Raw genomic sequence first — 261,267 nt, forward strand, 5'->3', positions numbered from 1 at the left:
AGTAAGAAAATGAATCACAATGTATTTATATAACCCATATTATTGGAAAGTTAATATTTTTATGTGATATCGTTCCCGTTTTTGTGTCTGCCTAAATTTTTGTTGATGTTTTTCTTAATGAGATTGGGTATTGAGTCAATATTATTCAAATAAAAACAAATTTGGGTAACAAAGAATTTAGTTAAAATTTAATCACAATTCAATTTAAAAATACTATTTGAGGGAGATTAAATATTGTAACTCATAATTGTCGAGGAAGTTGTGGAAATTGTGGTCTCCTATATAGGTCTTTGTTTACAAGCAAGTCTTAAAAAGCCTCTGACTGATTTGTTGTTATATAACAGTCTGATGAAGAGACTGCAGAGTTGTCCATAATTTTCTCTATTTTCTGAAGAATCCCTTTTTTTTCGCAGTCACCTCCAGATGTTCCAGAACCATCCCCAGAACAGAACCAACACTTTTTTTTTTTTTTATCAAGTTGGGTAGCTGTTTTAGTTCCTTCCCTGATGCTGCTACCCCACACCTGGGATGAGTTTGGACCTGTTTTTGCCTTCAGAACTGTTCCAATTCTTTGTGACTGAACAGTGTCAGAAATCTTTGATTTTAGATTTGTTAGATGAACTCAGCATGACCTACTGTTGCTTTTTTTTTTGTTCACTGCATGTTGTCACTTGTTCTGACCACTCTGTAAAGTTGAGAGATGACTGTGTATGCAAATTTGAGCAGATTATCAGTTTCTGAAATATTCACAATAGCCTGTCATCAACCACCATTCACCACATATATCCCTGGACAGATTGGCTGATTTGTTATTTGAGTTGACAGGGAATTTAACTGGTACATCTAATAAAAGTGGCCGATATGTGTGCATACTTTTCCAACATATAAATTTTTTAAATCATGGAATTTTTACAAAATTAAGGCTCCCGCAGCAGCGGTACGTCCTCAGGAAATTGTATTATTTTTCCAAGAATATTATACAAAAATCGTGTTAAAAGTAATTTTCTAACGATAGTCTTTTGGAATAAAGTGTTCTCAGGTTGCCTTGATTCTCAAAACCTATGATAAAATGTTTATTTCGGTGATTTTGACAGCTTTTATTTTGAAAGGTTTTAGCGGATGTGACAGGGTTGTCCTCCTGCTAACTTCAGTGGAAGTCGGTCAGCTTTAGAGCTTGAACTAATCAACAAGCCCTCCGAGGCTTGCCGCTCGCAGCCGCTTGTTCTCCTCCTCTCCTTGTGTTCTTGGAGTCCCTGTGTTCTCCCCCTCCACCCAAGTGGGAGTGGGAGTGGGTGTGTCGATGCGAACCAGTGTAGCTTCGTCGCTACTTGTGCGCACTCTGAAAAAGAGGAAAAAGTTGATGATGAGTTCAGAGTGAGAGCGGCCCGCCTCGGAGCAGGCTAACCGTCGGGGAATGGCAGTCTGGACCAGAGCGGACAAAAACGGCCAGTTGGACCTTCTGCTCCGCGACCGCTGGATCCGAGTGGGGGCCGAACTCACGCGGGAGACGCTGACTTTAACGGCCGAGGCGGAGGTGAGCGGACAGGGGGGAAATCACTGGGACTACCCGTCGGCTGGCCTCCGAAATGGCATGTCGAACGGAAACGACCCAGGATCGAGCCCGGGGAACCCTGGTCGCGGTTCCTCCTCGGGTCAAGACCAACTTCAGAATCAGAATCACGTGGTTCGAGGGCGCAGTAGCAGCCCGGGTCGAGGAAGCGTCAGCCGGAGTCAGTACGATGGAAACTACGGTGTAAACAGTTCTGGAAAGTACCCGGTGAACGGCGCAAACTCTGACTTCGGGAGCCCCGGCTCCGGCTACGGGAGTCCCGGGTCAAGCTTCGGGTCGAGGCAAGGCGACCCCCCGGTCAATTTGGACGGCTCCTCCGAAGCGGTGCGGAAAGTCCGAGTTGTCAAACAAGAGTCCGGCGGGCTGGGGATCAGCATCAAGGGAGGGCGGGAGAACCGGATGCCCATCCTCATCTCCAAGATCTTCCCGGGGCTCGCCGCTGACCAGAGCCGAGCGCTCCGGGTGGGCGACGCGATCCTGTCCGTGAACGGGAACGACCTCCGGGAGGCGACCCACGACATGGCGGTCCAGGCGCTGAAGAAGGCCGGGAAAGAAGTCACGCTAGAGGGTAAGCGGGCCAACCCGAGAGCGGGGATTTGAAAAGGCCGAGATTAAACTCCGCGGTCTGAACACACTTACCAAACTTTTAGACACTCAAGTATACAACAGGTGGCGGTTAGTACTATGAATATTTACTTACCAATTTAATTGCACACTTGAAAAATGATAAATATAGACTAAAGAAACTTTTAATCCAGAGCCAAACTCAACAGGTCACCAGTTTAGGGCAAAGTGAACCTTCATCTCAACATGGACCCAGTCTGCTCTTCTTGAACTAATGTTAAATGTTTTGTAAACTTTCATACTTTCTTTGTTGTTTTGTAAGGTAAAATAGTAGAAAACCAACCTAAATAAAAACTTATTTTACTCAATCTATTACCAAAAGTAGATATAGAAGCAGAGTCAGTTCAGCTGAACATACCACCTTACATCTGTGTAAATGTAATCCCTATTTTGGTCAGGATTGGCTCTACAGGGGTCTCAATAAATCAGAACATCATTAACAAGTTAATTTATTACAGTGATTATTTCCAAACAGTGAAAGCTATCTACTATTTAGATTATTTACAGGCAGAGTATACTTTTTTATGTCTGGCAATTTTGAGGATTATGGCTTATATCTAGTGAAAACCAAAATTCAGTTTTGCAGAACATTTTTATATTACAATTGCTGATACAGAAACTTCCTCACAATAATGGTGAAGACTGCTTACCTGAGCAGACAGTCCATGTGGTAAACCACAACAGGCCATTTCAAAAGATGGATGTTCGAATATTTTACTGGAAAGTTGAGCAGAAGGAAAACGTTTGGCAGAAAAAGATACAATCAACAGGGTTAACCACAGCCTTGCAAATCTTGTGTTAAGACACTTCTGAATTAGAGAGAGTGTCTAAAGTCTTACTTGGGATGAGGACATAAAAGACGGGACTGTTGCTTAGTGGTCCTAATTGCTCTGTTTCAGATGAGTTTGGATTTCTCATTTAATTGGAAAATGAAAGTCTGAGGTGAGATCCAGTGTTTCTAGGACCAGCAATGCAGATAACATTTTGGCCGCTATCAAAACAATATGGGCTTTCATTACACCTAAACGGAAACGCAGGGAGATCGTCTCCATGTCATGTCACATTGACGGAGTAATTCATGCAAAAGGAGCCCCGACCGAGTAATGAGTCCATATACAGTACAATATTTGGACAAGCATTTCAGTAGCCTGGCATTTTGCATTATAAACTCTTTATTTGACTTATGTAAAGTTCACATTTTCTGGGAAACTAAATTTTGGGTTTCCATTAGATGTAATCCATTTGTATTCAAAATTAACTATAAAAGATAACTATAACTATGGAGTTATGAAAGGAGAAATAATACCAGAATTAATTCAAAACAAAACTTTTAGTGGAAACGGGAGTTTAACCACTGCCCTTGTCAGGCTTAAAGGCACTACATTTAGTTAAAAGTTAAACTTTAGCAGATGGGATTTGTTTGTTTGCGTCCTTGACGTGCAAAGTGAATATTATGGAGTGTTTTTTATAGTGTGTAGTAATGCATTGGTTAGTCTTTCCCTGCCTAAAACTGATTTTGGGGTTTTGACTTTTTTTTTTATTTCTTTCTTTCCGAGCACTACAGACAATAAAGTACAGAGTACAAATGTGCCGCCAGTTCTTAAACGTAGTCGTTTTAAATCCATAAAACATAAAAGAATTACGTGATTATTACATGTTTTTGTCCCAAACTAACACGCTGCTTATTTTAAAAAAATTTTTTTTAGACAATAGTGGGAAGAAAATCAGATTTTTCATTACTTGAACCAGTCAGAACCGATTAACAGTTATTGTATGCCATCCTAAGAAAACACAGTCCCGTGTTGAAATCTGAGCAGATGGAGAAGTTCAAGCTGCATTGATTCAAATCAGCTGAACACAAAGCCTTTGATTAGTGTAAACGGGAATCTAAGCACAGCTGTGGTCAGGTTTGCATGTTAAAGGATCAAAGGTCAATGCAGGATTCAACTGACGAGGTTTATTTGTGTAAATCTTTACGAGCTCTCACCATGTGCAAAGCCAGCTTCATGCTTTCTTATATTTGGTGGTATTTTGCCATTTGAAATAAAAATGACTTTTTAAGAAAACCATTTACTGACTACATGAATTGGGAAAATGTGTATTGATGAAAAATATAACAATACTAGTAATGATGAATCTTTTCTTGCAGTTGTGTTATTATATATTGACTGCAGCTCAACATATTTTGCAGCAATAATACAGATACATCACTCCATATACAGCCAGAACCTTGCAAAAACAAACCTAATCCACTTCACTACAACAGTTGAAGAAAAGTAAATGGGGAGTTGCATGTGATTAGATTTTGGTGCACATTTTAAAGTTGCGCGTTTACTGAAACCCTATTTGTTTTTTGTTTTTTTGTTGTTGTTTTTTTGGATTGAGTCCACCACCAAAGTTTAACTTGACTAAATTAGGCCAATGGGACATTCAGGTAACTCATAGCAGCCCAGTTTAATTTGTTCTAAATGTCAAAGCCAAACTCGTGTTTTACTTTTAACTGCAGGTCAAAAGTTTGCTGCAAATTCTCTCGACAGGAGGTAACCGTGGCAGCTAATTGTTGTCATCTGAGGAGATTGTTGACGATGTTTTTTGTCTCGATGTGCGCTCCACAACCGGCACGGTGAAGTGTGCTGACGGTGTGAAGCCATGGTGTCCTGAAGTTATCCAGCTGTTAGTCACGTTAAAAATGAATCCGGTGCAGTCATGTGAAACAAAAACCATCCCACGATATCTTTGTCTGATGTTGTTTTTTTTTTAAATTTTTCTCTGGAAAAGAAATCAATTCGGTTTCAGATAAACACACACACACAAAAAAAATACCAGCGTTTTACTCTTTAAACAAAAGATTTTAACAAAATTGTGTGTTCTGGCTGAGGGAAAAGGTTAGGACACCCTAATCATTTTTTAATGTATATTTTCCCTAAGCTCCCTCTGAAACAAAGTAGCATTCAAGATGGATGCAGTGGTTTTCCACTGGACAGGCCCTGCTACAGCACAGCAGTCTCAAACCATGACGTGTTCACCTCCGTGCTTAGCAGTGACTGTGTGTGACTGTTGCATCATTTTAGCCATTTAATTAATTAGTTTTATGATTAAGTCAATATTACTTGTATTTCTTACTCTGTGTTGGTGTTTAGTGTTTGTTAATCTTTATTTTCCTCTGTCCACTTTATACTGCGACAGCATAACTTTCCCACTTCTGGGACTAAATAGTCATCTTATTTTGGGGCGTCCTACTTTCTTCCTCATTGGAAATATAATTTTATTCCATTCATTATGGATCATTGTTCATTTGTAAAACTCAAAATCCTCAGTATTTTTTAAATGTTTCTTGTGACTTTATCATCAGAGAATCATGCTGATGTTGTTATTTGAATCAGAAGAAGCCTGTGGCGTTGTTTGTAATAAATCTGAAAGAGAATATTTAATGCAATCTGATTATATGAAACACCAAAGCCAGAGGTGACGTGTTTGTCGTGAAACCCGCCACACCAACGCTTCATAAACCAGCATTAGGGTCCCAAACCGGGAGCGTTTTTTTGTTGAACGTCAGTTGAAAAGAGTTGTTGACAGGCGGACTGCAGAGCCCTGAGGGTTTGGAAAGTTAACATCGGGAACAGCTAAAAGCTGTGTTTAATGGCTCGGAATAAACGTGGGTTGAATACTGACCAGCGCAAAATGTAGGAACTAATCAATGAGGGACACATTTCCACTGAAGTCAAAACCAGGCCTGTTGTGTTCCTCCCAACATAAAACCAAGTGAACGCAACAGACGTTTTGAGCAATCTGCTCTGTGAAAATGTGACTTTTTTTAATTTATTTTTTTCCCCTACTCAGGATCAGATTTGTCAAGCTATTTATCTTTTATAATCAGAGAAACAGCAGAGTCTTTATGCTTCCCAGGAATGAAACGTGTTGGTTTGAAACCACAGATTGAACTTTGCCTGCTGGCGCCTGTGTGAAAAGCAGCGACCTCCCCACCCCCGTCCCGGGCGCGTCGAGGAGGACGGCTCCGGGTGCCGCTGCAGGAATCTGTCAGCTGCCTGTCATCGGAGCGTTTGTGGATCTGCCACTGCTTTGTGAAAGGAGCGGCGGTCAGTCAGAGTGAGGCCTGACCTTCCAGAACGCAGTGGCAGCACACAAATGCATAAACTCCCAGATATTCCCTCAATTAGCTCCGGAGCCCCACATTCCTGACCTCCGCTCACACGTGCTTATTTGGGGCAGAGGTCAGTCATCTGACTTGGACGGTTCGTGCTCCTCTGCGGCCTTTAGCGATTTTAATTATTCATGTTGCAGAGATTGATCCGGAGCCACTTCTGTAAGCAGAAAATAACCAGCCGTTGTTCCAGTGATCAGCTGCACGGCCTGCACAGGGAGGTTTATGGCCTGCGTCCCACTGTTTAAACTCGGTCACACAAACTCTTGTTCCTTTCTGAGCTCTTCCAGGAATGGCGCTCACGCTGCCTTCACTGCAGCTCAGTTCAGCCTGTTCTTCTCCTAACACTTTTAACATGCCTGACTCACGCTTACTTTACACTTCTTTAAGTAGATGAAGCACTTAATGCTCAGGCCGGCGTTTGTTACTCTCCCGAAGCTTGCAAGCAGAGCTGAAACAATTAATCGGATGAATCGTGATTAATAAATGTATGAAATCAATAATTTAATAATCGATTAATCGTTAACTTGAGTAGACTCAAAAAAATAGATAAAAAGGTGAAGCTAATCCAAAATTATATAAAATATGTATACTTTTTGCATTAATGATAAAACACCTTTGACAAAACAAGTATTAACGTTCACACAGTTCAAATTCACTAAGTGAATGTTGTGTTGTTCCTTTTTAGCCAATCAAATGTTTGATGTCTTATTTTTTTAAAATGAATTGAATTTTGCTTATTTGCATCCATTAATGTATTTCTAATATTGTATTAAAAATGTTTAAGCAGTTAGATGAAAAATCTGTGGAACGTGCCCATTTTACTTCAATAATTGATTACTAAAATATTTTAAAATTATTTCAATAATTGATTAGTCATGATTAATCCAAATTGTTTCCAGCTCTAGTAATAGCCTGCTTGTTACCAGCTCTTAAAATGAATTGGATAAGTTGTTATTTGGTTAAACTGTCAACACAATCCCAGCCACGCTACCCATCAACTAACTGGAAAACATTTTGAGAAACAAGATTGATGTAAAGATGTTTAATCATGATGAAATGCAACACATTTGTTAAAAACAAACCAAGCATATAACAAGCAGAAACGCCTCGTTCCAGCTCTTTTGTACAGTATTGGTGGCTTTATGTTTTGGGTTTGTTTGCCAGCTACAGAAGTAATGCACGTTCAGTTTTAAGATAACAGGTGCAGCTCGGCTAAAACTGAGTCATGCGACTCAGTTGAAGCAGCAGGTCGACCACAGAGTGAGTGAGGTGATAAAATGACCCAAGTTCAAACCTCAGTCTGACTGAACTGCTGGGGTGGGTGGGTTACACTTAAAGCCTCTAATGGAAGACTGTTAGCAAGACTGTGAAGACGTTTATGTTAGCAACATTATTTCTATTTGCTAAACGTCACAATAATCACTGCTTAGATGCAAATTTCTTTGGTAGAAGTGGTAGAACTTCCTTTCTGACTTGGGTAAAATGTTTTGCATGTCTTTCCTTAAACTTCTCCCAATAATTCGCTGGAATTTGGCCCTTTTCTCCCAGTAGAAGTGTTGTAACTTAGTCTGGTTTGTAGGCCGCTGGCTCACACACGCCTTTCCAGATCTATCCACGAATGTTCTTGTGTGACCGAGACCAAAACATCGACTTTGTTGCCCTTAAGCCGCTCCGTAACCAATGTTATTGCATGCTAAGGGCCGTTGTTCATTTCAAGACCCGTTGCGTTTTGAGCTGTCTCTTCAAAATGTCTAAATTATGTTTTTTCCTCGTGAATCACAAAAGTCCTCCCTATAATAAAACACTCCCTTCGACATAATGCTGCCACCTCCGTACTTCGCAATATGTTTTAAAGATTGTGTTACCATTTTTCCACTAAAGGTAACGGTGGTCATTTTGGCCAGATACTTCCATTCTAGTTTCTTTAGACTAAAGAATATGTTTTTAAAAGTTAAAACTTTTGTCCTTGAGTGCATTTGTAAACAATAGTTTGTCTTTTTGCTTATCTTAAGTAATGGCTTCCTCCATTTCAGCTCATGTCAGAACACAACTTGTTTTCCTGTGGAAAGTGTCTTGGTTTTAACTGTGCACATAGGCAACATGCTTTTCCTACATACCCGGGACAATCATGTGTATGTTATTCCCTAGTGTTTATTAAATTATATAGTACACTGTAATGTTAACTGTTGGAGGTTGCATTTATGTATTCTCATGATACCATACTAGTTTTATTTATAGAGCACATTAAACACCAACAAGACCAAAGTTTTGTTCACAAAAATAAATGATGAATAGAAAACGATATATAAATATACCAAAAATAAAATGTATGCAATGTTTCCTATAACTTTGAGTCAATTTTGTGTGTGTTAATTTGGATTTATAATTTGGATGACTTGCGCTCGGCTTCACATTTTAGCAAAGCTGCTCTGCAGATTGTGGTAAAAGATACATTACTGCCATTCTTCAAACTTTATGATGTGGTACAAAATTAATTTCTGAAGAATGTGGGGAGATGTTAATTCATAGCTGTGCTAAACTTTCTTTGCAGATATAGATTCTAGTCAGATGTTAAACTGCAAACTGTTTAAAAAAAAGAAGAGGAGAGAGACAAACAACTCCCCAAAGCAACAAATCTATAAATCTGAGTACAGTACTTTGCATGCATCTGTCATATTGGTTTTTGTTGAAGCATGATTTTTTTTATTTATCAACTTCATCATTTCATTTGATTTGATCATTGTTCTAAGTCCATTTGCGACTGATTACTCCGTATTTAGGCCTGCAGCGTTTTGGGAGCTGCAAACTCAGAGTTGGCATCAGAAAAGACATCAATTCAAGCTCAGAAGCTCTGTTACTGTTTGACGTGGCCGTGCAGCAGCGATGAGCTTTTCTTGCATTGCTGGCATGCTGCCTGTTTTGCTGCCTTAAATCCACAAGTTTTTAGTTCTGTTCGAATTGATGCCGGTTCACACACATCGAGAAATATTTATTTGCCTTTGATACATATGACAAATACTACTTAATTTTATCCTCTCAGCTGTCTGAAAGATGCAGCATCTCATATGTGCTTAATTAGTGCAAACTCAGTTTTGGTTTGCTGCCGGAAAAGGACAGTTGGAGGCTTTTGTCTGAGTAATTAGGAGGAATAAAAAAGGCATTGATGAAATGGGGACAAACCTGGTAAAGAACTTTTTTTTTTCCCTCTTGTGCCGACTCTGTTCACGGTCTGTTGGCGTCCTCAGATCCGCAGGATCTAAAAATGTCTGCAAAGCCTCAAAAAGAGCATGGCTGCTTTCTTTCCCACACATCAAAAAGTCTGATGTTTTATACCCGCAAATATATTTGATTGGTCCACATTTCTGTGCCTCAACTAGAAATGGATGCATTTTTGTTATTAGAAATTTCAGGAGGATCCCGTTGATCCTCAAGGTAATCCACCTTGTCCGTTTTGCTGGGAACCTGCCGGCGCTAAAGTACCATCAATCTGTGCTCTCGGCACAGACGGCGGTAATCTTCAACTGTCGGCGCTGCAGACAATGATAAATGTGATTATTTTTGTCCATAATCTGCTTTATAGTGTGCAGAAAGTTGACACACCCACACTGAAGTCCACTTTTAGTCCACTGCATACGCTGATCTTTTAGAAAACTGAGTCAAGTAATTAAATAAATGTGGCGGCGTAGCGTTGCAAAAGTGTTTTTAGCATAAAGCAGTTACTAGTTTGTTTGTTTTTTTCTTGTTTTTTTAATTATTATTTTCAAATGCTCTCACTGAGGTTATATCATAATGTAGCAGAGGGGACGGTTTGAATTTATCTGAGTCCAGACCCCAGTTTTAGGGTGCATTCACACCAGATCTGATTATTCTGTTTTAACCAAACTCTAGCTCGCTTGCTTAGAAGCTATGTTTCATTTGCGGTGCTGTGAATGTCCAAACAAACTCTGATGCGGACCAAAAAGCGGACTCTGGTCTGCTTAAAAACCTAGGTATATTAACATCGGATATCAATTCTGATGTATGGGTGCCGCTCAGTCATCTATCCAAATCAAGAAGATGATTACTTTACGTGAAGATAATTAAGTTTTTTTAAAAAAAAAAAAAAAAACCTGGCAGAAAATCAAAATGGTCCTCACAATCTGATATATTTTAGACTTTTAACACGTTAGTGTGAGCAAATATTGCTGAATCAAGGCATTGTTAGAGGGGATTACGCCGTTGGTGGATAGATGGATAGTTTTGGAGAAGGAAAGAGAAGCTAGAGAAAAGCCAGCGGGGGAAAGCGTGTCAGGCCAAACCACAGGAGAATTTCTGGGCAGTTGGGGAGGAAAGTACAGACGCCGGGGTCTGACTCAACGAACTCGCCGCTCTGTGAGCTATTATTTCACCCATTCCAGAAGATGATTAGTTCTTGGTAAGCGGTGAAGAAGAGGAGCAGTTTTACGGGTCGCTTTGAACCACAGCTATTGCCACAACCAAATATGTGCCGAGTCAGAGAGTCCTCCTCTACCTCTGGACGTCGTCTTCCCTTTCTTCTGTCTATCCTTTGGCCGGCAGGCAGCGAGGTATAAATGGAAGCAGATGAGAGGGCCTTATGGGATGCTGTTTGGCGTCTCTGGGGAATCCTCCTCCTCGCGCATTTATACAGAAGCATACGGACGATGCTGCTAGCACAGATCGGCCGGCTCTCTGTGGATGGGCCTAATTAGAAGCAGAAGTGGAGCTGAGCAATCGGCCTGAAAGCACTAATGAGTTCATCAGACTGCAACAAAGCCAGAAAGACGGGCTGTTCCATCCAAATGCATTCAACCTCTTTTTAATGATCACAAAGGAATGAAGCAGTCCATCTACGATGGAGAGACTGAAGAGCTGCTTCTGGCTGTAGAGACTCGGATGGGGGGGAGTTAGACCAAAGTTTCCTTCGTGCTTGAAAAGAGAGGCTCCCAGGTAGACACAGACTTACTGGTCTTGAGTGATGCCTGAACAGAAACCAGTTGGTTTTAGCTCAGTATCCACCTGGAGTAGTCGATCTAGCCAATGGGATGAAGGAGGTAGAAATGGCAAAGGCGTTCTCAGTTTTTTTTCCCGCAGGATTCGAAACATCTCGGCTTTTAAACGAGGCACCTCTGATAGATTTGACTTATCTGACTACATAAAAGATTACAGCTGCTTGGAGGCCTCATTGTTTAGACTAAAGGAGACTGAATAAAAGCAGATGTAGAATGGTCCACGCGCTGCCAAAAAGTCACACAGCAGAGCTTTTACAAACTCCACTGCTGCAAAGCAAGACCATAATTACAGTTTACACAAGGGGCACGCAGGAGAGTATTCCAAGTCCCCACTTCTGTTATTCATTTCCCCAGAATTGCTTTTTGTCCTTTAACAACAAATGTGCTTAACGATGACATCTAAAAGATTTGATAGAAAGTTAACCTATTTTAACCTGCTTCTTGCTGATGAAGTCATAATTTCCACATGTTGTTTGCAGCCGGGGTTTTTTTCTCTCTCTCCAAACTTCACATGGCTAAATGCATGAGAAGTGAAGCAGTTACCGAGTTCTGGCTTTTAGACAGTCTCTATTTTTATTTTATTTTTAAAGTGTAAAAGCTAAATGCAGTCTGATTAGCATTTTATGAAGGTAAAAATAACACGCTTGCATGACATGGCATGCAATTTAATTTATAGCTCCATGCCCTGTGTTCCAGTTGGCTATTTTCAGTTGTTTTGATGGATATAAAGATAAACAGTGATGTCTAGTTGATGGAAGGTGACTTGCTGATGAGGAAGAGCGGACTTCCTCATTAGCTGAGAGGCTGTCGGAATAAGAAGCTGACCGAGTCGGGGTGGTGGGTGCTTAGAGACGGAGACTGAGCAGCATAGCTGTTCGCCGATGATGGCTTGGAAATGACTACACTTTCTGCTTCTGTTCACCCTCTGAAGGAAATGATGGCACATTTAAAGTTGGCGCAGAGTGTTGTGTTTTGTGTTTGTTTTTGTTTTTTTGACTGGCTCCATGCAAACTCGCTGAATCGGCTTAAAGTTCGATATCTTAAAGCTGTGACTTCGGTGATACCCTCCAGACACCAAAGAAACAATAGATTTAATATATAAACAGATTAACTACTTATTTATAATACAACAAACTAAGCTAATGAAGAGAAGTGAATATCTGGAAATGAATAAAGCAGCTTAACAAAGAGGATGGATAAACCAGCGCTTTTATTTTCTCTTTTATTGACATGATTCATTGTGAAACTGGTTTAGTCAGTAAAAACAGAACTGTGTAGGAGATGAACTTTAGCACTTAAAAAAGGTTCAAAAGGATATTTGGCACCTACACACACAAAAAGGATTTTGTATTGTTAGCAAATTTATTCTGTGGAAAACATAGAATACCCAAAGTTAACTAAAATATCAAGTAACTCGAGCTGGATTCTGGCTGGCAACTTTTTATATCTCCATTTGTTTACACTGCTTTAAGTAAAAGTTGGTAGCATTTAGACCTTTAAAGTCTGGTGCAGACTTGGTGTTATTAGTTCATATTACACTCTGATTATCTATTATTAGTTCATATTACACTCTGATTATCTGTTATTAGTTCATTATTACACTCTTATCTATTATTAGTTCATTATTACACTCTGATTATCTGTTATTAGTTCATTATTACACTCTTATCTGTTATTAGTTCATTATTACACTCTGATTATCTGTTATTAGTTCATTATTACACTCTTATCTGTTATTAGTTCATTATTACACTCTTATCTGTTATTAGTTCATATTACACTCTGATTATCTGTTATTAGTTCATTATTACACTCTTATCTGTTATTAGTTCATTATTACACTCTTATCTGTTATTAGTTCATTATTACACTCTGATTATCTGTTCAACTAGTAAAACCACAGATGGGAGATTGTCTACCTACAGAAAGTGTCTCGTCTCAACATTTCTCCTTCAGTTCTGTTGATTAGTGACACCTTGACTTTACAGAGCCACTCTCTTTCCTGTGAGCCTCGCACAGGCATCCAGGAATGCTTTCACACTCTCTCCCTCACTCTAAACCCCTTGCATCTGCAGAAACGCTCCCGTTTCTTGTCGGTGTGGGAGATGTGGTTAGGATGGTCGGCCTTGGCCCGTTTCCTCGGCGTAGCTCCCCGCCCAGTCTTGTGTTCTGAGTCATGCATAGAGTAACATACGCAGCAGCATGCAGGGGCTTATGCACACTGCAGCCTCCTCTGCTTCTGCAGATCTGTGATCAGACTGTTGTTTCTCATCGGCTTTTGACTTTGTTTTGATCAGGGGCGTGATGCATTGCTTTTTGAGATCTTCTAGCCTACTTCGTGTTGCTCTGCAGGCTCTTGTTTATTGATATCTCGGTTGCACACGTCCGGCAGGGATGATCGGCACCAAGTGTGGCTTGTGAAAGTTTCATTTATTTTAAATAGTCACTGCTAATTCAGAATTCAACAAATTGGGAGTTAGAATAGCTCTTTTGTTTTAACTCTTCACATCTCATCCTAAGCGTGTTTCGTTCTGGTTAGAAACTCACCGCTCTCTTCAGGAAGCACAGACTCACAAGGAATATCTACGTTCAAGAGTGACCTCATCTCCTCAGAGGGCCGTCTCAGGTTTCATACGAAGCAGACGGACTCATTGTCCAACTCAAACACACTCAGAAATGTTCCTGCCCTGTTTTCACCATCATCATACGAAGAGTATGAGAGCAGAGGCAGGAGGAAACAATGAAAAGATAAAACCTTCATGTTGGGAAGGGAGAGAGGGGAATAACAGTGAGGCCGCCGTGGGGACAGGAGGCCACAGGACCAAATTTGGAAGGCGAATCCATCACATCAGAGCAAAAGCGTCCCCCCCCCGCCTCCCTCACCTCCCTTTTATTGTACAAACAGCCAACTGGCCAACCCCACATCTGTACTTGGTTTTCTTCTGGACTCGTTTCTCTTACGCACTCAACTCTAGATATAGTTTTAGGAAAATGCAGCTGCAGATATTTCATCGTTCATTTGCGCACCGGGAAGTGGACTTGAAAGGGTTGAAAGGCTTTTAGTCTGCAGCCACTTTCCCTCTGTAGTAACCAGCTGTCACTGGGTGGATCTGATCAAACAAATAGATGCATCCTTGGCTGTCTGTCGGCCTTCATCAGATGCATTTCTTTGTATTGTGTTGAATAACTGAAGTTTCTATTTTACTCCTGAGATTTGTCCAAACAGATGTTTTATTCATTTTCTTTGGAAAATCAGCCTCTCCAGCAGAGATGGGTAATTCCTGTCCTGCAGGGTCTGCACGTTTTTGATATGTAGCTGCTCTGTTGTTTTGCTAACTCCTTGCTCCCTGCTGGGGCCTGCCTATGACTCATTCTTTGACGTCAGGTGTGTTCAAGCAGGGGAACACCTCAAACATGCACTGCTACACGACTGCTTGGCCTCTGGGATCCCAGATTTACTTTGCGTCGACGTGCAGAATCAAGTTTTGTGTGTCTCCTTTGCTCATTTCCTGTGCTTGAAACCAAAATAGCTGCAGAACAACATGTTGCTTTTTAGATTTTTGGAAGAGTTTTTAGCCAAGCGCTGCTTTAGCCCATGCTCAGGGTCTTCCATTTATTAACTATGATGCTCTAAACATTGTTGTGCTGTTAGAAAAGTCTTGCTGAAGTGTTATTTCAGAACTCATGTGGATACGTTTCTTTTTCCAGAAATTGGGAATAAATATCCAGTTTAAAAATATATTAAGACCATAATATTTAGGGCTCTTTTGCACTGTTCGCCTCTTGCACGTTATTTAATAAGAACCCACCCAAGTGAGATGAACTGTACCTTTACTGAACTGCTTTTTTTTTTTTTTTTTATTTCACCCATCCTCAGTGAAGTACATCCGCGAGGTGTCTCCGCTCTTCAAGAAGCCGTCCCTGGTGGCGGACCTGCAGTGGGACGGCGTCCGCCCACAGTCCCCCAGCTACAGCGGCAGCGACGACTCCGGGTCGCCCAAGCACAGCAGCTCATCGTCCTCGTCCAAAGACAGGAAGGTCATCAGCCTGAAGATGTGCTTCATCAGCAGGAACCTCACCATGCCTGATCTGGAGAACAGGTTTGCTGTCGTGCTGGGAACTGAAATACCTGAGGCTGAGGGAGGGCTGGGGGCGTCTGTGTGGGAGATGGGTTTGTTTGTGTGCGTCTCTCGTCTGTTCATTAGATTGGAATGTTTATTTTTGTTAAACATTACGGGCAAGACAACAAAAACCTCCTCTGAGCATGTTGATCTAAAACAGGAAGATTAATCAGATAGTGTTGGCTACATTTGTGAAAAAGTTGCTCTCCTGTCTGCTAGTTATTTAGTACATTGCGTAGAATTATTTTTAAAATTTTATTGGTCATTTAAATATATTTATCTTAAAACAACAAAAAATGTACAAACACATTAATATAGTTAGTAAAATAATAATAAAGGATATTTGGGCTAACTTTGTTTACTGCTGCAACCACAGGTGGATCAGTGAAGATCACCTCCGTTAATCATTGCTGTTTAAGTTTTCCTCACAGTCATATTCACAACTCCACATGCAGTTATTCTGCTGTCTGAATGACAATTTATTCTGAACCAGAAGTATTTCGACCGGAGATCTGTGGTCGATTTCCAGTCTCGGGTTTTTTGTAAAACTTTTAACCTGACTTTAATCATTTCTGTTTTCTGTTTCCTCTGTAACGGCGACAATCACCGAGATTCAGCGTGTTTTTTTTTTTCCCGGCCTTCCTGCTGTCATTAAGTATTTATATAAGAGGGAGAGCTGGTGTCACACTGTGTGTCAAAGAGAGCAGTCACAAACTGGATTTAACTTTTTTTTTTCTTCTTCTTTTTTTACACAAAGACAAAATGATTATTTAGTTGACACTTTAAACTGCTTTCAGCATCCTTCGTTAGCGGTTAGCACAACCGGCACCATCGTGAGCAGGAGTTTGCATTTATCCCCAAACGAGAACTTTACTTTTAGTTGTTCAAGTGGCTGGCAACATTTCCAAAGTTACATTTTGTCTAACCGAGGCTGACAGTTCAGATCGATAAAACTGAAGAACAGAATCAAGTAAAATTATAACTTCAAGAAGCATTTTTAAAACCAATAATGTCTATTAATTCCTTACACTTAAGGAATTTATAGTAACATTCATAGTTAATGTATGATGAGTAGTAACTTAGTAACATTTTAAAAAAACTTACATTTGGCTTATTTTATGATCTAAAGAACATAAAATAATGCATATTGCTTTTTGTCCCAGGTTACCTAACCACAGTAAGCTTGAGGAAAACGAAAAGGTTTTAGCCATCTTTTGAAATTCCTCTAGTCAAACCAAACTTCGTTAAATATAAACACTCTTATGACCAAGCAGTTTATTGTGGATATGGCAGGAAGTTTTTTTTTTTTCTTCTTCTTCTTCATCATTTTAACTCATTAAACTACAGCAAGCTTCTTTCAGGAGCGGGCGTTCTTTTGCTGGTTTACGGTAGGAACTGATTGTTCCTCCAGATAATCAGACGGAGCTCAAAATAATTGAATCAAGTCACATTTTACAAGAGAGTTTTTGGCAAAAATTTGAGGAAATGTTTTCTGGGACCCAACTAGAAAATAAAATTTTGATCTATAAACTAAAACGCTAATTTGTTTCAGCGTCCCCTCGATATTCTTTTACAGTGTTTTATTCCCCCCCCCCCCCCAAAATAGTAAACTTGTCCTGTTCCATGCAGGCTGCTGGAGCTGCACTCCCCGGACGGCCAGCACACCGTGGTGCTGCGCTGTAAAGACGGAGCCACAGCCAGCTCCTGGTTCACTGCCATACACACCAACATTGCCGCTCTCCTGCCGCAGACGCTGGCACACGTCAACGCCTACCTGGGGGCCTCGTCTGCAGCCTCCACACACCCCCACCTTAAACACATCGGCTGGCTGGCTGAACAGGTACGCAGAAACTACTCTTAAAAAAAAAAAAAAAAAAAGATTTTCTGGGGGATCGTTGAATTACTTAAATAGACATTTATGTATTCCTTCCATCAGTATTTTTCTTTTTCTTTCCTCTTTTCCACCCATGCTTTTCTTAAGAATCAAGTTTATTTTTCCTGATTAAATCTGTGGAGTTCATAAAGGATAAATTTACCCGCTGGGATCTAGATATGCCATAAAATGAAATGAATCACTGCAGGCTTTGTGAAAGACATCCGGTAAAAACACGCGCTGTGAAATGCTAAGTAGGGCTGAAACTATTCATAGAGAAACTCAAATGACTTGCAAAACAATCCTCCAGGGAAGAGTTTTGATTTGGCGCTTCGTTGAATCCGCGTCCCTCTGCATTTCTCAGTGGTCATTGTGTAACGCCATCTGGCACGAAACGGTCTCATGCGAAATGACAAGCGACGAAGAAATGTCACAAAATGGAAGAAAAACACTGGATCACATCAAAATAAAAAATAAAAATATGTGCACCCTACTGTAAAACTTGGTCCAATAATCAGATTTCCCTTTATAAGGGCTGTGGATAATTTATGTAAACTTTATTTAGATTCAACAAATGTAGTTAAGAAACATTATAAAAATAACATTATCCCCATTCGTGCCTCAGAGCACATTCCCTTAGCTTTGTCCTCTCTATTCTGATATTGTACCCGTCTCTTAAATTGATGTGTTGGTTTCCATCAAACGTTAACTGGATTCAATAGATTTATAGTGTGATGCTTCCTGGAACTTTGTACAAGTTTTTTCAAAGTAAATTCAGTTTTCTTTCAGTTTTCTGTGCTTAAAAATAATCTATTCAACACTAAATTAGATTTTCAAAGATGCAAAATGTATGTTTTCATTATTTAAGGTTGAATTTTGCAAAGATACACTGAGCATAATTTAGTGGCTGAAAATCTTTTTTTGTTTTATTTAGACTGCTGATGCGATTTCTCTTTTTACAAAGTTAAATTTGTGGTTCTGTTGGACTAGTGCTCATTATTTAGTTAAAGAAAAGGGGTGATGTCACACTATGTTTGTGAGAGAACAGTCCCTGTTAAATAAGGTTTTACTATTTTAAGTTGCAAGACAAAAACATTGTGAAGTTCACCTTTTAAACTCTCTTTAGTTTCCTGTATTGGGGATTAGCACTGTTTGCTTGAATAGCCTTACTCAAACAGCAGTCGTGTGTGTGTGTGTGTGTGTGTGTGTGTGTGTGTGTGTGTGTGTGTGTGTGTGTGTGTGTGTGTGTGTGTGTGTGTGTGTGTGTGTGTGTGTGTGTGTGTGTGTGTGTGTGTGTGTGTGTGTGTGTGTGTGTGTGTGTGTGTGTGTGTGTGTGTGTTCGTTCGTTCCTGAGAGAGTGTAGATCTCCCAACTTTTAAATCTACGAAGGACTGGCAGTACTTTCTGATCCGCCGTGTTCCACCACAGGTAGAGGTTGAAAGCTGTAAAGGATAAAACATCATTTATGAGTTTTTAAACTACAGGCCATGTGCTCATCTTAATTTTTTGTGACTGCTCACATCTCTGTTATGAGTGGAGTCACTTTTTGCTTTCAAAAAGATTTGTCAGGTGTAGGATTTCAGTCTGTTAGGTTTCCACCCTGACCTCAAACACAGGCCGGCTCTACTGCAGTAATGCAACATGCACAGGAAGTGCATGTTTTCTCAAAACACACAAGCAGCCTAAATTCTAACATGCCAACCAAATCGGGACTTGTTCTGAAATCACTCGCAGGAACGAAACGCTGATCCATATCTTTTCACTTTGAGCCGTTCATTCAGGTGCCGGTCGAGTTTATTCGTATGTTTCCGTTTTTATCTTGGCAGGAGTAAAACAGGAAACACAGGTGGAAGTTTCCGCCGCGTTACGCCGTTTCCTGTGAAGCCCACTTATTCACAGCAGACACTTTCACAATCGCATCGTCTGGTTTGACGTCGTTCAGTCGCGACTCGGTTAAAGTGAAGAAGGAAAGATAAAACGCTCCATTTTCTTTTCTTCCCCAGAGCTCTTACGAGATTCAGGTCAGATTGTGAGCTGCTGAACTCGACTGCTGCATCAACACATCTTTACCCTGTCAGCACTGCATAATTATCGCACTGAAATTCACACACACAGTGTTTTTGGGGCGGGGGTGGGTCTTTCTGAGGCGTCTGTGTGATGGGTTTTAAATCTTAGACACATTTTTAGTGGCGTTTGACTCACAGGGAGTTGACTTATTGTTTCTGCTTTTATTTCATTTTCAGTGGCTTGCAAACGTATTCATACCACTTAAACTTTTCCATATTTTGTCACGTTACAGCCACAAACGTAAATATATTTCATTGTAGTTTAATGTGAAAGACCAACACAAAAGTGGTATACAATTGTGAGTTAAAAAGAAAAAGAATTACACGATACAATATAGTTTTGTTTTACAAATAAAAATCTGGAAAGTGTGTAGGCTTGTAATGTGACACAATCTGGAGAAGCTCAGAGTTTGAATACTTTAGCAAGCCACTGTATTTATTTATTAAACTTTCATCCCCAGATGGTCAGGGAATTGTTAGGAAAAACTACTATATTGTAAATTTTTTTCTCAATATGCATAAAACATATGCAACACATTTGCATCTTACATGAACACAGATGTGAAATCCACAAAATGCAGTTTATTTCCAACCATTTGATCAAGACAAAAATAATTTTAAAATATGCAACATGTTTGCTAAGATAAACATTATGACATCAACTTATAATTAAATTGTATAGAAGTTTATATTGTGACTGATATGAAAGGTGGCCGATATTTGAGTTGATGTCCGAAAAAGTTCTATAAAAATTTTATTTATTATTCATATTTGTTTCACTTTAGAAACAGAAGCACCTTGGAGAACCGCAAAGGTGAAATTATAGTACATGTGTGATTACCAGCTGATCTGAGGGAAAAAAAAAAAGCTAAAATATTAAGTTCAGTCTGAGGTCAGAAGAGTCTGTTCCTAATACGCTGCAGCTCTGACTCCACACAGTACCGCGATTCACTTTGAAATGAGCCGTTCTGTGTGAAACGATTAAATCCTCTTCCTGACTCTGCATTTCATCCAGACTCCACAGGCAAACCTCCAAAACTAAAAAGTGTCCGTTTCGATTCCTCTTCTTGAATTGATATTGCAGATTCAGCTGGAAGGCGGACGGCAGCAGTTCAGGCCGGTCGTCATGGCGCTGACGGAAAAAGACATCCTGTTGTTTGAATCGGTGCCGTGGAGCAGAGAGTCCTGGTCCATGCCCCTGCTCACGCACCCGCTGCTCGCCACCAGGTAAAGACAGGTGCTGCGGCTGCAAGTGTTCTCCCTTTAAGGGTTTTTAATGTCCTGAATTCAGATGGAATGAGTTAAACCTTCAGCTGCTGAGGTGCATTGCATTATGTTTTCTGCCAAAACCAAGACGGACGACAAATGTGAATATTGCATCAGGATGGATTCGCTGGGCTAAAGTCCAGCAGACAATAAGTACATTTTCCTAATTTAATCATCATGATCATTCTTTGTAGGACAAAGATATTTAAGCAAATGTTTAAAAGAACAGAAAGACCTTTTCTCTTTTATTCTGCCGTTTTTTTTTTTGTTTTTTTTTTTCCAACTTTCAGCAATCTTTCTGTTGCAGCTGTTCTGTCTTTATTACTTCCCTCTAATTTCCAGTAATGAGTGGTGAGTATCTGAGTTTCCAGATGCTCACATGAAGCTGCAGAGTTCTGCTTTTCTAAATTAAGTCGATATATTAATGGTGTTTTACTGATTGGTTTTCCTTCTGTAAAACATTTTTAATGCTTCTTGTTTCCCTGAATTTCAAGTGAATCGCAGCCACAAGGTCAAATTTATTTATACCGCACATTTATAAACATCTGTAGTGTTGACCAGAGTGCTGTACAGAAAGTACAAAAATGACAGCAGTTTTTTTTTTTTTTTTTTTCACACATATTTCAGACAGTTTTTTGTCACGAAAAAAAGGCGTGGTGTCCAAAATTGCTGCTATGCAGTGCTTTCCCTCTAAATAAATGTATTAGTTGTGTAAACAACAGTTTTTGTCTGGTTTCCTCAGCTGACCGTCTGTAGGGGTTGCACATTTTTTCAGTTCTTAATGTGAGAAACCAATCAAAACCAGAGACTCGGATCCAAATCAGGTGCAAATGTTTTAAGACAAATAATAATAATAATAAAAACACATTCGTTTCAAAGTATCAGCCTTCTTGCAGGAAGAGAGGCTGGATTATGGTTGGATGATCCGTTTAGCTTAGAAGAAACCCCTCAGCCGAGAATAGTTCAGGGTCATTTTAAAACATAAACAAATGTCAACATGCCATCAGTCTTGTGAAGACACGTCTTTCCTTCCTCTCTCTCTCGCTCTTCTTACCTGTTCTACGTTTCCCTCTTCAGGCTGGTTCACTCCGGCAGCGCCAGGGGTTCTCCGTCCCACGGCTCGGACCTGGTGTTCGCCACTCGGACCGGCACCGGGCGCGGCATCGAGTCACACGTCTTCAGAGTGGAGACCCACTGGGACCTGTCCACGTGGACGCGCGCTCTCGTTCAGGGGGTGCACGCCGCGGCTGAGATCATCAAGGAGGTCTCCATCGGTGAGGCTTTCCTGACTTCCTGTAAAGTGGGAAAATATCTGGAGTAGAGCTGGACAATATATTGTAGTGCTGCTGTTTTGACTGCAAAGAATGTCAGCAAATTATTTAAGTAACTTGCGTTTAGCTAAAGAGCCAGCATCTGGTTTCTGCTGAAGGTTTCTTCCTGTTAAAGGGGAGTTTTCCTCTCCTCCGTCGCCACATGAAGTAGAAAACTTTTCAACTAATTTTAAATATAAACGTAACTTGTCTGCATTGCTTAGTAAGTAGGATCGATTTGAATGTATGTGACTGAGTAGGAATCTGTCTGAATGGTTGGAATGACTTGAGACGATATTGCTTCTGAAGTGGCGTTAAGGCTATATTGCTTCAGTCAGACACAAAGACTGAGAAAATATGGACATTTTCAAGGCAAAGATCAGAGGAGAAGTTGGCAGATTTCCATTTCTAGTTTTGATTTCACTGATCCATCTTGAAATTTGCACTTGGGGATTACCTCGTAACAGAAACTCCTACTTATCAAACCTCAGCAACGCCTGACGAGATTTCGCTTTTCAGATTTAGAGACTCGTTTATCTCGGCGTACTCGTGTTGCACGGCGTCTGGTTGAGGTTATGTGAGACAGCTGACCTGTTTGCCGTAGCGTGATGATCTTTAACCACAGGATGTGGGTTCTTCTTTCTGTATGATGTCATTCTCGTCTGTGGTTAACTGAAATGATGGGTTTTTTTTTAGGATAACATACATGTTTAGATTGTTTTTTTTTGTTGTTGTTGTTTTTTTTTAAGTCTCAAATTATTGATTAGTCACATAAAATAGTCTGAACAGGAAGCGTCTGACAGCAGCTGTCCCACAACGGTTTGTCGCAGCTCAAGAGAAAGAGCAGCTCTGTGTCGGGAAAAGCACAAGCGAGAGCCAGGAGAAGGGAATGTTTTTGCTCCAAGCAGAACAATAGCTGCCTGTCGGAACCGTAATGGAGAGACTCTGACTTTTTTTTTTTTTTTTTTAATGCTCCTTCCTTGTCCAGTTGCTACACAAACACACGGCTGTGCAGAAACATTCATGTCACTGGAGATACAGTGTTGCACAGCGAAATGCTTGTGGATCAAATGACTTGTGTCTGCACAGGCCTGTCTGGGTTTTACATAGAAAATAAACTCTTTTGGGGAGGAGGCTTTAGTTAAATTTTCAATATTCGAATACATCTGACATTACTTTAGACTAAACATTTCCTGTTATATGTTGGGATCGCCAGATTTATTGACAATCGGAACACTTCTTTCAAATATTCTCCAGATTACATTCCCCCAGTATTTGGTATAATAGCTTTTGAGAGTGATTAACTATGATCAAAGGTTTTGGTTGTGCTCCCACAGCAGTTAGCTGGCATTTTTGCTCATTCCTCCTGAGTCGGGTTTGCGGATCCCTTTTCTCTCACGCATACCTTTTCAGCTAGGCTCACAAATATACTATGGGACTGAAGTTAAAGCTTTGTGATTCAACATGTTGAAGTTTTAGTTGTGCTTAAGCTACTTTCTAGCTAACTTTGGAGGTGTGCTTATGGTTTTTATAAAGTGTGTGTATATTCAACTGATCTATGGATCAATTGGCTTCTTTTAATTTTCTGGAATTTGTAATCGGTGCCGATCAAAGTGAATTGAGACATTTTCTTGTGTTTGACCTGCCCGTTTCCTGACAGGTTGCACGTTGAACAGGCAGGACGTCCGGCTCACGCTGCACTACGAAAAGGGCTTTACTATTACAAGGGAGCCAGCTGACCAGACAGGGGGCGCTGTTCTCTTCAGGTACCCCTACGAGAAGCTCAAAATGTCTGCCGACGATGGAATACGCAATCTTTACCTTGACTTTGCTGGTCCAGAGGGAGAAATGGTGAGTTCAGAACAGGGTAATTTTTTTTACAGCTTTACTTCTAGAGGACAGCTGAGTGTTTAGAAAATGTTGTGTATTTTTATCTTAATATAGTTCTTTTATATACCTGAAAAATCAGCAGCTTAATGTAAAATTAGGGATGCACCAATCTGAACCTTTTTGTCTACGTCAATATCCAATATTGATACGGTTGGTGTTCCAACCAAGTCGCTTTTCCTAAGAAAGTCAGAAAAGCCTCTAATATTCTGACAACACACTGCTGGGAATGTAAATGGCTCTGTTCTCAGTTGTAACGATAAAAATATGACTGCACATTCGTTAAACTCGTGTCTCGCTCATGCCGCATTATGAGTGCGCTAAAGTGCTAGGCTAATGTTAGCATGTTCAATGGGTTTTGATGCCTCTTGTTGATAATTTGGCTTGGAGTATATTTTAAAGCAGTTTTAGTTATTGTAGCATGACAGCTCTTTCCTGTGAATGTCATTTTAAGATGTGAAAAACACTTTCAGTGTCAGAGGAATGTCTGGATTTTACATGATTAAAATATGCAACACAGCTGTGCAACAAAAAACTAGGACAAAATAGTGCAAAAACCTTCCACACAACTCACTCATGATGAATCAACGAAACCTCACAGGACGCCAAATAAAGACGTAAATTCACTAAGCGTTGTTTCTTTTACTTACAAAGCCTTAAAAACATTTAAACAAAGACCAAAAATATAACATAATTCCACTGAAAATTAGCAATGACCTAAATTTGGCTGAAAATAATTTTTTTTATATCCAAACAGGTAACACTATCCGATTTATTCTAACCCAATAAACAATACTACAGATGCTGTCAGAAACGTTAATTCATGCTTTGCAGATACACAGATCAGCGCTGGGCTCTTCTGAACTCTCCTGTCATGTTTCCACTGCTTTGTTTACAATAACGCATCAGATTTGAATAACACTTCACGTCCCTCGCTCTGTTTTTGCGCGTCTCTGTAGAAAAAGACTTTGCTTAGACAGAAGCGGTGACTGATTTATAACTGCTTTGTGTGGCCTTTGGTCCAAAGCAAACATTCGAAGACTGAGTTTTCGGCTGTGTGTTTAAAATTTCTCTCGCCCTCTCTGAACTCACACTTTGTCTTTACAGTATTTTCTCCTATTGCTTTAATTTTCTTCATCCGTTACAAATGAAACATCCCAGGCTCGTCTCTTTCATGGTTGCTTGGTAATCTTGTATGCAAACCGCAATTATAAAAATAAAACAAAGCTGTAGTAATAATCTCTGTGCGGTTCCTGTGAGTCTGTGACGAAGTGCTGAGAAAACGATGAAATGTTTGAACATCACCGTGATCTCACAAAAATCCAGTCGTTCTACAGAATAAACAACTTTAAGCTCAACAAAACATTTAACCCACAGACTAAACATTTCAGATTTGTTAGTCGACAGGGACTGTGATTCATTTCTCGGAGAACATCGAACATTTTCAGGAAGTTTGTTTCCTCTCTTGTTCTTTTGTCATAAGAAACAGACTGAACTTTGCGTAAAAATAACCAACCATGTGTCCCGCATTACATTAAATGATTTTATTTATTCTAATATGTTGTACAAATATTTATTGTGTTTTGAATGATCAGTAACATTTAAAAAACTAGCTATATTTTTTGTGAAGGCAAGAAAACAAATAATGGTTTTCTCAGTTTTAAGATTTTCAAATTATTACTGGTTTAAAAAATAAAACAAAAAATGAACTACATAGTTTTTCTGTTATTTTTCTATAACTTGTCATTTGAATAATAATTAAAAAAATCTGATTATAATATAATTTATGTGGTTGGAAATATATCCAGTCTCCATCTACTTCTACATATTAACAATTGTCCTGTTTTGATCTAATACACCAATAAAACATAGAACTTGAAATCTTTGTTTTAAAATTGAACAAAAAATGTTGACATGTAAAATATGATAATTTTCTTGCTAACTTAGTTACTTCCTTTCAGAGCAGATAACCGATTAATGAAGTCACGTCGTACCTTAACATCCTTGTCTTCATTTGTCCCATCTGTTCCGTGCTATTGTCCTTTTGTTTTTAAACGTCTTACTCACTGCCTTCCTTCCTCCTTCCTCCCCGCAGGTGTTCGACCTCCACTCGGGTCCAAAGCCGGTGGTCTTCGTCCTCCACTCCTTCCTGTCAGCCAAGCTCACCCGCATGGGCCTTCTGACGTGAACTAGCCGACTCGCTTCAGCACAGGCGGAAGGATTTACATTTTACAGCCGATTTTTTATTTTTTATTTTATTTCCTTCCCCCCCCACTTTCTCGACTCACGGTTGAGGTTAGGCCTGCCGGCGGCGCTGCAGGGAAAGTTTTAAGCACGAGTCGTTTTGTTGATTGTCTCAGAAATGTGCCTTCTGGCTCCCACCCTACCCCCCGCCCCCCTCTCAGCCTCTCGTAATCATCTGCGCTGCAAAGTTGGTGTAAAAAGCGTTTCGCTTCGGGTCGGGAGGATTAAGGAAGCTACATCAACGTGCAAAAAAGCAGGAGTTGATAAAATCTCTCCACATTCCGCAGAGCAAAGTTTAAACCTGGCTGTAGTGGGCTGACGTGAGAGACCGCAGCACTCTAAGGGTTTTACTGAAAAACCTCAGTCAGGAGGGCTTGTGTAGATACAAAACACAGAGTTGAGCACAAACTGATTTTTTTATTTTTTTTCCCCTGTTTTTACTCTGCCTATCATTCCATTACAGCCTTCCCATGCAGCTGGGCTCTTTTTAACTCGTGTTTGTCTAGGAAGGTGTTTGAGTCACGATGCAGTCAAACAGTGTGACTCCATACTACAAGGTCCGCACGTTATCCCTAACTACTGTTTGTAATCAGGATCGCCAGCTGTGCCTTTTTAACTTGTAGTCAAAGACACTCTTTATAAGGTTTCCTTTTATACTCCACGATATAAGAGCTTTGATCATGCACAAGCAATAGTATTACTCTGATAGTGTAAACCATGTTACTGTGTTTTGTAAGTGTGTATCTTTCCCATGAAAGCATGACTCTCTGATCAACTATCAGACGATAAGTTACTTTCTCTTCCAGCTACAACTCTCCGTTTTCCCCATTCTGTTTTATCCAAGTTGCTTAAAATTACCTCTTCTTTTTTTCCCCCCTCCTTCTCTACTACAACTTCTGCAGCGAGTTACGGTATAAAGACTTGTCCGACCTGCATGCCATCACGCTACAGAAATATGAATGTATTTCAAGAGCCGCTTCCTTAAACCTATTTTAAACTTTTCTTTACTTTTCCCTCGACAGAGATCATCCAAATAAGCTCTCTTATTTTGTCGAAGTGGCAAAAGATTTTGACAAGCTTGTCGCACGAAAAATGTTGGCCACGTTTCACACCACCAACTGCGAAATTCACAGATTTTCCATCAACACAAAAAAATATATACCTTTAAAAGTAGTCGTTTTCAGGATGAATCACCTCAAAAGTTTGTGAAAATGTCAATTGTTCAACCTTACATTGGAAATAATTGAAACTACAACCTTGTTGCTGATTATTAATAAATTCAAATCAGGCTTATCCCTAAGTAACATCAGTTTTAAAAGTGTGTTTTCAAATACAACAAAAAGTCATAATATCAACAAAAGCTCATTTTACTGTCTGTGTAATTGTAAAAAGGACACGTTTCTCTAAAATGAACTGTTTAAAAGATAAATGATTTTTATTGCTCTCATAAAAACAGATACTGATCTTAACTGTAAATTTACTTAAAATACATTGCTAGTCTGTTATGTTATTTTGAAATATAACATACTGCTTTACTTATGTTATATAGACCATATAAAGTTGCCTAACCTGACAAGTAAGAGTTTTTTCCAGAGTTTATCATTCATGCTAAGCTAGGCTAGTTCAACTAGAAGTTTAGCTTTTAGCAGGACCTTTTATTTGATCAAAGCCATGAATGTTTTAAAAGACTTTTACTCCGTTTTGTAATTTAAATTTGAATAATTTCCACACAAAAAAAACATTTAAAAGTTCTTATTAAAAATCTCAGTAAAAAGATAATGTAGCATCAGTCAAGCTATTACTCGACTGAATGCTAGCTGAACCTAGCTTTGAGCAGATTTTAAACTTAAACTAGTCCCTGGTAAAGGTGAGTTTAATTTGGGTATCATAGTCCTCAACTTAAAATGCTGATAAAATTAGGACAATATGACATATAACACGATATTAAAACAATCTAGACTTGAGCAGCATGCTCTGAATAAAGCTCTGTCACCGTTTATATACAACTGTTGATGTCTAAAGGCTTTGTGGTCTTTTTAGTCTGTAAATTAGGATAAATAAGGGCATGCTAAAGACGGTGAGATGTGGAAACGAGCTTCATCAATGGTGCCAAGGTGTACAAATTTAGTATGATTATCATTTACACACAGGCATCATCTGGGACTGGTTCATGTTTCTGAAGTTCCCCTCAGTGAAGCCTCAGTTCTTTTAGACCTTGGACAATGTCCCTTTGTGTCCACCGACTGTGCACTGCAGGAAAACAAGACCAACCTCTCTGTTCTCAGAACAAGGTCTGTCCGGCCTGACTGTCCAGTTCCTTTTTTAAACTTTTTTTAGTCCTCATTCAAAAGAAGTTAACGTTAACGGTGCTTAAACAGAAGTAGACTCTACTTCCCTTATTCCACTCGGCATAAATGAATTCCTGCTACATTGTTGAGCGTACAGTAAAGATTGTTCTTGAGGCTGTTGATGTTACGTCTGCTTATGTAGCCATGACCTTATAATTATGTTAATTTACTCAATAAGCTTCAGGTTTTCCTGTTTTAAATTGATGCACTCATCTGGCAAACCCCTTTAAACCTTTGAATGTACACTTTAACCTTCTTCCTCTCTTTTTTTCTTCTTATGAAATCACGGCGTTCCTGTCTATGCAAATTAACGCTTCAAAGAAAGGGTTTTATCAAACCAAAGGTATTATATGTGGCAGCTTGCGTCCTACACAATCATAAGACTGAAAAATGACAGTGCTGCTGCAACAACTTGTCATATGCAAAGTATTTTAGATATCCTTCCAAAATACAGTATACAATGTACAATACCAATGTAGTTACTTTAAGTGTAAATATCAATAAAACTGTAAATTGAATGTTTTTGTCTTGTTGTGGTTTTTGATTTCACTTTGTAATTGGAGATGTTCAACTTTAGTTGAACACAAACGTAATAGTAAAGGTGGAACGGGCTTCTTAAGTAGAAGCCCGTTCCACCTTGTGGGAGGTTGCTCATACATACACGGTACAGCTTTTCTAAAGTTTTCAGATCACTTGAAGGTTTTCACATTTAAAAAGTATGTTATTCCACATAATGGACTGTGGCAAAATTCAAACTTCTCATGAGCTTCTTTCTTATTTATGCTCTCCTTGCTCTGCCTGTTTGCACCACCCAGACATTTCCCATCGGAAACTCGTGAGAGGTGACCTTCCCTCCATCCAGGTCTTGTGCAGGTCAAAGGTCAGGAAGAGGTTAGCTAACATTAATAGGGACCCCACACATCCTGGACACAAACTGTTTAGAAACAGACCAGAAAGGGGGCTGTTTCTTCCCCACCCATGAACCCAGATTGATGCCATGCAAATTTTCGCCAATGAAATCTGGTCTTACCTTTTGTGAAAATAGTGCATATATATTTTATATTTCAGATGTCTGAGAGCAAAACAGAGCCAAGGTCGAATACCTTTTTTTGTGTGCACAAGGCTGGCAAATAAAGATGATTCTGTTTTTCTTAGTGCGGCACAGGAGGTTCCTGCACAAAGATTGGATAAAACCTGGAGCGTAAATGACAAAGCGATAATTCTACACTCGCATAACAGTACAAGTTGGTAATTTCAGATTTAATGGCTTGTCCAAGGGATTTTACAAGATATGGTGGAAGGAAGCTGTTCATGCGGCTGCCGGCTGCCACATAGCTGTGCTGAAAAGCTGATAACTCTAAAAGCCTTTAAAAATACTAAAACCCTGAAGAACATGCTTTACTCTAAATTTTGTTAGTGGACGACAAAAATGTATTACATTTGCACACTGCTAGATATTTAATGTATTACATTTTACGCATTAGATGTTTACATTTTTTTTTGTTACTTTTTAAAATTATACATTTGTGTTTCTGTGGAGACCTTCGCTTTATGCTTTCCATGCAGCACAGACTGCTGCAGAAGATTTTTTTCTGCTAACAACCATCACTATCTTCAATAATTTTTTGAAGAATTTAAATTAATGAGATACAACATTTAATTTCCCTTTGGGATTAATAAAGTATTTTTGATCAGAGTTGAAATTGAGTGTAATACCCAAAATTCGACGCTAGGTGGCAGTAACTTAACTGACCTTGGCAGCTATCAAGTTTGCTTTAATTAACCTGATCTAATGATTCCTTGGCTTCAAATTACCCATATATTACCAACATCTTTATCGTTGGTATTAGTGTGTAGATTAGCGCTAGTATTTTTTTTCAACAAAATGTACATAATTGTCCAAAGATGTGTTTCTTTTAAGAAGAACTACCTCCGTTTGGAGGCTTTTCTGTAGTGCTTTGAAAACTTGAACCGGAAGCTTTTCTCGTGTCAACCAGCTTGTCTGAAGCTGCAGTGTTGTTGTTGCTAGCGCTTTAGCCGCTGCTCTGTTCTTGTCATGTCACTAACGGCCAGTTTATCGTAAACATACTGTCACAAACAAAAAAAAATTAAGGGTTCACCTGTGTGGAGGGATAAGAAGATAAAGCTGTGGCCGGGGAGCCGAAAAGTGAGATGAAATGACAACGTCAACACTACAGGTACGTTTCAATGTTAGCCAGTAGCCCTAGCAGAGCTAACCTTTGAGTTTAAACCAGCCTGGTTCTGTGCAATTATAACAATGAACGTTTTTCTTCAAGCCTTTTTATTGGTTTATATCTTATTACTAAAACTATTTAGTATCGCCGGATGAATTCTAGATTTTAGTAGTCGATTTTACTTGATTCAAAACCAAAACAAAAGACTTAAATACTACACACCATAGACATAAATGCATGATTATGTCTATGCTGCTCACCTTCCATAATCATTTGAAGTATATATGTATTGCTGCAGGTGCTACCCAAAACTATTTATCATATAAAGTAAATAAAATGGATTGTTTGTCATTTAAGATTCAGAGGTCACAAACTTTGTTCAACAGTTTTGCTTTTTTTTTTTTTTTTGTCTTTTTCCTGCAACTCTGACCACAAATCACAAATTTTGACATTTGTAATCCATCTGTCAATAACCTGGAACCACAAAAAAGTTGCACAAATAAATTTCTTGTAGCAGAACAATATGAGTTCACATTACATTTCTCTTTAAGGGTAAATAAATGTGAGGTTTATCTTGCACAGCAAGAATTTCAGGGTTTGTTTTGGTAAAATTATGTCCAACATCTCTTTTTTTGTCCAACATAACCTTTAAGCAGAATAATTTCCCTGGTTTACAGAGAAAATGTCCAGTAAACGACAGTTGTGTCGATGACAAAGTCTTGCTGATGTCAGGGGATACTGGGCAGACTGGTTTGTGACTGTAGCTCAAAACACCGCTTTGTACAACAAAGTCTACGTGGGATAAACGATGCTACAGAGGTTTGCTAAAACTGAACAGTCAAGACGAGCCTTAAATTCAGCTACAACATTCAAGATGGCGCAGTCAGAATTTGATGTAAATGAAAGAAAACATGTGTTTGGACAGAATCTCTGCTGTGTTTGTATTTAGCTGCCTTCTGGTCCTTTTGCCCCACCGTTACAGTTTTAACCTCAGACCTCCTCCTTCAGGTCTTTTTGGACTTACTTTGACATTTGATGCTGTAAGAGGACAGCGTCCAATTCTAGTCGTCATGACACAAGTGCTCTGTTTGTAATAGATTTATTCCCTTTGCGCAGCTTTTTCAACATGTGCGACATCAGGGAATGTAACACCTAGCAGTGAAGCTGGAAATATCTAAGACATGCAGGACTCCTGTCTTGACTGACTCAAATTGGACATCTCGCGTAATATACTCATGGTCTAATGGGATTGTGGTTTGATCTGGAAGATAGTTTCTCATAATTTGTGAAAAGTTAACAAGGTCATAAAAAGGATTAGAGCCAAAGTGGAAATTGGGGATAATACGAAAAATCTTTTCAAACTTTAAATTGGAGAAGCAGGCTGAGATTCTAGGCTAACAGTTTGAACTCTCAGTCTATCCAGCGTTCATCCTCTGAAATTGTATTTCCAAATCTGCTGCAGAAAGCGATTGATCTCGTCACCAAAGCCACAGAGGAGGACAAAGCGAAGAATTATGAGGAGGCTTTGCGATTGTACCAGCATGCTGTGGAATACTTCCTGCATGCCATCAAGTGTGAGTATTGCGTCCCGTCAATTTGCCTGCCTCTGCAGGTGCCGTGTTCTTCACGTTGCTGTGTGATGGTCACTGTGTCCAGATGAGGCCCACAGCGACAAGGCCAAGGAGAGCATACGAGCCAAGTGCATGCAGTACCTGGACAGAGCAGAGAAACTCAAAGACTATCTGAAGAACAAAGACAAGCAGGGCAAGAAGCCCGTCAAGGAGGCGCAGAGCAATGACAAGTACGTTGTCTCTCTCTCCTTAAAGCACCCAGAGTTCTCGGTGCCTCGCTGAAGTATTCACACCCCTGGAGCTTTTTCAGATTTTATTCAATTCCTGCAACAAAACTTCAGTGGAATTTGTTTGGATTTTATGTGATGGGCCAACACAGAGTAGCCAAAACCTGGGAAGTGAAAGGAAAAAGATACATGGTTTTTAAATTTACAGATGTGATGTAAATTTTTCATTTTTTATTGCCCCCCTCCGCTTATAAGGAAACAACTTTAGAAAAAAAAAAAACAGTGTCCAGCAGAAGTCAGGTAATTTGTAAGCAGAGTACATCTGTGTGTAATCCACTCTCATTATGAATGCAGCTGTTCTGTTTCTGGCCTTGGAGGTTTGTTAGAGAAAATTGGTAGACAAATGACATCATGAAGGCAGAGAAACTCAGCAGACAGGTCAGGGATGAAGATGTGGAGAAGTTAAAAGCTTTGACTTTCTCACAGAACTCTGAAAAGCTGCCATCCCCATGTTAAAACATGCTGGTGGCAGCATTATGCTGTGGGGATGCTTTTCTTCTGTGAAACCTGTTAGAGAGAAAATAGTTGGAGCTTATTCCCGGTCGATCCTGGAAGAAAATCTGTTTGAAACTGTGTTGGACTTTTGGTTTCTAGCAGAACCACGGCCCTAAACATAAAGCTGGTGTTGCAGTGGGATGCTTATTCATTTGCTAGAATGGCCTAGTCAAAGCCCAGACCGAAATTCAGTTGAGAATCTGTGGCAAGACTTGAAAATCAATATTCACAAACGCTCTCTATCCAACATGACAAAGCTTAAATGGGGGGAAATCTGGGTATTGAAAGCCGTTTGAAACGAACCCGAAACACGGGATTCTGCAAAATACTGACCCAGGGAGGCTGAATACAAATGCACTCAACACTTTTTAGATTTTTATCCGTTTGTACCGATTTCTTGTATTTAATGCACAGCTTTGTGTTTGTCTATCACATGAAAATCACAATAAGGTCAGTTAAAGTTTGTGGCCGTGATGTGAGACGTGGGAAGCTTTGAGGCGACGTGAGCGAGGTGACGAAGTGCTGCAACTAACGCGGCTTTGACGTCATTTTACTTTCTGTTTGTTTTCAAGGAGCGACAGCGACAGTGAGGGAGAAAACCCAGAGAAGAAGAAACTGCAGGAGCAACTTATGGGTCAGTCGACTGGCAGAGATTTTTATCTACCATAGAAAAAACAACAAACTGTGCATCTGACTATATTTATAAAGCAGCAACATCACCCCGATGGCATCTTTTGGCTCATCTTCCAAATCATGACTGATGTTTAATATTGGAGTTGTTGACTGAGCTGCCAGAGACTCTCATGCCGCTTTACTGATGCTAGTTTGTGACAAGTTCTACTTTTGTTACCCCATTTATCAGGATAAAAAAAATATTAAAATGTAGAAAATTCTCTACTGTTAGTTTCTTCATGCTGATAGGCTTTTGTTATTTGTTTTGTAGCGTCACGAACAAGCTGTGCATCGGATTTCTCATCTTTCTGAGGTGTGTTTGTGTTTTCCAGGTGCCATTGTGATGGAGAAGCCCAACGTAAGGTGGAACGACGTTGCTGGACTGGAGGGAGCAAAAGAAGCTTTGAAGGAAGCCGTTATCCTGCCCATCAAGTTCCCTCACCTCTTCACAGGTTTGATCTTCCCAACATCCGACTGTTTCTGTAGCAACCGATGTAACGCTTCAGTGGGTTAAAAAGCCCTCAAGCCTGGTTTGAAAGTTTTATTTCACTGCAGCGTCTCTTCTCTCTCAGGCAAGCGGACTCCGTGGAGAGGCATCCTTCTGTTCGGTCCTCCAGGGACGGGGAAGTCCTACCTGGCTAAGGCCGTGGCCACCGAGGCCAACAACTCCACCTTCTTCTCCGTGTCGTCCTCTGACCTCATGTCCAAGTGGCTGGGAGAGAGCGAGAAGTAAGTTTTGCATCAACGCAGCGTTACGGACACGGACGGATCCGCAGCAGCTGCAGATTGAATGTTTCTGTCCGTCTTCCGTCAGGCTGGTGAAGAACCTGTTCGATCTGGCTCGTCAGCACAAACCTTCGATCATCTTCATCGACGAAGTGGACTCGCTGTGCGGCTCCCGGAACGAGAACGAGAGCGAGGCGGCGCGACGCATCAAGACAGAGTTTCTGGTCCAGATGCAAGGTCAGGAGCTGCGCCAGAAAAGATTACCCCTTGACATTTATTCAATGTTTAGTTTGAACATGAATCCTAGCTATTACAATAATAACATGTAGTCACCCAACAACAGAGCCTGTGTAGATGTTAACCACAACTTATTTTAGGTGTTGGCAACAATAACGATGGTATTTTGGTGCTTGGAGCCACCAACATCCCCTGGGTGCTGGACGCTGCCATTCGCAGAAGGTCAGAACATCATTACTTCATAACTGTTAGCTTGGCTTCTGGTGGGCTTCTTGTTCAGGTTTGTCACACTTGTAACCATTTTGGGTTATTAACAAAATATTTTCTAACCAGGATCACTCAACCAGACAGTTTCATGTTTGAACGTACGAGTAAGATGAGATGTAACTTTGTAATTATAGCAGAAAGCATAACTTCTATTAACTGAACTGGTGCGTCTTTAAACACATGCAGGGATGTAAATGCATCTAAGATAACAAAAGTTGTACCTCTTAAAGGGAACACGCCTGTTTAACATGCCTGGGCTCTGTAATTACAATAGATCATTTTAAAGCTCTTTTGACATGTAAAGTGACGCATTTCTTGTATAATTCAACTGACAGACAAAACCTGTTAAAGGAAAATATCCTAAATAAAAAAAGTGAGCTCACCCTCAGGCTTACACATTAACTGCAACACCAGGATGTAAATGATAAAATGGTGACGGTCGAGTTTTAAATGTTTAAAAACAGTATCTCCAAATATAAAGTGCAGTGGGCAACTAGAAAAACAAAAAAGCATTTCCTGCGAAAGTGCAGCTGAACGCTGAATATTTTTAGTGACAATTGCAGAAGCATCTAACGTCAACGGCAGAAGACGTGCAGAGAAGTAAGAAATGGGCAGAAGCAGTAGAATAAAGCAAAATCCTGTAAAATGCAAATGGAAAAACTGCAGAAGAATGAAGAATTCCACCCAAGGAATATTAGAAATTCATTCTGCTTAAAGGTCACATAAGCTAAAACTAGCGAAAATAATAATGATAGCATCCACTCTACAGTGTGAAAAAACCCAAAAATTTAATGAGGAGAAACATTGAAAAAACAAAACAGTCTGCAATCTTCTTTCAAAGAAAAACTTTCTGCTTATCATAAGTTGAAGAATATAAACAGGAAGAAAAACAGTTTTTATCTCATCAACTGCAGAGCAGTTTATAGTTAGCTAAAGCATATATAGATTATGCTAGTGGTTGTGGGTCACCATCATGTTTTTATAACATTATAGTGTGATAACAGCAAGGTGTGAGGTGTTAGCTACAATATTAGATTACATTCTGGAATTAGGGTCGGATTGGGAACCCTCAGAGCGAGTGGGCCAGTGTTTTGTTTTTGTTTTTTTCTTAAACTTTTAAGAGGAATTTTATAAAATCTGCAAAAGATATGAACCATGAAATAACCAGGAGTAGTTGAAGGATATGACCATTAAAGTCTTTGGTTGACCGTTGTGTGTAGTTTGATTCCTAAGCGTCAGCAGCCAGAGTTTTTCCTCCCAGCTCTGCTGAATGTCCCGTTAAAGTCGTTCTCTGTGGGATCAGATTCGAGAAGAGGATCTACATCCCTCTCCCGGAGGAGCCGGCCCGAGCCCAGATGTTCCGACTTCACCTTGGCAACACGCCACACAGCCTGAGCGACGCCGACCTCCGCGAGCTCGCGCGCAAAACGGACGGCTACTCGGGCGCCGACATCAGCATCATCGTTCGGGACGCGCTCATGCAGCCGGTCAGGAAAGTCCAGTCGGCTACTCACTTTAAAAAGGTACAAAGGCTCAGAAGCGGCGTGAACCGCCGACCTCCTGGATGTCATGTTTGATGTTTCAGATCTCTAATCTAGAGTTCAGGTTGAATGGTTTTCATTTCTGAAAAGGAGTCTCTGTTTTGTTTTTTCGTTGTTTCCCTGCAGGTTTGTGGTCCGTCCCGAAGCAACAACCAGGTGATGGTGGATGACCTGTTGACCCCGTGTTCCCCTGGAGATCCTGCAGCCATAGAGATGACCTGGATGGATGTGCCTAGTGATAAGCTACTGGAGCCCATAGTTTGCATGGTGAGAGACGACGACGAAAAATATGTTTGAAACCTTGAAGTAAATCAATGTTTATCATCGATTTCTTTTGTTTTAGCTAAACTCACAGGCTTCCTGTACTATATTTATATCTGTGATTGATTTCCGAACCGTTTCTATTTAGATTTAGACAAGTAATCTGGATTATCGTCTCTTCTTTTATCTTGAGCCTTTATGGTTTTAAACAAAAGCTTTACATGTTAAAACAGAAAGAAATTCTGAGAAAACTTGGACCCTATTGAACAGAAAATGGGCCCCTGCTGGTGGTTGTCATGGAGACAGGATGACCCTAAGACGCCACTCTTTACATTATTCTTCTATCACCGTGCATAGTGGCAAAAATAAGCCTGGATTCCTGTTGTCATGCTGTATTTAAACTGCAGGGAGATCAAATTGATAACTAAGAGTTTTTAAAAACTGATGCACTTAAAAAATTACAATAAATTTTAAAATGAATTGCTAATAATTTAGCAACCACTAGGTTATAAACAATTATAGGTAAATTAAACATAAGATACAAGTTTACTAAAAGAAATAAATTAACTTTGTAAGACTCTTTAGACATGAAGTGACGTTAAGTAATGACCAATGATGAGTTTTCTGTATTAAATTACTGAAATAAAAATTAAAATTTTCAGACGTTCCAATTGAATCCGTCACCAAAAACTAAATGTTTGTTATTATGGAATCAAGAAGAAATGGTCGTTTCAGTATTTTTTTATTCTGTAAGTTTTTATGCAAAATTCTTATTAAAAAAACAAAAAACAAAATTACAACAGACTTTTAAAAGTAACTTTAAATTATGTTGCCTACCTTTCTTCATTTTCTGTTTTCACAGAAGAGGCTCTTTTCCACTAGGGGAATCATTTTGTCCTAAAATCTGAAAACAGAAATAATTTTAGTTTCATTTTCGTAGCTTTAATAATAAAACATTTTGCTGTGGTTCCAGGCGAGTTTTATTTTGCAGCAGCTGGGAGTCGAAACATGCCTGACCCTTGATCCAGATAAATCATCAAGGTGAGATTTTGGAGCAGGAAGTGGCAGTGAATCATCATCATCTTCTTTTTCTTCCTCCTCTGCAGTCGGACATGTTGCGCTCTCTGTCCACCACGCGTCCCACAGTCAACACCGAGGACCTGATGAAGGTGAAGAAGTTCACAGAGGACTTTGGGATGGAGGGTTGAGGGATGCCGACCCCGGAGGCTCAGACCTGCTCCCAGTGACGCCACTCCTCTTCGTCCTCCTCCTCTTCCTCCCCCTCACTGCTGCGTAGGCTTCCATCTCTCAGACTGGTCGACATCCTCCTGGTCTGACGTCTGTTAAATCAGGCCGCGATTACAGAACATCCGAAGGACGTTTTCCAAATGCCACATTAGACAAATCTGTGTGGTTTTTTGTTTTTTGGTAGTTGGACAGTAGGTCTCATGTCTCTCGCCCTCATTTCTGATGATGTAACCCTGCAGAATCCTCACTACATGAACTCGGCTGCATTTTACGCTGGGAAACGCTCCAAGTCTGCCCCCCTTCGCCCCGAGCCGACCCGCTCTACAACTGAAGGACTGTACGTTTTGTTGCTGTCGTGCACTTTGCTTTGGATCCACATGAAGGACCCTGATGACTGAAGGTGAAGCAGAAGTTTATCATTTCCACTAGGCATGCAAGCGTGTGAATGCATCTCAGTGTTTTTATTGTTAAACGTGCGTGTCTTAATGTTTCTGTTTAAATGTCAGGAGCCGGTGGTTCGCTTATTTAATGTCGAAGCGTGTCTGGCTCGGGCCTGCAGCTGCAGGCCAGTAGCAATCTGACTGAAGAGATGTGCCAGACTGGGAGAAAAACACCTCCAGTTTTTATTGTTCCTAATCCCGAGGTGAAAAAAGATTTTCTGGTCTCCTTTTGTCACGTTGTAACAAATCAAAATATTTGAACGCTAAATTTAAAAAAACAAAACAAAAACTGTTAATTCGTTTTAGCTTTATTGATCATAATAATCATAATAAAATTATTTTTCTGCAGATTGAATTTTTTTTTTTAGTTTAATTTTTTTTCATCTATTCTCATTTGACTTTATACCAGGAAAAAAGGAAAATCACTTTGAAATGTTGGCGTTTTGCCTGCAAAATATCCCAATTCTTCAGTTTATCTGAATTAAGACAGACTTTTTCTGGCCAATAGGAATTTCTGGTGGCACGTTTTCCGCCTTAAAGATTATACAGCAGAGTTGATGGAGGTCGTAGTTTTAAATTAGCGTTTCACAAATTCCATAAAATACGAGATTACATTTGAACCCAAATCTTCCACTTTTCTTTCTGTACCTTTTACACACACAGACTCGTCACACTGTGTTAGTTTTATTATAGGCTTCTGACAATAAACAGAAGAATGAGAGTCCACCCATTAACTCATTAAATATGGATAAACACAAAACGAAAGCCAGAGACTTTAAAGATAAAATCCCACCAGTGATTGCTTCCAACAGATGCGATAGCCGATATTGCAAAGACGATTTAAAATATCATGCAGCTCTACTTTGAATCCAACAGGAAAAGAAGAATTTTTCCGGAATTTAGGCATAAAATTATCATCTGATGAAGTTTTTACTTTATGCGTTAAGAAAGTTTCAGGATTTGTCCTGCAGATCAATGGAGGAAAAGTGGAAAATTCAAATTTTTCTGAATGATTGAGGCATTTTGAGATCAAACGCAAAATTAATCTAATTTTGACAATTAAAATTTAAAGACTAGAAAAGAGAAATCTTTCATTTGTAAATAATCCGAAGCAGTCATTAGGTATTGTAGTTACTGCTTGGGGGCAACAAATGCCAATGTTTTAAAACTTTGGTTAAAACATTTAACTGCATCTCATTACAGCTGAACCAAAACCATCACTTGACTCTTAAAACCTTGTCGACGCCCATGAAGGAGACCCAGTCCGGCACATCTCTGAGATTCCCCTGCACACGTAGTGTTAACCTTATTTATGATGATTCGTCACCTCGGTAGAGAAACAGTATGTTTACACTTGAAGTATTACCTTTCTTACTGATTTAGCACCTTTGAACGGCCTGATTTTTGTTTTGTTTTTTTTGTTTTTGGGAGAGAAATCCACACTAATTTTCCTTTGAGATGCTGTCTAGTTTTGTTTTCAGCCATCTTGGTTGCTAGGAGTGCAGCTGGACGTCTTCATCGACTGACATCAGGACTCCAGGCTCCGTGGGTTCTGGCTGAGCCATGAGACTCATGGTGAATTGATAACTCAGTGCTACAGTAGTACGGCTCTGTGTTCGTCCAGGTACCTTCTGGTTCAGTGGGAGCTTAGTTAACAAAATCCCTCGTGTGGGGAAATAACCTGCTGCTGGCTGTGTAACCATTTCAACTAATTTAACCGGAGTTAATAAAAACTGACATTTCAAATGAAGCTGGTGTTTGTGTATTGTTTACACACACACAAAAAAAATATTCAGGACTGGTTGAGTTTTTTGTAAATGTTTTTAATTTATATAGTATTTATAAAAGGTATGTTTAGGTAAAACAAAGATCTAATTAAAGTTTTTTTACACTGACATTTTTACTGAAACATGCAACACAAAAGGACACAACCCAGCAGGTTAGTATTTGTCCAGTCATTACAGCTCGGCGGTTTTTCAACCTGTAAAACTTTAATCAAATTTACACTGTGCCTATCAAAGCACTACTGTTCATTATAGAGGCAGAATGCACGAAGGAAGAAAAACAAAGGCCTTTATACAAACAAAACCAACAATAAAAAGACGTCTTTAAATATTTTCTTTAATTACCATGAAACACTTTACCAGGTTCTGATTTAATGTGAATTAATTTAGAATTTAAAAATATTGGATCTAAACACTGAAAAATGTTGCGAAATGTACCCGTTTGTGTTTAGGAAGCAGGTAAAAATGAAGAAAGCAAAACAAAACAGAGTTATCTTGTCATGTTACACATCTGATAATTTAGCCCACTTCAGCTCTTTTGGTTTTGATCACGACAACACCAACAAAGTTGGCTTTAAAACTGCGCGACGCATCGTTAGCAGTCTTATTTTCTCCCCCTGAACTTCGCCTCCAGTGTGACACCGCAGCTCCCCACCAGGGGGCAGTAATCATCCTCCTCAGACCTTGCTGCTCTTCCTCCTCTTCGGCTGGCTCTCCGCCAGAGCAACGGCTCGCTTGTTTCGATGGTGCGGGAACGTCGGCATCAGCTCCGGCTCGCAGGCTGGAATAGAAGACAGGCCGCAGGGGTTAGCAGAGGTCAGAGGTCATTCACTAACTGCTGAATAATAAACTCACGCAGAGGTTTCTCTTTGAAGTAGGAGCTCTCCAGACAATCTTTGGCGGTCGCTCTGGGTCAGGAAAACAGAACCGCACTTAAATCTCGACCACACTGTGTTGTAGTAGTAATAATAATGATGATAATAATAGTAAATCCATGTGTGCTACCTGCGCTGTGGGTTGTACATGAAGAGCAAGTTGAGCAGTCTGTGTCCAGCATCAGACAGCCAGGTGAACTTGTTCTTCAGGTTGTTGTATGGCTGCTTCCTCAGGCTGTACTGACCGATGAGCGGCAGCTGAGAGAAACCCTGCAACAAACACGCCGTCTTTAGTAAACACTGCAAGAGACGGAGTCTGAGAGAAATAGCTACTTCTACAGATTTTAGAGCAACAAATACACATTTGCACTCAAAATGCTCAGATCTTTTCAGAAATTTACAAGCGTTTTCTGGAAAATTTCTGAGCTTTTTGGTTGAGGTGTGCCTTTTTTTTCCCTCCATCTACAATGGCCCTGAAATGTACTTCCACACTCAAAACGTTCACAGTTACAAACATGCAGGTAATAACATCCATTTCCCTCCAAGTTACATACCGAGTTGTGGCGTTGGATTATGGCTGGTAATGTGAAAGCGCTTTGAATCTGACAGAACAGCTGGATATAAAAATGCGTCACGTTTATAACAGGGATTCAACGAAGTTAAAATGATACGAGTATCTAACCATATCGAGTCACAGAACTCAAAGACGTCCGAGAGCGACGTCTGTATTTTTGCCTGACAGAAAAGTCAGATTACGAGATTAACTAGTCCTGTCAAGACAAAATGCAAAACCTGAGACTGACATATGAAAGGCCAGCTTTAAAAACAAAAAGACATTTTAAGGCCTAATTTCAGATCCATGAATTTAAGACTCTTTTAAGGCTTTTTGCTTCAGAATGAGTCGGCTGCACTTTTATTAGAGGCAGATTTTTTTTTTTTTCTGTGCCGTTCATCTCTGGAGGGTTCACCCTCCTGGACCAGAGCCTCACCGGCCAGATGTTCTCGTTGGGCGTCCCCAGCAGCTGCACTATCAGGTCCACCTGCTGGATCTCCGAGGTTCCGGGCAGCAGAGGTTTGTGGGCCAGCAGCTCGGCCAGGATACAGCCCACTGCCCTGCGAAGGAAACGTCACGTCCTGCTTCATCTTTTACAGTGGCGTCAGAGCAGCTGGCGTCTCTACAACTCGAGTACCGACGTGGCACATAAAAACCTCAGCACAGCATGAGAACACCTTTTCTGCTCCTTAGAAAACCAAACTTGCAAACTCGATGAGACCCGCTGGGATTTCTCACCACATGTCCAGAGCTGTAGTTTGAGTCTTCGTCCCCAGGAGGAGCTCCGGAGCGCGGTACCTGCGTGAAGGAGAGGACACGGTTGGACTGCAGACCTCAATGAGATAATGAAGCTGGATTACTGCAGAGGATTAACGGGGAAGAGTTTCCACTGAGGCAGCGCAAGCACAGCAACACGGGGGGGAATTTCCACGGCGCATCGCACACAGATCAACAGGGATCAAACAGAAGGAGACCTGATTATTCACCGCCGTCACTTTTGGACATCATCTTCAGCAAGGAGGCTGAGTTACTCAAGAAGCTGGCTCTTGACTCAAGAAGCTGGCTCTTCTTGCATATTAATGGGAAGTTGAGTGGAAGGAAAACGATAGGTAAGATATACCTGAAAGTTCAAAAATATGTTCAATCCCTCGTGTGAGAATGTGAAGAGGATGATATGACAAAAAGGCTCGTAGTTCCTCTGGAGGAGCTGCTTCTCATGTGAAAGAATCTGTTTAACACGCAGCTCTCCACAAACCCTTTTTGATCAACATGGAAAACAATAAATAAACTTAACACTTCACATTCGCCTGAAAACACCATGGGAAGTGAAATCACTACGATTCTCTTCAGGAGGGACAGGGAAGCCGGTCAGAGTTGATGGAGGTGAATGCAGAGAGAACACCCGTTTAAAAATGCAGAGGTTGCACTACAGCACAACAACAAGCCTAAACATCCAGCCAGAGCTACAATGGAACAGTTTAGATCAAAGAATAGCCATATGTCAACATGGCCTAGTCAAAGTCCAGCTTAAGCTGCTTTCCAAAGTAAAATGGCTGAAAATGTCTGTTTCTCGATGTTAAAAGATGCTCTAAAAGATTTGCATAATTGGAGCAAAATGTGGTAAATGATTGAGTCAGGAGAGGTTGAACACAATTGCACACCACACTTTTCAGATTTTTGTTAAAAAAAACGTATTGTTTTCTTCTTGCTTTACAAAGAAAGAAAATCTTTGTGTTGATTTCAGTCAAATTAAATAGCAGTAAAATAAACTGAAGTTTGCGCATCCGATGCGAAACAACATGGACAACCTTTATTATTTCTGGAAAAACTCGCAGGAAGCTCCTGGCAATCACAGCCGTCTAAATAAATCCTGTTCCGCGATCAGACGGGTGGCTTAGCGTCCAAACAAACGTGCAGCCATGTTACAGATTTAGCCCTCATGTGAATGAGAGGAAGAAGCAGGTTGTTTTGGACAGAATTTACTGCCAGAACAAGAGCGACGCTTTCCACGCAAAGTATTAGAGCTGCTGCTAAATAAAAACAACAAATCCTGGGAATCAAACATTTATCCAAATGCCAGTTATGTAACAGCCAAGGTACCCGCAGTAAGTTTGGGCCTAAGCCTGGATGCTCCTTTTATCTCCAACCCCGACCGGTCACCAGTTAATCTGATGTTCTTTAAATCTTCGTTTTGTCTTCGTCAAATTCAGGATTTGAGAGTCATTTCTGAGAGTTCTGGACAAAAAAAAATAACTTTGCTCATACAGATTTGTTTCCATCATTACTTAATATGAGGACAACATATAAGACAACTCCATGAGTTTTATGGTGCGTTCACACCTAAAGCGTTTTGAGCGTGAGGCGCATCTGGTTTCCATTCAGAGTCTATGTGGAGGCGCGACGAAGGCCACTGCGGTGCGTTTCGAGCGTCTAGCTGATGCGCCTCCACATAGACTTTGAATGTAAACCAGATGCGCAAAAATGCTAGGTGTGGAGCAAAATGTCAGCCGTCTGCATTCAAAGTGCAAACGCATCGAACTTGAAGCGTCAGATGCGCAACGCATTTTGGTGTGAGGTCACCATTAGCTAGCCTCAAGTGAAACGTCTGGAAGTAAGAGGGCAACTTGTTGCCATTTCTGCAGATGTTCTGGATTCATTGATGGACGTGTTGCAGCGTCTGGAAACACTCACCACAGTGTGACCACTCTGGGGGTCATTGGCGGCTGGGGGATCCCGTACATCCTGGCCAATCCAAAGTCAGCTGAGCCGAAGAGAAAAAGAGAAGGACGGATGAACAACCAGAGCTGCAGAAAGTTTATTTCTAAACTTGCCAACAGGGAACAAAAAAAATCCTAGAAGCTCATTAAATATGCAGAAAGAGGAAACAAGCAAACACTAAAACTGATCAAAAAATATGGCGTCACAAGCCGCGAAATAAATTTATACGTTCTTGAAGTAACATAATTTCGCACTGGAGATGATATTCATCAACTCTGAACTTTAATTTAGGTCAATCCTGCAATAAGGGAGGCAGGGATTAGCCAGAGAAGCTGCTGCAGCGGTGTTGGTGGTAATGTTACCGCATGGACTCACCGATCTTAACGCAGCCTTTGTCGGTCATCAGCAGATTAGACACCTTCAGGTCCCTGATAACGAGATAAGAGCAGATTAATGAGGCCGCTGCTCTCAGCTCCGTTTGCTGCGGCACATCTTCGGTCCTTACGTTTTTATTTTTATTTTTTTAAAGCTCACTGTTTGCACACAGCTTCACGTCTTCGCTCTTAGAGATTAGCGGCTTAGCCTGCTATGTTGAGCTGAAAGCGAAAGTTTTCGGCATTACGTGGGTGGATCTATTTGAACCTCGTTAGATCATTAGTGCGACTCAGGCTGAACTCATCGCCTGCTACATGTCGGGGTCAGAGTTCACAGCTTAAGCTACCTCAACAAAACGTTAGCAGCTCACTGGCTCTGAAACATTTATATCCTCAGACAGATATTTTGTTTATGCTTGTATGTTGATAATTTAAAAATGTATAATAGAAAAATAAGCATATGGACCCTTTAAAAGATAGTCTTAACCATAAACTTGGCGTGCTAGGTGGCTTGACGCGTTTGGTGTGAACGCACCATTAGAGAAACAGTCATCATTACGCTGCCATCACCATACTTCAACATGGGTGTGTTGTATTCAGGGTGATCTGCAGCATTACCATTTTGCGTGCAAGCCAGAAAATTGAGTTTTGCAACCCAAACCGGGTTTTAGCAGACAGCAGAGGAGGATTTATTCTAGCCTTACGTTTTTTTTCTTGCCACCCCGTCCATAAAAAGGTCAGAATCAAGGAACGAACCACTAAAAGTTATCCTGTGGATCTCTGCAGCTCCTCCATTGTTAGCTGCTTCTCTGATCAGAGTAAAGGAAACCAAATAGAAATGTCTTCTTATTTAGGAAAAAAAAAAAAACTGAACATATATTAATTTCCTTCCACCTCTCAATTGTGAACTAATTTGAGTTGCTCAAACAGACACATTTTGGAAAGCTTCAGGTTGTGTGAATCCTCTGGACGACTCACCTGTGTATAATGAAGCTGTGATGGAGATACTCCAAGCCTCTGAGCAGCTGAAGGACAATGCACTTCACCTGGAGGAGAGAGGAAATATCTTCAAACAACAGATGGGAAATGCACATGTTGACTTTATTCTTCTCTTTTAAGTAGTTTCATTTTTGGATATTTTTTGATCGTCTTCAAAAGACTGAAAGATTTCATGAACATATTTAACTTTTAACAGCCATCTGTCATTTTCCAGATGCCCTCCATGAGCGTCAGCGTCTCAGGCGCTAAAGGAAACCGCATTAAACATTTCACAACAACAAAGGACCACATGCATGAGCGGCTATAGTGGTGGTAGTCATGGAGCAGATTACAACCCCCAGCAGTTAAATCCTAATCTAAATGGAGTAATCTCCCCAATCAAGAGAGCCATCCACCACTCCCCCTGGTCTACCCAGCCTGGTTTGGACTTAATGATATATAAACCACTGAAAACAACAAAAAAATATTAATTTCCTATCAGATTAATATCAGATAAAATACAACAGGTTAGTATAGACACAAAAACGCTCGGTTTTAATATAAACATTTAAGTGTAAAGGTAAACCGAGATCTCTAGAGGTGTGAAACTGTATGGTGAACCAGAAAGAGAAACACCGAAACTTTGCAGTACGTACTCGTACCCAGTTTTTCAAAAATGTTAAACATGTTTGAAACGAATGCTTAATAACAAAGCAGTGAAGTAAATGTGTGATTATTGAAATAATTAAAATAAAGAAAAAAACAATAAGAAGTAACAGAATTTTACTTGAGCTTCAGAGAATGGTGTCTGCATGTTTTCCAGCAGACTGGCCAGGTCCTGTTCACAGTAACTCATCACCAGAAACAAACTGGAAGAAAGACAAACTTGTACTTAGTTTTTCTGCACATACTTTTTCCTTTCTTGTTTAATTTGTCAAGTCAGTCTTATATTTTCACACACATTAGGTCTGAATGATTTTAGAACCTACTTGTCTTGCATACAAAACAGCATCTGGCTAATTCAACCACTGTATGAAGCCATTCAATTTAAATAATTTATTTATACAAAGGAGTATTTTAAGTAGATCGCTGTTGGCTCTGTATAAAAACAAGTTTTAGTGGGTTAGTACCTCTCCAGATGGCTGCCCACCACCACCTCTTTCAGCTCCACGATGTTTGGATGTCTCAACCTCAGCAGCAGTGTTATCTCTCTCAGGCTGCTGATGGGAATGCCTGACAGAAAAAATTAAATACTTTAAGAACTTCGTAGTATTTGTACAACTTATAATGATCGAGGGTGAACTTTTCATTCATTACACCCCTTGAATAGTTGCAGATATGTCCTGAATTACATTTGTAGCAGTAAAATGTCCTCACCATCCTTCTCGTTGTCCATGCGGACCTTCTTCAAAGCTACTATCTCATCCGACTTGGTGTCACGGGCTCGGTCTGAAGGAAGAGGAGAAACCGTTCAGTTCGTCGACGAGTCGGATATAGTCGATCTGAGTCGATCTAATGTGTCGGTCAAACTCACACACAATGCCGTATGTTCCTTCTCCTATTCGGTTGAGTTTCTCAAACTCCCTGACACTTCGGCAGCTTCCAAACTAAAGGAATTAAAAATAAATGTTGAAAAACGTACTTAGAAAATACTGGGTAGCTCTGAAGGACTGGACTTTTCCCAAGTATGTTTTTCTTTTTTCCTCCCTATGTTGCTGTTTTAACACACTGCAGCATATGCCGATAATTACCACATCCTACGTAGATGTATAAAACACTGTAAATTATATCTTGTACGATCCATTCCGTCAAACATATATAGTTTCACTAAAATTAGCCAAGTCGAGAACGAGGTTCGGCATTGTTTCCAGCATTCATCCACTCACCCTGTCATTCTGGGGCACTGTGAAGGTTTTCTTGTCTTTAATGGACTTCAGCTTTATCGAGTCCGGTTCATCCTCGCCGACGGCGTCCATTCTCTGAGTTTTTAAAAGGTTTTGCAGCTCAGATGAGAAGAGAGACGTCAGGTAGGACTTCCAACAAGCATGGCGCCGTTGTAGTTTGTTTTGTGTCCACACGGAGGACAACAAAGAGCTTTCACGGAGTTTGCGGCCATTTAAATCCTTTCCATGAGTGTCAGTTTTGGAGTTAAAAATAAATATCTACAGGGAAACTAATCAGAAAGAAAACAAATTATTTATTTAAACCGTACAAAACCGAGGCAGTTGTAGACATATGAAAAACATTCTACGTGATTATTTTTCTATCCCAGTTAAATATGTTGTGGTATATTTGCACACTATTTGTAGACGTTTTTGTTTTGAATTCATTGCTTTAGCTGCAGCTCGGAGTTGTTAAATTACTTTATAACAAAAAGGTTATAAGTTCCATGATCCAACAAATAGATATTTTGTTAATGTTCATTTAACAAATGAAAATAAAAAATAATTATTACTTAATAATAAATGATTATTATTGATGTTAAATAACTCTTAAATGATGAAAACAATTATTGTTTAACCTTACGGTCGTTCTGTGTGAAATTTATTTACAATGGTTTCAGTATTTATTTCCTGTGCTAAGGCTCATAATCATGCAAGATAGATTACTTTCTCGTTTACTCTTCATCAAGTCATTTAATACTTTTTCAAAAATCAAAGTATTTTATAAAAATATGTTTATTTAATGTAATAAGATTATCACCTAATATATATGCATCACTCTTTCTCTCTCTTGTGTATATATCTATATACATACACAAAGGGAAACTGACCCATTTAAAAGTAAATTTCTTGCTCAGTCCATCCCTTATCTTCACATTTCCACTACTGTGCATTTATGGTTTAGAAAATTATTTTATTTTCCTTCTCCACATATCTTTGCTCTATGCCAGGAGGATTCACTTTCATTGCAAACAATTATCTTTTAAGTAGTGCTTACATCATGTTGCATTACTGTCTAGTTGTGATTTTCCTCCCTACTACGAAAGGTGTAGAGCCAGGCCTCCGCTCTTTCATAGCATCAGCTATAGTGACGTTGGACGGCACGGCAAAGATGTCTTCTCGTGACGGAGCCGTGACGATGATGACAGGCGCGTGGCAGGAAGTGTTGGACGAATCGGTCTCAGTGTTGGGCTGTGATGAGACGTGGTTCTCTGAAACTTAAAAGGACCAAAGTTAAGATTTGTCAACAGCACATTCCTAACCGGACTCACCAGGTAAAAATGAAAAAAGAATCTCAAGAGTGAATTAAAAAACAAACCTGCAGACACTTTAAAGGGAGAAAAATATTTTACAGCATATTATTTTCAGAAAATCCCATCCCATCAGTGGAACATAAATAAATATCAATGTTTGAATTAAATGACTGGTATAAAAACTGTCAGATTAAATAACCAATTAACCTCAGCAATCTAGAGACAATGTTGACTGGTGCTACTTTTCTTTTTAGTAGGCTGTGATTATTTTCTAATAAACAATAATAAAAACTAAAATCAACTGGCTGCGTAAAACTTTTCCCTGACAGTTTATCCAGAGACCAGCAGGCACTAATAAAAAAGAGACGTACGTTATCAAAAGTACAGCACGGTGGTGGCTGCATCATGCTGGGAGTCCGTCTTATTACAAATGGAATCAGTGTATTGCATAAGGTGAACTATGGCCTTTGAATCCTTGAAATTTACCTCAAATCAACAGCAAGAAAGTTGAAAATTGATTAAAAGGTTAAATTAATAATTTAAAGATCTAAACTGACGTGGTGATGAATGTATTTTCTGTCTGGAAGTTTATAAAAAGCAGCTAAAAATGTTTTGAAACCAGTGATCTTTTGCACTGACCAATTAAGTCAAGGCATGTTTAGTTTTTACTTATTTAGATCAACTTAAAATGAAAGATAAATCAGTTTTTTTTATTCTCCTTAGCTGTATGAACGTCTTTGTTGTTATTTTACTATCAACGCACAATTATTATATAAAAAAGTTTTTATGTTTTGCTTTTAAGCAGATTCTGAATTTACAGTTGACATTATTCTGACCGGGGTCGCTGCTGTTTGGGACTCATTTAAACCTGATTAATGGTTTCTCTCTTCACCAGATGCTTACGCCTCCTCTGTTATGTCCTGGTACTTGCTATAAAACCAGACTGTTGACCGTCAATAGCCTGAGCCCAAAGTGCAGCTAGAGGTGATCTAAACTGTCCCCGCTGACGTACGCGTCTCCATCGGTGCGTGTTTACGCTGAGACCTGTGGTCAGGGTTCGGCAGCCCCGGCTAAATTGGATTGTTCTAGATTCCAGATGGCGTCCAGACTGTTCGGCTTTCATTATACGAGAAGTACCTGGTGGACACTTGTTCATCAATTACAAGAAAGAGTCCCAACGCAGCCTGCATGATATAAACTTTGTGTAGATTTGAAGCTGAAATATTCACCACAAACTTGTTTTCGTACAAAAACCAATGCCGTAAGCTCCATCTCCATCAATAGTCATTTTGAATTTTAACCAACTCCTAGGTTTAGATCAACAGTAGCCGCCAATTTCTTGATACTTTAAAGTTGTGCTTTTGTAATAAAAATATCTTCTGCAACGTTGTGGGACATCTACGCTAAAGTTTACCATTAATTCTGATGCTAAAACAAACCTTTAACGCCAATAAACACAAATGGCTATTAAACAATTATTCTCTTAATTTGTCCCTTTTGCTTTTTAATGCATCTCCAGTCTACGTAATATGTACATATACATTTGCTCACCTGAATCTTGTCTCTGACTCGCTCCAGACCCCATTGGGCTTCAGTCAGCTGTTAAAAAGTGCATACATGTCCACACGCATGACGTTCACATGCTGCCTGGTCTACAGGAAGGCAGAGTCGCAGCTCGCATTCATGCCGACCTCCCTGAGTGCCTCAGTCTGAGTGAGGGACGACTAATCCTGCGCAGTCGCTTAAGGAAATGTTAGAGATCCTGGATTTAAAGGGCAGATCTCGTTTAGGAAGTGAACACAAAAACACCACCGTGTTTCCAGGAATGCAGGAAAGCTGTGAATACAGTGATGTCTCTCTAACGAACCTTAAGTAAATCATATTCAGTTCATACAAACCTTATGGTCATCTTCTTTAATCAAAATCTTTGCTGGCCTCATCTGGCCATCCCTATTAAAAGTTTTCTGGGAGGGGGGGGGGGAGCTCACTGTGTAAATAAAAAAAAAATCCCTTAAACTTCCTATGACTCCATTTTGAATGATGAATGTTGTGATTTTATATCACCGTCAGCTACACAAGTCATCACATGATCTCTCTTAGACTGTAATTATTTCAATGTAGTAAATTCAGTGTTTTACTTGACCTCAACTGAAAACAAGCATTAAAATCCGACTGAATTTAAACCATAATCCACATAAGTGTGCTTTATTATTGTATTACCTCTTTCTTTTTGTTGGTACTACTAATAAAAATATAGACAGAAGCAGTATTAGCAGAAAGAAAGTACTTGCAGATTTTTTTTTGTTATTGAATATTTCCACAAATTACATAGTGTAAAATTCTATTTTTAATCTAAATTTTAATTAAATTGGCTAATTTAGGCAATTTAATTAAATTACAATATCATTACAATAATCAATAGAAAACTAAGTCCAACTGTCATTTACATCATTTTCAGATTAAACATATTTATCCTTTCTCGCTGGTGCTAATCTCCAGCGGTCAGTGTTTGAGAGGTAGGTTACACCCTGGACAGGTCACCAGTCCATATGCAAACATATTCATGAAAGATTTGATTTTCCTCATTTGGAAATGTGTCCTTATGCAATAAACTCTAATGGCCGTCAAGTCATGGCTTTTATTTCTTGACAAAATACCTGAAACAACGACTCTTGAGTAAGAAAGCCGACAAAAACGGATGAGCATCAACACTGAACATGAGAATCAACTTTACAAGTTTACAATGCAGCAACTAATGCATCCAGTTCCATCAGCGCAGGATTTACGAGTAGTTGCCGGGATTATGGCGCATTAAAAAGCTAAAATACATCTAAAAACATCAGATCAAGGATTTGAAATCACTTCACCTAAGAGGCCAGAATTGGTCAAACATTCAGGGGAAAGATAAAAGGCTCATGAAGAACAGCATGAACAGATGTTTGTTTATTCTGTCCTGTGCTTTCCTCCTAGTTTTAACAGCCGGCGACTTGAGCCTGATGTTGGGATTACAAGGATTCACTCGCCCAACGGCGAAGGTACTCCAAGTCCTCTTCATCGTCATCGTCATCCTCATCCTTGTCTTCAGCCCCTTGAACCCCATCCTCAACCTCGCTTTCTACCTCATCTTCTTCCATAGCGCCTTTGGTAAAACAAAATAGCAACAACGTGAGAGTTCAAGTTGTATCACAAGGGAACTTTCATATTTTTTTGTACCAGGATGAGAAGGTGAAGCCGAGGACAACACTGGAGAAGGATAGACTTTGTCCTCTTTTCTCCTGGCCTCCAAGAGGCTCTCATCCAGAGTTTTTTTAAGTCTCTCCAGCTCCGCCAGCAGCTCATCCTGATGAGGGAAAATGCACATTTTCATCCAAGGACCTCAGGAAATCTACTGTCTGAAGCGAATCAATAGTGTTTTTGACTTTTCCTGCTTTTTACTTATGCTTAGTCCAAGTTGTTGCACTGCGTATAGTGCAGGTACATGACTGAATGGAGTGAAAAAGCAGCTGAAATCCAAAAGAAAACTTTTAATCTCATCTAGAGAACATGACAGAACATGACTCTGACACAAACGTCACAAACAATAAACCAGATATAAAGAAATCAGGGACTTTTAAACTGTACTGTAATTTTTTTTTCACAGAGTAACTCACAAAACACTCTTCAGCATAAATAAACACACATCCCAAGAGATGCCACGATCTGGAAAAATCCCTTCTAACTACTCGAATTTCCAAAAAACTACAAGTTATCCTAAACTACCTCAACAAATTCGACCTGCTCCACCTCCTGGTTTTCAGACTTGTAGAGATTGCCTGACACCTTGGACATGTCATCTTCCAGTTTGATGCCCTTTATCATGTTGTTCACTTCAGTCATTTCCCTGCAAAAAATGTTACAGTCCAAGTCATGTTGTCAGGTTCCAATTACCGTATTCATCACAACAACAACAACAAAAAAAACAACAGCAACAGTAACAACAACAAAAAGAAATCATACATCTTACCTGTTCATACATTTATCTATGTAGAGTTTCTGGGGTGTGCTTTTACAAACTCCATTTAATTTTGCTTCGTAAGCAATAAGTGTTTTTGAATTGGACTGAATTGAGTTTGGCTTATTCTAAGATTTAAAAAAAACAAAAAACAATGGGACATAAGAATCAGTGGTGTATTTTTTAAAAGTGAGATTATCGTTTCTATTTATTAAGACTTTTTTACTATTTATTTGATTTTATTATCATTGGAGCTTTGCAACAGCATTTCGTTCAAGGTGTACGTTTTAAATATACAACTGAATGACAAGTTTGCCTATGTTGAGATTAAATTAACATGCAACACCTAAGAATGACAAGAATATTTTTTTAAATAAACACTCTCCTTTCAATATGGTTTCAAGCAAATCTGTACATGGACAATGTACAGATAAACTCAATGTTGAAAACCTAAGTTCCTTGAATTTATTCTGACTTAATTAAACCAACGCATATATTATTGATCATATTTTTCTTCTTACTTGTTTTTGGAAGCGGCTCTTGTGGCCTGAACAGCATGGTCAACATACCGCTGATGTTTCTCGTACCACCGCTTCCTTCTCAGAGCATGCAGAGCAGCTGGTAAGACAACAAATAAATAAATAAATGCGTGAATAATACAGAAATTGATCTGACTTTTGAAAGATTTACAAATGGTTTTCCAATCTTATATCATTCAAACTTTCAAAGTTTTCTTGAGAAAAAAAGAATATCTTCAGTCAGAGGTTTCTTCATATTGGTTGTGATATCTTTCCTGCCAACGGCCATGAACATTTTCAATAACTCTTTGAAGAATCTGAATTAATAAGCTACATTTAAATTCGCCTTTGTGATTAATAAAGTATTTTTGAATTTGAACATAATTTTTCCCACTTTTTGTGAATGTATAAAATGTAGCTACATCATGAATACAATTTCAGAACAATTATTTGTCTACCATAATGAAACTATGTCAAAATGCATAAATTATAGTCTTTTTTTACGCCATAACATTTGAATACAAACAGTTTCCAAGGAAACGCTCAAGCTATTATGTTAGACTTTATTTTCAACGTGGGTCTGTCACTCTAAAGTCATTAACACCGAAATTTACCTCTATTTATTAAAAGTGTAAAATTAAATATTGTCCCTATTCAAATATTTACTTCACTATTTAACTTATATTAAATTAAGCTTCTCAAGTTCGGTTTATAAAAGTCGCATTTTCTTAGATAGCTAGCTTAGCTGGATGCTAGCTAGCCAACTCTTTTCAATGATTGTTTTAAATTATCATTTTATTTATTTATAAACGCTATTATAAACGTTTTTTGAATTCATGTTGGCAAGTTTTACAGTCTATAAATTTTGTGAAAAATACTTTCTCACCTCTTCTATTTGGTCCACAGTGTTTCTTGGCACACAAGAGATCGAGGTCCATGTTTGTTTCAGATTAATTTCTGTTCCAGCAACTTCCCTCTGCCTGGATGCTAACCGCTCTCTTCCTCACCAAGATGGCAGCGATGTGCTTTTCCCACGCTTTTCGACGCAGATTAGTAACTCAAGCCGTCTGTGATTATTTCTGATGCACCAAACCTCCACTTCAGATGGTAAATGTGAGTAAGAAGATGGGGAGACAGCAGGCTCGGCTCGTGGCCGCTGTAGATGTTTCTTCCACGCCACCTCTGAGTTTAAAAGAAAACATTCTCCAAAGGCGCAGCTAGCAACAGGCGAATCCTCAGAAATCAGACGATTGAGATTGTTGATCAAGCATTTAACTACTTATCGTGCTAAATATATTCTAAAAAGCAAGACCGATGCTATTTTTCTCACCGTTTTTGTTTCCCTTGTTTTCATCAGTGTTGACATTACACCATAAATCCTTTTTTATGTTTTTTTTTCTTTTTTATTTCTTTAGGGGTTTAATTTGAATTTTAAACTTTGATTACAGTGTTCACAGTATTTCAGTGATTCTTGAGAATAAGGACAAAACGGGTCCTATGGATAAAGCACAAAATTTGAATAAAATATACACAAAATATAATTTTTTCAAATATCTGACTGAACTAACATTGTAGTCGGTGGATGATGCCTGTAAAAATCCCTTATCCCGGAGTAGAACTCAATATATTATAATAGTTTAAAACAATTAAAGAAATACTAAAATTATATAGTAAGACAATTAAGTATAAGTAGTCATATAAATAATTATAAAAGTATCAATAAATTGAATTAAAAATAATTTTTATATATTTTCCAACGCCATTGAAATTTGTCCCTAGTTTTTGTCAACACCGTCAGACATGAAAAGAATGTAAAAAAAATCAGGCATTATTGGGGGGCACCAGAACTTCTGAGGACCCCATGACCACTTCCTTTCTCTTCTTTTGCTAAGAGGGCTAGTTAGCTCTGGTTAGCTTATGTTATTCTTTAGGTTTTTTTTCTGTTTTATTCCTAAGTTGCTTGTCACAACCATGATGCGTCAACACCATAACTGACAATTTACAAAACTGATGAAATTTTGTGAAATAAAAGCTTAATTTTGGTATATTGCAAAGATTTCATGGACCTGATGAGCTACAATATGGCCTCCTTCAGAATAACATCATATAAATTGAGATAACTCCGTTAAATGTCAACTCCATCAGAGTTTTTCCTGACTTTCAGTGAAATTGTTGTCAAATCTCACTTAAATCTGCAATTAATACATTTTAATGTATTTTACATAAATTGCATTACTTCACATGCATCATGTTTTTCATTTTATTCACTAGTTTGTCACCACCTTCAGTTCTGTGTCAACTCCATCAGATGGACTTTTTGTTGTTTTGTGTTTTAAATAATATTTTTTTTGTTTCTTGAGAAGCATGCGTCTGTAAAATGAGTAAAAATATCACTAATAGGGTATTTTAAAAATCATTTTATATTTATTTTTGTTAGATGGTGATGACAAAGTTCTGGGTCAGGTCGATTAAAAATTTAATTTAAAAAAAAAATGTTGCAACTGGGAGCCTGCACCTTAGCATCTTTACATTTCCAAAACATTATTTGTCATATTTGCATACATAAGGTTGAGAAATAATAAAAAAAATATGGAAAAATTTAAACCCATTTTGTCCCTATTCTCAAGAATCACTGATTTAATAATTTTTAACCCCATATTCTTTGACATATACTATGCCACAAATATGTTTTGTTCCCATTTTAATCTATCAAATACTACAAATAAAAGAAATTTAGAAGACCACATAATCACTATTATGATATGCTGTTATGCTTTTTTTATATTTGAGGGATGTTACATATTTTCCCAATACACCCAAAACAATTTTTATTCTATTTTCGTAAATATATTGAGATACAAGGGAGAATATTTGACTTTTTTTGTCTCTTTTCTTATGAACTGAGTAAATTACTCTGTTGATATGATTCTGCTGCTTAATATTAGAGGGACAAGAGACAAGAATGACCAGCATAAACAAAATGTTTTCTCAGTCATGGTCCTGCCTTAAACCTCTTTTCTTTTTAAAGGTGAATTTTTTTTAACCAAAAATGTTTAGAAATAAATAAATAAATAACTTCTGAATGACTGGTAAAGGACAAATTAGGTAAATTATAACATATGTGAATGTATTATAACAAATTCTGTTTTACGCAAACAGATAAACACACATCAGGTCTGCCAATAACTCACTGTAAAAAAGCTTCAATGAACAACTGCATCACAATTACTTTTTTTATTTATTTAAAACATTTTATTAAAATTATTTTGGGTTTTAAAGATATGATTTGGTAAAACAACTGTAACAGAACAGGTTGCAGTCACATGGTTAAAACATTCTCGTTTTGAGAAGTTATTCTCTCTTCCACTGATTCATTTAAAGTTAATGAAATCAGTCGATTCAAATTTGTAGGAAATAGCTTTAGAAAAATCTTATTTGTCTTATAATGGAATTCATATTAAAGCTAATATGTTTGGGAACAATCCTAAAATTAACTAAAAGATCAAATATAGAATAGTAAACAAAAACTTTTTTTTTAAAATGAAAAAAACTCTTTGGTCTTTTCTGAATAAATCAGGAATTGTACTTAAACATGGATTAGTACAACTTTCTAGCCGTTGGCCTCCCCCCAAAACAAATCAGAGCCAAATAAAACAGATTTGAAGTAATAAAATGATGGATATGCTTTTGTAACTGGGCTCGGGATGATGATGCGATGGGTCTAAAATGAGCAGGTGCTGTAGAGCGTGACCTTATGGCTGATTTCCTGCAGCAGCTTCTTCACTGCTGCCTCCATCTCAACCAGCTGTTCAGCTTTCAACTCAAGAGTTTGCTGGTTGTCGTCGTACGACTTTTCCAGATCTGAAACAAGAAAACATTTCCTTTCTGTCAGACATCTGTTGTGTTTTCTGGGTAACTCTTAAAATAATAAGCCAAGAAAATAAATGGAATAAATGGAAAATAAATAAGCAGCATTCCAGGACTCAAAGGATTGAGTAACAGGTTGTAATGATAAAGGAAGAACAAGTTTTACAAATTATTTTGTTAAAGATAGCTCTGAAATTTTAGAGAAAAAAAGAATGGTAGATAAATTTATTATTTTTCTGTACATGTTGGTCCAGAACTTGCACCAAATATCTCAGAAACAAAGACTGATTAAAAATATTGACGACAATCTCATATTTCTTTCCAAAATACAAAATGAAGAAATAATATCCCTTCTTTGTAAGAAAATCCTTTACAACCAAGAGATTAGAGAAATCAATAATTCATTTTATTATGTATATATATATATATATATATATATATATATATATATATATATATATATATAAATAGTGAAAAACATTTTTTTTCCTCAAATTAGTGACCTTTACGTATTCCGCTTTTAAAATTACAGGGATTATTTGTTGCCTAATTAGATCAGTTTTATCAACAAACGTAATATTTTATGTAGAAATCAATTTGGGTTTTGCAACAATCATTCCATCTCTACATGTTTGAAGAAAAATCTGCTGGAATAGACAAGAAACATTTTTTTTATATAAATATATTTATAGACTTTAGAAAAAGCTTTTGATACCATTGATGACAGTACTTTGCTGGAAAAGTTCAGTAAATATGCTGTTAGAGGACTGATACATGAATGCTTTTCAGTCAATTAGAAAAATGAAATGTTAGATCTGACTTGTATAAACCGTGGACTATCCCAGGGGTCACTCGTTGGACCAAAACCTTTCATTTTATTCATCAATGATTTTTTTCCCCCCAGTTCTCTTTGCAGATGAACCACTTTTGACAAAACCAAAGAGTAGATTTTCTTTTAATAATAAAGTATAACAGTGTCAAGGTATAGTGAAATATGTTAATATAATTTTTGTGAAATCACCTTTCAGCAGCTGCAATTTGTCGCTGGCTTGTAGCAGCAGCTGTTTGGCCTGGTTTTGCAGCGACTCCGCCCTCTTCTTAGCGTCGGCCACGCCCACTGCTTTCTGATCTATCAGCTGTTCCACTGTGCTATACTTTTGCTTCACCTCCGACTCCAACTCCTACAACATGCACAAGGACGTCAGAACAGCAGAGGCAGAATTACGGAAAAGACTAAACCGTCAGACGGGTGAGCCCACCTTTTTGACCTCCTCTGCGATCCTTCCGATGTCTGCGGCTTCCTGATTGGCCAGCTTGGTTCTCTCAGTAACGTTTGCGGATTTATCGGCGAGCAGCTTCACATCCTGCTCGAGCCTCTGCAGCCTCTGGGTGGCGTTGTACAGCTTTGACTCTGCATCTGCCGTCTCCGTCTCTACCTGAAAACACAATAAGTGCTTTTTTTTTTTTAATCAGATCTGATTTCACGGTTTGATACGGTGAATATTGACGGCAGCTGCCACTGACGGAGGAGAGCAGCTTGGTGGTGGTCCGGATGTCGGAGGCGGCCTGCTGGATGGCGCTGCTGGCAGCTGTGTGAGCTCTCTGGGCTTCTTCCAGAGCTTGTTTCACTTTCTCTGCAGAGTCCTTCGTATCCGTCGCCTGCTTACTAAACAACAACAACAGAAAAGTCTATTTAATGTCTATGTGAAACAAATATACCCCGCACATCCTGTTGTGTTTTCACTAAGTTCTCTGAAAAACCTTTAAAGTGGGTCACCTGGCTTGGCGGGCCTGGTCCAGCAGAGTCTCTGCTCTCTGAATGTCATCGGCGCTCTGCTGTAAGATTGCCTCCACGTGTCCCAGCTCTCCCACTTTGTGTCGGATCTCGTCCGTTAGGTTCTGCAGCTGAGCCGGTGTGGTCGGCATCTGCATGGCCAGGACTTCATTTGCCACCAGTTCGATGCTCTCCAGGTCTGCAGCATCCTCTGAAAAGGCCACGAAAGTTTATATTCGACTGAAGCTTTTTGGTTTTGTCTCCAAGCATCTTGTCTGCCTAAAATGATGTTGCAAGGATGATGTTGAACACCAGGAACACATAGAGATCTTGCTTCAAAGTAGGGGAAACATACGTGTGAGGAAATCTTTGATCTGTTTGATCAAGCTTCGCAGCTCCTCGTTGCTCTGGTCCACCTTGTGTTTGGTTCTGTTGGTCTTCATCAGGACATTCTGGGCGCTGAGCTTTGCCTCATCAGCCTGCATTTTCACCTCCAACACCTGAGGAGAGACTCCAGCTGAAGACAGCCCTCACGGTTCAGCTCAAACCACAAACCAGGACTCCAGAGACCTACCATCTTGGAGAGCTGCTCCACCTCTGCCATGGCGCTGATGATTTCCTGCTCGGCCTCTTGAGTCTTCATCAGGATGCTGTTGGCTGCCGTCACTGCACCGTCACATCCTTCTCCTCCACACTTGGGCTGACCTTCAGGATCTACACAGCCCAGACCTCCGCAGGGCGAAGACCAGCAGGAGTCTTGGCCAGATGATGGACTGCCACAGGTCTGCAAAACGCAGGACATAAAAACAATCAATAAAATGCTAAATCTGGTGAAAGACAAGAACTTTCTGAATAAAATACAGAAATGAGCAGCAGGATTGTAAGGTTTCATTTACATACTATGGAGTTGACCCTACCAAGATCATGGGTCATCTGAAGGAATCAAAAATATGTTAAGAGATCATGTTGCTTTATGCTTGAAAAGGAAATATCCTTGCAATGAGCGTTTCATAAAGACGAGAGCCCTAAGACCTCCAATAGAAAAGCAGCATCTTGGTTGAAGATGCAGTTCAAGATTGTACTGGTTGGCTATGGTGCAACCAGTACAATCCACGGGTCTTAAACCAATAGAAAACTGAAGGTGGGAGGGGATTTGACACATTTTGTTCCTACAACAAAATAAAACTAATGCAGAAGATCTGTGGAGCACCATAGTCCTGGACTACCAGGAGTTAGATGGATTCCATGCAACGTATTGGAACCAGGACTTAAACCGCCAATAAAATCAGCTCAGTGGTTCACATTAGAGGTAAATATTCAACCAATTTTCAGTTTAAACTGTGAATGTTGAGTTTGCAAGACATTCATTTGTTTTAAACAGCTTCGTATTATTTTTTTTCCCACTTTCTGTAAAACATTTGATTTATCTTTCCTTATGTTTTTCCTGTAAAATAAAATAGAACTGTTTTTCCAATGCATTTGTTAAGATATAAATAGATATAATATCTTACTTAAAAAAAAACACTGCTTTTATTTGTAACACATAAATCAGACTGTATAATCTGCAGAAGATTTACCTTATAGCTGATCACTGATAGGTCCAAAGTCTCCATCTCTCCTGCCAGGTTGTCCAGCTTCTGAGCATGCTCAGACTGTCTCTCCAGAAACTCCTCCCTGGTTTGGTTCATTTTGTCTTCTGTGAGTTGCCGTAGGGCAGCAGAAGATTCAACTGGGCTGCCGGTGTTGATGGTTGAGGCATTTGCTCGCGCCTCGGCCGCTTGAGATTGCAGGAAGTACTTGGTGACGCTGTCTGTTGCCCCTGGTAACAGAAAGACTTTATATTGTGTAGATCGGAGAGGATCATCATCTCCATGCTTATAACAAAATAACTAAGGCGTTTTTGGTACAAATTATGATGATCAAAAGGAAAAAATTTGGTCTGAAATGCCATTCCCTCACAGAACCAATTTTCTCAAATGTAATCAGTTCAGTGATTGACCTGCAGGGGGAGACAAAGCACATGGATCTGATCCAGTCTAAATATCATTTAATGTTGCAAAAACCTTTTAATCAGGGAGTGACAGCATTTAAAGTTATTTAATTTACCCAGTTCTGATCGACAAACAGATTACCGTCCATTTCTCATACGTTTTAGTGCTTTAATTTTGAAAGGATTGTGTTCAGCAGCTCTCCACAAGCTTTGAGCTGCGAGTCTTCACCTCTGATGTCGGAGTTCTTGATGAACTCCACTTGGTCCAGCAGCTCCTGGACCGTTCGCTCCAGTTTCTGAGCATCCGACGTCACAGAGTCCAGCTGGGTTTTAATGCCAGAGTCCTGCTCAGCCACCAGATCCAGAGTCTCCTCGGTGTTGTTCATTGTCTGGCTCAAAGCTGCCATCAGGTCGCTGAGACACAAACGGAGACATCAGAGTTCACATCCAGCTGGGACATTTTCACGTCGGGTCCCGTCTGACCTACCTGGCCTGTTGCAGCAGGTTTTGGACCTCGGTCAGAGGCTGCGAGGCCGGATCTTGGTCTAAGATGCTCTGGATGTCTGCAGCACTTCTCTCCATGCTCTCTATAGGCTTCCTGTACGGTCCGCTGATTCCACTGGCTTTAATGGAGCTGACTTTGTTGACCAGTCGGTGTGTCTGATTGGTCAGCTGACCGATGACGCTGTCCCACTCTGAGAAACACTGGTGGCACCGATGGCAGTCTGGGAAGGTCCCGTGGAAGCCACGGGCGCAGTCGTCGCAGCGAGGCCCGGCCACGCCCTCCACACAAACGCAATGGCCGCTCACTTTGTTGCACTGCGACTCCGAGGTGCCGCGAGGGTCGCAGTCGCACGCTGAGGAGACAAACGGCCATGACTTTATTCTGAGAAGCTGAAATCCACAAGTTTCTCACACAACTTCACCCACTTCAAAGTTAAAAGAAGAAGAAAAACCTGGTAACATGAGGACTTGAGCAACACCGGAAGTACGGACCTCTGGTTCCCCAACGTGGATATACGCAAGAGTCAATTAAGAATGGAAAAACTTTGTGCATTTTTCTATTTTTAATATCAACAATAAATTAAACAAGTAACATTTTAATGAAACAAAACAAACGGGTCTGAAAAAGAGCCGCAGTAGTTTGAGTTTGGATGTACCGTTTTTCCGTCATCCGTCATTTTAGGTTATCTAACCTAAGAGATTATCTGCATTCCACACCACTGGGACGGCATCCCACAGCTCTGTGTGACCACACCCTAATTATTAAATTACAACTCTGCCATTTTTCTTCTTAAAACTTCAATCGTCCAACCCAGTGATTGGTTTTTCTGTATCTGGTTCAAATTAAGAAACAGCTGCTTTCAGATGTAGAAACTAACAGCAACAAACCGGGACTTTTCTACTCCAAACTACAGTCGGAAACTAAAGACCCAAAAAGTACCGCTGACTCTCACAAAGTCCAAATTTTAGGAGCATTTTTAATAATATGTCCCTGCAACACTTGTGTCGTCCTGCTGCAGCTATCTTCATGCTTGTAATTCTTCCTTTTCATCCTTGCATCCTGAAGAACAAGCTTCTTCACTTTCAGCATTGACTCTTTGGTGTGAAGGAGTGACTTATTTGTGCATTTCTGAGTAATGTGGCGGTTCTGATCAATCTGGTCCTGTTTACATGGTGCAAAAATATTTGAAGCTCGTCGAACATCTGGATGTAATCCGACTGCAGCAGAGGCGTTCTTTGAGCACAGACATTCCCACAAAGTAGTTTGGGGTTTTTTGTTGTTTTTTTAATGGGCAATTTAAAATGGGTCTGAAGTCTGGGTTCCTGGTTTTGGATTTTGGGGGAAAAAGCTCTTGAAGAACTTATAAAGCTGGGGATGTAAGTATTTAACCCCTTGCTGATTTTAGATTAATTTTAATGCACACACAGAATATAAACAATAATTAAGAAAAAAATCCACCATATAAGACTTCATAATTGGTCTGTGTGTCATTGTGTGTCATTTTAATCCACTCCTCTTCAGAGAAACTCTGAATCATGTCTGTTTTTTGGCTGCAGCTCGAATCTTCAGCACTCTTTGCAGATGTTTATCAGACCACAGTCTGGAGATTCACTATATGTTCTTCTTATGCCACACCATTGCTGTCTTAGCAGTGGATCTGAATTTATTGCTATGTTTATGACTCACCCATGTCTCTTATTTACTGTTTTCATTCAAAAATTGAAGAACTGAAGAATTTCACCACTGCCTCATATCTCCTCTGGTCATTTAGACGTTCACAGGAAACCTAAGAGATTATCTGCAAATTTTAAATCGACTGAACTATGTGACATGACAAAATAGTCTAATAATCTAAGAGTCTGGAGTGTTTATGGCTGCACTTATTTCACTCACATGCAAACTCCTTTTTACCTTGCATAAAAAAGAAAAACAACGAAAAAAATACATTTTTTCCTCTCAAAAATGATATATTTCTTTGGTTTGTAGGCGTTAAGAACAACTCAGAAATTCAGCAGCACAGGAAGTATAAAACTAGATGTTCTATAAACAGACTTTTAAAAGCCAGACTGATCCATTTCCAGTGAAACTCACCATGACACTGGACTTCTGGGTCTCCCCAGAATAGCTCTCGGCACTCGTTGCAAGTTCTTCCTCCAAAGCCAGGATGGCAGGAGCACTGACCGCTGATCTGAGGGAAATCAACCGTTTCCATTAATATTCGATCATTTCATCAAGCAGAAGCCGTTTGTGCTGAGAGAACCTTCTGTAAGTGCGATAAAAGTTCACCAGAAGGCTTCTTGTTATTCGTGTTGAAAACCAGAAGTTAACAAACCGACCCTTCAGGACGAGTTGATGGAAACATTTGAGGCTTAGATAAAGTCTGACAACTGAGAACAAAGCTTCAGTCTGAATTTTCCTCAGTGAAGCAGAAAAGCTCTTCACCTCGTTGCAGGTCGTCCCGTACGAATGCTCGGGGTTGCAGTCGCAGCTCTGACAGCCGGCGCCGCTCGCCATGTTCCAGGTGTCGGGTGCACAGCGGTCACAGCGTTGACCAATCACGTTGGGTCTGCAATGGCACTGGCCGCTGCTGCGGTCGCAGTGGCAGTCGGTGGAGGACTGGCAGCTGGACTCGTCGCTGCCCAGCTGATTACAGACACACTCTGATCATAAAACAGAATTATAGACAGTTTATCAGCAACTAAACAACGTTTCAGCTCAATTTTTTATTTTTATGTTGAATTTTTTTTCTACTTTATGTTTTTTATTTTATTTCACTTCTTGGCTTTCTGACTTCTGGCTATAGAGTCGGTTTCCTAATAATAATAATAAAAAATCTTATCTGAATGTTGTTTGCAATTTTAATTTAACAAAATACAGCAGCAACAATAACCCTTTGCTTCACATTACACATTTGATATTTTTCATGTTCAACCAGTCCATACTGGACTTTTAACCTATTCGTTTTCAATAGTTCTGTCTCAGTTATACTGGTTTCTCTGTGTTGTGAGGTGGGTAGGAAGTTTTCGCTTTCACTCACTCCTGCAGTCCTGAACCAAGGCGTTGCCGTAGTAACCCAGTTTGCAGTTCTGGCAGGACGGACCCTCGCTGTGGTACAGACAGCGCAGACACTCGCCGGATCTGGCGTCACAGGACTCCGGGTCCAGCATGTCGATGTTGCTGTTGCACTGGCACGGGAGACACTGGCCACCTGCCTCTTCCGGGTTTCCATAGTAACCAGGTGAGCACTGATCACAGCGAGCACCTGCCGGGGACGGGAGGTTTGGTTAACAACCCGACCATCAGCTTCCTTGATCTCTGCAGAGTTTTAAAATGGGTTCAAGATAACATACTGTAATATAAAAATGAACTCTCACAGAGATAAAAACCGAGATTCATCATGTCATTATCCAAGAGAACAAAATCCTATGAAGATCGGAAAATAAATCTCTTCAAGGGCCACAAACGGCCCCCAGCCTGAACTTTGGACACACTTCATCCAAGAAAATCCTCCTCCTCCTGTTGCCGTTTTCTCTTGGAAAAATAAAGCTCGTTTACTTTCATACAGGTAAACAAGTCACTGTACAAAAAGACACAGATAGTCATTTATCTCCAGTCTTAACTTCTATTTTAGGCGACTCAGGATGATCAAATTGAGTGGGGATTCTTTCACAAGCTTCTCAAAATATATCATCACCTTCTGAACTTAATGTTATATTCAGTTGAATAACTTTGCTTAGTTTATGGAAGTGCAGATGATGTCATGGATTCGAGATTTGTGTTAAATGGAGAAACACCCATTGACAAACATCTGCTTCCTTGTGCAACTGTTTTAGTTTTTATTTCATGTGTCAAGATTTTACACGGAGGTAGAAATGACCAAGGAAATTAATTTAAATAAACCATAAAAAAAACTAAATTCTCAAAAAAAATTATCTGATTGTTTTTGAATTTAGCAAATAGAAATATTTAGTTTGAACTGAACTAAAACAGGTAAGGTTTAATCTGATTTAAATGTATCCATCAATTCATACGGGGTATGTAAACATCTGGTTTCAGTTGTATTTGTTGGTAAAGCTGTGATCAATATTACTCTGGTCCACTTTGCAGGAAAGTCCTTCATCAAAGCAACCTGCCAGAAGCGATGAGATTAGGTGAGACATTCAGACATTTAATCCCCTCTCAGCCTGTGTTTCTGCTGTCAGATGGAAACAAAGAAAGTTGGTGACTCACGCCTCTGTCAGCAGCTGATTTTACCCTGAACATCTTATTTCCTGCTTTAATAACAGACCTGACGTCTCAACACATCCCCCGCTCTCAGAGTTTCCATCGGACTGAATAACAGAGCAGCTTCTCCTCAAATTAAAAGCTTCTCACGTCTGCAGAGACCATAAGTCAGGATCATAAAACAACCCTCAGAGGAACATCTGGAGCTCAGAGCTGCTCCCTCCTCTATAACACAAGTATTGACGGACCTGCTAGAAAGTCATGCATGAAATGCACATAGAAAACAGAGGAGAGGAGCAACGCTGACATAGAAACAGACGTTTTAAAGTTCTGGTTCTGCAGCCAGACTTTGGATTTCATCCTGAACAACCCGCCCAGTGGTCACATGACTTCCTGCCTGGTCTGGAAGCAGTCGCTGGTCAGACTGGGAGGATGTTTATGAACCTCCTGGATGTCAGTGAATGTTTGTGGTGTGTGATGAACCGACCGAGGCCACAAATAAACACAGGGCTCTCACAGACGCACTGCGATGCTTTCAAGCTGCAGCCAGAAAACCAGAGTTCTGGTAGGAAGAACTGGTGAGTTTTGGTTCCCTGGTCCACCTGGTGACTGTGGCAGGTTCTGGGACTGAGTGCTGGTCTTTATTCTGAAGTGGATCTGCTTTTCCTCCTCAGCTACAGCTGAAACGTTTCTGCTGCTGAACAGATTTGTCTGATAATAACCGGGCTTTGGATTTATGACTTCTGTTCTGAACCAACTGCGAGAAACTTTTGTTTTTGTTTTGTCAAAACAATAATAAAATTAATATATTGTTTTGTTGTCTAACGATCTCGGGTTTTGACTGTCCACCTTCAGAAGAACTCCTCTGGACCCTAAAGCTGCAGGAACAGAAGATCCTCATGAAGTTACAGAACATAAAGGAGTATTTTCTCCCAGCAGAAACCATAATAATTTATTTCCTTCTATTAAATGAAATACTCTTTAAACTAAACTTACATTGATCATGTTTTAAAATACACTACTATTACAATTTAGCTTCTGTTTTGGTTTAATGTCTTGCCCTACTTTGTGTTGACATGATATCAAAATGTAATATATTGTTGTTTTTTTTAATTAGATAAACATGTGCTTCATTTGCTTGAACACTGGAGGTGGAAAAATCAATTTTAAGATAACTTTTATACAACTTTGCACAAAAAATAATCACAATCAATATTTCTACAACAGTGAGCAAATACATTATTAAGTTAATAATCAGTATCAATGTTGGAGCAAATTTTTTAAACTCCCAAATTCAAATTTGTACAAGATGGGAAATGGTATTCAAGAAAAAGAAAAAGATTGGAAAAATGTATCTCTATTTATTTCTCTGGGAATCTTCAAGAGTGGTTTTGTTTTCAAGGGAAACAGGTGATGCTTTTTTAATATATATAAAAATGAGCTCAGATCAATGTTGCAAACTAATTTACTAAGACCCCCTTCAAAAATAAAGCAAACAAAAAAATTAAAAGCCTTTTTTTAGTCTTATTGCTAGAGCTGGCATTTAAGGGATTAAAATTCAGAGAATTCGTGAATTATTTAGTTTATGTAGTGATGATTGTAGTCATCACTACATATCAATTTCAAATGTGTTTCTTTAAAATGTACAGAAAGAATTTAGTTTTCACACAATATTTCCCGGTTTAGAAGATCATAGATGACGCTGATGTAAAAATATTCAGTTTGGATTTTCCTGACACATTTGGACAAACTTGGAGAAAGTTTTAAGTTCTGTTTGTTTGCTCTGTCAGAGTGAATAAACTTCCCACCTTTGAATCCTGGGCTGCAAACACACACAACCTGCTCCGAGGTGTCGCTACGGTAACAACTTCCCGCGAACTGCCGCAAACTGTTTGGGCCGTCGGGACACAAACACGGGCGACAGTGGTCGCCTGAGCCCAGTACCGGGTCGCCGTAGTAACCATCCAGACACCTGAGCGGGTGGGAAAAGAACCTGTGAGGTTCAGACGGAACCGATCCGAGACCAGATCCTGTCCCTGCGGGTCACCTGGGCGCACCTGTCGCAGCTGTGTCCGGTGGTGTGATCCCTGCAGGCGGTGCAGCGGCCGGTGGCGGCGTCGCAGCTCTCCGTGTGTCCGTTGCAGGAGCAAGGTCGGCAGGTCGGGAAGCCCCAGTGACCCGGCAGGCAGCGGTCGCACTGCCGACCGTAGGCGCCGGCGACACAGACGCACTGACCGCTCAGCTGATCGCAGATCGGACTCTGGGACCCCTGAGGGTCGCAGGCACACTCTGCAAAACACAGAACAACATCAGGGACTCCAGCCACACTGCACAAACACAAAATATCACCATTTAGTTTTGGTCTAGATTCCACTGCTACACCAAAAATAATTGGTCTAGCATTATTTTTGGTCTAGTGTATGTTAGCAATACATGTGTCACTAACATATTTATCTCTCACTAAAAAGTTACTTGCAATTACTTCCCATTTTCAGCAATAGGAATCATCAACTTACAGCAAACTCCTACATCTCACTGAAAAGTATTGTGTAGGTTAGTACATGTTGTACTAACATATTAGTGTACCAATATGGCAGTACACTTGAATTAAGACAAAAATAACTTGCAAGTAACTTTTCAAGAGGAGCTTGTTTAAGTCAATAATTCCTTAATATTTATTTAAAAAACTACTAGTTTCACTGGAAGATTATTTCACTTATAGCAAGACATCTTTCCTATATAAAAAGTGAATTAATCTGCCAGTACAAATGGCACTTCTTCATCAATATCACAGATTATTGAATTGAAACAAACTCCTATATCTTAGTAAAAAGTTACTTGCAAGTTAGTACACTTGAATTAAGACTAAGCTAAGATATTTGCAGTAGAAACTAGACCAAAAATAATTGGTAACATTTCTGCTTTAGCAGTGCAGAAGTGTGAAACAATCAGATGCTGCACCTTTTACTGCACTTATTGATTATTGCATCATTGATCCGTATCCGACAGGTTGTTTGTTCAAGAAAAGCTGTCTGACCTTTGCAGCCGCTCGGTCCAAACTGAAACGTGGCCGGAGCGCATCTGTCGCAGTTCCTGCCCGCCACGTTGGGTCGACACTGACACTGGCCCCCGCTGGGGTCACACACTGTGCTGAGGGAGCCCTGGGGGTCACACTGGCATTCTGGAGAACGGGAGTCCGACACAAGGGACAACTCAAAACAATAAGTCTGCACATCCCGGGAGAGACGTGAAGAATTTACAAGCTCAGGGGAATTCAAAGAGGAAACGAGTCGAGTCTTGCTGAGGAAGAGAAGCTGGAGGCTGAGTGCTGATGAGAGGCATTTAGGGATCAGCAAAGACAACAGGTCACTGTTAAAGCAGCTGTGAGGGAGGCAGCGGGAGAACAAGAGGTGATGAAATCAGATGCATGTAAAGAGGGAGGAAAGGAGAAACATTGTTAATGGGATCGGTCACATCTTGATATTTTGAACAATAAAAGTCTTTCTGAAGTTTTTCTTCACTGCAAAACAAAAAAATCTTTCTTTAGTTTCTAGTGCAAATGTCTTAGTGCACTTGAAATAAGACAAAACTAACTTAAGATTAGCTGTTCAGCGCAATGTAGGAGCTTGTTTTAAGTCAATAACTTCTTAATACTGCTGAAAAAGTACGAGTTAGAAGTAAACTAAACTGTCTTGCATTGCAGCAAGACATTTTTTCAATACTATAATAAAAATTGTCTTGTTCCACCGGATGATTGTTTTAATTATAGCTAGAGCTTTTTCATCAATATTAAGGAATCTTCAACTTAAAGGAAGCTCCGATATCTCACTGAAAAGTAATGTTTTAGGTTAGCTTTGTCTTATTTCAAGATATTTGCACTAAAAACTAAACCAAAAATGTGTGTTAGGATTTTGTATTTGCATATTTTATTTTATTTTATTTTTTTTTACAGCGCTTTCTTGTTGAAAATGTTTTCATGCATCCCTTCCTGGTTTTTACTGAGGTGTGACTGGAATAATCCCCTCTGAATCAGAGCAGAGCTGAAGTCAAACCCTGAGGGGAATTCCTGCCGTCAGCCTGATTGGGCTGGGTCAAAGGTCGGAGTCCGGGGTTAAGTAGAGACATTCCTCAGAGTGCCGAGTACCTTTAGCTCCCTGGTGCAACAGGGCAGAGATGCTGAAAATGAAGTTCCTGCAGATGTCAGTCATCGGGGTTTTAATGACACTCTGGCTGTTCTCCAGACATCGATAACGCTGAAACGTTTCCCAGGCACTCACGTCCCCTCCCACAGAGGAGGTGAATATCTCCAGGTTCTTACAGTGCGGCATCAACACGATCTGAGGGACGGCGAGAAAAACACTGAGCTGGAGGTCAAGAAGACGTGCAGACCTGCAGTCTCAGTCCGGTTAACACGACATGGACTACTGATAAACTCTGAGTAAATGACTCAGTCGGTGAACTATGACCTCAGTGGGTTCTTTGAGTGGAAGAAAGGTCAGAAATGAGAAGGTGAACAGTTTCCTCACCGAGTCGATGAGCGTGTACGGAGAGTGGATTTCGCTGAGGGCCGAGTAGAGCGGCAGACTGAGGCGGATCGTGTAGTTCAGCCCAGATTCAAAACAAACCGCCCTCGGCAGAACCACGTACCTGTGGACGCAGAGTCAGCGTACTCTTCAATCACTCATGACTTTTAATCCCATCTTTAAAAAGAACAACAATAAACCAGAATTTGATGTTTTACTTGACTTGTTTTTTTTTTTACGTGGAGTTTCCAAAGTTAGCCAAATCCAGCCCTGAATGCTAGAGTTCAAGATCTCCTGGTCTTTCCGACTGGTTTCCTTTGAATGCTCCATTTTGTTCACTCACTCACCGCGAGCTGGGATGAAGGGAGATCATTTGGTTGTCGTCGTCTGGCACCGTGTTGACGCAGCGGCTGTCAGCTGTAATTGGTCCAGGCCTCATTACCATCATCAGAACCTCCTCCCATTGGTCGGGCAGCTGCAGAAGAACATCACAACAAAGTGAAACGGTGTCTTCCTGACTGACGACACATCCCACGGGTTTCCAGCTTTTCCTGGTTTGAGGTATCAAACCGACAGGTTGAGTCCCACCTGAGGCTCGTAGCGGATAAGAATGTCGTACTCCATGGAATGAGGGATGTTGTCCACAGAGAAATCCAGGAAGGCCCCTTCAGGGACGTTGACCAGGCCGACGCCTGTCCAGGTGGGACTGCGGTCATGAGGGTGGGGTCTTGGCACCATTGTCACTCCCTATAGACACACAGAGGAAAACGAGTTAGAGAAACAGTTCTGTTTTCATTCCATGTTTATTGCTTCAGAAATTAAAACGTCTCAGTTTAAAGATCCTGTAACAAAAACAACCAACAAGAATTTACCGCATTTTTTTTTCCATCCTGCTTTCTACTGCAAATACTTTGTTTTCTTTTTAGGAATCAACTTAGATGTTGGAACTCTAGAAAGTTTTTTTCTTAAATGTTTAACTTTTTTTTTATTTCCCAGAGGTGATGAAGGATTCAAGCTCCTTCGTCACATGAAAAGGTCAGAGGTTAAACTCACAGGTCCAAACTTGGCGTCTTCAGCCTCGTAGGTGTAGTGATCCAGAGCAACAAAGTAGAACCCGGACTCCACCTGATCGCAGCGACGGCCGAACATGTGATCCCTGCAGACACACTGACCGCTCACCTGATCGCACCTGCAGACAGGAAGTCAGTCACACACAACCATGCAAACTGATTCATCGCAACAAAAACCTGCTTGTTTCCATCAGGGAGGCTGATTTATTTCAGCAATTTTATCTCCTTCTTGATGGTTGAACTGTTCAAACATTTGGTGCGTGATCCCGTCTCATCAGTTCAGCCAAGATGACCAGTCACACTTGTATGGACATCCTACAACACCCAGCAGTTCGTTTTTTTTTGTTTGTTTTTTAGTAAATTTGAACTTAAAGATATGAGCTATTAATTTTGAAAACACTGAGAAATTTAAGTTATAAAAACAAAGTAAAAAACTGAATAGGTTTTATTAACAGCATTGATTTCTGGTGAGATTCCTATTGATTTCCTCTTAAAATGGCTAAACTTGCACATTGTTACCCTGAATTTTACTCAGTTTAAGCCTCAGGAATGCAGCTTGATGCTCCCAATTGTTTATTTTAATGATTTTTTTTTTTTCGTCTCTAGTGGCCTTTATTTGATAGGCGCCTGGTCGAGGTTTCAAGCAACCAGTTGTTCCACGGTACAGAAAGCTGCATTTAAAACAGCTGCCACTATGCACAGGTCATCCAAAATGTCTGACCTTAAGGCAAGATGCTACAAGAAGTTTAATAAGACGCAAAATATGTCACCGATCAGCAGAGTCTTACTGTTGTTGATGTGTCCGTATAATCAGAAAATGAACTAGTGTTACCTCAGTGGGAGACATGAAAAGAGAAAAACATGAAAGTCTATGTAAGGCTTGTCAGGGAGAACTTGGACTGAAAGTGAGGAATGAGACAAAGATTTCTGAGGCTGATATCAGAGTTTAGTGAAAGCCTAGAAAAAGCGTGTTAGTTAAAGAGACACAGAGTGTCTGCAGACTGTTTTTCTTCTTTGCTGATATTGTTTGCGTAATGAGTAAAAGAAGGTACATTTTGGTGTTCAAGAGCAATAAAACCCTCTATTTGCAGGGATAAAAATCGAGCCTTTCTTTAAGAACTGATATTTAATTTTCGCCTGAATGTGAAGTATTATCCACTTAAACCACATGATACAATGAGTGGTGTTTACAGATCAAGCAGAACTTCTGTTGCAGCGTTACACCTGAAGGTTGGCACCCAGAAAATCTGTCTTTATGAAATAAAAACTCTTCCACCCTTCCTATTTTCTAGAGTCAATAATTGGTGCGGGTGTAATAAAATGGACTCACCGGTTGTGGACGGCCCCTCCCAGGTCGCAGTCGCAGGGTCTGCAGCCGTCCATGTCGTTACTGAGTCCCCAGTGTTCATCCTGCAGACCCAGCAGTACGCCCAGTTACACATCCTCCAGTGTCTCTGACTGAAACTTCCCCCGTTTTATTTCAGATCGTGTCTCTCTGGCGTTAGTTCGCCACCTCTGAGGACCGCGATCTGACTGTTGGATGAGTGCAGAGTAACCGGAGTATTTTCCTCACCACACACTGGTCGCAGTCCCGCCCGATCACCAGACGTTTGCAGAAACAGCTTCCTGTTTCGCTGTCGCACGGGTTTCCTCCCGGAGCCGTTCCCAGGGGACTGCAGGTACACGCTGCAACCATCACAACTCATCAGTCCCAGTCTACATCCTAAATGTATCCAGTAGCGCCTGCTTCTGTCTAGGTTTGAAATACAGGACTTAAGAATTATGTTTTGTTCCCCAGACTCCCGATTATCTCTCCTGCAGTCTTTTGTTGTTCTGTGGAGATTTCGCCGATGCTCCAACATCCTTAATTATTCACAAGTATATTCCTAAGATCACCGATTTTTGATGTTTCAGAGAAAGTCCTTGTTGATGGAAAGCAGCAACAAACCATGAGATGACCAACACCGTGCTTAGCACATGTAGCCATTTCTTTTGTTTCATTCACTTCAGTCTCTGTTTCCTGATATATTCCAGGGAGAAATTGATCACGGACTTAAAGAGTCCACAGACCTATGCAAAACTCATTAAAACCATGCCTCTGTGTGTTGGTGCATTAGGGTGTAAATAAACCCATGGCAGGTTCCTTCTTCAGATCCAACCCCCCTGCATCTCCTGTCTGTTTATTACTGTATGTTGAGACAAAGTGAGGAAACGTCTGTAAAAGTCAGAAGAAGTGAGAATCTATCTTTTCCCCCCCAAGCGGATCTGCTTTCACACCGATTCATTTATGTTCAGCGAGTCACATAGATCATAGATGATCTGACTGATATCTGCAGCTACGCCTCCTGACCAGAAAAACTCCTCACTGCGTCACTCCTGCATCCATCAAAGGGGAGAAATGTACGTTAGTTTGGGAACGCCACATTGGAAATCTTTGCGCCTCATTTAAGCAAACACTCCAACCTTCTCTGGAGCGTGGCGTATTTCTGAATGGTGTCTGTTCTCCCAATATGGACGACATGATGTGGGATATTTCAGAGGAAAACAAAACAAAGAGAAGAACCCACATTGTTTTGGTAGATGCATTAGAAAATAAAGATCTGATCTAAAACTCTTTAGATCACTGCACATGTATGGCAGGAATAAAAATCTAAAATATTGGTACTGTAAACCACTTACATTCATCCAAGCATTAAAATTTCAGACACAAGTTCATGCTATGTTATCTTGTTCATTTATTTCCCCCCTTAGTGTGGGACAATAAAGGATATTTCTATTTCTATGTTTGTGTTTTTATCAGAAAACTATTTAGGACAGCATCTTTCACACAGGCAACATTTAGACTAAAACTCCTCCAACAGGATTTTATTTTAACTTCATTGGTAATGAAGACTTTCTAAAAGATAAATGGACATTATTCTGCAGATAAATAACCTCGTTCATTTATTCTGCATGAAGGCCTTTACGGGTGTTGGGGGATCATTTGGTTGCTTCATCAAAAATTTCCATTGGTATAAAAGTATCAAAGCCATTGTTTGAACTTGCTAATTCTTGTAGGATCGCAGAGAGGCAGGGTTACCTGCACAGGTCACCAAGCCAACACACAGAACAAATATCCATGCACAAATTCATGAGGAAAATGGAGAGTTAAGGTAGCAGGCTTGTTTTTCGCCTGTGGGAGGAAGCTGGAGTCCCTTACATGTACAAGGAAAACATGCAAACTCCATGCAGAAAGATTTCCACAGCCTCTAGGAAATTACACGTCCTCTTGTTCTGACGCTTGTTACCTCGGATTTTACTCTTCGGACCCAAAAGGAGAATGTTTACACCAATCAGTTCCCTGTTTCAATATCAAGCATCTCAAGTCAGTCCAGCCTGATGACATGTGAATGATTTATCAGTGAGTCTGTTCTGTCTGTGAGGATCTCCGAGAAACGATCAATGCGCTCAGCCTTCATGTGAGTGTTTCATACCTTTACAGCCTTCCGGTTCGTCGCTGAGCCCGTAGTACGCCGGTTTGCAGTGTTCGCAACGTTCCCCCTCCACATTGACTTTGCAACGGCATTGACCGGCGATCAGACCGACTCGGACATCCGTCAATCCGTCGCATATTCCTCCGTTCAGGGAGCCCACAGGGTCGCAGTTACAGGCTGCAGACAAACAAATCGCAGCGAACCAGTTAACATCAGCGGCGCAGAACTCTAGCTTCATGTCAACAAGAGGGGAAACCTTCTGTTGACATGGAAAAATGTTAAAAACTAAATCTCTGGATGTTTTTCCATATGTGTCTCAGTGTGATCACCAGGACGTCAGGTTGTAGACGTGGATGGTTAAAAGTGTGATTCTGTTGTTTGAGCAAAGGTGAGAAGATGATCTGTGAGGCAGGTCTGAGCCTGGATGAAACCACATCAAAGGCCTCCAACATGAAAACATTCCTAAATGTTTGGTCTTAAATTCATCCTTTCATCTCCCTTCATGAAAACGTCTGAGTGTCTGAAATCTGATCAGGACTCGGGACTTTAGCGGAGAATATAATACCATGTTATAAAGACAAAAGAGCATTTGAAATGAAAAGCACAGAAACTGTAAGCCCCGCTGAGATTTGTGGCTCTTTTAGGATCCTGGTTCTTTCTAAAGTCAGAACTCTGCACCGACTCAGAGTCTTCAGGAAACAGCTGGACTCTGGTGTCATTTCAAAACCTTCATGGGTTTAGATTTGAATGAAAACAGGTAGACTCACGCTGGCAGATGTTTGGGTCTCTGAGGTCCTTCTCCGGATGTTGATAATAGAACGGTTTGCACTGCTCACAGTTGTGTCCGGTCGTGTTGTGCCGACAGTCTTCGCAAACTCCTCCGCTGACGTTTCCAGAGGCCATGAACACGGCCGTGTCGAAGTGGCACGAATCCGAGTGCTGGTTACAGTTACACTCTGAAGAGCAAAGAAGAAGAACAGGAAGGAGCTTTCATCACCAATCTGATGTCAAACTCAGTTTCATTTTGGGCCATATAAAAAATTTGAATGCTCTTAAAGGGCCAGAGTGTATTTATAAAACCCATTTAGCTGCTAAAGTGTTAGTAAGTAGCAGTCCCTCCAGGACTTTGTGATTGCTTTTTGAGCTTTTTGTAATCAAAATAACAGCTTTTGTGGTGCTAATTCAGAAATACTTAGAAAAAATGCAGTAACATGTGGCAATCTGTTGATTTTGAGGACTTGTGAAAAACTGGAGGGACTTATTGATGTAATTCAAAGTCTAGAGGGCCACATAAAAAGGTACGGCGGGCCAGAATTGGCCCCCGGGCCTTGGGTTTGACACATGTGCCATAGAAGCTGTTTCAGATTAGATTTATCCAATTATTAGCCGTTTCAATTTTATTAAGACAGTAAAGAGATTATCTGATTCTGACCACTGGCAGAATCATAAACTTACATCTTAATTATCATCAGAACCCAATAAAGAATGAATGTGTGGCTCAATGTGGACCAGCAGTGACACATCAGTGAAGCTACTTTGGATCACTGGAGATCTACATGGGCATTATTGGACCACTTTAAAGCTACAGAGACTGTATTGGTTTAGACAAATGGAAATGTCTTACACAAAAGTGGATTCTTCTGGACCAGTTTACAGCCATGCAGGCCATTCTGCACCAGTATGGAACCATGAGGACTCACTTTTGCAGGCATTGGTGTTGCGCCCCTCAGCTGGTCTCCAGGGCAGATCGTGGTAAAAGTCTTCGCACTGTTCACAGTTCAGTCCTTTAGTGTTGTGATTGCACATACAGTGACCATGAACCTAAAAGACATAAGATGGATAATTAATAATCATTACATACTCAAAGAGAATTGAAACTGAATTGAACTGTGAGCTGAGAGATTCTGTGGAGGCAAAAACCAGAGGACTCACCATGCCCTCCATGGTCTGGCCTGCTCCCTCAACAGGGGCGCATTCAGACGCATGTCCGTAACAGAAGCAGTTTCCTCTGACCACCATGTCATAGATGGCGTAGTAATACTTCTCCTTGATTTCCATCCGAGAGTCCAGCAGGTTGTCTCCGAGTGTGTGCAGCTTGGTGAACTTAACCCGCAGGTTGGTGATCTTCAACAAGTCTGAACAAAGAGGCAATAATCACAGATCAATAACCTTTTGCTAACCGAGACTCCGGTTAAACTGTCTGATTCAAGGAGACACACTCTGGATCCGTGGACTGTAAGGATCTTCAATACGAAATGCTGGGTCCAGGACTCTGTAAATCACCTAAAAGAAGAACAATTAACAATCAATCTAACAACCAAACTGCACCAAAAGGTCACAGTAACGGATCATCATGCAAGAACACTGAAATTCCCCTACAGTTGCCTCCAAATGCTTTCAGGAGCTACAGTACCTCGCCTTCAGTGGATGGCTCGATGTCCGAGTAACGAGAGTCACAGATGACATCATCAACCTTCTTCATTGGACCATGGGAAACTGATGGAAAGGACGACTCGCAATCGTAGGCAAAGTAGCGGTAAACCTGCCAGGTCTTTCCGTAGTCTGCTGATCGCTCAATGACCATGGCAGCTGGTCGAAACGTCTGACAAAGAGAACAGGTAAAGATGACACGTCCAAAACTCATCTGACTGCCTAAATAAGCTCAATGATGAGCTCATCCAATAATCAACGGTGCTGGAATGGCCATGTTTCAACTTATTGTTGGTTCAAGAAATCAGCAGGAAGACGCTGAAGTCTAATTACTTATAAAAGAGAATCGGGTTGAAGCATAAAGATCTGGACCATTTTTATGGTTCGTCAAAGGTTCTGACCATTTGCTCTACCACACCAGCATCAACACTTGAACTCTGCTTCATCAAATCAGATGGACTCTGTCTCCACCTCCTGCTGGATGGCACCCGGGTTGGGCTCAGCACCCAGTTTCTCAGAATTTCTGATTTCTATCTCCAGTAACTCAGACTGCCAGAAAGCCTCTGGTGTGTGAGGAGCTCACCTTGAAGGTCATAATGAGGTGAGTGAAGTGAAACTCGGCTTCAAGGTTCAGCTGGACAGTGACGTTCTCCATACCTGAAGAGCCACAAATAAAAATCAGTTTGTATGAAACAACCAACCTCAAATGTTGAGTGATCGTCAATAACCCCAACATGGTTACTGATACACACTTCAGTGACAACATTCTTGCTTTTCATGCAATAAAAAAGCAAGGGTTGTTGATGAAACATTATAGATACAGAATGCTACAGGAGGCCAATAAAGTTCTTGAAGAACAGGAGTGGCATGAATAGTGGATCGAGTTTTGGTAGCGATACAGGCCACAGAATTCTGGACCCACTGAGGTTAATATATTTGAGAGAGAATGCCACCAAGATTAAATGTGTAGTATGAGGAAGTGATGGTGGAGTGAATGAATATGGGAAAGCAGCTAGGTGTTAGCAAAAGACGAACATGATTTAAGCAGACTGTTATTTATATGAGCTGTGTACGAAAAAAAGCAATGTCTAGAATGACTCAAAAGGACTTATGGTGGAACTGTCAATACTGAAATCCTACCAAATGTCTTAGCAAAGTGGTCACAGGACATTTAAAGATACTCAGAAAAAGGGGTAGATTGGAGGGAAGAGCTGGTTGATATATCAGGGAGAAGTTATATTGAAATTACAGAAAACATTATCAAGAGAAATCAGTTGTATGGTGAACATAAGGAGACCTAGGATACAACATAGAGGTTAGTTAGTGGCCCATAATAATGTGAACTTAAAAGGTTTTGATCTAAATATGTAAAAAGCCATGGAGATAAGTTTCAAACATTGTTAAGTTGACGAGATTCAGAACAGATAATGATCTAGAACCAGCTGCACTGAGGATGTTGTTTCAGATCCTGTTCCTGTACGACGATGGGGATGGAAACCAGACTGAAATTCTCCTCAAGAGAGTGTTATTGATAAATGGGAGGGAATCAAATAGGCAATTTTTTTCAAGGACTCTGCCAATTAATGGTTTGTTAGTGAAGCTCAATAACAATAAATATTCCCTTAAGTTCCTAACGGATTCTTTTCAGAGGTTGGTCCTGAAAATTAAAAGCCTATTAAAGACCTAAACACAATGAAACAAAAGCAGATTGATTCACTATTTGTTAGACTGTCCCTAGTGGCATCACTGTGGTATTACAGGCGATGATTAATTTGTAAAGCATCAATCCTGAGCAGCTGCAGAAACACGCCTTGACCTCCACCTGTGAGGTTGAAACCCGGTTCAGACGTTCATATCTTCTGTTTGAATGGCAGAACAACACAAATGAATCGTTACCGTTCTCGGACTGCCACCAGGTCTTCAGCCTGTTGGGGCCAAATGTGGTGACGACATTTTCAATTCGGTGGCTGTGATTGTGATTGGCCAGCTCATCGTCATATGGTGCTGCTGAGTCACACACAAAGCACTTCTTCTCCTCCTGGTTAAAAAAAAACAGAGGGGGAGGGCAAAGAGTTAACAGGGAGTTAAATTCCTCGGATTCCTCTCTGCTGGTGGTCAGTGGAGATAAAACTCTTCAAGCAAAGATTCCTGAGAACAAACTAAACCTTCAGCAATACCTTCAAGCTGGGAGGTTTCTACATGAGCCACTGTTTTACCTCAATTGTTGGAATAAGACTTTCCTGATCTGAGGTTTATCGTCTTTGCTCAAAGAGCTTTTCCATCACAAACATTCTGAAAAGTGCATCAGAGGCAACACGGGGTTCAGTGCTTTGCTCAAAAACGCAGAAAAAGACCTCAAACACATCCTAAGCCACAGCTGCTGCTTATATTTTCTTTGTCCTTTGAACCTTCTGTCACCAACTGAGAGTCTAAAACTCAAAACTAACATATCAGGTTCAAACAGTTTACGCAATCGGACCCGAAACCAACAACAGGGTTAGTATGAACACTTTATGCTGACAAAAAAAAAAAGTCCCAGAAAGGTTTGGTTTCATATCAGATTGGATGGAGAGTGTTGGACCTTTTCGCTGTTCTGTTTGTTGAAACATCTGGATAAACATCTGCCCGCAGCCAGACTCTCGGCCTCCTTATAGGGAGATCGTTTTACACAGGAAACACCACAGACTGCAACACAGACACACACAGTTTAACCAAACACACAGAGCGTCCATCCCAGGGACAGGCGGGAAGTCTGCAGGAGGTCAGAAACCGAAGGTTGTTTCCCAAGAGACTCAAACGGGCTGGTGAGAGAGGCTCCTTTACCGACTTTAGAGCCTCAAAACTTTCAAAGAAGCTCATTCATTCATTTTCAAACTAAGAAGCTTATAGAAATCCTTAGTAGCTTAGTTAAAACTTTAACCTGGACCATAAATGTTCATTTTTAGGCTGGCCTAACACCTGGTTTATACTCGTTATTTCTGTCCACACACATGTCCATCTTTGTGAAAGTCAAGTTTTGCTCCACTATGACAAAGGGCAACAAGACTGAAGGTCACGACGCAGAGCAGATTTCGTCATAGTGCGAGGCTGAATGAGGCCGGATGGTGTGACAAAGGATACTGGTGTTACTGTACTGGTCCTGATGTTGGAACATCAGATCAACAGAGCAGCACCTAAACTCATCGACCTTGAAGGAACAACTCCATTTGGGCAAATTAAGTATCAAACTTGTCTTTTACCTGCAAGTGGCTGACGATGCAGAACGGTTCTGGACGCTTCAGTCCGCAGGTAGAGGTGGACAGCAGCTGGTGAGCTCGGCCAATCAGAAGATCCCCTGTCGCTGGGTAGCAGCTGCCTTCAGTGCAAACATCGCTAAACTCTGGGAGGCTGAGGTCATCTGGGGCCCCGCCCAGTGAGTCTCCGCCGTCCTGAGCGCAGGTGAGGACCTGCAGAGCTGAGAGAACGAGCCACAATTACATTCAGACAGGCTCTTTCAAGCAGATGAGCGTCTGAAGACGAGGAGCGGACACTACTCAGCAGGATGAAGGTGGATGCAGCTGGCTACCACAATTACATCCACTGACCTTCTAACATGCTCTGAGTTTAAATTAGTCAATAGAAATCTAACACCTAAAATTACTGGAGAAGAGGCGAGACGCGTATGAGTTTCAGACAGCATCATAAGGTTCTGCTCCATCAGACTGATCTCAGGTCAGACTTACAGTATTTATGAATTTCTCTAAATTGTTGAGTTGAATATTTAAAAGACCAAGCAGAGACAAGAGCTGAATAAAATTTAAGTTTGCTCCATCAAAATTTTCTGAGATCAGATTTATGTATAATCTCTTTTCAACCAGACGGATCTCTCTATTCACACCCTGGTTTTCCTCCATTAGACTGACCCCAGGTCAGATTTAGAGTAGAAATATAGTTGTTTGTTCCACAGTGGGGAAAATTCAGTCAGCAGCATGTATAAACATATACATTAATAGTCAATTTAATGTCAATGTCAAATTTATTCATATAGCACTTTAAAACAGGGTTAAAACTGCACCAAAGTGCAATACAAAAATGATGATAAAATAAGTTGATGAAAAGAAAAAGAAGAATAATACAAGAAAAAATATGCATAATGTTAAAATAATAAAACATAAAATTAATAAAATAATAAAACATAAAATTATGCATATTTGTGCATAAAAGCTGTGAAAATAACTCCACTTAAAAAGTTGTTTGTCGGGAGCTGAGCTGATTTAAACATTTAATCATTTTTTGCTCTTCTAATCTCAGACCAGTGTTTCAGCCTGAGCAGATTAACTGATCTAAACTCAGCCGACAGAGGAAAAAGTTTCTTCAGCGTTTTTCAGCACTCTCTAAAGATTTGTGTCCACTCTCTCTGAAGTTTCATTTTAAAGCCACTTAAATTTTTTCTTTGTCCCTGATTGAAAACAGCTGTGTCAGGATTCACCTTGTTCCGGTTCGGAACCAGTCCGAGCCCGTTCCAGAAAACTCTTTGTTTTTTTTTTTCCCATGGAGTTTTTAATATGTTTGAAACTGAAAGTTGAAGAAAATTGAAGTTTCCAAGCTGCAGCTGATCTCAGGTCAGATCACCGGCACTGAGTTCTAGGGCTTGTCTGGGAAAAAACCTCTGCAGAACCGAGTCACATTTACTCACCGAGCAGCACCGCGAGCCGCAGATGCAACATGATCCACAACCAGAACCGCCGATGAAAACCTCCAGACACCGGGACCAGAACTTGTGAGACCCCAGCAGACCTTCTGAGGATCCTGTGGGGCTCCCAGAACCCCCCCCCCACCAGACCCCCGGCAGCCTCCGCGGAGCTCCGCCTCCCGAGAGCCACCCACCCCCACTTCCGGCCGGCCCAGATTAAAACCACTCGAACAGAATTGGTAGAACGAACGTAAAGCCGTCCAGAACCAGAACAGCGCTCAGATTTAAAAGGTAAAACTTGAAGAGGAATAAAGAAAAAAAAATCCGGACTGAGCTCTGGAGCCATCAAACGGCAGCTGATCTGAAGTCGGCAGAACATTTTTGTCAAAGAAAATAAATGAAGAGTTCAAAATGAGAACGTTCACAGATTCCCGGATCAGTTTCATGCTGAAAATGTTCAGCCTGAAGAGCCTAGATCACCTTGATATTTTCACTGCTGATCATTTGTTACTGATTAATGCTGATATATTGATTTCCCTGTCTAAAACAAAGTTTGACTCTTAACCCCCGCTAGAAAAAACACACACCCCTCTGAGGACCAGAGACAAAGACATTCCTGAGCCCCTTCCTTCCCCCTTTGATGAAGCTCACCTGCAACAACAAGGACGTTGTATGTGTGTGTGAGTGTGTGTGGGCTTTATGTTACCTGCTTAGGATCTCTTCTGGTGCTCTCACCCATTTTCTGATGTCTGGTAAGGCCATATGGGACCCAAACCCAGTCCCGATTCAGCAGAACCACAGGTAGCGTCAGGGCGCAAGTTGAGGGTTAGAGTTATGAGTGTATTCTGGCTATACTGACCTGATAAGTGCTTGGTGCAATTGGGAGTTACTAAAAAAGTCATATAAAGTCTTAACTTGGTTAAAAATATAAAGTGCTTGTATGTGTGTGATGTCAGCAGGCTGCCACATGCTCAGTGACAAAGCACTGCAGTCACACTGAGTTGTTCTGCTGGGGGTTCTTTCTCCCTTCGTCTCTCCTTCAGATGTTTACTGTAAACTTCTTGTTATATTATAAACAAAGGCTGAGTGCTGATTGGCTGCTGTGGAACTGATTTAAAGAATCATGAAATCTTTTAAAACCTTAATAACTTTGCATCTTTTCAATCCTTTGTTTTTTTTTTAATCTTTGCATCGTTGATTTGTTTACTTTCAATCTGATTTTAACTACATAGTGGGGATAATGATCTGTGTTAACTTCTGTGCTTACATCTGGTTTCCTTGTCTCCTTGGAGTCTGTTTCAGATGCCCTGAAAATGCAGAATTATCCGTTTTGAATGTATCAAAATAAAAAAACATGAAGGTTTCTCTCTTACTTTGTGAGTTTAATAATTATCCCATTTCACAACTTCCATCATTTAAATCAATGTTCCCCAATCCTGCGCTGCTTGGTTCTCAGACCTGAGTTTGTTTTTGTCTTGTGCTCTATGCACATCATACTCTATAATATTTAGAAACAGCTCTATCTAGGATTACACGTATTGAGCAGAATAACATATACAAGGCATATTTACATTGGTGTGTCAAAGGAGCAGTCTGGTATTTTCTTGTTTCCTGATCAATTCCATTTTGCTGTCCATAGAAAATGCACAGATGGTTTTAAAACATCTGGATTTGTTTGAGCAGTTGTTCATTTCCTTGATTTGAGTTGTAGTGGGGTTACTCTAAAAATTGTATTGAAAATGTCAGCGAAATTCAGAGAATGGGCCATTCTGACACAGATGACGCTTCTGCAGGAAACATTCCGCAAATTTCTCTGAAAAGCAGCACCTCCTGGTGGATAGAAACTGAATAAATCAACTGGTTTTAAACAGACATCCAGAGATGTTTCATTCATGCAGGAAAGACTTCATCTAAAGTAGATTAAAATGTCTTTTTGTCTATTAGAGTTTCTTTCATACCACTAAGGTTTTTTTTTTTAAATGGTGCATTACATGAAACACTTAAAAAAGAGGCAAAACTAAAATAAAATAAGATTTGTCACAGATCTTTCCTGAAGCTCTATTGATGCCTTTTTCCAAACTGATTGGGACTGAAAACCGTTTCTGCCACAAATAGTTACACTAATATATGAGGGTTAGTTAAATTCACTTTATTTCTCAAACAACTGAGAAACATGCACCATTATTCAATTCAGTTTGGTCCAAATGAGCTTTTTCATTTCTCAAAACAAATGTCCTCTCAAGGTATTTTACAAAGCCGTAATATTTAATGTATAAAATACATTCGTTCAAATTCAAGCCACATGCTAAGTTGTAAAAGTTTCTAACATAAAAAAAACACATATTCCAAATGTAAGAGCATTAATTTTAACTTCAGATATAGATATAAAAAAACATTTAAACCATCATTTTTCTTTATTTTCAGGACCCTGCAGGACTTATGAGGAACATGTGGTGTAATATTCAGCTTTAGAGGCGATTTCCTTTTGAAGTGACTCCACCGTCTGCAGCAGCTCGACCACCTCCACTATTTTCTCCTCCTTCCTCTGGATCAGCAGCTGGATCTTCTGCTCCAAGTCTGCCAGAAACAAACGTACAGGAAACATCAACTCAGCTCTAAAACATCTCGCAGAAACCACATTCAAACATTCAGAACCCAAACAGAAAAACATCAGGATCATTCGGACTGCAGGGAGCAGCTTCCTTTTTTCACATGCAGGAATTAGGATAAGGGCCAGAACGAAGAAAACTCTTTTTTTTTTTTTGAGGAAGAACCTAAATTACATAAACTGTTAATGTGTCTTGGGTCTATTTCTTCTACTCTGTTTCTTCTGTATCATCAACATTTACCAGAAAAAACTAAAAAAGGAAAAAAAAAGAAAAGAAAAATCCTTGGTAACTGAGAACAAAAAGATCTAATTTTGCTCTTGTGAGTTGGAAAATATATTCAATCTAATGTTTTTTTCAAGTAAAAGTAAATCTACATTTTACATCAGGTCTACCGGGGCCTGGTGCTGATCTGCACAGGTCAGGGTTCACCTGGACAGGTCACCAGTGCATCAACACACTGAAGCTTTTTCCAAAGCAAACATCGAGACAGCCTCACACTCCTTTCAGTGTTTAGGATTTTTTTTTCTTCGTCTAACCTGTTCAGTGTAGCATTTGTAAGCTCCTATTCTGTGCAGGGCATTAATAATCCCACAACAACTCTTAGTCTGATGGTTATAACCTTCTATCTGTTGGAGTCTGTCCTCCATTTGTCTCTGCATGTCTTCGGCCTCCTTCAGGATTTCCTGCAGTCGATCTGCGGCTTCGTCTTCAAGTGTTTTATTCAAGTGTTTCTGCTTTAAGAGCTCAAACTGCTCCTCAACTTCTTGCAGCTCCTGTTGGGAGAGAAAACGTCTCAGAAATCTGGTCAAACCCAGCAGTAGCAGCAGCTGCTGACAGCTTTCAGATTTTACCGTGTCATTAGAAACGTTGGTCAACGCTGACTCAGCAGTTTCTCTGGCCTCTTTGGCCATCTCTCTGTTCTTCTCCGTTTTATTTTTCAGAGCTTCAATCTCCTCCAGCAGACCTACAGGCTGGTTCATCAGCTTATCCTCGATGCGGTTCAGTTTGTTTCCCGCCTGAAACATGGCAGAGAAACCATCAGTACCAGTCAGGCTGAGGCGATTACTGTAAAAAAAAAAAAAAAAAAAAGGAAAGTTTGAGCCTCACCTCTTGGATCCGGTCTTTGGCGTCGTCTCTGTCCTTATTTGCAACCTCCAGGTCGTCGTTGGCTTTGCTCTGAGCTGCGTCTGCAGCAATAATGTCCCTGAGGATGTCTTTAACGTCGATGTTTGTAGTTTGCTCCCTGTTAAAATAAAAAATAAAATAAATAAATAAAAACGGTTTCTGAAAATAATCTCGTTTTCAGACACCAACTTGGCTTCTGTCGCTTTCTGCAGAAGCTCCTGAGCTGTTTTGGCTTCATCCTGCAGCTTCTTCAGGTCCTCCTGGAATTTGGTGGCACCGTTCAAAAGATTACTGATCTCATTGATCATCGATTGGATCTCAGCAGGTGATCGCGGCAGCTGGATCCTCAGGACAGCGTTGGCCATTTTCTCAATGTCACCTGGAGGAACCATTTCATCTGCCAGGAAGGAAACAGGCAGAGATGTTTCCCACAGCAAGATGCATCACTCTGGTACATTTTTAGAGGACGGTAGGCGTAGAGCTGATCATTTAATGGTTGGATAATTTGGTCTCCTAAAAGAACTGACTTTACGCCTGTGAACACTGACCCATCAGATACTGTTTGACTCTCTGGAGCAGCTCTCTGGTTTGGTTTTTCTCTCTCTCCAGTGATTCGGTGGTGGTGCTGAGCTGGCGCTGCAGGTCTTGGGCCTGGTCTTTGACGTCCTGAGCCACTTGCTGGACATCACTGATCTTAAACGGTCAAAATAATAGAAACACCTCTTAAAACAGAACAATCCTCAGAGAAGACTCACTAACTAGTCTACATCAACCGTTTACCTGCAACAGATTTTTCAAAGTATCTTTTCTAACTGGACTTGGTAAAAGTTCTGGTTTGGCGCTCAAGCTTTCCCGTCGTCAGTTTTTCTTTTTCTGTTTCTATCAGTTCTGGGGACCTACAAACTGTTTTTGTCTTGGCAGAAAGTCTTTGCAGCTCCAGAGGAAGTAACCATTTTAACGAGGCCTGGGGTGTTTCACTCCTGGAGACTAACAAGCAATTAAAATGCTGCTGGGTAAATCTGATCTTAAACTGTTCAATTTTAGGGCAAGTCAATAACAACTTGAACCATAGACAGTTTTAAACGGGTCCCAAGCCCAACACGGCAAGTTTTCCCATCCAGGGTAATATTCCTGCCCAGTTTCCCACAAGTCAACCAATTTGGGATTTTGTAGAACAACACTGATTCCTGAAAGACTTGGCTACAAGAATGCATTGAAATCAGTTTTAAAAATTCTTAAAAAAATGTTTTCCAATAGCCATGTTTATAACTAGAACAATATAAATCAATGCACTTAGACTTAATGCTTTTTTTAACCAAAAAATGTTAAATGTCATTTCAACAACATCTGCAGTACCAACCTAAATTCACACATTTTGTTTAAAATTCATAGTTTCTGATAAAATTCCTAAAATATTCTCAGAATATTGTCTCTGCATGTCTTCGGTCTCCTTCAGGATTTCCTGCAGTCGATCTGCGGCTTCGTCTTCAAGTGTTTTAATCAGGTGTTTCTGCTTTAAGAGCTCAAACTGCTCCTGAACTTCTGTGTTTACATCTGGAATAATATAAAATGATGTGCACTTAACCTGCATCGAATGCTTCTTTAATTAAATGTTTTACTAATATAGAGCCACAAATAAAAGTCATTTTATTCTAAAATTCCCACAGGAACCAGCTCAGTGGAGAAACCCTCCCAGTGTTCCCAGCGTAAACTTGCCTTTTTCTTCGACTCGTCCAGGTTGGATGGGAATTTGATGAGTTGCTCTTTTACTTTCTCGGCCATCTCAGAGGCTTTCTGGGCGTCGGGAACAGCTCCGTCACAGATCTGACCTTCAGGACATCCAGAGCAGTCCTCCGGATCCGGTCGGCCGCAGATCTGAATCAGACCAAACCAAATTGCTCAGAGGAAACAGAAGATCATTCAGTTTCTTTATTCAAGTGTAATACCACTGATGAGCGCTAGAGGGTTCTCCATTAGATAAATCACTTCTTTCTGCAGAGTATTCTTCACCTTTTGGTTGAGTTGGCGCACGTTAAGCTCCTTGACCTTCTTCTCCAGAGTTGCCAGGTCTGCTCTGCCGCTGCACATGCTCAGTTTGCGCTTAGTCTCCTGTCTGGTGTCCATGGAGTCCTCCACAGCTTTAATGGAGTTTCTCACCCGCTTTTCGTCTGACATGAAGGTTTTGTGAAGCTTCTGGATCTCCTGCAGCATCTCTTCAACAGAGTGGAAACACAACAGAGATGATTATTTCTTATTAAAATTAAAAAATATATATATTTTAAGGTTTTGCTTTAAATCAGTAAATTCGATATCAAGTCAGAAAAACAGGTGTTCTGATTGGTTGAACTAAAGTTTGTTTCTGGCGTTCAGATAAAGCCAATCTTCATGTCTCACCTTCCACTGGCTGAGTTTCTTTCTTGTTTGGATCCTTGGTGAGTTTATCCTTCAGGTTTTTCAGCATCTTCTGAAACTCCACGTTAATATTATTGATTTCATTGTTAAGGAGGACAGATGGGTCGATCAGAATTATGTTGGTGTCAACAGCATCTTTCAGCTTCCTGCAAAGAGAAGTCCTTCAAAATCATTGGTTTCTGCAAACATTTGCCTTTAACGATCAGGAGCCAGATTATCTTTGATTCAACAAAATGTAAAATATGGATCTCACCTAATCTTCATGTAGAGTTTCTCTACCTTCTCCATCTTTGGCAGAGAGAAACCAGTCATGTTACCTACGCTGTCCAGTCTGGAGTGCATCTCCAGCATCCGCTGCCAGTACTGACTGTGAGTGGGATGCTGGGTGTTGCCGTGGAGAGGGATGAAGGTCCTCATCCTTTGGGCGGCTCGCTGGACGTCAGTGACGTTTTCGGTCCACAGAACCATGCATTCGTGGCATTTCTCGCAGGCAGGAAACTCTGAGCTGTAGCCTGGAGCGCACTCGTCACAGAGGATCCCGCTGACGCCAGTTCGACAGACGCACTCACCGGTTTCAGGGTCACACGACGGGCGCTGCGTTCCCTCAAGGTTACAGTCACAAGCTAAGAACAAGAAGTGATGCAATTAGGCAAAACAAGCCTTATATGAATGAAATGGAGAAAGCATAAAAAGATTGCAGCCATAAAACAATCTTTGTCATTTTGGGGGAGCTGCAGTAAACAGCACCATTTTGAGTCCTGACTTAAAGGAGCCAGCACTTCCTGTGGATTGACATTTGATGACCTCTGGAAACTTTTACTAATATCTGTAAAATGATAGTGGCACAAAATAATATTTTTGCTCCACAAAGGTTTGACAACAATTTTGTTTGATTTGTAGAAGGAATTCCTGAATTCTGGCTACGTTTTAAGATGACAGTGAGCTGACTCTGTCATGCAGCTGCTAAAATGTTTACTTACTTTGTTTGAACGTTGATGGTTCCAATATTTACAGAAAAGAAAGATTTGGACTAAATCCGAATGAAGTGTTTTGTTAGATTAACATCAAGGCCACCTTTTATGGTTGTTATTTTCCCTCATGAAGCTAAAGTTAGTTAAATTGTTATTTTGGCATCATGAAACCTCACTTAAAAACACAATATTGAGGTTGAGTTTAAGAATAAAGTCATTGACTCAAAGTGATTTAAATAAAGCAGGAGATTAAGTGGTTCACTCACAGAAGCACTGCAGGTCTGGATTCCCAAAATGGTTTTCTCCACATTTGTCACACTGTCTTCCTCCAAACTCAGGACGACAGGGACACTGTCCCGACACCTGGACACATCACAACTTCACCCAGCGGACTTATCAAACAATCATCTGCTGCTGCATGGACCCTGGCTGACCTCTGACCTCTTCATTCTCAGCCTGAGGAAGACCTGATCCCCTCTCACCTTGTCACAGACGTTGGAGACGGAGTTAGCCGGGTCGCAGCTGCAGGGCTGACACCCCGACGTTCCGTCCAGGTTCCAGAACCCGTCCTCGCATTCATCACAGAGATCTCCCACCACCCCCGTCCTGCAGGGGCACTGTCCTGTCCTCCTGTCGCAGAAGCAGGGGATCTCTAGTGGACATAGAGTCGCCTTGGTCCCCCGGCGGTCACAGGAGCATTCTGGGAAACATCACCGTACATATACCAGCAACCATCTGTGACCATGTGAACCCGTCGCAACCATGTGACACCTTCCTCACTGGCCGCTTTACCTTTACAGTTGTGTTGCAGGGCGTTGCCATAGTAACCAGGCTTGCAGAACTGGCACTGCGGACCCGTCGTGTAATGAAGGCAGCGGAGACACTCTCCGGTTGTGCCGTCGCAGGCGTCGCTGTCGTCCGGGTCGATGTTGTTGTTGCAGGAGCACGCTCTGCAGGCGGCACCTGGCAACCTCAGGTCGCCGTAGAAACCCGGACTGCACCGGTCACATCGTTCACCTGAGAGGTCGAAGGTCAGAGGATCGGTCAGCGGTCAGGTGGACTTTAATATTTGATTTATTTTTTCATCGTGCGGCCTGGGAGTTTTTATGAGAATTTAACTTTCTATTTAACTTCAGTTCAAGAAAAATCTCTGCTCCTATGCTTATTTCTGATTCCCTGGATTTAAACAGCAAACTAATAGCAACTAAGCTTTGGCTACACACCTGCAGACCAGGTGATCCGCACAGACAGCTCCTACCTGCGTGTCCCTCCCTGCAGGAGCAGCTCACACTGACGGACTGCAGGTTGTATCGACAGGAAGAGGCAAAGAACCGTCCGCTGCTCAGGATATCAGGGCACAGGCAGGGCTGACAGGGTTGCCTGGAGACCGGGTTACCGTAGTAACCCTCCACACACCTACAGCAGCCACACACAGGTGGGTCAGAACCACATGACACCATCAAGAAGTGAGGTGGTCTTACCTGAGGGGATAAAATAGCTGACGAAACGAGTTTAATAAAGAAAGGCTGAATATTCTGTAATCGGATCCAGAACCTTCAGTCCGACCTGTCACAATGCGGCCCACTGCTGTGCTCCCTGCAGTCCACACACTCTCCGGTCCGCCCATCGCAGGTTTCCGACAGGCCGTTGCAGTCACAGGGCTGACACAGCGGGAACCCCCAGAATCCAGACTCGCATCGATCGCAGCGTCGACCCGATACCCGGGAGCGACACGCACACTGACCTCCGCTCAGATCGCACGCCTCCGACAGAGAGCCTTGAGGGTCGCACTCGCATCCTGCAACAGCGTGAAGGATTTGCTGTAAGACGAAGCGCTCCTATGGCAGGGCTCTGACTGATGAAGAACTTTCTTCTTACGTTTACAGCCTTCAGGTCCAAACCCAAAGGTCAGAGGTGCGCAAGCGTCACAGCAACGTCCGATCACGCTGGGCTTACATTCACATGACCCGCCCAGCATACTGCACCTCGATCCAAGAGAACCGATGACGTCACACCTGCAGGCTGAAACCAGGAAGCACACAACATCAAGCCAGGTTCAGGTGAGACTGTATCTGACAGACGTCAGCTGCTTCCAGAGACACATTAGTGCTAAAACTTGACCACATAAAATTTTGGAGACATTCAATTTGTAAATTAGGCATATTAAGTTTATATTTATTGTCTGTAACAAACCTTATTTTATCACCCGATTGTAAATAAATTCAGGGAGCAAAAGAATAAGTAGTTTCTACACAGAACCAGCAGTTTATGACGATGAAGATAATCTACAGACCACAAGGTTGAGTTCTTCATTTGAGATTATAAAGCTTTTTATCTGAACCTGCACTTTGACACAGTGAGAAACTGGACCCAGAACTTCCAGCAGGTGGCAGTAAAACCCATAAATACATTTGTGTAAATTGTGACTGTAGTGCAGAAAGGTGGACCTTGGACCGGTTTGATTGGATGTTTTCTACAATTCAATAAAAAAAAAAAAAAACAATAATATTGCTGTAACTAATTTTTAAGTTACCGCAATCAACGTCGTTATTGTCGTGGCTGATGGCTGTGGACAGGAAGGATCTCCTGTAGAGGTCTGATTAATGTTTATGCTATTAAAACATTTATAATTGCCTGGGGGTTTGCAGTAAACGGCTCACCCACAGCTCCGTTGTGGATGCGCGCTGACAGACTCTTGATCAGTCCTTCGCAGATTTTTGGAAGTGACTCCTGAGAACCGAGATACACGTCCAATCCGACGCAGCGAGAGTGACTGAAAGAGTCGAAGTCACTCTGGGAACAGAAGTCTTCTTGGACTGAATAGAAACTCTGAACCAGTCCCATCTGAAAAATAATAATAATTTTAAAAAAAGATGACAGAAAAAACAACACCGAGCTTCATTTGAATCAAACAGGCTTGTTTTCTTTTTTACATTTGAGGTGAAGATGATCTGGGTAATAATAAAATAATGTGATGACTATTCTCTTTGGTCTCATTAGGCCTGGTTTACAGGATTCCTGCTCTTTTTCTATTTAAAACATTCAGACTTTTCAAGAACCAGAGTGGGAACCAAAGTTAACAACCGTAAGGTTTTAGGAAATAAAAAAAATCTTATTGCTTATTGCTCTTATTACTTTAGCTTACGGTTACTGAAAAGTTTTGATTGTTTTCAATATTTCTACACCACTTTATTTATCAATGCTGCAGCTACTTTAGTCCTTTATGCTCAGACTTTGCTGTTCCTAAAGCGACTCTGTAAATACTTCCCTCTAGTTGTGCAGAAATGAGTTTTTAGATCATGACTTCCTCACCGAGTCGACCAGCAGAGGAGCGTTGTCTGATCTCTGCTGCCTGTCAAAGAAAATCTCCACGGAGTATCGACCTCTGGCGTTCAGACACACCCGGGAATCCAGAATACCTAATCTGGGGAAAAAATAAGTGTGTAACATAAAAACAGCAGTAGATAAAATGTCATGGCAAACGGTTGATGTCATATTCATAAAAGTTATCTTGTGTTAGAAAGTATGCCACCTAGTGGACACCAAGGAAATGAGATAACAGGCTGAGAAGCAATGCAGCGCTCACATCACTTTTATATGTGTGCTACAATCAATAATAAAGTTTCTGCCATGTTCAAACTACAGTCATCTACTTACAAGTGCCAGAACAGTCTGCAGAATATTTTTGCTAGAGTCTTGGAGTTTATTAAGATGTTTTTTGGTGAATCTTAGATGGGATTTTGTGTCCTATTTTGGCCCAGTTTCTTCTTATTGTTGAATCACAAACTTTAACTGATGGTGTTTTGGGATCATTTATGACTTTCTCGATGAGTCACCAATGCATAATTAATGATATTACGATTCTCATGTATTCCTATTAGATTTGCTTTTGTCTGCTTTGTGTTACCAGACAAGGTCTATTTAACTGGTTTCTACTGGTCTGAGCCAAGTTTGGCTAATAAAATTTAAAAGAAATATGGTCAATTGCTGTAAAAATTATTCTTTAACAATCAGATTTTTCTGTACTCTTGTCATCCCAAAGTAAAAACTGAGTTGCTTCAGAGACACTGCATCACTTTTTTGGGGGAAAAATCAGAAAAGACCTGAAGAGAAACACTCAGCGGAGTCAGCCAGTCGCTGTGGAGGACGTTAGACTGTTTTCACTTTGCTACGTTTTAATGTAACGCTCTGCAGAAAGTGGTCAGCAGAAGAGTCAAGTGGACTCCCAAGGTGAATTACCTGTCGCTCACGAAGTCTGACTCACCTGGAGCTTCTGGGGAGGATCAGTGTCAGACTTCCTGTTGGTGGGTCGTCACTGCAGCCTCCGTCGCCCGGTGACAGCGTGATGACGTTCACTCTCGCCACCCAATCGGAGTCAGACTGCAGAGGGAGATGACCGGAGTTTAATCCTGGGAGAAAAACTTCCTGGATTAAACTCCAACACGATGCCTCATTTCTCGTTTCAAAATATGAGCAATAATTATTTTTTTGATGTTACAGTGTTGACATCTGAATGGAAAAACTCAAGATCAAAGTCTCACATTGATCATGGTTATGTCTGTTTTTTTTTTTGTCATATATCGAAATAAAAATAAAGAAATAAAATCTGTAAAGTTGACTATTTTTTAAGAGTTCATAAACAAGACCCTGAAGTTCTCCTCGCCTCAGATTCATAGCGGATCACCAGCTGGTACTCCATCGATGTTGGCAGGTTGTCCACGGTGAATCTAAGCCCCGCCCCCTCTGTCACTCTGACCAATCCCAGACCAGTTCCTGACTGCTCAGGTGAACCCTGGTGGGGAAGGATCTGCAGGGGCCCCTGGTTCGGAGGGCTGGTGTTCTGCTGCAGGACCAACAGAAAAGAGGGGAAACCAATGAAAGAATCACGTTCAGTTCTATTTCAGAGACAAACAGGAAATAAACCAAAGCCGTACCCGTCTCCTCCGACGGGCGAGATGACGAGGCCTCCGGATCAAAATCACTTTACCATTGGAGAGCTGGAAGTGATAGCCCTGTCTTCTGAAATACTGCTCACATGGAGGCAAAAGGCCGGGATTCACCTAAAAACACAAAGACAGAGAGAGAAAGTCTTTGTAAACAGGATTTTAAACACATTAAGATGTTAAGACAGGGCTGGTGAGTAAATTTAAACATTTAAACAGCTTTCTGAGGAAATTTTTGGAGACAGGGGGGGTGGTTTCTACTAAAGGTTTAACCCATCCATACGTCCTTACCCACCAAACCTTGCATGGTCTCTGGCGGCAGGTTAAGACACTGAACACACAAGATAAACAACCACACAGAGAGATGTTAGCTGGGATTTGAACCCAGGACTGCACAGCTGCAAGGCTAACAGCTAGCAGCTGTGTCGTTGCCATGGTAAAATATTCCTCCGTAACAACACTGTTCTGTCTGAGTTCAATGGATCACCGAGGTTTGGACTCCTTAGCAGGATCAATGGCTCTGTCAAGATAGCTTAATGTTTAGTTTGGGATTTTTAGCATCTGGGTCGGATTCAGATCCAGATGCTAAAAATCAGTCCCTGGTTCTGATGGCTTAACTGAACCAGATAGTTTTCCATTCAGTGATGATACACACCAGTGGAGAGGAAGAGGGAAGAGGAAGAGGACCAGGAGGAGATGGGGAGGAAGTTCCTCCTGTCAGCTGTGCAGCGAGCTCCGCCTCATACAGGAAGTAGATGAGCGAAGGGAGGAAGTAACCAGGTGCAGGATCAGAGCAGCGCCGACCCACCATGTTGGGTAAACAGGAACACTGTCCGTCCTCTGGAGAACACCTGAACAAACCCAAAGTACATCACAAACTTTATACTTTATATTCTTTGAGAGTAGATTTAACTCCTTCAGAGTGGGTCACATCTTGTTATTCAGATGACAACTAGTGACTGGATTCAGTTTTATGAAAGCATTAAATCACTTGAACATACAGAGTCAAAAGTAAAAGAAGAAAACTCCTACATGTTGCTGCTGGCTCCGCCAACATCACAGTCACAGGGTGAACATTTGAACACAGAGTTTCCCAAACCCCAGAAACCTGCCTGGAAAAAAACCCATTAAACCTCAAAACATGACTTAATACAGAGGATCTGTTTCTACTGATCTCTGTTTTACAAACTTTAACCTACAACACAATGATCACACAGCGGCCCGGTGGCCATTGGCTCACATCTACAGCTCCCTGTAAGCGGATCACATGGTTCAACACTTCCCAAACCGTGGCACCTGCAGACTGAAAACAGCATAAAGTCAGATCAAAGCTGCACAGAAGTAGCACAAAGAGCAGGATGTTGTCTCATCTGGCCTATCTGCTGTCTTAAATGGTTAAAAAATAGTTGTTGCTCAACTATATGAGCATCTATAATGTAACCTGACCTCCTCATGTCACCGAAACACTAACAATATTCCCATATGCTAAGATAAAGGTAAGGTAATTTTATTTATATAGCACATTTTCAGCAACAAGGCATGTAAAAGTGCTTTACATGAGTTAAAAGGAAATATAAACAAAATAACAACCCAAAGGAAAGAAAAAAGAGGAAAGAAAACTAATCTAATGTTCTAAAGTATGTAAACTAAGTGCTCCTGTTCAGGGTTGCTAAGTATCTAATTCCACTTCTAAATAGTGAATACTCTACAGTTTCTGACAAAATAAGCTAAAGAGTGACTGATCTAATTCTTTTTCTGGGTTAAAAGTAATATAAACTAAGCAGCGACTGTTCCTGTTAAGTATTTCTGGATTCCAAGTTCGTAGTGATTCTAATTCTGATTCCATTTCTGGGTTGTATAATATTGATCTAAATAGTGGGTACTGAACAATTTCTGATATTACTAATAAACTAAAATAATCCTTTTCTGGGTTAAAATAAATAGTAAATAGTAAGTGGGCTGGATTTATATCACATTTTCTAGCAATGCTGACCACTCAAAGCACCTTACATGATACCACAGGTTGGTAGGCAACCGAAGGTTATGCGTCTTACCCGAGGGCACATCGACATGTTACGGCATGTTACAAACAATGTGCGGTTTGGAAACCACAATCCTGGAGAGATTAAAGAAGTTTTATTGACAATTTAAAGAACCAGCTCCCAGCAGAGGCGGTCCTAGCCTGTTTGGCGTCCTGGGCGAACCGCCTTTCTGGCACCGCCCACACACTAAAATGGAACTGAATCTGAATCTGCTTCTATGATTATATCGATCTGACAAGTATAGCTTTGAAATGATTATTCTTACTTGATAAAATATGAATAAAGAGACCTGAATGGAGGTAAAAACAGGTGCACTGGTACCTTCACACCCAGCCGGGTTGTCCGATCTCAAATCGAAGAAGCCATGTTTGCAGCGATCGCAGCGTTGACCCTCCACGTTTTCCTTACAGAAACACCGACCGCTTGAAGCATCACACAAGCCGCCGCTGTGGGAGCCGGCGGGGTCGCAGTCACACGCTGCAACAAGAACGTCACTCCATGATGCTCAGACGCAGCATACGTCCTGACGCCATGCTGCTGGAAGCTACAGAAACATCAGTGATCTCTGACCTGTGAGACATCTGAGACTCAGAACTCAAACCGAGTTTGACTCATTCATGAAACACCAATTTGAAAAGTAAAAATCTGACAATGCTGATCATTGGTCATCATCTCAAATCAATATCAGAGCTGTCCAAGTCCATACATCTTTTCTCCGATATACCTGAATCAAATGGTATCATCACCAGGCGTCTGCAGAGTTCAGTGACTGAATGCTGATGAGGGAGTTCAGGCATTTTGTTCAGGTGTGTTGGAAAACGGATGCATTTAAAAACTGCATGATAGCAGCGTTTTAGATCTGAACTTGGGCACCCTGTTTTAGATGCCTCCATCCTCCAATAATCTTTATTCAAATGGATGAGTTATTAATTTGATCCTGAAGACAGGTAGCAGGGAACGTATCAACTTTGCACCGATCCTTGGGGGCCCACTTAGATAGAAGAACCAGAAAGTGCAAGGCATAACCATTACCGATTTTTTAAAAAGCTGCAACAGCAGCTTTTATTTCCACTGAAGTGAAGCATCAGAACCATCACTCCCACCTGCATCGCCTGGTTTGATGCTGCACTGTAAAAGCAGCGAGTATGAATAAGTTGCACGTGATGAAGCATACGTATGCAGGCGTGGGGGTCCTCCAGCGCCCTCTGCGGGTCCTGATACATTAAAGGTCGACAGCGCTCGCACTGAGGCCCTGTCCTGTCATGGCGGCAGTCGTCACACACGCCGCCACTCACACCTCCAGTCTCTTCGTAGCGAGCAGCATCAAAGTGACACGAGTCTGCGTGACCGTGACAGTTACACCCTAAGAGAGAGACAAACAAGGTCACAGACATGGAGGTGAAACCTGAAACAACTCAGGCATCATAAATGTGAAGGTTTAGAAGCACAAACAATCTGTATGTCTGTTTTTAATCCAGAATAAAATGATAGCTGATTCATTTGTGCGGAAACAAAAGAGGAAATTAATAAAAATTTACTCCTGCAGATGTTGGGTGTAGTTTCTCCTCCAGGCTTCCAGGGGGAGTCATTGTGGAACGGCTGACATCTCTCACAGTTCTCCCCAGCTGTGCTGTGCTCACAGACACATCGACCGTGAACCTGGAAGAAGAAGAAAAAAAGGAATAGACACCAGCAAAACAATTTAAACTGAAGATAAACAAATTTAATGTCAAAGTTTCGGTGTGTACCATGCCGGGCTGGGTGAAGACGTCTCCACGTCCTCCGTCCACAGGGACACAGCGGCTGGCGTGTCCGTTACAGAAGCAGCTTCCCTGAACCACCATGCTGTAAAGCGAGTAGTAATATTTCTCCTGAGGATTTCTGCGTCTGCGAGCCAGCAGCGTGTCACCGAGCGTGAAGAGACGGGTGAAGTTCACGCGGATATTCGTCAAGGTGATGAGCTCTGAGGATAATTAAGACATGTATAAGCGAATATATGAAAAGTTATACTTAATAAATTGGAATATGTGTTCCAGTGAGGACCGTTTGTCAGATTAAAAGTACCTTTTGGGAAAAAAAACAACAACAACCTTTTCCATCGTCTTACCTTGAACGTTCGGAGCATATGGGTCATCTATTTCAAAGACAGGATCCAGAGCTTTTAGCACCACCTGGTGGACAAACATACCAGGTTACAGATTTATCTAAATGTCAATCAATACTTTCCTCAGTTATTTACACACACTGTATAAAAAACACAGTTTGTACTCTCTGATATTAAATCAGACACATTTTTCCTGTATTATGTCATATGTGCCAGAATATTTAGTGCCAGAATATTTAGTGCTCACAAAAAACATGGGATATGTGGCTTTCGAGTGAAATTTCAGGCTGAACCTAAAATGCACAAACTTTTACAGATGGACTTAATGTGAACTTTTCTAAAAATTTGAATGTCTAAATTGTTCAATGTCTCATTAGTTTTTGCACAACTTGAGGTTCAATTAGAGGCTAAATTCACAAGAGGTGTTTGATTCCTGAATTAACAAAAAAGATCTATTGGTGTAAAACAATCTTTATTATCACGCTGTTCATATTTTGACAGCATGAGACCAAGATGACACCTAGAAACCGATCAACAGTATCTCACCATTGCGAGATTTCAAACAGGATGCTCTAAGACAAAAATGGCTGCTGAGTGTAGAGCCACAGAGTTATCGGCTGGTACCACAAATATTCAGAGACAGATTCAAAGCCTGCTTGTTTAGAGCTGCTTTTGATTAATGTCAACTAAAACATTATAAACTGAAGTCTGTTTTTCAACTTGTCGTTGCTTGCCACTGCAGTGTGATGGTTTTTCCTTGTTTTATTTTCCTTCTAATCCTGTAATGAACTTGGAAATGGCTTGCTGCTGAAAATATGTGATAAAAATTAAACTATCTTGGCTTGATTTGTGTTGACGGGTGAAAAACTCATATTCAAGGTTTGCACCATTGAAAGAACAAGAGTCCACGTTAACATTCAAAACCAAAAACAATAGCGTCAAACTAAAAAATACTCTTGTCCAAGCAGAGACATTTTTTCCCACGTTACAAGTTTGTACCTGAATTTTTTTTTTATTCCATGAACGGAGCAAATAGGTTGGTGGATGTGTGTTTAAACGTGGTACCTACCTCTCCACCTGTGGACGGTTCTGGTCCAGAGTATCTGCTGTCACAGACAATGTCGTCAATGAAGCTGGCAGGTTCAGCAGGAACTGAAGGAAAATGAAGGGAACAATCGTCTGCAAAGTAGCGAAAAACTTTCCAGCTCCGTCCAAAATCCTTCGAACGCTCCACCAGCATGGCTGCAGGCCTGAAGCTCTGCAGGAAGACAGACGGGAGACATTCACATCCTATCAAGCAAATCAGACCCAGGGGCTCATGCAGCGCTGCCGACTGAAGCACGTCCATCTTTAAGTCGGACGTTTCCGATGTTCTTAAGAAGAACATCGCATTGTCTGACCAGAGGATAAAGTTAAGGATGAAAAAGCCTGTTCTTGTTCACGGCCTGTTCTTTGTAGGAATTAACCTCCAGATTTAAAACTGACTGAGTTAGCTGGATCTACGTTCAGCATCAGAATCAGTGGAGCAGCGTCAGTGGTTATCAATAAGGCCGATAACCAAATCTCAGCTACCCTGGGTACGCCAGTCCCACCCGACCTCACACCTCTGCAGTCCTGCTTCTTATATTGCTGTTGATAATCCAGCAGGGCGATACTAATCTGAACGAAAAGACTAATCTCTCCCCTCTTCACATCACCTTCTCAGCTCTTATCAGAACAAACATTTTTTCAGATAAAACTGTTCATTCAGTTCAGTGGAGGTGTCTCCTACGTGTGAAAGCACATTTTAAAAATCATCTGACTTAGCAGCCTGGCAGGAGAAGAACATTATAAGTGAGTGTCTTTAGCTGTTTACCTTGAAGGTGAGGACCAGGTGGCTGAACTGGAAGACAGTCTCCAGGTCCAACTGGATGCTGACTTGATGAACTCCTGCAAACAACAGAAAGCTTCTTACGTTTTATTCTGTCATTAATAATGACGCGCCGTGACAGGACGGTTTCCAGCTCACCGTTCTCAGACTGCCACCACTTCAGTCGTCTGTCGGAGTCAAACGTTGTGACGACGTTCTCGATACGATGGCTCTGTGGGTTGCTTTGGGGACTAAACGGCAGTCGGGAGTCACACGTGAAACACTTTTTCTCCCCCTGATGAATCAATAATAATTTTAAATGAGTCATTCATCCTAATCAATAATCAGTGGTTTACTAATACGTGCTGAAAGGTTGGGGTTTGTGTCTAACGAGCAACATAAAGAGGCTATAGGTCAGGGGTGTCAAACGTACGGACCGCGGGCCGGAACCGGCCCGCCGAACGCATTATCATTATTCATGAAAAAACATATACTTCGTTTAATTGAAAATCTGCAGTTCCTATGCTGTCCACGAGGGGCGCTGTGTTTTATTCAGAGCACACAACAAGATGCAACACTGCAGCGGAACTAACAGCAGATGGCAGCACTGAGCTTCAGGTTCTGTAAACAAGTTCGATTCTATGCTTTACCAGCTTTTTATTTTGGCCCTGGCAACCTCATATTTCTCATGCATCCTAACATATATATATGTTATGTATGCAAGTTTTTCTATATGTATGCATTTTATGCATCAACAAATGTACTTAATCAAATGTCTGTTTACAACAGCTGACACTTAAGATTTCAAATGTGTGAAGCCAGATAATTTGTTCAAATTGCTTCCCAGATGTTGAAAATTGATTTTAAATCTTTTCTTAATTTTTGTCTGTTGTATTTTGTGATGCAGGACAGTGTTTTTAAGTTCCAAAAACTGTGAATAAATGTTTTGCAACATTGTACAATCACTGAGATCAGTTCTTATGCATAATGCACTTAAATAAATGCTTAACTGAGTAAAAGTATTGTTGAAATTGCAGATACCTTTCTTAAAAACTGAGATTATTCATAATATATTTTGTAAAAGTGAAATTCATCAACAAGTCCACTTTTATTGGTTCTATTTAATCTTTCAATGAGTTTACTTGTGTGGCCCCCTGCAGATCAGATTAAGATGTATGCGGCCCCTAAACCAAAATGAGTTTGACACCCCTGCTATAGGTGTAAAGACGTGACACTGACGGGTGTCTGATTTATGGACGAGCCTGGAGGCTACAGTTGTTGGCCCATCTCCTTTTTACAGCACTAAGTATTTCCAACCTAAGCCATGACAGAAGAGGAGAAAGGAAAATGCATTAATGGGGAGAGGAGTTGGAAAAGTTCCTCAGGCTGAAAAGTGTCAGAATGTAAAGTGACAAATCAAGACTTGTTTCGGTATGAAAGTCAGAGAATGGGGGGAGAAAAAAATGAGTTCAGCAGCAGCTTATTCAAATCCACAAAACCTGCACAGTCCCACATATCGTCACACATTATTACCTCAGCATAAACAAATGGTAGCACAAGATAACCCACAGAAACAGCTTGAGCTTCAGCCAATGGAAACATCTTTATCGTCTGTTTCACAGATCCCCTGTGTGTGTGTGTGTGTGTGTGTGTGTGTGCGTGTGTGTGTGTGTGCGTGTGTGTGGGTGCTGCCTCTAACCTCAAGGTATCCAACGATGCAGTAGTTCTGGGGTCCGTCCACGCCGCAGGTGGACGAGGCTGAGAGCTGCGTTCCCCGTCCCACCATCAGGTCACCGAGCTGGGGGTGACAGGAGCCACCAGGGCACTGGTCCTGGAGGTCCTGGGGTTTTACCGCCGGGAGACAAACTGCAGGGACAGATGAGCCACAGCGAGTGAATCCATTGTTTCATGAGGAACTCAGAGCTTGCAGTCTTGTTTCTTGTTTTGGTAGAGAACATCAGCTTCTGCTCCAAAGACTCTAGAAGTGTTTCTGACTCCAAATATCTTTAGAAAAGACCCAGTACCAGCAGGAACAGATCTTCATTCTCATCTTGCTGTTCAGTTCTCTAAATGTTCAGGAACATCCTGCTTGAGATTCTGGATTCCTTTCCTTCTGGGTAATTTTCTCTACCTTTATTGGAGGAACTCAGCAGGATGGAGAAGTTCAGAGTGAAGTCAGTGGCTTCAAGTAGACAACCTTCCCAAACTCCCACAGGTTAATCGATTCCACTGGAGTTTAACTTTAATTTAGTTCCTCCTCCATGAAGAGACCATTGAGAACATTTCTTCAGTCAGGGATGTGATGAGAAAAACTCACCAAGAACAAAGATGAGGATCATGTTGAGACATCTGGTGGATTCTAGTTTCTGGTGGACTGCAGATGATTCTTATTCTGTTGGTGGAGAAAAAGCACATTTATCTCAATGTGCAGATGATTGTAAACCAGGACTGCATGCAACTTCACAATGGATTAAACAAAATTAAACAAAATCCCTCTGGGAAGGAATGTAAAAGCATGGACCACACACAGAACCCCAACGACTACAATAATTAAAGTCATAATTGTATCATTTACTGTCTCCTACGGCATTGTGTGCTGGATAAAATCTCACTGAACGAACAAGAAACAAACTTTTAGGCCTGTCACAATAAATCAATTAATCGCCATAATAAATTAAAACAAGCTCGATAATTTCCACTTGAATGATTTAACCAAATTTTTTTTGTCGCTCTCTTTCTACCAAAAATGGGATGACAAAGTCTTCAGTCTTTTTTGTTTACAGAGATTTCATAATTAATTCATTTGTTGCTTCTGTTGTTTTGTCTATTTGTTTTGGAAATTTAAAATGTCTTCCAGTTCTAGTGTTAGATGTTAATCAGAATTTAAAGTTAGTCGTCTTTGAGAGTGTATTCTCGCATTATTATGTCATTACAATTACATTACTTGAAAATGGTCTCAAAATGGCAATATTTGTTTATCGCAATAACTTCTAGGACAATTTATCTTCCAGTAAAATTTGTTACTGCGACACGCAAACTGTACAGCTTGGAAAGGTATAATCAACATACGAATTAAGCATTTGCAAAGTTTGTAATTTTTGACTCCAATCTCACATTTAAATGTTGAGTAAATTTAAATCTTTAATATTTCATTTGACTTTGAAGTCTAGAAATGCTTACAGTGATATTTGCACAGATGACGTTCTGTCTTATAAACTGGTCACAAACCACAGGAAGCGTGTTAGGACTCATCGAGTCACTCTTTAAACACTGTTTGACAGGAAACATTTTAATTTTAAGAATTGCAACATCGTCAGTAATCCCAGCATTTTGAAACCACCAGACATTTATTGTTGTATGTCTTATTAAACATTTAAATTGCACTTGATTTTGTTATTTTCTTTTTTTAAATAACCAAAAGTCAACAACACAATAAAAACCAGAGGCTCACCTTGTGTTTTAACTAGTCCGCTATATGTGGGTCTGTATCAGTTTTTAAGGTGTAAAATTTCACATTAAGAAACTGCTGAGGAGGATTTGGTGAATGTTTATGAGGCGTAAATGTAAATGTGTTTCTACCTTCGAACAACTGTTATCTAAATTTTAGAATACAAACTTTGAGGCAGTGCAGCTTATTTCAATTCAAAGCCCCAATAAACCCAGACAGACGAGAGCCAGTGGAACAGCCAAGTAAAATAAACTAAAAATAAAAGTACAGAGCAATACATAACCCTGAACTGAAGCTTTATAGAAACCGTACAGCGTCTGAACCCAGCCAAGAGATAATTGCAACAACCAAAGCAGTTACAACCCACAGACCACAACACGATGTGGTTCAGCCACTCCTAATAATGAAACACGTTTATTCCTCCGGCTGAAGCTGAACTCCAACTCGGTTCTTGTGGTTCGATGGGAGAAACGTTCTGAGAGCTGGAGCCCAGCTGCAGGACTCTGGATGATAGAAACGTGTTTATTCAGCAGTGAACCGTGCGCCCTGAAGGGACTGGTGAACTTTAACTGGAATGTTTGGGCCTCTCCAAAAACTGACTGAACTGTACACCATTTCCTGCTGTAACACTGCAGCAACACACACACACAGACACACACACACACACACACACACACGCACACAGACACACGCACACACAACAGATTCACTGGAAATGGAGGACAGCGCACCAGCTGAACCAGCATCTCCAAGTATGTGGCATGTGGATCTTTTTGCTGCAGTAAATCTATCCTCAGCCACTGTGATGTTCTTGTTGACTCCGTCAACTAAAATCTCAACTCTTTAATCGTTACACAGCAGATTTAAGGTCTGGCTCAAATAAGCTATGGACCTTTATATTAAAAACATAGGAAAAGTTAATAAAAATCTACAACAACCTGATTGTTCAGCACATTTAAGCACCAGGCTTTTAAATCAATATAATGTAAACAGGACATTTTTATTTGAACTGATTTCTTTAATATGAACATGATTCACTTTTAGATTTGTTTTAATTGCAATTTAAAAGTATTCTGTCAACATTGGTGGACTTGTGACCTGTCCAAGGTGTAAACACCCCAGCAGCCCTTCAGGACAGGTGGATTTAGATGATGGATGGATGAATGAATGTCGTTTGTTAAAATTGCTCTGTTAAGAAGTCGTTTGTCTCTCACACACTCAGAAGAAGCTTTCAGTCCCTGTTCTTCGGTTGGGATCCCACCCACTGTTTCTGCACCTCCATGAAAAAGATACTCTAAGATCATCTCACCATTTGCATGCACATTTCTCTGGACCCCTAATGAACAACACAACAAATACCTGCTGGATCGGAAACACTGCAGGTCTGACCAACCAGGATGTTTATTTTTATTCTCTGCAGAGATAAAAATGTTGATCTGCAGTGATGAACAGCTCTGATACCATCGGTAGCAGCAAGTCTGAATGGCTCATTCCTGGACAGCAAAGTCTGATTGGTTGTTTTCCTAACAATATTATTAACTTTATGACTACCAAAAGACAGAATAAAGGGAAAAGAAAATACACTGAATTCAAAAAGCGGATCACGTTCAAGAAAGATCCGACCAAAGCAACCGGAAAGAGAACTGACGGGAGCAGACCCAAACTGGGATGTTTTTAAACTTACACCTTCGTAGGTAACCTAAGTAAAAATAACTGGGTTTTGGCAAGAGCGATAAATGAATCACAACCTTTTACGAGAAAAACACAAAACTCAGACAGATCGAGGGTTAAGCATCTGATCATCACGATCAGACAAGCAAGTCTGAGTCTGTTGTTATTAAAATCTGACTTATTTCCATTTCAGGAAACTCAGATTTTCCAGCTGCAAACTTTCACCCAGGATCAACGTTAAAACAACAACAACAAAAAAAGCTAAAAACATGGCTTAGGGACAATAAAAAATAGAAGGAAATCAAAAAAATGAAACATCTATAGAGCTGAGGGAACGTGTCTCTCCAGATAATTGGGATTTTATTCTGACAGACAGCTCAGGTCTAATTTTACTCTTCAGATATTAGCCCGAGGAATCCTCTGAACTAAACGTCAATAAAACATGGTTTTCCTTTTAGCTCTCAGGAATCTGCAGACAGATTTAACGAGGAATGTGCGATTATTTTGTAAAAACTGTGGAGCAGAAAGTGGGTCTTAGGTACAATAATAAGCACGTGCAATTTCATAAGTAACAACGCTGCATTTAGGTGCATATTTGAGGTTTCAGTTACGATGCAAAGTGTTGGCTGCAGCGCAGAGGAATAAATCACTTTGATATTCATGAAACAGGACGAGAAGATCTGCTGGAGATCAGAGACGGAGGACGAGTCGTGTGGCTGCTTTAAAACAAGATGGAACATCAGAGATAAGGTCCTGTTTCTTTTCATGCCACTAATGTTTCAGCTCCCAGACGTTGTCAGGTCATGTCTGTGTTTTTATACGCAGTTTTCAAGGAGTTTGGGGGCGGGGGGCGGGGGGTGAAAACCAAACAGTTGAAGATTTCAAAAGTTGCATGAAGAAATTATCCTGCCATTCTCCTGGTGTTTGAGAGAAAATGATGAATTCAGGTCAAACTTCACTGAGATTTGCACCGTCTCTGTGCTATAGGTGGTACAGAGTGGAAAAAAGGAGATTAGAGTTAGTATAAAGTCATTAAGCTGTGAAATGTATTTAGTTGCTTTCACTGCAGCAAATGTAAAAATTACACACAAATGCCAAAAAATCTGCCAGTTTAATTTGAAAACCGGGACAAGACGCATTTAAACCAACGCATCTTCCACGATTTTAAAATGAGGCGAGAAACCATTTAAAATGTGTTTACCCAATTTAAAGAGGACAACTAAAAACTGTAAAATGAGACGTAACACCACGAGGCAGCGTTTATTTAACTTCATTCTTAATGTTTTCAGATTTCACCAATTCAAACTTCACTGCGACTTTCATTCCTGACATGTTCATCTTCCATTGAGAAACATTTAACATTTAAAAAAACATTTTAAAATATTTTTTATCTTTCTTTCTGGTGTCCTGAAACCAAACCGAAGCTCAAAGCAAACAATGATTTTCAGCGAATCTGACAGCGTGTTAAGCCCCGGCACTCCGTGTGCGTCATGTCATTACATGCACAAGTTCTTCGGGATAGTGGATCTTTTGTCATTTGGTTTATTTATGGAGAAGTCAGCATGGCAATGGATGAGTTAAATTTACCTAAGACTGGCCTTATTGCAGCTTTTTTCATTTATATTTTTCAAAATAAAACATCATTTCAACCCAAACACACAAACTCAATAAATTAGTTTTCAGAAAACCTTTTTTTTTTCTGCTGACACAAAGAAGCTGCACAGAATAAAAACCTGCAAAATCGATTCAATGCAAACTCCGTTACTTCAGCAGAAGTCATCTAAGATAATTGCAAATATCTAAATTTAATTTAAAAAACGGACTGTTCAACATGGGATTAACTGCACCCATCTGACAGAATTAGTCCAGTTTTCTTTTCCTTTAGTCTGAATTATAACAACATGAACTTCAGTCCCATCAAAGACATTTGGTGTGCTACAGGGAGACAAAGTGGACCTACCTGCTTGAGCTGCCATCCAAGCGAATGAGCACACCTGGGCAGGTAACAGCACACCTGAGACACTTGCTGCCCGAGGCTGAAGCTGTCAAGAGATGGAGAGAAAAATCACTGGGAGGAACATCCAGAATAAAACTAACTAAATTATCCAACCTCTCTGATGACGTTGCCCCTACAAGAGTAAGATTGTACGGAGTAGTGGTTGGGGGAGGGGCTGCAGGAGCAGCACATTTGGTCCAATGGAGCCCCAGGTTACCTATTGTCAGCCCTGGTTCTCCGCCCAAAATTACAGTAATGGATATCTTTAACACGCGTGTGTGCTTGAGCCAGGATGTTCAGAGAAGAGATGCAGTGACACGTTATGTTTCAGATTTAGCTGCTCTGTAGACGAGGATCTGATATCACAGGAGAAATTCATCCTGAACTCATGAAAGGCAGATCTCCGGACGGTGTAAAGGAGCAAGTTCTCTCTGGAGACCATAAGGAAGCTCTCTTGGAGACAAGAAGGAGACTCCAGAGTGTCATAAAGGAGCCCCGTTTACACTCCCAACTTTGTAACTTCTGGAGAAGGTAAAGCTTTGGGATGCCATGAAGGAGCCCTCTATGCGGGGTAAATAGGTTGAAAAGCAGGTCTCTTGAAGGCCAGAAGGATTTCCCTGAATGTCATAATAAATCCCACTCTGGAGGTTGTAAAGTTACCATCAACATGGTGTAAAGAAGCCTCCTCTATAGGTCATAAAGGAAGTACCAGAAGTTATAAAGGAGTCATGTTGAAGGCCATGAAGGAAGTTGTCAGGGTATCAAAATAAATGAAAGAAAAAACAAATCCCCCAACACAAGGCCTAAATGTAAGCTCAGGACAGCTGATGATGAGGACTTGGTTGTCGGAGACGATGAACAACGATCCACCAGAGCGAGAACATCTTCAGAATAATAGTATATTTAAATTATCATCCTGAATCAAATGTCCTCATGATTTTTACTCTGCTGTTCAGAGAATACAGCAGTGGCTACAATAAAGCTCCTGTTGATGATTACAGCATCTGAGTTTGTTGTTCCTGACTGAAATTAGATTATGTTGGTGCTTTGGAGGCTGTCAGTGCTTCTGGCCTTTATTATTTCTGCTGTCTGTGTGCTCGGTGTGAGGTAAGCGTTTTCACTACTGATGTCATCACAGCTTCACCTTCTTTCTGTAATTTTCTCAGTGTGAGTCGTCCACTTGAAGGTAGGAAGCGGGTGAGCTGTTTTGCCATAGAGGATTCTGCTGGTGTGGATGAAAGCCGCTGCCGAAGGCCTCCCACCGTCATTGTTAACCCCCTCAAAGAGGCTTTGTGTGGGTCACACAACCACATGCTGAGTCTGCACTCTGACACACAAAGCAATCGATGTCGCTCAGGTGTATAAAGGTTGTGAAGTCACACAGGTATGATTGCACTGAGCCTCCTCCAGCTCCACGCCAACAACATGTCCACCACAAACACGAACATGATGAGCAGGGTAAGTCCCCGCAGGTGTTTCAAGTTTCAAAGTCAAACAAAAAATGCTAACAGGGACGTTCGGAGTCATGAATTTCTTTTAATTAGTGGAAAATTATTTTAAATGTCCTCTATAAATGTTTCCTACCTGACAGAGCAGAAGAAAGAAATATTGCCGTCTCTGTACTAAGAAACGTGATTGAGCATAATGCCAGGTTTGTGTCATTAGTTATAAAAGCACAAATGAAATGAATACAGACCAAGATGTTCAGAGCAAACCTGCAGTAAATCTGTGTTGACAACTTGATTTCAGCAACCTCAGCAAGTTCTCAAAGTATAAAAAAAAGCCACATCTTTACTTCCTCTGTTCAACTTCTTTCTTCTTAGGTCATCTTCTACGAGGACAGGAACTTCCAGGGGCGTTCCTATGACTGCAGCAGCGACTGCGCTGACATGTCCTCCTACCTGAGCAGGTGTCACTCCTGCAGGGTGGAGAGAGGCTGCTTCATGGTCTACGACCGCACCAACTACATGGGCAACCAGTACTTCATGAGAAGGGGAGAATATCCCGACTACATGAGCACGATGGGAATGAGCGACTGCATCAGGTCCTGCCGCATGATCCCCATGGTAACTGCATTTTACATCACCACACAACCTGTCGTGAAGGAACTGAATCACTGTACGCTGACATGTAGTGGGTGTCAGTCAGGACACAATCTGAAGTTTGTCTTCTTTATTGAAAAGTTTTCAAGATTACAATCAGAGCTCCATTCAGGGAGACTTGAAATCTCTTATGGTGGTTTGATAGCTGAGTGTTATGTGTGGTCCTAAAATACAAGATAAATAACAATGTAAAACAAGTAAACTCTTAAAGCAAAAGTTCCTTACATATATTAGCTAAATTAGAATATTCAAATGAACTTGTTCTTAAAAATTAGACAGACCTACCAACATTAACTAGTTAGGTTGCTTTGCAAACTGAGCTGCTATAGAGACTCAGCAATTATGCTGTCAATTAACAGTGAACATACAGGTACATTAAATATGAATTTTATGGCTAAAATATATTGTTGTTAATAAAAAACAAATGAAGAATTATCTCTCTAACCCTAACCCTACCCTAAAAACAACAGATTGCTAATTATGCTAATTAGCATGACACGACATGCTAATTGAGCACAATTAGCATTGTAATTATCAAACTTCTTATATTTTACAACTTATTGTATTTCCTTAAAAAAAAAAAGACAGGGGATAACAGGACCAGGTAAATAACTTACAGAATTACTTACATTGGTCAACAACGAGCATCTCACACTGGTTGGAAGCAGCCATACCATCAACCACCGTGCTATTTGCCATGCTTTTCTCTCCGTTCCCTTTCACCAATAGGTGGCGCCTGTGAATCACATATTTGACTACAAAAATAAAACTTGAGAACTAATAAAAAGTAGATAAACATGGGGGTGCATACACCTCTGGTAACCAGTCAGCGCACATATTCACCACTGCTACCAGTACTATATAGTCCCAGTGTCAACCAGATGACTATAGCTCACAAAATCGCCATGCTAATCAATCCCAATATTGCTCCAATGGCCTCTACAGAAACCAGTTGCATTACAGCATATAACAACTATGGGAATAAGTGACAAAACAGCACAAATTATCTCCATGGTAACCAATCATACTAGCTATGGAAAGTAGTAAATGAATTGACTTTATTTAACACTTGTTAATATAAATGTAATTCTTTACCCACCACTAAAGACACAATTATGCCGTTATACTCCACACACACGCACGCACACACACGCACACCAACACACACCCACATGCGCACGCACGCACACACACACACACACACACACACACACACACACACACACACACACACACACACACCCCCACACACACACACACATTTACACGACTGGTAGCCAACTTAGGGTTAGGTGCCACTTCCTGGCACGCAGCCAAACACTGTACAGAGATTAACTGACTATTGATTATCGGTATCTTCTAGTACCGCGGCTCCTACAGGATGAGGATCTATGAGAGGGAGAACTTCGGAGGTCAGATGTACGAGATGATGGACGACTGCAACAACATCATGGACCGCTACCGCATGTCCAACTGCATGTCGTGTCACGTGATGGACGGACACTGGCTGATGTATGAGCAGCCCCACTACAGAGGCAGGATGATGTACATGAGGCCCGGAGAGTACAGGAACTTTATGAACATGGGCTGGAGCAACATGAGGTTCATGAGCATGAGGCGCATCATGGACTCCTACTATTAAAGTCACCAAATAAAAAGCCATTCTTATTTTAAAGTCTGCTGACGCCTCAAATCTGTTTTTCCTGCCAGTAAAGCTCAAAGTTGAATATAATGTTGATAAAGAGAAGTGTGGCTGGTTATGTCTTATTTGTGGTGTTGTGAAGACTCAAATGAAGGAAGGCAGCAAGTCAATTTTCTCCAAAACTTGCCAGAGGTAACCTGATGAGGTCAAGCTGGCAGGATGGAGAGCGATGTACATGACAGGTATGAGGAAATGACAATCGAGTGAAAAAACAGGAAGGAACGAAAACAGAGGATGGTGATTACTGGATGGAAAATGGGTGAGTGGTTATAATGGGCTACAGCTGCAAGGAAGACCAGGGAACAGTGAGGAAACAAATGAGTGTGTCCCAACTCCAAAAGCAGAAAACCTTTCTCTTGAAGTTTCTATATTTTCAGTCCCACCAGCTTCCAGTTTTTGTCCATGAGGCAGACGTCCTGTCTACCTTTAAGACTAGGCTCAACACTTTCCTTTCTTTCTCCTGGCAGATTGCTATGTTCTCTCAGCATCCACTCAGCTTGGTTTCCTCCTGTGGAAAAGTAGTTGTTCCTCTCTACTGTCACCACATGCTTGCTCAGAAGGAAGAAACGCTGCAACGTTAATGAATCAATACAATTGGCAGGGCTTCCTTGAAATCAACAGAAAGTAGACACGATGCAATGACTACAGATTCTCTCTCTTGCAGAAGGATGAAGGTAATTAAAAAAGACAAAATAAAACAATGGTTTCATATTCATGTTTATTACTTTCTGTTTTTATAAGCTAAACAGAAGCATAATAAAAGTACTAATAGTTTGTTGAATATGTATTCTTTTGTGATGTTTAGGTAAAAATGAAGAGTGTTGCTCTTGCTTTTGTAGGATCAGTAACTCTTCCTCCAGAGGTTCTGCTAGCAGCTGGTTTGTGTTCAGATCAGCTGATCAACAGATGTGAATTAGTCTGTTAGTTACTGACAAAGGGCCACTTTTAGACCCAGAACGTGTTAGAAAAACACAAGATTACATGAGAAGTATTTTCACTTCCTGTTATGAGGAAAACATGATGTGAGATAATCAAAGTAAACCTAAATGGAGCAGTGGAAAATGTCACACATTCCTGATAACGGCATTAGTAGAAACTGGATCAGTTTCTACTTCCATCAGGACAACACCACAGTGGACGACCGTCCTAGTTGGAAAGTTTCTTTCCAAACATTTCTCGGACAGGAGAAGTCGTCAAGTGCTCATTGGGAAGACACCAACATGCCTGTGGCTTCGTCCTCAGGCTTGTCTGGAGCTCCATTGGCCCCACCGGGTCGATTCTGCACCTGGTGCTTCCGGAACGCTCTCTGGATCACTGCTGCTGCTACATCTTCCTGTTTCCTCTGCAGGGTGCTGCTGATTGGTTCATGAGACACCTGCAGCACAGAAGGGGGTCATCCCCGTGAGTCTCGGAAACACCACCTATGTCAACCAGCTTCATGATGTTTTTATTTACACCTAATTCCCCCAAAACCCGTCCATGTAACTCAGTTTTAGAGACAGGATTAAACTTTTCCTGGACTTCAGTCTGGCCTTCAAGTTTTCCTTAGAGAACAAAGGTTACCTCTCATGAAAGTGCTGTGTCTTTCTGGTTGAAAGTCGTCATTTGTCAACTATTTCCCACACAGTGAAAAGGCTGATTTCTAATTCTTTTAAGACGTTTCCTGCCAACTTCATTTTAAAGGCCTCAAACGGCTATTTGGATCTAACTATGGTGTTATCTCTCACTTCTACAGTCAGAAGTACCAAACTAAATCTCTGAGGTTCAATCAGTGCACATCTGATTCAAAATGCTGAGTAATGATGGTCCACTGTTCTTCCTTTAAATCCTAACAACCCACCTCTTTTGAGGTGCCCTGGATTAGTAACTCGATGGGTATTTACTTGATGATTTTGACGACTGCATTTTATGAAACGTAATGTTTATTTTATGTCCCAAAATTGGTGACTCTATGACTTGTTCCTGAGAATGTGCTACACAAATAAACCTGACTTTACTTCACTAATAATAAGCTTCAAATATGACTCGCCCACATGTAATTTAAACCAATTGAAGAAGAATACAAATCTTGTGCTTATTACATTTTACATAAAAAAACAAAGGTATTTCTTTAAGTTTTTACTTTTCTTTAGAGTTTTTCATTGATGTTAACTTACTATGTTAAAACATCCAAATTTCCAAATATGCCAGAAAAACACAAAAGCTTTTTTTTTTTAATCCATATTTTTTCTCTCTCTTTTTTTCCCCACATGACAGAGTTCTGATTCTTGTGACCACTTCCAGTTGTGGATTAATAGGATGAAAATGTTAAAAAGTCTTATAGTGAACACTCACACATCATATAAAGTGCACAATTTAATTAAGCTAAAAATAAAATAAAAGAGAACCTTTGTGGTATTGTTGCCTATGAATTTCTTCTTCAGCTGGGCTTTAAGAGAGTCCATTTCCCTCTCTTCACCAAATGTCTGCAAGACAACAACAATCATAATAATATTAATCATCATCGTCATCATCATCATCATCATCATCAAGAGTTGGGCCAGGTTGTGTCACCTGAGTCATGAGTGGTTTCAGGACATCCAGGCAGCAGATCTGGTCTCCCGGGAGCAGAGGCAGATCCATGTTGATCAACCGGATGTTGTTTGGCTTAGGAATCCTCAGCGGATCCTGGAGCGCGTCGCAAAAATCTGACAGCTCACTGTGGAAAACAACAGAGTTCAATAACGACCGACAAGAGATTGACAGGGTTTATTTGGGTCCAGGCTGCATCAGGGAGAGACTCACCTGTACTGAATGACCTGTGAGGCTTCAGGATCAAACTCTCTCCAGGTGTTGTAAAACATCTGCAGAAGAACGGCGTCTTCAGCTTCCCTGCTGTTGAAGCTCTCCAGGATGACGGCAATGAAGAGGTGGACCACCAGCAGGAGGTGCAGCAGGACGTAGGAGCAGAAGAAGACGACGCCTGCCGATAGGTTGGCCCAGTACCAAAGTGGGACGACTGTGGGCGGAGAATATTTTGTGCTATTCCACACCAGAAGGGACCAGGCAGAGGACGGGCTGAAGAGAATCATACTGATCATGCTGTCCCCAATTGTCCCAAAGTTGATTATGTAAAAAATACGCATCCCAACGAAAGAGTAGGTGTACACCACAAGGAGGAAGAGGAGCCCGATGTTCATGAGGGCAGGAAGAGACATCATGAAGCCAGTGAGCAACATCTGTATCCTTCTGCCCAAACGGAAGAACGGGAGGACTCTGCTGACACGAGCCAACCGGAGAATAAAGACGGCAGCCGGGCTGACAAAATATTTCTCCAATAAATCACTGAAGAACAAGCCTGAATGCAAAGAGAGAACAATTTTAGTACTTTCCTCTAATTAAAGTTTGTTGGTTTTAAACCTCAAAAGATTGATGATCAAGAACATCTAACATGAGGTAATAATGTAATCACAGTCAGTCAGAGATAAAAAGATGAAAAATCTCAGACATTTTCAGGGAGAAGTCACAGCAGAGAAGACAGGTGGTTTCTCACTAGCAGAAACCTTCTAGAAGAACTGTTTAAACAGACATAATTTGATTCATAGCCTTGGCTTTTACCAGAAGTGATCTGTTTTCTTTAGGCATATCTAATTATAAAAATCTGTCAAATATTAATAACTGTACTGAGATTCTTTGCCAAAAAAAAAACTATTTGACCCAGATTAAATCACCTGCTATTGAACTGAAGTTTGATCAATCTTTTGTTTTGATCATTTAAATTTAAAATGTTGTACAACCAGGTGGATGTCAAATATTTATTTTGCCCTTCCTTCAATAATTCATTTCGCCATCATTTAAAACTTGTGAACTTTATAGGACTTAATTTGTCTTGCCCTTTTGAATATGTGTCTATATAACAAGTTGTTTGTATTTTTTGTTTGTTGTTCACAAATTGTACAATTTTCCCCTTGATCAAAAGCTGCGCTTGTGATCAATGACATTGACGATATATTATTGGGCTCCTTCAGAAGATACAATCTATAAATATATTAAATCATCCAATTTACTAGGGAGGTTAGTAAAGCAGCTACATTTATTTGGCAAGGCAGCCAGGAGACAACCTAGAAGATGAACTTAGAAAGTAATTCTTATTTTTGTTTGTTTGTTTCATGTGTAATCACATTTCACAGCAAAATAAATCATTACAATAAAGCATGCTAGTAGATAATCTATGTAAAAAAAAAATCTTCAGGTTTTCTGTAGCTTCACTGTCTGTGAATACAGAATGTTATTACAGCAGCTAATTATTGGGAGCAGTTCTGCTTGAAACCACCCTGGAGATGCTCAAACATATACAGTCACATTATAAACATGTCAGAGATCTGAGGAGATCCCACCAGCTGCCAGTAACTCACCTAAGATCATAAAGATGAGGACTACAAAGTCCAGGATGTTCAGGCCGAAGCTGAAGTAGTGCCGTCTGAGAGCAGTGATCTTCAGGAAGAACTCGATGCAGTACAGAATCATGAAGACAAACAAAAACCACATCAAAACCTCTTGTCCCTGCTCAGACAGATCGTCTGAATCCATCATCATCACCACCGCGTTCACACAGATCAGCGCCACCACCAGGATCTCAAATAGCGGAGCGGTCACCAGGTCGAAGAGCCGAGCCTGGAACCGGTTCTGGTGACAAACAGGAGACAGGTAGCAGTCACTTCCCATTACTGCTAAAAGCCGATAAAGTTCAGGAAGCTTCACAGAAAGTGGAGCCCGGAACAGATCATTGGGTTATTTAACGTTTACTGTACTGGTTGGTTCTGGGGAAATAAAGTCGACATCACACCAGGGACAGGCGTCAACAGTTATAATGAGTTCAGGGTTACTCTGGGCTACAAATCTCGTTTTTATTTTTTACATGGTGCTTCAGATGAAAGTCTTCCCTAACCCTGCAGATTTTAGAGCCTGCTAAAGCCTGGACTGTGATCTGAACACCATGTGACCTCACCATTGGGCGTGGAGCAGCTTTCTCAGGTGACTTGGGGAACATCTTCCTGACGGTGCCGTGAAACTTCAGCTGCTCCTCCGTCATGAAAGCATGTTTTCCTCCAGCGTGCAGAAACACAGGGAAGACGAATTAATTGACAGAAACCAGGTAGCCATGGCAACCACTGTAATAAAACTTATCTTGTTGCTCAGCTGATGGAGAGCATCAACAAAGAATCTGATGAAGAGGTTGGCGCTGAAGAAGCAGCCAAAGACGATGAAAAGGACAAAGTACAGGTACATGACCGGTTTGGACTCATATTCAGGCTGACTGTCCACCTACAAACAAGCACAGACCAGTAACAATACAATTCCCATTACAGTTACTGGTACCACTAATGAGACATTTATTAAGACCACTTCCAGCAGTAAAACACTTTGTAGAAAATTGGAATTTTTCAATTTAACCATAGATGTGCTTTGGAAGATGTTTTAGTATCTTTTTTCCCCACAGCATTTAGAATATGAACAATATCAGAAGTTTTACTTTAGATTTAAAAATATAACCTATTAAAATAGGATTTTAGCTTTTATAAAAGTTTTTTTTTGTTAAAACCATTACCATGTCCTGACAGTGTAATAAAAGATAGAAAATCTGAAAACAATTGATTTCCTCTGCCTTCTCTCTCAGTGAAAACTCCAGAAATAAACCATTTGGTCAGAAACAACTAATTAGAGCCAGGAGGATGGTCTTAGTGCTGTCAATCACTCTGGCGTACTTGCTGCCCAAATGCTGCCCCTTTCTTTCTGCTACACTACAACTACAATGCAGCCTGCCATGAATTTTCGGGGGATAAAAGGTTTTCCTGGAACAGTACCTTATGAATGCATATTTAGCAGCGTGTTCATAAGGTTGATTGACATTGCCAAGACCCTCCTCCTGGCTTTGACTGGCCGTCTTTCTTCACACAGCAATAGTAGCTCAGGGAGGAGAAGGAGCTCGATTTTTTCGCGACTCATCTGTCTCAAAATAAACTGTCACAACATGCTGACAGTTTTAACAAATGTTTAAAAACATATTTTTTATAAAGGTTACATGCAGCTTTTAGAAAGTATTGAATATGATCTAGGTTGCACTCGATGGTAAGGGTATTTTGAAGGTACTTTTTGCATAATTTTAGCTCGGCATGGGCCAATGCCTTACAGCACTGTCCACCATCTGCATGGCAGCAGACGGTGGAACTTGTCTCGACACAACAGTGCTGCCTGGTGGTGCACTGACCTCCGTGGAGTCCACAGCTGCGTAGATGATTTCTTTCCAGCCTGTTGATGTGGCCTGCATCAGAGCACAGGTCTTCATTAGAAAAACATGAACTCACTTATAGGTAAAGCTGCTGGTTGAATCAACCGACCATGATCAGCAGAGAAAGTAAACCCATCCCCACGTGGTCAAAGTTGAAGTCATTGTACTTCCAGAAGATGTCTGTGGGGCTGCTGTCGTTGAGCTCATAACACTGCGACTTGTTATCCACTTCAAAGATTATGCTGTCTGTGTGGTTGGAACAGTAAGCGAGCTTTCCTGCAAACATGTTAACTCCCAGGATGCTGAAGATCAGCCAGACAAACAGAATGACCAGCAGAGAGTTGCACATGGAGGGCGCGGTGGCCGCCATGACCCGAAGCACCACCTGCACGGAAAAAAGACGAGGAATCAGCCGGTGCTCAGACCAATCACAGCTGCTCTCTGTCAAGAAGGCTACTGGTCACTCAGTCGAGAGTCCTTATATCTGGAAATATTACCTGTCTATTGTCCTGTGTTTTCTCTATCCATCTTTCCATCTGTCTAACCTGTCTCTATGTCTAGCTAACTTGTCTTCAGGTGTTTGTGTCCATCTGTCTCCCCAGTCTGTTCATTTGACCATTGGAGTCTGCAACCTTTACAATCCAAAGAACCACTTTTGTCCTCAGTACAGCTAAATAAAACTGATTTTTAACCACAAATATTACCTGACCTTAGAGAAAAATACGTCTTATATATATTTTGTCGAGAAAAGTCGAGCTCAGCCCACTTCCCCATGCTGGAGATTTTAGTTTAATAATAACAATAAATAAAGTTATCTTTAAAACTGATTACACAGGTGACATCAAGACCCAACAGTAGAGTCAGACGGTAATAAAATGAATCTGGTTGTGTGTGTTGTTATTGTGTCCTGCTTTAATTCTACTTTTTTCTATTTAATCATAAAAAATCATAGTCAGGCAGAAAGAGAGTTATGAAACAGGAAAAGCAGGTTTCCTGGAAAAAGAGGAAGTTTCCAGCCTGCAGTGATTAAAAATAGTTCAGATTGCTCATTTTGAGCTCTGAAGGTTTAAAGAATAAAATCTAGACGTTTTGAGTAATTGGATAAAACCCAGAGTAAAATACTTGAATTAATAATGATAACTTATAATTAAGCCAATAATCAATATTGGTTTAACCGGTGGTTGATGTTGGTTTGATTATAAGAATATTTACACTTACTCTTATACTTATTGAAATACTTACAGGTGAAAGAAGTAACTGTAACATGGTGTCAAATGATTAGAATAATGGATTATTCTTGGTTTCTTTTCAGAAATGTCTGTAATAACTCACATCATGATTATAATAAGAGTAACTAATAAGTAATGGTTATTATAATATTATAAGTGAATGCTAAATCAGAGAAACTAAAAGGTTATAAATGTGATTTTGACATTGAACTTGAAATGGTGTAAAATGTGTAACTGTAACTAAAGGTCACTGATGTTGTGTTGGAGGTAGATGGTAGGTGAAAAGTCAGGGGGAAAGAGGAACTGATGGGAGAGCGGAGGTGTCTTAAGGCCTTATTGCTAAACTTTAAACGTACCTAAGAGAAGGTTAGACACAAGAGAGCTGTTGAGCAACCCTGGGACACTGGTACAGACATCAGGTCATGTCCAAAGATGGTGATGGATATGAGATTATCGGTCCAAGCAGTCAGCCAATGAAACAGGCACAGCAACAAAGCTAGCCAATGCAAATGCACCAAAAGGGTGGATAAACCCTTTATAAGGTGAGTGCAAAAGAGGAATCTTTGGTTGGATCCTTCAGGCAGCTTCGAGCCAAGAACGAGATGGACAAAGAACTCTGCAGCTGAAGAAGAGCCGGGGCCACAGAACCGAAGACTGTTCTGCACATGGGGACCAACCCGTTAGCCCCGCAACATGTGGCTTCAAATTGCACTTTTCTCAGCTGGGTTCGAGACCCCAAAGACAAAGCCAAAGACAAAGACCAAGGCAAAGATGAAGATAAAGACAAAGATAAAGAACAAAGGCAAAGAGGAAGAACTGGTGTGTTCCTTCCATGAGACCAGCTCATCTACATCTCGAGAGACCAGAAAGATCGTGAGACGAGGAGAAAGGAGCTACAGAGCTGCAAGACAAGAAGGAGAGGGCCACTATGAGCATGAGGAAGTCACCCTGAGGCCCGAGATCTGCCGCTCTGACTCAGTACTCTTCCTGTACTGGGAGCCTCCTGCTGCTGCAACACCTTTTTCATCATCAGGCCAGTTCTGGGGTTCAAAATGCCAAACACCGTCCGTCTCTCTCAAAGTTTTTCTTTTTTAGTTCACAGTGTCAGCATTAGGGAAAGATAGGCTAGATTATTGATTTTACTTATTTGATTATTTCTGCTACTGATTTAAGCTGTACTGACCCTTGCAAAACTGCCTTACTAATAAAATAATTAGCATTAAGAAAATCTAAAAGATGTTGTGGACATTCAGTTAATGAGTCACATTAAAGTTCTTTGATGGTTGTAAAATGGCTATGAAGTTTGATTCTGGGAGGAGAAGGTGGAAAATGTTTTATAGGTTGCTTTTAGCCAAAACTAAAACAACACCCTTGGGACTCGCCCGAGTCACTAAAACCAACCTGGTTCAATAACAAGTGCAAGTTGTAATAAGAGAAAGAGCGACCGTTAACAGGTGTGCTCTGTGAAACTAGCTGATTCCGGGCTGCTTTATCTGGCTAGTTCACAGAGTGAAAAAGGGTGGGACATCTGGATGGAGGTTGTTAGAAACCAGGCTAGTCTTTCTCGCACCCAGCTTAAACAGAGTTTACTTCAGTTCTGGGTAGGGTAAATCTCGGCAGATTTAGGAAACTCAATTCACCCGTTAGACGGAGAGCTGGGAGCAACATCTCCCTCCTCTCAGAAGAGGAAGTAGAGAGAGAGAAGGGGGGGGGGGAGGTGTTGTGCAACAACAATTTCTTAATAAGAAAATATACAGAAAACTATTTTATTCATATTTTTAGGGTTTTAATATAAAGAAAATCATAAAACCTTTTCGAAAAGATGATGGCTACATTTTCTTAAATGGGATGGTTGATATATGCATGTAGCATCAGCCACATAGCAAGAAAAATAGAGCTTGATAAAAATTATTGGTACTTTTAATCTCATTTTGTTGTGAAAATTAAATGTAATTATCCCATAAAAAACTGACAAATATCTACATTTGTTACTACATCTAGTTTTACAACTTTAGTTGTTTCTTTATCACTTTTAGTCAAATTTCTTAAGAGCCACTGGGGAACATCCAAAGGTCCAGTTGTGGCTCCGGAGCCACAGGTTGCAGACTTCTGGTCTAGCCTGTCTCTGTCCCTTAATCTGCCTTGCAAACTTGTCTGTCCATCTGATTCTTCTGTCCATCTGTCTGTCCTGTCCATCTGATCAGATCTGCCTCCAGTGTTTGTCTGTCCCTCTTTTCAGTCTGTCCAGTTGTCTTACTATTCTGTTTGAAAAGTAAATCTATCCATCTCTCTCCAATAACCGATTGTCTGCCTCATCAGTCTAAATGTCACTTCTTTGTTGGTCCGTCTGTCCTTTATCCCGGTCAGTCTTTCTAACCTGTCTTTGTTCAGAGGTCATGGTGTCTGTCTCACCCTCATGCCTTTGAAGCGAGATGGGACCCTCAAGGTCCTCAGCGCCCTCAGGGTCCTCAGGTATGCAGCGGAGTATCCCAGCATGACACCAACCGAGCTGAACAGAGACACCTGGAGGACAAACATACCTGCTGATGACATCATGGTACAGGTGAGCAGGAAGCAGCAGTTTAGGTTTCTGTTGCCGTTGTGTTAGTGGGATGATTCGTCTGTCTGCACGCCAAATCAAAAACCATTACTGTTGGAGTTCGTATCAGCAGAGCTACAGCCACCAGAGCCAGAGTAAAAATGTGTTTACGCTCTTACGTCTAAGATGAGGAAATCGAGCCAGCACCAAAAGCTGCTGAAGTATTCCCTGAATCCAAAAGCAGTCCACTTGAGAAGCATTTCCATCAGGAACAGGAAGGTGAACACCTGGTCTGCTTTGTCCAGAACCATCTGCAGGACTGGCCAGTGGAACAGCAGTGTGTCTTCTAATGCCTGAATGCAAACAGACTTGTGGTCATACGCTCCAGGCGGCTGGTCATGTCGCCACATCATCATTGGGTGCATTTAGACTTTTAATGATTTTATAACCAATTTGTGCATGCATTTTAAATGAAGACCCTCTGCCATGGGTCTAGGTGCAACATGGCTGTAACACATGGGAATGCAAAGTTGATGCATGGCTTAGGGATAAGATGTGGGAAAATGAAATATGGGTAAAATATGGGGTGTGACCAGGATGTAAGCTTTGCAGTTTCAATGTGGGGGTAAAGCATGGTGTTCCCAAATGGGGGATATAAAACAAAGGTACAACATATTCATAGATTATTTCTGTACAATGCAGGGGTCAAACCAACGTCAGAGGTTTGACATTGGGGTACGATGTGGAGTTGAGACATAGGGATGAGAAGATACAACCCAAGAAATGACATGGAGTCAAGACATGGGATATAACTAAGAGTATATCAAACCTAATGTGCTGTTAAGACACAGGACGGATATAACATGGGTACAAAGTGGCACACCCCGTTCTATTAGCACACTAATTAGCTATTTACTGAGTCTGAACAGACTAGATTAAAAGCTACTGTTGAGTGCATTTCTGACCTTAATTGAGTGAGCTCTGCTCTCAATGACCTCACTAAAGTTTTTGAACATAGTTTTTAGCACATTTCATTTCAACATCAGCATTGATTAGCAGAACTGCATGAAAATGTGAAGGAAAATTGGATGAAAAACATCTAAAAGCCAGTCAGAGGCTGAATCACAGCTGAGGAAATGAGACCTTAGCTCTGATCATCGGACATTTGTATTGTAATGTTATTCTGCTTCACCTTTTCACTTTCTCTGTTTAGTATTCACAGCTCTCCACATTTTCCACATTTTGTTTGTTACGTCAAATTGTATTTAATTAATCCACAAAATTCTAAACACAAATACCGCACTATGACAATGTGGGGAAAAATTTAGAGATTTTAACAATTCATTAAAAACAGAAAAGCATGTACAGACGGCACGAGCCAATATGATCTGATTATAAGTGGACATGTTGTGCTTATGTTTACCAAAGCAGCGCTGCTCAGCAGGATGATGAAGATGATGAAGATTTCAAATAATCTGTGTTGTACGATGAGGAGACAAGCCTTCCTGAACTTATACCACCCCCTCCCTGCTCCCTTGGATGTGTCTATGTTCTGGATCGGACAGCAACTGTAACAAACTGAAACGCAAAAGTATCGATCACCTAATCGGCACCTGTTGTCACAATCACTTTACAGAAGCATGTAACATTTAAGTTTATCCTGTTAAGGAATGAAGAAGACAAAACCGCATGTTTAAAGATACATTTTTACTTAAAATATCAGATTTCTGCACCACTGGTGGACATACTTGCACAGCAGCAATCTCCAGGTGAGTTTTCTGTCTTATTTTTGTTGTCCTGAAGCTTCTGCACATCACCATCCTGCAGAAACCCACACAGATTCCCACATTGATGTTAAACTGATTTATTAAAGACAAAATGTTGAATGTGCTGAACAATTTATAGAACAAATAGAAAAACAGTATGGACAGTCCTGTACATGGACGTATTGTTTTGAACTCGGATGATTATGTTGTCTGACGCTTCAGCGCCTGGTGTGGTCGACCATGACAGACTAAGGAGAGCAATTACGCTAAGAAAGTCACAGAACTGAAAATCTGCTTCTGTGACAGTCTGATGCATCTGAGGTATACAAAAAATTCACATGTCCTTTCCCCTCAGCTCCTTTTAGGCTTTATAACCACCGCTTCTCCCAACAAACTTGGTAAATGTTTACAACCTGTTATTTGCAAGGTTTTCCATTTTTCCAATTAAAAGGAGAAAACATGCTTCTCCACTTTTAGTTTATCTCCTTTGGTTTCCTATATAAGTCAAATATGAATTAAAATTCTTCAGTAGAGAGAATTTTAATGAGGTGCTCTTGTCCATTGACTTTCTGAGAGTAGAATAAGGGGCAGGTTGTTCGGGTGTCAAGCTCCTCTCTCCTGTGACTGTGGCTCTATAGGTAGTATAGTCGCCTTGTGATCAGAAGGTTGTAGGTTCAATTCCAGCTTTCTCCTTCCACATGTTGACACTTGAGAGTAAAGTGCTTTGAGTGGTAAAAATGATTGGAAAAGCACTATATAAGTTCAGTCCATAAACCAGCTGCTTTAAAATGTTCATCCACTGCAGTTGATCCTATGATCTGTAAACAGGCTTCAATATGGAAAACGTTACACAAGTATAATGTTTTACTCACCTTCTGCTTCTTCTCTTCATTGTTTGTGTCAGCTTGGATTTTCAATTCGTTCCCTGGACACCCGCTGACTTCCACCACGCTCGAGTCTTTGACTGAGTCATTACTGACAAGCGTTAAAGCCAGATAGTCCTGTCTGTCTTTGCTCTTTGACTCAACTGTTGGGGGAAATTATGCAGATGACCCTCAGTGCTTGAACACAGACCTCAGAAAACCAAAGTTTACTGTGACACCACAACAATCAGGAACCGTTGAAGAAAATAAGAAACTCACCTTTCTGATCGGTGTCAGCATTGGTCTTTTTTCCTGTCAGAGCCCTGAAAGACTCCAGGATCCAGGATCCAGTATGACGTTTATTAGGTCCTTGTCCTGCTGCAGCGCCTGGTTTACTAGTACAGGATGGGCTCAAGAGCAGATAGAGAAACAGATTCACCACCTGAAACAAACCCAGGAACACCGACACACTCCAAAATGTGACAAGGGGCAAATGAAACCTGGAGCAACCAGCAGAAGAACCACCGGCATTGTCACTGATCTGTTTGTGCAGCTAATTATTCTTGGCACTTTGTTAGATTTGTTAGAACAGAGACTCACCAGGAGGTTTCCAATAAGCACAACCGCCATGTAGTAGATGACACAAAGGCCCTTGTTGGAGATCTTCATGCAATCCCACATGCACTCAATCCACTCGCCACTGAGGACTCTGAAGACGAGCAGGAAGGCGTGGGAAAAGTCCATCATGTGCCAGCGTGGAAGCTCGCAGCGGGAGGAGAGCATGCAGACATTTTCTTGATAATTCTGCCGAAAGAGCTGTGTGCCGACCACGGCAAACATGAAGACCACGAAGACCAGAACCACACTGAGGTTTCCCACTGAAAACCAGGTAATCTTCATCAGCATGCGCAAGGCGGGCCACCAACGACCCAACCTCAGTGGCCGCAACTGGACGGAGAGGGCAGCAACAGGTCAGAACAGATCAGCGGGGGGGAAACGTATTTATTTAACACCGATGATGGTGGTGATGCCACCATCATACTGACCAATGTCACTGGGCGCAACAGAATCAGACCCTCAATATCAGCCAGGAAAAGTTCCAACAGACTGAGGATGACGATGATGAAGTCAAAGATGTGCCAGCTCACCTGTAACCATGGCGATAGATTCAACAGCACCATTACAAACACCTTATGTAAAAATCACAAACTGCATGTAAAGGACGAAGTTTTGACCAGACTCAGAATAAAACTTCCACCATTCAGCTGTCCAGCTACCAGTCAGTGTTTGGTGACAAGAAAAATAATAATAATTGGATTGAATTAACAAAAATATACATGCATGGCAGCTCTGAGTTTCCAAAAAGCTTGATACCGAAACTTCTATTAGAAAAAAGACGTTTCAGTATCAAGTGAGGTCTGGGAATTGATGTTGACAATGTTGGACTGATATTCAACAAGAAGGTTTAATTTTATTCACTTCTCTCACCTCGAAGTAGCCTTTAATGCCCAGAGCCAGAACTTTGAGGAGAAGTTCAGCTGTGAAGATCGCAGTGAAGACCTGGAGGTCAGAGATCAAAGGTCAGTTTGAACCCATCTTCTCATTAGCTTAGGTATCTAACAAAAGAGGGGCATAACCTGGATCAGAAGCACATTTGGTGGGGAAAACCAGTGTAAAACTGTACTAAACCTGACTGAAACTACTAAAATTAATATGGAACTGAACAGAAACTGTGATGACACGAAAACCTTAGTCAAGGTGGACTAAACCTTCCTGGAAACAGAACTCAAACTAACCTAATACGGCACAGAAACAAACAAAAACCATAAAAATAGAGTGAATTGAAAATCATGCAAAAGTGACACTCATGTGCTCCAAAACTGGACCGAATATCAAATAAATCCCGTCTGTATCACTAACCAGATGCGAATTGACCAGCTTCCATTCAAAATCCATCGTCATTCCATGATGTTCCATGGCCATGAAGACAGTGTTGATGATGATGCAAACAATAATTCCCAGATCAAAGAACTGACTCAGGACAAACGGGCGAAGCTTCAGTTTGAGCCATTGGGAGCAGATGCAGCATTCACCCTGCAGGATTCTGTCTGCGCAGGAGCAGCAGGAAGGCTGGACCTCGTCCTTAGTATCTGAAGCACAAAGGTTACAGTAAGACCTGCAAGAACTGTGAGTTTGTAGACTCAAGTCCATAACCTCCTACATCTGAAAGGTCACTGCGCTTATCTGAAGCAACCGTCATTTACCTTCCACAGTGACGTTCTCCTGATCGAGAGTCCTTGCTGCTGGTTTCTTCTTCTGTGGTGAGTCATGTTCTTCCAGCAGCTCCGCTTCACCAGTGGCCTGTTGACCGTGGAAATGTTCATTAAATATACGTGAACGAACCAGATCCCTGTTTATACTGTTAACATATGCTCTGCACGCATTGTTTGTTGTGACACAATTTATTTCAGCATTGAATGAAGACATTTTTTTTGTATCAACAGCAAATGAGACACATGGCCCAGGAGAGGTGAACAATTACAACAAAAATAATTGCACAACTGAATCAAAGGCAAATGTTAAGTTTGTAATTTTTGAGCTGGAACAACGGCAGGTGGGAAATTGGAGAAGGTAGGAAGCCATTCATGCATAAGCAGCCAATGAAAAAGGGAAACTCGCCTCACTGTCCTCTCTCTTCTTCAGCACCTTCACAATCCAGCTAAACTCTTCTTCTGTCTTTTTGGCCTCAGCAGCCTCAGCCTTTTCCTGTTTCACCAGCGCTATGGCAACCGCTGCCACAGAGAGGCTGACCACCAGGAAACATCCAGGGAAGAAGATGAGCACAAACACACTAATATTGGCTTTACCTGCTGCTTGCAATGTCTGAGGGATGACAGGGCAGTTGTACGGGTTAGACATGGAAGATTACAACAAAAAGAAGCTCAGTGGACCAGACCCGGTTTCTCGATTGGGATTAGTTTGGTCCTCACCAGCTGCAGCAGGACGTCCAAGAGGTCCTGCATCGCGATCCTGACCACAGTCAGTAGAGACCAACCGAACGTGTCAAAGCTGGTAAATCCATACTCTGGGTTCCTCCCTGTCTTTATGCAGATGAAACCCGTTGGGCAGCGTCTGAACACATCATCACATGCTGTTACAGCTGTTACAGGCTTCTGAAAAAGCTGCAGTTGTGTTTACAGACCTAGAATCTGAGGAGTTCCCACATAGCATAAGGTCAGACTGACCAGGCATGAAATAAAGGTTTTCTGCCAGACAGAGATGTGAACTTTGATTAGTGTAATGTCCAATGAGGGTGTTGCGATCGTTCCAGAAAAAAAAACACAAGCCAACAAACAAACAAAGAAACATCTGAAAGATTATAAAAGTGCTTTGATAAACCTAGACAGATGAGAATTTCTGATGTCATCATACCTACATTGTTGATATAATCCTTGTCATAGAAATTAATTGTCACGTTGTTGGTGAGGAAGTACTCGGGTTGCTCAGTGGTCGGTGTGTCCATCATTCCCGATGGAGAGGAATTGACACATTTATGCTTGAGGACACCCATGAAAACCTGCATGCCAAGCAGCGCTAAGATACTCAGGACGAACACCGTCAGGACCGTGGCAACAGCCAGCCACTTCAACGACTGGACAAGCCTTTCAGCTGTCTTCTTCAGACCTGGGGTTGGAGCACACAGGGACATCTGCTGTGACATCAAATGCACTCCTGACGCCTCTCGCATCCGACACGCTCTCACAACACACAAACACTGACGCGTACTGGCAATGACAGATCTCCACATCCTGACATGCACAGGGTGTCTCTCCTGATTCACTCACACTAACGCCGATGCACACTGACTAAACTAAACCAACTCAGATTGACCCTTGTTCACACAGACATACTGGCACATTGTTTTCTTTTTTTTTTATTCCATTCAGACAGTGTATCAGTGTCTACCGATTTGCATTAGCTAACCTAAACCTGAATCCTAACTTTCACCAACATACGCACAGCCCTAATTCAAATTCACTTCACACAATTTAGACCAGGGGTCACCAACTCCAGTCCTCGAGGGCTTCCATCCTGTAACTTTTAGATGCATCTCTGCTCAAACACACCTGGATCAAATAAACTGCTCGTTTCCAGCCTATTGCAGAGAGGAATGAATGCTGGTGAGGGAATTCAGACATTTTGGAGCAGAGGTGAATCTAAAAGTTGCAGGATGGTAGCCCTTGAGGACTGGAGTTGGCGGCCCCTGATTTAGACTAACCCTCATGCTGAAAGACATTCACTTTCCATCACATTAGAACTGGACTTTATTCGTAGTTTTGATGATTTAAGCAACTATATCTAAAAGGAAGTTCTATAAAGGTAACAAAAACACTCACCTGGCAAGTAGCTGAAGAGCTTCAACACACGAGAAATCGTTTTCAAAGCAGCAAACTCCCTCAATCCAACAGACAACGCAATACCAGATCTAAAACACAGACACCTTCATCATAAACCATCATCATAATGAATAAACTTGCTTTTCTCTGCGCCTACACCCCCTGTTCAGAGGCGACCTCTGATAAATAGTCACAGGAAGTTGACGAAGGTTTGCTGAGTTGCTCTGAGGTTGCAGACAGGGATGCACTCTGCCAGTGGTTTCATGAATGTCTTGACTGCATGTGTGACTAATCAGAACTGATGTAATGTTATACTTTACAGTAGATCCTCACTGCATAACCATCAACATCTACAACACCTGTGTCAAACTCAAGGCCTGGGAGCCAATCTGGCCTGCTGTAGCTTTTTATGTGGCCCTCTAAACTCTAAATTACATCAACAAGTCCCCCCCAGTTTTTTACAAATACGCAAAATTTACACAAAATCAACAGATCCCCACATTTTTTTTTCTGATTTTTACTGCAGATTTTTCTTAAAAGTGGCCAAAAACATTGGGTTTAACTGACTGCTGCCTCAGACTTACTTAATGTCAAGTTATAGTCCGTGATTTATACGGAGAGTAATAAAAAGTCACATTTAACGTCAAATATTGTAAAAAATTTCTTACAAATATTTCTAAATTGGCATAAAAAATTGTGATTTTGATTGCAAAAAACCCCACAAAATCAATCTCTAAAACCTGGATGAAAAGATCATCATTACTATTTAATTTTAAGAAACACTAATTGAATGATGCTGAAACAAACAACTATTTATTGATATTTTAACAGTTCAATGATTTTATCAATACATTCTGGCACAACCGGCCCTTTAAGAACACTGAGATGTTTGATATGGCCCAAAACGAAAATGAGTTTGACAACCCTGTGATCTACAACCACTCTTTGAAAAAATTGGGTTCATTTGAGTTACATTTAACTTTACTTTGTGACTAATTAAGTATTTTTGAATTAAACCGAATTATTTCAGGTATTTATCGGATCTTTTTTAGGTGTGTGTCAGGTGAGTGTATCTCATCCATGTGTGTGTTTTATTGTCTTTACGCAATGATGTTGAGGACATCCAGCCAGTTCCAGGGATCTCTGAGGAAGGTGAATCGTCCAAAGCAGACGCCTCGCGACAAAAGCTTCAGGATGACCTCACCAGTGTAGATAATCATGAACACATACCTGTCCGCACACAGGCGATGTAAAACAAAAATATATAAAATATAACCGTTTTTAGACAGTCTAAAGCTACAAATACGAGTAGGAAAAGTTTTATTCAGACTGATTGTGACTTTAACCCAGCTGATTCCACATTTTCTCTTATCTCAAAGGATTAATGGGAATCACAACATACTTAAGGCAGGGGTTTCACAGCACAGAACTTTAACAAAATGCACAAAGAAGCCATTAAACTGTCAATAACTCCAGATTCACAAATATCATTTGCTATTCTGAGTTCACATTTAAAATTAGTTCATTCGTTTAGCTTTTTCCAGATTATTTCACAGTTTCCTTTGGCTTCAGATACATATTAAAATGTGCGTGTTGTTTTCAACTTGCCTTTGAAAAACCTATTTCAATCTTTAAATAGGTTACAATTTTTACATAATTGATGTTTCAAATATTTTGTTTCTATTAAGTGCCATGGGTATGTAGGTTTGTGCCACTGTATACTCACTCCACGTTTCTGGCCCACAACATGTGAGGCATTGTCATGGAAACACAGTTGGTCAGAATCGTCAGGATGAAGAAGAGGCTGAATACAGTGTTTATGTTAAGAGAATGTAAATATGTTACTAAAATAACCCAAACGCACACAAGAACAAGCAAAACTGAAGCAAAAATACATGAATTTAGCACAAAAACAGACAAAACAAAGCATACCATACCTGAGCAAAAAACATACAAAACTAGGACAAAAACACATTAAAAAAACACACAAAACCACAAATCCATAAGTAATCAACACCAAATACACAAAATCAAGCGAGAGAAAGCACAAAATCAACACATCAAATACAAGAAGCAACTGAATAAACACCAGCCAGGGCAAAACCCGCCAAAAGCATTTAAACATTGAGCAACAGTATCAAACCACACAATAATCAGGAAAGACAGAAAACCAAACAAAAACGAGGTGAGGGATCTGGTTTTGGTTGTGAAGGATATGGGTGAAGGAGGATCTTGATGGCGGAGGATCTCAAACAGTTGAATGGGCTGAGCAGGTAACAGGCCCGATCAGCATTAAACCTGTGGATGAGCTTCGTTTTACAGATGACGATGAAGGTCTGCGGAAAATAATGTCAAAGTAAATTCAACACACTCAGACGACTGAGGTCATGTCAATGACAATAAATCTGTTATATGCTGTGCACGTCTTATATGTGATTTAAAATGGTCAGCCATTATCAGACAGATGCTGACTGATTGTTGCACGGTTGGGTAAACACAATTTTCTTGTAAATTCAAAGACATGTTTGGTTTGGTTAGTTTGATGTAAAACCAGTTCCATCCTTATCGTCAGCTATCCAGGACCCAGAATAACATTTAACAAGTGATTTATTTATTTATTTTTATTTATTTATTTTTGCCCTCCAGAAATGAGAAGTGAGACAAACCTTCTGTGATTGGTAGAATGGATCCAGATCCTCCAGAGGCGTGCTGAGAAGCTCTGGGGACGGGTGCCCGTAAATAAAAGGGAGAGGTTTCCCCGCCTGCAGGTGACTGGCTGGTTTGCTCTGGTCTTTCTCTGGCTTCTAGCATGAATTCAGGTAGTCAGAGCTGGAGTTTCTCCAGGAGGATCCGTTTGCTCTAATCGATAGTCGAATGTGCTTTTGTACCTTTTTGTTCTTCTCTGCTTTTTGTTGGATCTCTTCCAACGAGGCTGGCGTGAAGCGCCTGAAGACCTCCACGCCAACAGGGGGCAGCAGAGATGTCATCCTCTGGTTTTGTAGCTCCATCCGAACTTCGTGGTTGCCATGTAACTGGTTTCTGTGGGGACATTGCAAAGCGTTAACTTTAAAACTGTGTGAGAGAAGAGCATCAATGTAGTTCGGTTCAAATGTTGAGTCAGGTAGTAATACTAGACGACATTCGCCTTCCCTTAATAACAAGACAAGTAAACACAAATTGTATCACTTCTGTGTTTAAATGAGGATGTTATTAAGAGAGAATAAACCCTACCTGACCCTGTGTGAAAAAGTGACTGCCCCCTAAACCTAATAACTGCACCGCTAAGAGCAACAACTACAATCAAGCATTTGCGATAACTTGCTGGGAATCTTTTGTAGATATGGATGAATTTTTGCTATTCATCTTTTCTGTGTTGATCTAATTAAGCAACACTGGACGTTTTGAGCACAAACTGCCTTTTTAAGGTCATGCCACAGCGTCTCAATAGGATTCAAGTCAGGGCTTTGACTAGGCCACTCCAAAATCTTTGTTTGTTTTTTGTCAGCCATTCAGAGGTGGGCTTGCTGGTGTGTTTTGAATCATTGTCCTCCTGTAGAACCCAAGTGGGATAGATTTTGAGGTCAGAATTCATGGTTCCATTTAGCAAGACTTCCTGGACCTGAAGCAGCAAAACAGTCCCAGAGCATCACACCACCACCACCATGTTTTACTGTTGGTTCTGATGTCCTTTGTCACTTTAGAGATGCAATAGGACACACACCTTTCAAAGCCTTAAACTTTTTGTCTTGTCAGTTGACAGAATGTGGCACAGGCCCCCCAAAACCACATGCTAGTGTAGCCAATCCACAGAAGGATGGATTAATTTCTGTGTTGGATCATTTTATTCACATCAGCGTAAAGCTGGAGAATGGAAATGTTCTACGATTGCTTCTCAGTAGCTGATGATGAAACAATGAAAAGGAAGAAAGCTCAGTGACTGCTCAGACTCTGCAGACCTCGCCTGGCCAACTTCTACCAACGCACCGCTGACAGTTTCTCTGCAGGACTGGAACTGTTCTGAATTATCTGCGGTCCTCCCTGCACTTAGGTGAGCTTCCATTCCTGACATCCTGAAAACGTGCTCCACATCCGTCTGTCTCCCCTCGGGGTGCGAACGCGCTCCACAAACAGGCTGCAGAACAGACCGTTCCCAGAAGTCAGCCAGAGCATAAATTATAGTTTTCCAGATACAAATTTGTTAATTTTTCTGTCTATTTTTTTTGCAGCTTTTATATTTGATAACAAAGCATCCCCACACACTCTGTGCTCCAAGGTTCCCATCCTGTTTTAACACTGCACATCTGAAAACACTTTCCGTTTCTTTGTTCTGCAGGATTTTAGATGTGATCCGTTTCAGGCGAACTGTTTTGTCTGTTCTGGGTGTGACTGATTTGCTGTCATTTTCTTGATCCTTTACCAGCAAAAGCGCAATACTGAGAGCCCAAAGTGGGGCCCCATCACAGGCAGATAATGAGGGAAACCCAGAGAGCAGGTTCAATTAATCAATCAATCAATCAAATTTTATTTGTATAGCACATTTCAGCAACAAGGCATTTCAAAGTGCTTTACATAAGTTTAAACAGTGAGAAAGAAAAATAAAAAGAAAGTAATAAAAAGATAAAAAGAAAAGATAAAATCATTCTGTTGGACTTCCTGTCCATTCAAGTTATATGATCTACGCAGACCTTCCATTTCTTAACACGGGTATTAGCCAGGCCCTGCAGCCTAACTGGACAAGGTCTCCAGCCTTGCAGCACCAGGCTCCGTCCGCCTGTTTCGCGAAAATTTTGCGCTAGGACTTTCGCTGTCCTACGCGGATTTTGTGCATTAATTGGTTACCTGTTAGAGTCTAGAATTTACAGGGTTTTATATACGCGCAATGACCCCCAGTCACTCGCAAATACATTGAAGGCATCAATTGCCATAAGCAACTCTAAACAGGTGGGTTTTAAGTTGAGATTTAAAGGCACCCAGTGTTTCAGCTGTTTTACAGTTTTCTGGAAGTTTGTTCCAAATCCGTGGCGCATAGAAACTGAATGCTGCTTCTCCTCATACCAGCAATATGGGAAAGATGACATGATGATGAATTCGGCCTCCAGAGTTTAAGGTTCTTCAAAGCAGAACGGAGCAGAGAAAGTTTCTGCAGACGGACTCACCTCTGGGAGGGGGTCAGCTGTGTTTTCATCAGATGCTCAGCTTGCTGCAGCCTGCTGCTCCAAAACTCAAACCAGGACATTTTCCACAACTTAGTCCTGATCAGTCTCCGTCTCACTGTCCCGGTTCGTCCGTCCCGGCTTCTTGGTTTCCTGCAGCTGTTCTCCTCTACGAGCCTTCTAGGGTCTCTACACTTTTCAAACAGGACTCTTGTTTTTCTGTGTGTGGGAGGAGCTTCTGAAACCCCAAGTGTGAGAAGCTCCTCTACATCAGTGTGGTTCCCAACAGTGGCCCTCAGGGCACAACGCACTACATGTTCCAGGTGTTTCCCGGCTCCAACACACCCAAACTAAATTACTGAATTAGTAACTTTTACTAAACTGCAACAATCAGAACCTATCCAGGCTCTTAGTTCATAGTTAGACTAAACACTAGAGCTCAAACACAGAGAATATTTAACAGAATCCATTATTTTACATCACTTGGATCAGATGCAGCACTGAAATCTGTTAATGAATTTAGTAAAACATTGACAGGTACTTTTAGTCAAATGTTTAAACTAAAACAGGAATGAAAAGTCTTATAGTTCTGTTTCAGAAATGATTTTGCAGCTCTTTTTATTGCTTCACGTCCTCCAACCTCAAAGATGCGGTACTGTTTGAAAACATGCAAAAACCTGCTCAGTAATTATAAGTTCAATAGCCGTAATCCTGTTAAACATTTTCCCATGAGTTGAGAGAGCGGTACAAGTTTGACATGCAGGTGTTTTTTTTTTTTATTCATAACATGCTAATAAAATATGTTTTATGTTTTAAAACAATTTTAGAATCCTTTCACAATATTTGAATAACCTTTAAGAGATGCCCGATTCTTTTTCTAGGCACAGTTTAAAAAAAAAAAAAATCTAAATCATTCCAGGGGTATGAATAATTTTTGGCTCAAATCAAAAGCAGAAAAACATTCCTCGGTTTGTCCTTAGAATATCGAATAACCTCAGAGGCAACAATGTTGAAGAAAACTCAGGTTCTCTGTCCTGTTTGATTTATTAAATTTCCTCCTCGTCACGTTATTGTCCTATGTAAGCAGAACGGTCAGAGACCGGAGTTAGAACCAGATGGTGAAGCTCTTTAGCAGCTTCGACAACTAAATGTTCATCTAAATCAGATGTGAGGATATAACTCCCATGTTTGATCCTGGACTGGAGTGCGTCGGGTTCATGATCAGTGATTGGTCAAGATATTGAAAGACTTTTTATTTCAAAGCTAGAAGAAGTTCAGATCGAGTTACTTTACGATGTGTTCAGTCAGTCGGGTCGGTATCCTGCGTGCTTTCCATTCTCTCTCTGGTTCAACACCTGGATCAAATGTTGGCTTGTTAGGCCTCTGCAGAACATAGACATGCTGAGGAGGGACAGAGCTAAAGCATGTTCTCTGACCGAAAGGTTTTCCAGATACAGACTTGATGTTTATGTCAGAATTGTGCCTAGCCCTTTAAAGACTTGTGAACAAAAGGAGACGAAATTTGACAGGAAATTACCCCAAGGAATGTGGGCTGCTTTCAAAAATAATTCCCAGATTCATAGGCACGACCAACTGAGGCCCATTGAGTCCCACAGCAACGCTCCGATTCGACGGAAACGTCTAACTTGAACACTTCTAGCTCTGTCAGAGGGCCTAAGGAAAACACATCCTGTTTTTATGAAATCACTTTCCTCTGATAGACACACAGATCAACTGAATGCGATTGAAGCAGACAGTGTTTCTTTTGTTTCCCCAACAGAATTCCTAATGGATTACACACTTCTTTGAATTAGAGTCTTTGTGAGGATCTGCAACGAGGCTCAGAGTGAATTTCCTCAGAAAAACTTAAATGTTACACAACTTACACAACTGCTGTCTTTTTCTCCATTTCTAACTTCTGGAATATATTTTCTCCTATTTTCTGAGCCTAAAAATGTTGCGTAGTGACTATAAACATTTTAAATCTGATATTTTAGACAAAAGCTGTTTTAAATTTTTTTTAAATATAAATGTTAAGATTCTCAAACATGCAAAGCCTTGTATCTAATGCCGATGCCATCCTGAACGCCTTTGTGTCTCTATGTCTCCTCCCCCTCTTGATTCAGCAGCCAAACACAAAGACACGTCTGTGAATAAACTTTTTGTTTTGCTGAGATTTTAACAGTCAGCCAAGCTGGGAAGGAGGTCGGGGAGAACCACGGCTCCAGAGATCCACTCGGCTGTGAGGTCTGGACCAGAGGGAGGCTTTCCGCTTCTAGTGTTGGGTAAAATGATGAAACCGGAGTTTTTATTCGCCTTTCCATTTATCTTCAAGATCAAAAAATTTATGACAGAGTAACAACAGTAAAAGAAACATTAGAAAAGACTTTAATTAGAAGATTTACACATAAAAAACAAATAGAAAACCGGGTGGCTCGTCTCACGCTGCCACTCGTCTCTGAGAGGCGAGTCGGTGTTCGGTCGTCTGTTGCACCACGTTGTGATACTCGTTCAGTTTGTCTCGAACTTTGATGTGAAGCTGGGAGGAAAAAAAAAAAGTTTATATTTTGTGAGTTAAACTCGAGCAGGAAAGTGAGTAAACAAAAATATGGGATGCAAACAGGAAGTGACTCACGTTGCTGTGCGTTTGTGTCTCGCTCAAGGCGTGCAGAAGCTGATCGATGGCGGTGTACGGTAGCCAGGCGGGCGGAGACGTGGCAGACAGCGGCCTCTGGAGAAAAAAAACCAAAAAAACATTAAATTACTCTACCAAAACCCTGACAGGAGGGGCTGAGAGAATCCATACCTCAATCCCAAAGTACTGATGTCCACGGCCGAGGACAGCGTCCACGTACTCCAACACGAGCTCCGCGGCTGTTTCTAAGAGGTCAAAGTTCAGCAGGAGACGCAGCAGTGAGGGAGCGTCCACACACTAGAAAATATAAACAGGGTATGCACAGATAAACACACAATGCAACCACAAATTAAACAACAGGTAAATATAAACACGTTTTAATTGGACTTTCATGTCGCACCGACCACCGATGGACTTCAGTTCAATCAGAACATCTAAACAATCAATAAACCGATGAACCCAAGATTGTTGAGGTCAAATAACAGCTCAGCTGTTGCCAAGTGTAACCCCGCCCCCTTTCACCTTGTAGGACTGCAGTAGCCAATCAGGCAGTGGCACACCGTGTGACAGCAGCTTGTGGATGACGTGGCGGTGATGCTGCCCATTGGTGGAGGGATACCTGTCCAGGTAGGAGGCCAGCAGCCGCCAGGCCTCGTCTGTGGCACTGAGGAAGAGGAAGAGTCCCAGTGGTTACAGATCACAGTCTGCAGTTCTGCTGCTTATTGATCAATTGATTGATCAGTGTGATTGTCATGGAGCTAGGCAATAAATCAATAATATATGTTGCGACAGACATGTGACCAATATCAAAAGATATGACATGTCTGATAGAATGTTTAATAATTTCACTGAACTCTGAGCCAGAACTGCACAGCATTCTGGGAGATGTAGGCAGAGGTAATCTCTCACAGTCGACAAAACATGGTGAGTGGCAACTAACAACAGGTTGTTACCTAGCAACAACCTGTTGAGTAACTTGAAGCGGTTTCATGTTTCGCCACCGTGTCTCATAACCGATTAAAACTTAAAAACTGTGTGGAGAGAAAGGAGAACAAGAGAAAACCAACTAGAGAAAAAACTGGATAAAACATGACCGATCATGTCACCAGTTCAGTAGAATTTGAGATATTTAAAACAAAAAAACCTCATTAATAATTATCAATATCGACCAATATCAAACACATTCTTTCAGTCATATCACACAGTCCTAGATTGTTAGCGACAACGCACCTGGACTCCTTAGTGTTGACGACAGAGAGCTGGTTAGCAGCCAACCAGCCCCAAGCTTCGCTCTGAGGCTCCTCCCCCCCGGTCTGCAGCTGGATGCATCTGGACAGGTAAACAACAAGGCAGGTGATCAGACACGGAGAGAAGAGCAGGTGGAGGGAGCAGGTTTTCCTGTGAACCCACTTGAAGGTCAGGGCGTCGAAGATGGGACTCAGATCCAGTTTGAAGATGCGACTGAGAGACAGAGCGGAGTCGAAGAGTCCAGTTTGGACCAGGAGCAGAACCAGCTCGGGTGCAGACGCGCTGCCTGGATCGGAGAGCGACAACCATCAGCCGGTCGATCAACAGTTCAGGATAACCAAATTTATTCTCAGCTCAGCGCCGCATACCTGCGATGGCTGCTGACGGCGGGTGGTGCTGAGCCAGCGTGAGGCGAGCGCGGGACAGGAAGTACTCCTTCTCCAGGTCGTGGAGCTCCAGGATGTCCACCTGTCGCCTACCTGCAGCTGCAGAAACACACACTCAGTATTCACACACTTCTCCCACAGTAACATGCAAGTGCTTTTTGACGCATCCTCAAGTTTTCAAGCTGATCTAGAACCACACTTTGGAGATTAAACAATACAAATGAATTAAAGAATACATCATTTTTTTCCCACTATTAATAACTTTTTATGGCAATATTCCACAGCAGGGATAAAGTAAAGTAAAATATAACATTTTAAAAAGTCTCTCTTACACACCTAACAGGACTGAGAAAGTAAAAAAAAAAGGCTCTTGTTAAGTTTTTTGGCATTTAACAAATATAAATAATTGTGTTAATTTTATTCAAGTTAAAACAAGAGACATTTGGTTTGATTTAACTTCAGAGAGAGAGGGAAAAAATTATCTTTAATTACTTGGTTTAAATAATGTTTCCAAATTAAGACTTCATACAGAAATCAAGAACTTTCCAAACCTTGGAAGGCTCATCGAAGCTCAAGCATTTTCAAGGATTTCAAGCACCTGTATGAACTCTGGACTCTGGATCAGCTCCAGACTCCCAGGACGGCACCTCACCTGGCTCCGCTGGAAACTCTCCGTCTGAGTTCCTCTTCGGAGACGCTCCGGGTCGCTCGTACTGCAGTAGAAACACAGTTAAATGCACACACACCGCTGTGTTACTGGGTGTGAATGTTACTGTGTGTGTGAATGTTACTGTGTGTGTGTGTGTGTGTGTGTGTGTGTGTACGTACTGTGTGTGTGTGTGTGTGTACGTACTGTGCTCCCGGACACCGGTTGGACGATCCAGGCGTATTCGGGCCTGATGAGGCGCAGACAGTTGAGCGCGGCGAGGTAGCAGTTCACCTGTTTCTGCAGACCGAGTCGAGTCCGAACCTCCCGGCCGAGACGCATCCCAAACTCAAACATGACTGTCCCCGCTGAGAGACACACAGGTGGACTCGCATCAGTGGTTCTGGCTTTAGTTTTAGTGCTAAGCGACCAGTGAGACCAGTCTAGCACTGGGACTGGTTTAGAGCAAAACGAGCCTCTGAGCCCAACCTTTCCTGTAGTTGTGTCGGGTGATGTGGAAGGCGTACAGCAGCTCGTAGTAGTTGTGTGTCAGCAGATCCAGACCGCGAGCACGAGACTCGATGATGCCGACCACCTGGGGGTCACATGACCACAATGTCAGACCTGAACCATCGTGTAGCTGCAGCTTTGTGACAACGTATAAGATCAGCCACCAGCAGGGGAAAATGCTGATCAGAACTTGGATCAGTAGTTCATCCCGAAGGAAACTACCTAAAGTTGAAAAATCACTCCCCGTACCTGATGATATCCGAACACTAATGATCATCAATGATAACTGATCACCTCCAAGTTTTATGGTAGCATCTGTGTTTTCATATCGGCCATCGTGATCAATTTCTAATCATAAGAATTTTGATTTATCATTGTCACAATGAATTACGATTAATGATGTTTAAAATCCTCCAAAACTGCCCGTATTATCAGGGTTTTTATTTTTACTATCCAATTTGAAAACATGATTCAGTGCAACTATTGTGTGCAGTCTATAGTGACACAAATCACACTTTTTTATGTGACCTAAAAACGATCAACAACTATTGTTGTCACAGTAGCGCCAGAAAATACTGTGGTAAAACTTTAAATCCATGTTGCCCTTCCCTACCTCATCATGCAGGTTCATGTAGGGAAACTGGACCAGGTCCTGCAGCTGGGAGCGCTCGCAGAGCACCACGACCAGCTGACGGAGACAATCCAGCTGCCTGGAAAACAAACAGGATTTCAGCCGTTTTCCATGGAAACTGGATCTGCTTTTAATTAGGACTGGTCTGCTGAGACTTAAACCACATAAACACAAGCAGATCGCTGGGATCCATCAGAACATCACACACAACACTTGATCTGAAACTCAGAGATCTGCTCCCCCAGTTTCTGGTGGTTCTGTGCGTGTGTCTGGACGTACATGCTGCTGTCGGGGTTCTGGGTCAGAGCTTCATAAGCTTCACTGTTGTGTCCCAGATCCAGGTGGTGTTTGAAGATCCTCGTCCACAGCGCCGCCTGCGGGGCAGACACACACACGTCAGCATGTTCGCCCGTTCACGCGTCCCGCCTTCAGCAACGGGCCACGCCCACACACCTGACAGTGGACGTCATCGTCTGCTTCTGCTATGGCCAGGGAGGCGAGCTGGATGACGAGCTCGGGAAGACCCACGTCCTCCAGCAGCCGCAGCACCTGATCACACACAGGACAGGTGAGTGTGATCTCACGCAGGCGGTCCTGCAGCGGCGACACACCCCGAGCGTCTTTACCTTGTTGTAGTACTGCAGCCTCGGACTGGCCGCCGCCGCCGCCTCCTCGTCCTCGCTGCCAGTCAGCTTCATTAGAAACTCCTCCCTCTCCACCTCCGTTGCCGCCTCCTGGAAGCACCGCAGAGCCTGGGGCCACAACAGGAAGTGATGTCGGGATCACGGGTGAACAGGCTGAAAGGCTGTGGAGGCAGCAGAATGTCCCCCCCCTACCTTCTGGCCCTCTCCGTTGGCCAGGTGACACTGAGCCAGCATGAAGCGGCACGAGCCGATGTTCACCTGACACCAAGGGCCGACCAGACGCACGTACTCCTGCAGGGGGACAGGAAGGACACGGGAGACATAGGCGAGGATGAAGATGTGTTCAGTGAATCGAAAGCATCAAGCTTTTGCCTGACAGAAACACTGCAAAAAGACAAAGTCTTACCAAGTAGTTTTGGTCTAGTTTCTAGTGCAAATATCTGAGTAAACTTGAAATGAGACAAACTTACAAGTAACTTCTCAGCAAAATATAGAGGCTTGTTTTAAGTATGGTAAATAATTTCTTAATAAAAAGTACCTGTTCCACTTATAAAGAGACATTTTCCCCATGTTACAAGTTAACTTAAGTACTTTTTCATCAACATTAAGAAATTATTTTAGTAAGATTTTGAGTTTTTGCAGTGGAAGTCACATAAGAAACAAAACAAAAAAAAATCAATAAAATGCATAAAGATTAAATAGATCTGCCACAACAAAATGTACCAATTTACATTTTATTTTATTGGCTTAATTCTGGATACTCGAATTTAAAATTTTTTAAGGTTGCACAGACCCCCCACAGAGACATCAGAACCAGCAGGACCTGATGAAGCTTGCTTCATCAAACAGAAGCTGGACCAATGTGAAGATCATTTGGGTCTGTTCCGTTCAGCCTGATCCAGGACCAAACCCGACTCACCTGCAGCTGAGTAAACTGACAGTTGGCCATCAGACACTCTGGGAACTGGAAGCCAGGGTTACTGGGCCAGCTGGGACACACCAGTTAAGACAAACACTCGGGAACAGAAGGAAAGCGAGACTCGCTCCTCGTTCTGATGAAGGATACAGCAGCTGAGCCAGCAGCTGGACCACGGTGGAGATCATGTGGGTCCAGAAGAGTGGAGAGTCGGGGTGCTGCTGGGAAAATATCTGGGAGATGATGATCCTTCTGGCTGCAGTCTGGTAGAAGAGCTCCAGGACCGTCTGAGGGTTCAGCACTGCAGAGACGGTTCGGATCAAAGCAGAGTCAGAGAAGTCCACTTCAACCTGGACGCAACCTTTAGCAATCCCAATGAGCCCAGACTGTCTTCCTTCATGGCTTTACCAGGATGCAACACCAGATTAATCCCTTCATTCAATAAATACCAACTATGAACAAACTGGATATCTAGCTGGATCATAGCAGATTTTTTTTATTTCAACATTTTCAAACTCCAGGGATGAACTTTTCAGAGGTCGGCCTGTTGCGATAACACGTTTTTTATTGAACTATAAATCAGCCCTGAAGTTATTGCGACAAATAACATTTATGTCTTGAAACAATTTCTGAAGTAATGCAATGCTAATGGCATAATAATGTACACCGTCTCAAAAATAAATAAACTTTCAATTCTAACACAGTGGAACTGGAAAATACTAAATAAAATAGGCAATGAAGTCTCTGTAAAACAAACTGTCTTTCAAAAATACAGCTAGTTGGTATGAAAACCAATCACACAAATGGAAATGAATTTACCATGCAATTAATTGATTTATTGCTAATTGCAAAAGGCCTTCTTAGAGGGAGCAGCCTTTGTGAGTGTGTGTGGTTTCTGACCTGATCGACCCGTCGATATGCTCGGGGTGTCCGACAGCTCCAGTGCTGTGAGGTGCTGCAGGTTCACATCTCTGAAGCAACAACAGGAAGTCAGGGAGAGTCGTGCAGGACCTGCTCGTCGGCGTAACCTGTGTGTGTCTGCTCATACTCACATGGTGTCCATGGGAACGGAGGAGGCGAGGCTCTGACTGACGTGTTTGAGGAGGTGGTAGGAGGAGAGGAGGTGGGAGGTCCGCGGGATCAGATCCTGCTGGAGCTGCAGCAATTGGTTTCCACCGCCCAGAAACACCTGGACACACACACGCACACACACGGTCAGCATGCAGAATAGATGAGGCAGAACCCTGAGGACATCTGGTCCACAGGTTGAACATACGTTGTCTCCGAAGTGCAGGTAGAGCTTCTGCAGTATGAGCAGGTCTCTGCAGAACTGCGCTCGGGTCATGGCCATGTGGCAGACACCCTGACAGACGATGGAGACGGCGCAGCTGCTGCCGTAGAGCTGAGACAGGCTCATCCTGACGTTCAGACCTGCAAGACACAGAACGGGGATTAGAGTCCCCACACTCACACCCACCAAACGCCCCCGTCTGCGTTTCACGCCTTCTACCTGGAGCGACAGGCCCGTCTCCGCCCAGCTCAGAGTCCGTCTCCAGGTCCAGCTCCCTTAGCAGAGCCACCATGGCTGCTATGGGACTCCGGATGTCCTGAAGTTTGTTCTGGATGTCTTCGATCACGCCATCTCTACAGAAGAAAGGGTAATAGTTTGTTAAGCTCTTTACTGATTAGAACCAGCCAAGAGTGGAAAATGTGTCTGATCTGGTCGGGTTCAGAGTCTGGCCTTCCCATCAGGTGACCTACTTGTCGTTGCACACCATGTTTTCCAGGACCAGCTCGGCAGCTTTCTCAGGAGTCTGGAGGTACTCGAGAGCTTTCTCCATCTCGTACGCCATCTCTGGAGAAACGGTGTCGCTGACGAGCCGCAGAGTCCGGACCAGCTGCAGGATGTCTCGGGCCGTGTCGGGATCTGAGGGGGGGACAGGAAGAGGCGGTGTGAACAGAGGCGTTCACGGTAAAACCTGCAGTGCCACGACATTCATCTGTGCAGCAGCGGTCGGTTACCGTCGCTGATGGGCGTGTCCTCCTCAGACAGCAGGTATGGATCGAGGGACAAGTACAGGTGATCCACAGCGAAACACGGCAGCAGGAACGAGACGAAGCCCTGAAGCAGAGACAGGAGAAACAGATCAACCTGCGACCTGTTGACCAGCTGCCGACAGATCTGACTGCACCAGCTGAGCAGAGACACCACTGCAAAAAAACACAAAATCAACATCTACTTTCTGATCCAAACATCTTAGTACACTTTAAATAAGACCAAACTAACTTCAGGATGAAAAACACTGATGAAGACTCTAAAGCTTGAAATAACCTCCTGTTTCCCATCAACCTGTTGTTCACAAAGTTGTTAATTTTTCTACAGGAATATTTTTCTGGGTAAAAATCAAAGAGCCAATCAGGCAGTGGCTAATCTGTGCGTTTCCCTGCTTTCACAGGTTAGTCAATGAGAGGCTCCGCCCCCTCACTCACCTTACGCAGCAGACAGGCCATCCCAGTGTGGTGGCTGACCGTCAGACCCAGCGGAGTGGACTCCACCTCCTGGTACTGCAGACAGCAGGAGTAGAACCGGGACCAGAACTCCACCTGCAGCTGGCGGTACTCCTCCTGAGAAAACTCGAACTCTGTGACGCTGCTCTGCAGCTGCATGGAGGGAGGGTGTAGAAGGTGAATCACCACAGGTGAGTTTAATCTTTCAGACAACCTCTGAACACATCTGGAGATTATTTTGTGTGGCTGAATCATTTTCAGGAAATCAACATGTTCAACACACGTCTCACACACTCACACACACACGCGCCTGGAAGAAGACGTCTGGCGCTTTAGAAATAAGGTTGACTTATCTTTACCCACTCGCTGTTTGTTTGTTTTAAACAGGATTTTGTGGGATAAACAACATCCTGAAAGAGTTAGCCTGGTTTCAATCTTCAGGAATGTCACACAGCGCCACCTACTGCCCTGCTTTCACCCGGTGTCTGTCACCACCTGCTGTTCAGGAAATCAAGACGTTACCTCGCTCTCCACAGCCTGGGTCACCTCCTTCTTCAGATTCTCCCAGGACGGATCCAAGACCTTATCAGAGCCACGACGAAAGATCTGCAGAGACGACACAAAACCGTGAAGACGCAGCTCTGTTGTACACTTTTCTCAGTAAAATTCAAGCATTTTCAAACTTTTCCAGCATTTGCAAATAAAAACAATATAAATTACCTAAAGAAGACAGGTTCTGTTCACTATTATATGATGTAATATGTAAAATAAAAAATATTCTGTATTCTGCAGCAGGGACAAGCTAATCTAAAATCTAACAAAATATTATGGTGTCTTTCTTACACACACTCTACATGCCTGACTAGTTTGAGAAAGTTACAAAAAGAATTTCTAAAAAACGGTTCTCGCCAAGTTTCTGGCATTTAGCAAATAGAAATAATTTTGGTATTTCTGACTAACCTAAAAGAAGAAAAGTTTAGTCTGAATTAACTCAGGCAGAGAGAAAAATGTGTTTATGTCTCTTTATCATCTTTAAATATATGATTTCAACTGTAAATAATGTCTTCCAAAGTTAGGCTTTTAATCAAATGTTAAATTGCTATTTATTACCAAACTGTGAAGTTTGAATATCAAGCACTTTCAAACCTTGAAAACATCTAATTTAAAAACCCTCCGAACCTGTGAACTCCAGCTAAAAATGGCCGACAGGTGGACTCACCTGCAAGGCTCTGACGATGGCCGTCGCAGTGAAACGCAGCGGAGAGAAGAGATGCTCCAGGTAAGTCTCCTGAAACAGCAGCAGCATGGAGGAGAGATGAAGCAGATAAACACAGAAAGTCTCACCCCAAAAAACACACTGAACCCACTATGGACCCAGAAAGCTCAGTACCAGAGCAACAAACTGCTAAAGGCTTGGAAAGACCCGAAAATGATGAAGTTGCTGGACAGCCCGGATTACTGGGTGTATTTTTGTTTACTCTTACCCTGGGATCCAGGTCTACTCCTATTAAGACTTCTTCTTCTGGTGGTGGCTGGACAAAGACCTGGTTCCACTGACCCGCTGTGTTGCTGGAAAGCAGAGACACGGAGTTTAAACCAGAACCTCTGAGACGGCAAAGGCTGTAACGTTCCTACTTACTGTTCGAAGTTGATGTACTTGACCACGGCAGAGTTGGACTCGTCCACCCACAGAGCCCACACGTCGGTCGGGGTCAGGGTGAAGTCCACCAGAGTTTCCTGCAGCACAAAAAAAAAAAATCACATCAGGTCAGTTTACGATAGAACCATCTCGTGTGTTTGGACCTGCAGTTCTACGGCGGCTCACCTGCGTGCTGAACAGAGAAGAGATGTGCTCCAGGCTGTAGCGGTTGTTGTCCGTGGCGACAAGCTGCAGGACGATAAACTGTCCTCTCTGCGGGACGGCTAGGTGCACGCAGAGACACAGCCCGGTTCTGGATGAGAAGGCGAGCCTCAGACGGTGACCCTGACCCGACAGCCGCCTCACGCCTTTACAGGCCGGCATGTACTCCAACATGTCGGCCTCTAAGAGGCACGTCTGCTCCTGGGGAGGGAGACAGAACCAGGTTCAGTTCAAGAAGCACCACCAGAACAATGTTCAGAGTCAGACAGCCCGATATATCACGGCTCTGTTTAGGGCTGCAGCAAACAATTATTATAGCAATCGATTATTCTGACGATAAATTGGATAAAATTTACAAAATCTGCAAAAGTCACATTTTGCAGATTTTTTATTTAATCACTTTTTAGTGCAATATTATAAATAAATTAAAATATGAAAATATAAACAAATTACTTCTTCAAATGAGAAAATAAAAATTTTATTGACTATAATGCCATAGCATAGCATACCATTCTGTTTGACTAAACACCAATGCAGGGTTAATCTGTTGGCTTTTCTTTTCTGGATTAGTAAAAGATCCATTTACTCAATTTGAACCGGTTGAAGTAAAACTTATTAGCCACTTTGGGTTACAACGTATTTAAAAACAAAGTTTTTTTTTTAATCTTAAATGCAAAATAACTATATTTTTTGTACAGTTTTGGCTTAAATACTGCTCTGACTGTGTTCTGTCAACAAATGGGCTTTTTGAGTTAATACTCCAGTTAAGGAATAATCAATTACTAAATTAGTTGATTATTTCAATAATCAATTAATCACAGTCAATCATTTCTGTCCTAGTTCTGTTCTGATTAGGTTACAGAACATTTAGAGCCTCACAAACAGACCCACCGTGAGCGACCACATGCGCAGCCGGTGATCCTGACACAGAGCGAAGATCAGCGAATCCTCCTCCTCCTCCCGGACCGCCAGGCTCAGAACCAGGTCAGCCGGACTCTGCTCGCCCCGGATGGCGGTGGGCATCCAGCCGGAGATCCTCCTCATCATGGAGCTCCTCTTCAGCTCCACCACCGACACGCCGCCTGCAGACATGAGCACGGACACAGCTCGACTACCTGCCCTCACATGCAGCATCACAGCGAGGACGTGTGACTACTCACCCTGCGAATTGTGCGGTGGCAGCGTCACCACTGTGATGCCTCCCGTAGGCGCAGCCAGAGCAAAATGAGCGTCTCCGGGGAAACTGAGCCATGCCGTCACAGCGCCGGGAATCGCTGTGTGCCCCGCCCAGCCGGGGATTACGGCGCAGTGGGCCGGGTCCTGAAGGTCAAGCTTCATCACATCGGTGAAGACAGATTGCATGTGGCGCTCTGTGACCAGCTCCTGGAACAAAACACGGAAACGTGTCAACACGCGGCAAGAAACGCACCACAAAAACATAAAATCTTGCCAAGTATTTTGGTCTAGTTTCTAGTGCAAATGTCTTAACTATATTGATAAAAAAAAGAGTATGACTCATAAGTTAAGTCTGCTAGTGGAGCAAGACATTTTTCCCATGTCTTAAGTGTAAATATCTTGTTCCACTGACAGATAATTTCACTTGTAGCTAGTACTTTTTCATCAATATTAAGGAATTATTGACTTAAAATGAGCTCCTATAATGTCCATGCCTTTTTTCAAGCATATTTTGATATTTGCACAAGAAACTAGACCTAAAAGACTTGGTAAGATTTTGGTTTTGCAATGCAGAGCTTATCTGGAGCAGAGAAGAAGACCGAGAAAGAATCTGCCAATAAGCTGCAGGCTGGAATCCTGCAGAAGAAGCTCAGCAGATGGTTCAGATGGAGGAACAGGAAACATTCCTGATGGAAACTCACGCTGCGGTACATGCGCGCCGGATGAGGAAGAACCAGCCTGTGGACAGTCTGATTGGTGCAGATGAGGATGATGATGTTATTTAGGGTCTCGTGGACGGTGACTCCACCAGGCAGGATGCTGCAGCAGGTGAACTTCAGTCTGACGCCATTATTCAGCAGGTTGGTGTCCAGAGACTCCTCCACCAGTTGCACCGTGTCCCCCGACGTCCACCTGAAGCAAAACCAGAGAAGACTCGAACATAGCACCAAACGATATCGCTTTAGAAAAGCCACGATGTGTCACCCACTCACCAGTGGATGAAGCGGTTGCTGGTGACAGACAGCAACTTGCCGCTCTCATTGTAATGGAACGCTCCGGCGCTGTCTGCAAACTTTAACCCGCCTGGAGGAGCGCTTACACCTGCAGATAGACGTTGGTAAGTTGTTAGCCACAGAAATGGGACACTGGACAATCAGGAGTGGGATCTCAGCAGGGTGAAGCTTGTTGCCTCCATAGACCATCTTTGTTTTCATCAGTGGACAGACTGCAGAGCTTGGTTCCTAACAATCACAGTTTAACTTCAGCTGGAGAACTTTCACTGAACCAGAACTAACCGTTTGTGTTTCTGACTCAAGAATGTTTGCACTTTAATTCTAAAAATCACATAAATCAACCATATTTGTGGAATTTATTCTCCAGATGTCAGCTTTCCCTCATTGCATCTCGGCTGCCTTCAGTACCACGCTGTTTTGCTTTTTAAGCATTTCTTGTTGGAAAAAAGTTTTTAATCCTTGAATAAATTAGCATTTATTATGGTGCTGAAAGACTACTGTTAATTTTAATCAGAAGAAGAAGAATTAAAATCTTTTGACTCGTTTTATTCTCTCTTCTGCCCGGATTCCTTGATGTCGTCATTGTATCAGCTGAACCATAAAGACAAAGACAAACGCTTTCCAAGTACAAACATAACAACATTTCTTAGACAAACAACTAATGAAACTGACAAAACTCAATAAAATCACAAACCAGCATCCAATTCAATATTTACCTCACTCCACAGACATCCACACACCAAGACAAACTTACAGGGAACCATTTCACCGACACACCGTTTCCCGGAGACAGCATCACGGGTAACCCTGGAGCGATCTGAAGCTAAGGTTCCGGGTCCTATACTTTTAAAGGGAGGGCGCGTTTCTCTTCTCTGCTATATTCAAATTGGGGAACTGTCCTTAGCTAAGTTCATTTAAATCTAGTTGAAAAACCTGTTTTTTTAAGATCAAAGAAGTGTTGTTTTCTTTTGAGTGGAGACAGATGTTTTTTATGACCCTGTCCCCAGAGGAAGCTCTACTCTGTTGATAGGATTATTTTACACCAGCTGTTAAATCTTATCAAAGTGGTCAAAAGGTTAAACTCACACACAGAGCCACGACCCCCTGTGAATGCCAGTTCAGTCCACAGAGAGACTAGCTATTTTTTAAATTATAGAGAACTACAAGGTAAATTATTTTAATTCAACTTAGTGCATAATGTTTCAATAAAAATATCATACATAAGAGATTACGCTAATTGAACCATGGATATAGTTTGGAGCGAATTTTCTTATTTAAAACACTATTAATTTTATCTAATATTGAACATATGGTTAAGTTTTTACAACTAGCATATTTTAAATTTATTTTCTTAACACTACTAATACAGATTTCTTCAGATTTTCTCTAACATCAAACAAAGTAAATACAAAAACGTGTTTTCACATGTTAATTTCTTTAATCAAGGGGAAAAGCTATCCAAAAGAATCTGGTCCTGAAAAAATAATTGTCTAATAAACTTAATAATTGGTTGTTCCATCATTTGCATCAACAACTACCCTTAAACCTTTATGATAATAGGGTCAAAGGAGACTTTGATCCAGTAATGTGGATACACAATATATCAGCATACGCTCACAGTGTCAGTCAACTCTTAACATATCGGCATCGGTCCGGTAGATGTTTATTTCCATGTTGTTGCTTTTTTGGGTTTCTGGATGGGGTTGGCCATGTGGTATTTGTTTGGGCATGTGACAATGATGCAGTCCAGGATTGTGGGGTGTAAAAGTATAGTCTTCCGCCAAATGGATATCGCTTTTGGCCTACTTTCTAATATTCCGTCATTTTGCAAAGCACATATAATCTCCCACACAACGTAGTCTAAGAATGGTTCTGGTTGGATCCAGACGTTTGATCGGAACCGGAAAAAGCAGTAGATTTGACGGTCTGAACTATATAAGGAGACTGGTCTGTGTCTTGTTGCCAGCATGAGCCAGTAACTAGGTAACTCCTGTGACCTCATTGATTGACGAGGTTTACTAACTGGTGCCTGACCTGCTTAATCCCAGCTGTCTGGTGTCCATCACTGCACCGCTAAAACCAATGAGGACCATGAGCACAGACAGATAGCAGCACTGCTAGCTGGTGTTAGCTTCAACCTGCCGGTAAAACCGCTTTTACAGTACATTTAGAACCAGAACTCGGTTCCGCCTGCATCCGTCAGAACCTGACTCTCACCTGGATTCACTGTGACCTCTCGGAACCGCCGTTCGGCTTCCCGCCCGAACCCGCAGATCTCCACGAGACTACGCTCCAAAACAGCCGCCATCTTCTCTTCCTGGTTGCGTGCCAGGCCACGGCTGCGCGCGCCGCTCTTTCAAACAGCTTTTAGTTCACAGACGCAGAAAAGGGAACGCCCCTCCTCCTCATTGGCTAAGCTGTGTTGCGGAAACGTTACGTCACAGACACGCAAACCTGCTGGAAAACGGAGCTATTTTTACGTAAACACGTTAGTCTGATGGTTTCAAAATACAATGAATCTTTACAATGAATAATTACTGTCACTGGTGCAGGAACAATGAAATATAGTTTTAGAAACTCTTCTTAGGGACAAAGTTCAGAAGTCAGACTATATAAATTAAAATAAGCTGCCTGTATTAAAACGATATTCTTTCAGCTATTTTAATGAGTGGGTGTGAAACTGTTTAAACGTAAAAATAAATAAATAAATAAATAAATATTTATTTAAATAAATAAATAATAATGTTATTATTATTCAATAATAATAATAATAATAATAATAATAATAATAATAATAATAATAATAATAATAATAATCTTCCTGAAGATTCATCCAAAAGTAGTTTAAAACGTTTGTACCAAACGAAACCCTGCAGATTGTACGAAGTTATTATTTACAGCATTCACTCCCTCTGACCAGCAGGGGGCGACAGTAAGTCGCTTGTGTTGAGTTGTTGATTTTACAGCAGTCCCTCATACAGAGCATGCATTTAGCGACAGTGGAGAAGAAGAACTCCCCTCTACCAGGAAGAAACCTCTAGGAGCCATCTGCCATGACCGACTGGAGGTGAGAAAAGACAGAGCAGAGACACAATAACAAGTCAACTGATCCAGGAGAACTTTCCATGTTCATGGAAATGAAAAGGAGAGGGAGAACAGTTAGGTGATGGCAGCATCATGTCAGCCAATTCCCTTTTCCAGGAAGCAGCCACAGCTAATCAAGGCTAAACCAGGTGTAGCTTCTATGGAGAGAAAAACAACTGAGAAAACAAAAAGCTTAGTTTCTAACTACACTTTTTAGTTGGAAAATGTTTAGTTTCTAATTAAACTAAATGTTTAGTTAGAAACACCAGAGCGCCACCTTCTCGCTTACAACCAGAGCTATAGACAGAAGTCAAAGTTTCTCCCAGTGACAATGTTATCTCCAGTGTTTAAAGTTGTCCAGGATGTTTAATGTTGTCCCCAAAATTTTATTTTATCTCCAGTGCTTAACATTGTCCTTCATGTTTAAAGTTATATAAGGTTAAATTATCATTATTGCTATGTTTACTGTACCTGGAATGTTTTACTTTATCTCCAATGTTTAACACAAAAGGAAACTTTTCTGGAGATGAAATTTTACATCTGATAAACATTGGCAATGTTAGACCTCAAGGATAACGTTAAGCATTGTCCTTGATTAAATAAAAAATCAGGGACACCTTTAAATATCCTGGATATTAAATGCTAAACATAGGAGATAAAGTTTAACATCCCAGATGGCATTAAACAGCCATGATAACACTGAATGTTAAACATCAGACATGATGATAATTATTGGTGGCTAAAGCTTAACATTGGGGACAATGTTAAACTTTATAGATAGACATTGGGGGCAACTTTATTTTTCACACGATTTATTAATTTGATTTCAAGTCTGCAGATCTTGGAACCTTAAAGTTGTTTTTAATTAAAAAAAAATCTACTTATGTTCAGTAACAAAGTTCTACCTTTTTCCTTTACAACTCTGAAATTAGTAATTCAGTCAACGTATGTATTGTAGAAGTCGATAATAACTTGGGAAAATCGGCTGTTTATTCCAGAGTGTAATGGTTAAACACAAATTAAAAATAATTTACATGTGTACAATTTATCTGTGTACATTGGCAAGGAGTTGGTAATTATTCTATGGCTGTATGTCCAATTGTTATTTAAATTATTACTACTATTATGGATCCGTAGATTTTTCTTGTTTTAGTTTGTAACCATTTTGTCTATGTAATATAGTTTATTTGTTGGCTCTTTAGCACAGCATATCGAACAGGAACATGAATAGTATGACATGGTTTTAATTTCAAATTTTTGATAATTAAGGCATTGTAAGTAAGTCATTAAATTGAGAAAAAGGATAGGATAAAATAAGTGCTCTTCCTACTCCTTTTCAATCAGAAAAGGAGTGGTAAGCCAATTATTTTGTTGATTATGTGTGCATGATTTTTTTCTGTCCTACACATTGCTTGTTTTTAAAGACCTGCTTGAAATAAATCAAATATTTGTTCATTTGAGTAAGCTAGCAGCACTTACAGAATAGTGCTGCTATAATTATTTGTGTGCTAGAAGTGAGCTAAGGTGGAATAATTTGTTTGTGCCAGGTTGTAAATATTTATTTTGAAGCAGGTCTGGTAAATAGAGCATGTTGGTAGCGATAATAGCGGTGTAATTAAGCATATCCTATCATTCCAGGTGTACAGTGACCTGCTCATTGTGGCTGCGCTGCATTTGATAACAGACTACCATACAACGTATTAATGCCCCCAAAAATAGTTTGTGGTGATCTGTAGATGTCCGTGTTTAATTTAATTTAAATAAAAACCTGTTTCACCCGTCTACTGTTCCTTTCCTAGAAATGCCTCCAAGATATTTTTAAAAGGTAGAATATTTTCATAAAATGATTATGACTTTTCATTTCAAACGGATAGGATATTCTGATAAAGGAAGTGTTTGTGGTTTTGTCGTGTACATATAAAATGTTCCAGTGCTATGCTAAACTTAACTCCTAAGCTTCCACTTCAGTCTCGTCACTCAAAAAATGTTATCCAATGATAATATTTAACATTAACACAGCCTGCTGTAGTTTTCGGCTTGTAAACATCACGGTAGACGTTTTAGACGCGTAGCACCGACAGATAGACATGGCTACCTATCTGTGCTACGGTAGGAAAATCTGACGAGGTAGCACAGATAGTCAGAACACCGTTACTATGCGACAGTAGCAGCTGATGGCCGTGACAAAAATGTAAACAATGAAAGGAGGAGAGAGATGCGCATTTTGTTGCTGAAAAAACTATTTTGAGTTTCTGTCGCCAAGTCCGATTATTATAAGCAGTTTACGGCTTGTTTTTCTAAAGTCACTTGCAAATTTAATGAGTCGCGGGCTGCGCTTTTTTGGGCTTGGTTTTGAACGTGAAGTTGCTTATTTGGGTTTTGAAATAAGCAGAGACACATAATAAGCCCCAGAATTTGTCTGACAACCACTTAGTTTTAGTCAGGCTCTTCCCGTCCATCATTTCCCGGGTGATCCGTACCGCTGTGTTTTCATGTCAAGTTAATATATTTGCTGTGAACGACGTCGAGCTTCGCGTTGCGGATCCTCATAAATTAATGTGTACGTAGAGTTGCGCAACTAAACATTATAATCGTTAATATTACGATAAGTGTCACAAATCTGTGCAGCGGGCCATCTGAGTTGAGGAGCCGCAGGAGGAGCGCTGTGAGCTGCGCTGCAACAGCAAACGCAGGGCCGTATACGCAGAACCTGGAAGCTGGGACAGGGAGGGGGGTGGGTTTCCAGATAATAATGGAACACACAAAAACATGCAAAAATTGAAGTTTTTTTTTTTTGTACTGTTGTAACAATCTCCCCTTCAGTTCAACCTTATAAGTAGAGACACATAGTTGACGTTACCATCATGCAATGACTTGGAATTAAGTTTTGGGAAAGCTCATTGTATTTTTCACAGGTGGTGGAACATTATTGTCAACATCTGCTCAAAGTAAAAATGTTACTTTTAATGTAACTTACTTTTTCAAGGAGTAATCAGTAATCCGATTAAAGTTACTTTTTCAAAAATAACTATGCCATCACTGTATATAACACATTGCTGTGATAATGCTGCAGTGTGAAGATGTGTGATGATGTTGTGAGGTCGAAGGATGAAAGATGTGGGACCACGATGCTGGTCTTCTGGTTCTGGTCTGATCTTCATCCCCAGAACCAAATATGGAGAAGGAGCATTCAGTTTCTGTACACCACAAATCAGGAATAAACTTCCAGAAAATTGTAAAACAGCTGAAATACTGAGTTTCTTTAGATCTAGACCAAAAACCCACCTGCTTAAAGTTGCTTTTGAAACATTATAAATGAAACACTGACCAACATTTTGATGTTTAATGATGGTACTTAGAAAAATGTAATGTTTCAATTGTCGATTTTTGTGTTTTTTTGATGTAAAGCACTTTGAACTGCTTTTTTGTTGAATTGTGATATACAAATAAACTCGATTGGTGTGAGAATGACGATGGTGATAGAAGAGGCGAGGCGCTCGAAAGCGAGTACAAATAAAAGCAGACATTTATTGTCAGATCTACTGTACATGTGTCATCTTACAGCAGCAGTGACTCGTACAAAAGGATAACTGGAATGTTTGTTCAGTAATACTGACGTGTACCATATAATGAAAGCAGTCTGTTACATCATGATCATCAGAGGTATTACATCTGCTATAGTACCAGTCCACCTCCTCAAGTGGACAGCTCCTGTCTGAGTGGAGTCCATGCACGGCTCCGCGCCTACCACAGAAAGTCATGCGGCACTCTTAGTGGGAAGCTCCGTGCTGTTGTGTCTCGTCTTGCGAGACGTGCCATCGTCTCGTGGCCGTGCTTTCTGCAGGCTGGACATGGCGGCAGTGCGCTCAATATCGATGAGAGCGTACATCTCGGTGCGCCGTGTCGGCGTGGTCGGGGGCAGCGGGGAGGTGGGGGTGCGAGGCGTGTGGGGGTTGCTGCCGTCCGACGTACCTTTATGTCCGCCGCCACCGCCGCTGTCCATTTCCACCTCAATGTAGTTCAGAGTTTTAGGCGGCTCCATGTGGCCCGGCAGTGGCGGCCGGCGGAAGTCAAAGTTAAAAATGGTCGGACCGTCGGTGCGTCGGCGGGCCGTGTCGGGCCGGTGTGCGCTGAGCGGCGCAGTCACGTTCTCTGTGTTGACGTAGTTGTGTGAGGGCTCGAGGACAGCGGACAGCGGGTGGGAATAGGAGTGCTGCAGCAGGCTGTGGGTGGTGTGGTGGTTGTATCCGTTGAGCGACGGTGTTTTCAGACCGCCGTCAGCGCTCTCCTCCTCCTCGGCGCTCGGCTTCCTCGCCTCCCAAACCGGCGGCAGTGCCGGAAGGTTTTCATAGTCCAGCAGAGCCGTGCGCCGCTGGGCTGAGTTGTTGACATTCTGCAAGTCGGGGGTTAGGGGAGGCGGGCGGTGGCGACGGGGAGCCGTGGCGGGGTTGGAGGAGGACCCATTGGAGTGCGGGGTTTGTGGCTCGGCCAGGGTAGGGGTTGGGATGGGGCCGTTAGTCTCTCGGAGCTCGGCGGCCTCCTGCAGCTCCTGTTGCCTCTTTTTCTCCATCTGCTGCTTCTGAACAGGCGTGGGGCCGAGCACAAAGCGCACTCCCTGAGGCTCCAGCAGAACCTGGGGCTCCGGCTGAGGCGTGGGGGGCACGGGCTCCACACGGGCCCTGGGAGGAGGCGGTGGGGTTGGAGGACACTGAGACTGTGGTGAGGTGGGGCTCTCCAGGGGGGTGACGACAGTGAGCGGGCTGGGCTGGTCCTCCAGGAGCCCCGTGGTATTCACATAGGTGTGCACCTGCAACACAGAAAGCAGCGGCATTAGCATCAGCCATATCAGGTCCACTTCTCGCTAGCAAAAGGAGAACTTCAGGTTCTGTCTGAAGTGAATGTTAATCGGCACTCATCTTACCGCCTCGTCAGCCACAAGCAGCGGGTGTGTGGACTCCTCTCCCACAGACGGCAGCCGGGTGCTGGCCACAGATGGGTGACGTGTGGATGGGTGAGACGGTGTCTCTCCCACTGAGGGCAGCCGACTCACCCCATTGGGCACCGTAGGTACCGAGTAACCCAGAGCTGCAGCCAAAAGACAACCCCACACCAGTTTAACAACAGTACTATATGACCTCTGACATAAGCAGAAATGGTCATTTCCTGATTACAGGACTTATCAGATTAAAGTTGGTGTAAGTGCGCACCTGCGGGAGTGAGCGCCCCCTGCTGGTTGGGGTCCAGTACTGCCTCTTCCACCACACTGATGCTGTGATTGTGCATCACCTCCTGCAGCATGTTGAAGATCTCTTCAGCTCGAGAGCATTTGAAGGCAAATATACCTGCAAGCACAGAAAGATTGAAGAAAATGAGACGGTGATTTCACCAGAGGGTGGAGAAACAGAAATCACAACACACACACGTCTGCGTTTAACTGGAGATGAACTTTAACTTTGAGATGATTGGTCAGCTGACTGGAGCTCATAGGAACATATAACAAGAATCCATGTGGTCATCCACACCCGCCTTCCTATATGAGACCGAACAGAACCTGTTCAAGTCCGTAGAAAGCAGCTGGGAACCGGATTCTGTTGATCTTCCTATTGTCACCGTCTAAACTCCAGTTTATAGTTTATTGACATGAATCAAAACCCTTAGCCCAACACTCCGAGTGGTCAGACAGGAGGACAACATATGACAACTGAGCGACAATAAGACAACTGACAGATGATGTGAAGTTGGTCTCTACACCTGAGAGACAAGGTGGAGGGAAAAGACAGGAAACACACAGGAGACTGTGGGGGACACGGCACAAGCACAATTATTGATCCCTGTGTATTCACAGCATAATCAATACTGATCAGCCGATCACCCCCATCCGGTCTGAGACTTACCGACCCCCTCCTAACCCTGAGCAGCTCGTGGTCCTGAGAGCGTGTACGAGGAGAGACACAGTGCAACTTTAACCTCAACATTTTCCACTTCAACATTCTTTCCCAGGTTTCCTCGTCGCCTCCTTCCACAGCTCCAATGTGGGGCAAAAATCAGCTGCCAGCTAATTTGGAAGATGCAAAGATCCAAAAAAATATTTTCTAAGAGCTGGAGGTACAAATCGCTCTGATGTATTTGTAGGGGTGGGTGTGTCAATAATCAGTCTGCAATCACATCATAATGTAATCGAATCAGATTTCCACCACTGCTATTCATCCAAACATGCTGCGAGAATAAAATAGACAGTGGTTCTATATAATCAGATGTTTCAAATCATCATCAGCTGTATTAAAGACACAAATGGGTCCATGGAAAGATAATTTAAGAAAATTATTCACCAAATATATTAGGTGTATTTTTTTGATGAGGAAACTGATAAAAGTGTAACCAAAAGGGTGGAGCTTGTCGTGACAGAGCTCTCTGCCTCTCATCATTTAGAAAGATTGAAAAGGAGAATGCAACTGATAGGATATGGCTGTGTTTTGTAAAAACATTTCAAGTTTGGGGAAGTCATGTTGGATTATTACAGTAAGAAAAAACTCTGGAGTTCATCGGAGCACAAGGTGAAGAGCTTCAGCAGCAACATCAGGTTAACTGGATACCTGAACATTGTTTATTTTGTGCTACTGGATCTCCAACACTTTGTACTATGGAGTGTCTGGAAACAATGATAGCTAGTGAAGCTACAGGTGCCATCTCATGTTTTTGCTTAAGGAAAATGATGAACAATGGAACTTTTAGTATAAAAACTCTGAATCAAAAGTGATCAGCATCTTTAGATATTTAAGCTTATAAGACAAAGTTAAACATCAAAAGTCCTTGGTTGGGTCATCTCTAATTGCTATGACTGGGCAGCAGGGGGCAACATGTCACTCTGACATGTTAGTGTAGCTCCTTGAGACAATAAGAGTCTTTCCTAACTCTACTGCGGGACCTCTGTTCCTTCTTTAGACCTACTGCGTCTGAAGAGACCCCTAAACATCTGGAATCATCTTTATGTCAAGTAAAACAGATACAAGACTTTCTACAAAACACACAACCATAAGATTCTTCTGCACAGTACAAATTTTCACATCAAAAGGAAACCGTCTGAGACAGGTTTGTTCTGATTGGTTCATCTGACAGTCGCACCTTGGCCGGTCTGGCAGCGACGGCCGCTCTCGAAGGAGAACAGGTTGGAGTCATAGCCGTAGCGCCGCAGGCACAGGTAGGGCCACCTGACGTCGTCTCGGCGATGTGTGTGGAGGACGAGCTCGGATTCGGTCAGCTCCATCACGCCTGAGCCCAGCTCGTTCCCATCGTCGTCCACATTGATCACCTGGCAGCGGAAAAACACATGCAGGGTTGTAACTTTACTGAGCTGAGCAGTTCTAGCATCCAGCGATTTCACAGAAACAAACACGAAGAAAATTTGATTATCATGTTGATTTGTTGCAGAACTCCACATCAGATAGTCGGATTTATTTAGTTTTGAGGATATGTCATCTGAACAAGAAGGAGAAAATCTGTTGAAGCTTTTTGAGCCGACACCAGTTCATATTAAAGGACTCAATGGCTATTGAATACATTCACACAGCAGGCAAATGCAACCCAAATCAGATTTTTTTTGCCCATATCAGACTTTCTCATGGCAGTCTAAAAGGTCCAATTCTGATCTTTAGACACACAACAAAAATCTAATTTGTGACACTTCTATTTGTGGTGCTAAGTACGGATAAATATCCGATTGTTTTCAAAGTGTCTGCAATGTGTAAGGTAAAGTCATGAGACGAGTGTTCAGAGAGTCCCTGACATGTAAGGTGTTCCTGAACAATCTGAAATTATGAAAAAAGCCTTTCTGCCTGAAGCACATCACAATCCCATCACGTCTGGCTCTGACTACACATCTGATTGGTCCCAACACAGAAGGCAGTGAGACAGGTGGGAGGCTTATAGTCTATGCACCCAGACAAACCAGAGCCCGATACTCCAGTTCCTGTCAAAAGTGGAAACTATGTTGATCCCTGACCTGTATCTGATTCACTGAATGTTTGAGCTCAGATAAAAGATGAGGTTTGGCAGAAATGGCGGTCAACACTTTCTTTGCAAGTTGTCGTATCGGAGCTGCTGAAGTTTAAACCAGGGGTTTTACTTGTGTAACGTGAACGATGAAGCGATGTGCAAAGGGAGTTTTTCGTTGCCTGTTCACAGAGGGCTGGACAATAAACCAATAAAAATATATCTCGCGATGAGACACATGTTCAATATCAATAGATGATACATCTGATGATGTATCATCTATTGATATTGATATGTCAATATATTCAATATATTGAATATTCACCGAACTCCAATCTAGGACCGCACAGCTTTCTGGCAAATGTAGGCAGAGGGAAGGCTTTAGCTGCTCAATCTCTCAAAACTAAGCAAGGTGGCGTCAACTAACTCACTCCTCGGTTACCTAGCAACAACCTGTTGAGTAACTTGTGCAGCAGCAGTTTCAGGTTTCACTGCTGTCTCTAAAACCACTTAAGCAACGGCATGGAGAGAAAACTGCAGAGAAACAACAGCAGAGATCATGCCAACCGTCTGGCAGCATTTCACATATTCAAAACAAAAAACTAATCAATAATTACAGATCTTGACTGATATGAAATGCTTATGTTGCGATAAGTTTTTCAGCCATTTCGTCCAGTCCTATACAGAACTACAATCTGAAAGGGACCCTGCCTTTGACACATTAGTGATAATGTAACCTTTGCCCATCCGTTTCATTGTTTCAACCCAAAAATATAGCAAATAAAAATGAGTTTCTAAAAGGTTGATAAACTTTAAAAAGGTTGAGGAATCTCAAACCTTTTAAAAGTTCATTTTCTTTCCATCACCAAACACTTTCACAGTCATCTGAGGGATGTAAATGAAAGTAGAAGGACACCATGCAAGGAAAATTGGTTACTAATTCAAATCCAAAATATAAATGCTGAGGTAGCTCAAAAGCAGCCTGAGTGAACCATCAGGGACAACGACTCTAAGCCGCAGCTTGTGTAAAGATTGTCTGAACTCCAAAGGCGTCAAACACACTAAATCATCCACAGACGGAGAACATCGGATGTCAGGAGCAGAACTGAAGCAACTCCATTGCTGGTTCAACATGACTTGTCACAGCTACTTCCTTCACGCTAATCAGCTGTTAATGCAGGAAAATCGATTCATAACGCCGCTCCGTTAACGAATCAGCTCCAGGTGACTCACCTGCTCTATCCACCTAATAATGAGAACAGCTTAAACATGTCTGGCTCTCACTGGTAGAACAGGAGAGAAGGAACCGCGGGTTGTGAAATAAGACCGTGGGACGGTCATTAGTGAGTAAGTGAGGGCGTGGGCGGAGAGGCGGGCAGGTAGAGGCAGGAACTCACCTTGAATTTACTCTGATGATTATCTGGAACTGACTCTTTCTCTGGACAGCTTAAGCAGCTACCCATGGCTTCTTCAGAGCACCATCTGACGTCTGGAACAGAGGAAGCCTTTAGCGGGGAACCCGAGAGGCCATCGTAGCGTCACGCTGCTGGGGAACTCACCTAGATCCAGCCTCCAGCAGCTCTGCTTCCATCATCAGAGCTTTCGTGGGTCTGCAGGGAGGAACAGCAGCTCTGCGGATCAAACCGGGACAGAATTGTTTCAGTAATGGGACATTCCTCACCCGGTCCTATTGGTTTTCTTATAATTCAGTTCTATCCATTTTCATAAAGCCTTTTAAGAATAAATCTTGTCAGAGACCAAGGCAAAAAAAAAAAAAAATGCAGCAAATGCCATATGCAAGCCAACAACAATTATGTTGTTTCAGCATAAATTAAAAAGGTGAATCAAATCTGGAACATTTAATCTTACTGCCGTTTAATATCAACACCACATACTAAATACAGCACAATCATTGTAGGGGTTTTTAATATCATGTTTATAAATCAATCAGAAATCAACTGAACGGGACTGCAGTGATAATTCACAAATAAATCCTGACCGTAACACTGTTTGCATCTCATAAACTCTGTAGGGTTATTGAACATCACCAGCTGGTGGTTAGAAATACTGACTCAAGTGCTGCTTTTCACTCCTTCCATAAGTCTGTCAGGTGTTTAATCAGTTGGTGCTTGTTAATAAGAGCATAAGCAGAATTTCGATTATCTGTATACAAGGACTGCTAGGGACGAGCATTCAAAAACAAAGGATGCTGTCTAACGCGGTTCATAAATCAGAGTGGTGATATTCAATAATAATGGATAATTAAATCCATTATTTAATTATTTATTAAAGAATGGATTTATTATCCATTATTTATTAAATAATGGATAATAAATAATCCATTATTTATTATCACAGGAATAAATAATGGATTTGTGGAAATAAACTATCTTCCTGGTGTTTGATTTTCTTTAGAAACCCACAGGGAGCATCAAACTTTTACTGGAAGACATGATGGTTTACTGGTGGAATAGTGAGATGTCAAGATGGCTTTCTGGCCAGCCAGAGTTTAGATAAGATGGAGAAAGACCCAGAGAGTAGCAGACGCAGAGCTGCTGTGATAAAAACAAATTCAGCCTGTTAATTTCTCCCATCTCGTTACAAACTGATGCAGAATCTCCTCTGAAGTAAAACAAACATTTGAGAAGTTTTGCAACATGTTCTTGAGTAGGTTTTTAAAACAAGACACCAGCCTGAAAATGTGGATATTTATCCCTAAGTGACAGACATGCAGGGAGTTTATGATCTGAGCCAGTTTCACCAGTAATGTGACACTTCGTTTTATTCTTACATTGCTTCAAAAGGAACATCCATGGATAGATTTTAGACAGGAGAAATGTGCCAATCTAAAATGAATCTGGTCAAACAGACTATTTTTTCCACATATATCTAAGAGAAGGCAAAACTGAAATGAAGATTATTAATTTCATCTTAACGAGGGACAGTCTTCCTCACAGCTCTGACGCAGCGTGTCCTAGTTCATGTCTGTTTACCCAGATAGGATGAATACTTTAACAGCATCTTTAAGTTCTGCAGCTCAGGTAAACACATTCCCAAACAGAGCAGAGACAACAAGAACGTGAATACATTTTCACTCATTCTGATCAAAGACTTTCTTGTTCCTTTTTCACCAGCCCAGTCGATGACTTCTGTCAAAGAGCAGCACTGAAACGACAACCACCAAAACCTACAAACAAACTGATGCACATGTAAAATAGAGCTGCACAATATTTTAAGATTGCAATTAGCATTGAAATGTGAATCTGAGCAACATCACAATCACAATTGGATCCAATATTTGGTAAGCTATAGGGCAGCATAATATTTAGAAAATGTGAATTTGTAATACTTTTGCTGAATTTGCTATAACAATATTGATTACTAATAACTCACATTTCTTCTCTGACCCTACACATCAGCTGAGGGCATTCACATCAGAGTCCCTGTAATCTGAATGCTTTGCGCTCGTCTTATCTCACGTTCAATGCATTCAAACTCTTGATAAATCCAACTTCTTGGATTTACTTTCCCAGTCCTCTTCTCTCTGCTGACATAGATTTTAGTTACTGAGATCCACAGAAAGATTAGTGGCCATCATATTCATGGAGGAAAAGAATACTTACTTTAACAGTGACAAGTTTCCCTTTATCCAGTGATCAGGCGTCACCTCATAATCAATATGACCCTGCGTCCTGAACCTAGCTTTAAATTTGTCTTACAAACCTGAGCAGACAACCAACACTTAACTCTTTTTATAACAATTTAATAATTAAAACTAAAACTACAAAAACTCAATTCGAAACATTTGTTAATTCATTCTGACAAACTTCTCGAATAATAAGGTCAAATTTTGAGCTGATGTCTTCCACTTCCCTGTCTCACCTGCATGAGAGCATGTGATAAATGTGCTTCATGGAAGACGTTAGGGAAACTCCCTACAGGCTCCTCCTTCAAATCTTTCGGTTCCATTGATTATTTCAAGTGTACACAGCATTTAAGGCTAATCGACTTTAGTCACATCCACAGAAAGCATCTGACTTACGGTAGCTCTGTCAGTATGAGTCAGTCTGCGGCTGCAGGTTGAGCTCCAGTCACTAGATTTGCCATTATGCTACCGGCGGTGTCGCCCCCTCAAAAGCAGCCTTTAATTTACCATTGCAACGTTTCAGTTTTCAAGAACTTTCAATAATAACTTAAACACACCCATGGTGTAATTATTATCCATCTCATTCATTCCTATTAGCGACATAAGCAGGGCTTATTAAGTTCTTCAACAAAACCATGTCTGAGTCACCTGAAAATAAGTGAATGTGTGCCAATTAATGTTCAAGTACCTAAATACAGCAGCATGTTACATTTCCGAGCAAATGCTTAAAATCTACATGCCATAAAAAATGTGAAACAGTATAATTTAGATTCAGGGATTAACTGCAATAATATTCAATTTAAAAATAATACAACTTCAATACCTGTTACACAGCAGTATATGATCTATACTGCACGATGTTAGTTTGCACAACCATCATCATGCATCTTTATTGCAATATGCAAAAGAATGTGTGATTATAAATATAATCTAAATTGTAATCATATTTAAGTTTCTTTGTAATTATTTTCTCCTGCAAATATCACATAGAAAATTATTTACAATTCGTCAAAATCCTGTAAACAACTATATAAATCAACTTAAAAACAAAAAAAAAAGGATATTACTCCCCCCACCCCCTTTTAACTGACTGCAACGCTCTCGTTTTCAATATTGGACCCAAATCCATAGCATCTGATTTGATCATAGATTATTGATTACATAAATAAAGTCAGGATTTTGAATTAAAAAGGTGCAGCTGTTTGTAGTTTCAGGTAGTTGACCAGGTCACTGAGACATTACACCAACGCCTGATTGATCCATCACCTACGGATCAATCAGTCAGTAAATCAATCAATCAGCCAGCAGCTTTGAGTCACTGACAGGTTATTTATCAGTGCGGGTGTTCGGATTTTCTTTTTACTATTATTGGTTTTGTCCGTGCAAATACACGATATGTTCCGTGTTTAGGTAGCATTAAGTAGCCTCACTAGCCTTTGCTGGCCAGGTGTGACCAGTACACAAAGCTATATTAGTTTGAGGGATTCTGGTCACGCAGATGAAACTTCCCAGAGATGTTTCTGTAATGGCAGCTAGTAAGCAGCAGCTTCTTAGCAATAGCGGGTGAACTTAGGGTACTTTAGTTCAAACTCACCGGGTTAAGTCAGCGGAGGGACTTCCAGCATCCGAATCTTCTGGACCTCCGGATGACGGAGAAGGAGCTATGTTCTGTCCGAGTCTTTTGGATCTCCAGCAGCTCGGTTCTGTCCGTCCAGAAAGCGTTAGCAGTTAGCAGCTAGCGTTCGCTGCTGGAGCGCCAAAAAACAATCACAACTTCTTTCAAAGGCCGCTAACGCTGCTCTTCACGGGAAATAAAGTACCAGAACCGGTCACAATCCATCGGGAGTCCGTAGTGGGTCACTATGAGCTCCGAGGTTCCTTCGAAAATAACTTTTTCTGCCTAAAAAATAAGTTTTGTGAACTCGCTAAATCTTTCCGCTGCTAGCTGTCTGCGGGGCTTACTCACTGCTCAACTTCCGGCTCTGCAGCGGCCTGAAGCGCATGCGCAGAGAGTAGGGTAAGGGCCTAGGACAAAACAGACTCGCACAACAGAGACGCAATGGCTCACAACAGACTTACTATAACACAAGGTAGACAGAATAAAACACAGGACTCTCGACATATCACAAATCAGACTCCTAATATCACAACATAGACCTAATAGCAGACAACAAATCAACAATAACAGACGACAGATTCACAATCACACACAAGAGTTAGTAATACAACGGTATTTCAAAAGCAAAACAGACTCACAGTGTGACAGCAGAAAAATACCACATAAACCCACATTAATATAATCGTCACACAGACACACCAGAACAAAGGGATTCACAATAACATGCAATGTAACATACATAGAAGCGCAACAACAAACAACAAACCAAACATGTGAGCCAAGCCTTTTCACATAACAGATGTGATGTACTTCTGATTACTGTACTTTTACAACTCCTACGTGTAGGAGTGTGGTGTTATTACAGTTTTGCTGTTGTGCATTTCCATGTTTGTCACTGTGTTTTATAATTGATAACGTGTTTTTGTAGTGTTACATCATTTTTACAGTGTTTTTCCAGGGAAAATTGCAAGGTGATGCAATGTGTTGTAGATAGTTTTCCTATTAGTGTCACATACTATTGTGACATTATTGTAGTAGCTTTGCTGAGTTGTTGCAGTGTTATCACGGCTTTGTTGTAGAAATAACACAGTATGGTTAATTTTTTGTTTGAGTAATCTTACAGTATTGTTGCACTGGTTTCACAGTGTTTTTTCAGGGTTGCTACCGTTCTACTGGAGCATTTTTGCCGTGCCAATGTGACGTTGTTAAGGAGTGGTTGCAGAGCTATTGCAGTGTTTTTACAGCATTTTCTTTGTTGTTGCTTTGTTGATTCAGTGTCTTAGAGTTGTTGCAGTGTTTTTACAGTGTTGCGTTATTTGTGCAGCATTAGTGCTGCATTCTTAAAGTGTTAGGACCTATTTGCAGTGTTGCTGCCGTGTTGCTTCAGAACAGCTGCAAGGATGCTTCAGTGTTGTAGCATTGTTACAGGTATGCGATCTGTGCAGTTATGGTATAGCATGTTTACAGTGTTGTTGCATTTTTGTTGCAGATTTGTTCCTTTCTTGATATTGTTTAGCAACTATGGAGTTAATGTAACATTGTCAGTTGATAAATAGTTTCTGCAGTATTTTTCCAGTGCTGTTATTTTGCAGTACTAATGCAGCATTAGCAAAGTGTTGTTACATCAAGCTTGCAGTGCGGAAGTGTTGCAAAGTTTTTCCAGTTTCATTTTTTTTCTTTCGGTTGATGTTATTTTTTATTTTAATGTAACATTTTTTTTTGCAACTTTGTATCTGTGTTGATTCTAGGTTACTCAGTGTTATTACATTTCTTGCATCATTGTTTTGAAGTTGTTACATAGCTGTTCCAGTGTTGTAAGATGGTTAAAGTGATGTTAAGCGATTTTTGTAGTGTGGCTGCAGTGCAGTTACAGTGTTTTGGAACATTGTGGGAGTGTTCTGCAGCATTGTAAAAATGCTGTAACTGTGTTTTTGACATGTTGCGATGTTGATGCCGAGTTGCCTACTTATATGTCTCTTGTTGGAGCAGATTTGAATCAGCTTGGATCAATAAACACAGAAATCGGATATTTGTACACGTGCTGTGTGTTTAATGAGCTGTTCACAGACAAATATGTTTAGGTACAGTCCACAGAACCTCTACAAGTACAGTAATGGCTTTAAGCAGATCTGCAGTTACAGGTTAAGGTAGAAGAAGATGAACAGGTAACATACAGGCACTGCTGTTCATCTGTATAAACACGTTCAGTGAGGAGCTGAGTCTGCTGTTGTCTGAACAAATGATTAGCAGCTGGAGGATGCACTGGTGATTGAAGCTGATCAAAATGTTCAGTCTCCTGAGGCTGTTTCCACCCACAGCTTCATTGTGACACAGAAACACAAAGTACAGCCACAGACACACTCCAGTTCACATTACATAAATTATCATAAATCTGCAGAATAAAATATGAACATTGATAGAAAAATAAATGGCTGTGTTTTTCTGTTAGCTCAACAGTAAATCCGCAGGCAGTACAATCACAGCGTCTCTGTGGGAAAGGACCGACACCTCCGATTAGTGATTCCTCTGATGCTTATTGATGACACACGCCATCACCTGTGGCTTACTCACCTCAGTGCCAGGCGGGATTCACATTCTTAGGACGGGGCGACCGAGGGTCTCCTGTTCACTGCGCAGCTTCCGGGCTCTGAGGACATCCCGAATGCACTGATGCAAGTACAAGTACTGTCCCTGGTCAGAGAGGAGGTTTGTGTTAGAAACAGTTTGAATGACCAAAGCAGAGCTGTGGGGAATTTAAGCTGTACTCTGAATTGAATTGCCAAATTTAGTACATTAGTGGAGTAGTGGAGAAGATCTGCAGGAGATCACCCAGATTTTACCATCTCTAAGCTACTTCATTGCATCTGCAGACAGGTCTGAGAGAGACATGGTCTCATTGAACCCCTTTTTGGGAAACAATTTTCATCCAGGTGTGTGAAAATTAGTATTTTCTAAGATCCATGTCTGCCTACTCTAAAGATATGAAACCTCCTGCTGTCAGTAGAAGATAGCGCTCCATTAAATTAAGAAGGTCCTCAGTTCCTAGGTACTATATGGGGGAATTTAGTAGTACTGCCAACCGCTCTGTAACAAACTTTTTGTTCTGAATTTGTGAAATACTTAACTTTATATTAAAAACAATCGCTTTTTATCAATACAGCTGCACCATAAAGGGGCCCGTTAATCCCAGGATGCATCGGACCCACCTCAGTCTGCACCATGTGTGACCGGTGGAGGCGCAGATCAAAGACGACGCCGTATATGTCTGCTGTGTCCTTTGTGTCCAGCTGCTGCAGCACCCGATCCAGCACGATGAAGGTTCCAGTTCGGCCCACTCCGGCACTAAAACACACGCAGCGGACTTAGTTAAAAGTTGTGAAAACGTAAGAATAAGTAACGTTCAGTACATGGAGATGTAACACCTTGGGCACACCAACAAACTGGGTGAAGATATGAGATGTTTGCTGCTGAAAGAGTTAAAACTACGATGAAAACATACTAAAGTTCATCCACATTCTGACTCTCAAATGAAATTTATTCCACTGCAAGTCATATCAATGCTGCAAAGATGTGTCAAGGTAAACCACCTGTCAAAATTTTGCATGCAGATCAAGCTCATCATTTAAAAAGCTTCAAATTGATATTATTTTCTTCATATCGGATGGTGTTATTTATTTATTTATTTTTTTTTGAGAATTTAATTTCAAAGCTTTTTTTTTTTACCTGCAATGGACGACAGTGGGACCAGAACCAGGAGTCCTGTTGACGTAGTCACGGACTGTTCGAACAAACTGTATGAGCGACTGTGTGCTCTCTGGGACTCCATGATCGGGCCACACCGTGTAGTGAAACTGCCGAACGAGGCGGACGAAGCTCAGCTGCTGCTCCTGAACACACAGAAATGTGACATCATTGTCGGACCTCACTCAGTGACAGAGAGTGAGGATGTTGCTCCTGCTGGGGGAACATACGCTGCAGATTCTGAACTCTCGGATTGTCCACTCTGGAAGAACCGACTCTGACAACATCTGAACTATGAGATCTCCGTAGTACAGAGGATCCTGATCAAATGGCCAGTAGTGATCACACTTCACCTGGATGGGGAATCAGAGAGAAAACATTGAATCTTTTAAACGCAGACGGCCAAAGGTAGAGTCTCAGAAACTCCTTCAGATGCAACTTGGTCATCTCATACTCACCCTGCCTTTCTCCACGCACTGAGTGACCATGACCACATTATGGACATTCTGCTCCCACACCATCTTCCAGAAGTCATCCTTTGTTCCTGGAAGGGGCCCCTGCGTCGCAATGTACTCCCGGCGGAAATTGTTACCCTAAAAACACAGAGAAAACCAAACACTCAGTTCTGTTGAAACAGGTAGGTGAAGCAAAAGCAGCTTTGAAACACAGCATCAAAACAGGCTGAACGGTCAAATGTTATATGATCAAATTAAATCTCATGTTTACACTTCAGGGAACCGGGGATACTCATTCTAATATTGAGTATTACACTCATTCTAATATTGAGTCCAAACAAGTTCAGTCTTAGGTCAAATTCTTAGTGTAAACCAAGTCAACAGCCAGTACAAATACTTTCAAAACCAGTGTACAATCAATAAAAAACCAGATCAGAACACGAACCAATCCAAATCCAAGTCTAAATCAAAGCTCAAGACTTAACACCATAACCAGTTTAAGCCAAGTCAGGACCAAGTCCAAATCCCATCAAAACCAACACGAACAAGCACAAAACTAGTTGAAACCAAACCACACGATTACAACTGGTCCAAACCCAAATTAAGCTAAAATTCAAAAGTAGCATTTAGAACTCAGTGAATAACCACAAGTGGAAATTCAAGTTAATCAAAATACAGCCATAAAGACAGAGCATAAGTCTTAGTCTAAAACTCGTTCATAACCAAAGAAAACCAAAGGGGTTCTGCACAAAATTAAAAGGTTGTGACGGTACTGGTGTCTCACTGGGATGTAGCTGGCATTGATGTAGTCTGAACAGGGATCATCATCCACGTAAGACAGCTTGACCCTCGTTGAGTCATCTGCAAAGAGAGAGAGAGAGAGAGAGAGAGAGAGAGAGAGACGGTAAGACGGAGACACAAATCAGTTGAGCTGAAGGAGAAGACACTCACAGGGCAAGATGTTGTTGTATCGGTTCTTCCCACGGTTCTCAGGCAGCAGAGCAGAGTCCAGCGGCTGATTACGGCCGACGTCTTTCAGGTCCTGTTGAGGAAAATGAAAGAACCATTTCATATTTATAGCAACAAAAAATGAGAACCATTCTTCGGTTGCTTGCAAAGCTTTTACTCAGACCTATGAGTGGAAAAACCAGGAGTCTGAACTCGGTGGGTTCAACAAGTTATCTCCTGGATATAACATATCCAGGAGATATCCGAAAAGCTAACTAATCCGAAAAGCTCTCTATAGGTCAATGAGGTTTTCTGACTCTGGATCCGTTCACGCTGCGGTAACTCAGATGACCACTCACAATCATGATCAGGAAATACCTTTTTCTAACAAACTGAACAAATATTTGTGCAGAAGATGGTTCTTTCAGACATAAGAAACCTCTGTGACATGAAACCCGAACTACTGGAGCAAAGCAGGTTTCAGTACCAAATTGAGAAATAGGAACAGGAGAACCTGAGGCAACCTGCAGAGTCACTGATTCAGATTCATACTTTAAACTTAAAGTGGTTCCTAAAGCTGAAACAGCTCCTTGACTAGCTGAACGGTAGATGGCGTACCTCGTACTCCTCAGACAGGAGGTAGCTGGAGTCGGCCAGCAGTTTGTTGTAGTGAGATTCAAAGTTCAGGATCTTGATGGGACTGAAAACAACAAACGAAATCACTAAACATGTAAAAACAACAACAACAACAAAAAACTAATTAAAGTCATCAAGATATCTCACCTGGAGATTCTCCTGCTGCTGGGGAACAAGACGAAGAGGCATTAGAGTTTAACAGATCTTCAATAAATATTGCTAAAAACTGATTTAATCTTTTAGAAGAGAACTGATTGATCGGTTCATTTCTGCTTTCATTTTCCAGTTCTCAGATTATTTTCTAAACTAAACGTTAGGGTGTGCAAAAGTTTTCACCAAAAATAAATCAATCTACCAATATACTTATGTATCAATCTGTCTATGGTATTTCTTTGTTACTCTTCTCCGTAACATCATTAATAAATCTACTGACACAGCGGATGGATTTAAATGTTTAAAGTTTCTCCGTGTTTAGCTGCGATACCATCTAGTGGCTGTAGATGGAACTCCACTCTGTTTTGGTCAGAGCAAGGCTCATCATCCATAACAGCGCTTGTTTATTGATTGGTTCCTACCCTCTGACTCCCATCGGGACTCCTCCTGCTGACCTCTCTCTCCTTATACATCTCCGGACATCAGGTCTCTCCTCCACCCTGATGGAAACAGCGTCAACAACACCTTTTATGTCGGCTGACATTAGCAGGTGCTGAACATGTGCCATGCACCTGTTACGCAGGTGTTGTATTTCTATTACCAGGTGTTGTGTGTGGTACTGTGGTGTGTTGTGTGTTGTACCAGTCAGGCGTTGTGAGTTTTGCCATCTGGTGTCCTGTGTTGTTTGTTGTACTGTTAGGCGTCATGTAGGTGTCAGGTGTACCTTCCACAGGGGCAGGTCTATAGATACTCACAATTTGCGAGCCTTGTGCCTGCAAATGAGGAAAGCAGTGATGGCAACTATCATGAGGATGAGGAAAAGTCCGGCACTGATGCCTTCAATGACACCGCTCAGAGGTTCTGCAAGAAAAAAATAAAATAAATCCATGCAGTATCCCAGTATTGTCTGTTTCGTTTAAAAAAATAAAATAAAAAAATCTGAGCTAAGGGAGTTTTAACTCTTTAGTAGCCAGTGAAATTTGGCCTGACCTGTTTCCGTAATGATGGGCAGAGATAAGAAGGTGTCAGTGAAGAGAGGAGAAGCTAATCTAGAGTTTGTAGTTTCTTCTTCATCAAACAGCTGAGTGAAGGCTCGGATGCTGATCCTGAGAGGAGCAAAAAGACAAGACACTAGGGTTCACAGTGAACAACAATCGATTCTTTCTAATTCTCAGTAAGCTCAAGACAAACTAAGCCTTTTTCAGTCCTTACTTTATGAACTGCTGATTAATGGGATTGGCAAAGACACCAGACAGAGAAACATCGAAACAGATTATTTATAGTCTGACCAGTTTGTGTTCAGTACCTGTATGAAGTCTTCGACTTCAGAGGTCCATCACAGAAGTAGATAAGGCCTCTGCTAGACTCTGCATAACTCGGGTCTCTGTGGTCACATGGACCCCCTAGAGAGTCCATCCCAGTCCCAAGGCTGATGTTATAGATCTGAGTGCTGCTCTCTAAGCCATCTGAGCAGAGGCTGGGAAAGTAGTTGGTCTGGTAGGACTTAACTGAGCTGTTGTGTCTGTAGTCCAGGTAGGAGGGCAGAGGGTGGTTATGGTCTGGCTGCAAGTTATTGACACCTACGAGGATGGGTCAGAGGTTGCATGTTAACAAGACTCATGAGCAGGTAAGGCCTTTAAAAGTTAAATTACACATTAAATAATCAGTGTCCAACTAGAACTACAGAGTAGAGTGTTAAACTGCTGTATAACTCATCAAAAAGTCACATGAGATGAAATCAAAGTGTATCTGTTTCATTGTCAGAACCTAATCCACTGACCTAACCAGTTTCTGGTCAGATTTAAAGACGGGTTTTTGGTCATGCTCACCTTCAGATTCAGTCACAACCACAGTAAAGAACCTCACTGCTCCATTGACATCACTGAACCAGCTACAATTAAACTGGAATGATATCGAGGACTTCGTGACCAAAGTGGACTTGTCACTGACCCGGGTAGTCAGCGGGGGCAGAGGAGGGCCTATAGAAAGCATAACAAAAAAACAAATCTGGTTAGCTCATCCACCCTCCCTTTGGCTGACATGCTAAGCTTAATTCTTTCTTACGGTCGATCATTGTGACTACGCTGTCCTCTGCCTCCTCGCTGGTCGTCCCGTCAGAAATGACCTTCACAGAGATGGTGTAACGTTTGTGGGGCTCAAGCTGGGTGATGACATAACTGGTGGACTCTCGACTTGTACGCCGTGAATAGACCAGGGTGTGAGTGTCCTGGTGAAGACATTCGATGGTGTAGGAATCATAGTCAGCTTGTGGAGGTCCCCAAGAGCAGGAGATGGAGGTAGAGCTCTGTGGTCGACAGTGGAGGCTCTGGACTCGCTCTGGCTCTGCAGAAGGAAAAGCCTCAGATCAGGTGATGCTGCGTTGCTTGAAAACAGGCTCAGCTCTAGTTTTTTTTTCTATCAGATTGAAGATTAGACATTGATCACATTGAGATTGGTCATTCCTCCACTCCTAATTCTTCTCACCTGGAAATCTCTTTGGTTAAAATACAGACACATTTCTGATGTACCAATACCCAAATTAGTTGCAATTTCTTGAAAAAAAAGTTTAGTGCTGCCACCTACTGGTTCGAATACTCTTTTGGATGGGAGTGCTGTAGGTGGCACCGGGCTGCATTGCCCCACTGACAGTTCGAAGGCTGAAGGTGTAAAGTCGTCCTGGGAACATCCTTTTTAGGATGCGGCTGCCTGATGTTTGGCTGTGGTATGGGTTGATAACAGACAGCTGGTCCTTAGGAGTCCACTGCAGGTCGAAGTCATCATAGTCAGAACCTACTGGACCACTCCAGGTGACCTCCAGGGAGGTGTTGGTGACTCCCCCAAACAGGAACGAGGAAGGAGGTTTTGGAGCTATAAGTTAGATGAAATGTTTGAGGACAAATATTTTAGAGTTCTTTCTTGTCTTTGATCTTGAGCAAGTAACTTTGAAAGAAATGATAGAGAAAGATAGAAAGGTAGAAGGAAGAGAAACAAACAAAGGCAGCACACTGCCCAATGTTCCCTATATATATATACACACACACACATATATATATATATATATATATATATATATATATATAAACCTGGTTGCTCCTGATTCCATCAGCCATCTTCGCCCCCTTAACAGTAGGAGATCTCGACATTTGGTGTCGTTTAATAATTGAGCTTAGTTCTGCTTTGGTCCAGGTTTGAATAAACTTTAGGCTATTTAGGTTAGATTTTGTTTTACATCCTATAACATTGTCAAAACTAGTGTTTCCGCCACAACAGACCCCAAATTTGTCACAAGCTGGGTCCAGAGAGACAGTTGAAATTTGTTCATCTACTTTGCCTGTTTTGCATTTGGGAAACACTGAACCCAGATGTTAGATGTGCTACTTAACCTGAGAAAAAATGCCAAATATGCAGATAATGCCAGAACCACTCACATTAAAAAGAACCAAAATATTTATAAACTACTTTTATTATGTTCTTGAAATTTTATTGACTGAAACCATCTGTTTCTAACGTTATAGTTGGTCTTACCAGTACGACCCATAGTGCTGGCTAGGTTGTGAAGCTCTCCACTGAGACTCAGCACGTCGACTCGGTACTGCCGACCTGGCACAAGGCCTGAAAATATGAACTCTGTGACCTCAGAACCCAGCTGATGCTCAGCCTGCTGGGATCCATCAGGGCTGTAGAGCGAGAGCAGGTATCCGGTCACATCACCATCTCTGCGATCCCAGTTGATCAACAGAGTGTCGGACTGGTTTCCACTCTTGGCCCTGAGAGATGCTACAGGCGCTGGTACTGAAAAGGACAATGTTCACTGGGTCAGCCTTCTGGTCCAATCACCTCCCAGCTTCACTGTCCGCTCTAAGAATTGGAGTCAAATCTCACCTGTCCTTGCCCACATGGAGGTCTGGTTGGTTTGGTCTCCACTGTGGACCACAATCTCTAGTCTGTACAGAGCTCCAGGTCTGAGACCCTGGAAGGAGCACTGCTTAATACTGGGTTGGACCCGCTGGCTCTCCTGCAGAGACTCATCACTTTTATGCAAAAAGACTTCATAATGCTGAAAGTCTCCCTCTGGTGGGGACCACTGGAAAGACAGGCTGGCAGTGCTGCTGGTTTTGATGGACAGATCAGTAACAGATGCTGGGTCTGATGGAGGAGAAAACAGATGGAGATTTGAACTTAATGACCAGGTATATTTCCTGTTTTATTCTTGGACACATACCAATGCCCTATTTATGTGAGTAAAAGCAAAAAGTCTTACATGTTCGAGCTTCAGCACTAACTCCCTGGCTATGGAGTCCCCCACTGGTGGTCCGGACCAGGATTCGATATTTCTTCCCTGGTGTAAGGCCATCAAACCGGTACCGGGTGAATCTGACGGGCTGTGAGCCGTTGGCGACGATGCTGCCTCTTTCATCCAGAACCTGCAGGATGTACCCATCAGACACACCAAGAGCTTCTTGCCAGCTCACCTGCAGGCTACAGGTGCTCAGGACGGGCTCCACCTGTAGACCTGTGACTGCTAACGGGACTGCAAAACAGAAAGGATGGTGTAACTGCAGATTTTTCTATCTAAAAATTCTGGACTTCACAAAGGATGGAAAGAACAAGAAAGGGCAAAGTAGGAAGTAAGTAACAAAACAAGTAAACGATGGACCCAAGGATGTTTGGATGGCTCAAGAAAAAAAAGTACATGATTAAGAAACAAATGAAGGAAAGCAGAACATGAAAAGTAGAGACAAGACACAATGCAGATGGACAAGTAGGAATGAATTAAGGGCACATGGTAAAGAGAGACTAAGGAAGGACAGAAAGAAAAGAGGGGAAGGCACAAACTTCGGACAATGGGACGGAGAAAACTGTCACGGCTCACTGAGGGCCAACTAATGTGTGCTGAAAACCTCTTTCTTGCTCTCACCTGTGCGTCCCGTGGATGTGTTGTTGTTCAGCAGCTCTCCGCTTGAAGACTGAACCATAACACCGTACAGTTGACCTGGCTGCAGCCAGTCAAACGTCACCTCATTTTGGTGCTTGAGGACAGCTTGGACAGCTAGTTCTCGACTCTCTCTGTACAGAAAGACTGAGTATCCATCCACATCACCTGGCCCAGGAGTCCAGCTCACCTTCAGATGACTGCTGTCACCGTTAACATGGATGTTCTTCACCTTACTAGGAACTAGCAGAACCGAAGCACTCAAATTAAAAACAATGCAGGGGATTTCATGGTTGCATTACGATAATTTTTATGACCGTGTCTAAATTTTACCTGTTCGACCCTCTATGAACTGGGTCCTCTGATTTGGACCGCTGAAGGTTGAAACTAAGATCTTGTAGAGTCGCCCAGGTGTGAGTGATGACAGGACACACTCCCCCACCCCACTGCCCAGAGTGAGAGGTGGAAACACTTTCATGTCACTGAACAGCAGCTGCACTTCATAGTGATCCACATCACCTGGAGCTGCCAACCACATCACCCGAAGGTCCTCAGTCCCCCGTCCCGCAAGACTGAGAGATTGGACCGCTGCTGGGACTGAAGCAGGGATAGCACAGGAACTGTGGTTAGAGCCCGTAAAGCCTTTCGTCATATATTAAGAAATAACCAAGATTATGAATGTCGGGGAGCTACTCACAGGTTCTTCCATGGGTGGATGCACTGGCTTCGTAAGAACCGCTCCAGGTGTTCACTAGTACTGTGTAGAGCCGTCCTGGTACCAGTCCAGTGAACACACACTCGCTCTGTGTCTTCTGGACTGTCTTGTTCTGCAGGAAGGTGTTGTTGTGTTTGATGAACACCTGGTAGAAGTCAAGGTCCCCAGCAGCATGACGCCAATAAACCTTCAGGGAGTCATCCCGAGCACCATGAGTCGCTGTGGGGTTCTGCACCTTTGAGGGCTCTAAGGGGTCAAAGAAACAAGTGACAACCTGTTTAATAGATCTGGGTAGAAACTTTTTTTTTTTTTTCAATTTTCATCAAATCAGGAGCTGGAACATTCAGAGCATTGATTAACAGAGACATTCATAATCCAGAATAAAAGTTTCGTGAGGGAGAGATATCAAGAACCAAAATGGAGCCCAGAGACAAGAGCTGAAACCACAACAAATTCAAGAGAAAAAGATTCATGACAAAAAAAATTAATTAAACCAAGGACCAGCGAAATCCAAAACCCAGAGAAATTAAATTAAAACCAGGAAAGTGTTAGCCAGGACCCAAACAAACACAAGCAGAACTAGGACACAGACATATAGAATGCAAAAGAAAGTATTAGAACAAGATCAGTAATAGCCAGAAGTCAAACAAAAATAACTAACACTAAAAAAGGAACAGACAGAACCCAAATAAACACAATAAGAACCAGGACAGAGACAGTTGGAAGCTGGCTTCCAGGTAAAGGCAGTATGAACAAAAACACCAAGAGACAACAAGAAGTTGTCATTGTTTCACTGACAACTAAAACCAAGCAAGAACCAAGCCAAAACAACAAGAAACCTTTATAGAGACACTCTAGAATCCAGAGAGAATTAGAACCTGCATGGAGGAAAACACCTAGAACTCAGACTCAGAGAAGAACTGCTCACGTGTTCTCTCCTGGAGGAAGGTGTGGTTTCTGTAGCGACCACTGCAGCTGGTGATGGAGATGTTGTAGAGGCGTCCAGATACCAGCGAGTTGAAGATGCAGCCAGGGTTGAACTTTGACACGGCCAGGCTGTGCAGTGTCCTGTCACGGTCACTCAGGGTTACCAAGTAACTATCCACCTCACCTGCAGCCTGATTCCAGGACACGGTGAGGAAATCCGTGCGACCATTGTTACTGACCCGAACATCGGTGACCGCCGCTGGCACTGGGGGAAGAGAGGTCGAGTCAGACACACAGTCAGATGTGAAGACAGCACAGTAGTGACATCATGCATACCACTTCAGTGTGTACCTGTTAGACTTACTGAAAGCAGGGAAGAGTTTAATCATCTTAAAGAGATCAAACCGTAGCAAGAGGTTTAAAGATTGAACTCAGAAAACAAAAGATGGGACCAAGGTTCCATTTTAATTCATCAGGAATGCTGAGGAGATATGTGAAGACTCTCAGAAAGTTCAATGGCAAAACACCAAGGCTCTTCCTGACGGGAAGTCTCTGACCAACAGACCTGGACGCTCTTTTGTGTTGCTGTCCTTGTCGACACTTCCTGAAAATTCCACACAAATTCCAGCTTTTCAATAATATCCGGCTTTCTGCTGGAAACAAACCCAAACAGAGGGAGAGTCTTTCTTTTGGGTCTGCTCTGCCGCCTAAGACCTGTTAAAACAGCCTGAAATCTGCAGACATTGGCTCTGAAACCAATATTTAATTGTTGGTCTCATCAACTTCATTTCGTCTGTTAACATCGATCCCTTCCAACAGTTGAGGTTGTATCACTGTCCAAGAATAACCGTGTCAGTAAAAGTTACGTCTTTAAGTCATGTTCTCATTAGTGCTGATGATCCTACCAAGACATGAAGACCTCCAGCTGCCTTTTACAAACACATCTTAATGTGTTCAACAGTGCAGAGTGATTGTCCTGTCTTTGGTGTCTCCTACCCATTATAGCCAACTTAAAACAGATCTGAGGCCATTCCAGCAGGTCTTCTTCCATAGCTCTTCTTCCTTAGTTACAGCTAAGTTTACTCAAGTTTCTATAATCCTGAGGAAAAAATCCATGAGCGTCCCTTGAAAAGACGTCTACTTGAAAGCAATAAAATTTCTGTATTAACGCTGCCATCACAAATGTGGAGATGAGCTTTAGCACATGCCATAATACCACCTGATACCCTCACAGAGCCTGGCTGTATTTGAGCATGTAAACATACTTTTGTGAATGTAACTCTAAGGGCAATTTAGATCAATCAGCTGACCTAAAAGCCATACTTTTGGCCTGTGGGAGGAAACTAGAGTACGTGGAGAGAACTCACCCATGCATGGGAACAACATGCAAACTCTATGCAAAAAATAACCGAGGCTGGGATTCTAACCCGCAACCTTCATACTGCGATGCAACTGCTCAACTGTGGCCCGTCTTCCACATCAGGGTGTGAATAATCCTACACTACTGTCTTGAAAAGGATAACCGATAGAACTGTCATGCCAGTGACTGGTGAGCTTACCTGTGCGTCCTTCGGCCACAGTCTGTCTGGAAGTGTGTCCGGCTCTGATGGTGGTGACCACCACCTTGTACTGTGCTCCTGGTCTCAGGTTCTGGAAGCTTATGCTGCTGATGTTGCCTGCAACACTCTTATTCTTGATGACGCTGCTGTCACGGACCAGCAGAACTTGGTACGAGTCTTGGTCTCCAGAAGCCAGTTCCCACTGAGCCTGCAGGCTGTCGGTGCTGTCGAGGTTAAAAACCTGCAGCCCGCTGACCGGAGCTGGTGCTGTGAAGACAGATGGTGGCAGATTATTAAATGATAAACCAAGTAACCTGTCAAGCAGCACTCTTTACAGCAATAAAGGCCTCAGACGTACTGGTCCATGCTGTCAGGGAGTCAGAGTTGCTCAGGTTACCGCTGCTAGTTTTCACGGTAACAGTGTAGCGGCGTCCTGAGGCGAGGCCTCGGAAGGTGCACTCTCTGGATCCACCACTGAGGATCCTCTGAGTGTCAGGAGTGGCGAGGTCCTCATCTGTGAGAAGCACCATGAAGCTGTCCCAACGTCCAACGGGCTGTCTCCACTGCACACTAAGAGACGTCTCATCAGCATGACGGAGGACAAGCTGCTGCACAGGACGAGGTGCTGGGGTCATGGGAGATTTAACTTGTTAGTATCAGAATACTGAAAGTTCAGTAATTAAATCCTAGATGATGTTTCTGCTGGTAGATGCAGTCTTTCTCACACCAAACCGAAAGATCTACAGTGTGTGAAGCAGTACTGTCAATAAGAGTTTCTAAGCTTTAAACGCTAAACTGTGCACTTTGATTGAGGCTAGAATCTAAATAAGAAATCCTGTTGCCTTCAACTCAGCTAATACAATCACTGAATGTTTTCTTTTTTTTTTAAAATTCTGCTTCTTATTCACACCAAGACACAAGCAGGTCTTTGTGTTACTACAAAATTTCGGGACTTCTGAACTGAAGGACAGTAGACAACACCCAGGGTGCATTTATGTGGGGCATTATGTAGAACATCAGGTGTTTTCACATCTTTGAAATACATGCATCACATTTGATGTGTGTGTGTGTATGTATAATGGGATCTTTGGGGAGGAATGTACAGTGTTACATTTCACTACCATAAACAGGTACATTAGTTTTCTGTGAAGTTGTTGTCTTATTTTGTTATTTAAGAAAAAAAATGCTCTGGGTTCCAATCCTGGCTTGGGATCTTCCTGCAAAAAATTATATATTTTCCCTGTGCATGTGTGGATTCCCTTTAGCTACTCCATCCTAATACCACAGTCCAAAAACTCTACTAGTAGCTAAGTTGGTCCATTTTGGCCATGTGTGAATAGTGTTTTGTACCATCCTTAAATTCAGACTGTGGTTTTCACTTTCTGCCAAAATCTGACCTGAATATGTCTGTTGAAGTCCTATCCTCCAATCAGTTGAGAAGTTTAAGCTCTGCTTTCTTGTGCACTGTTGCAACACAAACCAAACTGGACTGAAATGTTCCTGCTGCATCAGTCCATAACCGTGACTTGTTTTCTGAAATCAAATTGAAGACAATTATGACAGTAGCTAACCTAGTCTGCTGCTGCAGTGGGCTGTGTTACTCAAACCGCCGCTGTGCACCGCAAACTCTGCAGAGTAGAGCCGTCCTGGAACTAAACCGAGGCTCTGGATGGACACGAGAAGCTCTCTGCTCTTCTTACTGACTGTCCTATTAAATAGAACTGCAGGGCCATCTGTCAACAGAACGCTGTAGTACTCCCAGTCGCCTCTGGGGGGAGACCAGCTGAGTTGCAGCTTGCTGCTGTCAATGGACATGGAGAGGGTGGACACCTGGTCAGGAACTGAAACATAAGGATGCAGAGCAGCCATTATAAAAGGCCCATGTGGTACATAGACAACAGCTGGAGGCTTAATGTTATTTTTAATAGTGAAATACATAAAACTACAAAAACATCAACATCTCTTGTATCCCCATATTATAATATTTTTAGTTTATATTCACACATCTCCTCAAAGAGGTCAGCCTTGCTTCAGATAAACCCTAAAGAATGAAACCAGTAACATGGGATGAGTTGAACCAAACACAAACTGAATTGTATTCATCCCTAATACAGTGAAAATCAGTGATTATCTCCTTGACCTGCTGCAGTGATGGGTATGTTTGCATGTGTAGCTCATTGGTGCTATTTTGTTTGTAAATCAGATATGGAGTACATGATCATCCTTTCAGGGTCTTCTCCATTATGTCGGTGCTGTTTAAACAAACCACATGCAATGTGACTAAGCGGTCCTGGACCCACCTGTCCTTCCTTCAGTCCTTCTCTCTGAACTCAGGCCTCCTGCTGAGGAGTTGACAGACAGCTGGTAGCGGCGTCCAGGGGTTAGACCCTCAAACACCAGCTGGGTGACATTGGGGGCTAGGATTCGTTGCTCAGGGGTCAAACCTGAAGCCCACAGGGTCACTGTAAAAAAGTCCACACCCCCTTCAGGTGCGGTCCAGGAGGCCCGGAGACTCTCTGAGCTGCCATCGTTGTTGATAATCAGATCTGACACAGCTGCTGGGACTGAGGAAAAAGAGAGAACATTAAAAAAATTTTTTATCTTCACCCTCTGGTGCTGTTTTTCCTGACACCTCGTCTGCTTCACCTGCTGGAAAACACCAGCTGGAAAACGTTTGCAACCTCCTCTATAAGAGAATGTCTTTATCTGAGCAAAAGTCTTGCAGTTGTGTTTCAAGGTTGTCATTATTAGACCTCATATGGACGAATACCAGATTCTTTCAGCAACAAACTGCTCATTAGCGCAAACATGGCTTCAGATGGTTGATCTGGTTTTGTGACCTGATCAGACTCACATTATCAAGAGAAGCAAAAGGAGATAAACCAACCAGTTAACCATAAACTCCATAAACCTGGTGTCATTTAAACTTCACATATTCTTTCAGAATCGGGTCCCAATTCAGGAAAACAAGGCAAGGATTTCTAATTGTCTGTCAGATCACTAGATGCTGATTTTGAACATATACTGCTGATTGTTTTTTGCTACAGCAATAGGCGGAAACACACTAATGCTACATAGTAAGTACAGGTTCTGCTTCCTCATTGGTCAATGTCTTAGACTGATCAGGAGGAAGTAAAGTGAAAAAAAAAATGTCAGCACAAAACTGCTCTTCACCATACAGGATAATCATTCAGAAGCTTCAGTAACATCACTTCAGCATTTGCACCTACCAGTGTAGGCCTGTATGGAGGCAGAGCTCTGCAGGCCAGCAGCATTTGTTACCACGGTGACCCTGTACGGTGTCCCTGGCTGCAGCCCATCCAGCTTGGTGTAGGTCGTAGTGTTCGTCAAAGTGATGTTCCTCAGGAGAAACCCATCCTGGTCCGTCACTAGGACCTTAAAGTTTTCCACCCGTCCTGGGCCAGGCCACCAGAGCACACTGAGGCTGTATAAAGATGAGGATGCTACTTGAAGGCCATCCACCGCTGAAGGGGCTGCAGGAAAACCAAGACACGCAGCAGTGAAGATGTTAAACTAATACATAACATCTTCCAGTACCTGGATCTGGTGCTGATGGACAAAACAACTTCAAAACTACACCAGTTTATTCCACTTTCTATCAGATTTGCAAAAAGGTCTGTAGACTTTTTAACAATTCTGTATATTTCTGTTACTATGCCAAGATCTTCCACCCTGTATCTCACCTGTTACTGCAATGGTGTGCACAGGTGCAGCAGTCTTGTTCCCAGATATGGCCAACACACTGATGTTGTACAGAGTTCCTGGGACGAGGGAGGTGAAACAAGACTGGGGAGCTGCAGAACCCATGACTCTGTTGCTACGAACCATACCGGAGTGGACGTCTTCCAGAGTTACATTATACCAGTCCACATGTCCTGCAGAGAGGGACCAGAGGACTAGCAGCCCAGAGGATCCTTCATGAACTGAAGCCATGCTTTCAGGGTCCAACTGGATCTCAAGCTGAGCTGGACTAACTGGTACTGTGGGAGGAAAAAGGAGAAGATCTTTTGAGATGTCAGCAGAAAGACACTTTGAACACTTTGGGAGAATAACTGATCAGGTTATGGAAAGTTTGAGACAGGCTGTTAAAAGGTTAGGGAGGTTCAGGGATCAAGTTATTGGCAGGTTTGGATGGGATGGAAACCAGTTAAGGTTCTGGTTGGACTGAATAAAGTCAGTGTTTTAGAGCAGAATGTAGCATTGAGTTAAGGCAAACACAGAAAAAATGCAACAGGTGGGGCAGGAAGTGAACCAGTAGCAATGCCTTGACTGAAAAACAATCCACTGCCGAGACCCAACAGCAACACTGAAACACCGGTTGAGACATTGATGGAAAATGAAAAACTGATGTTGTTGAAATGACAATGCTCCTTAGATTTAGTCCTGTTTCAACTATTTTAAATCAAAAGTAATATACACTGAATTTGGTTTAAATATGTCCATGTTCCTATCATTAACCATAAATTCAAATGATGCAAAGGTTTTAACCTTAATGGAGATCAACCTGCAGAAAAAAATGAAAGGGAACAGGATCATGGAGAAAAATATTCCAAGTAAGTTCTTACCTGTGCGCATTGAGCCAAGGCTTCTCTCCTCATCGTTCCCAGAAATCACTCTTAGTTCATACAAAGTTCCTGGTTGTAGCTCTGTCATGTTGCAGATAAACATATATCCATTGTTTCCATCCTGATCACAGCGGACCGCGGTTGGCCCAGAGCCTGCATCCATGAAGGCTGTGAAGTCAGGTGATGGACAGGCAGCAGTCAACCAAACCACTGCTGAGTCCCAGGTGGTCCTGACCTCTGTTAGCTCCACTGCGCAGCTGGTCTGGACCTGCAACAGGAGGTCACTTCATGAGTTGTAACTTCAAAACTGCCTTACCTCAATTGCTTCAACTTCAGAGGTCATGGCGCGGTTCTCCCACGAGTGGCAGTCCAGAGAAGGCAAGGGGATTGCCAAAATGATTTAATAGCCTAAGGCAAAGACCAAATGCTAAAATCTGGGATTAACTTATTCCAGAGGTTTCTGATCAACAGAATCATGGAACATCAAATCACTCCAATTTTCTCACCTTTCCAATCCTCCACAACAGTCCAAGGATCAAACATCCTGGGAGCATCGCTTGTCCGTCCCGTTAACAGAAGGTAAACATGGTGCATTTCAACCCGGGCTAACACACATACGAGGTCATGTGACACAGGTACCATCCAGTGCAGGTGAATCATGTCCAAAGTGGCAGTATTAGTCCATCAGTTGTCCGATGAGATGCTGGCTGCAGCTACGCTTCATTCTTCATCTCATCGGCTCCTGGTCTCCACTCAGTTCACTCTGACTCGGTCTCTTTGACTCAAAATAGAGGCTTGACCCACCCTGCCTTCCTTCCTGCCCGCCCCGTTCGTTTTCTCCACCAACCTCCAGCATCAAGCTGGGCTCCATTAGGGCCAACAACATTAGCCATTGTTGAGTTTTCCAGTCAGGAAGAGGCAACAAACATGCTGATTACACAAAACGCAAGGTTCAGTTTGAAGTTGTGTGAAGTTGAGTAGACTGAACGTTTTGAAGCAAAAATTTATGAGCATTTAAACTCTGCTCCATCTCTTTAATCCTCTCAGGGTTATGGAAGCGTTGTAATCTACCTGGGACCCACGTAGAAATGAGAAAGTTGGGTACAAAAACATCCTTCATCTCATCAACTCCTCATTGCAAACGCTTAAATGATTCTTAAATCGCGATCTTGATCTTCACCTGGAGAATAAACTACTCTGTTCCATCAGGTCAGAGCAGATTTTACATTATGAGAAATCTTAAATTCTACAGTGTTTGCATACATTTGTTCTAAGGAGTACAGTACAAAACCTAATGGACTTTGACCAAACTCTTCATAAGATAGTGTAGATGGGTATATGCATCTATAATGGTTCAGTAAAGAAACCATTATAGATGCATATACCATATATCGGAGGAACCCCCAATGTCCTTTTTGCAAAACTAAACTATTATTATTCTTTTTTTTTCAGTCTAACTATTTCTCTCATTGTTGTAGATGAAATGATAGCACACACTTTGTTAGTTATTTAACGAGAAGCGTTTTTCTACAGCCTTCCACAACATTTTAATTAGGTTAATGTCTAGACTTTGAATGAGCCATTGCAAGAACTTTGTTTGTATTTTAGCTTGTATATTTGCCCTTTTGTCAGTCATTGTTCTGTTGATGACCCAGTGGGAACTGAGCTGCATGAAGCCAAGCTGTAGGACACTTGAGTTTATACTTGACTTGCATTATTTTGGCAAACAAGAGTATTTAATGGACTGAAAGTTGCCCAGGTCTTGTGGCTGCAAAACAAGCCCAAATAATTACTCCCCCTCCACCATGCTTGACATTGGGTATGAAAAATAGCATTTTTAACTTTTCCAGTGTTACATCCGTTTGATATTTCAGGAATTTGCCCCACTGAATCAAAGCCAAGAGGGTACAGTCATGTAAAGAGAAAACAATTCTTAAAAGTGAAGGAGTTAGAATATTTTACTTTTGTTTTTGTATTATTTACGTGAATTTGCAACTTTTGCATGCCCACATGCAATGCATGCCCATTGTATTATTTTCACTTCACAGCTGCCCCATGGGCAGCCGTGAAGCCTTTAAAGTATAAATAAAAGTACAGGGTTTCCCCCAGAAAACTTACTAAGTCTTGTGGTCTGGGCAACACCAATGCTGCAACTATAAAACTGGCTTAACTCATCTTTACTGTCACTGTGTATAAAAAAAACCCTATTTAAAATAAACAAACAACGCTTAAACTGGTGGGATGGCAAGTAAAGCCTGGTGGCCCACCAGGCTTATAATAGAGGAAACCCTGAAGTAGGAGCAAAAGCAGAATTATTTTAACAGATAGTATACTCACATGTGTGGTGGCCAGCAGTGGAGCTATAGTTGACTGTGTGGTTTGCGTGGTGATGCTAGGGAGAATCGTTGGTACAGTCATTATGGGTGTAGAGGGGGTGGACACTACACGCGTTGTTGCTGTGGGTGTGGTCACAGGTGCAGAGCTCTGTGTTGGCGCTCTGGTTGTAGTTCTGATTGCAAGTGTAGTTGTATGTTTAGCGGCAGATGTGGTTTCATGTGTTAGAGCTTCAGATGTTGTTTCATGTTCAGAAGCTGCTGGTGTGGATTCAGGTGTGGAGATTCCAGGTGTGGACTGAGGTGTAGGCATTGCTGATGTCACTGCAGGCTTCATTTCATGCGTGAAAGCACCAGGTGGGGTTTCAGGTTCAGAATCTCCAGGTGAGGTTCCAGGTGCGGAAGCTGCATTTGTGGTTGCAGATGTAGTTTTAGGGTTCGTTCTTGGAGTGACCCCAGGTGAGGTCATGGGTCCAATCTCAGGTGTTATTACAGATGTATATGCAGATACTGAAACAGCAGATGTGGCTTCAGGTGTGGTTTGAGGTGTGCCACCAGGTGTGTTGTCAGCTACTTCACTCACTGTCCTAGCTGTGTCTGGATGTTGAGAAAAGCCTTCAACTGAAGGTGAAGCTTCAGAAGCTGTGACAAGGTTGTAATGGTTGTATGATGGGTTTGTCTCTGTCATGGAGACAGATGTAAGGAGTGATTCTCCAGGTGTGTAAGCTGTGGTTGGTGTAGCTAAGGTAGAGCCTTTTGTGTAAGTAATACGATAAGATGTTGATATGGTGTTTGGCTCAGAGTCAGCAGATGAGCTGTCAGAAAATGTAGCTGCAGCAGATGGTGAAAACTCAAAGGGGACTGTGAAGTCCTTCAGTCCAACTGTGCTCTTCCGTGGATATCCTGTAGAGGAACCAAGCCTGGTTCTGCTTCCACTGGAGCCAATTTGGTTTCCATTAAGGGAGGACAATGTGTTCAACACTGATGCTGTTTCAGTCTTAGGCTGTGGCTTCCTGTGTCCTTTTGAACTGTTTGTCACTTCTGACTGGCCAGTGGCGACTACATCTGGACCAGATGAGACAACGTGAACATCTGATTGGTCGGAGGTGAACACAGTTGCACCTGACAACATTCTTGGAATTTCTGATTGGTCAGTGGTGAACACACCTGGACCAGATGAAACAGTTTGGACATTAAACTGATTGGTAGTGGACACACCTGGACCAGATGAAACAGTTTGGACATTAAACTGATTGGTAGTGGACACACCTGGACCAGATGAAACAGTTTGGACATTAAACTGATTGGTAGTGGACACACCTGGACCAGATGAAACAGTTTGGACATTAAACTGATTGGTAGTGGACACACCTGGACCAGATGAGACGGTGCGGACATTCAACCGATCAGTGGTGGACACACTTGGACCAGATGAGACGGTGTGGATGTTCAGCTGATTGGGGGTGGACACACCTGGACCAGATGAGATGGTGTGGACATTCAACTGATTGGGGGTGGACACACCTGGACCAGATGAGACGGTGCGGACATTCAACTGATTGGTAGTGGACACACCTGGACCAGATGAGACGGTGCGGACATTCAACTGATTGGTGGTGGACAAACCTGTGATAGTTAAGGCATTGTGAGCCTCTAACTGGTCAGTGGTGGACACACTTGGACCAGACGGGACAGTATGACCATTTATTTGGTCAGTGGTGGACCCACCAACACTGGATAAAGCAGTTTGGTCTGTGTTTGGAAAAAAAAGCTCTGAGACATAGGACGTATCATCTGGAAGTAAATCCGGAGGTTTGGTAGTGTTTCCATGGGCTGAAGCTCCCTGAGTTGATGAACTGTGGATGTCGGAGGTGTTAATGTGTCGGGTGGTTCCCAGGACTCTGTCGGTGTTTGGCAATGGGTCATTTGTGTTCGTTCTGAATGGACCTCTGAATAGCTCCTCTGGTTCATTTGTAGGCAAAGAAAAACTGGGAAAAGAAGTCGTGCCTGTAAACAAAAAAATGAGAAATGAGGATCGTCAAACAATTAAATCTGTATATTCAGAAAAGGTTAAACTCTGAATATGACTTAGCAACAAATCAATTTCATTTTTAGCATTTTATTAAAAAGGAAAGTGACGACACACCCTGATATCAGACAACAAGGGAGATGGCCTCCAGACTGTGGTTATGTCTGCGTTGGGTTGCAATAGTTTTTCAGTCTCACTTACTATGTGACAAGTCATTAGCTTCAGACTGCGACTGATCCAGTCTGACCAGCTACAGAGGTCGACGTTTTCATCTGTGGCTCAGGTTACTACCTGATGTTTGATCTAAGTGTCTTTAGGAGTCAGTTATCTGCATGTTCTCCATCACTGATCATGCACTGTAGTTTATGTCTTCCTTTATTTTCATGCAGAGTTTACAGACACTCATGTACCTTCATATTATGCTGCAGAATTATTAAAATTTCTGGTCTGGTCCCAGTCCTGCTCCATTTATACTTGTGCTGAGATCCAAATAATCCCCAACTCCTGGCAGGAATGATGCTTGGTTCAGAGACTGCAGGTTAGACTTTAGCCAAAAAATAAATCAAGCTGAAGGTGTCAAAGTGAAGGGGGATCCTCTGTTGCTCAGCTGCACCATAACCTGATTCTGATTTTTTTCTGGTAATTTCACTCCTAGTTCTCAGCCATCCGGGACATGACAATCCTAAATCTGAATATTGTTCTGGTTTTTGGATTTTGTTTATAGATAGAGTCATTCTCCTGGTATTTTGTAATTCTGATCACTTAGAATCACAGATTTGTGTTTTACCAGGGGTAATTCAATTATCTTTGCTTAAATTTTTGCAGAGCCCTCTTCTACTTGCCTTCATTTTTGGAAGAAAGGTGCTGAACATGCCGATTTCCTAATTGAGTCCATTGGGTTGAAAAATCGAACCTAGAACAGCCACATTGGAAGTATGGTACTCGACCAACATTTCTGATCAGGCTGAAAGCCGTGTCTCAGAGTGTGTGAATCATAAACTGTTGGTACTGAACCTGGAGTTTAGTTTTCCTGCAGGTACGTTTATGGACTGACATGGGGGAAGGAAGGGGAATCTGAGTTTCCTAAACAGGAGAACACCTGCAGGACTAAAAATAACTCTTGACTTAAAAAAAAACAAAAAACAAAAAATAAAACCACTGGACTGACAACTTGCTTGCACTCAAAATTATTGACTTTATGTTTCCTTGTTCTTTCCTTGTAGTTTACAGTTTCTTCAGCATATTATTATTGATAATAGTCAATAAGCTCAGAGCTATAAACTCAGAGCAACACCTGAAGGAGAAATAAAATGAAAAATAAGAATAAATACCAACACTTAAAAATACCAACATAAAATAATTTAATCTCCAGAGGAAGAGAGCATTTGATCTGTAGTCCTGGTTTATCTGTTTGTTTTATGAAACACATTGTATGAAAAAGTATTTCCTTCTTCCTCATTTCTTTTCTTTTTGCCTTATTTATCACACTAAAATGCTTCAGATCATACAAGGATATTTTAATATCAACCAAAAAAATAAAAAATAAATAAAGCCGAGTAAACACAAAATGTCATTTAAAAATGATTATTTTGTTTAAAACAGTTCTCCAAACCAACATGGACGTGTGTATATATATATATATATATATATATATATATATATATATATATATATATATATATATATATATATATATATATATATATATATATATATATATATGTACTTCAGCCATATATATATATATATATATATATATATATATATATATATATATATATATATATATATATATATATATATATATATATATATATATATATATATAAAAGCAAGTCAATTAGAATGAAAATGTAAAGAAATAAAAAAAAAAATAATAACCTGCTACACTCCCCTTAAAAAATAAGACAGATCAAGAAGGGATTTTAAAGATCAAAAAAGCAAAAATACTTCACATTTGATATGAAGCTTTTTCTTTTGCATGTTCCGTGCAAAACATTGCTTAATATCAAACTCTTTGAAGCATCACTGTACTGATCTGCTCCTCACATTTCTGTCTTCAGTACAACCACATGTTAGCCAAGCAACACAGATGTTTAGAGATTTATCTGCATCATTTTGTCCTGCCTACTAAAAATGTCTTTTTTATTGTTTGTTTGCTTCATGCACTCATCCTCAACAACACACACTGATTCACAAACACTGATCTCTTTAATACGATACCATAAACAAAACAAACAAACAAAAAACCCAACAACAACATCCCTGTGGTTGCAGGTAAATACGCATTTCCTCTATATGGGAAAGCAATTTTCATGCAGACACCTACAGAACAGGCTGGGAGCGCTACTTTGGTAAAGCATATTTTTGATTTATTTAGGGAATCCATGTTTCTGAGTTAATATCTTGTGCTAATTGTAGTGAATCTAATGAACCAGATTAAAACTTAGCAATAAACCAATTCTATTTCTTTGACATTTTTCATTTTCTCACGTGTCCTTCAATGCAATACTGATCAATTAAAAAATATAATTTATTAAAGTCTTCCTTTTCAACAGCTTTTGTTGTTTTTCTGTTTGATTGTGGATGATAACTATCATACTATTCTTTGTTTGAAAAAAAAACTATTGCCTTTATTTATGACGACCTAGTTTTAACCTTAAAAATGTACTTCAGCCATGATGTGTAGGCGAGCTGCTGTAGGCTCTCAGGAACAGGAATGTAAAAATCAAGCAGAATGCTGCATTTAGTACACAGAGGTATATTTACTTAACACACAAACCAGAGAGGCTTATGATGGTGAATCAACCATTTAAGCCTTTAGGATTCTAGATGCGGTGAACTAGATGTGTTCATCAGGAAAAAAGCAGCTAAATTAAAAACACGATCATTGCATTTATCTTTCCATGAAGTTCATAAAATGTGAATGAAGATCTAGACTCTCAGCAAACATCATTGCATTTTTTAAATAAAATAATAACTAATTAAAACAGCCGGAGAAGTGTGTGACTAAGGAACAGAAACCATTTGTGTTTAAAACTCATTATGGGAGGAATAATTGTCAGCTTGCTTTCAGGTCGAAGCAGAGAACCAACCCGACGGCTCTCAGGTTCAGTGTGTTGCTGTCTTGTTGGATTCTCGGTTAACGTCTAAAAATCTCTTCAGGCTGGTGGTGGAACCCATTCAGACTGGTCACTATTTCATTTTTTCATTTAAATCCGGGCAAAACCTGTCGGTTACATGCTGTATATAACTATTAGGTTTATATCTTTCCCTGTCACAATTAACAAAGAGAAAGTAAAAATACTTGGGCTTTTGGCCCAGAACGCCATTATTGGGGAGCTTGATCATGTCCCTCAAATCAAGACATGAATCTCCTATCACTTGTGCTTCATTCAACATAAAAATAAACAGTTTCCCCTGTTTTTTTTACCATAAAAATAGATTTGAACAAGGCAACACTGCAACGACATGCTGGTTCTGATTCTCACAGTAGTTTTTATTTAACCTCCCACCAGAACTCATGAGGATTTTAATCAAGCTTTTTCAGAGTTTTTCAGGAGTCTGAAATCCTTCATAACAAAAAAATGGTAAGAAGTATGTGAAGTATCCCATACTGGACAAGAACCAGCAGCAGAAACATCTCGCTTTACTTACAGACACAGCTGGATCCCAGAAGCAGAAGCAGAACCAGGGCCTTCATGTTCCTCTGCTGCTCCTCCGTGAGTCCTGTGGCCGCTGATGAGTGGGGACAGCAGAGCTGGGAGGAAGTGCGTCTTTGTGAGAGGAAAAAGTCAGCCAGCAGCACTTCCTCCCATTCATCTGAGGTTCAGGATCCTCAGAGTTGCTGGAAACACCAGAAAGGAGGAAATTCCTCAGGATGTTCGGTTGTTCTAATAAACCTGAGCAGGAGGAGACCCAAGAGGTCCAGCCTCGGCCCGGTTCTGTCATACACTGTGGAAGTGGACTGATTTGGTTACAGGATAAAAAAAAACTATCTCCATTCGGGTTCTGCTCCCCGATCCAATGTTCTGAGACAATTATGGCACTTTCATGAAAAACACAAAAAAGAAATTAAATTGAACTAAATCTATCAGTGGTTGAATAGATAAGCAGAAATTAGAACTAACACATAGTAACACCTCCATTTTGATCAGAGCCAGGTAACATCAGCAGAACCTGGACTAGATGACAGTCACACAGCGACAGAGGGCAAGACGCGTTTCTTTTAAAACTAGCATTGATACAGAAGGTTTGATGTGTTTACAGGAACATAAAGAAACTGAGGTGAAAAATATGACATTTAAAACAAGATGTGTAATATGCAGCAAGATTTAAGCATCATTTAAACGACAAAACGTTTACTAAAAACAAATTAACACCTGGGACATCATAAAAATGCATAAAGAAATAATTGCTGACTTTCGTGGATAAGCTGCAGCGAACTAATAGTTTTGGTCCTGATTTAAAGGAACCAAAGCATATCAACATCTCAGGATTTCAGGTAGCTGCAGCTACTGACATAAAGATAATTTAAATGAATCCCCTTGCCGTCGTCTGAATCACAACCTTCTAATTGGAGTCTGGCTCTTCAGTTATTGTCTATAGAAAGACTTTGTTTTTGTTTTGTCACATATTTACAGCTAAGGGAGCTGTCTGAGGAAACCAAGCCGCTGTGTTTACTCCTGAACTTGTAAAAGTGCTGAACAGCAGCGAGTTTCAGCTCCACATCCTCTCCTCCCTCCTGCTCTTATCTTTGGGCCGGCACTCGTTCAGGCAGACAGTAAATCACACCTCCTCCTCCCTCTCACATCCTGCCCCGTTTGGGAGGAACATCTCGTCCTCCACCCTGAACATCCTGCTTTCAGGAGCTGGAAGCTGCGCAGCCGCTTAGGGTTGTAATGGGAGGACTGTTTGGTCTGGTCAGGACCATGGATGCAGGAATTAAAACATCAGATTTTTTGACTGAAACCTGCCAAACAGAGGATCTCTTCCACATCTTTCTGGCATTGGTACTTGACAATGTTTTGTTGTTTTTTTCCCCTATTGTTCTGATTAGGTTTTCTATTACTCTTCAGTTGCTGCATCTTTGATCAGATCCAAACAACTAATGTAAAACATTAAAAAAATGAAATAAAATCCTTTATCATTTATCAAATTGATTCATAGCAGTGCCTCCAGAGTTATAAAATGTTCATGAGTCAGAGTGAGTGGACGCATTAATCAGCATCACATAAAACCTCCTTCCTGTTCAAAGGTCTGGTTTCCTGATGGAAATAAAGGATTTTCATTTTCTCAGGTAAAACATAAGCTTAATAAATATCTGAGATGCATCAGGTTAGAAATAATGATTTAGACTTTTCTTCACTGTTTGTGTTTGGTTTTCCATGCATCGTTAATTGTTTCATGTAAAAGTTCAGTTTTCTTTCTTTCTTTATTTTTTAACTACTAAAGGAGAGTTTTGAAAACAGTCCTCAATTTTATTAATATGTCAGACAATTAGCACCTCAACACAACACCATACGGAAGATTTTGGTCAAAACTCTACAATTTCTTACCGTGGCACTCTTGTTTCATTCAGACTTGATGTCTTTTATGGATATGGATATCATTAACAATATGGAAAGCCCATAAAGTTTACAGTTTCATTGAATCCCTAGAGCACCAAGGAGGGAGGGTTTTACATCTTTACTGAAGCAAAAGACACATGATAAATCTTGTTTTACCCAATAAAACACAATAAAACTTAGAGAAACTAAAGCCCTCACTGCCATTTATCATTTGCAATAACTTATAGTTTTTCTGTTGAGAGAAGATGCTTCTCTTGACAAAATGTTGTAATTACTGATACCACTGTATCACTGAGGTTGAGCTGCACTCATATGCTGATGCATATTTTTTCTTATCCAGCAACAGACTATTTCCTCCGAATAATTAGAGCTGTTCCAAATGAGAGGCATGCTATGATCTGAAGCTTCCTCAAATTTCTGAAACTCTGAACTGGACCTGTCCTCTGAAGGTCACTATCTCCATGAGCCAGTTTTGTCCCAAATGTATATGTGTGTGTGTGTGTGTGATTCTGTTGAAGCTGACAGGTTCCACCCAATCAGAGCTGAACCAGAGAACTCGTGTCTGAGGCAGCGAGGCGCTTCCTGTGTCACTGTCTCTGTGTCGGAGGTAAATGTCTGGTTTTCCATGCGTTTGCAGTGTGCTGTTGTCACATTCAGGTAGCGTGTCAGTTCTGTCTCCACCCATCCAGACAGTTCAGACATCCATCTGTCCCCAAAGGGGTCAGAGGTCAGGGTCTGGGCGTCTATCCAAGGACTTTTCTCTGATTGGAGAGGAAAGATGGGTTTCCTGAAATTAGAGCTGCCCTGAAAGATGAAGTGGCTGAAACCATCGGCGTCTGTTTGCTGTTACATCACAGCTGTCTGAGTTCACCATGAGGTGGTTCTGACTCAGATTCAATAGATTTGTTTTTGTGGTTCCCGATGCTTTGCTACCTCAGAGCTGCCGCGAAAGATGAAAGTGAAAGATGATGTCACAGTTGCCTCAGTTCTCTCAAATGTGTTTCTATACTGATGGGTTCTGGCCCAGATTAGATGACTTCTGGTAAGTCTCCACTATATTGACTCTCCTGGTGGCTCCTTTTATGTCTGTGAATTTTATGGCCCTGACGGTTCTGGTTGTTCCTGGATCAGGAATCCTGATTATCCTTGTGGTCTTTATGGTCATGATAGATCATGATGCATCCTCATGATCCAGATTGTATGTATACACCACACATGCTCAGTGAGGAAACTCCACCCAGCTGATGCCTAAACCCATCAACAGCTGCACCAGAGCAGCACGTCTGCGCTCCGGCAGGAGCATACCTCTAATATCCTGTGCTGCCCTCTGCTGGTCACTTACCAGATTCAAATCCTGTATTAACAGGAAGAGTTTTGAATTAACATTTTTAATCAATACAATGGGAGTGAATGGTGAGAAAAACAAATTAACTAACAAGTTTTTGATGGTTATAGAGACTAAGAGTTGTGTTTGGTTTGATGGGTTACGGTTACCAGGACATGACATGACCACTGCAGGCTGAGATTTTATGATAGATTAAAATACATAGATGGGAAGGAGTCAGTGGGTAACCAGCTTTGTGTCCATAACATTCAGTTCTTATCCTGAATGTTAGGGTGTGGTCTACTAAAGATTTATTCTTTAATTCATTCATGTTTCAGTTCCATTCAAATACACATTATTAATCCCAAAGGGAAACTGAAAAGTTAATTTTAATTGTTAATTGTAAAGGCAAAAGGTGTGGTCTAAATTTAGAGACTCTGGCCAGATGTTTTCCTGGAATAACAACAATGACACAAGAAATCTTGTACGTGGCTATTACACACACACACACACACACACACACACACGCACACACACACACACACATATATATATATATATATATATATATATATATATATATATATATATATATATATATATATATATATATATAGTATTTTATATATATAAAATTTTATATATATAAAATACTAATTCTTTGCCATGATTATAGTTCTCAAAAACTGCAGAACTACAAAATGGCAGAGACGAAATGACGGGGGGAAAAAATTAAAAAAGCTATTTGACATGTGAATTAAGTGCGCCAACCATGATACGAAACAAAGGTGGTTTATACCTGATGTATGAATTAATCAGTTAAAAACTGACCAATACTTTGTCTCATTTTTCCATATATACCCGTAAACACATGGGCAGTTTAAATGATGACAGCGTGTCTCCTCCCTGTGACGCTCTTAGCCAATCACAGAGCAGACATTGTGGCCAGGCCCCGCCTTCCTCCCACTGTCGTAGCGTTCGACAGTGCCAGCAAATTTTAATACCGAAAGTATCTCCTTTCTCGTACGGTACTAATGGCCGCAGAGGATCCCGAGGAAACGACCTCCCTGAGTGGTGGGAGCGACGTTCCACCCAGCGAGACAAACGAAGCTGACAGCGAGAAAAAAGAAAATGGCTCTACCGAACCGGAAACAGAAAAAGAAGTCAGCGCCGCGGAGCCGAAAATGGAAGATGTGGACGCGAGAGAGGTGGACGAGGAGGACGCTGCTCCAACGGTCACCCAGGAAGCAACAGCTGCTCACGAAGAGCCGGAGCAAAGACCGCCGTCACAACCAAGCCTGGGGGACATTAGCAGCGAACAGAACGGCGAAATCACCATGAAGGCCCTCAAGGAGGAGCCAGATGACGATAGCCGGTCTTCGGGAATAGACTGTGAAAAGAGCACATCTGCTAGTGAAGATGGCGAGAAGGGCAGCGGCGGGGACCTGGGGGACAAGAGGCGCTCCAGTCTGGAGGTGTCATCCTCTGACGGGGAACCACTGAGCCGAATTGACTCCGAGGACAGGTGGGTTTGATGGACAGGTTCGGAGGCGGTGTTACTCTCCCTTCCCCGTCATCTGAATAGTTTTTCTTTTGTTCGCTAATCAATCTTATCAATGTTGTATCCTAATCTCACCCTGTAATTTGAGTATATTTATTCAAAGAGGAGAAATGTTAAATACTAAATGAAACGTTACAAATCAAAATATGTGAAGTCTACTAAAAGGATTTTATTTGGCTCTGTGTAATTACGTGAGTCTCAATTTTTTAAAATACTTTTGGCAACACACACACACACACACACTCCTCCAGGTGGGTCATAATGAGCACCTCATGCTGGTGAAGTACGGGGGAGGATCTGTGATGCTTGGGGCCTGTTTTTCTGCCAAAGGCCTTGGCCCTAGCAGTAAATGGTCGTAATTTCGATCTGCAGGGCAATGTTCCAAGTCACACTCCCAAATCATTACAGGAACAGTTTGCCAGACATAAAGCCAACCTTTGAGTGGGACCAAACTTAAATCTTAGGCTCTGCAGAGAACATGTGAGGTGATGCCTTTGGATTCCCTAGAGAGAAATGCTCAAACACCACTATCGTTGTTTCAACCTTTGGGTCATCTGTGATTTTTATTATTTTTTTTCAAAAGCAATTAGTTTCAAACATGGGATGTTTTCCGCTCATTGTAAAAAGATTATGCAACCACGGTGAAAGATTAATTTACTTTAGTTGTTTTACCTGCTGAGGCATTTCTCCAGGGATAACAAACTTTAACATAAAACTGTGTTATTAAATTATTCCGTGACAACCTCGGAGAACCTGCATGCTTCTGATTTCTGTCAAGATTTGCAGAAGTGCAGCATGTAATTGATGTGGCATGCATTGAAAATCTCTCCCGGCCTCCAGTGGCTTTTTTTCCTCGTGCTGATTACGCAACTCGGCAAGAACAGCATCTGCACCTGTTCTTCGTGTCTGCTAAACCTGATCCACATGCGTTTTATGACTATCAGACTACACTCCTTAAGCGTTTCTTTCCAACCAGCCTGCTCTCTCCTCTTTACTCAGTGTCTGCAGCACCACCATAGAAATGGAGAGCATAGGATCCAGCGGGCGCTCCACTCCTGCGCTGTTGAACGGCCAGAGCAGCGCCAGATCCTCTGCCACCAAGACGATGGCTTACACCTGCTGCTGGGACCACTGTCCACAGTGCTTCAACTCCAGCCCGGACCTGGCGGAGCACATCAGGGGAATTCACGTGGACGGCCAGAGAGGAGGGGTTTGTAGACTTTTAAAGTTTTGAAAGAAAATCTTGGTTCTGTTCGACGCCCTTCCAAGCTGGTGTGCTTGTTTTGTTTTATTAAATTTTTTTTTTTGTTGTAGCTCAACTCTGACGATGCACAGACCTAGCACAGAGCCAAACAGTTGCTGCATGTTGGTGTTGGGCCGTATACCGGTCGTAATTTTCCCACCGATAAGAATTTGTCATGTGCACAGTTGAGAAAACAGCTGTGGCGCTTCAGTAGGCAGCAATTTGTATAACGCTGTTCACTGCTAGAGGCGCAGAGTCAAACGGCCTGTGAGGTGGAGCTCGCTAGCTAGCATAACAGTCTCTTAGGTAAGAGCTGGGAGAGTCTGTCGCCATTGTAAGCCATCACCTAACCAGGAAGCATGTTGGAGTACTAATAATGCATGTTGTTTATTTATTTATTAATTTTTTCCTGTTTAAAAATACAGTTTGCATCTTCTTGCTCCTCTTTTGTGAACACATTGGGGTTCATTTATCAAACAGGAATGCATCAAATATGCTCACATCCAGCAACGGTTTGCCTCTGGTTCATGTTGACGTCAACCTGCGTAGTTGGACAAATAAAGCTATCGGAGTTCAATCTGTTGTGTTTAATCAACAGTGCAGGATTTAGGGCGATCTTTGTTAGTGCGAGTTAAATTGGACAAAATAATTTTATGATTAGGATTAAAGAGGCTGGTTGGGTTGAGGTGATGAAGGATGTCTAAACTTATCATGCTAACCGAAATATTGTTGAAGACCTCAGGAGAAAACAATAAAATTATACTCCTACGTGTTTATTTGACTCCCTGAAAAACATGAGGTGCTCTTCATAGTGGGGGTTTCTGGACAACAAAGTCGTTCAGTGGGAGACCAGGGATGCCTCCATTCAGACATGCTGGAGTTTTGCTTTGGAGGTAGTGAACAGGAGACGGTTCTCCTCTGGATCAGCAACAGGGTCCCTGTGACTCTGTGCAATGTTGTACTGGTTTAATGCGACGTGCTAATATGGATCCGAAGCCTGTCTGGTGGAGACGAGAACAAGATGATTGCTGTTGCTCAAAAACCTGAAATAAGTTTTTATTTATTTATTCATTTTATTTTATCAATATCAAAAACTCACTGTGCAGAAAAGGCTGGGAATGAAGGAATTTCGTGTGATAAATAACAGGTTGTTGCTTCCTGCCACGTATGTTTTTTTTTTATGCTGGGATTGTAAAGTGTATATACATTGAACTTGTTCTAAGGTGATTTTTGCACTCGGATCCACACCAGTTTTTGATAGATGCCGCTCAATCTGTAATTTGTGTACAAAACATCTGGTATCAGATTCATTTCTTGTCATTTTTAACCATTTTTATGCAAGTGAAAATGATGAAAAGTTGTTTACGCAAGTAAACATTCAGTGTCTTTTTTTAATGGAAAAATATTAAGACACTGCGTTTCTAAAGGAAGACGGTTGCAGTGGCTAAATGTTGTGATTGTCTTTGTCTCAAACAATATTAGGAATATCCAAAAACTTCCCGGACATCCTCTACCTGCTGCTGTTTTCAGGGGAAATTAACAGACTACAAAGAATAAAGGTTAGTCCTCGCACGAACACCACGACTACTGGTCTAATTCTTCCTCTGTCTCTGTGTCCGTTTGGCAGGTATTCGTCTGTCTCTGGAAGGGTTGCAAGGTGTATAACACGCCGTCCACCAGCCAGAGTTGGCTGCAGAGACACATGCTGACCCACAGTGGAGATAAACCCTTCAAGGTAGGAAGGACGCTGATGCACTTGTGACGGTGTGTGTTGGAGAACTTCCTCCTGTTCGGGAAATCTCTCTTTTATTTATGATGTGGAAATTCACCTCACCTCTGACATTTGGGTCACGAGAAATAAAAAACTGGAGCTGAAACATATTTTGTGATCTTTAAAGATAATTTAACGTGATCTTCAGCAATAGTTCATCCTTCTTTTCTGAGGATGTGAATTTTCTTTGGCTATTTCGTCACTTATTGGCATTAAAGATAATAGACAACGTTTGATAAAACCACAACTTCTGGCCCTTAGCTGCTGGCCAGCCGTCTAAAGTTATAATTATATACAAATACATACATACTTGTCTAATTTTGTGCTGTTGTTACTTTTCTGCTGCAGTGTGTAGTTGGCGGCTGCAATGCCAGCTTTGCTTCTCAAGGAGGGTTGGCTCGTCACGTCCCCAGTCACTTCAGCCAGCAGAGCTCTTCCAAAATGTCCAGCCAGGCCAAACTTAAGGAGGATTCACCATCCAAGGCGGGAATCAACAAGAGGAAGAAACTCAAGAACAAACGCAGGTGGTCCCTACGTACGTATCCAACAAGCACACAAATTAAACTCGTTTTGAAATGGTTTTTTTTTTTCTTTTTTTCTCAGTTATGTCTTGGAGTATTGATTGACGTGTGCAAAGTGTTCCACACATCAACAGTTTGCTTTCAGTCAAAAGTGTTTTATTATGTTCACTTTGGGTGAATAATCGCACCAAATGAACGAGTGACTGCACAAGCTAAGTAACTCGTAGCCTGAACACTGGTTTGGCCCAAACAAGCGACCTCATCAGTCAAATTTTAGATACGACCCCGGTCCAGCACCCCTGACTGAAATCTCTAACTTGCCTCCTCGGTATGTAGTCAAGATCTGTAGAGTCCTGATGACGACCTCAATATTTGGCTCAGCAAAGACGCGTCTAAAAGTTGCAGGATGCTGGGCCTCGAGTTTGACACACGTGTGTTTTAAACAGTTCAGCATCAGTGTAAGCCCAGCAGCTCTTCATATTCATTCAGTCTTTTTTTTTTTCTGAACAGAGTAACAAACTGATGTCTCCTTCTCTGTCTTTGGTGAGGCATTTTAACATTTAAGAGGACCACTGACTCCACGTTCTCCATTAATGGTTTTGGAGCTGCACCTACTCACAGATGCATTTGTAATTCTTGTTACTGAGATGAATAAACAAAACAAAGTTATACAACCACTAAATGTATCGCATCCACAGCTCCCTTTAAGTTGGAGGTAAATGAGAAGATAATTCTAATGCATGTCTTTATATACACTGTTATGCTGATTCTACATTTTACCACCAACATTTTTTGACCTGTGCTGATTTTTATTTACTTTTTTTGTAAGTGTCATTTGTCTTTTGCTTAACTTTCCTCTCCTTGAATTTGTCTTTCCAACTTCTCAGCGAGGCCCCAGGATTTCTTTGATGTCCAAACTATGGATGCGCTGCGCCACCGGGCCATCTGTCTCAACCTCACCACTCACATCGAAAGCGGGGGAAATGGTCACAGCGTCGTCTTTCACAGCACGGTACGTGTTGTATTTTGCTCTGTCTCCTAAATGTTGCGAAATAATATGCATTTCCTTTATGAAAGTAAATAACTCTAAAAAGTTATTTACTTTTTAGAGTAAATAACTCTAAAAAGTATTTTCTAAAAAGAAAATACTCACCCAACGCGTGAGTATTTTCTGTAGTAATACTTGTGTTGAAGAGTAAAACAGTGCACATTCCTAAACGGTAGGATGCTATTACTGGGTACAACATGCAGTTTTACTTAAACTGAACGTATTTATTATGTAGAGAATTTTTCAAAATGTGAAAATTATTTTTACTTACCTCTTACTTGCATACATTTTAAGGAGGTTTGTGCTACAGTGATCCAGATTTCTTATTGGTGCGAGTGAGTACTGCTTTAATTTTTCCATATGCGAAATGTTTGATTCATCATGAACTATCATTACCACTCCACATTGCGTTCAGTTTTTCCAAAAGGCGCTACTTCTGTCGTCCAGCAGAGGGCGACAGGAATCCCTTTGTGAAAGTTTCCGTCCGTTCGCAGTTCTTCTTTGTGCACTTGAACTGAACCTGTAAAAGGCCCCTTTGGCTATGATTTCTCTCTGAATCATAGCAGAGACAGTTGGGATTGTTGTTTTTTTTGTGTGTGTCTTTGTGCGTTTCTTATCCTATGCATAATTTATGGACTGTGAATGTTTTTGGCCCTTTTTTCCCCATGTGGTGAATATAAGCACTCGTTTAGGATAAAAGAAAAAAAATCTCTTCAACTGACTGAGATTTTAAAATCTGTGTTTAATTTGATTGTTGGATTTATAAAAACATTGGATTTGACAAATACATTGTTTTTAATAATATTTTTTGATTGCTCTGTTAAAGATTTGTCTATTTTGTTTAGACTTTTGGCTTTAAATGTGGATTTGCTTTTTGGTCAAAAGTATGGTAAAATTAGAAACACTGATTATTGACAAACTGCTTTTGTTCAGTTGCATATAAGTGACCCTAGTCATTAATCTGCTGTCATAATCTAAACATATCTGTGAATCAACACAGAATAAGGTTTTGGCTGTCAGGTTGCTGAGGTTTAATCTGTTCTTGTACATCATGTTCAGTTGTGGTACAAGTTGAGCTTTTTCTTTGACAGGACAAACTTAAAATGATTGTTTCCAAGTGGCAATAGTTGGGGTTGTTGTCATAATTATGCTATGAAAACATACTTTCTTTGAATTTCCTGTTTGGGCACAGTTAAAAATACTTTTAGCGACACAGGCTAACTCGATATGAGCTCACTGTGACTGACGGCTCATCTGTTGATTCTCTATGCACAAAAGCAATACAAAACCTGTTTATTTAGGTCACACAAGAGAAATTAATATATATATATTCTTAAGTACGATGCTTGTCTGGCTTGTTATATTGACAGTCTGGGCAACAGCTCATATGACGCCCATCAAAAACCACCATAGCTCGTGTTAAAATTGTAAATATATTTATGAAAATGCATTTCATTAAATTTAAATTGATTTCATAATTTAAACGAGTGAAGGAGGAAAAACTCAAATTAACGATCAAGGATGCAGAGGAGATAAAAAAAAAAAAACAGAGGTTAAGTGAGGGTCAGGGTCATGGAAGTCGGAAGGAGATTTGACGCGTTGGGCATACGTACAGTTTCTCTTTGACCTCTGGAGGATTGTGGTGAGAAGCAGCAGTGCTCCTCCAGACCCCGGGCCCCACTGGGCCTTCCCAGGCCTGGGGAGACGGAGCAAAGCCGCGGGGGTTCTGTGGAGCTTGGCGAGAGGGCCTGTTGACCTGGCACACTAACTCAGTCATGTTTATGATGGGATATTTTTGTTATTTTACCGATTTGCGTCATCCACATCTTGACCCCCTGACTTTAGACAGGCACCCAAGTCAAGTCAGCCCTCCCTTCTCTTTTGCGCTGCACTTTTTTTTATTTTTATTTTCTTTACTGCCTGTTTTGGAAACAGTAATATCTACTGTTCATTCCCTGTGCACTCCTACTGCCTCTACCCCAATTTGTTTTTTTTCTTTTACTACTCTTTCGTGAGTTTTTGGAGGATTAAAATCTGCCCCTTAAAGCGACAACCGCCATCATCAGACCACTCAGCTCACAAATCACGTCTTTCTGCCAGAACACAAGTCCACTTTTTTCTCTCCAGCTCAAACAAACACAGGCATGGGACCTTTTTAATGTAGCCTTTGTTTGTAATTATTAACTTTATTTCAGAGAACTATATAATTCCAGCTTTTGTGTTTTACTTAAATGTGCAATAAAACAGCTGGTTTCCTTAGTCTACAGTACTTGAGACACTTCTAAGAAAACGGCAGCATAAACTGGACTACACTACAAAAACACTTAATCTTACCAAGTGTTTTTGGTCTAGTTTCCAGTGAAAATATCTTAGCTCACATGAAATGAGTCAAAACTAAGATGCAAGTAACTTTTCAGCAAGATATAGGAGCTTGTTTTAAGCCTTAGTCTAGTACCGTTGACGGATTATTTCACTTGTAACATGAGAAAATTGTCTTGTTATAATCTGCCAGTGGAGCCAGTACTTTTAAAAAAAATCTATATTAATAAATTACTGAATTAAAACAAGCTGGATTGAAAGCTATAAAGCATTGAAAGCATTTTTAAAATCTGTCGTCAAGAATAAAAAGTTATTGTGAAGGCGATGGAGACCAAACACAGAGACCAGTAAGTTTATATTTCAGGTATCAATGCTCGCACCGTTCCTTTGCTCTGTGTATATTCTTCCTTTAGGCCGCCTCACAGAGAAATGCAGAGGTTTGTCTCATCAAAACTATGCTGATGAGACACAGACCTACATATCCCTGAAAGCCTGCTAACTTTACAAAACTCACTGCTCTGATGCCTAGCATCTTAATTTAGTCCTATTGGATTGTATTAAAACAGATTTGCTCATATTCCTATTAATATTCTTCAGTCCTGTTGGAAATAGTCAAACATGTGTCCATCACGTTGGACAAACTTCCACTACGGCTGCAAGAATGTTTACAGACACTGATCTTGCTTGCATTGCCAGACTTCTTGCTTGTTGCCACTCAGGATTTAGTTCGAAATCGTTCTTCTCGTTAAAGAGGTAAATAACATGCCTCCTTCTGACATCACTGACCCATGGAGTCTAGGCACTTCCTGGACTTCTTCAGATCAGAGTCTTCTATAGTACCTGAGTCTTTTCTCTGACTCTCTGCTGGATTCTCTGATTGTTGCTGTTCAGGTTTTTTTGTTGTCGTTTCATTTAGCCTCTGCTGCTTTGCTTTCAGTCTGCATTCTTCGGTTATTTGTTGTAGTTTGTTTAATTCATTTTAAGGACTTATGTTTTGGACGTTGCTCTAGATGTAAACTCAATCGCTTTACTCTGCACATTATCCGTCTGTTTTAACAGGTAAGTGTTTGGGACTCCTTAAACCGACGAAGGATACTTTTAAAGGGACTTTTTGTTCTGTTTTGTCAAAAAAAAAAAAACATTCAAAGAGTGAAGCTTCATAAGTGGAGCAGTCTGAATCTTTGTGTCTCGCTTCAAATCAAGCCTCATTTCCATCAGCCAGCTCCCAGGAGTAAAACATATTTTAAGATTTGCATGTGCGTAAGACGAGTTCTTCACACATGAGCTCATTCACTATCCTAAAAACAGACACCCTGAAAGAGGACAAAAATCCAAATGACGCAAAACAGGATTATATCTGTGGCTATTTTTGACTCTCCTGGTTGTTTTTCCAGCCTTTCTTTCACCCTGTAGAAATATTTGTAAATTCCCAACCACGACTATTCTAAACGGCACCGGATGACGGATGAAATGTTATGCGTTAAAGGGGAAAACGATTCTGAAAACCTGGTCTTAAAAAATAAAACCTTCAATATTTAAAATATTGTTTTGGCTTCAACAATCAAGATGTTACTTGACACTAGTGAAGATAGTAGAGATCAGTATTTAGTGTGTTATTGGTAATAAATACTTACTACTAGGCTGGATGTAGAAGCAGCCTTTATTGTCCTGCAAAGTGAAAATTCAGGTGGAACAGCGGCGTCGGGTATGAAGGTTCACACAGAAAAGGTCTCGAAATGTTAAAAACACAATACAGAAAAAAGACAATAACCATAATGGTAATGATATACTGTAAAAGACTAATAGAAATTTTTGTCATTATTGCAACACCCCGCTGCGCGCTGAGGGCTGGCCTTGACATATCTGGTCCGTTTATTCTTATTTTTCGCTGCGCAGACGGGGGTCAGGAAAGGGATGCGTCTTTGAAACTTGCTCCCCAAAGACCAAACAGGAAGCAAAAGCTACAACATTTATCTGTCTCGCATGGCTCTAGCTCTACACATGCTGAGTGTTAAAATGAAATGTAATTTTGTCAAGCTTAGGTTAATCTTTTATTCTTGCTCATGTTTTTTTTTTTTTTTACTGTGTCTATGCAGGTGCTAGCCAAAAGGAAAGAGGGGACTGGCAAGGTGAAAGTACTTTTACACTGGACACCTGAAGACATGTGAGCAAGACTTTTTTCTTTTACTCTGTGGTCAAAATAAACAAATCTGTTGCCGACTTGGTACAGATTGAAAATGGGTAAATAAATTAAAGATGCAGCGATTGTTGTTTTGCTGTAAATTTCATGCCTCAAACTTCATGCGTTCGGAGTCCCAGTTTCTAATATTTCGGACCGAAGGTGACCTTGTTGCATTGCTCGTATTTTAAACAACCTCTAGTGTTTTATGTTGGTGATTAGTGTAGCTAGTGCAGCTAAAATCACAGAAATAGTGATGGTCTAGAGGTCGCAGCCCCGAATCTGACGTTTTAGAATGGCTCTAAAAATGTTCAAATTAAGCCGATCCTGTGACAGAGAGCAGACGTCTGCTCCCCAACTTTCCTTGTAACAGCTTTGGCCTTCCTGTTACAAATAATATGGAGTCTATTTGTATAAAAAACAGTTTGAAGAAATGCATCGTTTTGATGCCTCTAAATATCCATTAAGTTGTACCTGTTGATGACTAATGTCTCCATCAACCAATTTAAATTTAATTTCAGAGAATCAACTGGCAGTAAGAGTCTGAGATCCTACAGCTTTGTCTCACGGTGTGAATAGATTCCAACTGCTCCCGTAGTATAACTCCAGCTAGAAAGAAGAATTGGCTTCGTGTGATCAAAACTAAAACAGTCCGACTCTTCTGAAGAGTCAATCAGCACCTGTGCTCAAACATCAACACAAGTTTTGGATAAGTTTCTAGTTCAAGACGAAGTTCTTCCACCAGGCCGTATTTTGTTTCAGCACCAGTGTGACCACCCAGCTATCGTCCGAATCCCACTTCTTATTCCCATTTTATCGCAGCTTTCCTGGAGGTTAGCGTTGGGAGAACAAAAGCTGAGATCAGTAAATCAGTCAGGCAAAAAGAGCAGGCAGTTTTGGCACCATGCTCTCGTGAAGAAGGAGCTTGACATAACAATGATTCTCTGCAGAGTTTTTGCCCAGGGGGAGATGCCAGCATATGCGCAGCCCTCTTACATTTCCATTAAAGGGTTTGACAGCAAAGCCTCTGAAGAAGATCAGAGAGAGAGAGGAGCAGAGGCAGAAGAAGAAGGATGGCGTTGTTGAAATGAAAGGACAATATGGGGAAAGGGGCGATATTAGGGGAAGGTGGAAAGACAACAATGTGAAAGAGAGGCACAGTGACAGCTTTGGAAATTAAGAAATGAAAGCAGAAGGAACAATGATGGCCAAAGGGAAAGAAAACAATCATTTCTATGATATTTTCTGGGGATTTAGATAACTCTGGAAAGTTTATTCTTCTGGAGAGACAATCATAGATCGAGGGTAAGGAAGATAATAATCATAATAACAGCAAACCTTTTTTTCATCGAGTCAATGCTGATGATTTTCTCCTGTAAATCTAAGGAACCAGAATCAACTTTGTCAAGTTTGTGCACAAAAACAATAAAGAGATCTTATAAATGTACAAAAAATGTTTTAATATTCATTAAATATACGTGGTTTCGATTCGGCCATTGTTGATTGATAGCAAAGGTGATAAATCACAACATTTAAGATTTGAATATTACATCAGACCAATAAAACAACATTTCAGTACAGAAATGTGGACTGTATGAAAACTATGTACAATATCTGCTCAAACTAAGGTTGTTTTTAAAAAAATTACCTTTAGTCTAGCAAATAAACTTGATTTTGACCACATTTGCCTCATTGCAGATCATTACCTCATATAATCCACATAACATGTAAAAATAAAATAAGTTAAACTCCAGGAGTTTAACATTAAATCTAAACATAAAATGAATCAAAGAATTCAATTTTACACTGTTTTATTTTAGCGTCACCATAATTAAGCATCTTAATTATTAATGTCAGATTTAATATAATAATGTTGGGTTTATTTCTGATTTGCCAGTTCTTGGGAAAATATGACAAACTACGAATTTCCAATATTTCTCGTAAAAATAATTTATTTATTGTGTTCGAGCCATAAAGGACTGCAGTTTATTTAACAAATTCACCTGTCTTTCTCTGTGGCAAACATGTTGACTTAAAACACAGTAATTAGAAAGTAAAATCCTGTTTTGTTATTCTTTCAGGCACTATAACTTTCTTCTGCATCTGTTCTGCAGTTTTTCTTAGCTTCATCAAATAGCAGCCGATTCTGTTCTTCATCAGGATCATGTGGAACCGTCTGGCGTCTCGTCTCTTTTATATTGTTGTTGTTGTTGTAGACTTTGAGAATGACAGAAGCTGTAACAGAGTTTTTTTTTTCTTTTTAATGCAGCTCCTGCGTTTGTGTTGATAAAATTAGTTGATTCTGAAACTGGTGCAACATTTCCACCAACCAGGATTTTGTTACTGTAGGGCTGTACTTTTAGTCCTCCTGAGTAATAATTAGCTAATAAGTACTTTGAGTTGGCTAAAACCCCAAAAAGAAAGTAATACGGTCAATACAGTACCTCCAGGAGTTTGTGTTGAAGGATTTGGGGAAAGTAACGCACGTCTTGTTTAGTCCTCCTCCCAGCATCGCGCTGAACTCTGTACTAATGCCTGCACTTCATTTTGGGTGAATTGGTGTGTGTGTGTGTGTGTGTGTGTGTGTGTGTGTGTGTGTGTGTGTGTGTGTGTGTGTGTGTGTGTGTGTGTGTGGGTGTGTGCGTGTGTGTGTGTGTGTGCTTCTCGGTCATCGAGTCAATCAGTAACTGCACGAATGTGCCAAGTCATGTCTATTAATGCCGGAGCGAACCATTCACATTCGGACTGACACTCATTAACTCAGTTTAGATAAACGAGTTACTGATTAACCTGAGCCAGCCTGAACCCGATTCACCCGCGGTTCATTGAGGAAGAAGAGTGGGAAGGCTGGGAGAGACTGGGAGCTGTAATTGCTGTCTAATCTGTGATGGATGAGTGAACGGATTCCCCTGCATGGTGTTGATTGCTGCCGGATAGCAAACACTGGAATACACGGTCACTGGCTATGAATGCCTCAAACCTCAATTAGAGCAGTTCTTAGAAAAAAAGAACAGTTTTTCATCTTTTACATCTTTGTGTGTCACAATTACTTATGTAATTTTTTTTTTTATTAAATTTTTTTTCTTGCATGATATAAAATACACCTTTATGCAAAAGACAAAAGCCCAACAACACAATTGCTTTACCAGATTCTGACATACTTTTATTTAGAACCGTGGTCCTCTCCTGCTCTACCTCCTACTTCGTCCGCCATTTTTCCAAGAATAAAAATCTCCCGTTCAGCCTGCAAATGAATCCTGGGATTCGCTGGATCCATCCTTCAAATCTAGGGGAAAGAAGGAAGCATTTTTGGAGCAGCCTTTGAATTTGAACAGCCTTCGTTGCGTCACCGTGGCTCGGTCGACCTTCGGAGGATGCAGCCCCTGACTTTGGTCCCACTCTGAGCTGCTTTCTAGATCTTGTAGAGATTGTCAAGTTTCAGCTCTCCAATATGTTACTTATTGAAGTTGGACATCACTTCTTTGCACAAGAAAATTTAATGATTCACTTTTTCTGTTTTTTTTTTTGTGCATTTTTTTATGAAGTCGTTTGTTTCTGAGATTGTTACTCAGCTAAATGTTTACATTAACAGCAGCTCACTTCAGATCTTCAGTCATTCCTGCCAGTTCTTATGCAAAGTAATTTAACGTTTTACTAATTTCAGATGCAATTTAAGGATGAATACATTGTTCCTATAAACGAGGTCTGATGGTCTGGAGTTTTTTTTTTTTTTCTTGTTTACAAAGAAGGGAGCCAAATGGCACCTCCTCTAAGGAGCGAGACAAGCTCACCAGTTCTCATTGTGGTTGTGTGACTGAAGGATCATTCGTCACTTTCAAGTCTCTGTAACTACGGCTGTGTGTACATTAGCGTGCAGAAGTGTGACCCGTTTTGCACGGTGGCCACAGACACCTAAACAACTCTCCAGTTCAGCTCCTCTGTGTGACTCGCTCATCAAAATAAAATAACTCACCAGCACCGCAGCTCGGCTTCTGCGCCGTCTGCGGAGGAACCGGAGCGCATGTGAGAGTTCAGTCACAGAACCACAAAGATGTTTACTGGGTCGCCGCTGCTCCTCAGATCCTCCTCTGTCATGCAGGGTTCTGCTCTGGGCAACGCGGCTAATTCAAAGCTAATGTAAACTTTGTAACTACTTTGAAAGCGGCTGTTTCTTCTCTCGTCTCAACTTCTACTTGAAAGGAAGCATAGACAACAGAGGATGGAGTGAAAAAAAACTTCCTCCTTTTTTTTTTTTTTTTTTCGTCTCTCTCCTCCATTAAAGGGAAGATGTAAGTTTTTACCAGAGCTATTTATTTCAGAATATTCCTTAATCCCTTTAGGATGTAAACGCCACGTCGTCTCCCTCATGATTTATAAGCTGGATGTAGTTTGTGCTTTTCTTTTTAACCGGCGTCTGCCACACTTTGTGTCGAATCTCTTTCTAGTTTCAAAGTTCTGCACGTACATTTTGAAGGGCTTGCTGTTTGTTTCACGACTTTTGAGGTTTTAGACGGTTCATGTTTTTATTTTTAGTTTGTCTTAACACGGTTCTCGCAGTGTTGAAGTTTGATTTTTGTGACATCAACATTTTTTCTGTTTTTTATTTTTTCATCCTGACCATCTTGGGATGACGGATTAGTACTCAGGACTAATGTCAAATAATTACCAGCCAAGTTACGACGAAAGTACAAGTGTTTTTTCTTTTTTCTAGTGACTTTATTTGTTGAAGGAGGGAAACAAAATTGCATCAATTTCTCATTAATAAAATATTTTTTTCTTGGTCAGACAAACTTCATGTTGACACTGATCAGTTTGTTCTTCTTATTCCCATTTCATCCTTTTAATAGTACGGTTTTCTCCTTTCCCCATTTGTAATGGAAAACAAACCATGACTGTGCTTCAGTCATTTATGTTGGTTATGATTAAGTATTCTTTAAGAATTATGGCGATTAAACCATAAAATAAAAACCAGAAATACGATGATTAATCTCATGTAATTGTGCTTTATCTGAAAAGCTGTAGTATTATATTCATTTTGTGGTTCTGATTATCTTTTTGCTGGCCGACTCTTATGAAATATGTCGGGTTATCAAACCTCCTGCTGGCAGATGTTATTACATTCAAACTAATAATAATAAAGCATGAATTGATGTGTGGCTGCTTTGAAACGATTGGTTCCATTTTATACCCAAAGACCTCGAGCACACAATGACAAAAACTGGAAAGGCAACGCGGTGAAGTCATCAGGACCTGAAATGATTCCATACATTTTGCTCGTATTTAAATAAAAAAAAAAAAAAAAAACTCATGATTTACAACTTTTATTTTACCAATTTCGATTTTTTTCCCACCTCCTCACATTTCATTTTTCTTCTCTGCAGCCCCTCCAGTCTTTTGTCCTTCATGGCTCAGTTTTGCTCTCACCTCTACCTTCCGCTGTGTTGAATGTGAAGCTCTGTCTGCACACCGTCCTACTGAAAGGGCTGACTAGCTGTGTGATTGATTCTGGCTGGGCGACTGCCTGCTTAACTTACTGCAGTGTGTGTGCATGTGTGTGCGTCTCTGGGGGCTCCTGGGATGACGCACATCGTGACGGGGGAACGCTGGGGGTGGAGACGGGGAGTGTGGAGGCTGGAGGGAAAGGGGGGGGGGAGTGCAGTGGACTTGCTAAGCTCTTTGTTTCTTTCTTTCTTTCCTCCTTTTTTTTCTTCTTCTGCACCTTGGTTCGCCAGGGCAGTGCTCGCACACTTCCAGTTTTCACAAAGGAGGTCATGAATGTTGTGGGTAGAGTCCTCTGCAGAGGAGGAACGAATGAATGCCCCGTCGTTTTAAACGTGACCTTATTCTATTTGGATTTAGGAAGTGAGGAAAACCCCCCAAATCTGGCTTAATTGGTTTAGAAACCGCCGCTTACAGAGGTATACCTGCGACAAAGATAGTAAGCATGTTGCTTCAAGACCGTCTCCAGAAAATTAGCTGCCATGATGTCTTCTTGTCACAGTCATACTGCTCCTTGTGTCTACACTGTTTCTCTCTTTTCTTTTCTTCTTAATAAATCGTGTCATCTTTTCTCTTTTTGTGTGCAGTTTGCCTGACGTGTGGGTCAATGAAACTGAGCGATCTCAGCTGAAGACGAAAGTAGTGCACTTATCCCAGTTACCACAGGACACGGCCATGTTGTTGGATCCCAACATCTACCGGTGAGTAGGCACGTCGTCTCCACCATAATCTTTTTTTTATTTTTATAATGATCAAGACATTTCATTTTCTTTTAGCGGAGTGTTTAAACTGCTGAATCAGCTCTCAACTCTGTTTTGCGAATTAATCTGTGAGAATTACTGGCAGATGCTGGATTTCTGCAAGCGCGCTCGCATTCTGCCAGCAGGTGGCGCCAAGTCTCGGTTTTAAACGGTCAGCTTGAGCAGCAGCAGCAGCAGCGTGCAGGAATATCATATTTTCTCTACTTAACAGCTTTTTTCCTGTGGCGAAGGCTGGCCCTCGAGTTCAGGAGCAGGCCGTGTTCACATCAAAGTGCTGCTTTTCATTTTATTCATTTACATCTGAAACCATGAAAAAGAACGTTACAAACCGAGTATTGGATGACTCCACTCGGTCAGCCGGCAGATGGATGGACGATTAACAGTTTTAATCAGTGTCGCATCATGAAAAAGTGAAATAAAAATGCAAGAGTGCAGCAGTAGTATTTCTTCTCCAGCCTCCATTTATCGTTCTTTAAAATCTCCCACTGCACATCGGGCCACATGTCGAGTTCGGAGCGGGTTACGTAAGCCCTACAGACCTCCTTTACCGAGATGATAAAACAAGTTTTACTTCGTGGCACCGAAAGCCATAAAAGGTTAAAATCGAACCCTAAAAGAGGAACAACATGCCTAGAATAACAGACCGCTCATCTTACCAGAGATATACGGCTCGGTAGCCCGCTAATCCGCACCCGGGCCGACTGATTCTAATTGGACTTGAAGGCTCAGTAACTGCAGGGGCTGCCGCCGGACTCTGGTTTCATAGCTGAATATAAACCGTCAGCAACCAGACAATTTTATGTCAAGGTCATACCAGTGCATACGATTTCAAAACAAATGTGTTTGGTCGGTACTTGCGGCTGCAAGCGCAAACCCTGGACATGCAGATGGGACGGGTGGAAAGAGATCAGCTGCCAGATGCAGTTTGTGAGACTTTTAACTGTTTGGATGGAGACGTTGTGTTAGAGCGAAATCAACTGGAGCGCAGATAGTTTTTAAGCAGTTGTCGTCTTCTTTCTCTTTTCAGAGCTCTTCCTCAAAAGCGACTGAAGCGCAGGTGAGTCGAACTGCTTCTGCGAATTCGTTAAAGTCGGGAGCAAAAAACAGGCGGCGCTTTTAGTTTTTAGATGATATTATAGAGAAGGTGTAAGTCATTCTACTACATGCATTCTCTGCACATATAGAGTAATAACGATGAATATATTTACAAATGCATGGATCAAAGATTTTTGGGAAAACTTAAGAACTATAAATGACTAGTAAAAATCTTTTCGAGAGGCATTTAATATGTAATTCTCAATAAAAAAACAAAAAACAAAGAATTTCTTTGAAAAAGCCTCCTGGAAAACAAAGCTAGAAAAAACCCAGCATTTCTCTCCAGGTCAGATTAAAACACACTTAGATTGTATTCCTTTTTCCACTCCTGGAAATATAATTAGCACCATGTTATAAGATATTTTACTTATTTCAAAGTAAGTTATTTATATGAATATTTTAAAAATAAACTACAACAATCTGGGGAAGAAAAAAGCTGTTATTTGCTTTTGTGTTAAACTGTTAACTCATTTATTTATTTACTGTTACTACACCGCAATCTTACATTTTTAAACGTCATTAAATTGGACGTTGGCGTCTCTGATTTCAGGCGTCGTGTTGATTCCTCGTTGTGAGCAGTCCTTTATCTGAACGCTGAGATTTTTAAAACGTTTGCAAACGCAGCATGGTTGGACACATAACTTTGACTCTTGGACAGGATAAAACAACAATTTCTTTTGTAATATGTTCAACTATCTACTACTGTATCCTTATTAATGGGAATTTTTGCTAAGTTTATTGCAGAAATGGTTTGAAGGCAATGTTATACAGAAGCCAAATCAAAAGAGATGTGTGAAATGGTAATGCTGCGCCTGTAATCCGGTGTCCAACACATTCAACTTTCCCACATTTAATTCATAACTTGGGATTAATATTTATCTTATGTTCTGATTCTCCTGTTTGTTGGATTAAAAATCCATCGTTTTTAGCCACAGTCCTGGCCCGTCTTTCTGCTTTTCTGGTTTCTTTTACCCAACCTAAACATCAGATCATGTTATTTATTATTACCCAATAATAAACCCATAAGGTCGGTGCAGCATTAGCTCTAGCAGTGAGCATTTTTTAAAAATAAATAAATAAACTGAGTGTTATTTTCTTGTGACAAAGAGCAGAGAGGAGCTAATCCTGCGGTATTGTGCTTTCGTCCTCAGCCTGTAGGACCTCCTCTGCAGAGTCCAGACTTCAGGTCACTGACCAGACGTTAATCCATGCAGGATGGGGGCGCTCTTCTTCCCGTCTCCGCCGAGGCTTGGATTTGAAAACAAATGGAGACTGGCTACTTAGTTTTGTGTACCTGAAATGACTTTAGTCATCACAAACCTCACTTAAGCTGTTTCTTCTTCTCCTCACTTAAGCTGTTTCTTCTTCTCCTCACTTAAGCTGTTTCTTCTTCTCCTCACTTAAGCTGTTTCTTCTTCTTCTCCTTAAGCAAGCCTACAACCCCAATAATGTGGAAAAAAAAAACAATTCCTCTTTTTGTTTAAGTCTGGCGTATAGCCTCAACATATTTTATTACAGTTTTGTGTGAAATATTTATCCAGATTTCTAACTTATTTTTATACGATGAAAACGCTGATGTAGTGTGGATTTCTGTGAAGGTTTCGAGTAAAAACTGTTTTCGCTGTGCTTTTTGACGTGGGGGATCCGAGGCGTATTTGAACATTGCTAAGTGTAACTATGCTGTGCATGTGGCATCATTGAATCGTAACCAGTGGTCTTATTTATACTTCCTGAAGTCAGTACTGTTACCTGTGTGTACGCCTCTTCCTTAAACACAAACCGACACCTGAGCAATAATTTATCGGGACAATTCCTTGTATTCCCCCCCCCAAGTCTGTTGACAGGAAACCATAAACATGACGGAAACGCTGAACTCACCACGGCTCACCTGTACTTCCACGTGTGTATATCGTAGAGTTTAAAATACCACTATGTCAGCCTTCGGCAGCTGGTTATTATTCGTCGTCGTCCCTTTTTGGACTGTATGTGTTTATAATCTGACAGATGTTGTACACGCAAATGCCAGAAGCTACAAAGTAACATCGCGTTCGCCGCGGTGGTCACATTTTAGAGCATTAGTTTCGTGTGTGTGCGTCGGAGGCGCTGGCTCGCTTGTTCGGCCTCCATTAGCGGAGCAGCTTTGGGAGCGCGCCGTGGAAGAGCTAATAACTGGGCCAGCAGGGCAGAGCCCCCGCCACACTCAGGTGTCGGTGAACATGCCTGCAAAAGAAGAAGACAGAGAGAGAGAGAAAAAAAAAAAGAACGGAGTTCAGGGAGAGGTTCGCTCTTTAGCATATCATGAACTCTGTGTGCCCACACGTGCAAAATTCATTTAGGATTCCATTATGTGATATAATGAGGCGTTCAGGTGCCGTTCCACCGCTTCAGGGGAGTGAGCACCGAGGATTTGTCGGCGCCCCGTTGTTTTTGTGTGATTTTCTAAATGGCTTCCTAATATCCGCAGTGGTCTGCAGGCAAAACTTTATGGTGCTAATTAAAAATGCTTGTACGGCTCACTGTATACGTTTTTCTTTTTTTGTTTTTTTGAATAAAAAAACCTGGTCTGTTTACCTTGTTTTCCTTCAAACTGGTGCTATTATAACATCAATGGATTTTCTAATTCTTATTCTAAGGAACAGTTTTCCAATGTTTCTTGCAAAAGACATAAAAAATGTAACATTTTATTACTTGCTGTTTTTCTGGAAAGTTTGCAACAAGCCCCTTCCTCTTTTGTTTTCGCCGATCTGCTGTAGCACAGAGGAACAAATAGAAACACTGACTGTAGAACTGGACTTTGATCCTATTTAAAACTTTCAATTTACTATGTACCTTTAAGCTCGATACATTCCTGATGCTAATTTACGTCCTGGCTGATCAGTTGGATCAGAGAATAAACGTTAAGGGACGCAGCAGTCCTATTTGTCTGTTTTCAATTAGGCTGCTTAATTTTGCCATCATTAAAAACTATTGATTCTTGTAAGTGGTGTTTACATCCCTTCAAACTTTCTCTCCTTTTGTCACAAATTGCACTGTTTCAATTAGGCTTCATGTGAGAGCGCTACAATAAACGCGTTGTTGTGAAGCAGAAGGGAAATGTTGCATGGTTTTTAAAATGTTTGTGAATCTGAAAAGTGTAGTAAAAGTGCTTTTTGACGCAATTAAAAGTCCCAAGTCTTTTGGTGTGTAGCTCTCCGGGTCTGCACAATAAAAGGAAAGCGTATCAATCTTGTGATAAAACTGCAAGTTGTGATGCATAATTAAACAGCGCTAATGTTTGTTTCTGCTTTGTGCCCGTCGCTAACACGGACACTGATAATAAGCAGTCTGTCAAGCCACTTGGAAAACACAACATCAAAGTTTTATTGAAAAAGTTGCACTCTGCTTTTAAACGTCACCAAACAAATTGGTGGCACAGAGGAGCCTGACTGCATGGCGCTTAAGTAACTAGCTAACATGCAATCCGCAGATTGGATTAAATCTAAGAGTCCTTGTCAACAGATTCTTCCACTGGCGCTATGAAGCACTGCAGCTCCTCCAGAGTTACCATGAGCCTCTTGGCAGCTTCTCTGATTATTGCCTCCTTTGCCCTGCGTGTCAGTTTAGCTCAGGGATTCTTAAGCTTTTATATGAAGGTTCAAACATGATTTTTTTTTCTAAATATGTTCACTTAGGTCTGGAACGAGAAGCGATAAGTAAAACAAATTCCACTGTATGCCTTAAAATTGTTCGATACCCAGTTAGAATACACATCAACTGGTGAAAAATAGCACTCTGTCGACATCTAATTATTTCAAATTTTGATGTTTTACACCATAAATGCACTCTTGAACCTAAAAAAAAAAAATCTAAATATAGAACTAATGAAACATTTTAAGTTAAAAAGGAAGACGACCTAAATTTAAAGTGAAAACTAACATTTAAAAAGGCATCTCTAGTTAAGTGGCATGGTCTGCGGTTGTTTTGAGATTGTTTTAACTCACACAGCAATAATCAACATTTTAGTTTTTTTTTCAAAAGAAAAAAAAAACCAGTGGGTCGTTGCACATGTCCACTAGTACTGAGGCAGGCTCTGGTTCTGCTGGAGGTTTCTTCCTGTTAAAGGGGAGATTTTCCTCTCCACTGTCGCTACACGCAGCTCTGCACGAGGGACTGCTGTAGAGTCAACAAAACAACGAGAGCAATTGTATTTAAGGGCTTATCCAGAAAGAGTGACTCAATGCAATCAGGTGGGTTTCACAGATAGAAACTTTTTAAATTACGTTGAATATTTAAATGAAATTATCTTTTTCAGATAAACGACAAAGGACGACCTCTGTTGTGAGCTGGCAATATATAAATACACTGAACTGAATTGACTTTCGTCTGACTTTTAAGACTAAACCTATATCTGCCAGAGCGATAAATAATTTAGGAGTTAACTGGAGAAGTCGGTGTGTGGAAGCATGTCTGTATTTAATGCAGTTGTGTCATGCAGGCTCATTATTTTGTTTTCTTTTGAATTAATTTTCAGTGTTGCTATAACTAGGATGGCGTTTTACAATCAATATATTAGACCACATCGGTTATGCTTCCCCCCCTTTGGAAACATTCAAAGCGTTTCCAGCCTCTGGATTGTGATTGTAGGAATCCAGATTATGATTCTATTATTTTACAGATGGATTGTGTTAATCCACAGGGAATTATTTGTTGGATGTTTGGAGCAAAACTCATCTCAACTCTCACCCAAGGAGAGTCACATGAGCCGGAGCGAAGCCGACCGGCAGTCAGAGCCACAGTCGGTGGCTCCGAGTCGAGGCCGGTTCTGTTCCCACCTCGGCCCGTCTATCTGAAACAAACTCTGGGTTTCTACCCCGAAAGTTACATCCATCCGTTCAACCCATCAGACTTTTCCTCTTTCCTTTTCTTCCTCTAAACACCTGCTTTGTAATCCCTTTGCCTCTGCTCCTTTCTTTATTCAATAATCCCAGATAAACCATATTTGTTTTGGATTAGTCTGAACATGTTTGCAGATGCAGTTTTTTTTTTTTTTTTTAAGCCTGGAAGACTTTTGAAGAAAATGATTTTTTTTTTTCTAATTATGAATCTCTACTCGTACTCGAGAGGCACATGTGACTCCATCACTGTTTTCAAACCAGAAATCCTCTCATTCTCCGTTGCTTTTTCCAACCCTCATATTAAATCACTCATCTCGGCTCTTTTGCACAAATTTATCTCTCCGTGGCAGTGAAATGCGGCGCTGCTGGAGGAATGTAAAACAGCACATCCACCAAGAGGTGTGGGAGAAGTTCTTTGGCTCGGTTGTAAATTAAAAACCTCTTTCTTCTCGCAGGGCGCGTTTCCTTGGATCTGGTGAAATTTAGAACTGCTGTTTAAATCTCAGTCGCTGTGTTTCCCCCCACCGCCTTTGTTTATTTGAAGGAAGAGAGAGAACTGGAAGGAAATATTTCATGCTCATGTTCATTTTTCAGATTAAAACACAGATAGGGAGGAGTTATTGGCAAAGCGTCTTGGAAATGACGAAAATGCCCTTTTCACAAGGCCTGAAACCTCAACAAGTCATAAACACGATCCAGTGGAGAATGGGAGCTGGTAAGAATGTTTCTCTGTCTTTATTAATGCTCTTTTTTTTTCCTGATCAGCCTCTCCAGCGCTGTTTTTGTGACCTACTTATTATGTTGTGTTGTGACATATTTTTTCATTTTTACCACAGTCTTTTTTTTTCTTTCTTTCTTTATTATTCATTGCAATGTGTTATTAATGGAGCTGCGTCTTGTGCACAAATAGATCCTGACAGCTTTGGACCTCTCTGTTAACGCTGGGAGCCTCAGCAGTACCTGACTTATGACTCCTCATGTTAACATAAAGACCTGATCCTGTCTGAACATCTTCCAGTGAGGGAAACCGGTCCTCCTCCCTCCCCCCCAAGGTGCAGCTGTTGTGCAATAGTGAAGATTATCTTTCTATTTAGTCTAAATCGGACGAACAGATGTCTCGAGCCTAACTGTTGCTGACTTGAGGGGAAACGTTGCAATGTTCCAATTAGATTTTGCTGTGCAATTTGAGACATTTTCTCTGAAAGCTTTGTGTAAAAATGTAGAGTTTTCAGATTAAACGGACTTCACTGGTCCATACAGCAGCCCTGGCTCCAGACAAAAAGGTACAGCGCAGTAAAACTACTCTTATAAGTATCTTTTTCCAAAAATGTTACTCAAGTGAATGTAACAAGTACTACCCACTTTTGAACATAGACAGCAACTTGTTAACAAGCTTAAGGTTCTGTATTGATATTAGCTAGTCATCTTTTAGCTAACATTACCTGCATCCAACAGCTTTACTCAACTCAGTCGGTTAGTTTGGAGGGAAAAACTCTGCAAAGTTCTTTGCGTTTTGCTGGTTTGCTGCCATGAGTCTAACAAACCTGCGTAGCTCTCTGCACAGCAGCAGCAGGTCTCCTTCACTGCCTCAGCGCGAGCATCTCAGCGTTCATGTTGCGTTTGAAGGCGGCTCGGAAAACCAGGTTACGACATGTCAACAACCGATTAAACTGTTTTAACTGCTGAAAAAAGTGACAGAGGACACAGATATGGGAAGTGCGGAAGCTCCTACTGTATCAAATCGAAAAACAGACAGTTTGCCACTCGGGTAAAAACAACAAACAGCTTCCAGTCCAGGGGCGGCACGGCGGTCTCTGTGGGCGGGCGATGCCTCCCCCGTCCCAAACTATAATCCTACTCACACTGTGTCTACGATGGCGCTGTTTTCTTCTAATTAATTAAATTAAATGATATTTTGATCAAAATAAAATATTTTCAGCATCATTCACATGTCCTCTGAAAGTACAATGTTCCATTATTGACACAATGTGCATTATGTGATTTGGCATAAAAACACTTTGGTCAGACATAATAGACTCGAATTTGTTGCATTTAAACTGTGAACTTTTTCCAGTTTAGTTTAAAACATGTTTCTTTTTGTGGTGACAAAATGCTAATCATGCCCTAGAATTGGGCGTTGATAAAACTGTTCAAGCTTTCGTCATTATTTTAGAGAGACTCCAGTTCTCGAGTGGATGAAAATGATGAGGCATTTTCTTTTAACATAATTTGTTTATTAATATAAACATAGAAATTTGGGTTTAAAAATACAAAAATAGAAGTTTGTTTGTGATGATTGGTCCCACTTTACTGGTTTTTTTCTTCTTATTTTTCTAAAATCAAACAAACTTTTTATCTTTAGCTTTCTAGCAGACAACTAAGTGTGTGTGTTTTTTGTTTTTTTTCAGAACTGACTGATATTTGGATCGGTTCAATCTCTAATCTGTCCACAGCATGAAGCTGCCAAAACCAAGTTTCCCTGGACAAAACATGTATGTATAACAATGGGGAATTTGTTTGTGCCTTTCTTCTGACTGATACCTTTGTGCACTGAAGTCATTTTCATCCTTTGCAACCTCCCTGGAAACCACGGCTTCAGATAAAGGACGCAAATGAGAAAACATAAAGGAAATCCCACCAGGACTGCTTTAGCACACTTCAAGTTTATCCGATTCGCTATAACTGATGGCAGGTGTGAGCTTAAGAAGACTGAATGTAGAAAAGTTGGGAGGTGCTGCAAGAAAAATGATTAGTTTAAGTGTGCGCACCTTTATGAGACCCAGGATATTGCAGTTTTTAAACGATTTCCTCTTATAAATGTGTTTTCAGTTGAATATGCCACATAAAGCTTGAAAAGATTGATCAAAGTTTCACTTTTTTTTGCATCACGACAATCTGGCAGAGGCGTGTCGACCCTTGAGAGTCACACTGTAATGCTCCGTGCAACCATATAATGCTTTCTTTCTGCATGAAAATGACATGCATATATAAAAAATACGGCTCCAGGGACACAGCCAGTGGATAACATATTGTTGGTGACTTGTGAGCAGTGACCAGGTCTGCAGTAATGAGTGTCTCCGGTAATGATTGCCCACATCCCACACAGCCGGCCTCTTCGTGCGTTCAGCCGTTTTACTCGGAGTCGCACTGCTCCACTTTCCCACTAGGCTGTGGAGTCAAACCACAGTTAGACTTATTATTTATGGATGATGGCACTTTATCAGATCCTCTGTGTGTCATCACGGGGAAAACACAGCAACAAAGGGGTGTGGGAAATGCGCACTTTTGACTTTTCTTCCACGCGGAGTTACAGAACGGGTTTCCTTTCATGTCCGTTTTCCTGGTTCTGGTGGGAATATTGGGAAGGTCTGGTGAGAAATAAAACCTCCAATTTATGACAAATCGCTCTGAGTAGGAACAGAATGTAAAATTATATATTTCTGACCTCGATATGTTTCTTTTTTTTTTTTTCCTCCTCCTGAAATTTAAAATAGATGACAAGGAGTTAGTGTAAAAAGTTTCAGCCTAAATTGCAACCTTTGTGACGTTTGCTTTGAGGCGGCGGATGACCTGTCTCAGCTTTGACACCGCGCGTCTCAATTGTGTCAGATTGGCGGGTTAATTTCTGACGGCCAAGGGCAGCGAGTGAGATAATTATGATTGCGGAACAAGGTGGTGACAGAGGCAGAAATAAATGGTCGGACTTGTTTTCTTGTTCTCTGAACTAAGGCTCTTGGGAAGGCTAATTAGTGAAGGTACATTAACCATGCCTTGCGTCAGCTTCCCTTCCACCTCATGTGAAATAAAAGAAGTCTGTGTCGGTGTTTACAGTGCCACGAAGAAGTATTTCCTCTTCACAGATTTCTTCTGCTTTTCCATTTTGTCACATCTAAAATGTTTAATATGAGGCAAAAAAAAAAAATCACCTGAGTAAACACAAAAGTAATTTTAATTAAAAAAGAAAAAAAAAACAATAGAAAAATCCACATATATATATAAAACAAACCACATTTGGACCTAATAACTAGTTGTGCCATCCTTGTTTGTTCACCTCAAACATTTAGGTGTGAGGAAAAGAATAATAAAACGAGTCCATCTGCATCAGACGTCATCCATGTCCTGCTTCTTGCGCTCTCAGGCTGCTGGGAAGAATCTGCCTCAAGCTGAATGAAAACTTCTTTCTGTCTGACAAAAGTGACGTACTCAGAAGACGGAGGAGTAACGCTGTGCGGCTGCGCAGGGCGATGACAGAAGAAATTACACACATTACATCAAATTCTGCACTAATTAACGCCGGAGCAGTTCCGCACATCAGCATTATCTCCACATCAGTGACATCCCCCCCCCGCCCTCCGCAGTATCTCTGTTTGGTGCAAACGGAGCAGCTGCGGCTCTCTGGTTTGTCCGCTGAGCCTGATCCATTTCTCTGCTGAAGATTAAATAGGTTTGTATTTGGACTATGATTGGTTTGCTGCGTCTTCTCTTGCCCGCCTCCCGTTCTCCCAGCTTCAGTGATTTGTCAGAATTCCTACCCACTTTTTTCTGTGTGGTCTCTTTCTATCTTTATCTTCCGTCCTCATCCCACCCCCTCTTCTCCCCCCAACCCCTCGCTCCCTTATTATCTTCTTGTGATATCAGGCATTAGGCTCTGCTCCTCTATTTCCTCTTCACACTGAGCAATATTTTAGAGTTAGATGAAAGTCCATCAATCCCCTTTGGCTTGAGCGGACGTGCCAGCTGGAAATAGGATACGACGAGTATAATCTACGTAGAATAGGAACTGTTTTAACTGTGCAGTTTGTTTACTTTGCCGCCCTGGATGGCCACCCAAAAAAAAAAAAAAAAAAAAAACATGACCCAAACCGAAACCACTGCATCACAAATCGAAAAGTAACACCACTTTACAAAGGAACTACACTTTATAACATGGACGTCATTGAACTTTTTCCTGACTGCACTTTTAGCTTTTTGTATCTGAAATTGTATTCTAGAAATGCTGGCATTTTGTCAACTGAGCAAGCAGGTAACTCCTAAATCAAAATTTTTTGGTAATTAAACCAGAAATGAATGGAGTAGAAAGTAAAGAAGTAAAGAAAAAAAATCATTTGGTTCCAGGACGTGTTATTGTGGAAGGAAATGAAATGGCAGAAACTCTGGCAAAAACAGGCTATGAAGAGAAAATCCACATAACTACAAGTTCCATTGAGTAAATCTGACATTACATTTTTCATTAGGAAACACACACAAAGGGTCTGGGAAGAGTTTTGGGATTTCCAGGAAACAGAAAAACATTCATATATAATATGAAAACACGTTGGATTAGCAAGGAAAACCAGATGGAAGAGGAAAGAAGAAAATGCAATCACTCAACTCAGAATAGGACATCCAACATGAACATATTGCAACCAGCAGACAGTGGAACATGTACTGCTTCAGTGTAATGAATACAAAAACAAAAGGAATTCACATCATCTGGACTCTTACAGGAAAAATCAGCCAGCATATTCAATAAGATTATTTTATTTTTATTGGATTATTTTGTCAAATATAGTTTTTCTGTTTTTTTCCATCTTGCCCATTCTACAGATTCACCCTCCAGTCCAGTGGGGGGCAGTAATGCACTTAACCTAGTGTGCCAACCGCCAATCAAATCAAAAGAAGAAGTTAAAACGAAATACTGCTGTACTAACCTCGGTAGGGGGGAAAAAAAGGCCAATCCTGCCTGGTGTCATATATTTTTCAACATAATCTACATGATTTCATGTGTAAATAAGTGCAGGTGTGTCTCCGCTGATATAAGTGCTATCATTCTAGCAAACTGTGGATCATTTCATGTTGCCTGTACCTTCACAGAAATGGCTGCAAGTTTCGAGCTAACTCAACTCAACTATGAACTTCTCTGGGGGAGAAATTAAATCTTTACGGCTCGGTAACATCATGCGCTACGACTCTCGTGTTTTTAAAGTTTTTTTTAAGCAAAACATCAAACGATATGTAATGTCTGATGACAACCGTTTTTCTCCCCCTTTTTCGCTGACACGCTGCTGATACAAGCCCAACATAAAGCTTTTAATGGCCCGTCTTAGCAGGTAAATGTTGCTTCTCCTTTCTAAATCGGTTTTCCAGGGCTGTATATCATGTTTATTAGTTGTTATTGGTCATACTTGGACTGTAAATCACTTTTAGGGAAACATTAGTTCAGCCTGCAGACAGAAAAATGGAGACTCGAATACCAGATCGGAACTAATGTTGCACATTCATCTGTTAAGTTTTGCTCTCTGTGTGTGTCTTCATTGAAAAGACTTCAAAAACCTTTTTTTAAAAATGTTAACTAGTAAATATCTGTTTATTTAGTATTTTAACAGTTTGTTAATGGGTAGTTTTATCAACCTATTCTGAAGACAATGATCTTTTTGGGTTACTTTGTGACCCAAGTTGGGAATGAGTTTACACTCTTGGCGTAGACCACACACTTTGAATTGATTTACTTTAATTTACTTTGAACACACTTGAATTTACCACAGTTGGACTGCATTTTAAACTGTGGAAACATCTCAAGGACGATCAGTGGAAACTTTAAACTTCATCAACAAAGTATGAAGCAAAGGTTCTGAATATTTATGTACATGCGATTTGAATCTTGAGGAAAGAAATTAACTTAACACAGTTTGGAAAAAGACTGTAACGTGTAAAAAGCTCTACCTATGCATGATCCAATCCTAACCTCGCCGCTGCAGTAGGTGATGGAGATGTGAAGACAGGCTGCCTCCTGCTCACCGGGAGACAGTAGGACAGACATGGGAGGCAGGAGCAGCGCGATGTGCTTTTGCACTGCAGTTTGAAGCGACACGTAGAGAGGGGGGCCTTTGCAACCCTTGCCTCTCAGGGCTCCTTTGGCCTGTGTATAATTGATGAGTAAAGTGAATAAGAGATGAGTTTGTGACTGTCAGCCAGCCTGATGGGGACGGACAGAGCTCGAGTTTGGCTCCCCTCATCTGGACGATGATGACAGTGACGGTGACGGTGATGCCTGTGTTTCCTCCGTGACTCCGCCTGCGCTGGACCGCGCCCAGCGTCTTCGTCACCTCCTCTAGATGGCAAGACAAAAGGCAGACGCACGTGCAAAGAAGAGAAAGAAGAGGAGAGGGAGGGAAAGGTGAAGGCAGGGTTGACGAGTGGGGGCAGAGCGGAAGATAGATGAAGAACAGAGGGCAGCGGACTGAAGTGGGGTGGGTGGTAGATAGGAAGTCGCGTGAAGACGGAAAATTACTGGAGAACATGTCGATCATTTTGGAAATGGAAATGCAAGACAAATTTATCCTGCGACCCTAAACCTTTGTTAAAATTTCAAAAGGACCAACAGCTGTAGTCTCTGTCTGCATCTTGGTAAATAGAGGTATACGGTTAGCTTACATGTTTAAAGCTGAGTCTTCCCTCATAGATTCCTGCATCAAAGTGAAGATGACGAGAGTGATCAGGATTTAGACTTGGTTTTAAAGAGTTGTACCTTCACAAGCCACAATTTGACGGGATCATTATTACACAGTTGTTTTAGTGCAGCGAGGGGTCACGACCTTTTACTGGGCTGCCGTGTGGCACTGATCTTACCCAGATTGAAATGAGTGAACGTGCATAGATTAGGATTAGGGTAAAAATGTTGGCGTGTGCTCCTCTCGTGTCTCCACCAGTGTTTGAGGCAGAATGGACCTTCCCATTAGAAACACACAAGTCAGGATTTTATGGCGGATTTCCAGTCATTTAGTTTTTGTAAAGCTTTGACTTACCAATACTGAATTTTTAACTCGTACTTTTCTTTAGTAACCATAATATTAGAGGGTATAACGACGAGCTACGTATCTATTGAATGTGAAAATTCAGTTCAGTTGAAATATTACTGATGGAGCCAGTGCCACCAAATTTACGTCAGCTGTCAACCTCAACCAACATAAGATGTAAATACAACTAATTTCAAAGGGAAGTAGTCTACAAATGAGATAAAGCACACATGAAGAAAAGGATGTTTTCCCGCGGCATAGATATCCAAGAAACCAGCTAAGGTCTGTCAGTATTTAGAAAGCATTTATATCCTATAGAAAGGTTTCTCATTCGTATTGTATGGAGTGGCACAATTGGTAAAAAGCAAAGAGATCTTTTGAAAAGTCATATTGTTGCAGAACACCCTGATGGCAACTGCATTTCTAAACGTCTGATTATTGCAGTGGGATGGACTGTCCAGGTAGTAGCCCGCCTCTCGTCAATTGACCGCTGAAGATTAGCACCAGCACTCCTTGTGACCGTGGAAGGATAAGCGTGTTGGTTGGTTGGATGGATGGAGGATTGTTGTAGTGTTTGCAGTTGGAGCCATATTTCCAGAGAGGAGAGAACATAATTTAACCACAAACAAGCCATGGCCAGGTGGAACCTCATGGGAATCCTGACAGAGGAGATGTCAAAGTACTTGCTTCAGAAATGCCTAGGAAGAGCAGGCATTGTTTCTCACGTGTACTCAAACACAACGGACAACGTGGCTACTCGCTGCACAAGACTCCACCACTGAAGGAAAAAAAAGCTTGTTAAAGTTTGTTTAAAGTTTTCTGATGAGAAGTCACAACAATGCTTCTTATTGTACCATTTACAGCAGTTTTTTTTTTTTTTTTTTTTGGAGTTTACACGATGAGCTCAGCCGATTCGCAGTTCCACCAGATGTTTGCTAATTGCTGCTGCCGCTAGTCTGGAGGAGCAGTGTGCTGCAGGTGAGGGATGATCTGGAGTCTGTGGCTCAAAAAAGCCAGCCTATGTGGGGAAAATAGAAAACTGCTACGGTGTTAAACGGGACTAATAATATCTGAGCTTTCACTGTTATTCTAGTTGATATATTTCCTTTATTATTGCACATGGATATAATAATAACTTTAAAAAATAAAGGTCAGTGAAACTGGTTGTTAAGTAATTCTTCATTCACTCCGAGATGTGATCTGATTAAATGATACCTAAATAAAATATTTTTAAAATGAAATATGCTCAGTGTAAATCTCCCTAATCCTGCGCATTAGTGAGATTGCACTGTGGGAAGTTTTCATGTTTATGCCCCTTACAAACATAATAAACTTTTTGACTTGTGACCTTAGATCCAAAACATTACGGTTTAGCTAAGTCAAAGTGGGATCTAGGATTTTAGTAAGGGGGTCTACAGAAAGTTTACTCCTAACATTTTTTATGACCCTCTTGACTTTTACGACCTCTGCAAAAATTTCAAATGTCGCGTTCACTCGTGTCTTCAGAAACCTTCTAGTGTGCAGGCAGATCCTTGGTGACGGAAAGTAGCGGTGAAACATGAAGCAACAAGAATGGAAACATTTACTTCTTTTTGTAACTTCTCTATTAGCTTGTTTTTCAGGGACAAGACAACCAGAACCTTGAAAACAGGTCAGGTTAACATGTTACAAATGTTCTGCTTGTGGGATATCTTTAGCCAGTGGCTACTTTGCAGTCTTCATCACAACGATGACCATAGCACAACATAATTATATTTCATGAGTACAAAAATCTAAACAAAAAGGAAAGTAGTCATTTATTCTTAATGAAATAGATGGAGAAAAAATACAGCAGGAAAGTGATGTGGATAGTTTTTCAAGGTACTGCACTCTTCATAGGTTTCCTCTGTTTAATTCTTTGATAGTAAATAGACACGGAACAGAATCTGAGAGAAAAATCTCCGTCTGTCTTCCGCAGAGAGAAAGTGTGTCATTTGTCCAACCTCTGGGACTGGCTGACATTTCTGCTAACGCCCGTCACATGAAGCTGCTGCTCAGATGCCTCTGACCGCAGAAAAGGCCAGATATCTCTCTGTGTTTTAAGGTGAAAGGTCAAAGAGCAAACTCTTCATGAAAATGTAATGTAATTTTTTAGAATAATTAATACAAGTTGCCACATTTTTTTTTTTCTTTTTTAGCTGTGTTCTCATTTCATGTTTCAGAAGCTCCAACACAGATACTGAGTGGCTTTCCACAGCTGCCGGATGTGGAACGTGTTAAATTTGCATCAATCCCATCAGTTAGCAACACATGCTCTCCTTGTGCAATCTGAGAGAGTGAGCGCTGGTAGAGCTTACGGTCTCCCTCGGCCCTCTGATGCACTGCGCTCTCCCTCTGCGCTCAGCCCTTTGGGGGAAGACGTTAGCTGGATGTGAAGCAGGCAAGAAGGACGGCAGCACAGAGAGAGAGAGAGAGAGAGGAGGGGGAAAGAGTTTCAGCTGAGTGCAGCGATTTTCTCCCAACTCCCGGATGGCTCCCAGATGTTTTTTTTTTTTTTTTTGAAAGCCAGCACTTTCTTTGCATTTATTCTTCCAGGTTGTGTGTAGTTTCCATGTTTTCTTCTCCTCTGGGATTGAAACTTTGAAAAACGCGCTCCTTTCACTTTGTATGATCATCCTTCATCAAATAAACCTGTTCCTAGAAACAGCTTTCCTGTTCTTTCTGGAGGAAAGCAGCCCCACTGCATGATGCTGCCACCACAGCGGTGGTGGTGGTGTGTTCAGGCACAAGAAACTGACACTAGTTTCTGTGCTGTAACTAATTCAAGCTCTTCATAGAACAGCTGGATTTATAGATCGGAGTAAAGCGAGTGAAATACATATTTGTGCCACACTTTTTATTTTATTCATAAATATGTCTTGTTCCCTTTCACTTCAAAGCTCTCTCTCTGTGTTGTGTTCATCTTTTACATAAATTCTCAAATCTGAGGTTGTCGCGCAACTAAATCTTAAAATGTTCACTTGGTCCGGCTTTTGCCACAGGCACTGAAATCGGTCAGTTTTGAACAATGTTGTATTTTACTTTACTTTCTATCTGCTCTCACGCAAATGTAGTCCCAAGTATAACAGACGCCGCATTTGAGTACTTGTGCAGAAATGATAGCAGATGTGTTTGACCTTTTGGTGATTTATCCAAGCTTTTCATGCTTCCTGCGTAAACAACAGGAAGATCTGGCCCTTGTTTGGCTGATGGCTCTTTTCTTAACAAATTTATGTTTCTTAAAAATGTCCTCCATAAATATTTTTGCTGCGTGCACGTCTTTAATAGCAGTGAATCACGTCTGATTAGAGCGCTATTGCTGGAGCAGTCTCTATAGAACTGAGGATGAAAGTGCACAAACCTCTTCATCACTTTTTTTTTTTCTATTTTTTTATTATTTTTCTCAGTCTTTATCATCGTTTCTGGGAATCCTGTTGGTTTTTTTGTTGGGTTTTTTTTTTTTGTAGCCCGGAGCCATTGCACCTTTTCTCATTTGTGTTGACTGCTCACATAGTTGTGTCAACAGATTGCTGCAACAGTGTGACATGAGGGACATGAGTGACAAAGAGCTTTATCTAGCCATGTGTCTCTGCACATATTTCACACGACTGTTCGCTGGCGGAGCGCGGAGTTGACTGTAAATAGAGCGAAATGTTTTGATGACGCACAACCCTCTGCGAGCTCATTGATATGGAGAGGGAAGTCAGGGTAGCGGCTGCCTCGCAAGCAAACGCATTCCTGTGATGCAGGGAGAAGCTCTTAGCCGCGCCGGATTTAATGCAATTACAGATCCATAAATGGGTAAAAGTTATTCCACCGCGGTGCGTATTCCCTCTCACGCTCTTTGTTTCCTTTAATTCCTGATGCAGAAAACTCGCCTCGAATCGTATGTGCGCACGTAACCCTTGACCTCAGATGGCGCAAATGGGGGGAAAAAACCCCCCCAAAAAACGGCAGCTTGGTAGAAGAAATCTTCAGGGAGAGTTTTAATTTTCAAGAGAGATGAATCTAATTATTGCACGAAATTGCCTAATTAGCAGCATGCACGCAGCAGGACTTCAGAACAATCACCAACCTTCCTGCTTTGAATTAGTTTGTTGTTTTTCTTTGATAAAAACGCTGATTAGCATATGGCACAACGATGAACCTTCCTCCTCTGAATTAATGTACCAATTTTCTTTCTTTTTTTTTAAATAAAATGCTCATTTTACATATGGTAAATGAAGGCCTTTTCATTCTTTTAAAAAGATGCTCACTGTCCTCTCTTTGTGTCCACCTACTCACCACTAATCGAAAGAGTTCCCTCCGATAGCCCCCTAATCTCTCCTTCTGCCCTTCCTCTTTCCCTCCTTCTACATATTAAACTGTTTTTAGTGTCACACTGGCACAGTTCCCACTCTAAATGGTCCATGGCATACAGAGCCGCTCCGACTCCTTCCCATCCTCCTTCAGCTCCTGCCCCACCTCTTTTGTTTCACGCTCTCCCTCTCTCCGGCTTGACATGAAGCGAGTGACGCACAGCGCTTCTGTTTGGAAGTGACGGCCGACCTGGCTTCGGCCGTGACGCCGTGCAGTCCTCCAACGCTTATCTTAACCCGACGGACGCAGACAGCACACAACATTCGTACATCATTAATGTTTTTTTTTTTTTGCCTTTTATTGCAATACAACGGCAAGTAAGTTTCATTGGACGTTTATGAGATGCCTCCTTTATTTTGATAACCCTAATAAGATGCAGTGAGACGAATTGCCTTTAAAAGCCAACTCGTTAGCAGACAGAGTCCACCTGTGCCTAATTAAATCTCAGTATAAATCCAGATGTTCTGTGAAGGCCTCAGAGGTTTGTTGGAGCACGTCGATGAACAAACGGTGACGTAACACAGCAGACGGGTCAGGGGAAACGGTATGGAGACGTTTAATGTAGGGTTAGGTCATGGAAAACAACTTCTGCTGCTCTGTTCAATACGTCATCCACAACAGGCCAGGTGAGGATTAACCAGAGGGGCACCCAAAATCAAGCACTACTACAACTTTGGAGGAGATCAAGTAAGAAATCTGTTGACTGGAACAAAATCAGTAATGCAAAAGTCACAAAAGAAAGAAATTGCTGAAAGAAAGCCATAAAAAAATAAAATAAAATCCTGCTCAAACGTTTCTACACGTGATGAGGAGGAAACGGCAAAAGACGCTCTGGTAAAATGAGATGACAACTGAACATTTTAGCCCAAAATTCAAAACAAATTTTGGGCTAAACCTGGAAAACACCACGAAACATGGTGGTGGCAGCGTCATGCTGAGAGGACGATGGAAGACAAAGAAGCTGGGAAGAGTTGATGAGAGTCGAACATGAGCCAATCATAAACGAATCCTCAAAGATCCAAATGAATTTAGCTAAAAACTCACATTCCCAAATTAATCAATGATACATTAAAATAAGAAAGTCATAGAGATAAAACATATAGATTCGCCCATAAAATGTGTTCTATTATTTAGACTCCAAAGAGCCACACTGACAACAGTGCATGTCTCTGCGTGTGCCTTACATATTCTGTGTAAATTGCTTTCATGCTCAGCCTAAGCACAGATTTATCAATTATTAACAGACCAAATTAATTCTTCCTTCATGTCTGCAGCTACTCTGTGTGCAGTGGATGTATTTTGATCTGTTACAGTGGTAGGAGGAGATGAGCTGCATGTGCACAAGTAAAAACATGTTTATTTAATTTTTTCAAAAATTGCTTTGATTTTTATCATTATTCTGATCAAGTTTGTTTTTCACAGCTTTCCAATGAGATATTCCAGGGAACTGGCTGGTGTACGAAATGAATTTAGTTTTCAGCAAGATACTGGTGCTGGCCAGTGACCGGAGGATTCGATACTCTGTGATCTGGTATTTTTCTAATCAGTGCATAAACTGTATTGACAACAACACTCTTTAGTGTGGATGATTTTAAGAGTGAAGAACCCTGAAGGCTCCCTTTTCCCTAAACATCAGTGACGTGTTTAAGATCCGGTTAGCGGTAGCATACAGCTATAAGTGTAATCATTTTTTGCCTGTGAATAATTTTATTTGAGAAATGTTAAACAATACATATTACCACTTAAAACAGATATTCTGTTTTACACAATACAAAGTAATAAACAGAAAGACCAAACGTAGCTTTTTGTGATACAGTCTCCCAGTGACTTCCTGCTACACGTACAGATAAAGGAGAAATATCCCAGCTATCAAACCATTACTGAGGTTAATGGGAAAACAGTGAGCTCTGTTGCTGCTGCATCCCCAGCGACGAAAGCCGACGTGTGTTGTGTTTGTGTAGGCTCAGAGAATGTGAAACGAATGAAGAAAAAGGTGCAAACTTCTGGTTTGATTAAAAGTCTCGGCTTCATTTCAGCTCTCGTCTTGTGTCAGTTCTCATATCTGAGTGAAGAGCGCCAGTGAAAACAGAAAGCAGTTCTCAAAATGGTGACTACATTTAGTAAAGGAAGACACTACCAGTCTGGATCTCTGTGAAAACATCATTCCCCCCCCGTCGTTAATGAGCAGTTGATTGTGAGGAGCCGTATTTTGGTTCACTTTCACTAGCCGGGTCTGATTATTGTCACAATCCTGAAGTGCTTGAGTTTTGGGTCATTTGTTTTTTAATCACTTCCTTTTTACTTATGTTTGGGTTCCTTTGTAGCAGGTACAAAGGTCTTAAGTCCATTCCTTCATATTTAGTTTCCTGGTTTATTCTTCTGTTTTTGTATTTACTTCTCATTTCCTTTCGGTTCCAGATCTTCTTCCTGTGTGCCTTTCATTCCCTGCTGGAGCTGCAAAATAAAACATTCACTCCCATATAACCTATACAACATGAAGTAACCTAAATGATCTCTAAAACAACACACCACCTCCCCGTTGAAAGAAATTCAAGAACAGATGAGAAACAAGTTATCAATCCGGAGAGAGTTACAATGCTACTTTTAAGTCCAGTGAATCAAAATTACTCCAGGAGTGCATCAACAACATCACAAAAAGGATCCGAAACAGCATTTAAAGTAGCATGTAAGGCTAAAATCACTACAGACCAAGAAGAAAACGAGCGTCCATCACACGTTTGCCAAGCGTCATGTTGTTGATCTAAAAGCGTGTTGGGAAAATATTTTGTGAACTGATGAGGGAAAAAAAGTCAAATTCTTTGCAAGGTGTGACTCCTGTTACACGTAGCATCAAACTAATCTGTCGTTTTAGTTGAAATGTGGCCATGTTTCAGCTTTTGACACTGATTCTTTACTACACTGATGTCTCACTTGATGTGTTCAGATCAACCGCATCACATCCTTCTCCTTCCACCTTGAGGAAAAAATAAATCCTATATTGCAGAGGATGCAGCATTGCATCGTTTTCTGGAACTGGGCAGGTGTTGAGGTGTGTGTGAGGGTTATCACACCAGAGGAAGAGCAGAGACAGCGGCACAGCCTCCATGCAGTAATGACGCGGTGTTGAGGCACAGAGAGCTGGAATGAATGCAACTTGTGTGATTTCCTTTGTGTTCACCAGCTTACATCAGCCAACCATGATGCAACGCCACAAACTAGAAGAAGGTCACAACAGATATTGCAATATTGCAGAACAGCACTTTGAACATGAACTCTGTGCGCGCATGATGTGACATTTGTATGTTGTCGGGGGAGTTTTGAGTCTTTCAAATTTATGGCCTGGAGCCCGACACTCCCCGGACATCTGATCAAATTTTCATCTCCAGCTTCTCTCGCTTTCGGTTAAATCTGTAAAAGGGTGGAAAGTTTTATGTGAATTTATAACAATGTCTGAAGTCGATTTTGAAATGTAAGAAAGTCTCAAAGGCTTTATTTTGGGACTGAAAGTTCATGGGGGGACACTTTAAAAAAAAATCCCACACAAACCTTTCCCAGTATGAGCTGAAAAATATCATTACTTATATCATTACCCTGATAGGCTCAGAAAAGATGGCTGTGGAATGGCCTAGTCAAAGTCAATAAGCAATGAGTCGTAAAATAAACTGAGTTGCAGTGACATGCATTTGTACAGGCTGATCATGACCAAATACCTTCAAGTGTAGCTGAATGAAAACAATTCTGCAAAGCTGAGTTTGACTGAATTTCCTCTGCAGTGATGTAAAAAACCTCACTGCCACTTTTTCACAAATACTTAAAAGCTGCTGCTGCTCCCAGTAGTGGCAAAAAAACAAAACAAAAAAAAATTATTAGGTTTAGGGAGCAGTTATGTTTTCACCTACAGCCCAGTTGGTTTGGATAGCTTTAAAAACTTAAGTCACCATTTAAAAATGTCTGTCTCTATCCATTATGTTACTTTCTACATTAAAAATTGAAACAGACATCTGTTAGGGGACAAATAACTTGTCAAGGCTGCAGATTTGTTGTGTAGATTTTAATATTTGTTTATTTTTCTTTCCTTTTTTTAAAGTAAAATAGGCACAATTGTGTGGCAATCAGTTGTTATTTCATGCAAGGAGAGAGAAAGGATGGGCCCACTGACCACAATTCCTCTGTGAACCTAAATGTGGAGAGTCTTGAATTTCTCCCTGTACGGTGATAAGCAAGAAATGAGAGAGTCGTGTTACTCTCCCGGGCTCAGGGCTATTAACCCAGCAGTAAGGCAAAAAAAGAAAAGAAAAAAGGATGAAGCGTTGGTTCTTCACAAAGATCATCAGACACTTCTGGAGGAGTAGGTAAATCCCGAGCCGGGAATATTCTCTTCATTTGGTTGACATAAAAACTCATTCTATCTACAAATGTCGCAACGGTGAAAGAGGACAGGAGAGGTATAATAATAATAATAAATTTAATTTATAATGCACTTCTCATTAATAAAAATCTCATGTTCCCAGTTTGGTTAGGGAAAATGTTTTACAGGCAAATCCAAAGAAATGTTAATAATAGATTAAAGACCATTTAATCTGAGGACGGATTTCCTTATTTTACCTGTAAATTACACATTTATGTCAACCGATCTAATCGATGTTATTCTCTCATCAATTAGCACACTAGATTCAGGCATTTGTGTGATTTTAGTTTTTTTCCCCCCATTACTACACTTACACAAATGAGAGTGTAATGACAAAAAAATATATAAACTGTCACATAATGGCTGAATGTGATTCTGATTTGAGAGAAACTTTTCAAAGTTCAGGGTGTTGGTAGGAAAAAAAATCTGAAAGGTGTTCTTGTTGGCCAACATGTTCTCAATCTGTTACAATAAAATGTGAAATACAATGGTGACTATTTGTCATATAGCTTTAATCATCGCTAACTTTAATTTCTTAGCACCTGAGCAAATTAGAACATGTCCAGTTATTTTGCAGAATAATCTTAATTCAGCTACACTGAAGAGTTTTCAGCCATGAACGAGTGGTTAAATGTGAAACCACAGGGTCTTACTTGGATCTAATTCTGGATTTGGCAACTTCAAAATTTCCCTTTTCTCCTTGGTTGGTTCAGATCACTGTTCTGCAGCAACACCAAATAAAAACCGAGCTTCAGCTCACAAGCTGATAGCCAGACATTCTCCTTACTTTTCTGTTACAGAGCAGAAATAATGGTTCAATTAGTTCACTTTCCCCGTGTCTTGAAGCAGCAGAACCACCACAGAACATCAAGCTGCCAAATCCATTCTATCGTCGTTATGTAGTACCGTTTTTCTAAAACGCTGTGTTAGTTTTTCATCAGATGCCATTGGACACCTTCCAAAGAGTTTCTCTTGCCAGTCCACAAAATTTCCCCAATCTTTTGGAGATCATTAAGATGTTTTCTGAGGACATTTTATACAAACAGGCTTTTGTGGGGTTTATTTCTGCGAGCTGCGGTTTTATCCATGGAAATGTTGCACTCTTTCTCCTATTGTTAAATCTCGAACGCAGACGTTAACTGACGTAAATGAGTCGGTAAATGTCTTCATTACTGTTCTGATTTCTTCTGTGAACTCCTTCATGAGTCGTTGTTGCACTCTTGGAGTAATTTTGGTCGGCCAGCCGTTCGTGGAAACATTCTTCACCGTTTCATGTTTTCTCCATTTTTGGTTCTTGAAATTTTTTAGCTGACGGAAGAATGTGCTGCTTTTCTTTAGGTTACTACATGTTGTCAGACTCAGAGATTTATTTATTTTTTTATTCAACATTTCAATCAGTGATCAGATCTGGAAGAAGCTTGCTAAATTGAAAAGAAATGTTAATACATGATGGAGCAATTTCATCTTCCCAAAGGGTGAGGTTAGTTTGGATTAATGAGGATTGCTTTTTGTATATTCAAAGTATCTTCATCTGGTATTTAAATCTGTTTGTTAAACTGAAAAATTAAACTTTGACAGCCAAAATTGTAAAAACATTAAAGGGGGCAAATGAATTTTTACAACCCTGTTTTACATCTATGACTCTGTCTTCTGAAGTCATTTAAATAACGTCTGGTTTGACTATTGGTTCATTTTTGAGGTTTCCGTTCATCCACTGATTGATTTATCTCATGGCAGCTGAAGGCAGAAGCTCTACAGTGGCTTTAACAAAATTACCACAGTGACCTTAGTGACATTTATCAGACTCGTTTTACAACCTCAGTCCGTGCAGTACGCAGTGGTTAAATACCAAAGATAAAGACCTATGGTAAAGGGGCCCACATAAAAACAGCCACTCTACTGATTTATTAGCCTCCAGCAGAGACATGTGCTTTTCAGAGCCGCAGTGTAACGACGGCTGCTCTGCAACATGTTTCCAGTGTTAAGTCGTATCCACTGACAGCTCTGTTATCTGTGCCTGTCGGTAAAAAAGGTCAGCTACGTGATGTCTCTGTTATCGCGCTTTGATGCACAGAGCTACTTAGAAACGCACATTCTTTACTGGACAAACGCGCAGACTTTGCGCGTCGTTGTGCCAAATGTTGCTAAATGGGTTCTTGTTGATGTTTTTCGTTGTTATTGTTTGTGACGGGGACAAAACCTCTTCCTTCAATTCCAGTGCTGAATCTTAAGCTGACTCCATGTGTACCCAGAGGTTTCTTTCTTCTTTGAATGACGCCAAGAGATAACAGCGCCTGGACAAAAGGGCCTCCTGCTTTTTCACAGTGAGGCAGAAGAAAGCCAGCGAGCCAAGAAAGAGGAAAGCCACAAAGATAAACTCACAGATAGCGAAAACGGGAGACCAGAGAATGTTAAAGTATGATAACCTCAAGTCCTCCTCTGATGACACACGGTCTTCTCTCTGTCTCTGGGCTGATTGTGTTGACAGCGTTGTTTGCTCATCTGAGTCCAGCCTCTGCACTGCACGGCCATGATGAAGACTGTGGGGATGAAACGTGAGGAAGATGTTTTGCTCTTCTTCTTAAATCAAGGTTTGGAGTGTATATATCTTTTTCTAGAAAAACAAGAAAAATGGTTAAACAATGAGGTGAACCACATGTGATGGAAGAATGACGAATGATGAAGAAATGCTTGTGGAAGGAACGTACAGAGGCGGACGAGATGATTTCATCAAAATGTCAGCCTATGGCAAATACCTGCACCGTAATGGTTCAGTGTAGTTGCCTGTTGTCAAAAGTCAAATTTAATAATAAAGGACAGTCCTTATTAACAGGAGTCATGGTTAGGGTTATGAGCAGTGTTGCCGTATTCATGACGTGTGTGAAGTCTGGTGTCTATATAATTTTTAGGCCAGGGATTGAAGTAATGAAGAGCTATATGGAGTTAGATTTGTTTCACAATTATTCAATCAAAAAAAAAAATCATGTCAAACAAAAAAAGCAGTATTCAATCAAAAAAAAAAAGTTTCAATCAAAAAATTTGTGACTTCAATCAAAAAAAAATCTTAAAATTTTTTGTTTCGTAAAAAATTATTTTTATGATTAAAAACTTTTTAAAGATTTTTTTTGTTTGACATTAATTTTTTTTGATTGAATAATTGTGAAACAAATCTAACTCCATAGAGCTACTGCTAGTATGTAACATATTCAGTCATCTGGGTGAACATGAGACTTAGATATCGACTTCCTGCAATTACCTTCGTTCTGGTTGAAACTTTTTGTTCTGTATTATCATTTTTCTTGACTTGACAGATCTGATTGGCTTGTGTCTTCATGTACTTACTAAATATATTCTGTTTTGTGAATCCAGCGCAGAATTGAAGAACATTGGACAACCGAAGCATGTGCAGAAAAAAGGAGCAATTGGTGTCTCTGTGAATTTACTCTGAATATTTGGGCTCAATGTGTAACATCCACAATGTTACTGGAGGGCTAAAAGACTTTTTGTGGTTTTATGCCGTTGCAGCTTAATTTCAAGCCACGCGATCAAAATGGAAAGAAGAGAGTAAATAAAAAAGGTTGTTTCCTGTGCAAAACTCAAATAGGGTCCTCCACTCAGTGTGGCATAAAGCACAGACTGCGATATCTGAATCAATCTAACATTTTCTATCACTTTGTAGAATCATTTTCTTTTATTTCATGGTGCGATCTTATTCTCAGACAACATACATTTGTATTTTGACTAGAATTTCTGCGCACAAGCCACAACCACCATCGTCCTTGTCACTAGGATATTAGTCTGAAATATAGATCAGCCCCACATATGTGTTATGTAACCTTTGAACAACCGCAAACTTCACTCTCTGCCTCCTTATTGAGACATATGGAGCAGCAAGCATGCTTGGGGCCAGATGCTGATGATATGTCAGCTTAAGGACCCAGGCTATGGATTACTCTGCTGGAACGTCTGTAGTCCTCTTATTCAGCTCTGCCAAAGAAGGTCAATTCTGCCCTGCGAAATAATTATTGTTTTGAATAATCAGTTTAATTAAACCACAGTGATCACTCTTTTGGAAAAGTTAGATTTAAATTATATTTGATCAACTGTACACGAGATCTAAAGAGAGAACCTGTTCAAAAATAATTTTAAAGCAATGTGATTTGTCACAATATAAGACAAACTTGATTTAGCTCCAAATATCTACATTGTCATGTTTTCCAGTTCCATAGTATTTTAAAGCATAATCAAGTAACTATGCTACATTCAGTTCAATCTGGAGAGACTCAGACGGAGAGAGAAAAGCGATTAAAGAGTTTAATGACAAAGATAAACATGAAAATAAACACAAAGTTCTTTGGCGTTCAGGCCCCGGCCGGGGACGTCGAGCTGGACTTCAATAAGCTCGATGAACATTCCTGATGCAGCATAGGAATGTAGACCCCCTGGGGCCTGTGCTGGTGGCGGCGGTCGGAGGAAGATGAGGCCTAAGAGCCGGGAGCTGAAGGTGGAGATGGGGCGGCGGTGGGTTGATCGTGGCTGGTGAGCAGAGGAGGCCGTGGATGAAGATCCTTTTGAACTGGAGCCCAGACGATGATTCGCTGGAGTGAGGCTTGGACCGGTGCTGATAGGTCCGGGTTGCAGAGAGGGAGGCACTGATTGAAGAACAAGGTGCGCCTAGAGAGTCTTCCAGACTGAACTTCAGTCAAGACTCCATTTCTTATGTAGACACTGCCTCCAGGAAGTCATCACAATATCACTCCTCTATTAACCCTTTAACAACATGTTTACCACAGTTTCACTGAGAAGTAGCTCATTTAATGAGCTCAGCAAATGAGCAGTTCCACCAGATGTTTGCTAATTGCTGCTGGCTAGTCTGAAGGAACTGAGTGGGGGAGTGGAAGGGGAGCGCTGCTCTGTGAAGCAGAGGCTTGGAAGGTTGGCAACTGCAGCTTCGAGGAGATTTGTCCACTCACGAGTTTTGGAGAGATGAATGGTTGCCATGGGAGATTCAAGGATTTCGCAAACATGCATTAGAGCAGAGGTTTCCAAGCTGTGAGGCGTGCCCCTACCGGGGGCGCCGTGCCATTGCAGGGGAGGCACGGGAAGCCGTCTGGATGAAAAAAAAAAAAAAAAAAAAAAAAAAACAGAAAAAGAAAAAGCATGAACGCTGTATGCGGTGGGTTTTTACCTTAGAATGGCCAAGAATAATGACCAATGGTTATTCCTATGTCAATCTGATACAGTAGGGGCTTCCACACTTCCCATATCTGTGTCTTCTGCCACTTTTATCAGCAGTTAAAACTGTTTAATCCGTTGTAAACATGTCGTAACCTGGTTTTCCGAGCCGCCTTCAAACGCAACATGAGCGCTACGATGCTGCGTTGGGTTTACACCTGTGCAGCAGTGAAGGAGACCTGCTACTGCTCTGCAGAGCTACGCAGGTGTGTTACAATCATGGCAGCAAACCAGCAAAACGCAAAGAACTTTTCAGTTTTTCCCCCAAACTAACCGACTGAGTTGAGTAAAGCTGTTTAATGCAGGTAATGTTAGCTAAAAATGACTATCTAGCTAATTAACAAGTAGCTTGTTAACAAGTAGCTTGTAGGCTACTGGTGTTGTTGTCTATGTTCAGCTACGACTTATTTTGCCCCCCAAAAAGTTGATTCCCCCGTTGTTTGTCTGGAGCTGGGGCAGAGTACAAAGGGAGTCCTCTAAGAATCCACTCCCCCTTCACTCACACACATCGTTCAACCAGACAGCTATCTGTAAGCCATAAGACTTAGGGCCCAGAAATAGTTTGGAAACCACTGCATTAGAGAATCAAAAGAATAACATTACAACATGATATAAAACTCAAACAAGTTGATTTCACATAAAACTGCCCCTTTAAGTTGTACCTGTGGCCAAAGGAACTGCTGAAAATATTCAGTTCAACTTGTGCCACGTCAGTAAGTGATGACAACGTTCATTCCTGGTTCTTGTTCCTCTCGATCTCTCCGTGGCGTTGCTCTCCCCAAAAGGCTCCACTGCCATTGACTCAGCCTCAACGGATTTCAGCTCTTCCCTCTTTCCCTTCTTGCTCTCTCTCGCTCTCGCTGACCTTTTTTAGTGATGAAAGCGCTGATGTGATGAGGCTTTCATGAAAGAAATATTTGGACGGCTCACAAGCTGGAGCCTGTGCTTTGAAGCCCACAATGGTGGGTGCAGTGGCTGATGTTGACAGCAGCCACTGCACCAACTAATGAGGCAGCAGAGACGGCACTTCTTCTAAGTGTTTCTGTGATGCAACTTGGATGGCACCCAGCTAATGCCACCACAGCAACACTGCAAGGATGGCGCCTCTGAACGAACTGATTAGCCCTCCTAGAGAGTCACATCTCCAGCATGGACTTGCGCTCGATTGTCAAACATCGTAATAAATAACTCGACTAGACCGGTGAGCGATTTGTACAATGGTGAGAAATTTTCTCGAGTAATCTTGGTAAATCCCCGCGTGTTTGATTTACAGCTCTGAACATAAAGTTTCACTCTGGATTCCCTCTAAATAAAATATCTGAGGAAGGAAAGTGAAGTTACCGTTGCCTGTTGTTTCGACTTCCTGCAAGCAGTCCTGCTCTGCAGAGCTTGAACAAATTAAACACGGCCTACGGCCATTATAAATGCCAAGTCAGAACTGGAAAAGGGGATGTTTCAAAAAAAAAAAAAAAAAAAAAAAAACACCACCCAGAAAACCTGTCCTGTCTGCTAGCTCAGTGAAACTTGTGTATTTAATAATGTGCCAGCCACTGTAAAACTGACATTTCAGTACTGCATGTGGCATGGCTTCACATTTTGTTTGAGTTGTTAACTGGTTGGTAACAGATGCTGGAAATCTAATTCACTTAATTAATTGCAATATTTGCTGTAATCAGGGTGCCTGAGGCTTCCACAACTCAAATTTAACACCTTTTAAGATCTTAAGCCATTTCCACATGTGTAAAGTGAGAGGGTGACGTTAAAACTGGGGACCCAGCAAGCAGCAGCTTATTTGCATAACAGGTCCTTTCTCTTTGTGATAGGAGCTCAGAACTGACCAGGTGAATTCTCATTATCTACAAATGATTTTACACAAAAAAAATGTAATGAGCATGTTTTGTAAAGCCACAGACCTGTGTTAAATTATTCAAGGAAGCATAATAAGTCCCCTTTAAACCGTGCCTCTTTTCCAAATGACCAAACGTTTTATAGCTTCTAGCTTAAGTTTTAACCTCCCTGAAGGAAATTTATTACATTTGTGCCTAAAGTTGACACAATGTCCTGAGGCCTTAATAAAACGTCTGCAACTCGCTCTGGTTAAAATACCACAGGATTACTGGACCGCAGCACTATTTTAGACTGGTGCTGGGTTGGCCAAATCACATCCAGTTTTTTAACTAACATGCTGACTCTGGTGACAATCAAAGAGTCACACTGACACGAGGAGGTTCGTGGAGAAGCACACGCCATCTTTTAGGCTCAACCTTGTCACGAGCCATGAGACGAGCTCCTGTGTTGGTGATAACGGCAGACAGAAATACACAATTGCATATGTCCTCTTCAAATAAACCAACCCCCACTTCCCAGACTAATGTAACTGGGATCATTGCAGCAGGATTGCATAACCGTGTTTTGTTTAACGTTATTATTGGGTCGCATTCACCATCATTTATTCATGCTGTCTTTGCTATGTGAATGTCATAGTTCCAGATCTTCAACACTTCTGGGAGACAATTTTACTGAAATATTTGCTTTGTTTTTCATTATACCATGATGCTACAGATTCTGTAATAACATGTTGACCTTTAATTGTCAATAAAACGTGCATTACACAGTGCCTTATAAAAGTTTTAAGGGCTCTTCATGGTCAGGCTAATGAAAATCTTGTCATTTTGTTCTCAGCCTCATGTCGTCCACCCGTTCTTGTCACAACTCAACAAGCAAATTTTTCACACCAATCTCCATGCATAACTTATCGTGTGATTTTGGCAGCGGGACTGGTTTAGCAAAGAACATTCATGTGTTAGAACGGCCCATTCAAAGTCTAATTCACAATGTTTGGCTAGATGTGAAAACTGAGGTCTGAGGACGAAGTACTGCGAGTTCAATCTCAAAAAAATAAATTAACAACATTTGGAGTGATGATGATGCTCCAACCAGGTTTGATTTTTCTTTTTAGGCACCCTAAATGAACTCTCATACATAATCTATTGTTTGAAAAATGCCTTTTCAATGTTCTTTGCCTTCCTTGTCCAGCATTTTCCAGCCATAAAGTTAAGTTCTTTCAAAATGCACAAACCATTTAATTGTGCATTGCTGACCAAAAACATTCCTGTGTTGATTACTGTTCTGCCACACAGGCCAGCTGGAAAGTTTCCCTGATACGTCTGGCTCACAGAACAGATCAGCAGCCAAATAAAACATTGGTGGCATGGCAAGGTAAGGCCCTGAGAGACCATCCTCAGACTAAAGGGTCAAAGTTTGATTTGACTTGTTAACTTTAAGCCCACAGGTGGCTGGCTTTTAATATGGTCAGCGATTACAAACGCCAGATCATTTAAAACCAGGTGAGAGCATCACCAGAGTCCAGAAAGCTGACGAGAGTTATGAGAGAGACGTGGTTGGGCAAACAAATTATTTCTGACATTTTACTTTTTTTTTTCTTTGGTATTGTGTTTGCTGGCTCTGAGGGTGTTCTGTGGAGTTATTATGAATCTCTAGTTTTCTTCCCTGTCAGATAGAGCAGCTCTTCCAGTATGGTCTGAAAGGTAAACAGGACCCGGGGGGAGGGTTGGAACCTCAGGTCTGCACTTACTCTTCACTGTCAAAGTTAAGTGTTGGCTAATGGAGCCTGTCAGAAGCGCTGCAGCCTAAAACCACCTGCCTTGGGAGGCCTTATGTGCCGGTGTCAACCCACCATTGTAATACCCCCCTAGTCCGGCAGCGAGACTCAATACTGAGCTGTCACACATGATTTATACAATAAGTGGAGAGGAATAAATGCTAGAATTAATCTTAATTAGGCCAGGGTAATCCTAACGGAGTTTTTGCTAGCCGTGCTGCAAGAAGCAGCCTCTGAAATGAAAATGCTGCTGGGTTGAGACGGTCTCTATAGTAGCAGGTCTGCAACAACTTGGACCTCAGGTACGCCTGTAGCAGGTTTTCATTGCTCGAGAAGAAAAACAGGACTGGTTTTCTGTGACTGTCTTCGCAGTTGATGTTGGTGTTTGAATGTTTAATAGGAGATAAAAGGAAAAATTTAGCTCCTCTATGAGATATTCTTCATGTATTGGTTAAATCCCAACCAAGATTTAACATAATTCATTTTTGATCATGGCAAAAAGTTTTGAGACTCGACTAGAAAGTTAATTGTGCTGAGGAAAAATGGTAAACTGATACCAGAAAAGGCCAAAGGAGTAACTTAAAAACAAATGTGTTAATACTAATAGGAGTCTTTCAATCAAAGTTTAATAGATGTTTTAAAAATTGGGAGTGAAATCTAAAGTAAATGTTTTTTTTTATAATGCTTCAGACTATTGTTTATCTTAAATCAAAATTATCGTCAAAAATAATTCTTCAACAATTACACAAAATTCCAGTCTCATTGCCAGATTTTAATCAAAGAGCAATCCAAACCTTGTTGTGTTATAAGTGTGGGCACAATTAAAAATGTTATCTCAGTAAGTAAAGTTTTAGCAAATTTTCCTCTGATGTTGCTTTCTGCAAACTAAAAGATAAAAGTATGCAAATGGAAGAGGTATATTTTGAGAGTTTGGCCACATTAAAATACAGTTTATCCAAGCAAACACAACAGGATAACATTAGACAGATGTGAAAAAGTTAGGTGAGTGCCACTGTAGCTACCAGGTGATTACATGATGAGTATGCTAATCGACTAGTTTGTAACTATATCTACTGAAGTTTTGAAGTTATTGATAAGGAAAACTTACAAAACATTAAGCTGTACTTGTCAGAATAAATATTAGGGTTTTAATCATCCCGAAAATGTCTGGTACGGCACACGCTCACACAAGTACCGAACGAACCTGCAGTGTTTTATGATCGAACTCGTGCAGATTGTTTTCAACTCTGAGCTAAGTGCGCAATACATCATTTAACAGGCGACTTCAACAAGTGACATGAAAACAAAACAAAGAGGACTCTCATTTATCAGTGAATTGTTAATTAGGACATTAAGGTTTCTCATCCAGCTACAGCTTTATGTCAGGATACATACTGAACACACATTTTACTCAGCACTTTACTGAATTACTCACCTGAAGCAACATCAAAACTGAATGTAAACATTATTGGCATTGGAGAAAAATCAACTATTATCCAAATCCAGCTGGCTGGAGTACTGTGCTAGTAGGAAACGCTGCACAGCATATGAGATGTAACAACTCACAAGTCGGGGATTGCCCAATAGAGGTGCCTGTAGGATGAATTCAAGTAAATCTCTTTACACTGTGTTAACTAAATATTGAAACAACACAAAATGATTCAAACTTATTCCATTCTCAAATGTATGCAGGGCCTGGTTTTCTCGTGGCATCCGTTTATCCGTCCGTCCGTCCGTCCAGTTAGTGGCTAAACTTGCCTATTCTTTGTTAATAAATAAAATCAATTCTATAATGGGCACTTTTTATCTGTTACTCTTTTAATTTTTTACTCTATTCTCTAATCGATAGAAAAGAGCCGAAAATGTTATGAACCGTGTCTAAAAAACTAAAGTATGTACCGAACTGCACATCTCTGGCTTGCTGTCAAGTTTGTGAAAATCCAAAAAACGAAAGACACTGAACTTTCATTTTCAGGATTTTCTATTTTCACTTTTATGATGCAGAACAAAAATATTGAAAGAAACCAGTGTTGTACAGTCAATGTTCTGCCCATTCATCATCAACACAAATTTCTAGTATGTTCAGTCCATACAGATTATATACTGCTCAAAAAAATAAAGGGAACGTTTCACTTTAATTTTGTGTGTGGCTCCAAATCCAGTTCTGTACATTCAACTTTGTACAGAACAAAGTATTCAATGAGAATATTTCATCCATTCAGATCTAAGATGTGTTATTTGAGTGTTCCCTTTATTTTTTTGAGCAGTGTATTTAAATAAATTCATGTTTACAGTTCATCACATTCTAAATTAGTTTTTACATTTTCGGAGTACAGTTACATCCAATAAATTTTAATGCTGGCTACTATTTTGTTAAAAATTTTAATGCATGTCCTTTTTGCAGATTTGCTTTCATTTGAAGATCAAACGATAGTATATTCATAATGTCTCTGACCGAGTTCCCATGTTACATCGTAATTGCCCAACACATCCCTGTATGAAGCCATGAATCTATAAAACAGCATGTTTTCCTACATCCGGTTGATGGACACCAACACTAAGCTCCTGTTAGTTTTGGGCATCCATCTGATGTCGGAGCAAAGTTTCAGGTGAATTTCTTCACTTACAACTTAATCATTAACCTCCAACAGGGTACATCTGGCCATCTCGTTGTTGATTAAATCAAATGGTGTCAGTTCACCCTTCCACGTGAAAGTGAAACTCCACATAACCCCTCCGCCATGCGACATGAATCTGCAAGATGTGTCAAGAAAACTTTCAAAATGCTGTGCTCTCCCCAGATGGCACCGCCCGCCGTCAAAGTCAAATACGATGCATGTGGGATCTCAGCTGCGAGGACAAACAAAATATAAAATGCTCTCATGCTCATGCAAATATAGCTGCAGGCTTTGCTCGTCACGCACACTCAGCTGTGGTCACACACTCATACATCCATCCGTGAGCGTACAATCCCTTAATAGACTTTATCTTTGGATTCCTGAGTGGTTAGTTAGTATGAAGGCTTATCTGCCCTCTGAGGGCAAAGCCAGAGTGCGTGTGCAGAGGAAGGAGCCCTTTTCTTATCCCTCTGACTAATAACAAGCTCTGCTGAGTTTTCTTGTCCAGCACAGATTAGATCAAAAGCAAGGCCTGATGGGTTGTGTTGCCTGAGAGGTCCCAAGTCTTCTTTCTTTCTCATGGACAATATGACAATAAAGCTCTCCGCTTGAATCCGTGCTGCAGGAGCAAAGTGAGGGGGTACCGGGCAAGTCCGAGCGACTGCAGAGACAGAGGCAGGAAACGACCTAGGCCTTTGGAAGTTATTAAACCCATCAGCAGATACCGCTGTGTAAACATAAGTCATCCAGTCTGTTTTATTTGTTTTCATTTTTTCCTTTTTTTTAGTCTTAATCCATGTAGGATAACAGCTAAGTTAAAATATTAAAGCCAGAAATGCGCTCAATCTTTAATTTTTTAAACTCCAACATATTATGTTGCAATGCTGAAGTCGGTGACAGTAACACATAGAGAAGACAAAACATGTTTTAAAAGAAATTATATGTACAACAGTGTTTCTCCTCGTGCTTTTTATTTCAGTTTTTTAACGCTTTTGTATCTTTTGCTCGTCTTTGCACTGAGATTGATTCTTTTTATTTGAAATTGCTGTCAATGTGGCAGGGAAATGAGAACAGCAAAGAACTCCACACGTTCTGCAAAAAAATGGGAGTTTTTAAATTTTTTAACAATTGCCATCTCAACCTCTTAATTATTAAATGGTTGCAGTGAGTCACGAATAAGCTGTGCATAATGCAAACCTAAAGAAATGTTTCAGCAACGTGCTGCAGAACTAGAGAAATTTGACCCCATATCTGAACTCAAAGTATAATTTGTAAAACAATCAAAAACAGAGTTAGACTGTAATCAAATGAACTCAAAGGAAGTGTGAAGAGAGGGGAATACAAAAGTTTGCACTCCTTCCCTGGATTTCCTACGTTCTACTTAATATTTATGTACTACAGCAAAAGTAAAATGCTGAAAAAATTTTACTGTCAAGCTGGCAATGTTGTCCAATTAAAATCTAAAACAGTGGGGTTTGCAATCATATTCTGTTGCCTGCAGTCAGATATCCTGAAATAAATCTACAAATCCACCGGTTTTGTGACAGCCTCAGATATTTGTTAACACTGTCACTATAAGACATTACAGACATTATAATGAGAGGATAATCTGAGAAAATATTGAGCTCCTCTGCCTTTTTCCTGTCGTCCCACTGCCATCTGCAGAAATACACCACTCGGTCAGAAACAACCAATCAGAGCCAGGAGGACGGTCTGTCAATCACACTTCTGTTGACTTGTGTTTGTATTACATTTATTTTGTACATCTATGAACATGACCGGAAGATATCTTTGAATTAATGAGACTTGTTAAAGCGTTACAAGCTTAGGAACCTGGAAATCATCATTTGCAAGTTCAGTGCCTCCTAAAGGCTAATGTTTCTGAATTGCAAGTAGACATCTGAATAATCTTCTGTTCCTTGTTTGAATGCAGGATTAAATTCTCATGTATTATTGTCACAAGTGGAGTTTATTGCACTGGATTTCAGCCAGTAGGATCTTTCTGGTTTTCCTTACTTGTGTACGTTTATCTGAATGCAGCTAAAGTTTATTTTTGTGTAATGTGGTCAGCACTTGACGAACCTGAAGGTATCTCTGCGAATGTAAAGTTACATGTCTAAAAATAAAAAACTGGGTGATCATATTTTCAGTCTGTTATCTGGAATGTGGTGCTTGAAGACTGAAGTTATGACCTTTTCCTCCTCACAGCTTTGTTTTATTTCAGATATGCTAATAACTTATTACTTTATTTGAGGCTGCTGTAATTCAAACCACAACCTACAGTAAGTGCGTGCTTCAGCAATGACACATCTCCGCTCTCTTTGCCTTTAATGGGTATCGTGGATGTGTTGGTGCGGAGTGTCTGCGTATGCACCAGGCTCCTATAAACACTCCTGACATGGGCTAATGTTCAGTGTATCCTCGGGCACACATACCTGATTTAAAACAAACCGAATCTGTTTTGCTTAACACAGGAGAGGAAACGGGGCTCACGGCGATAAAAGAAGATGACGGACATTAGATCTGTGAATTCTAAAATTTAATTAGTTCAATTTCATGCTTTGAGACACAAGAAGGAAATCTTGGGTTTCATGGTAAATTAAACACATGTCCTCAATTTGAGGCTGCTCTGTTTGAACAACGCCAAAGAAATCTCTATTACCAACAAAGCGCTGCCTTTATGTCAGATTAATCCAGGCAAATGCTTCAGCTGAGCTGCTGCTAACTGATGGTATTCTATTTGTGCCCATTTCCATGGCAATCAAGTAAACACTGTGTTAGACTTACTACGGGGAGGTAACTTTATACACGGACATAAAGAAAATGAATTAAGGGAAAACATGAGGAGCAAGTGAAATGTTGAAAACGTTGCCGGCATCAGTTTTAAACTTTTTAGTTTCATAATTTTTTCCTCTCTGGAGTGGAACGCTGCATTTTGCAACTGGGATGGTGAGATTGCATAACTGTGGTGTGGAAGCATAATACGATGAAACTTAGGGTGCACTAGTGGAAAATGAGTTACTTTTGTGTACATACCAGTGGCTGCATGGTGGAATAGTGGTGAGCGCAGTAAACTCAAAACAAGAAGGTCTCTAGTTTGAATCGTTTCTGTGTTGGAGTTTGCAAGTCCTCCTGTTGCGTTTTCTTCAGCTCCATCTTCCACCTTAGCGTGGCAGATATTCTGGAGTGTCTGTAAGGTTAAAAACGACAAGTTGTGTCTGTGAAATCGAGATGTATGATGACTTCAGACCACGTTGTCGGTTATGATTGAACAATGTCAGATAAAACAACCAAAAAAAGCAGTTGCCCAGCAGTGATTTCTGTGGTTCAGTGGTGTTTAGGGTGGATAGGTGTGTCAGGAGGTGAGTATTGTTTTTCATGGACACAGGTCTGGAAGATGCTGTTTTGGTGCCAACCTGAGTGTTTTAGATCACATAGTGGAAAGAAGGGAGAGTCTGATATCAAAGAATTTCTCAAAAACCACTCAATGGGTCATCCAGGCAGTGCTATAAGTAGACCAGTTTGCACCAGCACTTTAAAATTTTACCCCTGAGCATACTGGGGCTTCTTTCAGAATACCATCTGCATATCACCAGCAGGAAAGCCAGGTGAAGCATCTTGCCCAAATACACAACAGAGGCAGGTGGAGCAGGGAATGAAGCGGCAACCCACCGATTGTTGGACGAATGTCTGCCACCAGACTCTTTATGCAGTGGCTAATGAGGGTTAGGGCACAGCTGAGCTCCTGGGTGAGGCTCTGTCCGTGCAGCAGGGCAAGAACTGCAGAGCTGCAGGAAGCAGACGTTAACAACAGGGAAGTCCCCAAATTTTCAAAACACTGTGTGTAAAGAGACAGGAAAATGACAACAGGGAAATCACTAGAGGAAAAACGCCAAAGGGTAGGAATTTATGCAAAGTGTTCTGTAGGTACTTGCAGCCAATGTGAAACAAAGTGTCAATTCTGCAATTTCTACTAGGCGGGCAGTTTCTCCAAAATCCCTCAGTATATTTGTTCATTGCGGGTTGCTCGTTGCAGTTTATGATGAATTCACTCTTCCTCCACTATTGATAAAAGGGTTTGGACGTAAAGGTTTGGGATTATTGGTTTGCAGCTCGCTGTCTCGGCAGCCGCTATGGTCTCATCACGAAATGAAAATGGTGGCTGAGACGTTGTTTGAGGATTTTCCGTCTTCACTCATCCAGTGATATAAAGCCAGGGGCCCAATCAACGAATGCCGTCTGCTGTCAATCAAACTGTTTGTGTGCAATAGCAGACTTGTACCAAGTGGTTCCAAAAAGCAGGGAGGGAAGATGCAGGATCTACAAATAGAGACAAATCTGGCCATTGCTGACTGAGGAAGAACCGGTTAAAGCCACGCCTGTGGAGAAGGGCAATAAAGGGTTTTTACCCTCCACAAAGATGCTGGCAGTGAAAAATGACAGCTTCATTTCAGCCTGTGTTATTCAACCTTCTCCTCTTGTTCTCACACATCCTTTGTGGTTCCAGGAGAGTTGTGCAGACTTCATCCGAATCACTCTTCAGTACACTTTATTATGTACAAAGCACAACTGTTTGATGATTTTCTGAAACTTAACTGGAGATGTGGTTTTTAAAGTTTTCGTCGTCATTTTCTGAGCCACTTCCTACATGTTTTATCTTCTCATGCAATTGCACACTTAGATGTAGTAATTGTTTGTCATATCTCTGTAAAAATTCTGCAGAAACATATGTACACCAGTCATGATGTTGCTGTGGGGCTGTGCAGCAACAACATGCTGTGCACAGCAATATCTGCACAGATATCGCACACGATAACTTCATTGTTGTGCAATGTAATTATGAAGATAAGTGATATGTCACTTATCTTTTTATTTTATTTTTGCTGTGAAATTTCACAGCAAAAAAATAAAAAGTTAATCAAAAATATGTTTTATGAAAAAAGTTTAGATTGCAAAATTAGTTTGCCTTTTTTTGTCAATAAAATAGAATTGTAGCTAGTTTTGCAATAATCTGATCAAAAGACTTGCGTTATCATAACTGGACATTTATTATGCTCCTTTGTATTCTCAGTAGATTTGAAAGTTATACTGTCAGCAAAGTAAAAGTGAAAAGCTGAGGTAATGTAATGAGGAGTGTTGTTTATCACTGTCACTGATAATGTATAGGGCAACTATAATGAGTAAGCACAGAGAGCACAATGCCAGAGCAACTCCGTGCATTCTTGATTCATGTCGGACGATGGCAGAACCAATTTGTCTGCCGATTTAGCTGATTTGAAATTCCATCTGGTATCCATTTTCATATTTATTTTTGTCTGGGTTCATATTTTATAAAAAAAAAAAAAGATGTAACAAAGTCTGCACAGTGTTAAAACAGAAACTTCTCACCTATATTCTGGCACATGGAGGAAATAATACAGATTGCTCAACTCTGAATCCATCTGCAAACAGCTATTAGCATATGGTTTTCATTTTGCTTGTTTTATTTGTCCTTGCTTTTATTATGGTAACCATGCTTTTGTGGCTCCTTTTTCATCCGTAGTCTACACAATGAGACAAATTACCATCCATGTACCCAGTAGCTGTCTAACATAAAAACTTAGTCCTCATTATATCTGGCAACCTCCAGCATAAACAGGTTTCATAGAAAAACTACTGCATGATTTACTTCTCCCATTGCAATTGAACTGTTTTAGCCTTTGAAAGCCCTAGACCTACAGAAAAGTAAGTTGGATGGAGCTAAAGAGAAAAAAGAGAAATTTTTAAGGGTTTAAAGTGCTGAATCAAATAAAAATACACAATCAGTTTAAACGAGCTAATTTGGAAAGGTTGAAAGTGAAGGTGTTGTAAGTCTTATATTGCTTTACACTTTCTCTTGTTTCCATTTTTAAGCCTAATCACATGGGGACTACAATGGTATCACAAATTATGCAGGCAATTTTGCATTTAAATCTTATGTCATTTTGAAAAGTATTTATTTTCTTTTACTTTTCTACAATTTATCAATTTACAAAGTTTAAGTCAAAAATTTGTGGAACTTCTTCTCCAGAGATGTTTTTTTTTTCCAGTACTCTTTGGAAATGTTCCGAAACTCAGACAAACTGAATGATATCCATGTCTGCTCTGTCAATTTTTCTTACAGGTTTACAATTGGATCCAAGTCGAGACTTTGAGTAGGCCATTCCAACACATACGCTTTCCTAAAACACTCCACCGTCCCTCTGGCTGTATGTTTAGAGTTGTCCAAAGTTTTACACGGCTGGCCAGAAGGACATCACAGATAATCTTGATGATTTTCAGAGAAATTCCTGTACTGTCCATGTGTAGGACTGGGAGAATGCGTTGTAAAGTGGTACTAAGGTGAAAAAAGACGGGTGAAAATATCAATTTATGTAGCACATTTAAGACCAAACTAGTTGGACCAATGAGATGTACAAGGTGAAACAAGAAGAAAAACATATTATGAAAATGTAAGGAAGAAAACCTTGTCGGTGTATCAAAAAAGTATCCTAGTAAAATCCTTACAGGTTGTGATGTGACAAAATTTGAAGACGTTCACGGGCAATGAACTTTTCCAAGACACTATAATTTTTTCCCATGTTTACAGTGCTGAGGCTTAACCAAATCAAATCTTTAAGCTGGTAGTGACGTGTAGCTGTCAGTTTACATTAGACTGCTTTTTCCCCAATTAAATTACGTCAAACAGCAACTGGAAAGACTAAGTAGTTCTATGGTCTGGTGTCCATCTACACAACTGTCTTCTCATTGATTATAATCAGAAATTTTGTATACCTTCCTTCATAGTTAAAGGACAATAAAAAAATGAAGGTTGTAGATGCTTTATATTCCCCATTAGGGGTTTTCCTTAAAAGTCTCTGTTTGGGTTTTAAACTGCGTTTGTGTTTCTCATTAAAAAGGTTTCTGACAAAGGAGGGAACAAGAGCCCAGAGTGAGAGTTCGTAAATGAAGCCTAAATCTGCCCGTGTCCTCTTGAGGGACCACACATTTTATGGATTATTTCCTCCTATTCTCTGGTCCAAGAACAGCAGAACTTATGGCGGCGCCGTGATCTGTGATGGCAACCAGGATAAATGATACAAACAGCGGGGGATGCATGGCAGCTTAAAAGCCTCTGTCCCAAATAAAAGCTACAAAGGAACTGGAAGAATAAAGAGGCTGTCAGAGTGAAGAGATGAGCAGCAGCCATGTGAAATGTAAAGTCATTGGACAGAGATGGAACCAGGCTGCAGATTCCACTGTCATCTCTCTGGAGTTGTTTCTGGTTCAGTGCCAGCATGCTTGTCTATCTTTTTTGTTTTTCTGCCCGCTCTTTTATTTCCTCACTTTTTCATAGGTCAGCCAACGTGAAACTGCAATTTCCCTCTTTTAAGCTCAAAGAAAAAGCATGTTTTTCAGTAAACGGCCTGACGTGTGATTGAGAAAAGCTGACTTTTATGCAGGTCTGCTGAAGTTTGTAGTTACTGGCCTGAGAAAAGGAAAGTTGACCGGCGGAAAGCCAACAGCTGCTGGCTGATTCTGAGTCCTACACTAAATGTTCCCTCAGGTTTTTCACCCCAAAAAACAGTTTGTGTTTAGCATTTCAAAGACCAACAGAGAGTACTTTATGGTCCTCTGTGTGTACAGCCCTCCCTATGCATCTACTCATGAACACCTACATCATATTTACACTCTTTTAGAAGAAAGTGGCCTGTCAACACAGTAGGTTATTACAACTTACACACTGATCTTGCCTTTAGATACAGATTCTAACTTACAATGAGAAAATTTTGTCCTTTTTGCAGTTAATAAATGATATTTAATCCATCACAGATGTCTTTGAAGGCTAAGTAGGACTCTAAAAAACAGAAAGTTTTAAATCGAAAGAAATCCTGTTATAATATACATTATTATTTAAAAAAACAACAAGTCGAGAATAATTTGTTTCCTTCTCTATAATTATAGTTTTGTTTGTTATTTCAGCAGCTAAACACTTCTGATTGATTAACTGTTTTTTGCATATTTCTAATCCTATTTTGTCCACACCAAGTGTTTTAAGTTGGAAGGCCTCCTTGCCATCACCCTAATCTTTAGTTCATGTGACAGAAGATTAGGATGATGATTTGTTAAATATTCTTTAGAGAGAAAAATTAGAAAAATTATTCAAGTCATCAATAAATTGTTTTGTTGCTACATGTTTTCAGATGTTTCAAAATATCCCAATCCACAAACTCCCTTTTATTTTTTTTCATCCGGAAAATCGCTGTGAAGCAATTGACCCATGACCTCCTGTTTCCCTGACAAGTGAATAAAGTCTAAGGAAACGTTTCTGGGCCTCAGCTCCCTGCAGCATTCCACCCATTTAGCAAAACACGTAAATTGACGGTGAAAAAATGAAAGTAAGCAGTCAGCTCTCTTGGCTTTTTCTCACGTGGGCCAGATATCGGCACGAAAGCTAACTCAGGCTTGCTGGAACTCTCTCCCAAGGTGGATGGGCTGCGTTTTTCCTGGCATGTACTGAACAAACACAAACCAATTATTCCAAGCTACCTGGCCGTTCAAAGGCATAAACCCATTTTCCTTCAGCATGACTCCCAAAAACTTTAAAGGAAAATATGCACTTCAAAAGCAGGAGCGGTCCAATAAATATCCTGCTAGTTTTTTGCACTTTGTGACAACTTTCAGTTTGAAAGATTTCTGCCATATCTCGTGCTAGCAGATATATACAACACTTAAAACTTACAATTCATAAGTCATTCATATTAATCTGAGGCATTGTTTGTCATTTTCATTTGTGCCTGTTCTAGAAACAGTTTTTGTAGTTATTTAGTGAAGAACCATACAAATGTACAGAATTCCCCAACATGCTGGATAATCACTCCTTAAAGCTGCAGTGTGTAACTTTATTCCCCCGCTGCTCTCGGCTACTTCAGCAGATCCTGTTGTGAATGCTCAGGCTAATTTTTGTTTTCAAGATGAGACAGTAGAACATTTTTTCATTGTTCTGTTCCAAATATTCTACTGAGAGAAGCAAACTGGTGATTACAAGGAAATAAATTAGAGTTGAATTTATTTCAAAATGTTTGTCCAAGACATTTTGGACAAACATTCCACTTCTGAATCCTATTGATTTTTATTAAAATACCTCAAGAAGGAAATGGATAGAAAAGACATTGTTTTGTTTTCGATTTATAATCTGTGTAGTATCCCGATCAATATGTAGAGCCATTTCAGCCAAAATTAAATAAATAGGTGAAATAAATAAAAAAAATGAGTAAAATAAATCAATAAATGAAGAAAATGAGTAAATTAAATAAAAAATTAGTTAAATAATTTAGCTTTCATTAACCCAATTTTTTATTTATTTATTTTTCATATTATCAATTTCTCAATTTCCCTTTTTCATTTATCTATTTTTCATTTACCCATTTTTTAATTTAGCTTTTACATTAACCCAATTTTTCATTTATTTTTCATATTATCAATTTCTCTTTTTCATTTATCTATTTTTATTTATCCCTTTATCCATTTACCCATTTTTCATTAATCTATTTTTTGTTTAACCACTTTTCAATTTCCCTTTTTCATTAACCCAATTTTTATTTATTTATTTTTCAGATTATCAATTTCTCTATTCCCCTTTTTCATTTATCTATTTTTCATTTGTCCATTTTTCATTTATCCCTTTATCTATTTACCCATTTTTCATTAATCTATTTTTTCATTTAACCGTTTTTCAATTTCCTTTTTCCATTAACCCGATTTTCTATTTCCCAGTTTCATTAATCAATTTCTCATATATCCCTTTTTTATTACCCATTTTTCTTTTATCTATTTTTCATTTAACATTTGTTTGAAAATTTTTTAATTTTCCCATTTTCCCTTATTCATTTAGTATTTCCTTATTTTCTCATTTATCACATTCTATTTTCCCCACAAAACTCGGAAAAAGGGGGAAAAGAATAAATGCAAATGAGGAGAGGCACGTCATCAGGCTACAACTTCCCCAATTGGTTGGTTAGCGTCACATCGTACTTTGCTTCAAGAAAGATGGCGACCTACTAATGGGTTATCAATAAGCTGAAGCTCATTAACTTAATTAGAAAATTGTGTTATTACTCCTGACTTTATATTTCGTGTGGCCGCTAGGATAGAACGTGTTTCAGCTGGCGGCTCTCATGGACTCAGAGCTTCACCGTCGGGGGTTTTTATAGTTTGGACGAAGCGGCCGCTGAAGTTGGCTTACGATTGAAGGTTCGGGACACCTTCGTAGCTACCAGCTGTGATCCAACTATAAGGAGCAGACTTTTCTGTACATTGTAAGTAAACTGCAATATCCAGAGGCAGCTCTATGGAGCATCAAGCTGAGAGAATGAGAGTGGGAAGCCTTGGAGATCAATCAATCAAATTTTCTTTGTATAGCACATTTCAGCAGCAAGGCATTTCAAAGTGCTTTACATAATTAAAATAAAAACAGCATGTGAGAAAGAGATTTAAAAAACATAATTAAAACGTAGACAGTGAGAAAGCGAAATAAAAAGCTGTAGAACTTTAGTTGAGACGCCGTCAACTGGGACTCCAACCCTTTGGACTTTAGTCAAAACGCCGTTTGACAAGGACTCTAACCTCTCGGAATTGAGTCAAAACGCCGTTTGACAAGGACTCTAATCTCTCTGACTTTTTTTTTTTTCTGCATCGGAGGCCATCTTTCAGACATGCACCGCTGCTGTCCGTCCAGGATCCTCCGGTTGCCCAGACTTTGCACGGTAAGCTAACGCTGACGTTTGTTTTCCAACTACAGTCATATTTAATCAATAGGGGTTCTCAATTACGATCGCGGAAGGTTTTGAGTTGATCTCTGGAGTAGGTGACAAACTGAACGGCGTCAGGATGTTGAGACCAGCATGTCCTCTGATCCAATACATCTTAAGGTGTTGCACCTTTCTGTGCATTTCGGCACCATTACAAAAATAAAAAGGGACTCAAAGACCCTGATGAGCAGAGCAGAAGTTCAAATTGGCTAATCAGCCACCGCTGTGTTCATGAGAAGAGAGGCTTTATAACCGAGAAATAAATGTGAAGCCTGAAAACCTAATATCTTAACGGGCTGAATCCGTTGTGTTTTTAACTAATCTCTGCTGGGTTTGTGGGGCGCAGGCGGTTGCCACGGTAACAGGTTGATTAAATGACAGAGACCAGAGTAAAAAGGTAGGAGCGGAGGAGTTTGTTACTTAATGAAATATACTCGCAGACAAACGAGGTAGTTAGTCCAAGTTTGTAGTTTATTGAAGTTGAGAAACTGCAGCAGCTGTGATGCATCACAGCAAAGGTAAACAAAGGTAAAACAATGGTGATCGACTCTAAACCACTCCCTAAAAAGGGAAATTGAGAAAATGATATGAAAAATAAATAAATGAAAAATTGGGTTAATGAAAAAGCTAAATTATTTAACTAATTTTTTTTATTTATTTTACTCATTTTCTTCATTTATTGATTTATTTGACACATTTTTTTTTTATTTCACCAATTTATTTATTTATTTATTTAATTTTGGCTGAAATGGCTCTCCATAGATCTACACTTCATTCCCGTACATGGCGATAAAGCACATCTAAACGTTACTTTAAAACGTTGCCAGGAAGAACAACAATAATAATAATAATAATAATAATAATAATAATAATAATAAGATGATGAAGAAGAAGAAGAGTTTCATGGAAAGGTAAATACCGTAGTTTATCTGCCATTAGCACATTTAGCAGATAGTACATGACATTGAGCGACAACATTAAGACCTCCTCCTTGCTCTGAATGGGTGTTTTGGGGGTGGAGAATATCGATGTTTTCATAATCTTTATCAACACATACTATCAAGGTGATTTAACAAATAACAAAACATATTCTTTACAAAAGGTACATACTGCAGCTTTAATAGTATCCATGGCTGTGGGTACAAAACACCACAGTGGAAGTGGACCAGCTGAAGCCAAATGTCGACATTGTTCATTGCTCTGACCAATCGCACAAAACACCGCGTTGCATACCTTAGCTCCAACGTAGCTTAGCTTCGTGCATTAGCTGCGCTCCGGAAGTGATCAGTCTTCGTTTTGCGAACCTTGAACACGGTGAAGCTCACGTCAAACTCTCTTTCCGGGCATTTGGTAAAAACCAAAATGTGTCCAAATGTTTACCCTCAACGAAGACTGGAGCGGTTGAATCTCTCTATCTTTCATTTTTGTAGTTTCTTCTGTTTTCGTGCCTTTCTGGCATTCGTGCGTTCATCCAGTATAGGCGGCGTGGTGACGTCAGGACATCCTGCAGCGGTACAAAATTAAGGCAAGCAAACATTGGATATAAATTTTGTAAATACATTTTTGGGACATTTTATATAGATTCTGAATTGAGGCAAACGAGAATTGCGACTCTTGTGAATCGTTATTATTATTAATATTATTTGGCTCCATAGGTAGGTAGGGCCAAGTGAAAAGCAAGTAGATATTTTGAGTGATGCAATTTTAGAATGTGGGAAATTGCCTATTGAAAAGCAAATGTTTTAAATATATTTTTGTCGGTTAATAAAGCTGTCTGATTGTTATAGTCTGTATACAAATTTACTATATTTGGACATGTACCTTCATTCAGTGTCTTGTTTGAACACATTGCATTACTGTCTGGTATTTCCGGAGAGCCATTTACCAACAAGCAAAGTGGAAAGGAAAATGCTAAACCAAGCTTCATATTGTTTACAGTACACTGTAGCTACCTATAAGCAGTGATGCTACTAAAATTCTGAGTTTCTAGTTTTACACAAATCCATTAGGAATGTTTGAAAATATAGTTGGAAAAAAACGAAAACAAAGAAATTTACAGGCATGCATTGCAAGTTTACATCTTTCACCTTGTTACAGACCAGTTCACTTTAATTTAACCACCAGCATGTGTCTTCAGGGGAAAAAAAAGGGATGTTTGTTGATTACTTCAATACCCTGCCTAGAAGGCTCATCCACTGCAGGCTCAAATTCAACTGTGCACACATGTGCACGTCTGTGTACATGACGGTAGTGGCATTTCTGTCTGTGTGTGTGTGTGTGTGTGTGCAAGGATGGGTGTCTGTCCACAGCACCTCAGTGGAAACTTGACCACAAGCCAAATGCTGCCCATGAAGGCCAGTAAACACTCTGTGATGGATCTCCTTCTCTGCACTCATGTGCCAAACACAATGTAAACTTGTTTCAGTCACTTCATTCAGTCAGTCTTTTTTTTCCCTTCTGTTGCACATGATTTCAACTCTAAGTTGCACTGCATCTAATGTACAGTACAAATATACCATTTAATGACTTTGTGCACTCATTGCATCTCATTTTAGTTTCTGTAAGGGTCCTGCTATTGCCACAGATTGAAAATGCTGAAAAGTTGTTTGCGGGCCCTTCTGACTGAAGTCTGAAACTAAGAAGAAATGTTTTCTTATTTCTTATTCATACCCAATGAATGGCACAAATACCAATGCATTCCATTGACATTTTATGCAGCAGATAAACACGACGCAGTGCATAAATGTATACGATATCATAAAACTAAACCCAGACTTTGAATGTCTTGAGCACTTCATTGTCCAAATATAAAAAAAAGAGTAAGACAATTATAATTACATGGCCATCAATGGCTTTAAACATACAGATAGTGATGCAACAAGATGGCTTACTTAACTAATTGTTCAAATTGATTACTTTCTCAAATTTCTTGAATAGAAGTTTGAGCTCCAGCTATAGATTGAGAGCAGAATAGAAGATGAGAAAATGCACAAAAAAGTATGTTTGATGATAAATCAAAACCACCAGGAAGAGATCGAAAGAGGGACGTAATTCCCTTTTACGCTAAATGATCTGCATTTTAATTTGAATCAAAATCGTTCAGCAATGTCAGCCTTTTCATATCATACTGAAAAAAAAAAGATAATTTTGGGGGTTTCTGACTCATCGCTTGAGAATAGTTTAGATCAATAGAATGGCCCAGTCAAAGTCCAAACCTAAATCCTATTAAAAACTTTTGGCAAATTTTGAAAGTTGACATTCACAAATATCCTCCACCCAACCTAACCTTGAACTATTCTTAAAAGGGGAATGTGTAAGAATGTTTCAGTTTCTACATTTGCACCGCTTGCAGAGATATACTAAAAAGGTTGTTCTACAAAGTATTGACTCCTAGGCCTGAATACAAATGCAACCAATAATTGTCAGTCTCTCATTTGTAAGCACTTTTAAAAATGCTGCATTTTGTAGTCATATCCTAACACAATATGGAAAAGTCGAGGGGATAGAAATACTTTTGCCACTCACGACAATAAACACAGTGAGGAAACTGTACATGAGGCTAGATTGTGAACAACTCTTTGAAACGCGCCTTTGAGCTGAGGACACACGTCTGACCTGTCGGCAGCCGCTGCAGAAGCCAGCGCAGGTCTGAACGGGGTCACATCTGACAATTGCCCCTCGCGCAACATCAAAACCAGATGTCTGATGAACTGCCCCTCATAAAAGATTCCTGTTTCACAATGGACCACGACATTGCCTAATAGGGTAAGACGGTAACATGTGCATTCCCTGGTCGTTAAAATTCCTTCGGGTAATTCCGAATAGCCTCTGGACCTGTTTTGTAGAGTGGCAGAAAATTTCACAATGAGCCTGTTTTGAGACGCCGGGCGCACAGTGACGACTGTCGTCACTCCGCTTCATCTGCTGCAAACTCAGAGTGGAGGAATCGTAAAGCATGTTTATAATCACTGACAGCTGTGACAGGCTGGATTCAGGCGGTTCTGCTTAATAAATTGTGTAATTTTCATCTTGTAACACATTGAAATTCATTGTGTGCATCACATCTAAACAGAACAACCCTTTGACCCTTTACACAATGGATTTGATTTGACTTTACAAAGAAAAACAAAATGGGGAACAAATTTGCAGCGGCTCTGATGCTTTTCTTTTTGCTGACTCCAACTCGTTCTTTCTGTTGTCACGCTCTTATCTTAAGTTTTCCAAGAGGAAATGTTTCTGTTCCTGTCACCTAGAAAATAAAACATTTAGATAAAGTGACATTGTTTCACCTCGCCCGGAGGGGAACGAAAAGTTACCTCCAGGCTCCGATAAGGTAAGAGACAAATGTATGTGACAAAAAAAGAGGTTGGGCTCAGAGCCGACGGACGTCTTTTTTTTTTGATGCACTGCACCATGGGAGAACTGTTGGGTGAGCGGTAAACATGCGCTGAGGGGTGATGGACGGGATCCTTCCTCCTCCTGTTCCTATCGCTCCCTGTTAGCACTTCTTCTCCTCCCCCTGCTTCTCACTAATCACAGCTGACAGAGGATATGCAGTGCCTCGTATATGCTACAGAGTCACGCTGACCTGTGTCGGCTCGCTCAAATAGGCAGAGGTAGACAGAGGATTCAGGGAGAGGAAGAAGATGGGCGCATAGAGATGTAGCAGCTCTCTGACCTCTGAAGGAGACTTTTTTGTTTGCTTTTTCAAAATGCTATAGATTTGGATGAAATTTGGACAGCCCCTGGTAAAGATGTGTAAAATTAAAAAGGTCTGTGTATATCGTAACTTCTCATTGGAAACTTCAGTATTTGCATTTGGTCAGTTAGGGATGCTTGCTTTGATCAAAATCGCACCAAAAATTATCAATAAATTTTAACTGGAATGTTTTTAATGTATGCGTTTTAAGTTGAACAATGTCTTAAGCCATGACCGTGGGGAAGTGGAGTGGGGGGAAAGAAATCTCTACGTCCCACTGTTAGATAACGGCAGCTAAATGCAGAATTTGGAGCAGCCAAGTCCCCACCACAGCCATTAGATGCTATGCCAACCAGAGTTTGGCGGGTGAGGGGGCATGAAAAACAATAAATATTCTGTCCTAACATCACAATTGTAAACATCTGGAGTTTGCTGAACTTTACAGGAAACAAACTATTTTGGTCAACATGAGTTTTCTTTTAGAGTGAAATTATACTTTGTCTAAATGAAGGTGGATTTTTGTTAAGGTTCGTATGGGTTTCTTTGCCAGCTTGCAAAGTAATCTATATCCAAGTGTGTTCAAAGTGACCACATGTTAAACAGCCCCGAGTCTATACATGTCTTATTTGTCTATGCTGCTGTAAATTAAGATGGCTATGCTTACCTAAAAAGCATGTTTGTGTTTACATGGATCATGTATCCACTTTATTTGAGAGGATGCAATACAGAGAAAAATCAATGTACATTTAAGGAAATACACATGTGCGTCATTGATGCACCCCAATGATTATGCAGACCTGAAACGTTAATGTAAGTCTCACTCCCCTTCATTGGTGACACCAAGAGTGGGAGGATTGGATGAATATTTCAATAGCAGGACTGAGAGGAGATCCTTTGGAGTTGAATTCAGGAGTAACCAAAGGATCCTTGTTGGAACAGATGTTTCCACTGTCCTGCAACCTTTGGATGCATCCTTGGTCCAACTCACCTGAATCAAAAGAGTGTTTAATGAACATGTCTACGCAAAACCTCCTGATATACTACGGAGGCAATTCAGCCTTTTGTGCGGGACAGAAGAACTCCAGGATTTAAGTTGCAACCCCCTACTATTGCAATTTCTAGTGGTAAACAAGCTTGCATGCAAAGCGGATATATGTTTTCTGCTTACTTCTTTTTATTAAATATGAATGTATCTCAAACCATGTTAAGTGTTATGCCAAAAGTGTTTATAGTCAAGTTACAAACAAACTTTTATATATATATTTTTTTATTTTACATGAAGGAATACCAACAAGGAAGTGCATGAT

At 41.0% G+C, this 261,267-nt stretch overlaps 12 protein-coding genes and 1 long non-coding RNA gene across 15 annotated transcripts; 5 read left to right on the forward strand and 8 right to left on the reverse strand.

Moving 5' to 3' along the window:
• Positions 1-926: 926 nt before the first annotated feature.
• sntb2 (syntrophin, beta 2) lies at positions 927-29,001 on the forward strand. Its single transcript, XM_014974311.2, has 7 exons — positions 927-2,138; positions 15,246-15,468; positions 17,119-17,329; positions 20,513-20,655; positions 21,772-21,968; positions 23,665-23,855; positions 25,987-29,001. The coding sequence occupies exons 1-7, from the start codon at positions 1,415-1,417 to the stop codon at positions 26,077-26,079; spliced, it is 1,782 nt and encodes a 593-aa protein (XP_014829797.2). The 5' UTR covers positions 927-1,414; the 3' UTR covers positions 26,080-29,001.
• Positions 29,002-30,377: 1,376 nt separating this feature from the next.
• On the forward strand, positions 30,378-40,173 carry vps4a (vacuolar protein sorting 4 homolog A). Its single transcript, XM_015004731.2, has 11 exons — positions 30,378-30,681; positions 32,141-32,252; positions 32,335-32,479; positions 33,604-33,665; positions 34,036-34,155; positions 34,276-34,432; positions 34,518-34,666; positions 34,807-34,888; positions 36,237-36,456; positions 36,601-36,741; positions 37,842-40,173. Exons 1-11 carry the CDS (start codon positions 30,661-30,663, stop codon positions 37,941-37,943), a joined length of 1,311 nt encoding a protein of 436 aa, XP_014860217.2. The 5' UTR covers positions 30,378-30,660; the 3' UTR covers positions 37,944-40,173.
• Positions 40,174-40,225: 52 nt separating this feature from the next.
• On the reverse strand, positions 40,226-47,799 carry cdk10 (cyclin dependent kinase 10). The gene is made up of 13 exons (XM_015004733.2): positions 47,592-47,799; positions 47,240-47,312; positions 47,083-47,154; positions 46,836-46,938; positions 46,493-46,574; positions 45,706-45,773; positions 44,729-44,781; positions 44,327-44,396; positions 42,374-42,433; positions 42,072-42,195; positions 41,213-41,352; positions 41,063-41,115; positions 40,226-40,988 (listed from the first exon to the last, which is right to left on the reverse strand). Exons 1-13 carry the CDS (start codon positions 47,679-47,681, stop codon positions 40,885-40,887), a joined length of 1,092 nt encoding a protein of 363 aa, XP_014860219.1. The 5' UTR covers positions 47,682-47,799; the 3' UTR covers positions 40,226-40,884.
• Positions 47,800-51,525: 3,726 nt separating this feature from the next.
• On the reverse strand, positions 51,526-56,551 carry LOC106928447 (uncharacterized). Its single transcript, XM_015004722.2, has 5 exons — positions 54,297-56,551; positions 53,414-53,510; positions 52,661-52,781; positions 52,115-52,241; positions 51,526-52,040 (listed from the first exon to the last, which is right to left on the reverse strand). Exons 1-5 carry the CDS (start codon positions 54,346-54,348, stop codon positions 51,907-51,909), a joined length of 531 nt encoding a protein of 176 aa, XP_014860208.2. The 5' UTR covers positions 54,349-56,551; the 3' UTR covers positions 51,526-51,906.
• A 78-nt stretch (positions 56,552-56,629) lies between these two features.
• Positions 56,630-83,201, reverse strand: lamb1a (laminin, beta 1a). The gene is made up of 33 exons (XM_015004723.2): positions 81,942-83,201; positions 80,506-80,720; positions 79,163-79,304; positions 77,850-77,923; positions 77,250-77,438; positions 77,056-77,119; positions 76,769-76,971; positions 76,537-76,657; positions 75,604-75,792; positions 74,837-75,013; positions 72,937-73,049; positions 72,694-72,773; positions 71,347-71,482; positions 70,882-71,040; positions 70,641-70,768; positions 70,297-70,417; positions 69,915-70,107; positions 68,808-68,951; positions 67,828-68,059; positions 67,579-67,742; positions 64,584-64,808; positions 63,989-64,206; positions 63,638-63,734; positions 61,529-61,898; positions 61,271-61,455; positions 60,629-60,870; positions 59,626-59,835; positions 59,407-59,551; positions 59,055-59,262; positions 58,802-58,943; positions 58,537-58,713; positions 58,299-58,458; positions 56,630-57,271 (listed from the first exon to the last, which is right to left on the reverse strand). Exons 1-33 carry the CDS (start codon positions 82,315-82,317, stop codon positions 57,132-57,134), a joined length of 5,739 nt encoding a protein of 1,912 aa, XP_014860209.2. The 5' UTR covers positions 82,318-83,201; the 3' UTR covers positions 56,630-57,131.
• Positions 83,202-84,066: 865 nt separating this feature from the next.
• Positions 84,067-102,568, reverse strand: lamb4 (laminin, beta 4). Its single transcript, XM_088006434.1, has 34 exons — positions 102,311-102,568; positions 101,693-101,859; positions 100,153-100,288; positions 100,000-100,073; positions 99,214-99,402; positions 98,148-98,211; positions 97,789-98,003; positions 97,579-97,699; positions 97,215-97,403; positions 96,362-96,517; positions 95,198-95,301; positions 95,031-95,110; positions 94,654-94,849; positions 93,990-94,115; positions 93,719-93,898; positions 93,320-93,435; positions 92,368-92,479; positions 91,716-91,899; positions 90,934-91,077; positions 90,622-90,853; positions 90,314-90,471; positions 89,848-90,072; positions 89,538-89,755; positions 89,322-89,418; positions 88,338-88,707; positions 88,067-88,230; positions 87,683-87,885; positions 87,389-87,547; positions 86,221-86,365; positions 85,862-86,069; positions 85,655-85,790; positions 85,399-85,563; positions 85,167-85,320; positions 84,067-84,515 (listed from the first exon to the last, which is right to left on the reverse strand). The coding sequence occupies exons 1-34, from the start codon at positions 102,330-102,332 to the stop codon at positions 84,376-84,378; spliced, it is 5,349 nt and encodes a 1,782-aa protein (XP_087862560.1). The 5' UTR covers positions 102,333-102,568; the 3' UTR covers positions 84,067-84,375.
• Positions 102,569-108,430: 5,862 nt separating this feature from the next.
• LOC106928452 (gamma-crystallin M3-like) lies at positions 108,431-110,885 on the forward strand. The gene is made up of 3 exons (XM_015004726.2): positions 108,431-108,566; positions 108,932-109,174; positions 110,574-110,885. Exons 1-3 carry the CDS (start codon positions 108,495-108,497, stop codon positions 110,850-110,852), a joined length of 594 nt encoding a protein of 197 aa, XP_014860212.2. The 5' UTR covers positions 108,431-108,494; the 3' UTR covers positions 110,853-110,885.
• A 731-nt stretch (positions 110,886-111,616) lies between these two features.
• Positions 111,617-133,515, reverse strand: LOC106928450 (sodium channel protein type 4 subunit alpha B-like). Its single transcript, XM_015004725.2, has 31 exons — positions 133,131-133,515; positions 130,863-131,013; positions 130,641-130,778; positions 130,192-130,310; positions 129,701-129,787; positions 129,079-129,204; positions 127,975-128,063; positions 127,010-127,261; positions 126,780-126,843; positions 126,568-126,709; positions 126,257-126,460; positions 125,842-125,938; positions 125,498-125,727; positions 125,066-125,137; positions 124,624-124,725; positions 124,178-124,525; positions 123,857-124,019; positions 123,587-123,741; positions 122,697-122,769; positions 122,372-122,526; positions 121,128-121,301; positions 120,822-120,932; positions 117,290-117,565; positions 117,160-117,213; positions 116,079-116,216; positions 115,900-116,004; positions 115,307-115,577; positions 113,697-114,249; positions 113,466-113,610; positions 113,300-113,377; positions 111,617-112,287 (listed from the first exon to the last, which is right to left on the reverse strand). Exons 1-31 carry the CDS (start codon positions 133,208-133,210, stop codon positions 112,114-112,116), a joined length of 4,926 nt encoding a protein of 1,641 aa, XP_014860211.2. The 5' UTR covers positions 133,211-133,515; the 3' UTR covers positions 111,617-112,113.
• Positions 133,516-135,498: 1,983 nt separating this feature from the next.
• Positions 135,499-149,657, reverse strand: nup160 (nucleoporin 160). 2 transcript variants are annotated; one of them, XM_015004736.2, is made up of 34 exons: positions 149,519-149,657; positions 147,281-147,389; positions 146,990-147,200; positions 146,273-146,495; positions 146,004-146,194; positions 145,077-145,313; positions 144,891-144,988; positions 144,736-144,820; positions 144,471-144,539; positions 143,774-143,857; positions 143,234-143,404; positions 142,766-142,865; positions 142,505-142,670; positions 142,254-142,387; positions 142,020-142,174; positions 141,796-141,932; positions 141,644-141,714; positions 140,894-141,044; positions 140,747-140,816; positions 140,020-140,118; positions 139,810-139,935; positions 139,637-139,732; positions 139,463-139,557; positions 139,166-139,262; positions 138,532-138,637; positions 138,250-138,410; positions 138,049-138,109; positions 137,379-137,495; positions 137,173-137,296; positions 136,993-137,091; positions 136,285-136,426; positions 135,934-136,059; positions 135,763-135,858; positions 135,499-135,666 (listed from the first exon to the last, which is right to left on the reverse strand). In XM_015004736.2, the coding sequence occupies exons 1-34, from the start codon at positions 149,607-149,609 to the stop codon at positions 135,568-135,570; spliced, it is 4,197 nt and encodes a 1,398-aa protein (XP_014860222.2). In that variant the 5' UTR covers positions 149,610-149,657; the 3' UTR covers positions 135,499-135,567. The 2 variants fall into 2 exon arrangements, with proteins under 2 accessions (XP_014860222.2, XP_014860221.2); XM_015004735.2 differs by having other exon boundaries at positions 137,995-138,109.
• A 4,231-nt stretch (positions 149,658-153,888) lies between these two features.
• Positions 153,889-164,221, reverse strand: frs2b (fibroblast growth factor receptor substrate 2b). The gene is made up of 7 exons (XM_015004728.2): positions 163,615-164,221; positions 159,934-160,005; positions 159,772-159,863; positions 157,508-157,694; positions 155,593-155,727; positions 155,307-155,470; positions 153,889-155,192 (listed from the first exon to the last, which is right to left on the reverse strand). The coding sequence occupies exons 3-7, from the start codon at positions 159,835-159,837 to the stop codon at positions 154,143-154,145; spliced, it is 1,602 nt and encodes a 533-aa protein (XP_014860214.1). The 5' UTR covers positions 159,838-159,863; positions 159,934-160,005; positions 163,615-164,221; the 3' UTR covers positions 153,889-154,142.
• Positions 164,222-165,667: 1,446 nt separating this feature from the next.
• LOC106928453 (receptor-type tyrosine-protein phosphatase beta-like) lies at positions 165,668-190,738 on the reverse strand. Of its 2 annotated transcripts, none has more exons than XM_088006436.1 (33): positions 190,311-190,738; positions 184,629-186,631; positions 182,292-182,559; positions 181,410-181,706; positions 180,936-181,199; positions 180,006-180,269; positions 179,277-179,546; positions 178,064-178,330; positions 177,706-177,972; positions 176,148-176,411; positions 175,202-175,465; positions 174,838-175,101; positions 174,490-174,747; positions 173,833-174,102; positions 173,454-173,717; positions 173,097-173,363; positions 172,155-172,439; positions 171,636-171,914; positions 171,401-171,550; positions 170,878-171,151; positions 170,562-170,677; positions 170,327-170,432; positions 169,994-170,071; positions 169,566-169,580; positions 169,401-169,482; positions 168,786-168,876; positions 168,619-168,695; positions 167,838-167,972; positions 167,610-167,732; positions 167,362-167,525; positions 166,845-166,980; positions 166,210-166,329; positions 165,668-166,126 (listed from the first exon to the last, which is right to left on the reverse strand). In XM_088006436.1, exons 1-32 carry the CDS (start codon positions 190,354-190,356, stop codon positions 166,228-166,230), a joined length of 8,010 nt encoding a protein of 2,669 aa, XP_087862562.1. In that variant the 5' UTR covers positions 190,357-190,738; the 3' UTR covers positions 165,668-166,126; positions 166,210-166,227. The 2 variants fall into 2 exon arrangements, with proteins under 2 accessions (XP_087862562.1, XP_087862561.1); XM_088006435.1 differs by having other exon boundaries at positions 169,566-169,583.
• Positions 190,739-194,477: 3,739 nt separating this feature from the next.
• LOC106928457 (zinc finger protein aebp2-like) lies at positions 194,478-214,708 on the forward strand. Its single transcript, XM_015004734.2, has 9 exons — positions 194,478-195,072; positions 196,108-196,318; positions 197,979-198,086; positions 198,471-198,657; positions 199,531-199,655; positions 204,107-204,174; positions 210,276-210,389; positions 211,477-211,506; positions 212,696-214,708. Exons 1-9 carry the CDS (start codon positions 194,582-194,584, stop codon positions 212,700-212,702), a joined length of 1,341 nt encoding a protein of 446 aa, XP_014860220.2. The 5' UTR covers positions 194,478-194,581; the 3' UTR covers positions 212,703-214,708.
• Positions 214,709-224,031: 9,323 nt separating this feature from the next.
• LOC148158705 (uncharacterized) lies at positions 224,032-229,328 on the forward strand. The gene is made up of 2 exons (XR_015763072.1): positions 224,032-226,276; positions 226,371-229,328. It is a non-coding gene; the product is annotated as an uncharacterized LOC148158705 (long non-coding RNA).
• The last annotated feature ends 31,939 nt before the right edge of the window (positions 229,329-261,267 follow it).

The sequence above is a fragment of the Poecilia mexicana genome, unplaced genomic scaffold (genome assembly GCF_051168715.1).
Source record: "Poecilia mexicana isolate PSO_F unplaced genomic scaffold, ASM5116871v1 scaffold_6, whole genome shotgun sequence".
Taxonomy (NCBI): domain Eukaryota; kingdom Metazoa; phylum Chordata; class Actinopteri; order Cyprinodontiformes; family Poeciliidae; genus Poecilia; species Poecilia mexicana.

What these genes read in the sequence shown, in the direction of transcription:
- sntb2 (XM_014974311.2), top strand. Translation starts at nt 1,415, where the DNA reads ATGGCAGTCTGGACCAGAGCGGACAAAAACGGCCAGTTGGACCTTCTG. An exon ending in ATGCCTGATCTGGAGAACAG is followed by an intron (nt 15,469 to 17,118) that starts GTTTGCTGTCGT and finishes TGTTCCATGCAG; the next exon opens with GCTGCTGGAGCTGCACTCCC. An exon ending in CTGGTCCAGAGGGAGAAATG is followed by an intron (nt 23,856 to 25,986) that starts GTGAGTTCAGAA and finishes TCCTCCCCGCAG; the next exon opens with GTGTTCGACCTCCACTCGGG.
- vps4a (XM_015004731.2), top strand. Translation starts at nt 30,661, where the DNA reads ATGACAACGTCAACACTACAG. An exon ending in TGACAACGTCAACACTACAG is followed by an intron (nt 30,682 to 32,140) that starts GTACGTTTCAAT and finishes AATCTGCTGCAG; the next exon opens with AAAGCGATTGATCTCGTCAC. An exon ending in TGGCTGGGAGAGAGCGAGAA is followed by an intron (nt 34,433 to 34,517) that starts GTAAGTTTTGCA and finishes GTCTTCCGTCAG; the next exon opens with GCTGGTGAAGAACCTGTTCG.
- cdk10 (XM_015004733.2), bottom strand. Translation starts at nt 47,681, where the DNA reads ATGGACGCCGTCGGCGAGGATGAACCGGACTCGATAAAGCTGAAGTCC. An exon ending in CACAGCTTCATTATACACAG is followed by an intron (nt 44,782 to 45,705) that starts GTGAGTCGTCCA and finishes TCTCGTTATCAG; the next exon opens with GGACCTGAAGGTGTCTAATC. An exon ending in CCCAGAGTGGTCACACTGTG is followed by an intron (nt 42,434 to 44,326) that starts GTGAGTGTTTCC and finishes TCCTTCACGCAG; the next exon opens with GTACCGCGCTCCGGAGCTCC.
- LOC106928447 (XM_015004722.2), bottom strand. Translation starts at nt 54,348, where the DNA reads ATGGACCTCGATCTCTTGTGTGCCAAGAAACACTGTGGACCAAATAGA. An exon ending in CTGTGGACCAAATAGAAGAG is followed by an intron (nt 53,511 to 54,296) that starts GTGAGAAAGTAT and finishes TTGTCTTACCAG; the next exon opens with CTGCTCTGCATGCTCTGAGA. An exon ending in AGAGCCGCTTCCAAAAACAA is followed by an intron (nt 52,782 to 53,413) that starts GTAAGAAGAAAA and finishes CATTTTTTGCAG; the next exon opens with GGAAATGACTGAAGTGAACA.
- lamb1a (XM_015004723.2), bottom strand. Translation starts at nt 82,317, where the DNA reads ATGTTCTGCCGACTTCAGATCAGCTGCCGTTTGATGGCTCCAGAGCTC. An exon ending in TATCAGTGATCAGCTATAAG is followed by an intron (nt 59,836 to 60,628) that starts GTAAATCTTCTG and finishes TGCGTTTTGCAG; the next exon opens with ACCTGTGGCAGTCCATCATC. An exon ending in GACCAGGCCCGCCAAGCCAG is followed by an intron (nt 58,944 to 59,054) that starts GTGACCCACTTT and finishes GTTGTTGTTTAG; the next exon opens with TAAGCAGGCGACGGATACGA.
- lamb4 (XM_088006434.1), bottom strand. Translation starts at nt 102,332, where the DNA reads ATGATCCTCATCTTTGTTCTTG. An exon ending in AGTGGGCCGCATTGTGACAG is followed by an intron (nt 90,472 to 90,621) that starts GTCGGACTGAAG and finishes TGGCTGCTGTAG; the next exon opens with GTGTGTGGAGGGTTACTACG. An exon ending in AGTCAAACAGTATCTGATGG is followed by an intron (nt 86,070 to 86,220) that starts GTCAGTGTTCAC and finishes CCTTCCTGGCAG; the next exon opens with ATGAAATGGTTCCTCCAGGT.
- LOC106928452 (XM_015004726.2), top strand. Translation starts at nt 108,495, where the DNA reads ATGATTGCACTGAGCCTCCTCCAGCTCCACGCCAACAACATGTCCACC. An exon ending in ACACGAACATGATGAGCAGG is followed by an intron (nt 108,567 to 108,931) that starts GTAAGTCCCCGC and finishes CTTTCTTCTTAG; the next exon opens with GTCATCTTCTACGAGGACAG. An exon ending in CCTGCCGCATGATCCCCATG is followed by an intron (nt 109,175 to 110,573) that starts GTAACTGCATTT and finishes GGTATCTTCTAG; the next exon opens with TACCGCGGCTCCTACAGGAT.
- LOC106928450 (XM_015004725.2), bottom strand. Translation starts at nt 133,210, where the DNA reads ATGTCCTGGTTTGAGTTTTGGAGCAGCAGGCTGCAGCAAGCTGAGCAT. An exon ending in ATGAAGAGAAGAAGCAGAAG is followed by an intron (nt 122,770 to 123,586) that starts GTGAGTAAAACA and finishes GGGTTTCTGCAG; the next exon opens with GATGGTGATGTGCAGAAGCT. An exon ending in CCTCATCTTTATGATCTTAG is followed by an intron (nt 114,250 to 115,306) that starts GTGAGTTACTGG and finishes CTTTGCATTCAG; the next exon opens with GCTTGTTCTTCAGTGATTTA.
- nup160 (XM_015004735.2), bottom strand. Translation starts at nt 149,609, where the DNA reads ATGGCGGCTGTTTTGGAGCGTAGTCTCGTGGAGATCTGCGGGTTCGGG. An exon ending in AAGTACATCAACTTCGAACA is followed by an intron (nt 144,821 to 144,890) that starts GTAAGTAGGAAC and finishes TCTGCTTTCCAG; the next exon opens with CAACACAGCGGGTCAGTGGA. An exon ending in GAGTAGACCTGGATCCCAGG is followed by an intron (nt 144,540 to 144,735) that starts GTAAGAGTAAAC and finishes CTGCTGTTTCAG; the next exon opens with GAGACTTACCTGGAGCATCT.
- frs2b (XM_015004728.2), bottom strand. Translation starts at nt 159,837, where the DNA reads ATGGGTAGCTGCTTAAGCTGTCCAGAGAAAGAGTCAGTTCCAGATAAT. An exon ending in ATCATCAGAGTAAATTCAAG is followed by an intron (nt 157,695 to 159,771) that starts GTGAGTTCCTGC and finishes TTCCGCTGCCAG; the next exon opens with GTGATCAATGTGGACGACGA. An exon ending in TCGCTGCCAGACCGGCCAAG is followed by an intron (nt 155,728 to 157,507) that starts GTGCGACTGTCA and finishes CTGTGCTTGCAG; the next exon opens with GTATATTTGCCTTCAAATGC.
- LOC106928453 (XM_088006435.1), bottom strand. Translation starts at nt 190,356, where the DNA reads ATGAAGGCCCTGGTTCTGCTTCTGCTTCTGGGATCCAGCTGTGTCT. An exon ending in CCACTGCAGCAGCAGACTAG is followed by an intron (nt 178,331 to 179,276) that starts GTTAGCTACTGT and finishes CCATGACCCCAG; the next exon opens with CACCTCGTCCTGTGCAGCAG. An exon ending in CTCCCTGACAGCATGGACCA is followed by an intron (nt 177,973 to 178,063) that starts GTACGTCTGAGG and finishes CTGTCTTCACAG; the next exon opens with CACCAGCTCCGGTCAGCGGG.
- LOC106928457 (XM_015004734.2), top strand. Translation starts at nt 194,582, where the DNA reads ATGGCCGCAGAGGATCCCGAGGAAACGACCTCCCTGAGTGGTGGGAGC. An exon ending in CAAACGCAGGTGGTCCCTAC is followed by an intron (nt 198,658 to 199,530) that starts GTACGTATCCAA and finishes CCAACTTCTCAG; the next exon opens with CGAGGCCCCAGGATTTCTTT. An exon ending in GCGTCGTCTTTCACAGCACG is followed by an intron (nt 199,656 to 204,106) that starts GTACGTGTTGTA and finishes GTGTCTATGCAG; the next exon opens with GTGCTAGCCAAAAGGAAAGA.